Source organism: Corvus moneduloides, chromosome 15, assembly GCF_009650955.1.
Source record: "Corvus moneduloides isolate bCorMon1 chromosome 15, bCorMon1.pri, whole genome shotgun sequence".
Classification (NCBI taxonomy): Eukaryota; Metazoa; Chordata; class Aves; order Passeriformes; family Corvidae; genus Corvus; species Corvus moneduloides.
This window is the reverse complement of record NC_045490.1, coordinates 11,989,514-12,277,871: the sequence shown is the minus strand read 5'-3', so window position 1 is coordinate 12,277,871 and position 288,358 is coordinate 11,989,514. Positions and strand designations below refer to the sequence as shown.

At 38.1% G+C, this 288,358-nt stretch overlaps 2 protein-coding genes across 7 annotated transcripts in view; one reads left to right on the top strand and one right to left on the bottom strand.

The window, feature by feature from the left end:
• The window catches only part of GABRA6 (gamma-aminobutyric acid type A receptor subunit alpha6), a 23,040-nt gene extending 9,026 nt beyond the window's left edge, over positions 1–14,014 (bottom strand). The window contains exons 1-9 of one of the 3 annotated variants that reach the window (XM_032125254.1): positions 13,748–14,013; positions 13,475–13,593; positions 13,144–13,211; positions 11,680–11,900; positions 11,486–11,568; positions 10,751–10,894; positions 10,176–10,328; positions 9,937–10,089; positions 6,713–6,972 (exon numbers count right to left, since the gene is read on the bottom strand). In XM_032125254.1, coding sequence (XP_031981145.1) covers positions 6,713–6,972; positions 9,937–10,089; positions 10,176–10,328; positions 10,751–10,894; positions 11,486–11,568; positions 11,680–11,900; positions 13,144–13,211; positions 13,475–13,593; positions 13,748–13,785 — 1,239 coding nt within the window. In that variant the 5' untranslated portion in view covers positions 13,786–14,013. Of the gene's footprint in view, positions 1–6,712; positions 6,973–9,936; positions 10,090–10,175; positions 10,329–10,750; positions 10,895–11,485; positions 11,569–11,679; positions 11,901–13,143; positions 13,212–13,474; positions 13,594–13,747 lie in introns of all 3 variants that reach the window. The other 2 variants (XM_032125257.1, XM_032125255.1) reach the window with 2 other exon arrangements.
• A 43,302-nt stretch (positions 14,015–57,316) lies between these two features.
• On the top strand, positions 57,317–219,607 carry GABRB2 (gamma-aminobutyric acid type A receptor subunit beta2). 4 transcript variants are annotated; one of them, XM_032124668.1, is made up of 12 exons: positions 57,317–57,363; positions 58,096–58,213; positions 58,991–59,220; positions 59,347–59,438; positions 60,333–60,400; positions 108,758–108,978; positions 141,542–141,624; positions 191,493–191,630; positions 192,832–192,984; positions 196,200–196,444; positions 209,769–209,819; positions 213,505–219,607. In XM_032124668.1, exons 3-12 carry the CDS (start codon positions 59,144–59,146, stop codon positions 213,850–213,852), a joined length of 1,476 nt encoding a protein of 491 aa, XP_031980559.1. In that variant the 5' UTR covers positions 57,317–57,363; positions 58,096–58,213; positions 58,991–59,143; the 3' UTR covers positions 213,853–219,607. The 4 variants fall into 4 exon arrangements, with proteins under 4 accessions (XP_031980559.1, XP_031980558.1, XP_031980557.1 ...); XM_032124667.1 differs by lacking the exon at positions 57,317–57,363 and adding an exon at positions 57,772–57,948; XM_032124666.1 differs by lacking the exon at positions 57,317–57,363 and having other exon boundaries at positions 57,957–58,213.
• The last annotated feature ends 68,751 nt before the right edge of the window (positions 219,608–288,358 follow it).

Below are 288,358 nucleotides of genomic sequence, written 5' to 3'. Positions count from 1 at the left end.
AGTAGCTACAGTAATTTGTCTGCTATATCTAGATTTAACTTCTCCTTTTGACAAAGATTACATACAATAACATCATTAAATGTTAACACAACACAGAGAGAAAATGGAAATGAATAGCCTATTTTGCATAGCTCACAGAGCCAATTGGTCAAGTAAGGACTGTTTTACAAGTAGCAAGAACAAGAAGCCTGAGGCATGGCACACTGTGTCATAAGAAAATAATGGATTTTCTTAAGTTACTGAACCTTGATTCAGAGGAGGACTATTGCACTCATGTGGAATGTTAGTCCACCAGACAATTAAACTTGCGACTCTGTATGAGTAGGCAGTGACACAGAACAGATTGCCAGTTCATTGGTTAATGTGAGACACCATCACACTGGACTAGACAAACCCTGGTATGTAGATGGCCTTCTTATATAGTCTGCCTTCTTATTAAGCTTTTGTAGGCAAGGTATCTCATCCCCTGCAAAGCTCACAAAGCACTCTCATCCCATCTATAAAGTTCTGCTCTCTCACAACTCTCCTCAATATCACTAGAATTTGCTTATACTCAGAATATCTCAAGAGGCTTTCAGCAAATTTCTTGCCTTCCAGATCTAAAACAATACAGCATATATAACCTTGGAGTAAACAGAATTCTTTGTCTGCTTTTTCTGATTTTTTTGCTGGATGCTAACTGTGATTTATGAATGCACTTCGTTCTTGTGTTTCTTTCCCTCAAGAGATTTCTGTAATTCATATTTGTAGAATTGTCTTCTCTGTTGCCTTGTACTGCAAATGCATATTCTTACTATCAGTTTAGTTTATGATCTAACAGTAACATGAGCATCTTATATATGCAACCCAGATACTGGCTAACTTTAAACAAATGAATATCTGTATGTCCTTCCTTATCTCTCTTTTATTCACATCTCTTTTTCCTACTAGCAATCCAGTAAAAAGAGGTTCATGAGAATAAACTCTAGAAGTTTAGATAAAAATAACATGTTATTTCTCCTTTTCTTCATAATTTATTTAAGACACTGAGCTTTCCTCATATCAAAACACACACACACAAACCAACCTAGAACCAGAACTCAGTGTCTGTAAAAGGCAGAATGCTTAATTAAATATATAACGTTTTTGCCTCTGCTCATTAGTAGATAGTTTGAGTAATTTCAACCATTCATATTACAGATATAACAGCACATGCTAATGACTTATCTCCCCAAGGGGGTGCTAAACATGGTTGAGCCCCTACATCCACCAGTGTGAACTGTAAAAACTCTCCTTAGCTATTGAACAATCCATATGCAGCAACTTACAGCAAGAAAGTTCATTATGGTATGTAACATCATCTTTCGGCCATGTACTAAGGAACCTCATCCAATACAGTCCTGTGCAGTTTCAGTATCCATCTCATGACAGAGATTCATTTTAAACCCTAATTTAGACACTTCTTTGCATGTCTCATCTGTGGGATCTGATACAAAAAATGTCTATTGCAAATGATGTGTATTGTTTATAGATATAAACAGCGTCCTGCATAATCAAAAGCTGAATATAGTTTAGAAGTCATTAATAACCCTAGCTTTAGGCATCTCTTTAGGAATGTTAAGTTACGTTTGCTAGAAACACTGAGGAAAAACATGAAGAGTTGTTTTCAGCATTTTTTACTCTAGTAAAAGGGTTAAATCACTTAGGTTAAATTACTCACTTGAAGCATGGGAAAACCATGTTCAAATTCTTTCTTAACCTCCAGGAACTGAAATTCACTTCTCTCAGAATATAGCCTAAACATCAGGTGAAGGTGAATAAGGGGAGAGGCTGTTACCTTATTACTTCAAAGCTATTTTAATTTGCATGGAAAAATCTATAGAGGCAGGAAGCATAACTGAAAAATACCCCATGCCCATTTTATTAAAATTACTGTTATATAAACCAGATATGCAGTAAGGAGAGCAGCGACTGGAATCCTGGTCATTCTCTTTTCAATGGGGATGTGCTGTGGTAGAGCTTCCTCCTAACATTTATTTGTAGCATGCCAGAAAAAACATGTAATTGGCACAGAGCCTCTCTGCTGTCAAAATATGTTTTTACATTAAACAGATTTAAATTTTCAAAGTCATGTTCGGCTCTTAAATCAGTGTCTGCCCATATGTTTTTTTCCTATAATTAAACTTACTTTATTTTGTCCTTACTACACTCCTGCAAAAAAAGTACTGGGATTAGGCTTCAATGTTCTCAGTCAAGACTTTAAAGCATGTAGCTGTTTCTAGGATAATACCTAAGGGGTGGTTGATAATCCAGATAGAAGTACTCTGTTACACCAGGATACTCATTAAACATACTCAATATATTCTGACATAATTATAGGAAACTAAATCCTCTATATCAGTGACATACGGCTGCTCTGCAGTTGGCCAGGGTTGTCAAAGAAAATGAGAATCCTTTCCTGCCCAAGCCATGTTGTTTTGAAACACAAGGCTGGAGGGAGAAGCAAGATCTCCCAGAGGTATTTCACTGCTCTGTGCTGATTTCTGTCAAAACAAGAGGTCTTCTAGAACATAACTGTAATCAAGCTGTTAGAGGGTGGTAATCTTTTGTCTTTTACATGTAGCCTCTCACATGGAAAGGATGTCTTTTGATCCACGGGGTTACTCCCTGATCATCCCATAAAGCATTACTGCCAATGTTGTGCTCCACAGTATCACCAATTCCCTTCCCCTGCAACTTCCAGGATTGGGATCTTCTTAGGTAAAGAAAGTCATCAAGAGGAAACAATGCGATTGATATAGAAAATATAGAATCGAAATGGATTTAAAAGCTAAGTGCCATTATGGTTTTATATACGTATGTATAAGATGTTTGGTTTTGACATGCTAAAACTAGCTTGGCCACCATATGAGTAAGAACAGGTTTGTGTCAGGGTCCAGATGACTACTCAGCTTGTTGCCATCGTGTTCTGCAGCGGAACACCCATAGCTTTGTATTTCACACAGGGATTGCCTGCAGCTAATGAAGAGAGCAAGCCAAATTCTGCTGTCAGTTAACTGAGGTAAATAGAGAGGCTTTCCTGGAGCCAGCCCAGGCCTGCTGGGCTCTCAGCTCTCCACTGAGCTCATGGGCATAGCCTCATCTCTCTTACTGAACCCACCACAGTTCAATGGCTGCAGCATTTTCTCCTACTTTCATTATACAGTAGAGCAGAATTTGGTCCTCTGACATAATTCTTTTCTGAGTGTACAGGTTTTTTGGCTACATTATAAATATAAAAACATGTGTGAGAGAGTTTAGTTTATTTGAATAAAGTAAAATTTTAAATAAAATTAACTAGACTGAGGGAAAGGAGCCTGCTTGATAATACTTTGAAATTTTTTGTTTGTTTTTGTTCAAGAAACATTTAATCTGGAATTAAAAAAAGAAACAGGAATATATTCTGTAGATATGTTTATCTTGATTTTAGGCCCTCACTCAAGCAGGAAAAGTTTCTAACTGGCTATTTTGTAACTCTTTTCTATTTTCATTTATACCAAACCTGTCTCCCTGGGCTTTTCTTATGCAGCACTGGGTCTTCCTGTCATACAAAAAGTACTACTAGTTCAGACATCCTAAGGTTATTCCCACCACAGTTTTCTTTATTCCCCTCTTCAGGCAAGTTAAAATAATAGATCATTAAAAATATATAGTCTGTGTGTTATTCTTAATGTTGCTGCTGGTAGCAGAGTTCCACTGGCAGTTGTACAGCCATAAAAATTCTCAAGTAAGTACATTTGACTTTTCGTTTTAGAAATGGACTCTCTGAAACCAAGTAAACTTTTAAGTCCTCATCTAAAAATATCAGCTGACTTCTAAAAATGCTAAAGACAGCATTTTTGACACAATTTGCTACTCTTCCTCCTATACTTGTGCCTTCATAGACGAAAAATTCTAGCAACTTTCACGCTTTGAAAAATCACACATAAAAATATTATAATATAATAGATGGAAAATTTTACTAGGCCATCTAAAGAGTAAAAAAGAAATTAAAAAAAAAATCATAGATTAGAAAAGAAAAGATACCAAAGTACAGGGTATGAGAGATGAAAAAGATTTTTTTAAAATCAAATAAAGTAGACTGCTAAAAACGATGTATTAAATATGGATTCTCTTAAGCTTTTTTTCCTAATAACTTGGAAAACAATATTTTTAGAAAAAAGACAGAGAAAACGAGGAGAAAAAAAAAAAAAAAGGTAAAAGAAACGTAGGAGAGGTAAGATAAATTATCAAAGAATAAGAATTGGGCACTGTAGCAACCAAAACATAAGAGAAAAATCTCGAAGGAAAAGAGCTGAAAGAATTTAGAGGCAAACAATTGGAACAAGTTGGGGAATACAGGGCAACAGAGTAAATTGGGACCTCAGATAGGACTTCCTAAATCTACACTAAGAAAGAAACTGAGTATTATGCTGTGTGCCTTATTTAAAAATAACTGTCCTAAGACCAGTAATGTAGCTATAGAAGCGCAACACTCAGTGAGAATGACAGTCCTGAGGAAATGGTCATATATTCATGCAATCAGCCTGTGTTAAATACACTGTTAGCATTCAAATTAGACACTTCAGGTCTGTTTCAGCTGAAATTATATCACTGACTGCAGCACATCTATCAATGTGACAACATACAAAAGTTCCTTCTCCCTTATCTCTACCACAGGGGGGAAAAAAAAAAAAAAACTGAAAAAGGAAAAGCTTCTTAAAATCTGTTATCCTGTAATCACTCCTTTTTCCCAGAATGCCTTTCTGGAAGGGAACCTTCTAAATCCAATAGCTAATTCTTCTAGAAGCCTTTTTGACTACATCATCTTGCCTTCAATTGTAAGCACCCTTCATTTTTATTATCTCATTGAATTTGCTCTTTCTATTACCGCAGTATGTTCTCATAGAGAACTGGTCCTGGGAGAAAACAGTGGTGGACATATAGGGCTTGAAAATTTCTGTCTTGCTTTGAGCAAGATCAGGTCTATAGAATTTTGTGGACACTGTGGCTGTTTTAGAGACTGAGTTTACTTTGGGACCTAAATGTTACGGGATTTACTACTCTTCTAAAAGTGTATGCTACATTACATCAGCTAGATGTAAATAGTTTTCTTGAGCAAATGGTTGCAGTGTGCTTCCTAGATGTGTATTTTATTCCTAGATGCTTATTTTTTTGCTGGTTTTTACTTGGAAAATCTAACAAGTTAATATTTACAAAATAGGAAGGAGTGTCTTGAGTTTGGCTCTTTGCTTGTTTATGGCTGAAGACGTTGATAAGAAACTTGAGTCTTTTAACTTCTTTATCTTTTATTCATTTGTTCAACAGAAATTTTATATTTGTTGCTTAGCTTGGTCTGCCATGATTCGTAGACCATGTAAATCCGGAGGAGCCCTATCATCAGGAACAAGTTCTTAGCTTATCTGGGCAGAAGCAGATTATTTTTTGGAATGTTCCTGAGACTGGGAATGTGGGGGGCGGGGGGGGGGGGTGGGGTGGTGGCAGTGGCTGTGAATGCACCAGCAGCATGTGCAGAGTCAGCCTGTTTTCATATTGCTTAGCAGGGACTTCAGTGAAAACAAAAGTAGTATATTTTGGTTTAGTTTGGTTTTTTTCTTTCTAGTAAACCACCTTATGATTAACTCAAACTTAAATAATAAAGTGTGTGAAGGACAGATCCAAGCTGTTATTCCTCTTCATCATGTAGTAGCTATCAGTATTTTCCTCGCGCTATATAAAACCAGGTGAACTTTTTGGGGTTTTTTTCTGATAGCTTGTCCTCCAAAAAAGAGTCAGCAAAACTTATCAATTGTGATTTTAATGGTTGGAAAGTACTTAAATGTTGTTACTTTAACTGCTATTTATCAGCAAATGTAGAAAAATTTCTATATGGTGGGTAAGGTGTTGTCTTGATACGGGCACCTCTTAGACTGACCTCCTTATTCAATTACAGATTCAGAGGTTTTGCAAAATGTTGTTCAAATTCTGTTATTACTCTAAAAATGGAAATTGCGGTGGTAGTAGAACTGATTTTGAAACTGGAAGACCACAGTGATAAATATATTAACATATGTTGTGAGACAGCATTCACGATTTAGCATGAGATGTACAGAATAATATTTGCAAGCAATTTTGACACAGTTTTTTGATACTAGAAAGACTTCCTGTCTTTCACATATACTAAAATCTATCCTTCATTCATGGTTTTTTTCCCCAAGCTTCCACCAACACAGATTTTCATAAAAGAAACAGATGCCAAGTTTATGTAAAGGCTAATTACCCATCTTCCAGATGACGCACTTACGGTATGTGCCCTTGTACTACAGTGATCCCATAATCATCTGGCCAATGCACATGTTTTTTTCATGGTACACCATCCCACAGATTCTGCAGACTTACTGAGAACCACAGTTGCCTGACCACACTGCCTACAGCATAGCTCAGGAGAAGTATCATGGGTAACAGTCTAAGAGGTTTCCTTAAACATATCGCCAAATAAATATCTCTCTAGAAAATCATATTGCAAATTTAAATAAACACTAAAAATAAATGAATTATATTCATTTTCTGGAATCAGAACAATGCCTTTGATAAATAGACATGATCTGGTTACACAATCTATTTCAGGTTAAGATCACTTTAATATTGTTTTACATTCACTACTTCAGCTGCCTGTTCCTATATGATGCTTATTATCAGAAAAACAAGCAATTACCGACACAATCTCGTCCTCTGCCGGTACAGTTGCTGCTGATAGTGCTGCTGCCAGTGCTGCTGCCCTGGCTGCCTTCCTCATCGCTCTCTGAGTCTGGAGATTGGTGAAGTAGTTGACAGCTGCAAACTCAATAAGTGCAGAAAAGACAAAGGCAAAGCACACAGCTATGAACCAATCCATGGCGGTGGCATAGGACACCTTGGGCAGAGAATGACGAGCACTGATGCTTAAAGTGGTCATTGTGAGAACTGTAGTGATTCCTTGAAAACAAGAGTAAGAAATGGGGGCATTAGAACTTTGCTTCAGGCCTGCTACTCTTAAATTCATATATATGAAAGAAACCAAAGCACAACACTCTTTTTGGTTTTAGCTGTCACCCTACATCCCAGCTAACCAACAACACTCCTAAGTATTTTGTATCCTTAAATAACTCATGCATACTGGATTCAGCATCTAAAAGCTCTGGAAAAACTTCCTTAATGCATTGAGCAGACTGGAAAGTAAGATAACAACATTCTACATGGTGCAGCTGCCTAGGATTGTGATAAACATGGCTATGAAAAAAATCCAGGCTTGAAATACAAAGGATCCTTGGGGGGTTGATAAGTGGAATGTTTGGCAGAAACCTGGATTCACATATTGTCATTCCCCAACAGTGATCCTCTCTTTCTCCGGTTGTTGTACAAGACAGACCGTGGCTTACAGAACCCTGACTAAATCAATCAAATTCTACATTAAAAACAGTTGGAACCTGATCCAAACATTTCAAGTAATAGCACTTGGGTCCCCTGAGCTGTTGTCTTTAATCACTGGATACATATTTTAAGATTCACTAACAGCATCTTGATTTAAAAGTGCCTGTAGTTACAGATAGGGAAGGACAGAATAGCTACTTCTCTAGAGCGCTTATCTATTTTCACAGAGCAAATCTGGTCATGTAGCTCATGGGCACCATGGTGTTCTTCACATGAATTCATGAATTTATTCTTTCTGTGTTGAAGTGTACAGTATTAATAATGTAGGAAATATACTTACTTCCTACTGCTGCCTGATACAAGCAAAAAATGCAAGAACAAACTCAATCATTTATATAGAAGCCTCTGTGACTCATATTTACTTATGCCTGCTAGAATGTAAAAACCATGGGTATTTAAAGACAGTAAGGTGGAAAATATCCTCTTTATTTTCTGCAGTTGGGAAAGGGTAGGTGGGGAAGTAAAAGATGTTTAATGTCATATTGTGATGGTCATGTTGAATTGATGAAGTAATATGCTGTGAGTGATGCTCGGAGGAAAGGACTGTCATAGCATATAGCAGCATCCAGACAGGGTGACATTATTTTCAGTTTCTCTGCAACTCTTTCACATGATGTGGCTTGCCAGCTGTCTGAGGTTAACTACGTCCCAATGTCATTACCTAACATGTTTTAATGAAATACAAATAGGAGATGGTATAGAAATATGTAGGACCCCTACTTCTCCCAAATCTGCCAGACTCATTTTATGATATGAATACAAGTATGCTGAGATACATTTCAATTTCAAAGGTCCAGAATGAACTTTTCGAAATGATGTGTGATTAGATTACAATCTGTCTATGTGCTAGTTTGTAATAAATTTATATATTCTGTGTCTGAATAAAAACTTTCTGCAGCAAGAATTTAAATTAGGAATAGGTCTCCTATTCTATTACAGGTATAGATAAGAATTTTCTCAGTGTGGAGTGAATATTGATGAAATGCTCTGCACTGTGGAAAGCTACTTTATCAAACTGAATACCAAATTACAGTTGGTAAACTGTGCAACTGTGAATTGTTTACCCTTGTCTCTATACTTTGAACACTTCTTGGTAAGTTTTGAAGGATGTGTTATATAATGCAAACACTGCAATCTGATAACTGGCATCCATTTTGGAGGTAAACACAGTCCTTAAATTATTTTGTGCTGAGAAACTGGTTTAGGCACATCATTGTTCTTCTACTATTAATTTCTCTTCTCTCAAGCTTAGTTTTGGGACTTATAAGTAAAAGTGAAAATTTATAATTTAAGTATTTTTAATATGATGCATTTTAAACCTTCTCCATTTTAAAAAAATTTCACTGAAAAAGACTGGAAGTCTTTTTTTGTCATAAGGAATTTCCTCTTCTTTTCCTTAGATTAAGGTATTCAGAATCCATGGGATTTTGAACGAGTCAGGACTACAAATTCAGACTGTGCCCTGGGAGAAATACAAATGGGAGAAAGATTGAAATGTTCTTTTAAAATGCTAACGTTACTATTTTCCACAATACAGAAAGGTGTCTGTTTTACTGTTTTCATAAAATATTTTCTCAAGTCTGTGTTATTCTTCAGTACAATACCTAAGAGCTGTTATTCCAGTGTTTGGGGTATTTATATAATTATTACCAAATCAGCTACAGACCTACTTGCACATCTCTCAAGCATGTACAGTTACCTTCTGTGACCACTATGTTGCAAGTACGTTTTACTCAAAATGTAGAGGATGTAACTCAACAGTCCAGAGATGCAACATGAAGCCAAAGCAGGTAGCATCATATTTGGAGTATAGACCTCATATATGTATGAACCAGGAGACTTAAAGCTTTAAGAGCATTAATTCAAACACTGGAAAGAAAAGCCCTGCCATGCAATATGGATACATCTTTCTCATTTTAAGTCCAACCTGTGCTAGGGACATTATTCAGCTCACTGATCTTTATCCATCTAAAGCCCTTGTTAGTTGTTTAGATACCTTTGTAGCCAAGGGAAAGAGAGCACTCCAGAATGGGTGTTAGATGAGGTACCTTGTGTCAGATAATAACTCCATTCCCTGTGATTTTTTTTTTTTTAAAGCTTTAACTCATGTTGGTTTCACAAGACAATAAATCCTTAGGTTAAAAAAACCCTCTTTAAAAAATGAAGAGGCTGACACTTACTCTGAAATTGTCCCTTCCTGCATACAAAAATATATTGCAAAGCATCACAAACAAGTCTGGGTAAACAAACATTCTGAGTCAAGAATTTTGACCCTCATAGGCAAATTGTCTATCACTTGGTTTCACTTTAGTATGTACTTTTGCTGACTGAAACCTACTAGCTGCCTTTCCTAATCCCCCCTGGATTATAGTATCTGATTGATACAATGGATTCAATACAGTGAATGAAATGAAATGAAATGAAATGAAATGAAATGAAATGAAATGACAAAAGGAAAAACACAAATACCAGCCACGGTTCTTGCTGGAACAGATTCTTTGTTGATCCAAAACACAACTTGAGACAGGACTACAGTCATGATGCATGGAATGTATGTCTGAATGAGATAGTAGCCTATTTTCCTTTGAAGATGGAAGTAGAGCAGCTGGAGTGAATATTCGCCTAAAACAAACAAGCAATGAAAGGAAGGAATGAATGAATGAATGGTAGATGACACTGAGCTATTCAAAGACCTTAATGCAGCATACCAAAAACTGTCCTGGCTGGAACAGACTCCTTGTTAATCCAGAAAGACACCTGAGAAAGAATGACTGTCATAATGCAAGGAGTGTATATCTGTATCATGAAGTAGCCCATCTTCCTTTGCAAGTGGAAATAAACTGTCATGATTACATATTCACCTGTTAAGAGACAAGTATGTCAGCGTATTTTGGCAACGTGAGCAAACATTACTGGCTTAAACCCAACATAGTATGTTCTGATGAAATCACAGACCTCCTAGTGCATAAAAATAAACTGCTTAAAAAAAGGTAAAGTGACCTTATGGAAACAGATTACAATAATATTCATTTTATGTATTCTTTTTACTGGGGTGGGGAGGCAGTGGGAATTCTTAAGAATCTCATGAAAAATTCTGTGTTTGACGGGACTGTATTGAAAAGCTGTCTTTTAAGAGACAATGGTTAGAATGTGTCCAAGGATTTTACTTTTTAAAATGGCAAAAGATAATTAAATTAATTTCATTCTATATGAAAAAAACCCCCTGTAATTTATTATCAAGATGTTTCGTAACACCAGTAGTTTCCACATGGCTCCATCTTACCTGTGTTAGATTTAATTGTTTCACTAGATACAGTTTGTCCTATGAGGTCATACTGGAGAAGACTGGAAGACTCCTGTGGTACTTCTACTGAATGCAATGGTCCTTTTTTCCAAGTATAAATTATTTCACTTTTTGGATAAGCATCTGAGAAACAGAGGGGAAATTTACCATTACTAATTACGTATAAGTAATTGAAAAAATAAGCAGAATAATCCCTTTTGTAGCTCAAATGCCCACAGAAACATGCATCCTACTCCAGTAAGTTCCTAAACTCATTAATTACAAAATGAAAAAAAAAAAAAAATCCACAATAAGAGAATGGCTGAGGTGAGACCTGAAAGGAACTAGCTTTGTTTCTTAATTTGCTATAAAACATACACACCTATTACCGCAGCTCAATGAAATATTTTCAAAATTGATTACCACAGACTATATGTTTTCAAAATTATAAGTAATATAGCAAATGTAGCAGAGGTTTTATGACTTGTTGAAGGACCAACTTTGACTACCAGAAGTGTAAGAATAATAAACAATAAAACATGCTTCAACAGTCATCCTTCACTGAATAAATCCATGTCCATATGAATGGTCTGAGTCTCAGAGAAAAAAGTAAAATTCTAGTATAAAAATACAGTTAAAAATTTCAGCTATGTCACTAAGCAATATCTTAGGATCTTCTGACCTTCTGAACAAATGTGTTCTTTCAACAAACTGAAAGATACAGAAAAAACTTACAGCTTCCAAATTTCAGCGGACAAGCATGTCCATCCATTGGGAAGTTCACCAACCGCATAGGACAATCAGCATTAATGGTTAGTCTAGAATACATAATATAATGAAAAAATGATAATGAAAAAATATGGTATGTAGAAAAATACTGATAGAATCAAAAATACAGATCAACCAAAAGCAGAAGAACAAGCTCTCACCTCATTGTGTAAAGAATAGTTCCATTCTGCATAATTCTGAAAAGTTTGTTAGGAGTTGTCATATTGTGAGCAATTGATTTTTTTCCATTTCTAAAAAATGTGTCTGGTGTCCAAATTTTACTGACCATTAAATTGTTCAACCTCAAAATTTCAGTTGGCCCACTAAACTTCAACCTCTCATCAGTCCATGTCTGACGAAAGAAGACATCCATTGTGTATTCCTATGGAAAATAAACAGGGGTTGACTTCTGTGCAGGGGTCAGCAATAGCAAGTGGCTGTGGGGACAGTAACTCCATGAGACAAACTAACACACATGTCAATGGCATTTCATTTACTGCTTAAATACTCAATCCTATTACCATTAAGTAGTTACTAAAAAAAGTTGTCCATGAAAACATATCCTATTTTCTTACTACTTGAAGAATAGTTACAAATGAATCAGTGAACAGGTAATTTGACATGAGTAAGGAAAAAAAAAACAACCCTCATTGTCCTCTCAGAAATAATTTAATTCAAAGTGACTGAGGTCTAAGGAAATACAAACATCTACCTTTCAAATTGCAAAACCAAACTATCAATGTTTAATTGTCAGAAACAAAAAGACATGTTCAGTGAGTCTTCTGCAGCTTTCTTTGGATATTTACAAAGTAATGACTGATCTGAGTCACATCACAGTAGGATTATGGTGTCAATTTATTATTAATCTATGGGATTATTTTCAAGAATTCTTAGTAATATTTTCACAAGCCTTCAGAAAGGACCTCTGCAGAACTTGCTTAGGAAACAGAGGTAAACCCGGCCAGGGGCAAATTTTGTAAGAATTAATGCTTATGCCTTCTCTTAGACTGACTGATGAAGAGCAGCGGAAAAACTATGGTAGCACTTAGAGCCCACAGTTCCCTGCCTGCAAACTGGACTGCAGGCTCAGGTGAGCAGGTGTCTGAGGAGTGCACAAGGGCAAAAATAGCAGCCCAAGTCAATCTCCAGAAAGAGAACGGCAATACCATCCTCACTTCCATTACTTAACGTGTTCCTGGGGCTGCTGCTGTAGCTGCCAGAGTTCACCCAAGTCCGCAGCTGCCTGAGCTTGGGGGCACCCAGCATGACCAGTGGCAGCCGTATCAGCAACGGCGCCATTCCCCTGCAGCTGCTCATTTGGTTGCGTCCTACCAGGCAGCGTTCTGCGAAGCTGTCCTGGGACATGGGTGCTCACCATCTTCTTCATAGGGTTAAAGAGGCATCTTTCACCTGTGGCCCATGCCGTCACCTAAGGCTGTGTGCGCCCAGCCCCAGCTGGCGCTGCCGGGAAATAGCTGTATGCAGCTCCGGCCAAACTGCTCTGCTGGGCCCTAGAGATTGTCAAAGAGATTAAGCCTCGTAATCTGCTTTAATGACGGTCAACTCAGATGCCACCGTAATGAATCCCGGGAAAAGAGAGCAGGGGCGGCGAGTGGGGCCCTTACCATCTCCACGTCGGACACCGGCCCGAAGCTCGTCACGTAGATGTCCGTCTTGACTTCTGTCACGGAGCCTGCGGGACACAGAGAGGGGCTGGGAGCAGAGCGGGACAGGGGCTGCGGGGCCCCTCTGTTCGAGGGCAACGGAGACGCCCCGCAAGAGCCGGGAGCTGCGGGGCACGGGCAATTTTGCTGCTTTGCCTCCCCTTTTGGGGTTCCACCGCCTCCCTCCTGCCACGGGTGCGGGACGAGCCGCTCCTGCCCGGGGCAGCCAGAGCGCTGCCGCTCGCCCTTCCCCGCCCGCCGGCTCCCCGAGGGGACGGGGCTTCCCCGCTACCTCCAAATCCCGGTCGGAGCCTGTTGTCGTAGCCGTCCAACAACTTGTCGAGGATCCGAGTGATATTTTCCGAGTAGAGGTCCGCCCCGTCGCCCTGGTCCCCCAGCGCCGTCCCCACGCTGCGGGGAGAGGCGAGTCCCCGTCAGTCCCGCGGCCGAAGTCACGCCGGCCGAGGCCGAGGCCCCGGCCCCGGGGAGCGCAGGGAGGGAAGAGCGTCTCGCCCGCTCCTCGGGGCTGCGGGGAGCCGTCGGGGATCGGCGGGGTCTCACTCACCTCGCAGCCACACAAGCCCAGGCGAGCAGCAGAGCCATGCCGCAGGTGTGTGCGGGGGTGCTTTCAAACCCGTCAGCTGGAGCCACTGTCGGTGTTCATACTTCCCCTGGGCCCCGGGGCTCGGCCGGGTGAGGCTCTGGGAGAGCCCGGCTGGCTCAGCCCCGGCCCCGCGGTCCTGGGCCGGCCTCTGCCCGGGGTGGGGACGTGCGGGGTATCCGCGGCCGTGCGTGTCCCTTGGATTCACCACCGCAGTTCAGCCTCATCTGACTGTTCCGGGGGGGAATTAGGGTTTGAAGGGACGGTGCGCGGTCGGAGAGCAGTGACAATAATCGAATAAGGTATTAGGGAAGATTAAAAGGAAGAAATCCACTGCTAGTTTTGGCATGGAATTAGCAGGCACCCGTTAGGAAATCTGGAAAAGCATTGGCATCTTGCTGATAGAGATTATGTTAGAAATGGCCTCAGCTTTTATTATGTTTATGGTTCACAGGGAGATTATTATGCAGCTTCTACATCATTAGAACTTTGGGGGGGGGGGAACCCTTGAGTTTACAATTTACTGGGGGGTTTAACCTTTCTCAACAGTTCTTCAGAACTGTACAGAGATCTCCAGTATCTAAATGTTGATATATGGAGATTGAACACTAAAAGTTGGTTCTGGTTCAGATTTCTAGATTTGTTTGTTTGTTTTTCTTTTTTTATTTGGGTTTTTTTTTAATACTAAGCTGTTTTGGAGGGTTACACACACAGATTTCACTCAGACTTTAAACCAAGGCATTACCAGGACTTTTGTTAGAACAGGAGCTCCTTACTTTTAAACCACTGGGATTATAAATCATTACTAATTTTGTCCTGATAAGTACTGACTGGATCATTACTGTCTGTTCCTTCAGTAAGAGTGTTAATATAGTCAGCCCTAAAGGAAAAAAGTTCACGCTGCTCCGGCTTTTCCTGTGGCCTTATTACTTCTCAAAAAACTGGTGAATGATGTAACAGGTATGTCATTTAGCTACACTTTAAACAAAGGAGTTGGGTCAATTTTCTTTCCATGGTAATACAGAGGGACAAATAAATATACCGAAGCAAATTAATTGTTTTCATACTATTTTGTTGCATAAACCTCATTTTCATTACCAGCTTCTAAGAAAATTTATTCATTGTCAAAAAATGGAATAATGTATTTGCATGAAACTAGGAAAACAATGTATTTATTCAGGAGTAAGACTAGATTAAGACCAAAACTGGGGTTCTGTGCTCTAGTTTTGTGTTTTGTGTTTAAGAGAGACTGTGATGCTACAAAACCAAGAGAATTCAATGATGCAATTAAAAATACAAGATACCCTCTAACACTGAGTCCCTTTCCGTGTTGTCATGAGCAGTAATGTGATATAATCCACACAGGTGGGCTCTGCACACTGCCAGAGTTCCACGTCTGCCTTTGAAGAGTTGGAAACATGAGTTCCTGGAATCCCTGGAAATGTTCTCTGAATACACCAAAGATGTAACTTCTCCGAATTCATCATGGGCTGGTATATCTCAGGGGGTTTTTTTGATATTCAGAACCATTTATCTGCATTAATTCATTTGCAGACAATACAACTGCATCTCTGAAAAATCAAAGGTTTGTATGAAATACTAAGTGGAACAGGGAAAAAGAAGAAAAGGGAACTCAACAAATCAGAACCTTCTGGGGTTATGTTCTTCTCTCTGGTCCTGATTAAAACTTACCACTTGAAACTTTACCCCATTTTTCAAATATGTTTAATCTTAGGCACATTTGAGTTACTTGTGTGCATCGCTCTTCTCAGAATATTAAAACTGTACTTAGCATGTAAACACCATTAATATCTATTTTTGTAAATATGCTTCCATTAGTATTAAATATGTAAATACACTTAAATGTTTAGGGCTCTTTTTTTTTTCTTTTCTTTTTCTGAATCCATTGGATCACTTTATTTACTTCTAGGGGTTCTGTGTTCCATGTTTTACCTTGCATGTCCTCTTGGAATAATGTCCTTTTTCAATAAAGGAAAAAGAAGTCTTGGCAAAATACAGGAATGTTCAAATTTCCTTCACAAAATGTGCAAGAAGAGCTAACTTTATAAAATTAAGCATATGCTGTGTCACATCAGCGTGCCCCAGCTGAATAGAACATATCCAAATTGTCTTCTTTTAAAAAGTTTATTTTAGCAGCTTCTTTTAATAAGCATGTCCTGGGTATTAAAAGGCCAGTGCTGCATAGGGCCAATAACCAGTCCTTACTTCTTTTACTTCACTCTGCTTCGTTGTGAATTAGATAAGTCACATTTTCTGTTAATCACATAATTGACAATTGCCTTTTTTTCAATAGCACCCTGTTCCAAACTAGACTCCTATTGTGTAAAAACATAAACAGTCTGTCTTCACTAAGAGTAGATTGGGATGTGAGTCAGAGAAATAGAATTGTTTTATGTTTTTTTCCCCTCACCCTAGAAATTGGGGGAGTTTAATACATTTGCTTTTTGGACCAGGTTGGGCATACATCCCAGGTTGGGATGTTCTCTGGACTCCCTTAGTTGTCTATTATTATCTCACTTCTGAGTCTAGCCTAGCTGTGGATGAAAACATGCAGCTAGCAAGAATTTCTCTTGGTTCTTTCCAGTCCTGTGAGATATTTTTCTCTCTCACGGAAGATATTAGTAGAGTTCTATAAACTATGAACACCTGCGACCTTGCAAAGCTTTGTTTATAGTACAGTAGGAAAATATTTTGACAATGGATGTTTTAGGATGTTAGCCAATCACCCCAAGGGGGTGGCTGATCCTCTGACCAATTAGACTATGAAGAAAAAAGTCTATAAAAGAGTTTGAAAAATAATTAAATAAAAGAATCTTGCTGCACAATTCCTGCCTGTTGGATCTCTCTTCTCCTCCCTACCACTGCGGGATACCGTGATACCTAGCAATTCTTGCATGGCAGCAAGGATCTCTGATGGCAAAGCAGGAACATTGGGCAGTGGACTGCAGTCTTTGAAATAGTTGTATAATTTCAGTCTGGGGCTTCCCTGAAAGAAAATGACATGATAATATTCTTCATAAGAAATTTGCAGTTAGAGTCAAAGACATTAAAAAAAAATATTTAAGCCACTCAAAATATTCCAGCCTACCTTCTAAAATGCTAAAAGTAGCCTTTCCATGGTAAAGGCAGTAGAAGGGGGCTTTACTGTCGCAGAGCTAGATGATTTCAGGAGCTGAAACAGGCTTTGGACAGATTGTTAAATCTAATTTATCTCGACTTTCAGTTAATGTTTTCTTTTTGTGGATTTGAAACTTTCAAGAGTGAAACAGATATATTCCCCTTCTCAGCAGTTTTGAAATTCTTTGCATGAAGAAGTTGCATACTCTTGTATTTGTTTTCTGTTTATTAAGAGAAATGTTCACACTATGAAATGCACAAATTTCTCTATCAGAGAATGTCAAACCAGCAAATTCTATTGAGACTGGTTATCAAACCAGTTTGAAAATAAACATAGCTGAGAAAATCAGTTGGAAATTAGAATTTTATAAGTGAAATGAGCACCCTTTAAAAAGGAATAGTGATCATGGAGACAGGAAGAAATGTTTCTTGGTAGACAAAGCTCTCATGAGAATAATGAAAATGTTATAAAAGGCTTGTCAGCAACATACGCTTTGGGCTTTTAAATAAGCAGACAAGTTGGAAATTTGTTGAGAAAATGGCATGAACTGAACAGTAGGCTTGAAAAAAGTGAATGGCAAATTGAGAAGTATGGTGGCAAGATTATACTTTCCAGCTGCTAATTTTATCACCTTGTAGGATGTCATTAGCACTGAGATGAAAGATCAAATTTCTGATTCATTCAGGAATACTATTGCTGAAAATTAGATCATTTGCAACAGCTGAAAACTTCTTGAGAAATGTGTTTGTTTTCTTCTTGAAACTGAGGAATTTTGAAATGAAAATAGTCTTCACAGAAATGAAGTTTCTGTGGCAGCTGAGAAGTTAAAATATGACAAATTTGGCACAAAGACTTACAAGACTGCAATTGATTCTCTCATATTTGCAGTTAATCTGATACTTGCTATCTATTCAGCCCCTGACAAAGAAATGCGCCCCCCTTTTCTTTTTGTTCAGCATCTACATAATAGATAAGAATAAATAAGATTTTATGCTGTGCATGTGATTATAAATTAACTCAAGGGTCATGGGAACGCTTTATTTTAAAACTGCCCTTACTTTGTGGGAAAAATTTGCATTTCAATGTTTTGTTGGCTTTTCTTTTTACAAGCTTTTTTTCCCAGTGAATTAATTATTTTTGTAGGGAATATACAGGTGAGATATAAGTAAAATATTTTTAACGTTGTACAGTTCTATATAAATGGAATGCCTGCCAGATTACTATTCCTTCATGCTCATCTTGCTGTCAGTGTTTACTCTGTTTACCCTTTCAAAATGTTTCCTCTGCCTTCCAAATCCTTCAGGGAGAATGTATGCACATATTGTTACCTATGCTGCTGACCTCACCCTGCCACAGATAATTCTGAGTGTGGATGAGTCATTTGCTCACAAATTGCCTATTGGTACCCTATAACACCAGGAGCTGGTACAGGAGAGAGCAGCTCTCAGAACTGAGGGAACACATGAAGGTAAAGATGCTTCTGTCCTACTTATTCTTGTCCTGTACAAAGTTCAACCACAGTAAAATGTTTCTAATCGATACATACAAATTTATGCACTTGCAAACACATATACAGACATACATTCTTATTTTTCATATTAAATGCTTAAGCATTTGATCCTGTATGAATAAGAGATTGAACCTGAGTTTGCTTTTATTTCCAGGAAAGTCAAAGGTTCAAACAGACAGAAACAATAACATTTCAAATCTCAGGCTGATTCTTAGACATATTCAATATGCAGTCTAGCATAAACATACTTCAGTAATGGAAAGAAGCCTGCTTTTGGCAAATCTACTGGGCAGAAAATGAAACAAATTCTTTATTAAGCATTTTTGAAGAATATGGGAAAGACTGCTGTTCAGTTGTTAGTACTTGTTCCACCTACCGTGCAGGTATATAAATGGCATTTCAAAGTACAGATGGAACTGGCTGACATCGTGTGTACAAATCGATACAAGTATTGTGTGGTTTCTTGTTTTTCTTAGGATTTCTGTCATCATAGGCATTAAATATTTCTGGGAAATGTAAGGTGTCCATGAATCATTCTTTGAAAGCTGAGGGCTCTCTCTAGATGTATATTGAGGCATAAACAAAGCTGAGGGCTCTCTCTAGATGCCTGTTGAGGCTAAACCAAACTGAAGGCCTTAGGCTTCTTCCTTGCTGTACAGAGGTGAAACACCACAAAACAAACCTGGTAGAAACCACATAGGAATAAACCATGTAACCCCCCTTTGCCCCAGCACTTGAAATGATGCCTAATGATTTTTTGCCTCATTTTCTTTATATATTCTCTGTATTCTTTACACATACATTTGGAGGTCTATAGCCTATTATTGCATCCGTAGCTAGTATTCCCAGTATTTTTTCCCTGCCCTGATAGGCAGAAAGACAAAACATATTCCAAGACCCCTATGCTATCTTGGTTCTCTTTAGAAACCAAGGTTGAAAAACAGCTCTTCAAGACACATTTTCATCAACAAAGTTCAGTTCCATCTGATGGGGGAGTAATTAGAAGGGGCTTGAAGTGGGAGGAATTGAATCACCACTGGTGTTCCTAATTGGTGATTTTTGTCAATGATGCTTATTTACTAAACTTATAAAACTGTATTCACCCTATGGAGGGCTGGGCTTTTGTGGACATTTTCCATATCTGCCCCTGAAGGCCTCCAACAAAGATCAACCTTTATATTACCTCCTGTATTAATATTATCTTTAAAGTGTGTGTTGTTTCATTTATAGGTTCTTTAAGGCATCAGAAAGACCTTTTATTTTGCCGGCATTTTTGCCACGTGCCATTCCAGTCACCTCTCAATATTAACAGACAAGAGGGCAGCAACTGTTTCCTATTCTGAACTGCGGAAGGAAGGAATCAGGGAGTGACAGCAATACTCTCTAACAGTCTGTCTCATCATGTACTTCTATGTGTCTCAGTCACCTGATTTTTAAGCACCATCACCAACAGCAGAGCTGATGGTGGAGTGATAATTCTGTCAGTGAACTTTTTGAAGCCTTGTTGTCTCTCCAGATCATCTCATTTATGTAGTCAGTTTCCAAATTTTCTTATGATGTTTCAAAAGTGTGTGTTTCAAAGACAGACCTGTTCTTAAAGAGGATATTCTCTTTTACCTCAGAGATACAATGCAGAAAGCAAAAAATCTGATTCTCTGGGTTAACTGTACTTGGTAGTAACCATCCATTATTATTTCAATTTAAGTAATCTTTACAGAGCCATTCACAACTAAAGAATGAGGCTTAATGTTAATTTGTCAGGAATAATATCGTTTATCTGAGGACAGAAACTTATAGAAGGCAGGAAGCAGGTTCTACTTCATATTCTCTGTTTTTCTGAACTTGCATAGACTTTGCTAGCTTGACTGTATTGACAAGTGTCCAAGTCCTAATCTAGCAGAAGCAAGTTCTCCATATGTGTCGCGGGTTCGGTTTGTAACCGGGCGGAAACACCAATTTAGTGTAGTGGTTTGGTCCAAAATACTCATTACTGTTTATCTGCTGTGAGATAAGAATTAGGAGAAATGCAAAGCAGGCACCAAACTTGAAAGAATATAAAGAAGTTTATTAACAGACCTAAAAGAGGGAAAAAAAAATTATACCACCTTCAGAACTCTCCTCCTCCCCCCACCTTCCTCCCTTATCCCACTGACAATGTAAAAAGACAACCCTTAAGATGTTCAGTCTGTTTACCACTTCCATAATAACCTTGTTCAGTCCATTTAGGAAGAGAAGTCTCTTCTTGCTCGTGCTATGAAAACATTATCACAACGAGACAGCCGCCCACTTCCAAATATTGTTCAGTCCATTTAGGAAGAGGTCTCTCTGCTTGCGTGTGAGTCCTTTCCCCCAACTTGCAGCTTTTCCCGCAACTGCTTTCGAGGGTCCACTCTTGAAGTTTTTTGGGGTACAATTTTAAGGTTGAGCCGTTCAGAAACAAAAAACAGAGGCCCTTCTCCTTCCCTGGGAGCAAAGGGTCTTCATCATCTTCATCATTAGGACTATCTCTGGGAGCATCCTCTAGGAACTGAGGTTTTCTCCTTTCCCGTTTGGAGCAAAAGTCCTCATCTGGTCCATCTCTCCCTGTCCAAACTTCTCATGAAATTACAGCTGCATCAGCATCTGCCTATCTCAACGCAGGTGCTTTTGCTCACAAGTTGAACACTCCACCCTCCATATCTTCATGAAATTACAACAGGATACTCTGATATATCATAGCTTCACAACAGAATTTCAGCTTTAAGCATCTCCTCTCTCTCTTCCCTCAGGTTTTCAGCTCTTCACAGCAATAAAAAGGGTTACTCTCACCTCAGCCTTGCAGCTTTGCAGCTGGAATGTTGAATTTTCTTATCGCAGTGGAGAGGGGGGAGAGCCGAGCCGCTCCGGCTGCCCACGGCAAGGCAGTGGGGGGGGGGGGGGTGTTCCATGGCTGGAACAGGTCCATGGCTTCAGGATGGCTGTGGCCCGGCCCGGCCTGGCCCAAGCAGGGCCTGGCCGGGCCCGCTGGCCCCCACACAGGGCCCGCAGCCACCTGTCCCAGCACCGGAAATGAGAGAGAGCTTGGGGGGGAGTTTGTCTATTCTTAAGTGTGGATAACAGAGGTGATCACAACTTTAAGTGGCTTAGAGAATTGTCCATATTCAAACTGGCCAGCTGATAGGTTCTATCAGTTCCCAGAGGAAACTGTAAGCACCCCTTAGCAAGGACGTCCCTTCCGGGACTATGCTTGCTAACCTATGACAATATGTAACTGTCAACCCAGAACACATTGATGCTCTGATTGTTTGGATAAGTTTCTAAAAAAGGTGTTTGGTACAAGCTCCAAATGAGAAGGAAATCCTTCTTTAGCAGCAGTACCTGGGGTAGGAGGTCCTGGGAACTGCAGGCTCACTGCACCTGAATTGGTGTGAAGCTTAGCAAATTCGACAGTGTTAACTAATAGTCATGCCTGTGATTATATAATTGTAATACTGGTGGCAATGCTTTCTTTTCACTCAACAGGAACTGTTTGATGGGAGAGAGATGGTTTCTAGCCTGGCATCCTTCACATTCGAAGAATCAGTAAACACAGATTCTTGACATTTCTGCTTTTTTGGAGGTCAGTTCTGGTTTATATCACCTAATGCTGAGCCCAAATGCACAGTGAAAAAAAGCCAAATAAATCCATGCTGGCTTTCTGTTATTTGTGTGGTAGTAGTTAAATGGGTTTCTGTTCAGTCATGTAGGTGGTGGGCTGGCAAAGATGTACAGATAGAGCATAGACACATTCAGTATCTTTGTCTCTGATATCAAGATAAAGCTGTCTGGATAAATATATGCATGGCTGCACAAGATACATAAATTAGACAAATTATTTAAGAGATTGTAATATGCTGGTTAATATTCTTTCCTTGAAGACATGTCTTTAGGAGTCCACATTTAGAAATTAGCCTAAAGGAATAAACCAACTTTCAGATGTGTGTTTAATAAGACTTTGCCAACTATTTCCTAATGGGGTTTGTTTTATTGTAGAGAATTAGGATTAAATTTAATTTGTTTTCTCATAAGTTTTGGATAAAGGTAACTTTCTTATAGACTTAATTCTGAGATATGGATATTTCTCTACATGATTTTTCTTCTAAAAATATTATTAAAAACCTTCAGCTCATTTTAAACACAAAGGAAGGTGAAAAAATGAACTTCTGATTTAATCTTCAGTGGGTTTTGTTTATTTGCTTTTACATGAGACTTGACTGTGATCAGAGATTGGATTTATGTCACTTCCCTGTAGGTACTCACCTAAGCACTTTAGCAAAATTAATTCATCTATATTTGTCTCTGTTTTATATATTCTCTCAAAAATGGTTATATAATTGAAATACGTAAGTTAAATGCGTAAGTTCCAAAGTCATGCACTTGTATTTCTGTGCATTTAGGAATGTGTCATTAGCTGGGTGCTCAAACAGAAAGCAAGAGCCTCTTGTAAGTTATTTGGCAGTCACAAGTTAGACCAGCTTTTAAATAGTGCATACGGTAGAGCACCATTTATACAAAATCCGTTCAGATAAACATTTGAAATTAAAATGTTTAATTGTCCCTTTTATTGTGGCAAATAATTTTCCTGTAATTACAACCATCAGTCTTTCCCCTGCTTCCTTGCCATCTCAGGGGAAAAAAGGAGGGGAGGGGGAAGAAGCAAGATTTCTGAAAGTATTACTTGTGGATTATTTGGTAATCCTTAAAGGTTTCTCCTTATTTTCCTTCATTTCACAATATTGAAATTTCTTTTACCTCCCATTTTGGAGAGTATTTCAACCTTTGTACTCACCCAACCTGCATATTAATCATAATATTGAATGTGCTTTTTATTTTACATCAGTCCTAACATCATGAAAGTTATGGTGCTGTAAAAGATTAACTCTCCAAACATCTTGGAAAATGTAGCCTGTCTTTGTAAATCTCCTGAGGTATTTTACAGTCAATTTTTTTTGCTACCCATCTGTAAATATTTCAGACTATCAAAACAGATGCACTAAAATATTAATTTCTCATACTGCAAAAAAATTTTTGCCCCTTCTTATGTTGCAAGTAAATCACTATATATTTATATCCAAGGTGCTGCATTTGTTTTCTAATGGAAGTTGTTAGGCCTCTCAGAGAACGTAACAGTTTTAGTGACTTTACTGTGCACATCTGTAAAGATTGTCCCTAAATGCTCCCCTGGGGAGGGCAGGTTCGACACTGTCCCTTGCAACACTTTGGATCTGTTGCATCATGTTGCAGTGCTCTGGTGCAGGGTCTGGGGACCCCTTTGGGGGGCCTTTGATGGGCCATGTCACCTCCTCTGCTGTCCTTCATGTGGATGCAGCTTTTCCTGGGGCACAGGGGCCCACAGCTGAGCTGGTCTGCACAGTGGAGGATGGGCGTTCACTGCCTCTCATCAGAGGCTTTTTCACTACACACCCAAAACCTCTCTCCCCACCACTCTGGTGTGAGGGTCTGTTCGAGCCTGGCAGCTGATAACCCCAGGGTTGTGGTCTCTACCCCAAGGGTGCTAAACTTGATCCTTCTGTGAGTGTACTCTTCTTCCCCCAGCCCAGGCCTGAGTCGCTATCTTATCTTCATCAAGGAGTAGTGGAGGTCAGAAGGCCTATTCAGAGTATGGTGGTCTTTTCTGCAGCTTTTGTAATACAGTTTTGCTATAATAGGCATCAATCTTTCATGAAGATGTTTAAGGCATAAATTATAACATTCAGTCTCTGATAATGTCTCACTCTAAATGGGAGCTCACTATCTCAGCCAATTGACATATGGATGAAAGTTTCAAATAAAGCCTAATACAATGCAGTTTAAGGAAATATCTATTTTTGTATCTTCTCTTTGCTTAAAAAGTAAGCATTATTTACATGTAAGTGTTAAAAAACAGCACAACCAAAATTATAGTGTAAGCTGCTGGGAAAAAACCCAAACACAACAAAACAGAAAAATGTAACTTATTTGCAATAAATATAATAAGTCCACTTTTCCAATGCAATCCTGAATAAAAAGATAATTGAAGATGCAGGTTTATTTCAAAAATTTCATGCAGAATTATTTATATAGAAAATTACATGAATCAAAAAAGATTATTACATTGGTCATGTATTTGCCACATATTTAATGTAAAATAATTTTTGTTGAATTTTATAAACTCACATAGGCTATCAATATTTTTATCATGTGCTGTTTAGCAGTCCTCCAGTTCTTAAGAATTTTGAATCATCTGGCTCTCTTTTACAACAGCCTTCAAAATTGTAACTTACTGTAGTTTTTTTTCCTATATTCAAAGGTTTATGGTACTGTATATGCTATTTACTACTATTTTTACAGTAGATAAAATTGTATTTCTTGGATGAGCATCTTGAAATCAGTAATTTGTCACTGGTTATAAAATATAGAAATACTATTTAGAATAAGTGCTTTCTAGATATTTATAGCCTTTACTAGAAAGGGGATCTGGCAGTGGCTGAAATGAAAGACAGAGAGAAAGAAAATAGAAAAATTGTTTGCTTCAAATATTTGCCAGGTATTCTTTGACATGATATGTAGTAAAAGAATTAAACATATTCCAGAGTAATTTTATTATAATAGATATAATACTCAGAGCTTTATTAGGTTTCTGACACTTCTGCCTTAATGAAAAATTGATCCTTTCAGTCTTTAAATAGAGAGATAAATAAACACAGTGTCAGGAGTGGATTGAAGTGGATTTTTGATAGTTCTTCATATATGCATGATATTCTAGCCCTGTTCATATGAACTCTCCTATCTTCTATTATCATCATCAGGACCCTTGCAAATAAAGAAAAGCAGACAAATCTTAGGAAATCCGATCTGGAACGTGAAATCTCATCCAGAACATTCTTACTGAAAGACTTAAGGAAGGAGACATGTAATCCATAATTCCTGGTTTTGCTGAACATCATGAAGGCATGGCAGTGAACTGCTCTGTGCAGAGAAGCTCTAGACCTTGGGTACAGAGCACCTGAAAGAGTTGGGTTGTACTTTAGAACCTTGAAGAAAGAAAGTCAGCAGTTATGTTGTGCCTCACAGCAAGACCAATATAATGGCTATGACTACTAACAACAACCAAAATCCCCCACATGTGCTTTTATCCAAGACTGTACAGTATTAATTTGCACAGGGAGTGGTTGAAGCATAAGCATGGACAGTGGATTTTCCAATCAAGCAAGGCTATAGTTTAGTAGATTTATTACAATGCCTGCTATCCTATGGTTTTATGGGACTGTGCCACTCTGTTCCCGGTAAATTCATCTCCTCATGCTTCACAGTTGATAATTTTACTTTCCATAGTCTCATTCAAACTTCATAATAGTGAAATAACCCATCAATTTAAAATTAAATCCATCTGAAAGTACATATTTGCTTTACCTAGATGGTTTCTATTTCCTCCACTGTTTTTTGCAGTATTGTGTTTATTAGTTCTTGTATATAGTAGGTAATATTTTTTTACATATAACCATATAAACATACATTCATCAGCTGTAGCATCTTTTCAAATATGTGCTAATACCTGTAATATATAAGACAAAATAGTTTAGGCAGTGGACAAACCCTTTATGTTGTAGGACAACTGGAAGAAAAATAACAGTTTAATGACAGCTATTTTTATCTTCTTTATCCTATTTCCCAGTATAATTATTTCTGGATCAGTGTCCTCCTTTTTGCATGCTGGCTTCTGTGAAAATACTGGTGGTTTTTTTTTTCCTTTGCTCTAATGTATCCTTTCAATTTGTTTTCCCCAACTTGCATAGCAACATTTTCTCCATTTCTCACAAAAGTATTTGTAACAGTTAAAAAAAAATCTAAGTGCTTATATTATTTTAATTTTGACATGTCAGCACTTTCTTCCCAACAGTATTGGTATTTCTAATTAAATCTTTAACATGATTTCCCTATGCAAATGCTACAGTTGTAGAAAATTAGGTACAGATGCTGTTCCTCTCAGTTTAATCAGTGTGTTGGTCGCAGTGGCCTTAAGGTCTTAACATAAATTCAGCTTTCTAAAGTCTGAGTGCTTGAGCGGATGGGGAGGAGGATATTGGTTCTGTTTGAAATGCCTTGAAATCTGTGGGTGAAACTGGTGATCAGTGGATGAAAACTGTTCTGCATAATTTCTGAACTGATGAAGTGGTAATATTGTATTTTCTCTAGGACGTGTGGCACCTGGGTTGGATAAAAAATAGCTCCTGCCAGAGACTGCAATTCCACTGCTTGTACACTCTATTACTGGGCTTATTTTTTATGTAATTTTTACCCAAAATTTATGTGAACAGAATTGTCCATCACCAAACTCCAAAGTTTTTCCCAGGTAGCGTTTGCTTAGTAGTGCCTGAAGACTACCGCAGCAGTAATTTTAGATTGACTTTTGCCACCTTTTATTGTGTCCAATGAATTCCATCCTCCTTTGTATCCCAGGAAATTAATGTCTTTCTGCAGAGTCATCATTTTACATTTTGAAGCCTCAACTACTTCTGATTTAGCTTATCTACATCAAAGTCTGAAGTTATTAGTGGTGTATTTATTTGGGTATACTATTCTAATTTTAATATTATTGAGTGTGAATCTACAAGAACATATATTTAAGTTCACATAAGTGCAAGAAAATTGATTCATGAGAAAGAACTAGTATATGTAAATCTTGCCTCATGAGAAAATTACAGCTGACAAGAAGATATGGGAGTCTGTTAATGGCCCAGCTCTTACTAAAATTTGTTTTTATGTACAACTTTCTATAAAAGTCTGTGACCGATAGGTAAAGCTTTGTAAAGGGAAGGCCTGGTGAAATCATGGCTCCAGCCTGTTACTTAGCCTAAGCAGAAATGGACTGTGGGAGAATGACTCAGCTAGAATAGAGGAAGTGAGACATGCTGCTTGAATGCCTCGTGCCTGCACCGTGCTGTATGGTGGTTGGTTAAATTTGGTTTGTTGTGCCTTAAAACTATGTAAACTAACAACCAATCAATGGCATAAAAAGGCCGGGTTTTTTTTAAATAAAGTTCCTCCTCTGCACCTGCCTGAGGACTTCCCGCTGCTCCATAGCGTTACAAAAGTCCACACTAGTGAAGAAGGATAAGTTATAGCAATAGCCAGTTGGAAAAATTATAATGATAATAAAATTTCTTATTCATGTCTTTTTATTAAAATAAATACTCTGAGGGAACGCTCAAGTTCTGTCTCAGCTGCAGAGAATCTTGGACTTCTTCCTATGAGGAGCATCTGTTGGCTTTGGAAACTTTTCTGACCCAGGTCCTCAGCAGGCACATTGTCTCCTAAATAGGGGAACATGATCTAAACCTGCTCTAAGGACTTGATCTTTACAACAGCAGCTCTGAACACTTGCCATGTCTTATTATCTGGGCTCCCATTAACCACAGATCAGGAAAACTCTCTTGGAAGGCTGCAACGGAGTTGAAGTTTTGCAGGGAATATCTGTGGTTTTGGATATTGTTATCTTTCATAAATCCAAATGTCAAAATCCATTGCAAAAAAACCTTTGTCTTTTCTCAGTCACAGGTAATTATGATACTGCCTTCCTTGTCCTTCTTTTCTCCTACATATCTGCCTTTCTGATTTAGATGATATAGCTTGCAGAAGTCTATGATAATCTGAGTTTCTGCAGTGCTGGTACATTTGGCTCTTGTGTTTCTACATGACAGCCTCCATTGACGTGGTAATCCTTATCTGCAGAAGCTTTGAAAATTATTAATCAAATGCCTCACAGGAATTGCTATCTTTCCTCAATAATGTATGTTTAAAATCAATGACAGATAAATTTCAGTCAAAAATTCTTTCTGTGGGAGTATTGTTGAAAGTCTGTCACTTTCAGCAACCAAAGACTACTAAATAATCCGAGTTGTCATTGTCTGACAAGTAGCTTTTTATCAACAGATAAAAATACTATTTTTACTAGCATTCCTACCCTAGTAAAATATTATTCTGATTATTTTCTATTATGTCCTAAAAAAAAAGAAAAAAAACCCCATAATTGCTTACTTTTTCCTTGTATTATTATAATGGTATTGTTATCTTCTCTTTTAGTATATCTGCGATAAGAAAAGGAACCATATGCTTTCATAAAATCCTAAAATAATTTAGGCTGGAAGGAACTTCTGGAGGTAATCTGTTCTATCCCCCTGCTCAAAGGTTGGATCTAGGTTCAATGTCAAATCAATTTGCGTATGCTCAAATCTACCTCAGCTTTGAGTGTTTCCAAGGATAGACTTGCACAACCTTTTTGGCTAGTCTGTTCCAATGTTTGACCAATCTTCCCATGAAGTTTTATTTCTATTTATGTAGCTGGAATTTCTGTTCTTGAAGTGTGTTCTGTTTTCTTCATGTTTTATATTAGTGCATTAATACTGTTTACTAGAAAGTAAAGAAAACTATTCTCCATGTATAACAAAAAACTTCTCTAGAAATGGGAGGAAAGGTTCGTTCGGGGTTTAGTCTTTCTGTCCTGCACCAAAAGTTCATCCTCTCATCAGAGGAACTCTTACTATGTGTGAAACTTAACCTTCAAGTTAGTCAGAGCATGATGCTGGTAATGCTGAGGTCGAGGGTTCTATCACTGTACAGGCCATTCACTTGAGATTTAGACTTGATGATCCTTCTGGATCCCTTCCAACTCCAACTGTTCTGTGATTCCTCCCACCCCCTCTGATCTACCACGCAGGTGCTGCCAGCCTGCACAAGGTACCTGAAACACCAGAAAGAACACAACAACACAATCAGCATTTGACACAGTGAACGACAGGAAATAATAACAGTCTGTGACACAGAGTTTAGCAGAGAATGTGGAATTACAGAGGGAAATGGGAAAGGAGAGGAATGGGACATAATAATCACACAGTAGCAACGAGCCTCCTTTAGGCCACAGTGCAGTTTCAAAAACATTCCTACTGAATGGGGGCACCTGAGGGGGAGAGAGTATTCTTGGAAGCAACCGTAATAAAAGAAAACACAGATCCAGCTGGGTTTTTCTATGGCTCTGAAAAATGCAGATCCCTAATTGCACAATGCCAGTTCTCAGAAGTTGACCAGCAGTTGCTTGCTGCATCCATCTCATTTGTTTTCCTGTCTCCATCTGCTGGAGGCTGCACGCACAGTGGCTGCACTGGAGGGTGGTTACCCAGGCTTTGAGACTGCCTTAGCACCCAACTAAACTTTCACATTATGCAACGTATCAAATGTCTCCTAGCGCCAATTAAGATAATTTGCATGAAAACCATATTCTTTTAATTCAAATTATTGGAAAAATCTTATTTTCAGCTTACTTTGCCCTATAATATATATGCACAATCTTATGGAGAGTAACGTTCAATATGAAATCTATTGATTTTAACAGTTAATTGCATCACTGATTTTTATTAATTGTTTTGATCCATAGCATTAATTAATTGTGTTAGGTACTAATGTGCACTTATTAAATCTTCCACAAAAAATTTATTGCAATGGGGGTCTTTAAAGTTTAGCAGTTGTGGTTATGACTACAGCAGCAATATTGTGAATTTCACTCATAAATTCCCTAAATTAGAGGCATTAGTGCTTCAAAATTGTCCTAATAAAATATTTTTTTTCTATACCCTTATCAAAGTGCTTTATCTTTTATGTCCACTATATATTTTCATTTGCAAAGTTTGATTATGTTCTTTTGTTTTATTATCCACAATAGGCTGAATTTCTATTTTGTAGGTACAGAAGAAAGAAGAAAGTGGGGTTTGACATCTTTAGCTCATTGGTTGAGATTTGCATGATTATTGGTGATCACCTGTTCTAGAGGTACTAGAAATTCCTGGCAGAGCAGCTGCCGCTCTTGAAGTTTGCTTTTTTGTGGTACACCAGAATCCCAGTTTGACTGAGTGTAGAGAACCATTCAAGAAGAATATCTTTGTTCCCAGCCTTTACTCTGTGCCATATTTTACTAAAATATTTTATCTGAGAAAAAAACTATGTACACAGCTGCGTGTGAATCCAGCCACCCATCTACTCAACACTTGCTTGAACTTCCTAGATTCTTTTTACTTTTATCTGAACATGGTTATGTAACTTTCGCTCATTAGGAGGACTGATCCTGGGTTTTTTTTTTAATATTAGGAGTCTGAAAATTTTGTTACTTATTTCAAGATGAAGATCAGGCTACTATTTATGTGCTTTCTTCTATCTGAACTGTGCTGAACTATGATCAAAATCAAGTTTTGATGTGCATTCATTATATCAGGATTTGTTCATTTTGATCCAAAGCCAGTAACAATGATATAAGGATGTTTAAGATATGAAGAAAATTATATTGGTCTTTCATTGCCTTGTGCTGAGTTTTTCAGTTTATTTTAACAATCAACTAAGTTGGATGTTATATAACCACCTGAAATGCAGATTGTCTTAATTTATATGTGTATACTACAGGCAAGTAAGTATAGTAATTTTCTCCTACTCTGCAAAACCTGCCCTATCTAAATCTGAATCTTTGCATAATTCCTAAAATCTTGTCATTTCATGCAGTGAGAGAAGTCTCAAATTTGTGATTACCTTGTTAGCAATGTTTTAATAAACTAAAAAATTATTTTAGTAAGTTTTTCTCATATTTTGTCTTCTACTAAATCTTATTATCAATTTTCCATTATTACCATTTTTTCCAATAAGAAATGAGTCTTTAAAATTTTTCCAGATTCATAGCACAAATAAATCATCCCATTTAATGGAACATTAAACATTAAGTTTAGGTGCAGTTTAGTAAAATCATTAGTTGATCTACAGTAGAGATACGTGATAATGATTTAACTTACAATCTGTGGAGTCCTTTTAGGAACCACCTTGTCTTTTTCAGTACAACTCTACCAAAAGAATTGGGATGGGGGGGGTTAAACGTATTTTTGTTTTCCCCTAATCTTTTCAGTTATTTGGATGATTATTAGGGCATACAATACCGAAATTTCTTGAATAATGACAGAGATAACTGAGGAAGAAAATCAGATCTTTTGGAATAGTTCTGATAGTGCATAAGACTATGATTAAAACTAAAAAGAAGGCTGCAGCTGGACTGAAAGAAAAATGTTTGATGTGTACAATTACACCTATAACATGTACTTCATTCCCTAGAAGGACAATTATTTCTTTCAGCACACTCACAGATGTTATGTTCAATACAGGGTGAGCATACCTGTGTGTATGCAAGCTAATTGATTTGTCTCAGCTTCAACATCTCAAGTTTATGATCTTTTCTTAGTTTTTGCAAGTGATAAATTTGTCAGTTTTGTCAGAAAATACAGTTTAGGTACTGAAATTTTTTTTTAAGGTAAATGAGAGAGATTTTTAAATGCTAAAACTGTGTTAATGGGGCAGAAGGAGAACTGATAACTCAGAATAACTTTTCCTTATTTAGAGAAGACCTCCATTATGTGAGAAGAATTCAGGAGCCTTTGCAACATAGGCAAATTCTCCTTACAAATCTTTCTCCCCTTCATTTCTAAAACAGTGACTATGAGAGAACTCACTAGGGTAGGTGAGCAAGCATTGGATGTTAGTATTGGTTTTATTTTGGAGCTCAATAATATAATCACCAGAATTAACAAAATTGTGTTCTGCTTTGAAATGTCCAAACTGAAAGCTAAAATATAAATCAAGGGAAAACTACCCCTACAGTAATTAAATTGGAATTCTCGACTTTATAATCTTTTGCTCATGATTTCAATTTGATTCTCCTGATCATTTTGAAACCTCTAAATTTGTTGCTTAGAAAAAATAAGGTAAGGCTTCCCCTACTGGTCTGGTTTTTTTACTTTTTGTAATGCAAGTAGGTTAAGCTACAGATGTTTCATACACAGTTTTCCTGCCATTTTACTTATGACTTCGAATGTAAAAAAAAGAAAAAATCCAGAGTTCCAGAACTACCATACTACAATTCCAATTCTTGTACCAATCAATTGGACTGTTGATGCATTGCTATCCTTCCCTTCCACAGGCTGTGGTATCTCAAAAGTGTCCAGTTCCGAGAGTCACTTTCTCCCTGGCATGACCAGAATGGAGCATGTCTGTAAGATGCTCAAAAAAAATGTGACTAATGAAGCTCATAAATGCACTCAAGATGAGCATTATGCAGAGATTTACTTAATTCTAGCTGCAATTATATCATCAAAAGATAATTTGAGATAAATAACCACTGTTTGTATCAGTAGATAGGGTCACAGAATGTGAATATGTGGAGATTTTTCCAGTATTCTGGAGCACAAGGTGTTGTTTTAACATTTTTTATTTAAAACATTCTCATTACTCCAATTTTTAAAGCACATATCTTTTTCCTGATCACGGGAAAATTTGACAGCAGAGGTTCACCAGTAACAGCAAAACTTCATCACATTTGGGTTTATAAGCTGTAGTAGAATCACCACTTCCCGCCAGTGGGCAAAACCGGCAAACATGTCTTTAGATCTGTAGAGTTATTCTTTTGTCAGATGATGGGCAGCAACTTATTTGGAAGGAGAAATTTCATTCATGGCTGCCAGAAGTATCTACAGGGAAAGATGAGTGGAATAAGCAAGGCCTTTCGGGTGAATGTGTAGGATCAGAACCTAACTTTGAATAGTTAAAGTTTTCTCTTGGAGTTTCAGAGAGCATTAGAAATTGCTTCTCTCCCTTCATTCAAGTGGGAGTAAGAAAACCCTTGCAAGGGAAAGCCATACATGATACCTAGAGTACCTAAAGGGTATGTATTTTCATAATCTTCCTTTATAAAACCAAAACATCCTTTTAAAAATTGTTTTAAGAAGTCACTTAAGAATCCACTGTACTGAGTTCTCAACAGTTTTCTGCTGCCTTTCACTTTTAACTTAATCTCCTGATAGCAAATATGATCTCTTTTGTCAAGACTTGGACAGATGACTTTAAAAATTAGTAGGCTTGTTAATCACAACTCATGCATTTCACCTATATTTCAAGTCCTTCTGGGTAACCACACTTGATTATTTTCTTTACACCATTTGAGTATGAAGTGTTGACTCTGAGTGACCATGTACAGGTGAATGGTGTTTAGCTGGTTTTGTCCCAGTTCTGAGGATTTCCATGGCTGGAGACAGAAAGTCCCATATATATAATTGGTCTCAGCTCAGTCATGGAGCACAAGGTGAAAGGTACAGCTGGAAAATAGTTTCTTCTGTTGCATTAAATCTGTCTGATAGGAGAACATGCCCTGACTTTTTCCTATTTTAAGTATCATGATCTGAAGGAAATTTTGCAGTGGGAAGTAAAGAGGGGAGGGATGGGCATCTGGCCCTTGTAGCAGGGAGGGAGTCAGGGATGCAGAAGCCATTCTCCTCACATCTGTCCCATCAGCTCCCAGGGCAGACCCTGATGACAAAGATGCCTTGATACATATTCTTCTCTCAAAAAAAACAGGTCCAATGATAACAAAATAACTTTCTTGTTGATTTGTAAGTTGAATCTGAATTAAGAAGTCCATAAGTAAATTGCTCTCTCATATGTGTGTTTATGATAGTCACCTCTTCCTTTCTTCTTACTGTTTTCTCCCCCCTGGGGACATCATTTGGTACAACATGACCCCCAAAAAAGTAATGATGAAATAAATGTAATCAAATCATTGGAAAGACATTTTATTTTGAAAGCAGTGAAACTAAATGAAGACTTCATTTTGTACAATGAAGGCTATGTAGAAAAATTTGACAGCATTCTGGTTTTGAATTTGAGAGACTTCAATGGAATATGACTTCTGGGTTGCAGGACACTCTGAACTTTTTAGTTACTTCAAATAATATCTCCAAATAACCCATTGCTTCTTAACATCTCAAAGTTGGTGTGATTGCTAAGCAAAAAGAAAATATCTTTAACAACTGAGCACATTGTCCAGCAATACTGAAGATTAAGAGAAGCATTTACTAAAGAAAGATCTATTTAGGTGCTTTGACGATACAGTCAGATGTTTAACAGAATTATTTAAAGGCAATTTAGACAGCAGTATCTACTTCCCACTGAATTTCTCTTAGTCACTTCTATAAATCCCATATGCATCTTCTACATCTTTAGGCACTTTAAATATCTGGCCCAAAGGCAGTTGAAAATCTGTTAAAGCTATAGGCAGACTTCTGTTTTCTGCTGCTAGAAGAAAATCACATTTTTAAGGCTAGTCCTTGAATTAAGAAGAATTTCAGCCTTGGAGACGGTTATTCAATGGGAATATTAAGATTATTTGTGACATTTAGTCAGTATGGCCTGTTAGAAACATCTGTGCATATTACTTTTCATTAAAATAATTAATTTTGTAAGAAATGTAACCACAACTGCAGTGCTTTCATAAGCTTTTCTTTTTCTCATTTCTTTTTTTCCTTTAGAAACGGAACTATTAAATGTTCCTGGCTGAATACCAATTCTAGTATTTTCTAAACTTAAATAATCATAAACCTAAGTAAGTATAGCTGTTTCCTTGTAGGAAGAGAATTTGCTAAGTAACAAACTCCTACAGAATGGGAGACATAAATTTCTGTTTGGTGTTTTCTTTTGCTTTTAAATATATATTAAGCTTTTCTACTTTTAAGCTTGCACAGTAGTAGGGACTAGGGATGAGTAAAGCCCCCACTGCAATGTTTTTATTCTAAAACAAGTATCCAAATAATTTTATGGATTTATTTAACAGATGACACATATAGCCAACACAATGGGAAGTACATCTTCGTATACAGTCATCTGTTACAATGATATGCCACAACACAGAAAGGGAGAGTGGACAGTGTTTTGCTTTCTAGTCTCAATTGATGTTACCATTTGTTTTTCTTAATAATATTCAACTGAATTCATGGAACAGGGTTCCAGATGCATCATATAATGCTAAATCTGTGTGCAGTATATGCCTGGATTTATAATAAGTACAAATCTTCACTCTTAAAAATGTAGATATAAATAACAGTTAAGGTTAGTGGGAGTGCTGGTAGGGTCTCAGGCCAATACTGCTTATTCATTTTTTAAACATCTATTCTTATAATGAATCAATTCATATAAAACCCATAAACTTAGAGCCTTAACATTAATATTTTAATGCTGAGCTTTCAGGCTAGGGAGTTTTCCATAATAATAATCATTAAGGGTGTTTAAAGATATAATTTCATATAAAACACAAAATATTATCCATGGCTGGTTGATACCTGCATTTCAGTAAGAAAATCCTGTTTGCAAGACTATTAATGAAAAGGTAGCACATAAATTTGACAGCAGGTGACTATACCTGGTAAATACTTGGATGCTTTCCAATAGGTTTTGGGATAATCTATTCAGGAAATGAAAGAAATAAGAGGTAACTCCAGTGATGTAGGTAAATTAACTGAAAGGTGTAAAGGGTTGTTCTGGTTTGGCCAAATTTAGAAATACATCCTCTGAGAGAAGGCACTACCACCCCTCCCCCCACCAGGTTCGGAAAAAATAAATTTTCCTCAAAGGAAAGTGAAAGAGATAAAACTATTTATTTAACAAACACACGGGAAAAGGAAAATAATGCTAAATAATAAAATCTCTCGCTGTGGAGGAAAAAACCTGGGAAAGTGTTAGAGTCCTCCCTTTGGTCTCCTCGGAGCTGGGGCTTGGCCCAGGGCCAGGCCCTCTGTGCCCGGTGGAAAGTCCTCCCGATGTGCTCTGATGTTACAGCAATCAAGCAGTCCAGTAGAAAAGGGAGAAAATCCAAAATTCCAGGGAAGGAAAAATTCAACTCTCAGTCTCTCTCCGGAGAAAAAGCAGCTGAACCCCTGGCCAAAAAAACTGTCCTTGGGAAACAGCAAGCCGGGTGCTTCCTCCCTCCCCTGTCACAGCTGGGAAAACCAATTGCTATCTGTGTGTGACCTTGAACAAGCTGCAAACTGCTTTGAAGAAGTTTTGCTCAGTTTTTCCTTCCCCCTCTCAGGCTCAGTTTAGAGGCATAGAAAGGCACAGAAATCAATTTCTGGGCATAGGCAGCGATATGGGATACACATCATAAGGTCACCCCAAGACAAGGGTGAACACATAAAGCAACAGCACTTAGTAGTTTATAAGTAGGCCAGTAGCATTTCTTCCGCATACACATATATAAAACAGAAGGTGGTTAAATAGTCATGGCTTGCAAAATATTTTATTAGAAGAAATAATAATAATGTATTGGTCATTTGCATGTAAATATAGAGTTGTAAATGTTTTAGCAATTACAAACAATGTGTAGAGGAGGGTCTTCTGAGAGAAATAGCTTATGAATGACATACAGTGATAGTAAGTGACCTTATTAACTCTTATCATCTGCTTTTGAATGCTTAGGCCCAAAAGTGGGTCCCATTTTATTTGTATTGTTTCTTTCTCTGCTGTATTTTTTTTAACATGAATTGATTGACCATTTTAAGTGATTCTGCGGCACTGTGAAACATTCTGGAGATCATTATTAATAAATTGACACCCAACTCTAAAATAAATTTTATCTAGCCCAGATCTTACAGCTGTGTTAGCTAATGATTAGAAAACTCTGGATAAAAGTGAACTAGCTGTAACTTACTGAGATTAAAGTAGGCATTGCTCTCCCCTATGTGCCCTTACAGACATGCATTTAAATAAAAACCTAAATGAAAAAAGGTTATGAAAAAAAGGGTGGAATACAGCAAGTTGGACAATCTTTGATAGAGCAGGTTGCAACACGTTGCAGGTTTAATGTCTTCATACACTTAAATGCTCTGGTGTCTGGTGTGCAGGGGTTCTTGGGTTCTTTCTGACATGCAGGATGAAATGGAAGCACTGCAATAGATTTTAGGGCAAGAGACTTGTCCTATCTTTTGCAATCTCCAGTGAAACTATACATTATCCTAAATCTACGAGAATGAGCTGCTGTGCTTTCATGCTGGGGGATGATTTGACCAGACACAAGGAGCTCTAGACTGGTCTACCAGAGATCACCACTGATCACGCCAGATGTCTATCTGATAATTTCAATTATTAATCACTTTAAAGGACTGTCTGAAGCTGAGTTATTTTGGTAGTCTACCAAGAGTGATGAATAAAACTCAGCATTGAAAGAAACTGATTACAAGAACAGTATTTCTAGGAGAGTTATATTCTGCGCTCATAGTACAAAGCAAAGTGTTTCTAATGTGTTTATTTTTCAGACTTGAAAAACAATTTGACTTATCCTGCATCCAGAATGTATATATAAGTGTTGACATTTTCATAAGGCTGTTGCTGATTGCATGGAAGAAACACACTTCATTCTAGCTAATATAATCTATTTTGGTAACAGACATTTGGGTCAATCTGTTCTCATACAAATTCTTAATAAATCCATTCTTTCTCCCACCCAATGCAGTCAGAATAGATGGGGAAATGTAAAGCAAATGGGCAAGCTAGAAGCATTGCATCTTTATATTTCTAAGAAATATTGTTATTGTTTACTATTATATAGTGTGAGGACTATAAAAATAAATCTTACTTTTTTTTGTGTTCTATGAAATTTCAGGGTACAATTTAAAAACTCTATTTTCAGAGTCAAAGAATAAAAGCTGGTATTTCCGCAGACAGATGGCTAAGGATGTTATCCTGTCTGCATGTGCAAACAAAGATTATTGCAGTCTCACTGCCTACACCTTGCTTTCAAACTTCAGCCTTCCTTTTATTTACAAAGCTGTTTATTAAACAACATAGGAAGTTGATTTCACTGTGCCTCTTTTTTCACAAGGGTTGTAGAATATAAATGAATTAGGGTTATTTTCTGAAACCATTTTATCTTACAGCAAGATTTAATAGGAAGTACATGTAATTAAAATTAAGACTTGATTGCCAACTTCGGATCTACTCTAATGCTTATATATTTGGTTATCTTAGAGAGTGCTAGTGTTAAATTTTTCAGTAATTGGAAAGTAGTATTGCATTTAAAATTATTTAGCAATTACTGCACAGTTTTAAAATTTAATAACCTAATCAGTCTGGCTGAAATTACTCAAATCATTTGAGTCTCCAATACATTTCAAAGTACTCAGACCAATCTGTGAGCTTGAAGAGTCAGTTCCACAAACATCATCAAACAGCTTGTGTCATTCTGCACTTTATAAAATAAAAGAAAATTAAATACCTTCACTTGTCTTCATGATAATCAGAGAGCAGAGAGAAATAGTTCCAGTGACTGAAGTCTGTTGTGTGCATGTGTGTGGATTGACTTGGGTTTTCTGGTTTGTTTTTTTGTTCATTTTGGGTGTGGGTTGGTGTGGCTTGCTTTTGGGGGTTTTCTTTGATAAGGCAAGGCACCTTTTTCCTGATGCAGGAGAATCTTTTCTGGAGATCAAAGGTTTGGGTTTTGATGAATTCACAAGAAAAATCAAGCCTCAGGATTGTACTATATTCTGGGGAAAGTGATGTCTATCCACTGTGGCTTTGCACTAAGAAACATGACTGACAATCTGATCAGGAAAGCTTCAGAATTAGAGAAGCTGTGCCAAGGTGCTTCTCAGGAAAACATTCATGTACCAGAGCCCATTTTAAGTTATTTATCCTTAATAATAGCTATTGAAAAAGTCCCAATTCTCTATTCTATTTTTACAGAACCCGTGTGTTGCTAAATCCCAATTTTAAGCCTTTAAGTAACAGAACTGTGCTCAGTTTGGCTCCAAGATATATTTTGAACAGATCATGATTTTTTGAGATATTTTAATTAAAAGAAACTAGGGTCTAAAATTCTGGTGTAAGCATGAAAGGGGTGGGGGGAGAAACAAACAAAAATCCCAACATTTTCTCCTCTGCATATTCTGCTTTGATTGACAGGATGGGGTGAGAAAAGAGAGGCAGGGGGAGAGCTTTTCTAATGAGCAATTTGATGACTCCTTTATATGGGAGTACTATTGATCTTTTTTTGTCTGGAGGGGTTTTCTTGGGGGCTGATAACTAAAAGTTCCAGCATAAATCTATGTAAAAAGCAGTATATCATACTGTCTCATGATGAAGGCAGTTCACAAACAAATATAAATTAAGCAAAGTATTTACAGGAACGAAACAGAGAAGGTGTCCTAATTGTGTTAATGCGCTGCAGCTCTCATTTTCTGTGGCTGACCAGGGAAGGGAAGGGTCCATACTGTAGCTGATGAAAAGCAGATCTTCCCGAAGTCTCTGTAGTCCTCCTGAATCACTGCAGACAGAAGTTCTTCATCACTGTCTTTTAATTCTCCTTTGGCCTTTTTGCTACTGGTTTTGTCAATACTAGTTTAGGGGGTTTTTACCATTTTATGATATACAATCTGAAGTACTGAAAAAAGTGGCAACATAGCAGTGTTTTTCTGCATTTTCGCATTGCATGCAGCCCATGTCGGTATCTTTGTTGGTTACCTTGGAAACTGTCGTGGGGGGAAATGTGATTGGCTGCATCCTCCAATTGATTATTAAAGTCGTGGGCAGTTTCAAGTGCCAGACATCTCAGAGGTTGCACAAGTAAGTAGCACTAAATGATTCACAATTTAAGATTCTTTTATTTTTAAGTAAGCCACATGAAACAGTACATCTGCAATGCCTTGAAAGTTTGACTGGAATGAGTAGGATTGCAAATTTCCTCTTTGTAGAAACTATACTGTTTTGGGGATGTGCCTTGGTTTTTCTTTTTCTTCCTGGCTGTTCCTACTGTGGGGCATGCTTCTCAGAGGAAGGAGCAAAGAAACCCCAACCCCTCCACCCCAACCCCAACATAGAACCCCATACTGAAACAATAAATAGTTTCTTAGACAGATCTGTTACTAAATACAATATTTTATTTTATATTGTCAGAGGAATAGAAGTTCACATCACTTGAGCTGCTTGTATGCTTCCCTTTTTCTATGTCTTAAGTGTTGATATCAGAATTATTTAATAGCCTGTCCTGCTCTCACTGATGAGTTGATGAATAGAGATAGGCTGCAGAGTGATGCATTCAATACCTTGACTGTGCTTTGCATACATCTTTTTCAACAATGTAGGAACAAATCTTTTGTTTTCAACCAAAAATCTGTTGGTGACTAAGGCCTCCTTATGTCAAATTATCTGTTACTTTTGAAAAAAGCAGCTTGTACAGCATTAAGCAAAAATCATTGTCTTGAGAATATCTTTACAAAGTCATGATTGATAATGTAGTTCCCCTATGCTTTGCCTTCAGTATCTGATGTTATTTGACCATCATTGCCTACAGAAATACCTGGTTTTAGTGAGGAGTTGATATCATATTGCAAAGAGTTAATGGCCCAAATTACTCTTGGGTGCTTCTATGACTGTATTAGGAGTAAAGAATGGGTTTAACGTAAAACTACTACACCATTTAGAGATAGTTTAGTATCTTTATTTTTTCAGCTGTTCCTTTCTTAGTAGCATTTCATTTGCATTCTTGGTGACTCCAATATTCTCAAAATCGTAGACATTTTTTCAATTCAGAAAACGAAGTACAGCTAAAGTATATCTTCACCTCTATGCTCAGCCCTGATAGCAGTGAATAGCAATAGAACAGGCTGCCAAGGAGCTTTTTCAGTCTCTGTAAGTTTTCAAGACCAGACTGGATAAACCCTGACTGATCAGAGCTGATGCGGTTTTTAGCAGGAGATTGTGCTAAATGACCACTGACGTCTCTTCCAGCCTGATTTATCCTATGCTGTGAACCATATCCCTGAAAACTATGTCTCATTTCCAGATAATGTTTATCTGACTGTATCTTTTAGCCATTGGTTTCCATTACTCATTGTCCTATTAAAGAACTTGTTGGTACTTGATGCCTCACTCATTGTAAGTGAATACTGAAATACAACAAGCAAATCAACTCTCAGTTTGTTTCAACACCAGCAGCTGGACAGACACTTGGTTTGCCTACCCTGTAAGTCATTTGCTCTATTTTGCCCTGGACAGGACAGGACAAAATAAGTAAACTTTAATTAAAATGCATATATTGAAGCTGGGTGTAGAATTCCCCTTTTGGAGTTTTCAGTGGTGGCCACAGAAGTCTTCTCTTATTTCTTGTTTCAAGGTGGTCAAAAATACTCAGAGCAGATCTCTGAATCAGAAATATTCTGATCAAATAATTTTATGCTATTATTTTTTGTGTGTGAAAAAAATGAATCTGAAGTAAATTTCTGTCATATTTCTCACAACTTTCATCACCAGCTGGGCAGTCAAACTTTAAGCATAGGCAACAAGACACAGAGAACTTCAGGGCTGCTCCAATCTCAGCTCAACTGTAGCTACTATCACTCAGTCTTTTAGAGCAGAAAGTCCCAGGAATTTAAGCTCCAACCCTGCAGAGCAATCAGATACTTTTTTCTGCGTGGATGGAGTACAATATCGAATTCTGCTCATTTTTGATGTCTCACAAAAATTAAGTTAATTACATGTACATGATGACCTTCATCAACAAAGTTTGTAATCTTTTGAAAGAATAAAATTGAGCTTTTAGTCCAGACCAATTGCCTCTAAAATTATTTAGCTGGGAGTTAAATAATTTTCTATAATTTGTCAAACAGTTGCAGCAGCTTTCTTTTGTGTTGCCAAGAACTGAAGTTGGGCACTTGGCCTGCAGTTACCTGATTCATCCCTTTTGGCATTTTTAATATGGACACAACCCTGCCTCTTTTCTAATCTTCTGGAGTTACTCCAGTTTTCCATGATTTATTAGAAAGTTAACACTAGCAGACAGGAGATTCCCTCTGACTCCTCTCCTTTAGTACTCTTTGGGGGCTTTTTTGTTTGTGCTTTTTTTGTTGTTGTTTGGAACATAGATTTAGAAGAAACATAAAGATTTTAGTTATAGGCTAGCTGTGTTGAAATTAGTTAGAATAAGAAGGAATTCAGGCCCAGTTAGAGTTAATTAAGATAGTTAAGAGAGCTGGACCTGAAATGGGTTTTAAGATGTTAGTAACTGATTACCAAATAAGTGATGATCTGTCATTTGTATGTTTGCTTAGCTGTGCTTAGAATGAGGAATAGAAACATTGATAAGTTGTGTAGGGAACAAGGACAATTACCGATTTCCTTCCTTGGAGGGAACCTGTTCAAAAGTCATGCAAGAGGAAACTTAGAGGTCACTAAAGTAATTAGGATTGTTAAAGTTCAGAGAGGCGAAAAGGTCAATATGAGGAAGATGAGTTGCTTCATCTTTTGTGGGACCACTGACCCAATTCAAGACCACCGACTCAATTCAGGACACACACTACGCATGCTTAATGACATTTAAGCTCATTTCCATTCGAAGCGGAGAATGGGAGGTGTTAACGTTGTGAATATGCATTTGTATTTTGGATATTCATAATTTTTGTAAATAAAAGCTTTGTGTTTGCTTGGATCAGGGCCCTGCGTCTTAGGGAACTATCCCACGCAGTGCCTGGCACCAAATAAAACAAACACTTTCTAACTCTAAACTGTTGGAGAGTTTTTGTCCATCTCAGTTGGATATCGATATTAGATCGATATTCATGTTCTGGTAAATCAGCTTGTATTATTTTTTCATACAAAGCGTTACTGTTTGTACTTTTTAAAATGGTATCTCTATTTATTATACTATGAATTATATAGTTTGGTATCGTATTTATACTGTGGCTATTTTTATCTCTTTTATAAACAGTTTCTAATTTTAATTGAAAAAAAACTCTCCAAAATTTATTATGAATTAAAAATGACAGAATTGACTTAATCTTAGCTGTCTAACTTTCTGGGAGAGGATCCTAAAATCAAACTGAGACAGAGGGGGTTGAGATGATCATATTTCTTATTGAAACATGAAGAATATAGCTTATTAAAAGTTCTTTGTACCACTAATCCTAAAATCAAACTTGAAAATTAAGAATATGCTTAAATATCTTAAGATTTGCTGTAACAGCTGCTGGTGGATATAAAACCCAATAACAAAAAACCCCAAACCAAAACAAAAAACCATCCTCAAATCAGTGAATGTCTATAATGTTTGACTGTGTTTAAGCTGTTCACAGGCCTGCAGTTTCTGCAAAGCTAAATCTTACCCTGACTGGATTTATGTAAGAAAGGGCAGGGCTGCTCCTTGTAGCCCATATTTGATGATAGACATTGTTAGAATGCAAATATGTGGTGACTGGCTTCATGAAGCAATAATTTTTTTTCAAGAGGAAAGAGGTAAATCCAAATGGAAATGCTTTTCCTTGTCTATGAAGATTCTGCGATGAAACATGGTTTTATCTCCCTTTTACCTGAAATTAGGCAAGTCATTTACTGTCATACTAACTAGAGTATATTTCAGGTACTGAAATAGTTCAGAAGCTGCTTGCTACTCATTTCCTACCTTTCTGTAAGCTGCTCTGAAGCCTGTGTTCAGTTTATTGTGTCTGCGTTATACATACTGTTCTGGACAGAGTATTCTATTTGCAATATAAGAAAAATCTAGCTCTCTAAAAGTGGCTTTGTCTTTCATATTGTCTGATCTAATTACTATTTTTCATGGTCCCAAGCAAGAAACATTGGTCAGGCTGTTGTGTGGGGGGTTTATTTTTAGCTTGTTGTTGTTTCATGGGTTTTTTATTGCCAGGAAAACACATGTGCTTGACTGCCAGATTGATGTTCAAAAAATATTTGATTTAAATTGTGTAAGTATTTTTTGAATATATCATTACAAACTATTAAAATAAACACAGAAACTTGCTTACAGAGTGGAGAAAGGATACCTGTCTCCTCCCCTTTGCTTTCCAAAGGTATGCTCAGCCTAGCAATAATCTACAGTGGCTTAAAAGTCATAAAACCACTTGCGCTAAAGTAACACCGTTAGATATTTTGATTTGAAATTCCTAGCTTACAGTAATGAGCAAGCATTTTCTTTTAGGATGTAGGAAAGCTACATAATTCAAACTTCTCTAAGTTCTAATAGCTCTTCTGACTGCAGTCGGTCTGATGGTGGGTGCTGAGGTATGGTTTGAGGATGGCTTTGCCTGACTCAGGCTTGGTCAGGCAGTAAACAGGGAATTCAGAAATTCCACTGATGCATATCCCTGGAGCTCACTGAAAGATGCCATCTGCAGATGATGTGTCAGAGCTTGGTCCCTTTGTGCCCTTTTAATAATGAGACAATGCATAAGAGAGAGAAAGCAATGCTGACTTTTTGCTGGGATCAACCTAAACACAAGAAATTCAAACCCAGTACTTCAGAATGTGATGAAGTTTGGGGATTTTGATATGCATGTTTTTTTGGAAATGGCTGTCATTTTGCAGTGTTGAAGAATAATTAATGTCTTCTCTAAGTCTAATCCAACACTAGACTAATTTGAAATTTTAGATTGTCACTACTCTTCAATCTCTTAATTCTCCTAAGTATTGGGTAGTCTGTTACTAAAAAAACAATAAGAACAAAAAAGAAAAAAGTGTGAAGGTCTAATTAAAGATGGATTTGTTCACTTTTTTTTTTGTCTGGTGCTTAATAAGAAACTGTTATGAGATTTAACCTTGGAAGTTGGAGATTAGGCCTGATGTACTGCATTGAATATTCACAAGCAATTGTCAAATGCATTTTATTTGTGATGGGCTCAAAGCCAAAAATTAAATTATGTACTTGGAGGAGACCCTTAACATACAACACATAGCAGTTAACATACTTTCTGTTAATATGTGGCACCTTCGTACACACCTTTATTTATGTGAAATGTTGAAATATTATCCAAAAAATTGACCAACCCTCCCCCCCAAATTTAAAATCAAAGTTTTCAGTTGAGACAACTGTACTGCTCATTCTATGGTAGCACAAAGATGATAATGTGCAGATGAGCCACTGCTTCTCTGGGCAGCTCAGTCAGCAATCATAGGATGCTACCCACTTTTGATTGCTTTTCCAATGCCTTAACAAGACAGATTACCTAGTGTAATAGTTCTACTTTAAGGGCAAGAGAAGAAACAGAGAGATAAAAATAGGTATGCAGATGGAAACTGTTTCACTTTTCCATATGCTAATAGCAAACTACTAGGCTTCTTAATCATTCCTCTCGTTAGTGGCTGCATTTTCAAGATGGTCTCAAAAAGATCTTTAAATGTGAATAGTCAGAGAAACATCTGCATAGATAAAACTTAACAAAATTTTGAGGAAGAAAAAAATTAGATACTAAGTGTCAGTGTTGTCATGGAATAACTGGAATGCAATTTTGAGTGTGTAAACAGCTTGCAATTTTTTATCTAAAAAATTACTTTAAATACCAATCTCTTTGAACAGTGTAATGAGCAATATTTTATGTTATTTCCTGTTGTTGAAGGTGGCAACTTTGTTAAAATGCTTGAATAAGAATTTTTGTTACTTTGGAAATTTTGAGTATGAAGAACAGACCAGTCTTAAGGCCAGGGAACCACTGGTGCCAAGGGCAGGAAGGTAAAACACAATGATTATAGGTGGAGACTTAGTGAAAGCAGTGTAGTATTCAGCATATTTATTCATAGATGCACAATAAAAGCCGCAGAATTGTTTACACATATGTCCAATTGTGTATTTTTTCTGAGGAACAGAAAGCTACTCTTCAAACACAGAAAAAAAAGTAACTCACCAGCAATGCCCTATACTGCTGATTCTGAATATTTTGTTATTATGTGTTATTTTAGAACTAAGGCCTTGTTTGTTTAGAATTTAAGTCAAGATAAATAAAATATGTTGCATATTATGTGATTTGTTATGAATATACAATAAGACAGCTCCATTTCTCTGGGATTTTTATAACATGGTTGAATTTCTCAAAATGGACATGATTAATTTCTAAGAGTCATGATATTATGGCAGGAGCCACTGTCAAGTTTTAACCAAAATCCTCCTTAGACTCCCTTTACCATAAGATGCAATGTTTAGCTTTTGCTTCACTTTGCAAAAAGATTTATATTGAGCCTTCTAAGCACTAAAATCTCCTTAACATAGATCCCATCTTTTCTACATTGTATGGAATAGATTTTGATGGATTCTCTGGAGCACAGTGGAAATAAATCATATCTACCCAGTCAATATGTACTACGTCCCTGATTTATCTTATTTGCAGATGGACTTTTCTGCTCATATTTTGAAACAGCCATTTGTAAAAAGGTTCTGAACTAAGAATAAATTGTTTGGTATTGTAAAAAAAAATCTATTATATCACACAATGTGCAGTCTTACGAGTCTATCTGTTTCCAAGCCTGTTTCTTGAATAACACTGAAAATTTATGCCCACTTTAATTATTATTTCTGCCCATTGGACTCAATGGAATTTTCCAGTTCATAAAACTGGTTTTAAAAGTACTTTCCAGCCCCGTTTGTAATTAGGATGTCAGTGACTGCAAAAGTTCAGATAAAGCAGGACAAAGTATTCTGGGATTCATGGCTGGGCAAAGGTATGCTAAGCACTAGAACATTTTATTATCTCCAAATTCAAGCGGTTCTCAGGAAATCCACAGGCTGTGTAGTTAGAAATTCAGGTTCCCGAGTTGTTGAGAAAAGCATTCCTACTCATTTTAAGTTTAGGAAGCAGACAACACACAAGCTGAAATTTGTGGTTTTAAAGCCCACAGTAAAAATATGTAGAACTTGAAGATGTGCCGCTATTTTAAATAATTTTTAAAAACCTGTTCAAAGTACTGAAACGAATCACTGGTTTCCAATGAACTACTACCTCTTCAATTCTCAAAGGGTTTCCAAAAGTGATTGCTAATGTTTCAGCTCTTGAATTTCTAATCTCAGCTACCACCTGTAGGTGCTATTTTATTACTACTTTTACCTTCCTCCGACCTTACTTCCTCCTTGTTCATCTTTATTCTTTTTTATAACACACACCCCCCCTAAAATGAGTTAATATATCTTGAATTTTATATAAATCGCTTAATTCTTCTTCCATTTTCCTTTATATCTCCATCTCCTCTTAATTAGTGGTTCCTTATTCTATGACTATTTAGAGGGTCTTTAAAAGTCTCTTTTAAGGAGCAAAGTTTCCTACTCAATTTGTTGTACAACTTTATGGAATAGTGCTGAAAATTAACACTATAAATGTAAATTATGGTATGTTATTTAAAATCAATGATTTACCAGCAGCTTATTATTTGAAATCCTTAAGCTTCCTTAGCATTTTCTTCTTGAAAATTCACTATTTTTTTTAATCCACATTTAGGCTAATCTCAAAGAAGTTTATGGTTTCCCTGTATCTATCATGCTTTCTTTATAATAACTCTTGTCTGTACTACCTCAACCAAATAAATACATCTGGTATGTTTCATGCACCACGGAGTATCTCTTGAGTTTCTCGAGCTCTGTTTTTTCAGGACCTTGTTGAGACCATAATTTGGAAAGAGTAGATTATTCCAGATTTTGGAAATATTTACCTGTTGCCAGAATTCACTTATCACTTTCATAAGGGTGTTTCTCTTTGTTTGGTTTGGTGATTTGGAGGTTTTGTTTGCTTGTTGTTTTTTTTTTAATATGGGAAAAACTTATTCTTTAGGAATTATATGTTTTTAATGTATCAGAATCAATTTGCCAAGAATCAGCAAGTTGCCTTGTGAGTGTAGTGACACAGAGGAACATATTTAGAAGGCATATGGTAGAGAAAGCAGGGTGTGCTGCACCCTGGGAGATTTCTTCCTATTTTCCTGCAGTACTTCACTGACTAGAGCACATGGGTATGGGGCTCTCTTGAATGTGTATTAATTGAATAAGAGACCATTTCCTAATGATGAATTCTATGCTCATTTAGTTTCTTTCTTGTTTACAAAAATAACACCCTTGAACAGTCAGTATACAGTAATTACTGGTCTCCCCAAAGAGAATTAAATAGCATGCCTTGTTATTCATTATGCAGTTGTTTTGTGCATAACATACAACTTTCAGCTGAAGCAAAGCAAAGAAAAAGCCAGAAGACATGATATATGTTTTCTCTAGATACATAAATAGAGAAGATATAATTAAGAAATGACATAACATGGAATAAGTGTATATGTTCATCTTCAACTGCCTGGTGTCTTTTTTTCAAGTACATTGACACCTGCACACACGGGCAAAATGCACCTTTTTGCAGGGTCTTCTCTAGTGCAGTTACAAGACCAAGTGAACTGTTTAGGTTGGTGTGCGTTTCAAATGCCAGTAGTATCTGCAGCATCACAGAGCTGAGCATGGCCTGCAAGTGCTTTCTGAGAAGCCTGACTAATTAGTGCATGCTGAGCCTCACACTGCTAGAGCTGAGCTCCTGATACCTAGGCTAAATATAATTCCACAAGAAGCCCCTCCAATGATACAGTAGTGGAGATGTGTTTTTGAAAGGTACAAAATTCAGAGGCAATGCACTACTTCAGTCTTCTTATTATACCCACTACTTGCAGACTTTTTGTTATCTGTATCTTTGGGAATGCCTCAAAACTGCTTTCTACTTCAGTGCTGTATATGGGTTTCTCATACTCACTTATGTCTGAAGAGCAAAGTAAAATGATTGTCTCACTGAAAGATCTCTGGGCATATTGACATCCCACATGCATTCTGCTAAGCTTCCAAAGTTTGTTTTTTACTGTATTTAGTTCTTATTTTTGGCAATCGTATTAGAATTATAGCCTCCTAGGCAGCCACTGTTTAGAACCTAACTTGCTGCAGTAATCTGAGTTCCATTGATAAAAAGTGGCTTGAAGGCCAACTTTATATTGAAACCACTTTATATTTAAACCTACTCTGTTCACTGCATTTTTGTTGATTTGGTATACCAGAGTTTTCAGAGCTTTCCCCTGGCTGTCTAACAGCATGGTGTCCAGGCTGCTTCCAATGGATGTTAGTTTTCTATTCTTTTTACTTGTCTTTCAAACTGCTATAGCCTACTCATCTAAAAAGAATCTGGCTCCTGAATTTCAGTGTTGGAAAATACCACTTAGTTTGGTCTCACAAAACATGTCAAATTTAATTATATTAATTTTTTTTTTCTCTAGGAGGTCAATCGTACTTACTTACAGGAATTATTTCAGAAAGTGACTTAAGGCAAAGTCAAGAATAACCTTTTCTCTTCTGTGCTTCAGACTGAGCTGTTGCAAGATGCAATTGTTTATTACTTTCAAAATTGTCTTTCCAATTTATGCCATGGTGTGACATCCAGCTCATTTATATTTGGTATGATAGTTGTCCTAACAAACTTTGTTACAGATTGTTCTAATCTCTGTGAAGACCAGCAAACACTCTCAACTGTACAAGTATTCTCCAACCTGGATCATGCTGTAGTGTAGTATGGACCTATCTAGATTCTGACATAAGACCAACATATACAGTATTGTTTACTTAGAAATCACTCTAAATTGGCCCAAGGAAGATCATTTTATGCTAAGGGTTATCTCTCAGGTGCGCAGAACCAGAAATTTCATGGACCAGTCCAGTGCCCATCTAATGAAGGAAAAAAAGGCAACAGTATTGGGGTGGGGAGGACAGACAATTGCACTCCTCATGTCACACTGATACTGAAGCACATTCAGGCAATAGAACTTGGTGTGACCTCCAAAATACTGCACTGCTGGACTGTGTACATATAGGCATTAACAGAGTAATTGCCATCAGGGCAATGCAAAGTACTGCAGGTAGTGTTAATAAACAACCTTTTACTTGTAATTAGTATTTTTCTTTTCATAGTTCATGGTATACACCCGTCCAACTTTGTATATACAATGTAAACACACTATGTATTCCCATATGTTTATATAGACCCTGATTTTCTTCAGAAACCTGCTTATGTGTTTGTGTCTTTTGTTATTGGCTGAAAATATTTATCTTGTCAGGTTTTAGAAATGCAAACTTTGTCCTAAACCCTTTGAAGCATAACAAAATCTTCTCATGTTTGCAGATGTTGCTACTTATTTATTTATTGTACTAATGCATGTATTTCAAAAGGATTTATTATACTGTTCACCATTTATCTGTTCTGATATTGGCTTTAGGAAGGAGAATTTGAAAGATCCTTTTCTTGAAAGAAAGGCAGGGTTACTAGTGAAGATATTCTAACCCATGACACTGGAGCGCTTGCATTCCATGCAAGTGAGAAGTTTGTTGTTGCAAATAAATTTATTATGAGAATGTTTGAAGGTGATGAAATAGGAGAAGGAAATGAAAGGTAGTTGTTTATTTTTTTCCTCAAAACCAAGTTTGAAGTGAAGGAATGATGAAATAATCATTTTGAATTTAGAGGCACTATAAATTAGAATCATAATAAACTTTTATATTGTAATGACCTTAAGAAAAAAAGAAGCAATTCTTGAAGAATTATTTGTACCAGTAATGGCCAAATCTCCTGTGCATACAGCGTGTTCCTCTGTGGGACTGTGGACTCACAGCATCATCAGAAAACTGATGGGTTCAGAAAAAACAAAAAAATTGCAAATGAATGACAGCAACATCCATCAGCCTTGCCCTTCAAAGAGAACTCTTACCCACAGCCCCAACAGAAAGTTGTGACAGTGTCAACTGGATCTCTGACTTAGTGTAAAACCTTATAATATGGACTAAAACTGGGAAGAAGCTGGTCAAGCTCAAAACAGAAAAAAAATTAAACTGGACTTAAAATTTAAGAAACTAGAGAAGAAAGTGTTTAACTCATAAGTTCTTGACATGTTCAAGTGATTTTTGAGGCTTTATGATGATGCAAATTATCTGTGTTTATAAAGTATCACTGGAGAAATAAAACGGTAGTTGAAACACAGGTCCAGCTCTTTTTGAGCTTAAACTCTGAGGCCAGATGAACATGCAAGTAATTCATGTATAGAATTAGGATTATCAAGTTTTGTTGTGGCAGCTGCATAAAGCATACTTAATTGTTCATAGTGAGCTAAACAGATGGGTGTCACCAAAATTAAGATAAATATATAAATAAAGATGCTTAATTATTTTGCTCTTAAGAGTTAAAGAAAAGGTCTTCCCCTTAATTCTATTTTTAGATTGTTTTTTGGTGTGTGTGTGTGGGTGGGTTTGGCTTGGGGTTTTTTTTGTAATGGTGTAAAATCTGTAGAGTTACTCCGTAGTTACACTGGCATGAGATTCCAAAGCTGCCATGCTGAGAGATAAAATACAAAGCAGTACTTTGAGTTTGCTGTGTAACAACATCAAGTATGGGTATTACTCAGCTGCTTTTTCCACATGTGAGAATAAATTTACAAAGTTAATACCATGATTAGTATGACTTCCCAGAGCTGCTCCCCTGCTTCCAGTGACACACTCTTGTTCTGACTGGTTAATTCACAGCTCTTCAAAGTGGCTCTGAAGACAATTTTGTTGCCCTATTTAAGGTTTCACTGTCCATGTATGGCAAAGTGATCGACAGGAGTTGTTGAAGTGACCTTATGGTTGGCCTGTGTGGAATGGATACAAAATGTCCCTAGCACTAGGTGGGAGGTCACACAAACAAATTCATCAAGGCTTCATACCGTCTCTGAGCTCCCCTACCACTGCTTGAGAACTGAGCATACCTGTGCCTTTGACCTCTCTAATAAGACATATCCTGTAGTTTGAAAGCTGTAGCCTCAAAAATATAACAACCTGAGGATGTCTTCATTTCCATCTAGTACTTCATTAGATAAAAATTAGAAAGTATTTTTCATTTCCTTGTAAATGTGGTAGAGACCAGCTTGGTAAAAAGATCGAATAATCATGTATGTTGGGTGTCTTACAGTTTTTTAACACTTAGGACATTGTATGATGGGCCTTAATGTTGCTGATCCTAGGCTGAATGTAGATTTTGCCATTAATTTCAGTAGGGATTATTGTGGGTGCTGAGCTGGTGTGTGCTTCCTCTACCTCGCCTGTGAACCTGGCATAGTAATACTGTACAAACTTGCATGAATGAGATCTCTTCCAGATCATAGCTGGTTGTAAACTACCAAGTCTGAGCATAAAATGGGATGGGTGGAGAGAATGAAAGATAACTCTCCACAGTAACACTGAAATATTTTAGAGAGATCTTTGAATGAAAAGTGGTAAATACTGATGGTATTCCTAGAGGTTTTTGATACATATAGCTTATATATAGCTTCTTGAAAGGGATTATTCCACAGTAAGTTTTGTGATTGGTTTGAGTGGTTTTTTTTTTTTTCCTGTCCTGGCATTCTGAATTTTCCTAGGATTATCATAATTTCCTCTAGGCCTGAGTTGCAACGCAGGTGCCTTGCCATCTTGACTGGCCCTCAGTCCATCTCCACACACGCTATACCTTTTAGGCAACAGTATTCTTTCTGTAGAGGATAATGCAGCTCTTTTAAAACACTCTCAACTCAGCAAAACTGGTCCACTCAGACTTGGTGATTGCTGCTGAACAGAAAGACCTGTCAGTGAAATTTCTACCTTTTAGCATCTGTAAATAGAGGCAGATCCTATGTAAAGCAAGTATTGATTCCATGAAACATTTGTATTGCAGGCACAAAGTTAGAAAGGATCAGTTAGGGGCAAAATGTGCTACAGAACATGTAGTTATGTTTCCTGCAGCACTGGGGGACATCTCCTCCTCACTAGGATTGGGGTTTTAGGATAGCAGGTAAAGAATAGGACGCAAGCACATTTGGGATGGGCATGCAAGAAAGTGCAAGACAGTGAGGAGCACTGTGTTTTCTTTGTTCTCAAGGAAGGTTTGAATTAATAGCACTCTACATTTGATGAAAGCAGTTTCATCTCCCTTTCCAGAACCCCATTGAAAGGATGACTGTAATATATTTTACAAACAGATGCAAACTTCTGTTCTCCAGTTCTTTCTTAAAAAATTCTGCCTGAAATGCAGTTTGAGTATTGTTTAAATCCACTGATAGTACTTCTCTTTCAATTCTTTCTATTGAGTTGTCCTCCTGTTGTCTCCTCACCTGGTCAAAGTGGTGGCAATAATGAGAAGAACTTTTCTAATGAGTGAAGTCCTTCCAGCTGAAGAAAAATCCACCTAAAACTATGTAGATTTCCATTTTAATCTTAAAACTTGCACACAGTTATACATCAAAGTTATACAGTGCAAACATCAGACTGATGTTTGAAGCTGAATGGCTTTAAAAAGAAAACTTTTTTCTTTTTTTCATCAAAAGCTTCCAACCTAACAGTTTTAGAACCCTCAGATATTTTTATAGCGGTATTTCAGAATGTATTACGCAATATAAAAAATTTAGGAAACCAACTCTCTGTCCAAGAGAGCTTAGAAAGGAAGACCAAATCCTGCAATCAATTGATGCAGGCAAATGCCACTCCATTAATTTAATAACAGGTCTCTGCAGTCTGCTTTCAGGGCTGAATCTTACACAAACATCATGGAGGAGATTTAGACACAGAGTGACATAATCTTGGTGCACATTTTTTGCTATCTTTTAAGTGTTTTACTATCCTTACCCTATGCAATCACTCATTCTTCCTTGCCCTGCCTTCCTATCAAAGGATGTCGATGCTGCAGATATTTCTTAGCTAAGTGCCAATGTAGCTAAAATCAAGGAATTAAAAAATTGCTGTCTATATAGCTGTTAAACTAATTTATTCCACCACTTTGAAGGAAATGGGGCAGCTTTTTGTGGTGATTTCATGATTTGATAAGAGGACTTTAGATCTCAATCCATCATAATTCTAGGTGCCTGACATTTTGTATCTTGTTCCAGTCCCCACTGAGTTGCTTCCAATTGTCTGCAATCAAAGCACTTGGGGATGTCTTACACAACCTTTTACTTGCCTTTTTTTTTTTTTTAATCTGTAATTAAATTTCCCATTAAAAGACTTTCTTCAATATACACTTAAGTTCTGCTGGTCTCAAGCTACACAAATGATTTTTGTTTAAAGATATAGCAGGTCCTTGACTCTTAAAACACTACCTGGGTCAAGAACTGAGGTAAGGTCTTACCTATATTGTCTTTAACCCTGTGGAGATGCAAGTAGTGAGTTACGGAATGAAAAAATATGAGCTCCAACATCTGAAGTCCTACAGAATTATGCAAATCAAGAAGACATTATTATTTGCCCCTCCCATTTGCTCTTCTCTTACAGTTAAGTGACAGTCATGCCTGTATCAAGTGGTACTTATTTCCTGAGCAACTTATTGGACTCATTTTCTGTACAATACTGATAAATTCATATTTTTTAAGGGCCAAGAGCAGCAGAACTGGCAGGTCTTACAAAACTGCTTTTGTCAATAAATTTACCAGTTTGGATTATTTTAGATACACAGTAGTTGAAGCTGATGTGAATCCCAGAACACTGTGGCTATGAAAAAGTGAATTCCATTGCCTATGAAAAGCAGAATCAAGATACCTGCATGAATAATTTTTCTATGTATGTGATGTAACAGGTATCTTTATGCTGACATCCTGATTGCTAATGGGATGGTGTATGGTGCATGGACTGTGTCACATTAGATCTGAAGACCTAAAGTGAAAGTAAGGAGACCAAGATAAAGTATATTGAAACCTTGCTCAGGAAATTTCTACAAGGGTTGACTATATTTTGTTTTCTTTTACATGAATGTATAGATTTACAGGATTTGAAAATTGAAATCATGTGTCAAAATAGTTTATTATTAACATTCTTCTGTAATTAGAGAATTAAATGTTATCGTATACATAGAAACAACTTCCACCTGAATGTTTCTGATACTGCTGCATCTTATCTAAATGCTAAAAAATTCAGGAAACATCACTTTGACAGAACACAACAACTTGTTGATGTGCAGTGAAAAGATTTTTTTTTTTTAAGTGGGATTTTGCATTTGTTAGTGACACTATTTGTGATACAGGGCTACTGTTCTTGGGCTACCATCAATCAGCATTTCTTCTGTCTCTACTGACTTGAGTGACTGGGTCTCTTGAGAACCTATCTTGAAACTCTTAATCCTTCTGAAAGTTTATTTTGCATACCATATATATTTACAGCAACCCATTTGAAAACCCTTTAGATTTCTTAGTACATGGCCTGGGATATTATTCATGGTGACAGGAAAACAGTGCTGTAGTCAAGGGTTGACAAGATTAACAAGTATGATGTTATTTTATTGCCCATTTCTTTCATAGTATCACACGCTGCTCAGCGAGGACTGTGGGCCATTCTTTTAGAGTATTTCAGTTTTGAGGGGCATTTTTTTCATTCTTGAAAACTAAGAATGAAAATAATCTGCAACTGCCGTTTAAAATATGACCATCTTTGCTGGCTTCTCTCTGATATTACAGTACTTGTAGTCTAACTGAGATATTTTTAGAACCAGAAGTACCATATCCAGCTGGGAACCAGGTTGTTTGCCCATTGTAAGACACCCAAAATCTCAGCAATCCTTCAACATGTCACATGAACAGTTCTGCACTTTGCCAATACTGGTGTTCACACCAGTTATTTCCTCTACTTTTCAATCAAACACACAGACACAAGTGAGAAAAATAGGGAAACGATTTCTTTGACAAGTTGCTTAAAATAAATGGGAGATTTTGAAGGTGATAAGAAATTTTAACTGGCAGAGATAGACCACAACCCTGTGGTCAGAGAAAAACTGGTATTGTCAAAAGTGTATAGCAAAGCAAGAACACATTTATGAAAGGAAAAATGTGCCAGCAGTGTTGGTAAGACAATGTTACTGCTATAGACCCATTTAGAGAGCAGTGCATTTACAGCTAGCAAAAATAATGAGTTATGCAGATCAACCCAAACATGGCTCAATAGAACCTTTAAATTTCCAAAACCCAAGGATATACATTAATTTTTCACACATAATGCACCACGATATCCACACATACTGAATTTGTTTGAGAGATGTTCAATTCCTTTTTGCTGGAATAGCCAGACTGGGAGTAGGTTTCACTACACATGGGGCAGGGGTACTCTGTGTATAAGATCAGAGAAGAAATGTGAGATATTTTGGCATTGTTTGAATTCTTCTTAAGTTAGTATGTAAATCAAAAATTCCTGTCAGTCCAGCACCAAATATTACCAGCCTTCAGCATCAGGTTAATGCTGATATCCGGTCATATTCAGATGTGGCAAATGACAAATTTCTGTGGTGTAATGGCAATTAATAGCAGAGACTCAGAAACCATTTAGGAGTGTTGGATGTGGTCCCAAGTTAGCACTTGCAGGTGAATTTCACCGTGCAGGATTAAAGTGTTTTATCTGGAGACCTCCTGGTCTTATCATATGATTGCAGAAAGGGAAAAAAGTGCCTATTATACATCTAAAGTCAAATGATTCACTGCACAGCATATCCACCATCTTCCTTTCAGGGCCGTATTTCAAGAGGTTTGGCAGTGAAGCAGCCTGGCTGTGTGAGAGCAGAAACCTCCGCTGGTGAACAGGGAGAGTGGCTCTGTAACATCAGCTATGGAACAAAAAGCTGAAAAATTGGGTGGGGGCCGTGGGTGTTGCGATTTTAAAAAATGCTTAAACGTTCTTTAACTTAATTGTTTGGTTTTTTTCTATTCAATACATAAATGAGAAATTTATCACCCACACACTCTTGTCTGTTTCAGCGGGAAAAGTGTGTTTTCTCACTTTGTGCTATTCCAATTGTTACAAATGGGAAAAAGTAGTGAAAATATGTCTTGACGATTTGCCCCCAGCCCCCCAAAGGATGGCTATTTTGTTTCTGGAAGAAAAAACCGAGAAGCTACTTACTTGAACTCAAAGGCACAGTGTGGCGGTTTAAGGCACTGACAGTGCGGGGAGAGGAGCACGATTTGTTCCCCCCGCTGGAGCAGTGCCGGAGTGGCCGCTGGCAGGACGGGCGGCGGGGAGGTGGGGGAAAGGGGGGGGGGGGGGAGAAGGGGGGGGGTGCCCTGGCCCCGCTCCAGCGGCAGGTGGATGCTGCGGAGCTCGGCGTGGGGCTCCCCGCTCCCGAGCGCTCCCGCCAAGGTAGCTATCGGTCCGTATTAAATGGCTGCCTGCTTTTCGGGGCTGCCGATTGCTTCACGGTTTGGCCGTTTATCTTTTTTAGCAGCTCTGCCGTCTCTCGGGGGCAGCTCACCCCTCTCTCCACCCCGCCGTTTCCCCAGGTGAGGCTTCATCCCACCGCCTCCCTGTCCGCCCCCACCTCAACCCTTCCTCCCCTCGCCCTTCCCGGGGAGCCGCCGCCGCCTCTTCTCTCCGAGCATCCCCCCGGTCCGGCGGCCCTCCTGGCTCTCCTGCTCCCGGGCCAGGGTGCGCCTGGGTGTGGGTTGGGGCCGGCCTGGCCGTGCGAGGCGAACTGCGGCTTTCCCGGGCAGCAGGAGGCGGTGGCCGGCCCGGGGGCGGCGAGGCAGGGTAGGGCAGCAGCTCCGGAGCGCCTCACTCCCGCGCCGGGGACCGCGCTGTGCCGGGGAGCAAACGGCTCTCCAGCCCGCCTCGCTGTCTGTGCAACACCCCCCTTGTCCCTCCCCCACCACCCACCGTTTTTTTTGGTTAGGTTTTTTTTTGTGGTGGTGGTTTTGGTGGGGGTTTTCTTCTGCTCCTCCACTCTCCTGCAGCGAGTTAAATATTTCTTGTGTTAACTGACGCCTAAAGTGTTCCAAATCCCTTCACTGCGCCGCCCGGGCCGGCCGAGGACGTGTGCACGCCCAGATCCGCTCGGTGAAGCAGCACGGTTCCGCGGGGCCGAGCGGGTATGTGCGTGAGGAGGAGGAGGTGTAAAAGGAGCGACGAGCACAAAGCAGATTTGAGAGGAATAATTTAACTCCGGTGTTTGTTATTTTTCAGGGGTTTGTTTTTTCTCTTCTCTCTCTCTCCTTTCTATCTTTTTCTCTGCTCAGGATTTAAATGTCATTCAAAGCATCCCCAGATCAGCTTTCCGCTCGTCTTCTGTTTCTTCCGAGGCATTAATTGGATCACGTGCTGCATTTGAAGAGCTTGGGTGTTTTACCCACTAAGGTAAGTGGGCTTATGCACCTACACTGAGTCTGGATGGTCACTAAAAGCCTTTCAGGGTGGTGTTTTTCTTCCCCTTGGTCCCCCTCCTCCAACTCCGTGGCCAGGTTTCTACCTGAAGAACTCGCAGCCCTGGGTTAAACATCGGTCGATATATGGAAAATGCGCCGGGGGGGAGCGGGGCCGCGGGGGCTCCGCTCCCGCCCCTCAGGCACCAGCCAGTGACCCGTGGGAGCCGGTGGTGGCAGCCCGCGACCCCCTCAGTCCCCAGTGCCTCTGCTCCTGGAATAGCGCCTGGCAATACCGTAAGGAAAGAAACAGCCTAATCCCCTCTTACAAGAAACTATTCGTCATCATATTTTTTTCCTCCGTGAGAAATACTGTAGGCGCCCATCTCCCTCCTCCCCCACCGCCCGCCCCCGTTGCCAGCGCCGGCTCCTTTGCCCGCACCTCTCCTCGCTTCAGGCGGTTCTTTCCAGGGACTAAGAAGTTAAGCTGCCCCCTCTCTCCCCCCACCGGCCCCCATACGTACGCAGTGCATTCGCCTTTTTAACCTATTCTTCCTGCGCCTAATCCGAGTCCGTCCAGCCCCCCCAACCCTTAAACTAGGTTGCAAAGCCGCTGTACTCTGTAACTCCTAAAACTTCTCTTCTTGCTGTAATTTATATTCTATAATAACAAAAAGGACAACAAAAATATATTGGATCCTCCTGTGGATTACTTTTTTTTAAAAAAGATAATGCATTTCCTTCTTCCCCTTTAATTTTTTTTTTTCCCAAGGAAATTTGCTCCATCTCCAGCAGCAACCACTGCTCCTTTTGATGTTGTGGTACGCCGTGCGCATGCGCTTCACATTAGAATTACTGCACTGGCCAGAATAAGTTGGATCTCTTCTCTTCACTGAAACCCTAAATCATATCAAAAGCTAAAGGGATGCTGAGAGTCCGGAAAAAGGGTTACTTTGGGATTTGGTCATTCCCTTTAATAATAGCTGCGGTGTGTGCACAGAGGTAAGTGATGAAGATATCTCTTTTCCTTTACTTTGAATTGCAGTGCATACTGCTGCTGAGAGGAATGTACAGCTGGGGGCTGAGAAATCAGAAATAATACAGTATTATTCTTTCTTTTTTCTCTAGTGTCAATGACCCTAGTAACATGTCACTGGTAAAAGAGACGGTGGATAGACTGCTGAAGGGCTATGATATTCGCTTGAGGCCAGATTTTGGAGGTAATTTGACTGCTTTTGAATAAGAGAGGTTGCATATCTGGACCGGGTGCGTTGCAGGGTGGGGGGGAGGTTCGAACGTGTTTTGGGTGCTGTTGCTTTGGCGTGTGTGTGTGTTGCCATTTCCTCTAGCTGATCCAAAGTTAAGCCCGTTTTTTTTCAATTTTCTTAGCACAGGATGCTCTTAATGCGATCACTTAAGTTACTTGTATATTCGTCATCGGTCCCTCATTGTGCGTGTGTGTGTGATAATACCTTACTAACCTGTAATTAAACCCTTGTTTAACTGGTTTCATCGAGATGCAAATCTCTCTTAAGTTCACCCAACGTTTATTCCTTTCAGCTTTATGTGCCTGTGATCGCACTTACTATTTTTGAGTACAAGATGTGCTGTTAACTGATACAAAAATGTCATTTAACCCTCTGCGTGCTCCTACTTCGAACTAGTTTGTTTATTTCGGCTGTGTTCGCTGTGGGTGGCCCTTTCACCCCATCATTATCCCCCCCATCCCTACCCCGGGCTCGGTGCTCGCCGTCCCCAGGGCGCGGGGCTGAGCGTGTCGAGGCGGGTGGCGGTCACGGAGGCCGGCGCGGAGGAGCGCGGAACTGGGCGCGCCGGTGCACGTGTGTTGTGTTACATAAAGCACCTCCACGGCCGTGGCTGGCGCGGGGTGGCCCGGGTAGTGAGTGTATGGTCTCGTGGGCGCGGTGGCACCCTTCTGAGGGGGACTGGGGGGAGGGGGAGAAAGAGGTGGGAAGCGCTTTATGCCTCTTTCCTGACTTTCTGATTATGTTTAAACGTCGTTTTATGTGTACGCTGTGTTCGCCCTGCCAACTCTGGTAAGAATGAGTTAAGTTTTTAGAGATCACATTGCGGACAATCTTGTCGGTTTGCAGGTCCCCCAGTGGCTGTTGGCATGAACATAGACATTGCCAGCATAGATATGGTCTCGGAAGTCAATATGGTGAGTATTTAGGGTTTGGGGCTGGTTGCTCTCGGAGGGGGGTGGCTGTCGCTTCTCCCGCCCCTACCAAGGCGGAGCGGTGCCCGCGGGCGTGCTGGGACCCGGCGCGGCCTCCTGCCTCGGGGAGCCGCCCGGGAGGGGCTGCTCGGGGGTCGGCGGGGGCTCGGGGGCGGCGTTCCCCCTTTGCCGGCGGTGGATCCCAGGGCAGGGGACCGGCGGGACCGATCGGGGCTGCGCGGGGCCGCTCCTGCGGCAGCTCCGGGGGCGCTCCCGCCCGCGCCGCCTTCCCGCGACAACGGCGCCCCCTGCCGGCCGCGCGCGCTCACCGCACCCGCCGCCCCGCGCCGCGCTCGCCCCGCGCAGCGGCCGCGCCTTTCGCCCCGTTCAGTGCCTTTCCTCGTGTCATTCTTTTGTGCCATGTTAAAAAAAAAAAAAAATCCAAAATTGCCGTTATCTCTTAGCAGTGCACTTTTGATTAAAAACAAAAAAAGAGGCTTTTACTTTGGTATATGTTCAAAACTTACCTTTTTTTTCTAGCCTGACATTATTTTGGATGGTGATAAAAGAGTCGATGATTTTAAAAGTTTAATTTTTCCAAGATGTTTGTTTCTAGTACCTAAATACTTGGAACTGACTGTGCTCAAATACTGAACTTGTTCAGAACGTAGTAACTTGACACTGTGTGTTTCACTTTCATCACCTGGGAGACTAATGAGGTCTGGAGAAAATTGGACAAGTCTGATTCATACTTTAGAAGAAGCTATTCTTGACTTAGAAGAAACTTTACTAACATTCACTTTTATTATTTGGAAATGTTTGGGGTAAACTTTTGAAGTTTTTATCTTAATTTGCATGTTAATTGGTTAAGGACACAGAATTTGGCCTAACACTCATAGGGGCTTATACAGGAACAACAAAAGACACTGAAACATAGTAGCACATGATACAAAAGTGATGCAAAATAAATGTGGTTTTGTCAAGTATTTGTGAATGGAAGTTTGTTGTTTGAAGCAAATTTTCCATTATTCTTGAAGGGGTTTCAAGTAAACATCTTTCTAAATATGGATGTGATTTTAGGGCTATTGCTGTAGCTGTAATCATGCATTTGAAAATAGCATCTGGAAAGTTATCAGTTGTCTTAATACCGTTTTACTACTAAAATATTTAGTTCCTCAGTGTCATGCTTGGGTTCTCAGAGATGTTGCACTGAATGAATTGGCAAACATTTGTTCTCAAATTGAATGACTTGTGTGATGTACAGGAGTTTTTTTATAATGTAAAATAAAGCCCTTGGCCTAATTTGAGGATAACATTACAGGTGATTTTACTGTGAGACAGGGAGGTGTTGGTGACAGAGAGCTTGATGCTGTTCTTTTTCAAGATAGCAGGAAACTTGAATAAATTCACCTTCTGAAACATTACTTCTGGAAAATTTCTAAGTGGCTGAAAGCAGCTTCCAAACTTTGTATGAATAAACTTGTTATCTAGTATTCTACCTTCAGGAGCTTTAAGTGCAGAGGAAGAAAATTGCATTGTATTTTAAACCACTTTCTTTTCATTAAGACATTTTCATTAAGCTGTGGGTAGGAGAAACAGGGAGATAGAGTTATTCCTTTGACAGCCCTGAGCAGTGAGGGAATGATGAGGGTTCCTTGCTGGGACTGCAATCTACCAGGTCAGTGTTATATCCTCTCATCCCTTCAGAATTAGAAGGTTCTCGTGAAAAAATTTTAAAAATACTTGTGAATCTTTTCTTTGTTTCTTTAAATGGTTTCTAGACATTTGGTCTCCAATTAAAGGTGGTAGCGTATCAGAATACGGTGATCTGACACAGCCTAACTATATAAGGGAGTATTATTTTTAGTATTCTGTAGTCAGTTTATTGTGTTTCTATAATGAAATGTTTGACCTTTCTGAAAAAGCCTCTTCAGACTATCTGCAGAACTCAGAGGAGAGAATGTATAGACAACTTTGTCCTACTAATTTGCCTAAACCATTTAAGCTCTGGGCTTATTTTACTCTAAGAAGCCACCTATTTCTTAAACCCAGACAATCACGTTACATAATTTTTTTTCACTTACAGTTTCAAAAGAGATTCCAAACGAAGATTATAATCTGCTTAATTGCAAAATGTAACACTTGATTTTACAATGGTCTGTATAGCAAGTACTAATATATCCTGAATATAGCCTGAAATGAATGAGGAGAGAAACATACAAGGAAACAACAAAATATGTACTATGCAAGGCCTTGGCTTTTTTGCTTGCAAATTCACCAGAATTTGGAGTAGAAACCAGGAGGAATACCATGGAATGCTAGCTGATGCAAAGCCTTCTGAGATAACAAGAGACACAGAAAGAATCTTTTGGATTTGTGGACCTGTTTTTTTCTAAGCGTGGCCTTGCTGTAGCTTTGTTTGTAGTCATGGCAAACACTACTGACTTTAGATAAAGGCAGATAATTGCTTAGAGTCATGTACTAACATTAATGGGATCAAACTTCTGCCTTGGGAGAAAGGCTAAATAATCATAGTTATTCAGCTTGATATAATTTCTTTTAATTTTAATGTTAACTTATTTTAAAATTATGTTTCAGTCTCGATATATTGCATCTACAGTATAAATTTGTGCCACCCTGCAGGCAGAATGTTTATCTCCAGTGTCATGAAGTAAATCATGAGGTTTTCGCTTTGCTGAACAGGATAATTTAGAATTGCTATTATAGAAAGTAAAAGTCTGTTAAGGATGTTCAAGAATATTACTGCTGACTTTGAATTCTTAAAGAGGTGATAACTACTTGCATCATAAAAAACTCAGAATGTATTAGGCTTTACAGGTGAGTTACAATTATTTTTTTTATGCAACAGAGCTGAAACTGTAAGCTGTTTACCTTGGGTAGTCAGAAACTTGAACTAGCATTTATCTGAGTTTACAGAAATGGTTTCAAAGTACTGGTACTTGTGAACATAATTCGTTCCAGCTCTGGGGAATGCACTGAATGCACATGAGAAAAGTGAGAACTTCAAGTATATGTGGTTATCAACAAATGCCATGACTATTGGGACTAATTTCTTTGTATTCCGCAAAGAGAAAATATACAGCAGTTATTTTATGCAATACAGTAATGATTATGGCTAATTCCACTCTCCTCTCTGGACCAGGTCCTGCAATATTGTTGAGTGTATCCTTTATTCTAGTTATACTATAGATTTTCTTAAGGTTTCTCTTATTCAGGTAACAATGGAGAATAAAGATGAAGATCTGTGAAGCCTACTAAAATGGTTTTCCTGGGCTAATGATGTTATGTAAGATTAGCTGTATTGCTGTGAGTCTAATGCAATGTTCTCAAGACAGTTTCCAGGTGTTTCTTCCTGTACTAGAATTTTCTTCTGAGCTTCCTTTTCTTTAATACAAACCATTTGTTGTAAAAATAATATCTTCAGAAACTAATCACTTAATAGGATCTTTTTTCTTTTTTCTTTGCCTTTTCTTCTCAGTTAATTATTGGAGTAGACCCCTTGAAAATGTAGCAACGAAGGCTATTCTCCATTCTGATTTTCTCCCTTTTTCTCCCAACTATTCCCTCATAAGCTCTGTAAAAATTCGTACAGGTTCATTAAGAAGTACAGAAATAAATTTTCTTCCCTAGACACCCCTGAAGATTCTGCATAACATGTTGTGCATTTGATCTATCTGGAGAAGACATGAGGATTTCTATGGATAATGTTGGTCATGTGTTATTTTCAATGTCTTGGCTTATTCCCTATTAAATAGGTCAACATTTCCTTCCTTTTTTTTCTTTTTTTTCCTCCCCTCCCCCCCCCCCCCCCCCCCCCCCCCCCCCCCCCCCGTCTGTGGCTATTCTGGGATTCTAGTACAGAATGTCTTGAAAAGAGAGAGAAATATTCTGTAGCTACAGATTTTACTCAGGAAAGATGTGCTCTTTGAGGTAATGGGTTGTATATGTAATTAAATATAGCTATTCACACTGTGGGTCATTGGGGTCTGCGGAGAGGAATCTGAACTGTTTATTTAATTCTAAGTATTTGCTTGCTTAGTGTGCAGGTTTTGGCACATGGAGTCAGTAGTGTGTGTGGAGTTAGAGATGATGGACTGGTTTGTCTTAGTGGGAGCCATTACCGTTGATTGAGAGCATAATCCTTCCATCAAGTGGGAGTTGGAGAAACAAAGGAGCTGTTACCATCTATCAGGGAAAGGTTTACTTCTTAGTGTGTGCCAAGTTTTACATAGCAGAGCCTAATAGCTTCAAAGCTCTAGAAAGGAAAGTTGGAGGTTTTTAATATTGTATTTCACTTCTGTATTTGAGTTATGCCAAAGTTGCACAAAACAGTAAGTATAAGACTCATAGATCAGAATATTCTCAGTCTGAAAATGTGCAGGCATAGCTGTAATTTGCTGGTAGACCTCTGATTTTGAGTTGCTCTTGATAATGGAAACCCACTACCGGTTTTCTTAAAATCTCTCATTTTTCTTGAGGTATTTTCGGTAGGGGGCATTAACAGGGGTTTAGATTATGAAATAGGTTTCGATAATGAAAACAACAGGAGCTGTGTTGCTGCCTCTCAAGCAGCAGCAATTATCTCTATGTGTGTAAAGGAAAGAGGTGGCCTGTGATATAAAGGAATGGGGATTAAGTGGTAAGGAAATAGGGTGGAGCTGTTCCAAACCCCAAAACTTCATGGAAAGGTCCTGATAGAGAAAAATGAAAACAGGAAAAAGTGTCCTATATACATTGGTGTAGAAAGAGGTGAGGAAAAAGGTCATGAAAATGGTTTCTGTCAGCAATATCTTCTTTTGTCAATCCTTTCTAGTTGTTTATGTTGCTGCACGTATTCTGTAGAAAGAAAAAGGAGAGAAAGGGCTGAAAATATGTTGAAAATGAAATACTGGAATATTGAGAAGGTGCTGCTTCACTAAATACTTCTGCTGCCAGAAACAGTTAGTTTTATTGTTTTCTCTGTGTCATAAATGCATATGTTTCTTCACATAAAACTGCATTTCTCAGCAGACAGTTTGAATTTGACTCTTGCCAAATTATTGTGCTTATACACTACTGACTCATACTGAAGTGTCTAGAAGAGACTTCTGTGAATGCAGAGCAGGTGATGTGTATCTTAGAAGTGAGAATTCATTTTTACTGAAAACCTTGTTTCACCTTTTCCTTCAGTTACTGTCTGGAATAACATCACAAGATATTTTTGAACTGAACTAAATGTCTACTACATGTCTCTAATTCAGGCATTTTCCTTTCTTAGCTTAAAGGTTTGTAAAAATAAATAAAAGCTCCTATGTCCAAATAAAATATTTATTCTTGAGAACCAAAGAGAGTCTTCCTATGGTATTCCTCATGTGGACTGAAGTTTTCATGCTGGTTTTGCTAGACTACATGTAGCCACAGCATGAAAAGATTCATCTAGCACATATATGCAGGAATATAGCAAATTTGTAACTACTTTTATAAGATAGTTATGTATATTTACGTATATTATGTATATCTATGTTCTATATCTCTAGAAGCATGATGTAATTCTCATTTTTCTTTAAGGTCAATATAAATGGTTTGTTAATTGGATTGCACTTTTAGTGTGATACAGTATTAAAAGAATTTAATCAGTAGAAAAATCTTCTTGTTTGGTTGGTGGTGGTGATTTTTCAAAGTGATTGCTCCCTTCTGCAGACCAGGGGACGGTTGCTAGTAATTTAAAGAGATTGCCCTGGAGGTGATTTGTACTACTGAATTAATAATTATTGTCTTCTTTTTTTGTTGTTTTTTCCTTTAAGAAAGCCTTAATCTCTAAATATTGAAGTGTTTTGGCTCTTGTCACAGAAGAAAAGATAAATTTATCTGTAATATATTTTATGGGCAGTGTCTTGGGAATGAACATCAAGTGTACTTGTTCGCTCGTGCTAGAGGCTGCTTTATTTCATAACTTCTCTATTGAAAATCACATAAAATCTTTATAGATGAGCCGTGTAGTAGTATAAAAGATTTTTATTTTGTACTCTACAAACTCGTTACAAGTTTAAGCTGTGGTTGTATTTGTGCTCCTTAGTGACTCTAAAGTCAGTGCATCATGACTAAATCCTTATTATTCCTCCCTCCCTTTTTTATCCTCATACATCATGCAACCCTCTACAAGGTTTATAATAGAGCTTTTAGTATTTAATCATGTTGAAGTACAGTGTTGTATAGTAATATTTCTTTTTTTCCAGAAGTAGTCCAGATTCCTAGTAGACTTTTAGTGGTTAATACTGTAGTTGTCTGCTAGCGCTTGTATGAATTAAGTAAGCAAGGTTCAGTCCCCTCATTTCAAAGGATGGTGCTCATCCACAAGGTAATTTTTGTAATGCCCCTTTTAAGACACAGAAGATGGCATCATTTGTCTTTAGAGAGGATAACTTCAGAAATAGTCAAATGTCTGAGTTATTAAAACTGAAAAATTTGCTGTTATAAGTGGATGCAATCTGTCTGTACCTGTGTATAGTTACAAATTAATTGTAGGCATTGACAAAAGTTGTCAGTTGTGGGTTGCAAAAAGAAAACCAGGGCAGAATCAGCCTTTGTACTCTACTGTGATTACTCTAAATATGCTTCTACAGGGATTCCCGCCCTGCTTCCATTTCTTGACAGAGATGCTCTGTACAGTGGATGGATAACAGCCAGGACAGCACAAGCCCTGGAGGAATAGTGATGTAGGGCCATATTTACAGTTTCAGTCTTGCCTGTCTGAAGGCCATGTTGTGAAGTAGCATTTCTCTCACTTCATAGCTTTTCCCTACAAAAACCTTTGCATGCAAATTCTCTGGCTAAGTACTTTGAAATTAGCTGACCAATGCAAAGATCCTCCCAAGACTTGGAATCACACCAACTGCATATAACATTTTTGTATAAGTTTTGCAAATAAGGGTGTAATTAATTCCCAATAAAAACTAGAAGTTCTGTTTAAAATCAGAAGACATTTAATATTCAGGAAATTGACATGTATGCAACTGACTACAGAATACGTAGATCATATTCAATGTCGTTTATCACAGGCCAGACAAAGCACTGAGAGTGTAAGCTCTTCCTCTGTCCCCAGACTTAAAAGAACAAGGGAACTGTGCTTTTCTGTCTATCTTGAGCTTCTTTTTGCATATCTCCATCAAAGCTAAAGCCTATTAATTTTTATTCTGTAAATACTGACAGAGGGATTCATTTGTTAGTTTTCAAGTAATAAGAATTTAACTGTGTGGGGAGGAAAGCAACCCTTCTGAGAGATGTATTTTGCAATTCAAATGTGTGCTGTTATAGTAGATACGTCACTTCTGAGTATTTCCACTGATTTTTCCTATATACAAACCACTGTTCTTTGTGATTGTGCTGAAAAACGAACTCAGCTTTATAAATTTTGAACAAGTAGAAGAAATTTACAGAAAGCTTGGCCTTGGACAGGAGCAGTATATTAAATTATCCTAATGAATGCATTACTCAAAAAATTCAGCTATTTGAAGTGGCAAGTCCTTGTTCCACTGTCTGCTTTCTGGACTGTTTCTTCTTTCTTTTCTTCTTTAATGAACAGGCATTTCTATTAACCAAACAACTCTGCGACAGTGTATTAAACCCCAGAATTTTCTTTCGCAATTGGGTGTCCTTATTACTGCTCTTGAATTTCTCTTTCCTGTGGCCATGGGTTTTGCATCCCTTGCTGCAGAACAGCCCGGGTGTAGTGAACCTCTGCTCTAGATGGATTGTTAGCCCATGGTGCTTGGGAGTGGAAGCATTCAGATGTCAGAAGACCAGGAAAACACACCTTGCATGTCATGAATTAACCTACAAAAGGCTGACAACACATCCTTTGCCTTCTCTGTCACTGGAAATGGTTTACATGACTTGCTGTTATGTTAGACACGACCTAAGCACACTGGCTTTGTCTATATTTGTATGAGATTTAAATATTGTCAACCTGTCTGAATGGGCTTGAGTAGGAACAACATGCCTGCTCAGCTAGAGCAGTTCCTTCCTGAATAGATGTGCAGTACAGGACATCTATTTCTTCCTGAACTGGGAAAACGAAATCATCAAAATGGCAGAAACTTGTGAATGTAATCTTTTTCAGAGATCAGTCATCACAATTTCCTTGAAAAGTTGTTTTGGATTGACATGGGGCAAAAGGCCCTAATGTGCAAAATGCCCTAAGTGGTGTTTATTTTTAGATACAACCCTTGCAGAGAAGTTGTTATAAGGTGGAGTTAGGTAAAAGTCATGCTAAACCCAACTGAGATGAGAAGGTCCTCCAGACATGCATGTGGATATTCATATATTTCGGATGTCTCAGGATGGTGACTCTTGTGATTTAGATTTCAGAAGTCTTTCTCATTCTAGTTCTTGCATTACATATGGCTGTGAAGTAGCCAGAAGTTCCTATTGCTTTCAAGGAACTGAAGGCATCTATTTCTCAGTGAGAACCAGCTAGTAAAACGTAGTAATTAAGTACTAGAAAAGATAGTTAGGCCTTTTTAAAAACTATTCATTGCCACAGATGCAGAAGCCTAATTTCTATTATAAATTGGTTTATATTTTTTTCCATGGAAGTTTGAATTGTTTTTTAATAATTGGAACAGAGATTCTTTCCGCTTGACTGAGTAAAATTAGTGCTTAGACTTTTAAAATTTTCTGTATAGGCCTTTAAAAATGTATATTGTTAAAAAAGAAGGCACATTATTGCAACCACAGTGAAAGTAGTGAAATATTGTTAATTCCTTTTGGTCAGTAAGGGTTAATGTGTTGTCATTTGCATAACAGTTTTTACCCAATAGTCCAGAAATTGTTATGGTCCACTGTCTAATCCTTATTTGTTTCTTTTATAAGTGTATTTTTGAGTTAATAGACCCTGCAGCTCCAAAGGACTTGTAGAGCATTGTGGAATTTTTTTCCTCTCCCAAGGACCCGGTAGACTCTGCTGGCTCCCTCAGGTGTGTCAGAATAACAGTGTTAATCCATATTTGACAAGATGTGCACCAAAGGAGGCATAAAATTTAAGTGGAAAAAAAATAGCTTGAAGGTCCAGTAGATTTAATTTATAAATTAAATAATTTAGGACTGCAACTGTTTCATTATTCCTTATTATGAAATTATTTATTCCTTTAGATAATGTACAGGGAAGACAGAAATAGGACTAAACAAATATGCACGTCATTTCCAAATGAAAAGGAGCATTTTGCTACTAATTCTGTCATTGTTTCTCTAATCATGTAAGTCCAGAAATTACCAAAGAAGCCTTTTAATCAGCCTGAAATCTTCCTAAAATTTTTGTGACTGTTCAATCTGTTTTACTGTCCAATTTCTCTTTTTCACTGATGTTTTGCGGTGCAAGACAGTTGTAGGAAGTCCATCCATAACAGAATTAACAATATAATGTTTGTATCTTGTAGCAAATGCTGCAAGGTTGCTCAAGATAAAATATTTAACAACCACATTAAATAGAAAAATGAGGTAAAATTACTCTCTTTTCTTAATTTTGAAAGAAGCCTTTTAAAAGTGTGAGAATGTTTACTGAATAATGCATAGCTGAGACCTTTCATATCAAGTTTCAGCTAAAATTATATTATAGCTGACATATAAATCCTCAAAAAATAGATTTGTAATGGAAATGTCAGGGGACCCTTAACTATAATCATTCCTGTTAGTGTAAATGCCTGGAAGTGAATACTGTTTTCATTAATCTACTATTATGTGACACAAGTGACCAGTTACAGAGAAACCTATAATAATTCTAGTTAACTGGTTGCATTCAAAAATGCTGTTAAAAGTACCCGCCTCTGTGCATAGGCTTTGCAGAATGCTTTTGTGAGCTCAGGTCCCAGTGAGCCTTGTTTTGAAGCCTTAAAATATGTAAATGTGATGCTGATTTTTCCATGGAGGCTATTTCTGCATGAGTTTCACACAAGATTTGTGGGCACTTGAGTGACTCGAAATGCATTACAAGATGACTCTTATAATGTCTCAGCCACTAAGTGTAAATGGGACTGGGTAATAGTCTCCAAAATTGTTGCTGTGCAATAGGTGCTCTTTTGAAGTGAGTGGATTTTACTGGTGGTTTTAATTGGCTGGAAAGTCAATAAAACCTTGCTGGCAGTTTTGATTTAAGGAGATTTAAAACCCAGTTAGTTCCATCATAGGAAGAGTACACTTTTTTTACTCTTCGTCTTTGAGTTTGTGTTATAACCAGATGCATTGCTGAGGCAGCATTAGGAGGTTCATGTGGTTCCTACCAGGGCCAAATTTTGCCTGTTGTTAAATGGGAAACATCACTTGACATCAAAATCTTTCTGGCATCATTATTTTACTTTCAGTTAAATGAATAAAAATGAACTTTTTAAAATCATAGAATCATCTTGGGTAATCTAGATGGTAGTGCAAAGTCTTAAGTGTAGAATTAAATTTTGATTAATTTTTAGTTGCATTGATTTTTTGAGAGCACAAAGGTCTTTTATATGGCATATGGGAGTTTGGGATAGATACCTATCCCCCAATAATATGCTGTCAGGATAACAGTTTTTTTATTCTTGATGGCAGCAATTATTTAGTAAAGCTTGAGAATAAGAGATTTCAATCAAAATTGCTGCTTTTGGATATGTAAAGGGCTTGTTTTAATCAGTGTCCCAATTGTTTTTATTAAGGAAGTATTTTGTATTTTATGTAACTTAAATTACCTCGAGTTGAACTTTTTGAAAACAAAGAATGTGTATATGTGTTTTCTTGTTGAGTAATTCATATAAGCTGAAACACAGTAATGGATTTCTTTGTATTGCACATCAGCAGGAGTGCAAAGCTTTCCTGGTCATAGCTGATCTGTTCCTCCACTGCTTGATCTTGTTCTTCCTGTTTGTTGTTCATTAATTTCTGCCAGTTTGGCCTGACTCTGCAGTGCCTGTGTCTGCCTCTTCCCCTTGCATGTGTGTGTAAGAGATCCCAGTCATTCACATACCTGGGTCTCTTATTTCGTTCTGGATGATGGAGTAAAATGGTTGAGCATCAGTGGTTCAGCAAGTGTAAGCATGTTTACAAACAAAACTAGTGAAGTTGTAGTGTGTAAATGTCTGACCATTAGCCTTAATCTATCTGGCACTGCCCTTAGATCGTGGCTCTGACTGCAGCAATAATGACAACCCGAGTGCCTTCTGAGGGAGAAATGGGAGTTCTGGATGTTCTATCCTCACATCCTCATTTGGTGAGGACACACACCCATAAGACATAAGCATATGTTTGAGGTTAGGCTTGTAAGTGTTTTGCTGAATTGTGTCCTTTCTATCATCCTGACCTCAGTTTGGAGGTGGATGTGGGGGGGTTTTCTGTTGTCGCCAATGGCAATGTCATAAACAGGATTATGTCTGGAGTTGTAAGTAGCAGATTAGACAACCATGAAGACAGTAAATCTGTTTTCCAGCAAATATTCCAAGTGATAAAGAACCTTAGGAGAAAAAGATAAAATGTGATATATAGGCAGAATTGTTTCCATGCAGAATATTTTTTCCGAATTTCCCTGGAGGGATCCGCTGTTCTCTGAACATCCAAGAAGTTCGTTGTGCTTCTGATCAGCTTCCCACGCATTCTCACCCACACTACTTTGCTGTGTCATCTTAATGTCATTTTTAAATACTAACAAAAGCATTTTGTTTATAATGTAGAAATAAAGATCTTGAGAGGGGAAAGAATGCCTTTTGTATGTTATTTTAGCAGATCAAAGCTGACTCACGAGTAGCAAATATGAAGTAATTAAGGTATTTAAAATTCACAATTCCTGAGTTGTGAATTTAAGAAGTGTTTTGATTTTAGTCATCAGATTCCATAGACTTTCTAAAATATGATTAGTATTATTTTTAGAAAGTTTACCTTGCTGCAGAGTATTATATTTAGAGTATAGAAGAGTCCAGCAATTTGTAAAGCTAGGTATAATTGGTGTTTTAAATAATTGGCTGTGCTGAATAAACGGCCTCCAGTATACCTGGACACTAAGTGGGAAGATGGAAAAACAATCTTTCTCTGGGGAAAAAAAAGCAGCTATCATTAATTTGATTGGCACGGGTAATTTTAACCCATGTTATTTACTGCTTTTGTGATGGCCTGAACTTCCTAGAAATACAGAAACAAATCACTGCCAGCACTGCAGGCAAGCACTCATGCAAATTTTCATTTGCACCAAAACTTTTCAAAATTAGTCAATTTACACCATGTAGAACCTTGGAACTGCAAGGTGAAACGTAAGTTCTTGGGAGGTCAGTAAAACTTGAACCAGTTTCTTCTGGGAAAAAGGGGGGAAGGTGTTGATTTGTGGGTGAGAGCTTTGTCTTGCTGGCCCAATGTCACAAATGTCTTAAAGAAAAGAAAAATAATCCAGTTGCACATGGACTCACTGGTAATATATGAACAGCAATGGAAGAAAAATTATTTGTATTAACTGTATTACATATTATCAGTAGAAAAATTGCTTGATTTAAGATTTAATTCAATTTTTGTAGAAGTTGACTTCAGCTTTTAACTTTTGCTTGATAGTATTGTGGGTTTCCTTATGTATCAATAAGAGCTTCCAAAGTATGGGTTATGAAATGCTGCAGTTTCTTTTTATTTTGCAGTAGCAGCCACCAAGCCCTGGTAATGACCTCCTTGGAAAAATGACAAAGATCTTTTGCTTGAAGGAGATGAACCACAATTTTTTGTCTCATGTGGGAACCAACAATCCAGCTCCCATGATATTTGAAAGATTCCCCAAAAGATTAATTTTTAAGTTTCTAAAAGCTTCTACAAAAAGCAAAAGAAACATTGTGGGGCTGTCACTAAATGTGGTATTTTATGATAAACTTTTTTCTGAAGCTCACTGCTGAGAAAACTGTTTGTAGACAGTGGTAGTGTAGTGCAGATTTGCAAACTTTCCACTGTGGAAACATCTCCCTCTAGAGAGGCCAAGTTTTATCTCACTTGGGTTTTGTTTCTGTATATAAAAGCAAACAAACCAAAACAACGAGTTTGGAAAAAAAAAAAAACCCAAACAACACTTATTGGTCAGTAACCTTAGAACACAGGTAAGTCTACAACTTACAGTAGTAAAATGGCTGGCGTTGTATATTTTCATGGGCAGAATTTTACTGGGGTGTATTAGATTTTTTTTTCTCTGTTCTGCATGTGTAACTACTCTTGATATTAAGAGAACCTGAGTCTTAGATGAACTGCAATTCAGTCTTAGATGAACTGCATAAAAAGCAATTGTGTGGTAGAGAAATACGATTTTAATTCTTCCTTTCTGAAGATCTCAAAGTTTTTTTTTTTATCAGTTTGAGCCTATGTTAAACCTTGGAGCCCTCTCTTGAGTTAGACCGATGTATAGTAATTTCAAGTTTCAAGTGCACCAGTTTCAAATCTCTTGTACTAAATTACTGGTTGACTTTCTAAAGCTGGCCAAGGTGGGAGAGGGCAGTGAGTTTTTTTTACTTTCAAATTATTCTTAACATCTACTTACAAGAAAGAACTGGAGAGAGAATGAATCTCTTTGATTACTTTAATTGTGAATGGGCATTAGCTATAATGTCTCTTAGCTTTTATCAATATGATGACAATCATTGCTTATCATTATCTTAACATATGATGAAAACTTTAAAAATCATGGGGGGAAAAAAAGTGGGTTTCAGAAAGGCCTCTCTATCCTTTTGAACTTTTACCAATCTTATTTCACAGAATTAGCTTGTTTGCTAGACTTTTAGCAATATGACTGTTACCCATCTGATAGTTGTGACCTTATGTGAGAGCAGACTTTTCTCTGATAGTGGAACTTCACTATCCCTTGTGCCAGGGCTTCCAAAATGCTACTTGTGTATTTTTAAGTGCTATGGAACAATGGTGCTGTTCCCTCTATTACCTCTGTGCAGAGCTGACACAGGATTTTGCACAAATGGCTACATTATCAACGAGACTTCAATTTCACAGTTGCAAACCTTAAAACATGGTTTGTTAGTGACCTTAGAAAATTTTCCTGTCTTTCAGCCCCTTTTTCTTCTAAAATCATTGATTGCTAATTCACAGCTGGAATTTACATAAATCTTTATTCATGAAGGTAAGAACAGTTGCCACGTTGCTTCTGTCTCAAGTGAAGTCCTCACCAGCAGAAAAGAATTGCTATGTTGGGCTATTTGCCCTCATGTTTTCTAAATATAACTCAACATCAGTCTGGTTCCTGAATCCATCTGCACTAATATGTCTAGAGAAAATAAAATATCATATTGGTCACTTATTTTTTAAGTGAGCAAAACTTGGCAAAAATGAAAATAATTTCACAAGGAAATACCCTTTTAAGCAAAGACAGAATTAATAGTGAGCTACAGCAAAGATATTTTGTAATATTAGTGATTGTGCTTATCTCCTGTTTATAGCACCCAGCTGTAGAAGCACTTTTAAAAATTTTTTTTATGACCTAATTTTGAGAGAGCAGTAATTATTCACCTTGGTCTGAGATTTTCACTTCACTTTTTTTCAGCCTAAAGCATTGTCTAGTAGGAGAAGGGTAATGATTTCTCTGAAGGTGAACCAGAGTAGCAGACGGGAGGAGGTTTTAGGTGAACAGGTGGAACTCAGGTAAGCCAATTGTTCGAGCATATCAGCAGTATCAGTTTTCCAAAATCACTGTTTTTATAAAAATAGTCTTTTAGCTGGACACCAGCAAAATAAAATAACCAGTATTTCTGCTTGTAACGATAAATCATAATCAAACTTTTCTCATTGTTCGGACCTGCAAAGGTATTCAAGTGAGGGCAGTCATTTAAAAGCATCATTCTTTTAGTTACTATCACTCAGATTTTATAGGTTACTATTCAATATTCCTCTCTTCTACTGAGAAAGGCTGTGCTTTCAGTACATTGCAAACCAAAACTGTGGGCTGCACTTCTCCCAGGAATTCATCTGCCTGACACATAAAATCCTCAGGAGGATCTCTTTGGTTGGTGCTTCATTGCTGTTGTTATTGTGCAGTTCTTTATGTCTGTGTGATTTTTTTTTTTTTCTGATTTTTGGATCCATCTTGCCTATACTCTCTCTTTTCTGAATTGAGATGTGGCAATAGCAGAAGGTGATTCATGGTTAAGAATTGGTAGGACGATTTAGTTTTCTTATTTTTGGTGTTTTTTTAATTTGTGTGGTGTGTTTGGTTTTGTTTTGCATTTTGGTTCGGGGGGGTTTTTTATTTGCTTGTTAACTTTGTTGGTGGGGGGTTTTTTATTTTGTTTTTTAACCCAAGTATTTTTCTGGAGGTAATTATGGTGTTTGTAATAATGGGAAACATTCCCTCATGATGCTACAGTAGAGGTAGTTTGACTTAGGAAATGCCTTCTTTAGGCATCTGTTGCCAGCAGCTTTCTCTGGGGACTGTTCATTCTGGCTGTATACACCCCTTTTTCTGGTTAAAACTTATTTTCATTCAGATATCAATCTGACAGCTGTAACAGTCTTCAGGTGGGATATAAGACCTTTAGCTTTATGTGTTTATCCAGAAACTTAGACTTGATTATTTTAAAAGATTTGAAATAGTTTCTGCAGTGACTGCATTTAAAAAGTCATCACTTACTAGTGACACATATGCAATAATAATTGAGCTAGAATGTTTGTATATTTGGAAGTAACCACTCTAAAATATCATTGAGTACCAGCTTCAGATAAATACTGCCTTCTCCATTTATGACCATTCTGATGAATGCACCCTTGTATCTTTTCCATGTAGACAAAGTTTCTTTTCATTTTTGTCAACTGCATACTGTTCATGCTATCCCTTTTCCTCTTGCATCTTCATAAACGCTCCTTTAGTAGGATGTCAGTATGTGCCTAGAGAAGGAAATATGGCTGGAATACAGCGTGCAATTCTCTGGGCTTATAAAATAATCTGTGAAGGGCAGTTTTAGTGCCTCATCTATTGGAGCATCTGGACACTCTTCTAGGGTTCCTCTCAGTTCTGAAAAAAAAAAAAAAATCCTGAACCCCAGTTTCCTTTAGGCATATTTCTACTTTCAATCTTGTGGAGCTTGAAAGGCAAATAAAATGAGTAGTCTAGTTAACATTAAATGGCTAATGATGAACTTCTGTCCTGGTGCTTGGCTGTCTGTAGCACAGAGGGAATCACTAATGTAATGCATGTTTTGTTAACTAAAAAGTAGTGACAGTAGCCCTTTGGTTAGAGGCTGCTCTGAGTGTTCCATAGTCGATGTTCACAGAATGGATGACAATGTACTAAATACTAGCAACACATAATTGTTTGTTAACAGCTTCCCCAAGTACTGTTAGCCCCTTTTTCTTAACAAAAAACACTGGTTTCAAACACTTTCCAAACCTCTATTGCTGAATGAAAACAGTTCCAAGAAAAAAAAAAGGAGGATAAGAGCATTACGAAAGAATGTGAAAACCATTTCTGTATTACTGTGACTATCCAGTGCTTTGAGAATTTTAATGGAGTACCCATTCATACTGCCTGTAAGAAAGCAAATCCAGCAGCAGGGAATGTGAGAACATCTGGAGCACAAACCAGGTATCTAGGTCACCAAATGACAGTTAAATTATTGCTTTTAAATGGTACAAGTTAAGGATAGAAGTGGTTGAGCCTAGTTTAAAGTCATATTTTGTTGTTGTTCAGTGATTTAATTTATCTTTCAAGTTGCTGGGAGAACATAATTTTCAGCTTCAGCAGCTTCCCACATGCCATTATTCTATGGCCAAGTTAATTTTATTGATCTTGTTATTAATGTGGATCCAAAAATGTGATTGCAACATACTTTGTCATGTGGGAGCAACATATCTTGAGAGACACTTGCAATTAAGAATAATGTGCCTTTGATGTCTGCGTGCTGTTTCTCCAAAGAGGAGAGCTTTTATCTATATTTTCATAAAACTCTAAATATGAGATGTTTAAATCCTGTGACATAGACTTTTTCTTTAGTGCAGCCTGGGGTTATTCTCATGCTGGTAGAAGGCAATTCAGAGTGGCCTAAAAGATGTGTTATGTGTCTGGGAGTACTTTATTATATGTGTAAGTATATTAGGTTGTATGAAAAAATGGTGATGGGAATGGGGAATTCAGTTGAGTAATAATGGACATGTAAAAGTAGTTTGACCAATATGTCAGTCTTTTGCTATCAATATTCTACAGTTGTACAATAACATGTTATTTTTAGCAGATTGTCTGGAGTTAATGTACTTTTAAAAACTGAAATTAGTATGTGTAAAATGAATGTAGTTGCCTGCCGTAGAATCTTACCTGCTCTTCTTTAAGTATATTGAAAAGTGCATTGCTCTTATCTTAGTGTTATCCTCCAAACAGAAAATACAGATGCACTTTTAAAATAATTCCAGTTTCAGTTTGAGGGCACTTGAATCATACATATATACACTATAAGCAGCCTTTAGAGTCATTACATTCTGATGGGGAAAGGATATGTGCAGGAACATAGATAAGAAAATTGGAAATATAAAATTTAGCTTAGGACTGTGCACTGTAGCTGTCCTTACATCGGGGAGTACCTTATTTTATGTAGAATTTTATTTATGACAAGGCATTTTCAGAAGCAAGCATCAAATTCTGTTTTCAAGGTACAACATATATGCCTCATTCCTGTCTAACACATTTATAATCTATAGAATTTTCACTGAGCTGAGAAATGTTTTTCTTCGAATATTTTTTGCCCCAACTGATTATCTCTGTTAACTGCAATGTAAATAAGCTGGCATAGCTTTGTATGTCTGTGTAAGCATGTATTGTACTGTGTAGAAAGCAATGCAGGAAATAAGTCAGGAGTGCGGCTGTGCTCTGCTTACCTAAAACACAGCTCATTCCTGAATTATTAGAAAGAAGCCTCTTGAAAAAAATTTTCATTTCTTTTTGTCACAGAAAATAAAGAAGGAAAGAAAAAGGAGAGAATGCATAGAACAAGCTAAAATTAGTAAGCAGCTAATGGCCTGCTTGGTGTTCAGGGCAATGTGCGGCTGTAAGTGATGTGCTGGCAGACTGCAGCCGATTTCCATTAAAAGTCCACACAAGGTTGAAGAAATCTGCGACTTCTTCATGAGGGAAAGCACAGGTGGCCAGTGACAGGACCTGAGGGGATGGCATGAAGCTGTGTCAGGGGAGGTATAGCCTGGATAACAGGAAAATGTTCTTCCCCCAGAGGGTGGCTGGGCACTGAACAGGCTCCCAAGGGACGTGGTCACCGTGCCAAGCCTGACAGAGCTCAAGGAGTGTTTGGACAACACTCTTGGGCACATAGTGTGACTCTTGGGATGTCCTGTGCAGGGTCAGGAGTTGGACTTTGGTGATCCTTGTGGGTCCCTTCCAATTCAGAATATTCTATGATTCTATAAAGGAAATATTTGGCTTATGTATTGTGAAAACCTCAGTATAACATATATAACAAGCTCCAGAAAAATTCTTGCACTCTGAAACTCTTCTGGCACTTTAGAGTTGTCACATAACTCAAGATCTATACTCCTGATGACATTGTCATTTTTACTGAGAACAGACTTGTTTTGCTCAATCTGTGCTTTGAGATCTGTGGGGTTTTTTTCAGGGACTAAGAGCTGTGTAGCATCCTTATGGCATGTGCTGGAGCTGATGGGAATTGGGCTTCCTGGGCTTCACAGGAAATTCTTCTTATCTCTCAAATCTAAATTGGAGATTGAGAATAACGAGGAAAGACAGAAGGGTGTACTATGATAGAAATCTTCACCTCTGTTTTTGGGCACACAATCCAAACTAGTATTTGCAATGCAATTAAAAATCACTGTCATTTCAGAGAACCTTAATTATGTGAAAAAGTGTGGTTCAAGAAAGCTTCAATATCTCGGTAATTGACTTGGGATTTAAAGTTTTAAAAAAATAAATATATGTATAACTGAAATGACTCACATAAAACCAGCAGGCTCTTAGTAATGGATGGTTCCTCTAGACTACAGCTGCATGCCTTAATCCCCTCCTCAGCATCAGTGTGGACTGGCTCCGTTCCATAAATAGTCCTCATGGTAGAAAATTTTGTCTTTATTTCCACACTTTATTTGCATAATAACTCAGTGGAAATGTTTTCAGTTGAGATAAGAATGAAAACATTGGAGTCCAAAAACTATGATATACTCATTTTAGAGCAGCAGCCATTATCTTTCATGTCGTCAGTTTTTCTTAGCTGATGTTTAGGAGTCAGAAAAGTGCTTTGCTTCTTAATTGTGCTTTTAATTTTTATGATGGGAAGTCAAGTGAACCAAGAGCTAAAGAAGTGAATGAAGTTTAACAAAATAAACTCGAATTAGTGACATGATTTTGTGGCTGTGAGCAATGTATAACTGATTCATGATGTGATGAGAGTAGGGAGAGAGATCTCAGTTTTCAGTCCTCAATCCCTATGTATTTATAATTGATCTTACTGACCATATCAACTGTGTTACCTTTCTGTCCTCATATTTTATTTTATCTGGACATTTTGGAGATGAGGATTTTTTCCAGGGTTGAATGTGGAGCTGTTCCCTTTTTGGGAAATTCCACCTTTTCCTCTCTGGTCATGTGTTTGCTTTATAAATGGGGAGGTATATAGGAGGAATTAAGTACTCTAAAACAAGGTTAAGGTTCTTCATTTGTTCTTGCTAACCCTTAGCTAACCTTTGCAAAAAACAGAGCTGTTGGATTTTGCTTTGAGCTTCTGACATATTCTTCTTCTGAAGGTCACCTCCCTCTGCTCCCCCACCCTTCTGTGTGAACTTGTGACCTGACAGCTGCTGCCTCCTGTTGGCAGGGAATTCGCTTTTGGGAATATTCTCCATTTCTTATTCATAACTTCTCATACCTTTGCATAGAGAGATTGTTGAGGGTTTTCTGATGGGAAATGAGAGCGATTTCATGAGCACATGTTTTTTCAAGTTTGCAACATTCTTAGAAGCAGGTGAGTGGTGACACAGTATCTGTGTCAGAACCACACAGAATTTGAGGGTTTCTTCACGTGAAGTGTGTTATTCTCATCTCTACCTGCCATGTTCTGAACGTTGTTGCATAAAATGCATGTTGAGACAAAAGACAAAATGTTGGTTTTAAAATGTAAAATACCTCTACTTTCTGCTGAGGGAAACAGACATTTCTGGGGCACTCTGTTGTGCATATAATTGCACGTGTTCCTGTTGGTGAATTTGTATTTTAATTCAGGAGCAGTACGATAAGAAAGGAGTCATCTGGTCAATGCTGAAAAGTGCAAAATGGCACCAAGGAGGTCAGTTTAGAGAGAATTAGGGAGGTATTAGAGAGAATTTTAGAAGGTACATATAGGTACTTAATTGAGGACCACAACACGAGGAGGCCAAGCAGGTGGCACGTGGGGAGTCATCCAGAACTGATGACTCTGTTTGGTGGAAACAGTTGTGTGTAATTGAAAAGCACAGTATTTCTGGTTTTTGAGGTAAAAGTCTGTCAAGATGCAGCTTTGGAAATTTGGAACAGTTGAATGGTGTAATATGCAACTGAGATTTTGAGGCATCGACCATTCTTCTGTTGTGTGTTTGGCCCAGACCAAGCTTATTGGGGCTTTAATTCACCAATTAAATTTAATTCACCAATTAAATTAAATTCACTAGTTTTAGAGTGCTATCCACAGGCAATAACATTTGTGCAGTTACTGTTGTCACACTAAGAATCTGAGGCAAGTGGACTTTAAAAAAAGGCATGACTCTATAGTTTTATGGATAAAGCAGTTAATTACAGGCAGATTTATTTTCAGAGCTATTATTATGTATCACAATTTAACCTGTAATACTGAGGTGTTTAAATAGACACTGAAACATTTCTATACAGTCATTAGTAAAAGTAGCAGGGATGCAGAGGCATTACATTACTAGAAGATAGGAGGTAAGGAATGCAAGACACCTTGCTGTAAGATTCCCAGTGGCTATATGGAAATGATTGGACACGTATGGGGAGGCACTTCAGGAGGTGTGGAAATAAAATGATGGCTTGAACAAGAAAAAAGAAGATATTTAATGGAGTCTTTGGGTTAAGGGATGAAGAGTTATTACGGAGGAAGAAAATAGTAATTTTTCAGAGTTCCTGAAGTAGAGGAAGAACACAACTATGGGAAATTTGTGTTAAAAGAAGTTGGCACTTTAATGATGTTACCCAAGTGAAATCAATGACAGGACATTTATTCAAGCTTATGTACCGTTTGTTTTCACTTTTTTAAAGTCTATAATAGTTTATATTTCACAGTTGTTTTTATTTTTTCAGATGTGTGGAAGTAATTTTTTTGCCTAGCCCAAAGCTGGGTAGTTTGGCAGTTTCAGCTCTGGTCTATCCATATTTCCTGAGAAAGGGATACATTTTTGTGCAACTATTTAAATTCTTCTCACTGTAATATTCTTTATTATCTCATGCTGAATCTTCAGGCAAATGAAGTTGCTGCTTGTCTGGAGGATCATTGATATTACAAATTTTAGAGGAATCAATATGCTTCTTCCATGCTTTCAGAAGTATTAAAAAGCACTGAATAGCAGTAGTTACAAATCCAAAGCCTCAGATAAAAGTAAATTAATTTTTCACCTCAGTAGCATTAAAGATGCTGGTCTTTTTTTGCTTTTGTTTCCCTCCTTTCTGCATTATCCTCCCTTCCCCACTCATTCAACAAGGTGAGGAACTCATAATCTTACCTGCCTCACTGAGAATGTTCTATGGCAGAAATAATTACAGCTGGGAAAATCTATTCCATTCAGAGTTTTATTAAAACTTTTTTTAAAGCAGAGTAATTTATGTATTAAATGCCATGAAGTGGCTTTTGGGAAGTCTTGCTTATAGGGCAGGAGATTGAGGAAGACAAATATCCTGTCAAGCCTAAGCAGCACTCATTAGCCACGCAAGAATGGTAGAAATAGAGAAGCCTGAATCTCAAGAGCTACTTGAGCACCATTTTTATGGGGCTTGGGTTTGATTTTTTGGGTTTATTTTTGTTTGCTTTTCAATTGACTTACTTCTGAGAGCATTTGCAGTTATGTTAACTAGGATAAAAATTAGGTGATTGGAGAGTTGTTTAGCTTCAAGGCAGTATTTGTGTGAGCATCTGGCTTTGGGAAGAACAAAAACCTGTTATTCAGAGATTTGCATTGCCCTGCAAGGCTTCTGTTAGAAGGAAACATTAACTGAATGACTATTACTTTGCCAGGTAAAAGAATTTTTAATCTCTATTTTTCCGTAAATACTTGTTTCAGAATTTGGTTTTGCATTGCTCAAGAGGTAATTTTCTTTCAAAGATAGCTTTTAAGCATGTTACAAAAATAAATTACATTTTATGTATCACTAGGAATACTATTCAACTCCATAGATTCTCAGTGGCCAAATTATCACGTATATGCTGTACAATAATTTCACACCCAATTTGAAGCAGGAAGAATCTGAATAGTTTTATGCACTCTGAAGAACACATCTGTATTATGGGCAAATGATCCAAAATGGTCAGAAGAGAAGATGGAAATGTCTGTGGTTTAAGAGCAATTCTAGCAGAGGGAGGACATTGGAGTTGGTGGTACTGCAACACCTGTGTTAAGGGTCTTTTCTGGTTCATTATCCTGCTCTGTTTTACACTGATAAGTGCATTGGCTTTGAGTTTAAGATTAAAGGAGCTTATTCCTGACTACATAAATGTGGTCACTAATTTCTATTCATATGTCCTTTTCTGACTTTTTTTTTCCCTTTGACATGTGGTAATTCCCAAGTTTATACACTTGGAGTTTTCATAGTACCTCATTAATATATATCACCTTGTTTTGAAATTAAAACTTGGTATTGTCTCTGCACCCTTTGTGACTGTTACATATTGCTAGTATTATGGGATTTCTTTCTGTAGTATACGAGTATAATCTCTTAAACATTTCTGTAGCAATGGCAGGTTCTAAGTTGTTCTTTGCATAAGTGCTTTAGACTTTTGAAGTGCATGAGACAGGAAAAATGAAAGAAAGGTGTTACATTGCATTTTTAGAAATATGAACAAGTTCTGTTCTCATCAAAGCTCTCTTATCCATAGAAATATGAGTAAGGAAATAATTTTGGTAAGCTTTGCCTTAATTGTGGTAGTCATGCAGTAGTAATATTATTTGAGGTCTCTGAACAAAAGAATTTTCTTTGGTTCTCAGTATTCATGTATTTAGTATCAGCAAAGGTTTGTATCTGTTTTGGTGTTATATGCACAATGAATCTTTTTTAAAAAGAGACAGACCAGAAAGGAAAGGTGTATTTTATGGATAGATAATGCTCTAAAACATCTGGAATGGTTTGGTAAGAGCTATAGGAGGTGCTTTATGCACTGTAGTGGTTCGTTTCAAAATATCCATTACTTACTTATTTTCCTTCTGTGAGATAAGAATTAGGAGAAAGCAAAGCAGGCACAAAACTTAAAAGAATAAAGTTTATTAGTTTATTATAAAGTTTATTAACAGACCTAAAAGAAAGAAAAAAAGTCAGACTAAACCTTTAGAACACTTCTCCTCCTCCCACCTTTCTCCCTTTTCCCACTGACAATGTAAAAAGACAACCCTTGAGATTTTCAGTCTGTTTACCACTTCTATAATAACCTTTTCTCAGTTCATTTAGGGAGAGGAGTCTCTCTTGCTCATGCTATGGAGACATCTCCACAAGAAGTTCTCTCATGGCTTCAATGTCACAGCGAGACAGCCGCCCAGGTTGGTTCTCTGCCCGCATGTGAGAGTCCCTTCCCCTGACTTGCAGCTTTCTCCACAACTGCTTTCAAGGGTCCAATCTTGAGCTACTGGGGTACCATTTTAAGGTTGAGCTGTTCAGAAACAAAGGTTCTCTTCACCTATCTCTGGGAGCATCTTCATCTCTAGGAATAGAGGCCCTCCTCCTCCCCTGGGAGCAAGGGTCCTCATCACTTTCATCTCTAGGAACAGGGGTCTTCTGCTTCCTTGGGAGCAAGGGTCCTCCTCAAATTACAGCTACTGTCATTTGCTTATTTCAGCACAGGTACTTTTGCTCACAGTTGCAATTTTGAATGCTCCACCCCCCCATGCTTTCATGAAATTACAACAGGTACTCTGATGTATCATAGTCCATCACCATAGCTTACAACAGAATTTCAACTTCTAAGCTTAAAGCATCTCTTCTTTCCTCCTCTCTCGGGGTTCAGGTCTTCCTTCTTTATTGACTTGGTGTCTCTATGGTGTTCTCTTCACTTGACCACCTTTCCTCTTCCTCAGACTCAGGAGAGGATTGATGTCTGCAGGCTTCATCTGTTCTGGAGGAAATTTACAGCACTAAGGGGTTAATCTCACCCGGCCCCGCAGCTGGAATTCGCCTCTCGCTGTTGGTCACATGATCTTTGCCAGGCAGCCGGCAGCGGCCCCAGATGAGCCCCGGCCGCTCGAGGGCCGCCCGCACAGAGCAGGGCCGTGGTGGGGGGCTTGCGGACAGAGGAGGGCCGCACATCGGCCAACCCGGCCGGGCTGAGCAAGGTCTCGGCCTGGCCCCACTGAGCCACCTGCAGGCCTCCCACCCTGCTACCTGTTCGAAAGCCAGAAGACAAGAGAGCTTTCCCGGGCTCTGTTTGTTCTTAAATGTGGATCACAGAGGCGTGTCAGGCTTCGTAAGTGCCTTAAAAAGTTGCCAGTATTCAAACTAGCGGGTTGATAGGTTCTGTCAGGTCATAGAGGAAGCTGCAAGCACCCCTTTGCAAGAGAATCACTTCCATGGCTGATGCCCTCTACTAAAAACCCAAACTATACTAAACCATGACATGCACATATTGGAATCTATTTAGCTCTGACAGTAATGCAGTATGTATCTGAAGACAGTCAGGTCAGCTTTTTATGAGGCAAAAATTACCAAGAAAAATTGCATGTAAAGTTCTGGAAACAAAAAAGATAGACAACGGTTTTGCAATTTAAGAGAGGTGCTACCGATCTGTTTTATAGATTGGTCACTGGGGCTTTAATGTGAGATAATTAACTTTACCTTACAGTAAAGGTAAATTATGCTTTTACTCTTTGGGTGCTACTATGAAAAGCCCTTTAGGAACACATAAAATAAACTTTAGGATCAATTTTTAAGTCTGTCTGATGTTGTTTACTTTAGCTGCCACATTACCTTATGCTACAGGGAGTATAAAGAAGGAAATAACATCCTTTATTGAGACAGAGCAAAACCAAAAGCATACAGCACATGCAATCTTAGTTTACATCCAGAACATTAGTGGTATCTTGGTGTCTGCTGAGATAAATTTGAGTATTGATAGATTTCTGGTCAAATTCTAGCAAATTTTGGCATGTCCAGGTCGTATACTGTACTTAAAACACTTCCCCAAGCAGGGAAATACAGTGAACTTACAGAATGTCTTAACAGGTTTCTTCCTGAGCACAAAAGAAGTTTGTAGAAGGCAGAGGAACTTAGATGAGTTTTAATGCCCAAATCACTGGATGAACATTAGACCATAAAATGAGGTCTCCATAAAAACAGAAGAGGGTAAAAAAGCCCTGGGGCTAGCCTGCTCTCCCAGATTAAAAATGAAAGAAAAACTAAAAATTATCAAGGCTGTATGCTTTCGAGTTCCTTGAGAGGACCATTTTATGTCACATTGCCTTCACAGTACAATTTCCTGGTCTGAACTGAATGGGTGCTGATGACATAAGTTGCCTCTGAATTACTGATTAATATGGATGATTTTACTTGTGACAAATTCAATGCTTTCACTTATTGTGTAAGCTCCCTGAGAAATTACTCACAATTCAAATATAAACTGAAAGAAAAAAATAATGTAATAAATAGAGTTCTGTGCAATATAATGGAGCTTGAAGTTCCTAATAGGAAAAATTTAAGCTATACAGTAATGTGTATTTCTAAACATGAAATCTATGGCCGTTGATTAGAAGTAGCTGGATGACAATTGCACCAAACAAAATGAACTATTGGAAGCAAAATTATAAAAATCAACACTTCCATGAAGTTTATAATGTAGAACTCTTCTATCAGTTGCTAAAATGAACATGATTATCATTAAAACAGTCTTGTTTTTCTTCCCATGACTGTCCTGTATATGTGTTTTGCTGTGAATATGCATGTGATTTAAGCTCCACAATTTCAAGATATTTTTAGTCATTAAAATGTGAAACAGAGCTTTTGTGCCTTTGTTCTAAAGTGCCTGGTGTCTGAGTTAAAGTCAGGTTAACTTTTTTCTCTATTCAGCTGGACCACAGGGGAATTCTTGACCTTATTAGTAAATGGCTTTTCAGTTATGTTTTATACAACCAATCATGGTTAGGTTTGCATTGCACTGTGGTGCTTATCTGCTCTGTCAAGTTTGTGTTAGGAAACCAGCTCACCAGCTATGAGGGAAGAAAAGCAGCCAGTTGGCAGTTCTTTCTGAAATCTGGAGGTGCTTATTTCAGAACTGAAATACCCAGGCTGAACTGGTGCACAGAAAGGCTCAGATTCTTCAGCTCACAGCTCCTGATTGTGTGACACTGCTAAGCCTCTTGGCCCCAAATGCCCTGCCAGACCACAGGCCACTGTGTGTGTCAGAAGAGATGCTGTTGCCCCCCTCATTTGTGTGCCAGGAGCCAGCAGCAGCAGCACTGGGCAGATGTCCTTCACTAACAGTCATTTGTGCAAGGAGAGTCAAGGTGCCACTGCTGTCCACTGAGATCTTGTCACATGTGGCTCATGCAATCCCTGATGGGTTTCCATTTTCATATGAAGAGTCTTTTGAACTGTCTTTAAATATGGAATAATGGTTCTTTCTTCAACAGCATGATCCAGCTGTTGCTCCCTCTGTTTGCTGTGCTCTGTGTGTTTCAGGATGGCTCCTTTGGTGAGCTTACACTGTCTGCAATTGTTCCTTTCTACCTACTGCTGTGGCATAGTCTTAGTAAGATCCATGGGCAGGCACCAAGGCATTCCCACCAAGCCCTGCCATGACAGGTCTCTCTTCTTTTGCATTAGACTTCCTCACAGGGCCATCCAAAAATCTCCGTCCACCTAAAGAAAATGGAAAACATTTCTGAAGGGACAACCAATTCATGGACATGTGAAGCCTCGCTCCAATACGTCTGCTTTGCCCTTAGCTGAAGAAGGTTGTAGGACCTTTTCAAGGAGTTGCTTGTTTATCTCATTGTAGAAATTCAAAAAACAAACACTTTTAAAGTAGTGATAGAGTCATGCTTCTGAGACTGAACAAATCTGAGTTATGACTGCTTTGAGCCCTGCCTGTGCAGGATTGAGCATGAACGACACATGAAGGGCAAGAGCAATCTCCTTCTTTAGATATGTGAGAATCTTGGAAACATGATGCCTGCATGCCCTCCATGCCCTCTTTTTGGCAATCCAGAATACCTCATTTGGAAGGTTTGAAAGGATGCAAACCCTTCATGCTGCTGGTATAAAAACACATCCAAGTTATTTATGTGCTAGCAAATGGTTGCAAAGGCCCCATAGGAGAATGTACCTCTCCTGTAAGGTTAAATATTTCTCCATTTTCCTTCTGGTCATTCTGCTAAACTGTACTATACGGTAGGCAAGTCTTTGTTTCTCTATGTGCCAAATGGCCATATAAAATATAAATCTAATGTTATTTAAGATGTGGCTGAGGATTATGTGCTTGGATTAAAGGTTGCAAATGCTGCAGGTTCTGTAGGGGGTCCAGTTCAAATACTGCAAGTTTAGAGCAGCACTTTTGAGGCAACTATTGCTCTATCACAAGTAGCAGGTATCAGATCAAATGACTGAATCAATGTACTCTAATCAGTATAGTAGAAATTCCATTGTAGTAGAATATGATCACTGAATTAATGTTCCTTGCTTTGCAAATGGCTTAGCTGTGCCTTGGCATTTAATAGCAGCAGGAGACTATTATCCTCTAAACATTCACTATTTCATTGACATTATCTCTTAAGTAACACGTATTGCAGAGAAAAATTTTCCAGGTGTGTTTCCTTCTATACAGGACAGAAAGCGTTTATGGCAGTTCATGCAGTTAATTTCTGTTGATCTGCTTTTTCCCTTCATTGAGATAGGTTTGTGAACAAGGACAGTTCTTGGTGTTTCATTGAGGAAATATTTAAGACTTTCTTAAGGTATGAACAAATGAAGAAGGAAAAAAATTTCATGATGCATTTAGAGGAGTGTGTGTGGGATCTTAAAGCTTTAATTAGAAATACACACAACTAGCCTTCTAATTTTTGAAAGATGGATATGATATTCTGGTTGTCTGGTTCTGTTGGTCTTTTTCTGTTTTAGTTTTTTTTTGAACTTCAGCCTTGGTAACAGCCAGGCTTTTGGCCGAGATGTCATTTCTTACTGCATCAGGTCCTGAATTATGCCATGCATTGTGGTACCAGCCTCCCACTTTCTGCAGTAACTTTCTTGCCTATTTATTTCTCTTTTTCACCAAACTTGAAGTGATTGGTGCAAAATCATCTACTAGATTTGGAAATTAAAAAAAAAAAAAGAAACTGCTCAGTCTGTTCTATGGCTCAAATTATATTTGTATCTGGAGATCTCTGTAACATGATCTCTATTCTCAAACCCCACAATTTGTGCTCATCTATTCCTATACTTGTCTCATTGCAATTTTTCTTCCTTGAATGTGCAAATACATGGTTATTTTTGTGGAGACGAATATCGTTAATGTCCTGTCACTATCAGGTTTTTCTCTGGGGTACCCTTAGCTAGTTGCAGATAACTTTGCTTGGCATAATAAAATTACATCTTTAAAGAATAGCCATGCAGAACATGAGATGCTAAGTCTGCAATACATGCAGTCAAAACCATAAGCAAAAGATTGGACGCAGTCTGTCAATTGGAGGTACCAAAGTGATTTCTAAAAGCTTTATTATGTCCATGTTCAAGGTTGTTATTCCTGTGCAACAATGGCACCTCTTGCTTTTAGATGTGATGTTTGGGTCTTCTTCATTAGAGACATAACAGGGTGGGGGTTTTAGGTGTTTTAACAGAAATTTTGAAACTTGCTGTTTAAGATGCTTTGGATTGTTTCTAGACCCAGACCTTGTATTCTGTGCCGTAGTCAGGACATTTCCTCAATTTCTCATACTGATTTGCATATGTAATGTGAAATATTGTGATCTAGGTTTCAATAACCTGTTCAGTTAGAATTAGAAATAGTCGTTGAAATCTCATTTTATGGGAAGAGAGAAAAAGGAACAAGAGATTATGTAGGCAAATGGATCATTGCAAGAACAAGTAAAAATCAAAATGTGAACAACTAATTAAAATGGAATGCATAGAAACATCCAAAACATTTGCTATGTGTGGAGAAAATTGCTTAATATCCTTGAACCCCTCTAGGCAAAAAGATAAACTGAGGTCATGGTCAATTTCCCTAGGTATTAAAAAGTATCCATTTTTGTTGCTTTGTCACAAGAAAAGTTCAGTTTTTATTTGACATATGTGCTTCACTTAGATATTTTCAATGCATTATAATGTTACTCTTGATCTATAACTGTAGACAGAAAATGCTGTCTTGCAGAACCAGAAATTCCTAAAATTTGGATGCTTTTACAAACAAGTAATTTGCTGTTAGACCATGTGTTGTCTATAGGTTTCTTTTACACACTTGAAAAGACTTTCTGGCTCTATAAGTAGATCACAAGTTTGTGCACTATAATATTGCATTTTTTTTTTAGCTTCCTGGGAGCTTGAGTCCGCCTGTTGTGTAACTGTGGTGCATTGTGGTGTGTTAGGTTCTTCTGTTGCTGTTCTCTTTGATACCAAAAGGACCCAGAACCACCACAGAAAAGAGGGCAAGACATATTTTCCCTCTTAGTATCATTACTGTTAGAGTAAATTAACCTCTCCGAGTTTCTATATTAATGAGATGACTTTATGCAACATATTGACAGAGTAAAAGATGGGAAAAAATCTGAAGCAGCTGACAGGTGGCCCTAACTGCTGTAATCGGTGTATTGGACCAAGTGTGCAGTAATGGGGAACAAGACCAGAATCAAAGCTCCCCTGCTCAAATAGACCTTCTACCTGTACGGCTGCAGAATCTTGCAAACTTGTGTTGGGGTTGTACACTTCTATAGGAGATCTGAAAGTATCTGTGGTCAAACTAGCAATGCAGTTTCTGATGACTATATCCAAAAAATTAATAATTATTCATGTAACACTCCCTTCTAGTTTTTAAACCAAAGCAAAACTAGAGTGGCTGGTTTAAGTAAAATGGTGACAGAAATTTTCATTTTGTCGTTTATATTCTGTCTTCAAACAACACTGAAGAGCAAATTGGTCCTACTGTATTATCAGTAATCAATTTAAATGGCCAATGTGGAAGAGGAAGCCCATTATGTAGATATTTTTAAATACTTTATTAACAGTTTATAGAGGTTAGGGACTAATTTATTGAAATTCTCAATGAACCCTTCCACATGTGAGATGATTAACCTATTTTATAAATACCTATGCATAGCAATGTATCTGTGAGTGATTGAGAAAGTGACCTGAAAGAGGACATGCTATGAAGAGACAGAAGCACTCAGCTGTATATTTTAACACAAAATATTCATACATGAATTAAGATGTGCTTTACTGCATTATTGTCTCCAGATATAATTTGGATTTTACCTGCAAATTTGCATCTAGGTTACAGCATGATTACTGCTGACTCTAGAACAGACAGGCACCTAGCATCTGCTGCTAAAGACCACAACAACCCACTCCACTCGTGTCTTGTTCTGCACTACCCATTCCTACAGCAAGGCTGGTGCAGCACTGCCTGGAAATAATCTATTAATGTCAAAGAGAACTCTTGACTGCATAATCACAGTAATGGCCTATTTTTTCTAAACAAAACCATAATTTGTAAGGTAGCTGCATTTTCATGATATAGTATTAGGAAAACAATGAAAATAAATTAATCTGTGTATTTTTAATTATTCCTGATACTTTAAGTACTTAGCTGTATGTGAAAATGTTCCCTTAATATCTTTCAAGTCATATGCAACAATTTCAGTGTGGACAAGATTATTGGCTTTCCTGTCAATTTTTGGTTAGAAGTAGTACATGGAGACTTAAAAATAGTGTTTCCTTGGAGTTGTTACAACAAAGTATGGTAACTTCACCAGAAGTCTTACGTACTTACATGCCACCTATCTTTTCCCACGTTCTGTTGAGCTGACCTTAGGAAGTTAATTACTGTTTAGAGACAATAGAAAGTGATCTTAAAATTGCAAATTAATAGACTTACTGTGATCTACAATGCTTCTGATAGTGCCCTCAATTTTTGAGGTAGAACTTTAAGACACAAGTCACTGAGGTCTAAGAGAAATGAACAAGTTTTTGACTTTCTTCTTCTTTTTTAGTTTATTTCCTTTTCTCTTTTTGATTAGGGATCACAATTGGAATAATTCACTGCTGATTGTGTGATGGCATATTGTCCTAAGCAGAACATTTTTCCAAAAACATTTGTTCCATAAGTAATTTTAACTAATGTCAAATACTTCTGAATCATCCTCTTAGCACTTACAAAAAAGAACTTTTAGTCCTCCATCTGTTTCTCCTTAATTTTCAGCTTTATTACACATGCAATTACAATTTTCGTCTTCTAAAAATTCACTACACAGTTCATTTTCCACAGAAGGTAAAATGAATAAAATTTGTTTTCTTAGCATCAGCCTGTCTGTTTTCTATGCTTGGTCGGAAGCCAGGAATATTAGATTTCAACATTTAGTTTTTAATAGTGTGACTTTTAATGTTAATATGCGTGGCTATTGTGTAAATTATCCAATGGTTTGAATCTGAATCCTCTTTAACCCCTTCTTTTTTGTTTGTTCAATTCTAAGCAGAAATGGTTAATTATACTGCACTAAGATGAATGTTAAAAACTGCTATTGTGCTAAATGAGCATGAAATAATGAATAGACAGAGGTTTCCCTATTAAGTAGAAATTTCCTGTGAGATTGTGCTGTTCTTGAACGCAGAAATTAAAAAATAACATATACCGAGCTTTTCCCAGCTCACTCAGCTGTAGTTGTTGCATTGTCATGTTCTAAACTCATGAAAACCCATATGTTGTGGTGCTAAAGTGTGATGATATCCTTAAGAATGATACTTAGAAATTTAGTATTTCTGTCTGTTTCGTTGTAACTTCATTCGGGTAGAAGAGGAGGTAAAATTTTAATTAAACCAATGTGATGTGATCGTAGAAGTTGAGGTCAGAGATATGGAGTGGTACGTTTTTGATTAAATCATCTTGATACAGCAGAGTGCAGAGATAAATTTTTTTCTTGCTAAGAAAAAATGTACAGAGAAGTTCAGGGTCATGTAGTTTTTTTTCTTTTTAATTCCATTCTGTATCTTTGACTCATATTAGAGGAATGACACATAAGGATTTAGAATAAACTTAGACTAAATAATAATAAAAAAGATATTTAGTTTATTTAACTGATTAATGGATAAATTTTTTACAAAGTATAATAGCAATGTAAATAAAAAGCAAGTGACATAAAGCTAATAGAAATGGAATAAAGTACAAAAAGGCTTCTCCTGCCCCCAGATCTAGAGAACTAAGGATCCAGATAAAACTTAAGAATCAAATAGAATCTAGTGAAGAATCCATTTTAAAGTGGCTCACATGTATCTCCAGTTCTGTGAAGCTTAGAATTTTCACTGTCTGTATAAAAAATCCATAGAAGTTTTGTTTGTTTTGTTTTATTTCAAAGCCCTGTACTGAGTGTACCCATGATTCACTAGGTGTAGGATTAGCAGACGTGAAGCTTTGTGCATAAAATCTCTGATCCTGCATGAAAGTGAAAGAGAGATCTGTTTTGCCTGAGAATTCACCTGGTTTGTCTTGTTGGTTTTGGGGGTTTGGGGGGTTTTTGTTTGCTTTTTTTAAGACCCTTCACAGTATTGATTTGGTAAAGTGCTCTTTTGTAAAAACCCCCAATTACATGCTTAGTTTTAAGCTCTTAATATTTTCCTCTAGAAGGTGCTTTATGAAGCATTGACTGTATTTGCTTCCTATTTGTGCAAACTTTGCTGTAATTCATTTTAGATATTTTTGCCTATTTAATCTTAAGAGTCTTTAATTCTCCCAGGCTCAGAGAGCATCTCTAGTTGTATATATTCCTTGCTGAATAGCTCAAACAAGCAGATACTAAATTCATGTTTTGGTTAGTTCCTAAATAAGTGTATGTGAGAGCGCATGCAGTGGAATTCATTAATTGTGAGCTGCTGTAGATAATCATGTTGTGCCATAGGCCAGTTGAAGTCTAGCTTGACTTTTTGAACACTGCAGAGATGAGGAGATAATTTAAGAGAAGTACTTAATTGTAATATTTGGTGACACAGATAACAAGTTGTCTAATACAAGTAATGAAGCAATTAATTTAGGGTGTGCTTGTCTCAAAATGTTCACGGAACAGCCCAGGTTGGGAAGGACCTTGAAAGATCATATGTACTTGCTTATATTCCCTGTTCTCCCCACTTCACACCCACTGAGAAAAAAAACAACAAACAACAACAACCACCAAAACAAAAAAAACCACCACCAAACAAACAAAAAACCTGCCAAATTGTGCAGCAGTTTTCTAAATAAGACCATGAGTTAGAATTCGAGTATCTGTGTCTGGGCAGTGTTTTCTTTAGACAAATCAGTGCTAATACAACATACTCCAAACATCTGTAATATTCTGTAGTGTTCAGGAGAAGACTTCTCTGGTACAGGCAATGAAGAAATCTTGCATCAAGTAACACAGCAAAAAGCAAACAGTAAAAAATTCTGCATTGATGTAAAACCAGATATGCAAAATGGTGACAAAAAATAAGCTGCTTTGAGTAGAATCAATAAAGACATTTTCAGAAGGAGTGCATAAGTGCTGGTTCTGAAATGCTGCTTGGAATGAATAGTTACTCTTTGTTTGAAGATTTTTGCTTAACTTTAGGATTGGCTTACGTACTGGGTTAATAGTGCCATGAGAAAATATAAATACGTGTTTATAACAGGAAGATCTGTTAAATAGGATTTTCAAAATCCTCTGCATGTTTATGATTCTAAATTGGTGTTTGAAAACATGGTATATTCTCATAATGTTTTTAATATTTTAAGTCAAAACAAAAAAAATTTCATCTGTGTGAACAATTTTTAGTCATTGTGTTGATTTAAGACACATCTATATATCCTCTCTGTACTTATATTGATTTTTAGACATTTGGGAAGAAAGAAGAAAGAATATTGTTACAAGAATATAACACCAGTATTTTTCACTAGCATGATTCCTTTTTTTAAGGTCTACAACCTTTACCTAATCTGCTATATAGATTATTTATTATAATGAACTGAGATATAACAATCACCTCAGGAAAGTGCTACAAACAAGAGAGAGGTGTGGGTAGAATCCCTGTATACCAGTCTCATTTGCCAAACAAAGTTTCTGATAAATTTATATCTTTAATTTCAGTACCCTTGGGTATGGTACTCTTATCCCAGAATAATTGTACATCCACTATCTCCTTAAGAACAGGGCACAGCATATGGGGTACTACTTACCAATTTAATTTTATAGTATTATTCTGAGCTGTGTTTGCTTTCTTTTCTGCTTATTTCACAGCAAAGAAGGTTTCAAGCTTCTTAGTGGTTGGTTATGGATTAGCTGGAAACAATAACATTTAAAAGCCCCAAGCCCTATCTGTAAAAACAAAGAAGGGCTTCTTATCCATGGTGCTGGTATCAAATTCTGGTTCTGTTGTGTTTGCTTATAAATATGGATCTGAATGCTTCCTCATTTTCCCAGTGACTTTCTGGGAAAGATGATGATCAGAATTCAAGAATAGAGTGTTGATAAGCAAAGCCCAGTAGGAAAAAAAAAAATGTAGTGTGTAATTCTGAGATGTTTGTGCTTACTTTCTTTCTTGCTTACTTAATGCGAGGGGGGAAAATGAGGAAGAGAAAGAGATCACTGACACTGGTGAAACACCCTTTCTGACAAGTGCATTACTTAGGAATTCACTTTTTCTAATTAAACAAAATAATTCTTAAAGGGAAAATTTTATAGAGCTTCTACTTCATTTGAACATGATGGAGAATGCATCTCAAAGAAGAGTTTCTTTAAAAAAATCCTAAATTTCAAGTAGTGTGTAGCAACATAAGAATATGTTGTAAAGCACTTTCATGACTCTTGAGAGAGGAAGTATATTGTTATTTTAAAAGAATAAATGTGTCATCAATCAAACGAGTGAATTGCTATATAAGTGCATTTCATGCATGAATTAACCAGCTATTAGCTAGTAGATACCAAATCAATGTGGGCTGCTTCCCAGCTAACATGGAATGTGCCCAAGCAGAAATACTATATCCAGCACATGAGGTCATGGCTAGAAATACATGAGCTACTGGAGGTTTTGTTTGTCTAACACCTGCTAAAGCCCTGCACTTATTGCTATGGCTTTGCACTTATTTGCTGTGGTCTAGTAATTTGAGAGAAAAAGCAAAGAACTTCAGCTAATGTCTTTTTGAACCTATTATGACTAAAATGTTTAACAAAATTTTTATTGTGAAGGTAGAAAATGAACTCGTAAATCCAGTGTTACAAATTCATCAAGACTGATGAAGATGCCAGGAGATGGGTCATTGTTTTCAGGAAAATCTCTGTGGAGTCATCACAGAGCTTTTTGGGGTTTTTTTGTGTCTTTACATGTGTGTTTGATTTGTTTTTTATTTTCATTTCTCTCCAAAATTCCAATAGTAGGACAGCAAAAATATGTTTGATATCTACCGAACATTGGAGGGAAAGGGAAATAATGGCTCTGTCATAAACTTAGAAATTGAAACTCATAAGATGCCAGGTCATCTTATGAATGAAAAAAATGTTTTGTGTAAGTTTTAAGGAATGTTTGATGATAGTTTCTCCTGAAAATTTATTGTTTGTTTCTGATCCATGGATTAGTTGGTTTCCATATCTTTATCAAATTTCTGAGAGTTTTTAATGTAAGAATTCACAGGTTTTAAGCGGGAATATGTCCTTAGACTTCTTTCTAACAGAGCACGTTGACTTGGTTAATTTTGATTTGTTTCCAAATATATAAAGATGTGAGAATAATAATCCAGTGCCACATGTCAAAAAATGAACCAAATGCATTGCATTCTTTTACCTGTGTAAAAATGACTACTGCTTTTGGAAACACTGGTTTAGTGTTCCTTTAGCTGTGAAGAAAATGCAACACCCTTTCTCAGGTACTCCTGAAGTATTAATGGAGTTTTGGTTCTTAGGCATTTCATTTTTCAGAAATTTGAGTGAATGTCAAGTGTGTGAAGTAGAGAGAAGGCAGGAAATATTGTATCCAGACGGCTGGATGTCCAGATGGAAGGAATGATGTCAAATGGAGTCCCAGCAGGTTGTGTAAATGCCTTCCAGTAAGAGTAGCTGGAGGGAACTGCCATATAAGTTGAGGGTTTGCTCTGTGCAAGATCTTAAAATTGCTTAAAAGCCATCCATGTTTTCAAAAGAGTATCTGCAAAGCCAAACACATTTAAACTACAATTATAATGAAACAGCTTAGCTAAAAATGTAATCCATTGTTGAGCTTTTGATGGGATACCCTACCTTTTCGGACGAGGGTGAAAGAGCAGAGGAGGCTGCTGTTCTGCTAAGTTCTTTATTTCATAGACTCATAGTTTTCTGAAGGTAGAGTTCGGAGGGGTTACATAATAAGGCCAAGCAGTAACAGCAGCAGCAGAAGGCAAACAGCAAATAGAAACAGCTTCTTCTTCTCTAAACTTACAGAAGTGTGGATTATATTTGTTAATTGACCAATAATATTGACACACAATTCTAGTTTTTCTTTTCTTAACCTATCCTGGTGTAATTCTAACAATCGTAAATCTTACACAAGTGTTACATAGGTATTACACAGATTTGCGTATACAGTTTCTATCCGCTCTTATTGTTTATGTGAACACTCTAAAAAATGGGACCAGTATAGTTCCAACTATGTTTTGTCTAAAGTAAAGAAATTCTGTGAAAAGGTAACACTGCTGCAGCAAGAACTGTTTGAGATCTCTTTGCTGCAGCTGTTTCAATGTTTAAAGCACTTAGCATATATTTCTACTACAAGTTAAAAATCTGTATTTCTATTTCACATTGGTGTGACTTCATGTATCTCAACTTATCCAAAGGTTTTAATTCAACCCCTGTACTTTGGCTTCCTTCTGGGCCTGGGTCCAGAGGAGCTCTCATTCCAACAATCCATGTTTCCTGAATAATTTCCTGATGCACTTATATCTGCTTTTGGTAGAAGGGCTAAAAAGCATAAATACTTTTATTGCCATTTGCCCAACAAGCTGTCTGACTGGGAAAAAAAAAAAAAAAAGAAAAAAGACCAAAAAAAAAGGTATCCTTATCTTTCCTTATTTTGTTAAAATAGGCTGGGTTTGTATTACTGCCAAGTAAGAAATACTTTCCATGCCATTTCCATTAACCATTTGCCTTTCATTCCTTGAAAAAAGGTTCTCTTGGGCCTCATTCTTGGTGTTTCCAGCTGTCAAAACAGTTACTTCCACTTGTCACTGAAGTACAAGTCTGATTTGAACTCTGGAAGAAATAGTGTACCACAAAGGAGGGGACAAATTTTGAAGATTGAGATGAGGTATTTAATCCAGTCAATGACAAACAAATAGACCCATTTGGTAGTAAAGGATGCCAAATTAATTTTTGCTTTTTGATTCTTGGAGTCTATTTCTGAACTGATAGTACAAGTGTAGAGACATTATTAGCTCTTGATAAGAGGATAGCTTCAGTCTGATAAAGTACAATCAGGATTGTTTACAAAGTATCTATTAACTGTGGAAAGTGGAAATAAATTATTTAATTGCATAGAAAGTTCTCTGGCACAGATGGAAACCTTGAAGATTAAAAGATAGAACAAAATAATCATCTACTGTACAGGAATGGAATATTTTCATGAGAAGTTGGTGCCAATTGAAGCATATACGAGCTAGTGAACAACAAATGCGTTCAAAACCTCCCTGGTAACTGAATCCTGTTGATTTCTAAGTGTCTCAAATAGTTGTGAGATTAAAGAATGGAGGCAATTGCTGAGAAAATGACACAAAAAGGCTGGAGTAATAATACACTAAACAGAACAGATAAAAGCAGTAGTGTGCAATGGCTCTAAAAATCAGAAAATGGTGACTTTGAGTCAAACTGAAATTAAGTTGCAGTGACTGCTAGATTAGGGTGACCATCCTGATTTTTCCTTTTTGAAACATAGGGAGTTTCTCTCTAAATGCAAGCAGCAATTTCATTGTTATTAAAGTCTTGTTCTAATCCGCTTTTCAAGGTCTTCAAGACCACGTTGGATAAAGTCCTGAGCAACTTGGTCTGACCTCACAGCTGATCTTGCTTTGAGTGTGAGGTTGGACGAGAGGAAAATACACCTTTGTAACAGAGGCACTTGTAATGAAATTTTCGCTGTGAGATATTCCAATAGGTTTTGGCTTTGCTGAACCGTAACAATTTGAAGTATAATTAATGACTATTAGAGATGCAATATTTTTCCGCCTGGGTTTTTTTTTCTTCAGATTTTTTTTTCCTAGAACATAATAGTATTAGTTTTGCTTTCATCTGAATACATCACTTATTCTCTTGCAGTGTCTCAACTAAGTGTATTCTCTTTGCTGAAATGTTGGACTGTCATGCAAATTGGACCTTCTACCAGCTTCCACAGGCTTGTCATCGCTGAAAGAAATTATATGTATTTCTTTTAAATTGTCCTTTTTACTTCAGTGCTGGCAGTTCTCTGCAGTGCCTGACATTTCTGAGAGGAGACAGCCTGTCACATGCTGGGGCTTCAGGGAGGAGACCATTTAAAATACAAGAAAAGATCTAGGTAACATGACACTGTTCCTTTTTTTTCATCCTCACACTCTTCACTGTTCAAATTTCATGAAATCTGTACATAAGGTTGCAGAGATTATTTGCTGAGGAAGAGCTAAATCAGGGTGGTTTGTCTATTCCCACAAGATTTATCTGTAAACAGGGCGGAAACACATCAGTTTGCAGTGCAGCCTCTGGCATATTGCAGCAAGATACCGAAACACTTCTAAGGATGTTTCTGGGGGATATTTGTGCTCTCCAGAGCACATTGCTTTCTTTCAGTTTGTTACTACCAGATTAATGAACCATTTTAGAGAGCTGGGAATCAGCAGAGCAGAGAGATGAAGTGTTGTGGAATGTGACAGTGTTTAACAGGAGAGAACTGCTGCTGGTCCTCCTCATGGGACTGGGGAATGGCATGAGAAAACTGCCTTGCCTAGAGCCATCTCTGTTTCTGTTTCCAAAGTGCATGTGTTTGGCAAAGATATAGAAGAAAAAGAAGTAAAAAATAGAACACAAAAAATGCCAAGGAAATCAGCATAAAAATCTACCATGGTTAGTAGTAGTAGTAGTATGTGAGAAAATGCATGCATACAGGCAAAGGGAGAAGGACTCTCAGCTCATTTAGAAGAAAAATAAAGCAAAAATAAACTCGGGGTATGTCATTCACAGACCTGTCTGGTTCTCTCGTGTAAATTTTTGTGAAGTATCAGCAGCTTATAGAGACCATAATAAGCTAAAGAAATTGATTAGTCTAATTGTGTTTCAGTTATACAGTACATTATTAAAGGAAATATTATGTATCCCATTGTTTTTGTAATTCTGCAATGAACTAAATACTAAAGGAAATGTTTGGGATTATTTTAAAAATCTTTTCCTTCAACTCATGCTCTCTCTCTCACTACCTGTCTCTTACATCAGTATTCTCTTGTGATTGTTTAATCTGTGTAAACATTGCTTTGTGAGGCGATCTTAAAATTGGCTTTAAAATATTAATTTTTTATGAAATATATCCTTGATCTAGTTTTAGAAGTGTTACAAATATAAGATAATCATAACTACTTTGACAAAACTCTGTAATAGCTGAGTCTGTATCTTGCTAAAGGATACTCCAAGTCAGAACAGAAAATGTGACAGTGTTCAATGTCAAGAAGCACTGAGGAAAGCAATCAGTTCATTAATCAATAATTTATCTGGATTATATATCCAACACTTTGTTTAGGGCAACATTGAGAAAAGCACCCTGATTTTGTCCACTTTCCCAGTACTAATATAACAGGGGTTTCTTAACTGTTGGTTACCCACAATTTCAGTTAAATTTTGAGAAAGTTACAGGACTGTCCAGCTCAATTAGGAATTTCACTCTGGTGCCTCCTAAAAATCTGACTCAGTACTTTCATCTGAGCTTCTCCGCTCTCTCTTTAATTTTATCATTAAAATGAAGGTGATGTTTAGTAACTGCATAATGCCAAGACTGCTAATATTGGGTCAGCATTGATTAATATTCATATGTACTCCTTCTTTTCTACAGAACTGTTATTCTTACAGTAAGGCTATCTGGGATGTTATCTTTTACCCTCTTAATCAAAAGGGAGTTTTCACATAGATTAATAAGATTTCATATATCTAAATCTCACCAATATTACATCACAAGCAAAGCAAAAATTAATAGTTGTTCTCGCCTGTGAAAGAGGAAAATACCAAGGCACCTTCCTGCTTTTCCCAGATCTCGACTCCTTTTCTCAGAAGAGAGATGGAGAGTTAAACTCCTTTGCTTTTATGCTAGTCTGCTGGCTGAGGCAAGAGGTTTTTTCTGGGACTTTGGTGGCATCTTCTTCATTGTCTTCTTTGTCATTGTCTTCTTCTTCTTCGTCATTGTCTTCTTCCTCTTCGTCATCGTCTTCGTCGTTGTCGTCATAGTCTTTGTCGTTTTCATCATCATTGTTGTCGTCTTTGTCGTCGTCTTTGTCGTCGTCTTCGTCGTCGTCTTCGTCGTTGTCGTCATAGTCTTTGTCGTCTTCATCATCATTGTCGTCGTCTTCGTCGTCGTCTTCGTCGTCGTCGTCGTCTTCGTCGTCGTCTTCATCGTCTTCTTCGTCGTCTTCGTCGTCTTCATCATCTTCATCATCATCTTTGCCATCGTCATCATCGTCTTCATCGTCGTCATTGTCTTCGTCGTCTTCGTCTCCTCCTTCTCCATCTCCTCCTTCTTCTTCTTCTTCTTCTCCTCCTTCTCCTCCTCCTTCATCGTCTTCTTCGTCATCTTCATTGTCTCTTCTGGACTGTTCAGCAACACCAGACCATCACCAAGAGGCCCTACACCTCGGCCTGGAGGGGCCCACCCCAAACCCCAGCTCCAGAGAGGAGAAAGCCACACCCACAAATGACTCCAAAATCTACCCAGGTTCTCTCCACAGTGAGAGGTTTTATTATTTAGCATTATTCTTTTTTTTTCCCGTGCCTGCATGCAATTTACTTCTTAAATAAATAGTTTTCTTTTCACTTTCTTCTGAGGAAAATTCTTTTCGAACCTGGTGGGGGAAGGATGGCTGTAACCTGCCTTCTATCAGAGGACATTCATTTCAGACGTTGCTCCGAATTTGTCTCAAACTGGGATAACCACTAAGCATAAAAATTCAGTCTGAAGCTCAGATATTCAAATTTTTGTCAGCTATTTCTCATAACTTTTTAATATTGAAACTAAATTTACACTTTTTAGTGAGATAACTTTGTGGCTTGTTTCAGTATTAAGCCTGTGGTTCAAATTTTAGAGATTATTACACATCCTTTTGGATGTGGAAAGGCACAAGGAGCTATGTAATGTAATGATAGGAATATTAATGGCACTTTTGTCATTGGAGTCTCCATGCCTTTATGCAGTGACAGCTCCTTGATTGATGGAAGCAAGGCTATGCTTATAAATAAATAAATTCTGGAAATATTTATTCATTTCCATAAGTCTTCTTGAAAAATATTGCAAAATATTTATCTTAAGTATTATGTGCTTTAGACTAACACCTATTTGTTTTAGTATTAATTTTGTATGTTTTTCAGGAGTTAATTGCAGTGATGTGGAGCAGCATTAACTAGACAGTCCTTTCAGTCTCTGAATGAATTCTTAAGGCTTTGTTTGTGAAGGAACTTAGGAATCTGTAAAGCATCAGGAAAAGGAGCACTTATTCAAATGTTATGCCAGTTTAGTTCTGCATCTAGGCACAACTTGAATTCTCAGTTTTAAGCCAGATTTAATCTATCAATAACTACAATAACTATATTCTTATCTGGAATTCCTCCCTCTACACACACCCCCCCCCCACCCTCCATTAAAAGTATTGGACACTTGTGGTTCTGCTTAGTGTTTCTGGTTTTTTACTCTTGAGTCTCTCCTGCAAAACAATATCTTAGGCCACCATCTGCTCTCACCAAACCTTTCAGCTGGATCTCCAGTTCTGCTTAATCACAGGGTTATCTCCACTCTACTTAAGAATTATGATTTTTTTGTTCTTTAGTATTTTCAATAAATTCTCTACTCTTTTGCAAGGCAATTTATAATAGGCCATAATTAAAAGCAATATAAATATGATTTCTTTTGAAGGTCTGTGGAACTTTTTCTGAAGATCTGTGGAAGTGAGCAATTACATAGGGAATGATCTGTGAACTCTGGGAAATAACTTGAAATACTTGAGTAAAGAAAATTTTCCAATTCAAATATAAATAAACTTTTTGATGTTTCTTGTGGCCTAAAATATTTTATTTTTCTTCAATGACTCGACTAAATACTATTTTTGTCTGCGGCAGAAAACTACTGTTTTCATTTTAAGTGAGAATAGTTGTATTTATTCATTGTACTCTGCATTTGCTTTGTTCATCTGAGAATCCTGCAGTTCTGTATGATGACGAGATCCCTTTAAAAGAGAACAATCTGACAGTCTCAAGAGACATGACTCTCTTAACCAAATAGCAGCAAATACTGTTTTCAGTCCAGATTCACTTTAATTGATCTTCCTCTTATTATCAAGAGACAGCAAATCAGACAGAGCTAAAAGACCTATGGCAGATGCTCGTTGATTGGTGTGACATGCAGCTTGCTGGCTTGGGAAAAGTGCAGTATCATGGTTCAGTCTGGATGACTTGTCAGAAATGAAAATCAAGAGTCACAGCATCTTGCTAAACTAAATAAGGTTACAGGAAACTTACCAGCCAGAACTGCTTCATTTCACTTCAGTGTATGAAATCCATTGTACTGTGAGGACGTGTCATTATCTAAATCACCATGGAGAAACAATATAAATATTGGCTACCCTCAGTAGTGCTAAGGAGACACAAATTCATGATCTTGTTGCTGAAATCTTACAGTCTCTTATTACAGATTTTATATAATTGGGACCAAAAGTTTCATGCTAAGGAGTCAAGCTCTGCTGGCAGTCATTTGGCTTTCATATCCAAGTCTCTTGCTTGATTCGATATTGTGTTTTTCTGAGAACTGTGGTGGGAGATAAAAAGCCTGTCTTTGCTGCTTTGTTCAGCTGACAAATGAGAATTGCTGATGAATAAATCTGGGAGAGTTGCAGCAAAATAAATGGTAAGCTTGTTGGGATCTTCTCCTCTTCGGCAAGATCATAAACTTGAGAAGATTAATTGCCATCAAGGAAAGCTCCCCTAGTAAGTTTTAGGAGATGCAATTAATTACAAGTGTTTCACAGATTTAAAGGCAGCTTGGGAAGGGGGATTTGATAGATTGAGAGAGTTCAACTTGAATTCTGTGTAAGTTTCCTGATGTCATTGTTTGTGGCTTTTTAATTTGTTTTGAGGGGGTTTTTGTTTATTATGAAGTAAAGATTTACAAATGTGAAAAATACTTTTTTTGAAAGGGCATATGACAATTTTAGCATCTCTTTGGCATCACCCATTCTTTCAACTGTTCTTTCTACTTCTATATAAGTCACTTTGTGGTGTCTCCAGCATTAAGCAGATGTTTTGCATTATTTTTTCTCAATGAGAGACTGAGATAGGTGATTTTGAATCGAACATGTTGTAGTGGTTGGTTTAAACAAAAAAAGGATTGAAAGGATCGTCAATCAGCACTTTTAAATGTTATTAACAAACAGGTTTTTTAATGTACATGTTAAATAAATAGTGTTCAGGCAAAGTCTTCATCTTCTAACATTTTTAGAAGGAAATTACTTCGTTTTAAAATAGTCATATGTGGAAATGCAGTAAAACATTCTTACAAGTTAGTAATAACCAGGAATGTGATGAGGAGTGGACTTAAGCCAAACCACAAATGAGTTCTCCATTCATTACTGTGGAGCAATGATAAATAGCTTCTTCAACTTCTCACTGTCATTCGGTATATTTACAATATACAGAATGTATATTATATACATTAGATTTGATATATTCCTTCTGCTTATTTTTTTCTCCTCTGAAGTTTCCTGCCTTTATGGTTTCCAGCGTTTCAGTAGCTGTTTTCTATCCCTATTAATATAAGTGTTGGTTACAGTTTTAAGCTGCAGTGTGAATCAGTCCTGATTTGTGTAATGCAGAAGAAAGAGCTATATTTTAAATGTGTTTTCTCACATTGGACCTTATTATCATGCTTTGAAAAAATTTACTTCTGGTAAAGTCTTTTGCATTAGACACCCGCTGTCACTGTGAATATTCATGACCTCTATTTCCTTTTTTGCCTTGGTCCTTTTTCCAATATAAAAAGAGGACCAGCAATACGTCAGTTATTGGGCCATGGGTAGGTTTAGCTAAGGCCTGTGTTCTAATATTTTTAAACTAATAATAGGCCCAAACTGATTTTTCTTTCTTTGGCTTAAACATTTATTTGAGAACATGAATGAAATGTGAGAATATAAATAAGAATGCCAGTATTCAGATTCGATGCTTTCCTGTCCACTATCTTCCGTTATGTCACTGAAATTGATGGTCATTCACTGACACCATGTCTGTCTGTGATAATTCTATTTATCTAAATACAAGTTTAAATCTCTCAGTGTATTTACACTTCCAGCAGCTAAAATGTTTGCAGGCAACCACCGCAGAGAGTTAAAGTTACTCATGAATATGCTAATACTAACGAAACTGTTTGATACTTTTTTTATTCGTATGAAAAATTATGTATAAAGATTAACTTTGTCTTACGTTTGCTGCTCTTGTGTTCATTATATGAGATAAAGAAGAGGAAAAGTGGAAAGGCAAGGTGATAAGAGGAGGCATCTTTTCTTTGATTACAATAGTACAGGGGTAATGATCCTTTTTCTGATGCCTAAATTTTTGCTCTGGACGGAACAAAACACTTTATTAAATTTAAATCTAGGCAAACAGTGAAATAATAATGAAAGCTACAAAATTGATATTATTTACAGAAAATACGTTTGCTTATTTATATTCTACATTTTTCTTGCAATTTTGTCAATACTAACAATTTTATACAGCATTTCAAGCTTCACATGCCCAGGGCAGCTGAGGAACCTCTTTATTTCTATGGGTAGAATGTGTCTGTGTGCCTGTGTTGCAAACAGTCTGTACCTTTGTAGTTTCTGTCTGTGTAATGATTTACACCACCATCATCGGGAGCTTTGGGCTTGGATTTCTCTCAGCTCATTATAACTAGTCTCTTGTGCAAGGCTTTTAAAATGAATTTGCTCCCGTTTCCTCTTCAAACTTACACTCTTTCTAACAATTCTGGCCTGTGAATTTAAAAGGATGCTAAACCTTAAGAAATTAAAATAATCCTTTACTTCTATTCCTCTATTTCTTTTGTGTGCCTCTCTTCCTAGAGACAAGATATTTACATGGGGTTTTTTAAACTTATCCTTAGAAGAGAGGGGAATGCCCGTATTTAATGTGACTTTAACGGCTTTTTGCTTGTAGTATTCCTGTTGGATGAGAATGTTCTTAGTCTCAAAGTATAAAGGGTCTTGGGTTACTTATGGACATTTTGTGCCTGCACATCTTTTTTGAATTACACTTTCATTTGGGTTTTTGAGAAAAGATGCCTCTCTCCTTTTTAAGGAATGAATTGCAGTTTTTGTGACAGGTTTTGCTTTTTTCCTGTCTTATCAATTTCACTTTGACATATGTACATCTTTGGGACTTTTTAAAATTATCATTAAAATACCAAAATGAAATTCAAAAGGTTGTGAGAGTTTTATAACAATTTCTAAGGAGTTCTGTTTTGACCATTAAAAACTCCAGTCACATCTGAAAACTAGGGCCAACAGATGACAAATAATTTTTAGTCGGAACACCAGCTCTTTCTGGAACACAGTGTGTTTGATTTTAGACTCCAGCCTGGTGACTTGGCTTTTCTTTCAGAAATGCCAGTGCTCCAAATTTACGGTTTTATGTAATTCACTCCTATGCAATGAACCATGTATGTTTACAGTTTTTCCTTCTCTTCTTTTCCTCTTTTACTGAGGTGTAAAAAGAAAAGCATGTTGTATGTATTTATGCTGTGTATTAATACATGTAGGTTATTCCTTGGAATAGGAATAAAATGCAGCATTCCAAGCATAATAGAGAAACAATTGCTACGGATCATTACTTGATGATGTGATGTATTAGTATAATGAATACTAATACATTTTCCTACTGAATATTTTCCTGAAAGCTGGTTATGAATCAAATCGTGCAGAACAGTGATGAAGCATAATAGTAAAATTGTTCGGATGTAGGTGGAACATTCTTGCAAGCAGAATCTCATCCTGACCCTGGGGAGGCGGGATGGGGAAGAGGTTTCAGATCATTAAAACTGGTCAGACTGTAGAACAGCTATCAGGTGAATATATTTGGTAGTAAAATAATTGGGAAAGCTCATTTGGTGTTTACCTATTGGAGTCCCTGCAGAGTCACTGTTGTGACACCCGGCCAAAGGTACTGGGATTCCCAGCACGGCTGGGGGTGCAGCAAGGGAAGGGGATTGACCTTTAACCAGTGGAGACAGGAACATGGAAGGGACAGCAATACCATTTGTGGTTTGTGTTGGCAAGGAAGAAATACAGTAACTATTCACAACAGAACATGTATTTCCCCCTGCTTCACTGAAAATTGAAGAGGTGTTTTGAAGCCCATGTACATCGGCTCTTCTGGGGAAGGATGAGGCAAAAAATAAGAGTGTTACCGCCACTGAAATGCACATTTCTATAAAAGAACAGTTTGTAATGATTCATCTGAATGCACACTGTTCTGCAGAAGAGGCAGGGTCAATTAGTTTCAAGGTGCTGTGTCACTGCTTACAGAGCTCTGCTGAAATAGCTGTAGTTCTCACAGGCCCTTCCTAGTTCAAGGGGACATTGATACATACTTACAAATTGTGTACATTGTAAAGAGAATTATTACAACAACCCAATTTCAGTGATTTCTTACTGTGGTGTTCAGTCTTTGAAACTGCAGATTAAGAAAAATTTATTTTTGTATATTTGGAGAAATTCTATATAGCGTTCATATAGCAAATATCCTTTTAAATGAAAATGCTTGTAAAATACAATTGTGGCATATTTTTTTAAAGTAGTTCGGCAGGAAGATTAATTTTCCAACTGTAATAAAAAAATTATTAGTTTAGTTTAGTATTAGTTTAAATAGTAGACTCTCCTTTAAAATATGAAACAGCGAATGAGAACTAATATTGCCATTTATGCAAGTCTTTCTCTGCAGGGATGCTCTTAATATACATTGTGTAATATTTCTAGAGGTTTTTTTTTAGCATCGGCTAAATATAATGATAATTCTGTATCTGTATAAAAGTTTTTACGAAGATATAACCTTTATAAATATATTATTCTTTAAAGCACCAAAAGGTCAAAACATCTCTGAAGCACTGTACAGTGGTGCCCTGCATCAAGACAATGCAAGTCTCGTAATACTGTGAATATTTACTGAGATGCTAATTGTGCTCTCTGAATTGTCCCCTGAAGAATAATTTTACTTCATCTGTAAAATTAAGACTAAGAGTGTATATCATAGGAACCTCAGAGACTTCCCACTGATTTCAGTGCCTAGGGGCAAGTTAACAGACTTTGAAGAGATTTTAATTTAGGGAAGTGTTTGGGTGGTGACTGCAACTTCAGAGATAGAAGGCTTGATCCAGAGCTCTATTGAATACACTGGAGACCTTGAAATGAAATTCGGATCTGTGAGTGTTCCTGTTTCCTAGAATTCCCAGGCTTGTAAAGGGCTACAGAAATTTCAGGCTGTTAAATGTCTACAATTTATTTTATTTTATTTTTAAATATTGAAATGAGAATGTCCAGGTCATTCATAAAATGTAAATGCCCCATCTTCTTTGTGTTCTCACTGCTGTTACTAAGTGTATACGAGATGTTCAGTACTGTAAAAATAAATAAATCTACTTACGGAAATTCTGAACAGTCACAATGAATACATCTGTATTTGCATTGTCATTTTTTTGCATATATATGCCATCTGTTTCAATGCAAACTTTGTTTGTTTGTTTGTTTTTTCTAATTATAGGACTATACCTTGACAATGTACTTCCAGCAAGCGTGGAGGGATAAGAGGCTGTCCTATAATGTAATACCTCTAAACCTCACTCTGGACAACAGAGTAGCTGATCAGCTCTGGGTGCCCGATACCTATTTCCTGAATGACAAGAAGTCATTTGTTCATGGTGTCACTGTGAAGAACAGAATGATTCGTTTGCATCCAGATGGAACAGTCCTTTATGGACTCAGGTCAGTATGAACCATTTCTAACTCTTTTGTCTCTTAATTTAAAACCATGATTAAAAAGCTAAAAATAAAAATAAAAACCATTCCTTGCCTTTTTTTTTTTAATGTTTTTCTTTTTATTGCTGTATTCTATATAACTGATGATATTCCAGAAAAAAAAAATGAAGTATTCTAAGATTGGATAAATTTTTTTTTTAATACAAATTTTGGAGATAAAGTGCCATTTTTAGTACAGTTCAGAGACTTGTATTAAGAACAGATAAGACTGTAAATATTACTTGAAATACTCATTCTGGATTAAAACCCTGGTTTAGAACTGCTTCTTCAAAGGAATTGAAATATGAAATACAAAATGAGGATTTGCAGAAAAAAACAGAAAATGTATATGACAGCTGAATTGATAGTTTAACTGATAGTTTTAAAAATATTTTTGATTGAATATTAGATTGCTTTGTATGATACCCAGATGAATCAGCTTTCTGAGTTTCACTTAGATGAGGTATGACTTGAAATGTTTTTCAGCCTGTTGTTGTTGTTGTGTATGACTGTATGTAGAGGGGTGACTGGGAAAATCAACAAAAGGTCTTCACCCTTGAGAAGTTATGAAAAGTGAGGAAATTGTCTGTTTAGTGATGTTAACAGGATAAATAATTGCTGAGAAATTGATTTTAAAATGTAGCTGCAAAAGACTGACAATGCAATGTGGGTAGGTAACAAAAGAGCAGGAAAGCGTTGTCTGGGTTAACAATAGAAAATGCTGCAGAGCTGGGTATTGTATTTACCAATGTTTGTTGTGTCCAATTATGTTTTCTGTGGGAGCAGTTCAGGCTCTGGCACTATGGCTGGGAGCAAGTCTGGAGTTTTTGTGATTGTTCAATGAAGCAACAGATACTTGGTTCCTTGAAAAGCAGTTGTAGTTTAAAGTGAAATATAAACCAACTACAAAACACACCTTTATATTAATGGAGTGAGAGCGACCATAACAATGGTTTTGGTGTAGTTTCCAATTTAAGATTCTGAAATCATAATGTTTATTATTATCTTCTAAAATAAATCAGAAATAAATATCAGGTTTAATGTCTTCAATAATGCTAACTTTTTATTGCTATTTCTGGCATTTTTATTCTGACTACTTAACCATCTGTAATAATTTCTTTTTTTTAAAGGTTGGTAAACAGTAAGTAGAGCTCACAAAAAATTGTCCATAGAAGAATCAAGTAAAAGAAATTTTTGTTTTCTGGGAGTTTCTTCTTGTTCATCTGTTTTTCAAAAACTTAAAACCTGTCATGAAATATACTTTATTTAAGGTTTTGAGGGTTTTGTTTGTTTCTTTTTTTTGAGAACCAGTGGTGTTACTGTTTCATTGTTTTGGGTGAAACCTTTGTTCCTCTTCATTCAGCATAAATAGCAAATCAGTTTTAATGTCTTTTATAAGATGCAATAAAATGAAATGGTTTCTGTTTTTTACTTAAAACTGTTTAACGTAATTCGAGGAATCATTATTAATGCTTTGAGCCTTTATTTTCCAGAGTTATTTTCTTCAATACTTACAATCACAATATGGTTTTAGATATGGTTTTAGATTAGTTCTAAAATGGGATATTTTTTTATTGTAGGACTTGTGCACAGCCCAGAGTTAAAGGCATTTAGACAGCTTTTTTTCCTAGGTAAAAAATTTCACTTTAGGAAATAATTTTCTAGTATTTGGGTATATGTAGCAATCTCACATTTGAGATTATCAGTTCTTACATCTGAGACTCTGCTTGGTGCATTTCAAGTGTTCTCTTTGCCCTGTGAGCTGGCACAAGATGAATGATGGATGTGAATTCTGCCATTGTTCTGTTGCTGTGCTGGAATGAATTGTAACTTAGGGCAGGGGCAGGACGATTGTCACCCTGTACTGCCCTAGCCAGCACTAAGACTGGGGACTGCAATTGCCTTCACTCCTTTGGCAACTGTGTACTTGAACAGCACAGAGGGGAAGGACACCTCTGGTTCTTGTGTGTTTTGTGGTAGAGACTATGGAACATAACAGATAGCTAATAGGGGACAAGGCAAGAAAACCCCTTCTTATATGTCCTAATTCTTAATGAACCATGGACAAGTCTTGTGAAATGTAGAATCAATTCCTCCTCCTCAGACTCAGCTCAGTAGGTCTCAGAAAGGCTTTCTCGCTAAAATGTCTTTCAAACGCTGGGCTGGATGGGGAAGATGCACCGGTGGTAATACAACAGGATTATATGAGTGCCATATTCTGCTTTTGCCTTTGCTGGACCAAGTAGCAATCAATGATCTCATTCTAATACTAATGTTTTAGTTTTATAGCTCTAAGTAGCTTTATCTATCTATTTCATCTAAATTCAACTCAGAGTTAATGTTATTTCCACAGTAGTGGAAATAATTTCCACAGTGTCCACAGTAGTGATATATTTAATGCCTGCTTATTAGTAATTTCTGCATACCATTAAAAATACCTGCTTAGTTGTATTTCTCACATATCTAAAACCCCCTGTACACTATTATTCTGAAAATTAATACTGTTCTTGCTGTGTTAATTTACTTTAGCTTATACTTACAGTCACATATTCTTACTTCGGGATGCATTTTTCTAAAGTGAGATTCCTTTAAGTGTCAGTCTGAATTTTTTTCATCTCCCCATACATCTATTTATAAACATTATCACATGCATACACATATAAAATTTGCTGTGAATTTGGTTGCATTTACCTTGATTGCTGTAATCAAATTCATTGAACTGCAAGTGATCTTATCAGTAAAAATGTAACCATCCCTTTCTTTTGTGTCCCTATAGTTGAATTTCTATTTCATGCAGCAAGCAGTGATCCCTTAACATTGTCCTTTTTGGTTTTGTGAGCAGAACCCATACATGGTGCACATGTCACATCCAATTAGATTTGACACTGGGAGGTTAAATTTCAGGAAGGACTAGGAGGCAGTTTAGTGAGCACCTGGATCATGCTGTCACTAAAAGAGGGGAGGAGAGAGGGAAGGGAAAAAAAGAAAAAGGGCTAATAATGAAAGGAGACAAAGGGCTGGTGTGTTGTCCTCATAGCCTGCCTTTTTCACTGCTACAGGGCATTAGTTAAGGGCATAACTAAATTCTTGACCTTTTTTATACAGAGAACGTGACATGGTGGTTGCTTTTAAGTTAAGAAGGACTTTTATTTCTGATGGATAGCTGCCAGCTATTTATGTTTCGGGAAAATGGGGGTTTTTGTATTTTTTTCATAGTCCATCTGGCAAGAAAATTATTCATTGCTGCCAAGACCAGGACATTCAATAGATTATATACTTAAATCACCTAAATGGTAGAAAATTGTAAACATATAGTCTTAAATGAAGAGTCATTACGGGAAAAATCACTATGTTGGAAGTTAAGATGACTTGCAAGAAGATATTAGTGATTTGACCACATATTTAGAACAGTAAATTTAGACATTCACATCTAGTATAGCAGATAGTTTACAGTAGTTTGAGCAAAGCTTAAATAAGATAAGCAGTCAAAACTGAGGAAAATATATGGCTTTAACTAAATTTCTCTGTGTTAAAATATCTGGTTTATTAAATACACTTAGCAGAAATGGGTGCTACAGTAGATGAGATTTGTTATTTCTTACATTTATTTTTATATATATAAATACATATATAAAAAATTTCCCCTGACTTTTGACATAAAGCCTGTTCTAAAATGTGGATCAAAAGTTCAGCTGTCTTCTGCTTTCTTCTGCATAAGCCTGGGGAAGAATCATTTCTCTGATTTTTGTGGCCTCTGAAATCACCAAGTTTTTTGAATTTTTTCCAGGGATTGGAATGCAAGATTTGAGAATGGTGACAAGTTAAGATCCTTCTATTTGCCAATTTTGAATTGCTGCTTTTTGTGTAACTACATTATGGTGTCTTTCTGGAACTCACCTCTTTACTGGGAGAGAGTCTTGGGATGCTATGTGTCAGAGTCAGGAGAAAATTTAGAATACAAGGATTAAACGTAGTTGAAGAAGTGGCTTAAGACCAATACGTTTTGTGTGGGTTTGCACCATTACCATGCTGTTTACAGAGATACTGACTCTTGCATACATTTCTCCCAACATTCCTCACAAGAGAACTCGGTGACAGTGGGTAGAGAACTGATAATTACATGCCCAAGAGCATTTTATACTTTTGTATCTCTTCAGTAGGATGGTTTTCTGCTTTTTGTAAATGAAGTTTGTGGGTGTTTTTTACAGAAAAATAGAATATATATGGAATTCCTGATAGGAACCATGTTCTGTGAGGTAACAATGTTGCTGTCCTTTTTAGCCAAAAGGAAAACAAAAGGAAGTAGAACAGAGGAGTGTTTTTCAGAAATTAAAGGCTTTTCCCATTTGAAAGCCCAACAGTTTTACTTGCCAAGATTCATCTAAGGCATTACCAACTATGAGTCTCCAACTCAGCTAGCAGTAATTCCTATTTGACTGATGGAACACAGTAATCTCCCACAAATGAGAGAATTATGTGTATGATGGCCTTGCTTTGTTCTCTACTCAGTGCTACCAGCATTGAGTCACATGAATCCTAAACAGTCCTGGATGCCTGTATTTTGTGTTGTCTCAGCTTTGCCTTCTGCTGTCTGCTCACTCAGTTTCAGCTGCTTGGAAATTTTCACTTCTGCAAGTAAAATCGATTCTCCCACATTTTGCTCTGGTAAAACAACATTGGGCATTTTTGTTGTATAGTTAGACTTCTTCAGCAGTTTAACTCCTCATTGGCAGCTTATTGTCTATGAAATCTGATGGGCAATTTTAAAAGCAATTGCTTTGCAAATATCTTTATTTCTCAGACCATATTCCTTGAGAGGTGAGTTGTTCACACCAGCTACCTTTCAGTAAAGCATTTGATCTTTATTTTGCTACTTTTTGCTTTTTTCTGGTTTTTTTTGTTGGGGTTTTTTGTTTGTTTGGGGGGGATTTGTTTTGGGGTTTGTTTTGGTTTGGGGGTTTGAGGGGGTTGTTTTTGTTTGGGTTTGGGTTTGGTTTTGTTGGTTTTGGGGTTTTTTTTTCTGATAGGGCTTAATTTTAATTAAATTCTAAGCATAATTTGGAGGTAAAGCTCCATTTTTCAGTTTTAAAATCAAACAGTCATTTGTACTAGCTGGAACTCTGGAAGTGTTCAAGCCCAGGTTGGATGGGGGCTTGAGCAACCTGGTGGGAGGTGTCTCTGCCCGTGGCAGGGGGTTTGGGACTGGATGGGCTTTAAGATACATTTCAACCCCTTAAAATCTTGTGATTTTGTGAATAAATAATATGTCTTTGGACTGCCTACAATATTTCAAATATCCTTGTTACTCTGAAATGTCTTCTGCAAGAAAGAAAGAGATCTGTCCTACCTTTTTGCTGCAAAATTGTATTTCCAGAAGCTGGACAGAAGGTGTTTAAGAATTTTTAATGCCCATTCATGGTAAGCAAAAAATGTTCTCAAAATCTTTCTCACTTTGGGGATTTCAGAAGAGATAAAAAGAACCTGGACTTCTTTTCTGGGGAGAAGATATTATTTTGGATGCTGTTCTTTATCATGATACCTGTCCAGGTGGCAGGTGTTTCTGGTTCCATCACATTCATGCCTCTCTTGGCTGTGCAGCCCTTCATTCCAACTGGGGCCTTGTCCAGCCTCAGGGAAGAAGAGGAAATAAACATTATGATGAGGTATGCTGTGGCATGAAAAGCACCAATAGCATCTCAAAGTACTGTTGCCATTTGTTAAAACAAATAAGTAAATATTATGCATTATCTTTATTAGGATGTCTGAAGTGTCAGTAGCTTTCTGTTGGTCCAATTAAAAAAAAAGTTTCCTAATTTTGGTTATCACTTCTTGTGATATAACACTAAATTTCTTTAAATGACAATAGGGCATATATAGGCATTGCAAAGAGGAAGTAAAAAGTAATTTTTATAAGTCTTGTTTGAACATGAGAATATCAGTCTGGGAAGAAGCATTTCCACTGTGTTAAGTGGGTAATTTTTTTGTGCTGGTGCTCACAGCTATAGATGCAATTACTGACTTTTCCTTTGCCAACACTTTCCAAGCTGATTCATAGTCTGACATGCAGTTGTTTACTTTTGCACAAGAAATTAGGTGAATTCGATTTCTGTGTCCAGATTTTCAAGGCCGTTAGTATACATAGACGTGTAAGAACCCTTAAATCTTGTATGCAGGTGGTCAAAGCAAGAACTTTTTGAAAACTTGTAGAAATAAATGCAAACATAGTAAAATATCATTTCATTCTGAAGTCATGTAGCTGTTGTGAAGACTTGAAAAAAATAGAGTACTGTACAATTATGTAGAATTTCAAGTACAAAGAATTTCTGCATTAAGAAGTAAGCATTACCACAACAAATCTCATTATTTAGAAATACTGGAGCAGGATAAGTCTGATCATAGCTCTTTTCTTGCACATTCAATATAGATCCAGCATAAGGAAAGGAACTTGAATCCCAGTGTGTTGCTTAAATGAAATAATTGTTGTTTTAAATAAACAAGGTATCAGTTCTGGCCCAAGGTGTGGGCCAGATGCTATTTTCCTTTCTAATGCAAATAGTTCTTTTGTAGGTTCCAAGGAATAAAGCAGAGAAATACAACTACTGTTATTTCTAATGACACTGTTCCTGTGAGCTGTAGATTTGGACATGAAGCAAATCATCCAGTTTCTCTGCTCAGTTATTCCACTTGGTAAATTGGAATGCTAAAACCTACCTTCTCACAGGGGTGTTGTGAAGATTAATTAATTAGTTTGTAAAGTGCTTTGATCCCATAAAACACTACATAAGTGCCAAGCATTATTGTGAAGAATTATAAAATGCCAGCCCTCATGTGCACCTTGGGATGGCCAGGTTGTAGATACAAATCTGCTTCATTTTCTCAGAATCACATTGTTCCACTTTTCCTACATAGCAGCCCATTCACAAAATGAGCCAATTTGGGAAAGATGCAATTTCTGGAAAAAAAAGGAAATCATTGACTCTCATAAATATCTCGTTTCAATTTAGGACTCATAGATTATATATGCATTTTTCTGTAGGATTTGGAATGGCATCTTTACACCATTCATCCTCAGCAGGAGGGACAGTAGTTGTGTTTTAAATATCTCCCCTCTCTGAAAGAAAACAAAGATATCTTTCTATTTCAATCCCTTTATTAGATTTTAAGTATAAGTATTCAGAAGGGTCTTTTGCTTTTACTTTTTTATTAAGTGCCTGTTAAGTCATTAATATGTGAGTAATTAGTTCAATTAAGCTTAATAAGAAAAAAAACTTAAGTCACAGGAATCCTTTCCATTAAAAGCCCTATTATCCAAAATTATTGCATTGCAATGAAGTGAAAAAAAGTCCAAGTTCTATTTGCCTAACAGACAGATTATGGCATTTAGTCTGCGTTAGTAAGAAAGTCTCCATCAGCTACAGAACCATGAAATAGTTCAAGTTGCTCCAAGGGTATTTCATATTCCAAAAACAAATAGAAGTCATCAAACATTTAATCTTAAATTTTAATAATTTATATAATTTAGTATTACAGCAATCTATCATTTCTCTTCCACAATGTCTTTGATCTATGATTTGAGTTGATGATCTTGAGAAGGGAGATTTTCCCATTGGAAGGACATACATAAAATCTCAGAATGCTCTGATCAAGACTCAGCTAATGGGATGGATGCTAAATGTGTGTATACGAACACGTGTTTAAATATATGATATCTATTTGATAAATAAAAACAATATATTTGTATATGTATAAATTCCACTTGTGCATATTGGAGTTTTTTTACTAAAATTGGTAAAATCTGAGATGGATCTCAGAAGTAAGAGCAGGATTGGGGGCCTTGCATGTGTAAGAAAAACAAAAGTTAGGACACTGTAGAACTAATAATACCTCTTGTGGGTCATGCACAATCACTTTCTAGTTCTTCTTGTGATTGTACAGATGAAACTTTTCTTACACACTTTTAATGTAAGACATTGTAGAATACTATTTATTGAGTGAAAGAATACGTTTTTTTCCCTACCAAGTGTCTTATCTGAAGGTGCAAGTACTTGGATTTAGTTTTTATTCTAGTTAAATATCTAGTTTGGGTGATTTTTTTTTCTCCAAAAAAAACCATTTCCTTTATGTTTTAATGCATTTTCTGGGAAGATAATTGCTGATTTGTTCACCCACTGTTTTATTCTACTTTGTTATTGAACTTTACAGAATGGTAAAATGGTTTCTGAGAAATAAAAATTGCCTAAACTCCTCAAGTGTAAGGGGCTTGTTGGGGTTTTTTTTCATTGCATTTCCTGGCTCTATTTCTTTATTTCTCTGAAAATTGAAATTTCTTGTGGTCTTCAATGTGCAAAGTAACTGAAGAGAGCTTTTCGTGGAACAGTATTCAGTCCTGCTTAGAAGGAGAGAAACTAGGATAAGATATAAGAAATTCTGGGGATTTGTGCTTCCAGGTATGTTCTCCAGGCTCAGGATGTGTGTAAGCTTCTGCAGAAGAGCACTTTAAAGCTGTGCCTGTCACTGATTTTTAGACTATAATGCAGATATTTCTACTTGCTGTTCAGTAAGTAGAAATAAGACTAGATTTTTTTTCTCCTCTAAATCATTTGTGTAAGAACATAATTTTTTTTGCAGCAGCTTTTTTTTGTTCCTGTATAGTCAGTCATTCCTAGAACATTTGCTGCTTCTGCTAGTCTAGAACCATCTGAAAAGACAGAGAATAGAAAATGTTTGGAAAACACTTTTTTTAAATTTATATGAATGTGCCATCTGTACGAGCAGATGGCTAGAATGTCTCAGGGCCAGGAGGAGACTGTGAGATCAAATCACAAGGAAAGAACTACATGAGGCATGTTCCTTGTGTCAGAACAAAAAGGACCTCAGGAATCACCTCACTGACGTGACCTGGAAACTGTTCCCTCAGAAACTGCTGTTTCAGTAGCAGAAAGTGTTTCAAGGTGGTGTAATCAATACAGTAAGGATCCCCAGCACTTGTATTCTGAGAACATGATCTTTTCTGGCAGTTGTTCAGAAACAAGCAAATCTTCAGGACCCTAAATTATTCTCACATATGGGCTGTAAGTCCACATTCAGCATTTCACAGGGAGAGTTTGCCAGAGTGCCTTATCCTGCTTGGCTTCTGAATTGAGAAGCCATTGTTTTCTCCATCTTTATGTGGTACAGTGTGTTGTTTTTGAGAAAACTCTTTTTTTAAAAAACTGCAGTAATTGCAGAATATTGAATATGTATGACATGCTTTAACAGCTTACCATATCTTTTTTTGTGGTGGCTGCTGCTGACACATCTGCACATCACTGAAATCCCTCCAGGGATGGTGATTCCACCTCTTTAGGGCAGCTTATTACAATGCTTAACAGCCCTTACAGTGAAAAGTTTTTCCTAATATGCAATCTACACCTCTCCTAGTTCAACCTGAGGCTGTTTACTCTTGTCTTTTGCTTGTTACTTGGTAGAAGAGAATGACCCTCACCTGGCTACGACTTCCTGCCTGGGAGTTGCAGAGAGTGAGAAGGTCTCCACTGAGACTCCTTTTCTCCAGGCTGAGTCCCCCCCAGGTCCCTCAGCTGCTGCACATAAGGCACAGGCTCCAAACCCTGTCCCAGGTCCATTGCCCTTCTCTGGACTTGCTCCAATATCTCAATGTTTTCCTTGCAGGGAGGGGCCTTGACCTGAGCCCTGCAGTTGTGCCAGTCATCCCATTGTCTTTCCACAATGGCAACTATATCATAGTTTTCCTGCTGCAGAATGGTCCCTGCTCCTCCTGTGTGTTGCCCAAAAATATACTTACATCTTATGGGTATGTTTTCATTTACCAATAGGTATCTGTCCCAGGACTATTTTTTAAAACGCTGACATTTTAAAATTGCTCCAAAATTTGATCTTGAAAAGAGAAAGGCATGTGAAAGGCATATGAAAGCATATGACCTTTTAATGTGGAAAAAAATCTCCTTTTCCCAAAGCCCTTTGCAGGGTTGTAAAGCCACTGGGGATTATAAAGCTAACATTTACTTAGAAAATGTAGTTATAGACCTTAACAATCCCTGCAAGACTAAGATATCTTTACTGTAGAAGGTGTTGCATGCCAGCTTTTTTCCTATTTAAAGTGGTAATGGAAAATTTATTCAGTATCTATTGAAAAGTTATGGTGCATTCTCTTCGGTGTCAGAATGGAGGAAAACAAGGGATGTGTAACTGTTGGAGAAACACTTTGAGATCTCAGTTTAATTTGCATTAATGGAAACTGGAACAGTAGGGTTAGGACCAAGTGGTCCAGCACTGGCTGGCCACTGGTCCAACCACTTGGCTGGCTTCTCTCTTAGGGACCACAACTTTTCTGACCTACTTCAGTGTGTTGTTTCTGTCAGTTCAGAACCTATCCCCATTTGGAGATATCTGAGTAAGTATCAGAAATGTTGGAGCTAGAAGGAAAAAGTTCTTTATCACAATGTTGACATCCACAAATTCTGTCCTCTCTTTTTGTCCTTTGCTATTCTGACTTTCTTTGTTGTGCAGGTTTTTACAGCAGTTGTTATTGGTAGAAATACTAGCAAAAATTAGCTATCAATAATAGATCTTTGTGTAGTTTGGGGGCTTTTTAACTTAATAACAAGATGTGCGCTTTAGAATAATAGTCTTGTACCTTAACAAGGCAATATGGTTGATACTACATAGGAAGAAACACAACAAAATTTGGAATGCTTCTGCTGATGTGGGAAACCAAGAAAACATTAATTTACTGTAATCATAAAGCTTGTTACAATCGACCTCATAGATAGTTTTACTGAAATATTACAAATTTCAGGCAATGAAAACTACTTGGAAAGAACTTAGAAATCCCTTGAACTCAGATGACTACAGGACATTTTTTTGTGGTCAGCTGAGGAGGTAAATTATTGTTAGACCTTGCTGATAAGCTCTATCCTTTCAGGGAGATATCATCACCTGTGTTTTCATCTTATCATTTACTCTCTGGAAGATGGCTCATCTCTACTCCATTTGGTTCTCTCTGTAAAAAGCAGAGATGACCATCATTGCACGAGATGGAAAATAAGACAAAGGCAAGGAGGCAAATACTGAATATCCATCCTTCTCTCCTTCTATTTTTCATTACACTCAACAGGAGCTTATTCCATAGTTCCATCCCAGGATATATCTTACTCTTGGCAAACAACTGAGAGTAAAGCACTGTGCATCTTTAAACACCAGCCTGTGGGCTGCTTCTGCAAGGGGGTCTCCAAAGCACATATAATTGGAATGTACAAATATTACATTATGGTTATCCTGAAATGCCTTTGAATATTGTTTCACAGCATTAGTGTTGCTGGAGAAATGGCATGTACAACAGAGAGGACTTTTGCTGCTGTTGGATTTTTAAAGAGGTGGTAGCCGTAAGAAAGATATGCCATTAGTCATTTTCATGTAACTTTGCTATGCCTTCCAGAAATACATTCAAGAGCTGCAATATTTATATGAAAAAGAATTTTCTAAGGACACTGCTGTGTGTTAAAGAAACGTCCACCCCTTCTCCCAACCAAACAGAGTAGTTTATTTCTTTTTGAAGAAAGAGATACTGAAGATATACTCAAGATTATTACTTTTTCATAGCCTTCTGTCTTCATCTTCTAATGCAAGGTTCTTTTATGTTATAGAGAAGTTGCAGTATAATTTCAAGTAAATTATTTGCACGTTATTAAAACTGAAGGATATGGATAAAATGTTGAATGCTAGTGTTCAGGAAGGTGTTCTTATTTTGCAGTTATATATGTCTGTAAGAATACAAATACAAAATACTTAACCTGGCTTTGAAGGGTCCTGGAGTAATTTCCAGATGCATATACTGCAGTATTCAGAATTATGATGGTTTTAAAAAATTTAGTTACCTTAAAAAACAACAACAACAACAACAAAATCTACCTGGAAAATCTGAGGAGGCAAGTTATAATTCTAGAAGAAATGAAAATCTGAGTGTTTGAGACTACAAAAATCTTTATAGACAAGGATTAGGAGGAAACCTTTCCCCTGCACAGGTGGTTCTGTAGGGTACCACTGATGCTGCAGGTGGAGTCCCACTCATGTAATCAGCAGCAGCTGCATTTTGCCATTTAAGTGTCGCCTCCAGTCATTACTTCTTTTCTACTCCTCCTTTGATTTAACTGGACTGACCCAAAGCTTATATTGTGGCACTTTTTCTTTTGTTATAATTGAACACTTATCACTAGTTCCAAAACTATCTAGAAAATGTTATGCATAGGGATATCCCAGAATTGGATACTGGGGTGTTATGGTTAGTGTTTTGGTGGTTTCTTGAGTTTTGTTTATTTACACTTTTTTGGGGGTTTTTTTCTGTGTTAATATTTTGTTACCATGCATACTGAAGGTATTTTTCATATATTGAAGGAGATAGACTCTCGTTCCAGCTATCTTATCTAGTCACATCTTCTCTACTTCACCTTATTTAATTTTCTTTAGGGTTCATCTTTCCATTTCATTTCAATATGGCTTTAATTTTAGTACAATCTATATCTGTCGTTTATAGGATAGCTAAGAAAATTGGCTGTGTCCTGGTTTTAGAAATAGGGGTATGTCATGGGTTAGCAAGCTAAGTCCCGGAAGTGATGTTCTTTAAAAGGGGTGCGTACAGCTTCCTCTGTGACCTGACAGAACCTATCAGCTGGCCCGTTTGAATATGGACAATTCTTTAAGCCACTTAAAGTTGTGACTGCCTCTGTGAAGCACACTTAAGAACAGAAACTCCGAGGCAGAGCGTCTCTGTCTCGTTTCCGGTGCTGGGACAGGTGGTTGCGGGCCCTGTGAGGGGGCCAGCGGGCCCGGCCCAGGCCCTGCTCAGGCCAGGCCAGGCCACGGCCATCCTGGAACTGATAGGCCCTGTTCCACCCGCAGAACCCCCCCCCTACAGCAGGGCTGTGGGCAGCCGGAGCAGCTCGGCTTCCCCCTCCCCCCCCCCCCCCACCCTGCAGCCAAGGCCAAGATTTCAGCTAAAGCTGCACCACTGTCCAGCAGAGGTCATGTGACCCACAGTGATAAGCAACATTCCAGCTGCAAGGCTGAGGTGAGATTAACCCTTTTATTGCTGTGAAGAGCTGAAAACCTGAGGGAACAGAAAGAGGCGATGCTTAAAGCTGAAATTCTGTTGTGAAGCTATGATATATCAGAGTATCCCGTTGTAATTTCATGAAGATATGGGGGGTGGAGTGTTCAACTCGCAAGCAAAAGCACCTGTGCTGAGATAGGCAGATGCTGTCGCAGCTGTAATTTCATGAGAAGTTTGGACAGGGAGAAATGGAAGCGATGAGGACTTTTGCTCCAAATGGGAAAGGAGAAAACCTCAGTTCCTAGAGATGCTCCCAAAGATTTCTTAGAGATGAAATGCTCCCAGAGATGGGTGAAGAGAACTTTTGTTTCTGAATGGCTCAACCTTAAAATTGTACCCCAAAAAACTTCAAGAGTGGACCCTCAAAAGCAGTTGTGGGAAAAGCTGCAAGTCGGGGGAAGAGACTCACGTGCGAGCAGAGAGACTCCTCTTTCTAAATGGACTGAACAAAGTTATTTGGAAGTGGGCGTCTGTCTCGTTGTGATAATGTGTTCATAGCATGGGCAAGGGAGACTCCTCTTCCTAAATTGTTTCCTAAATAGACTGAACAAGGTTATTATGGAAGTGGTAAACAGACTGAACATCTTAAGGGTTGTCTTTTACATTGTCAGTGGGAGAAGGGAGGAAGGTGGGGGGAGGAGAAGAGTTTTGAAGGTGTGGTATGATTTTTTTCTTCTTCTTTTAGGTCTGTTAATAAACTTCTTTATATTCTTTCAAGATTGGTGCCTGCTTTGCTTTTCTCCTAATTCTTATCTCACAGAAGGTAAACAGTAATGAGTATCTTGGACCAAACCACTACACTAAATTGGTGTTTCTACCCGGTTACAAACCAAACCTGCTATAGGGTACGACTGAAGAAAGGCACTGAAATTGTTAGCAGTTGGAACACTACCCCACAGAACTGAAGACAAGTAAAAGAGCATGGAGAGTAGTTATTGTTTAATGTCAAGAATGAAAGTAAATATTAAATGTTACCTGCTATTCATTATAGGTATTACAGAACCTTATTAGTAATTTGTTCAGAGAAAGGTATGGATATTCCATCAATATAAGCCAATTAGAAAATACATGACTAATTGATGCAATGCTCAAACTCCAGATAGGCAACGATAATTATTACTTACCCATATGAAAGACAAAAAGCATTGGTAAAGCAGTTTTTTTCACTTGGATAACTTTTTTATTAAGTTGCATTTGATGGTGCAATATGTAGCAAAACCAGGTTTTAGTTTTGCTTTGTAAAGTATTGGATCAGTATATTGTGGTATGTTAGATGTGTGTCAGCTTGTGTGAGGTGCAAGCTGATAAACCTGGAGAGACTGCTCGGCTGAATATCACTACTAGAATCCCAAATTTTCCACTCTGCAAAATAGGGTGGGAATGTGGCAAATTTAATATTGTGCCCATGGCACACCCCTAAACTATTTATAGAAATAAAATATCCTTATACTTTAAGACTTTTAAAATTCTATTTCAGTTGATATAAATGAGCAGGATAGCAGGATTCATTTTGCTCATTAGTTTTGACAGGGATGGGCAAGTGAAAAGTTTTATTCCTTGCAGGTTTTTTTTGTTCAGCACCTCTTACCAGCCCTGGAAAACATGATGTTCAAAGTGCTTTTTAAAAGACATTGACATTTCAGGCCTAGTGTGACAATCTTTTGTCTTCCATTCTGAAAGTGTGATGCCAGTTAAGAGAACAGGGTGTCAGCTCTACATCAGGGGATTTATCTACTGAAAAAGTTTTTAGTGAAGATGTTTTGTGCCCAGGAACATTGGAGAGTTTCCATTTATGTAAACAACTCCCTCTGAATGTTGGCGCAAAGGATCAGTGTTAGCAAAAACATTCTCCTTCTCTGTCTGAGCACAGCTTTTGTGTTATTTTCAACATTGACTAGTAATGAAAATAGTGCCCCCACCCCTCCCCTCCTAATTTTTAATTCATGAAATATAGTCTTAGCACTGAACAAGTTTTCCTGCTACTTTATGATTGCTTTGAAAATGCATTATCCTCTCCCCTTCTGGCTTTGCTTAGTTTTACTCTTCTACTTCATCACTTTGCTCATCAGTGCTTTATGTTTAGCAATTTTCTAAAGTAAAGTCTGTCCAAGCTCTAAAACTTTTGGAAAGGCAGGGTGTTTTTGTAGTCAGTTTTTCATTGAATTACAGACCTTTGTTATCCTGAGTCATTGTTTTTTACTAAAATTTAGCATGTGCTCTATTTTTTTTCTCCTTACTGTACAAGAGGAGGGGAGGGGAGGGAGGAGGGTCACCTTAGATAATGAGCACTGGATTGTCAGTATTTGATGTCATGCTTCTGCTTACCAACTACTCCTTCAAAAGGCATTGTTTTCATCCAAATCCAGTGGGACCATTTTTAGAGTATTGTTTTGGAGCCACTGTGACAGCTTTAGTAAATGTGAATTTTAATTTATTTGTCTAATGAAGATGAGGATCTTGGCTAATGACTACATAGTCATAAGTGATGATGCTTTTCCTCCTACTCCCTCATTGCTTAGAGCATATATTAATTGTGCAGTTGGTAATGGCTTAGCTATGTGATAGTTCCCTTTCCATCTCCTCCTCTCATGGCATTTACACTGTGCGAAGAGGGTGTATTGCCATCTCATTATTTATGAGAGTTTGTGATTCATCACCTGCCTTTTAAATACAATACTATGATCACATCTTGTTGCTAAGAGACAGAATTTACATGTGCACTTTCTTCTTTTAAGTACACCTGTGCCAAGCTTTGCCTGAAACCTTCAGCAAATCACAGCCAGGAGCACTGAATTTTCATCTTCATTCCTACTGACAACATGAAACTTGCAGTGCCAGTTTTATGTGGGTAACTGCAAGTCATTCCTTATGTGTTCAAGAGATTCTCAGACTTTTCAGTCTGTAAACTTGCCAGAACTTAAGCCAGGATTTACAGTTATTGAAGTTTCACTAAAAGCCTTTTTTTTTAATTACTAGAATTCGAGTGTAATTTGTGTGTGACAGGTAGAAAGTAAGTACTTCTACTGCTTTATCGTTTTGCTTTTCTTTCCTACTCATGCGTTTATTTGTTTTTATGGTTTGCAAGAAACAACAGGAGTAATTTAGGTACCACTAGTGAAGACAATTCCTTAAAATTTTGTTTCTTCTTTGATTTAATCTGTTGCCATGGCCATTCTGCTCCCCAGATTTTCTATTATTGCTTTTTTCATGCAATAGTATTGACATTTCTGTGTTCAAACATTTTCTGGGTTTGTTCTCCAAAGAAGTCACAGATTTTATATATTGTACTTATAATTTAAAGGCTTGTTACCTTTAAGTATCACTGCTGTGTTCCTGATAATTATTTGCAAATACTAGGGCAATTTGATTTGTTCTATTTTGCTTTTTGTTTGTTTAGGAAAGATCCTGTGCTGCAGGTACAATCAAAGGAAGTTCATGGTTACTTTTTGAAAGCTACAGTTCTTTTCCTACCACAGGTGTCTCCTTAATTTACTGCTTCTGGCCATACAGGGATGAATATCCCTCTACTTGAAGCTGCTTGCAGGGACCAGGGGCCAGGGGATGATGAGCCTTTGGGAGTGACACAAAAGAGTGATGCTTAGAGAGATAGGGACTCTGAGGGCTGTGTCTGACACGTGTCAAGGTTTCCAAGATATAAACAGTCAGAAATGTGAATGAAGAAGTGACCTAAAAAGAAGTAGAAAGAACCTGAAGGGAACCTGGTTTTCCTCCAGAGTTGTAGGTTTGACCCAGAGCATGGTTTCTGTTACCTAACACAGAAAACGCAAAGGCTTTGCATAATATGCAGTTTGCTCTCTGAGTGAGGTGCTGGTATTCTGAATTTAGGAGTGTCTATGCTATTCCAAGAACAGAGAAATTATTAATATCCTTTTAAGGCACTGCAGTCATGTTTGAATCCGTTGATAGAAGGAGACTTCGAGTAAATGGAAAGCTGAGACATATCTACTGCACCATGAACATACCCGCAGTGGTTTCAGCATCAAAAATTTGAGATTGTTACTGTTGAAAATTCTGAAAAGTGGAGCCATTTTGAGCAAGATGGTTATTGCCTCAGTTTCTGTGTCTCTATGAAATGTGGATTACTGTATAAACAGACTCACATCTAAATTCTGAAGAATGGTTTCTGTAATGCAGTATTGATGTTCATGTGATTACTCTTCTCTTTTGTCAGCTTGGAGGGGCAGCAGGGATAAAACATTTAACCTTAACAAGAGAGTTATTAAACTGCTGGCATTATTCACTAAATTTGTGGTCTATGGTTAGAAATGAGATTTACCCCCTGAGAGAGATTTTGCAGAGTCACTGGCTCTAGCATTAGGTTACATGAACATAGGTAATGCATGACAAGTAAGTTTGTATCAAAAATACTGAATTTTGTGACAATTAAAAAACCCTGAATGAACCAAAAAAAAAAACCCAAACAGATGGATATTTCTCCTAACATAGCATTTAACTACATACTTGAGAACATGTACTGGGAAATGAGAAAAATGCTGGACTGGCTTATAGAGAATTATCTTACTCATTTAAAACATGGCAGAGATAATTTTCATGTATCATTCCATACTTCTCTGCTGGGAAACCTTCTTGCCCATAAAAGTGTGGCCATTTTGTTATACAGCGTCCTCTCCTTCTCACCTCATATTGCAGGCAGTGCTGACTTGCAGTCCCCATCCCTGCTAAGACTTTGCTGTTCAACAGTTATTTTTCAAAAGCTCTTCCAGGAAATTTCCCACAACCACTCTGACTCATGGAGTGGCAGTTTTGTTACTGTGCTAGTGTTATCCTTGTACATTAAAAAAATTAAAAGGTCTTCTTGCCAGGTGGACAGAGGAAACTACCGTGACTTTTTACCATGGTAAGTGATAGTAGTATTGACATGTACATGATTCTGTGATTCTGTAGATTTTGCTGAAGGGCTGTGGCTGGATGGCCGTTGCTCACATGGCTGGGCTCGGGAGTGGGTGAGGATGAGTAGGAGGGGACATGGCAGCAACCAACCTTCTGTGCTGTGCCTCTGGGATGGCTCTGTGCTGAACTTGCTGTGCCAGTGGTGCTTTTGCTTTATGCCATTGTTTGCAGTCACCTCAAAGCACCTCTGCATTTAATCAAGTAAATGCTTCCCAAGGCTCTGAATTTGATTTCCTGAGTTGCAGCATGTGTTATGTGTTGTCCTATTGTTTATGTATAAAAGACTTTTAAGTAAAGTATAGGAGTAATTTTAGAGATTGGTTGGAAAAAAAAAGGAAAGAAAAATGTGCACTTTCTGCAGCAAAATGATGACTTTAAAAGTTCCCTGAATTGAAGGGATGGGTCCAGAACAAGTCTGACATATCTGAGATAAACATTTAATTTCTCATCACATGTATGTTTGCTGTGTTGGGTAGGAGTGATATTTTCCAGCTGACTTTTCATCTACCTCAAATGTGGACTAGTTTTTACTTGTTTCTTGGAGAAAAGAAGCTTCATGTATAGACAAGGTAACAGAAAAAGCAATGGGGGACATGTTTTCTAAATTAAATTATAAAAGTACACAATACAAAGAAATCCTTCATACCTAGACCAGGAATTGATTCAACTTTTAGTGCAGTGTGAAGTGTTAAAATATGGCTGCATAAAATGTTAAAAGTGATCCCCATTGTCTGCATAAGTCTATGGGAGGCAGAGACCTGATTAATCTCTGGTTAGAATCAGTTGAACTCAGACTCTCGTTGAGACTCAGGTCATACCCTATCTGCTAATGGGATTGTGTACAGAGTCATCCCAGGCTCTTTGGCAGGTCAGAGTCATGTATCTTCCAAATCTAATGGCTTTATTGATGATAATTGCAAATAACTGACTGCAGAAACTGATGGATCTTACTAGCTTCAGAATGGAAAAGAAGGGACCTTGGTAAGATTTCTGAAGCTTGTCTTAAGGGAATACAAATTTAATTTATTTCAAAGCATATTTTGCAGGAAAGCAAGGTAATTAAGAGGAAACTCCTTTTTTTTATTGTTTGTTTTTGCAGTGTATGAATTAGAGTTCTGGCCAATGAGATCTACTTAGTGAGAATTTTCAAAGGTTTTATTTCATAAATAGGACAGGACCAACTGAATATTCCCTGTCCAGATTTTCTATTTTGATTTCCAGCCTTCAGTGTGTTGTATAGCTCATCAAGCTTTCAGTTCTTGCCAGTATGATGCAGCTGATATGTCAGAAATCTTTTGGGTGGTTTTCCTGTTTGGAACAAAGTTATGAATGTTCTGAAATGAAGATGAGGAAGAGAAGGGTCGTGACTGAGCATCCTAATTTTGGCACAGAAGGTAACGTAGCCCTTGGGAAATGGATTCCAGAAGGATGGCTGAAGTTAACTTAGACGCCTGTTAATTTTAGTCATTAGGTTTGACTCATAGTTTTGCTTCTCTCACACATCCAGTAAACTCTTAGCTAAAGCTGAGTTGAATTAATGTAGGTACTGATTTTGAAATGTTCAAGGAGAACATGGCTTCACATTTTCAAAATAATATTCCTGCTGCTTTAATAACATATTAAAGCAATGAGAGTATTTGGTGTCCCAAATGGATCAGATATGAAACAGGCAATACAAGCCTAACGAAATAGATGAGGAGAGCACTGAGGCCAGACATGACATCTGGAATGTGATAGGAAGAAATTCTAAGTAATTTATTTTTTCATTGTCAAAATAAAAAAGAATTCTACTGGCTTGGGCATGTCAGTAGACCTATATGTCAGAAGAGAGAAGAGAAGAAGTAGGATCAGAAATAGCTTCAAAATGGGTTTTCCCCACAGATCTCTACTTGGAGATTAGCCTCAGCAAGAAAAATAGCAGTGTTTAAGAATATGTAGTGGCTTGGTCCAAAATACTCATTACTGTTTATCTTCTGTGAGATAAGAATTAGGAGAAACGCAAAGCAGGCACCAAACTTGAAAGAATATAAAGAAGTTTATTAACAGACCTAAAAGAAGGAAAAAAAAAATTTATACCACACCTTCAGAACTCTCCTCCCCCCGCCTTCCTCCCTTCTCCCACTGACAATGTAAAAGACAACACTTGAGATGTTCAGTCTGTTTACCACTTCCATAATAACCTTGTTCAGTCCATTTAGAAAGAGAAGTCTCTCTGCTCATGCCATGAAAACATTATCATGAGACAGCCGCCCACTTCCGAATAACTTTGTTCAGTCCATTTAGGAAGAGGTCTCTCTGCTCGCATGCAAGTCCCTTCCCGCGACTTGCAGCTTTTCCCGCAACTGCTTTTGAGGGTCCACTCTTGAAGTTTTTTGGGGTACATTTTAAGGTTGAGCCATTCAGAAACAAAAGTTCTCTTCACCCATCTCTGGGAGCATTTAATCTCTAAGAACAGAGGCCCTTCTCCTTCCCTGGGAGCAAAGGGTCTTCCTCATCTTCTTCTTTAGGACTATCTCTGGGAGCATCTCTAGGAACTGAGGTTTTCTCCTTTCCCATTTGGAGCAAAAGTCCTCATCTGGTCCATCTCTCCCTGTCCAAACTTCTCATGAAATTACAGCTGCGACAGCATCTGCCTATCTCAGCACAGGTGCTTTTGCTTGCGAGTTGAACACTCCACCCCCCATATCTTCATGAAATTACAACGGGATACTCTGATATATCATAGCTTCACAACAGACTTTCAGCTTTAAGCATCTCCTCTTTCTGTTCCCTCAGGTTTTCAGCTCTTCACAGCAATAAAAGGGTTAATCTCACCTCAGCCTTGCAGCTGGAATGTTGCTTATCGAAGGGGAGAGGGGGGAGAGCCGAGCCTCTAGAGCTGCCCACAAGCAGGGCTGTTGGGGAGGGCCCGGGTGGAACAGCAGGGCCTGGCCGGGCCCGCTGGCCCCCACACAGGGCCCGCAGCCACCTGTTCCAGCACCGGAAACGAGAGAGAGCTGTGGGGGGTTTGTCTGTTCTTAAGTGTGGATCACAGAGGCGGTCATAATTTTAAGTGGCTCAAAGAATTGTCCATATTCAAACTGGCCAGCTGATAGGTTCTGTCAGGTCATGGGGAAAACTGTAGGGACTCCTTTGCGAGTACATCACTTCCGAGACCATGCTAGCTAACCCATGACAGAATAAAATATACAAAATAAGCTTGTTCATATTTTTCCCATGTCAGACCTATCCTAAAGCATTTATATGATTAAGAAGTACCTTTTTTTCCTGACTCCCCATTACAGCATTTTATATAAAAAATCATCTGTAGGTGTTTTTCTTGTCTTTTTTTTCCCGTCTCTGCAGAAGCCTTACCTAAAGTCATTTGATGTTAATAGAAATTTGTCATTTGAAACCTATTTGCTGTGAATTAGGCCTAAAAATATCTCCTAAATCTTTATTAATTTCCTCGATTAAATGCTGTTCACATGGAAATATTTTTTGAGCTGAGATATGTAAATACAATTCAAACAGGTGATTTGTTCAAGACAGCTTAAACAGCCTCAAATCCAGCTGATAATCGGGCAGAAGTCCCACTGGCACTCTGGACACACAGGGCTCAAGTGAAGGGTGTAGAACTTTATATCCCTAGAGGTTAATTCTTAGTGTGCACATATAGGATGATTTACATTCATTTCTCTTTCATCTGTGCTTTATAGATAATAATTTATTACAAATCATCAAATAAATTGGAACCATTTTTAAGAATTCTGGTAGTCATTTTAAGTGAGTGATTCCTATAAATTCAAAATATTGTTCTGGAATACCCACTATCTGTGTTTGTACTGTCCATCTTTGCCACATCTTATTTACTCTTTGCAGAATTTGGTGTCCTGCTTGCTCTACATGGACATCTGCTTAGGTAACTTGTAGGATTAAATATAAGGGCTAGAACTTTAAATAAAGTAAAATAAATAATAAATATTTTAAAAAATATTAATTAACAGTATATTCTACAGAATAAATGATGTGATATCCTCGATACAACCAAAACAAATCTTCTGGAAATAAAAAACATGACTGAAGCAAAATGAGGCAATTCAAAAGCAATTAGCAGCAGAGTTGCTTGTACTTTTTTGTTTGTTAATACTGCCTCCTGCCCATTTACTAGTGCAGTGTCAGCCTTTCTGCAGATCATGGCAAGCAGGAGAGGAGGAGTGGTTCAGTTCTAACAGAAAGTAAAAAAGAGAGGTAGTTGAAAGTAGTCTGTAATTGGCCACATTGGAATAAAAGATTTGAATCTTAATTGAAGTTGTGACACTGAAATTATTAGTTCTGTCTTAAAAATGTCTTTATCTCACCCCCTGCAGTTTTGTGAGGTCTCAATATCTGATGCTTGTAATGAGCTAAGATACTTGGATCTACAGGTCTTGCAGTTCTGTACTTGTGCAAGAGAACGTGTGAAGTACTACCTATATGGTGCAGCCTTAACACCAGTAGCAAAACTAAATTTTATTATAGGTATATTTTTTGGCCTTTGGTTGGATTTTTTTTCCCATATTCTTGATATCTAACTACTTGGAGTGCTGTTGACCCATTAAATTTCTCCCTGTTTTAGGGAAAAATGCTTCCATTCCTAAGTGATAAAACTCAACACTGTTCAGTAGTCACTACTCTATGGACGTAACAGTTGCTGCAAAAGAGCCATTAAAACCTTCCCCCAAGGACTTGTCTGTAATTTTACAGTGACTCTTTTAATTCTGTGAGATGTTCTAGGTTGTTATGTATTATGTCAGTTGTACCACTCTAATATCTGGAAATAGGCCCTTGGTGCTGCTGTGTAGACACTCCTAAGGGCATGAATTAAATACAGTTTTAAAAACTGGCCAATCATCTGTGTGCAGTGTGTGTGATCTGCTGACACCAGAGCTGTGGAAAAAAAAAGAATAATTCAGTCCAATTATACTTATTACTTTTTTGCAGTCATATGATGGTGACTTTTTGCAATAAAAAGTAGAACAAAACCACTTGGGGTAAGATGACAGGTTTGTTGACAGCAGTTTTATTGTTTATTATAACAGCTACAGGAATCAGTAAATCCAATGATGTAAGAAAATTAGATAAAAACAGTGGTAAAAAGATTCTTAGGAATGAAACTATAGATCAGTGCTAGGTATTAATTGGGGTCTTGTGACATTAACACTGCAGTCAGCTTCCTGTTCTCTGTGTTAAATCTAAAAATTGACTTTGGTGATGAAGTAGTGAAGTACAGTTCAGGAATTATTAGTAATGAAGATTTGTGTAAAATCAAGGGTAAAAAACTTGGTGAGATGTCATGCTTCCCAATCACTGACACCCAACCTTGTTAGCCTGTTTGGCAGGGACTGAATATGGCATTTGGCTGCAAAAACCCCCTGAAAATACAGGTGCAGGGATAAGCCCTAAAAGTCAGAAAGAGCATTCATCAAGTATGATTAAGGAGCATGTGGTATTTGTGTTGATATGTATATATATGTGTGTGTATATTATGAATATATATATATTCATAACATGTATACAATAATATACTGTGAATATATATTATTATGACTATATATATGAAAATATATATTAATATATTATAAATGTATTTCTATTGCTTGTCACTCATGATGAATATGAACACAAAATGGAATTAGTAGTGTGTGCTGGTATGGCTGCAGAGTTGAATTGTTCTGTGTGTTTCAAAGCTATTTTTGTTCTTTTTAAATCATGCTTTCATATATTTTGAGATCCACTGTATACAGGAAGACAGATACTTCTAAGTATTTCAAAACAGGGTTCCCATTTTCCTCTGAGTTGAGTCCTGAAAGATGTGGGGTTTAAAGTATTGCATTATGAATCTTGCAGTCAAAAGAAAGGGGCAGGAGATGGGGGAAGCCGGTTTTTTATTGTTTCCTTTTAAAAGCTTTTACACAGCCCCTGGAGATGCTGATAAGTTGAGGATATGCAATCATGCTTGCAGTTAGTATTATGTGCATTGGCTTTGTAAATGCAAGATAAATGTAGTATGGACAGTCTCATTGTCACTGAAATATAATATCCCTTATGCTACTTTCTGTTTTACCAGTAGCAATGAGATACACATATATATACACACACACATTTTTATGCAGTGTAGAATTTTTGCTTTAAAAAATCTGCTGTGGACATCACAACCTACCCATGGACTTCACCACCCCCATCCTCTTATTGCCACAGGGGGATGAAGCATTATGACCTACTAACTAAAAATAATAGTCATTCAATAAAATTAAAAGCAAACTGAGACAATAGTGTCAGCGTGCTAATCTACGCTACCCAATGGTAGCGTAATACATTAGTGTAGTAGACATGAAGTCTGAGGGCTGTACTTCAGATGCTTTGGAGCGTAAAGATCACGTGTGTTATTTGTGTTCTGCCTTTACTGACAGTTGATATTACAGTGATATTTGAAAGGATGTCAGTAGGGTAAAATTATGTATTTGGGTACGTGTCTCTTACTCTGTCCTAAGTATCAGAACTAAGCTGAAATATTTATTTGCAAAGCCAGAGATATTTATCTTATGTCAATAGTCAATTAAAAGGATATTTGGGTTATTTTACTGAATGATTACTGGAGATTTAATCAGTTTGTGCAATAGCAGGACAAAAACGGATAGTTTCTCTTTCTCTTTTTTTGCTTGTGGCACTGTTTTAAGCCTGCAAGATGCATGAGGGGAGAGGGCAGGTGGGAACAGAGGAAATTTTGGCTACATCATTCTCCTGATGAGCTTAGCAACTGCATGTGCTTCCAGCTCTCATGGGAGATGTTTTAAAAAATAAAATTATTTTCTACAGCTGTTTGATAGTGGCTCACCTCTCAGGTAGAGAATGAAAGAGGATGTGTTACCAGAGGTAAGGAGGTGCATTTTGCCATAGCACTTTGTGGCAAGTAGAGAGCACATTACAACAGTAGTGGGTGAGGTGGCTGTGCTGCAATGGATAAGGTTGCTCATGATGCGCTTCCCTGCGACACAGATCTGTGTGGCTCTTACTTTGAGAGGTCACTTGGCATGCTGTGTTTTTGAGTATCTGGTGAATGACAGTTTGTTTTGAGACCTGTTCAGGTAGTAAGAAATGGGAGAACATTATCCTCTTTGAAATCAGGAAAAGCAGAACCAGGAAAAAAAAAAATGTACATCTGCATAAGACTTGGTCATGGATAGAGGTGGCCTAGGGCGAGGCTCTCTAGAAAGTTTCGGTAAATGGGACACTCAAGACATCCTGGGCAATGGTGGTAACTCCAAGGCACCAGTGTTAGCACATAATGATGTAGTTGCGGATCTACTTGGAGGAGGATTTTTCCCTTACTCATTTTCTATCATGGTGAGCAACTCACCCATGGCTGTGTGTACCACATCACTTTGACATGCTACTTAAATAGTTTCTGATGCATTTCGGGGAAGGTCAGGTTGCCTATAGATAGAAAATAGAAGAAGAAATTAAGAAAAGGTGAGTAAACACTTCATTACAAGCTCTGGTGAAGTTCTGTCAGAGCAGAGTGAAGAAGAAAGCAATTGCGTGTTTGAGCTTTTCTTTTTTGCTAGAATTGCAAAGGTATATAGTAGATTGTCTAATGGGGGAAAAGGCTTAGAAAGTAAATGGTCTAATAGAAATCCTACACGGAGGCAGTGCAACTGTCTTTGCATTCCAGTCTGTGTGGATAAGTTTCTAATAAAAATTGAGTTAGGAAGTAATAACCTGTGTCTGGTATTCTACTATGCTTCTTACAGCTCACCTTCATGCTGACTCTTAACTGTCTCCCTGTTTGATTGTTTTTAAAGTGTGACTCCTGTTTTAGGACAGGGAGAATTCATTTTACTTTTGTCTTGGTGTTTTGTAAGAATTTTATGGGTTACTGCTTTATTGTAAAGGTAGTTGAAAGAAACTTAATAATTTCAAGTGTGTGCTATAGGGTTTTTTACTGACTTTTTCCCACCTTTTTGGATCTGAGAGTAATTCTGCTTATTAAGACTCCACCTACATTTATTATTTCTATTGGCCTTTTCCTGTGGGAAGAGCTGTCTGACTCACAAAAGCCAGAAGAATGGGAGCTTTGGGCTCTTATATTACACTTCCATAAGAATTACTAAATAAGCTGCAATCATAAAACTTCTTACTGAAGATTGTTTTGACTTCCACATTAATTTTTAACTCAAGTAGAACTTTTTTCCTCCAGAGCAGTGAAAATACCTTCCACTCAATTTCCTGGAACAAACAAATAACAGGTAATATTCTCAGTTGGTGGTATTTTGTGAGAAGGGAGGATTTTGCAGAAATCAAATACGCAGAAATCAAATACACAGAAACCGTGGATTAAAAACATAATGAAGTAACTGCAGTTTCTGTGTGAGCTCATTATGCAGAACACAAGCTCCTCACTAACAGAGGGAAGTGCAGGTTGTGTCAGCATCACTGGCATCTCCATGGAAGTCAGTTTCCAGGAACCAGCAGTTGCTGGAGGTTGGCTCCTGCAGATGTTTTGGAGGAGAGGGTTGCTATCTTCTAAGACCCATGCAACAGAACATTCAGACACAGGTCCTGGGGTGAAACAAGACACTGTTCTTCGAAAGATGGACATTGGGCTACTGTAGTTGTCACTCTGTTAAGGCTTGTAAAAGTAGCCTGTAGGCAAAGTTTCATATTATTTTACCAATGATAATTTGTACTTCCCTATTTCTGTGTTTTTAGAGGCAATATTACCTGCACAGTTAGTGCTTTGAAGCAGTGCATATTTTGTGGAGAAATTTTTCTCTAGGTCTTCAGTTAATTAGGAGCAGTATCTTTATGTTCCTGGAGTAAAAATTGTTAATGTGGGGTACATTTACAGTCCAATGTACTCCTTAGAGATAATGATTTTAGGCAGTGAGAAATTATTAAAAACCCACCCACCAAATTCATGTATCTCCTTGGAAAGTTCTAGCTCTCTTCCATAGTTTGAGAGAGTCTGTATTTAATGTGATATATATCAGAACAACTGGTTTAAAGGTGTTTTGTATATATGATTTATTTTATTCAGTGTGACTTGGATGGTAACAACATAAATTTTTAAGCAAAAGAAAGTGAAATCATGCACTTTTTATTTCAATGCTGACATTATTTGAGTGAAGTAGCAATGTAATTTTCCCAACCAGAATAAGAAACAAATATTTTTTGCAAAATATTTGATAGTAAGACTTTCACGTTTTCAGTGATGGTTAGTAAAGCAAAAGGACTAGGAACTCTGGATAAGTGGAGATGTACTAACTCTTTATTCCAAGGTTGTTTGTTTCATACTACTCACCATGTTCATATTGTTTCATTTTCTTTAAGTCCTGTAGTATTTTAGCATTCTCCCTTTTATTTATTTCTTTTGAGAGGGAGAAGTGAAGTGAATGCTGCAAGGCAAGGATACATTTCTCAGTGATAAAATATTAAAATTATGAAGTGCTCCTCTGAGCTCTTCTGCCATGTTATATAGGTGTTATTTTCTAGAGAAGAACATACTACTTCAGAGAAAGGTTTGAATAAATTCAGTCTAAAGCTGAGGTTATTGTAGCAGAAGATTTTACTGCAGAGTGATCTGTGCTTTTTGCAAGGATTTAAATTATGAACATGATGTTATGGCTGAATATTGGACATAGTGACAGGATTGTATGCTATCTCACTTAAAGAACAATTTATAGAGCTACATTTATAGCAGTATAGCAGACAATGGAATGGAACAGAACTCTGCAACAAAATTCTAATTTTTCTGTGACAGAATTCTTTTACCATTAAATAAGAGCCAAATTCTCTGGTTTGCCATTACTCTTTGCTGCTGGCATGCAGATGCACAATAGGCTGTACTTCAGCAGAGAAATGCAGAACATCTTCCCAAGAAAGATAAGAGGCATGTAGATTTTAGTTTCCTCTTAAGAATCTGGTATGCTTCTTTTACCAGCAATCTCAACAACAAAACTTAATGAGGTCGAAGTTTCTGTGTGGGTTCTGAATCCCTGTGTTTTATCAGTTACAGAAGTTTTTTTCTCTCTTGTATTACATTTAAATAATGCTTTAGTATCATATCATTCATAATCTTGGCTTGTATTACAGTTATGCCTTCCAGCTTTGACAAACGTACTTAGTGCTTTCAGAGAACACCTTACTGTCCAAGCACACTACAGAAACAAGAGGAAAATATTTACATGTTAATAACAAGTAGATAACAAGATAACAAGTCCCAAATGGAGTAAGAAAAGTGAGCTGTTGGCACTTAGGTTGGAATACTCAGAAAATGTTGAAGGGGTAGTGTTAGAAGAGAGCATATTACAGATTCTGGGTAGCATGTGCTTATCATTTCATCTCAAATAGAGACATCGACATCAATAAAACAGCTGTTCTTTTTTTCCTGTAAAACTACACTGAGAAACTAGATGCTGTTTACAGTTGGAAGATTATAGCTGATGAAAGATTCAGTAGCTGAATGTTTAGATTTAATGTTGAATTTTTAGAAACATCACTATTGTTTGGAGCTTGCTACAGCCAACTCTTACCCTATGATCATACAAGGGAAGCTTTTCTGTGAATAAGCAGAAGGAGGAAAAATTCTGTGAACTCTCTAATTAGCAATAAATTCATTTTATTTAAAAGTAGATCTGTTAGTATGTCTAACAACCTTGACATATGTTTAAATCCAGTATTATCATCCAGGAGAGAGATTTATCCCACTGATGTTTTGTTCCCAGAATTTCCAGGTATTTGAAATTGGTTCTGCTGGCTGCTGCTGTCATAGGTATTTCCAACTGTCATGCAGGAGGACTTTTTCCAAGAAGTGAAGGTGAACAGTGGGTTTAGCTGCAGTACATTATGTCAGTAACTAATTTAGAGAGTTCCTGACTCCCAGTCACCGCACACAGAGAATTCTTACAAAGTCCTTGATGAAGACATTCAGTCTGTTGTCCTTGTGAGCTCTTTGGATTGCTCCTGATGTTGCTAATGGGGAGTCAGCTTTCTGAAGCAGAATTTTATACTGCTTTCAACAGGATATATGTGCATACGTTTAGAGAAAGAATTAGTCTTTGTATTTTCCTGGGCTTCAGCTCTGTCTTTGACTCCATAGGATCATGATCTGTTAGAGCTAGTACAGGAGAGAAGGGTGTTAGAGAGTTCTTGTACTACCACTGTACTCAGGAGAGCTAACTGAAATTGTCGCCATCTTGCTCATCATTTCTGTGTGTCTGTAAACCTGTAATTAAAGGTCAGGCCTGCTTCCTTCCAGGGCAGAGATAAATATCTCTTACTGCTTATTCTCCACAGCTTTGCAAAGCCGTTGCAGCTCCAAGAGGGAGTTGGATTCTGTCCATTCCCACATGTCATTAGCATTGCTCTCCTGTCTTCCAGTGCTGTTTTTTTCTTCACTGGTGATGTCAGAACTGTTTAAGTTGCTATTTTGAATTTCAAATCCCATTTGAACTTGTCAGAAAAGCAAAATCTATAGGATTTTGAAAAACTGTTCTGCATAGAACTCAAACATAAGAACTAATAGCCCTTCTGGGATAGTATTATAATACAGGTATTATATTCTGCCTCACTTTAAGTTTCGAAGTGTTTAAAAAGTTCTTTATGGCCTTCACATGTGAAAGAAGTAGTGCCAATTTCCAGCTCTTATCTGAATCACAAAACCTCCCCAAAGATTTGGAGGTGAACAGATTCTTCAGCTTTCTCAGAAATAATAATTTATCTGAATTATTTTGAATTATTGATGGCAAACTTTACTTTCCATGCAAGTCAGTTGTGGTGCAGATTTTTTGCAATGTTAAAAGTCAGTATTAACAAGTGTGGTTGTTTTAACACATGAAGTTTTCTCTAGGTCTACTTCATAATACTTTATTTAGTCAGTTGAGTGGTGCTTCAGGGTTTGTTTTTTGTGCTTCATCAGTCTACACTCAAAATACAGCTCATAAAAGAGGAAGATGAAAACTCATTTTTGTTGTTAGGAATCATAAAATATCACAAGGTTTCTCTTTCTTTAGCAACAGATGAAAAGATTAGTGTATGAGAGAGACAGTTCTGTGATGTGTTTCATTTCATGTGGTGCTTCTCTGAGTCCTGTTATTCTGTATCATCCCTAGTGACTGCAGTGCCTTGAGTCACAGTGTTGTTTTTTTAAAACCTTTCACTTTTTCATTGTTTGTTCTCAAGGTTACATCATGCAAAGTGAAATATTATATTTTTTGCACTAGTACAGGCTGTATAAAAAATATTTCTAATCCTTCTGTGAAAATTGAAACAGCTCTGCTCTGGGAGAAAGGCTTTGGGCCTGTTTCAAGTATTCCCAACTTCTAAACTGAACTGCTGTTTCTTCCTCTGTCTGAAAAGGTGTGGGTCATGTCTCTTGCCTTTAAAAGTATTCCAAGGTGGTAATTCTTCCACTCTCTTGCTTTGGTAATTTGATTTACATAATCACCATGAATTGCAAACCACTAAGAATTATCCAAAGGTAGTTTTGTTGTTTAAATAATTATGAAGATGAAAGAACTTTTTCTACTTTACTATAAATGTGAAAAGTCAGGCTAAAAATATGAGAGAGGTATGAGGAGAGGAAAGGACAGACTTCTGATTTTATTTCAGTGGATTTGCATTATGATACTAGAAGGAACAAGCAAGTTGAATTAAATACATTATTCAAAACTTCTGTTTTGGCTTGATTAAATCTCTGCTCTACCTATAATTTTCCTTACTGTGTCACTTTACATTCTGGTGAGGTAGGGCATTGTGTCTTTTAATGATTCGCTAATGTTCCCTACAGAGCTTTTATCCCAGCTGTCTGCAGCCTTTGGCCCCTCTGGTCATTTTTTTTTGCACCGAAAAAATCCTACAGAAATTGTGTTGAGAATTTTGAGTTCTCCACTCCATCAGAGTGAACAGACACTTTGCTGAGGGTAGCATGGGCTGGGGGTTGTCTCTGTGTCGAACCCCTGGATCCAGCAGACTCTCGTAGGAAGTATTTAGTGAAGAGAAAGCTATGAGAAAACTTAGTAGTAAACCAGGTTAGCTTTTACCACAATTCTTTACTGCATTTAAACCTTGGCTGTAAGTCTGTGCTCTGCCTTTTCCTTTGTGAACTACTGAAACTCTTGTAAAACTGCTGACTATAATATACAGGTAGCTATGGAAATAACTGAGGAAATCAAAACAACAAACCTCCCCACAAAAAAAGCCAAACATAACCCAACAAAAAACATGAGCTGTAATTTTTTTCTGGTCTCACTATACCTTTCTTGAAGTTTGCCCTAAAATAATCAGTCTTACATTGATACTGGAACAGGGCAATTTCTTTGATTTTTCTTTAAATTTAAAAATAAGGAAACAAGTATCAACTGCCAAGAGGTTTTTTTTACCAATATGTGCTGCTGCTTGCTCCGTTTGCATTTCATAGAAACGCACATGTATTCCCCAGCAGTCTGATTTTGTTGAAAGCTGGAAGGGTTTCACTAAGAGGAGCCATAGGAGTCTTTTCCCTCTGCTTTTCTACCACTCCAAAAAGCTTTCTTGTGAAGCATCTCTGATAACACACACTGATTAAAAACATATTTTCCAAAACAATTCTGTGAATACCCCTGTATGGAATGAGGAAAGAACGTGGTGCCAAAAAATGTTCCTCTTCCCCAAGAGACCAATACAGTAGGATAGCAAGGATACTTACGAAGATTCTTAAGTGCCTTGTAGAAATAGTTGCTAGTGAATTTTGAGTGAATTTTGACCAGGCAACTGTAATTTTCTGCCACTAATGAACACTTTTTAGGTATTCAAGGAGAAAAAATAAGATCTATCAAAGGAAAGAGTTCTCTGAAGTCTTTTTGTCAGAACAAAGAAAGTACAAGAAGTTTTTAAACTGTTCTTGAATATTCTAAATATCTAGTATGAAAGGCCAGTAGTAAACTTCATACATGAGACAGGATTTTGAGAAGGAAAGTGTTGGTCACCCAATCTCTCATTAATGCCTTGGAAAGACATTGATCCTGTAATGTCTTAGTTTTTGCATATACTGTAGGCACTCCATCTAGTCCATCTTGGTCCCATTGTGGAGATCATCATCTTGGATTTTACGATTTGAGCTAATTCATTTGGTCAGTCTTTCAGCTTGAAGAAAGCTTGTACAATGCTGCTCTCAATGTCCAATGCTCTCATTTTTTTAATGGTGTGGAAGCAGATTCCCCAGGTGCTTTGGCCAGTCAGCTGTACTTTAAACACAGCAGAAAATACTTGTGTTGAGGGGAAGCTGTGCATGACCACCAGGCTGGGATAACCTTCCTGAGACAGCAATAGTTACAAGCAAGCAGCAGACATGGTATTCAACCAAACCAGGCAGAGCATTATTTATGTGGAAATACAGCTTCTTCTTTCAACAAAGTGTGATCAAGGAAAGATTGGAACAAGGCATATTAACAAACTCTCCTCTTTCCTTCCCAGAATTACGACAACAGCTGCTTGTATGATGGACCTGCGGAGATATCCACTGGATGAGCAAAACTGCACGCTGGAGATTGAAAGCTGTAAGTACTTCTGCAAATCCTACTTATTCTGTGGTCAACTGCTTCAGAGGTTTTATTTTTGTCGGGTTCTGTTTTTTTCAGGTTTTGTTTGGGTTTTTTTTTTACATGCTACTAACCCAGTTGTCTTTCTGTCTGATGATGTTTAGATCCTTGTAAACACGTGAAAAAAGTAGCTTTCCAGATGGAATTTGTGGCACAAGGATTAGCAAAAGTTATTCTGTGTTTTGATGGACAATTTACAGCTTTAAAAGTCTCATTCAAATGCCTTGTTGGAGTTCATGTGAGGAGCACAAGGATTATTATCAGTTCTTTATCCTCCTTTACTGCTGAACTGTGTGGCAGCTTGTTTCCATTTATAAACGAAGGCAAGAGGTTAGAATTGTCCTTGAAATAGGTGTTTTGTGGGTTTTTTCCTAACCACTGTGCTGTAGTTAAAATTTCAATGCATGTAAACATATATACTGATTTAATGGCTGGTGTCTATTGAACTTTTTATATAAACAAAACTTGTGAAGTAAAACCTCTCTTTTCTCTGAAAAAGATTCATGATCACTTTTATAATGACAATATTGCAAGCACATCGACACTCTAATTAAGATTATATCAGCACTTTTAAGATTACTGTCACATTTTAATATACAGTACACAAGTATGTGTATTTTTAAAATAACTTCTGTATTATGAAATATGTGGTATTTCAATGTTTAATTTGTGCTCCAGTCTGGTAAGAACTTGGTACAGCTGAACTTCTGTTTGAGAAAGCATTTAAGAATATGCTTTACATTTGTGTCCACATTTCATTCATTTTACTGGAATTTACATATATGCTAAAATTCTTGTGACACTGTTGCCTGAAATAATTTCTATGCATAAGTAAGCAGAGTGATACTATCATTAAAATTCTGTATACTGATATTCACAAGCAGCAAATGTAGTGATGGACTTTGCTCTGAGAGTGGATAAAATCTAGTTTGTTTGGGATCTTTTTGAAGCTCAGTATAGAATTTCCATTGATAGCATTTGATTCAGAATGCCATACCTGCAGCCAGCTATTATACAACCAGTATATAGGTGGCATATATATAGGCTGATTATAATGTGTGAGAAAACTATTGGCATAATTCAGGCTTACAGAGATTTTCATTGAGAAAGTTTTTGCTGTAACAGTGTCTTTTAATTGTTCTTGCAGCAAGGACCTCCTATTTTTCTATTTTCCAATTGTGTGTGTAAGGTGGAAAGCTGGAGAGTCAAAGGAAATCCTTTCTCTCTGTTCACAGCATTGTTTAAATGGCCAACATGGTCTTGCCATTTCTCTGCATTGCTAAGATGACTAAGTCTTATTGGGATTCACAAACTAGTTATCCCATCTTTCATCCTTTCACAACCCACTGTGGAAAGTATTCACAGGAAATACCTGCCAGGTCAGTCCTTATGAAAAGCAGAAAATTATGTCTCTACTTTTCAGTGAGAGCACTTGTTCTCATTCAGACTTAGAATGTGGGACTTGTAAATTGAAATTTCCCTTTCATCTGTTTTGGAGTAGAGGTTTGGTGCAGATCACTTATCTTTCAAGAAACAATCCTAAACACTGAGGTATTGAGCTCTCAAATTGTTGTTCCACTTGGTATGAAAACTTAATGCTCGTTATATCATAGAAAGTGTAGGTGTTGAATTTACCATAGAAGTTGGGATGCCTGGAACAGAGGTCAATTGTGAATTTGTGAGCTCTGTTGCAGCATCGCAAAGGTAAAATGAATTTAAATCAGGATACTGCATGTAGCCAGCCTATCTTTCATGGCAATAATAAAGTCCACTAAAGAATGTGGATAAAGTAACACTTGAACTGTGTTTTGAAGCACAGTCACGCTGCTTTAGAAAATGATTGGTCTTCATAAACATCATTCTGTCCTGATGAAAACCTGTCTGTCTACTCTTTGTGAATCACTTCAGGCAAAAATGCTGGTAGGTAGATGGGCAGGGTGAATAAAATTGAAAGTAACTTTCCAAGTCATTCAATGCAGGTGCTGGAGTCATAATCACTTCTAAAAAGTGGTTAAGCTGCATGCCTGAATAAGATTGGTTTCTTGCCCTACTGATCCTGTTGGATGCCTGTTTCACCACTGCTTTCTTGTAGTGATTAGGTATTCTATAAATTCTATCCCAAGTGTTTTCTTCCCTATGAAGGTGTGAAATTAATACTCACTGCTTGGGCCTACAATTTTTTTTTAATCCAGTGTCTTCCCTCGCTTTCCTGGGACCTTCATAACACATTTAATGAAAACACTGATAGTTTCTCATAGAATTCATTTCATGAAACTGAATATTTCAGTCTTTTTTAGCTTTCTCATGCAGGAGTGTAAGAGAAATGCAGAACTGGCATTAGTTCTTCATTAGGAATAACTAGTACCTTAAACAGTGTCCCAGATGAAATCCGTATTACACTATGGCATTAATCCTGCCCTTCTTCAAAGAGCCATCTCTGCTTTTCTGCTTCTCTGCTTTCTGAATATTACAGGTGAGAGTCTTTTCTGCAACAGTACGGTAAGGTCTCCCTTCCTCACTCATTTTCCAGCAGTGGGTTCTTCATAGCTTTTCAAAGAATTTTTTTGCATAGTGCTAACATGACTTGGCATTTCATAACACTGTTTACATCAGTCAATGTTCTTAATATTGCTACAGTCCTCAAGGTTATCCAGGTCTTGTTATATTTGTTCTGATCATCCTCAGTCTTAAAAATGCCTGCAGATTTTGTTTCATTAGAAATTTCATTAACACACAAATACTAAAGAATATTAATGTCAAGAAGAAAGAGCTTTGCTTATAGTCATTCTCTGTATTAAGCATGACCTTCCAGTGCAGTAGAATTTCCTACATACCTTTTACATATCTATATTGTCTTTTCTTAGTTAGTCTTATACCAAATACTTCTGAGAAATCCAGTTCAGATATACTTTGTTTAAAAAAGGAGTTATTGTCAAGTCAGGTCATTTGAGTTGTAATGAGAGACTTTTATTCCATTTCAATGCATGTTAATGTCTCTGAAGTCCTTCCATTCTTTCTCTGCTTCCTCCTTCCTTTCCTCCCCTCATCCTCTTACTGATGCCAGAGTTGAATGCCTTCTTAAATCCCTGAGCTGCTTTTTTTTTCATGTCATAGTGTTCACTGAAATTTTCACCAACATAAAGTTTTTGTTAACCTAGATTTACATAAGTCTAGATTAATTTGCAAAGTAGAAATTCTCGTGGAAAAGGGTCGTATATAAAATATAAAACATTACATAGATGGGGGTGATTATCATCTATTAGGATACAATAGAGAGCATTTTTCCTATTTCAGTCTAGGACAGTCCTAGTGAGATGCTGAAAGTGTAAGAGAGGACTATTTCCCACTAGTTCAGAGAGTATCAGTTTTGAGAAATGAAATCCTGGGTTTTTTCCATGTATAACTAGCTACACTCTGAGGTCCTTTAAAGGCAGAAGCTCGTTGAATGTTCAGTTTTGCTAAGATGCTTTTAAAACTGTGGGCTGTCATGTCCAAGGGGGTCTACTCTGAGCTAGTCGTCTTCTCCCTTTCTTTTGTTATTCTCCAACATACTGAACAACAGGGTTGTAATACCAGAGGGAAATCAATTTTCCTATATAGTCATTTTTTAGTTTCCCAACTTGCAGGCAACAGAGGGCTTTTTCCTTTTTAGCTGAATATTGACTGGACTCAGTAAATACCTCTCTGTTCTGTACCCTACCTCTGCCACTGCAGTTTGTATTGCTGAGTTTCTGATGATTCTTGAGAATAATTTTATTTCCCTGCTGTTTCCTGCCTCTCTGGAGTTGTAACTGTTGAAAGGAATGTCTCAGATAATCAACCATAAGACTAGTGAGAGCTCAAAGGCAATAAGAAGTACAAGGGAGTTTGATGAATACTTCATATTCCTATAAACTAATAAAATATCATATTGCACATCCTCTAGCATAACAAATTATTGTGATTCTTTTGAATATTTTTAAATGCAGTTATTCAAGATTCATCTGGTACATCTGGACCTTTGTCCATTTCAATTATGCGGTGCCACATAAAGACAAAAATTTACTTCAATTCCTTCTTCTCTTGTTTCATAATGTGTTTGGCCTAGCTATATTTATGTTTTACAGAGGTAAAATTCAGACTCTGCCTTGTGACAGAGGATTTTTTGGAGTTGTTTTTTCCATTTCTTTGTTGCTGTGGAACAAACAAGAATGCACCAAGTTTCTCCTCAGAAGCATATCCTCAGAAACACTTTCCATAGTGTATTAAAGATGTGGCATTAAAGAAGCACACCAAAGCCCTGCTGTCAGAAGCCTTAGCAGACAGGGAGCTCGCCGTGCAGCTATACTGTCCAGGGAAAAGCACTCACAGACAGGTGGGGGAACTGCTTTGTTGATGGATGAGAAATAATTGTTTGCAGGACATTTGATATATGTGAAAGCCTGGGGTGTTTGGAGCAGAAATCGTTAGATTTTTTTTTTCTACTTCATGACAAAACCACCAGAGACGCACACTAGGTTAAAAACTTCCATTGAGTAAGAGAATCTGAAAAAAGCCAGAAACAGAGTCAAAAGAGTATCATTCCTCCCCGTGGCAGTGCAGCCCAGTACCAAACACTTTCTAATCAGATCATCTTCGAAAGCTCATCAACAAGAGAAAGAGAAGTCATCTTTGTGTGCTCAAGGTGACTTTGTGTGCTCAAGGTGACTTTACCAGTACTTTTAAGGCGCTGAAAAGAAATCAAAGCAGCCTTTTGCTGAAGCTTTGAGCACTTTGCAGGTGGCTGCTCAGGCAATCGATCAAGGCTGTAATCAGGTCACATGGGACAAATGGTAGAACTCCAGGAGCTGACCAGGCAAGGCTTTTCTGGGTTAGAGGTGAATGTGTTTGATGGCAGGCAAGAAACTCCGCCAATCCCCAGGAGTGGGGTGTTCAGTTTATGAGGATACCATGGGAACACGTCACTTTCAACAACTGCACATGACTCTTGGGCCACTGACAGCTAGACTTTTAAAAGCTGTTAATTTTTTTTTCTTCCTTTTATCAAACTTAATGTGTATTCCATCCCCTATCTCTCTTCAGCTGACTCTCTTTTGCATCATGGCCCCTGCAGAGAGGATATTCCTTTATCAGCAGAAGGTGGTCTTGTCAAAGCACACCTTTTTCATCTTGTTCATCCTCTCCATGTTCAGATTTGGATTCTGTGCAAATTCAACCTGTACAGCACTGCGTTTGCAGAAGAAACATGGGTTGTTTAGGAAACAGTGATGAATTCCCCCTATGTCCATTGCCATTTGGGAACCATCAGCTTTAAGTGTGGCTTACTTGGGACAGCTACTTTGTTTTTTATTTGTCGTCAGTAATTTCATCTCAAATATGCTAAGAGAAAAGGTATCATTTCAGTGGCATAAGTTCACTGAAAATGAACAGGAAATCCTTGACTCCTCTTTAGTGTGGAGACAGGATGATTCAGGAAGAGCTAAAATAATCCCCAGCAGTAGATGCTTTTTCTCGGTAGTCTGAAGAGGGGAAGGAAATTTAGACTCACCATCAGTGCATATGATCAGGGTGGGCTGTGTACAAGTGAATCAGTGTTTGTAAGGTTTTGATAACACAGCTGGGGACTTTGGTTGGGCTTTCAGACTGGAGTTCAAATAACACCTGAGATATATTACCCTACGGGTATGCAAGAGGGAAGTATTTTCCTTTTTTCATTATATCTCAGTACATCTTTGCAGCAGCCTCTGCATCCTGGGAGCTCTCATAGCACAAACAAGGTGATATATTGTTTGCAAATGAAGAACAAATTGTGCATGAGTTCTGCAACAGACTCTTAATGCTTTCAAGATACCTGGAGTTAAATCTAAAAGGGAATGCAGTGTACAAATATCTAATCTGTGCCTATCAGCCCAGACCATACCACCAACAGAGATTTCCACAAAAAATTCATAATTTTAAGTGCTTTATTTTTATTTTCTATCATTCTAGAGTTGAATATGGAAAACATATATAATCATTGTCATAGGTTAGCATGCTAAGTCTCGGAAGTGATGTTCTTCCTACAGCTTTCTCTATGACCTGACAGAACCTATCAGCTGGCCAGTTTGAATATGGACAATTCTTTAAGCCACTTAAAATTATGACCGCCTCTGTGATCCACACTTAAGAATAGACAAACTCCCCCCCAAGCTCTCTCTCGTTTCCGGCGCTGGGACAGGCGGCTGCGGGGCCAGCGGGCCCAGCCCAGGCCCTGCTCAGGCCAGGCTGGGCTGGGCCACGGCTCCAGGATGACCCCGCCCCCCCCCCCCCCCCCCCTCCACTGCAGCCAAGATTTCAGCAAAAGCGGGCAGAGTTCAGGTGACCAACAGCGATAAGCAACATTCCAGCTGCAAGGCTGAGGTGAGATTAACCCTTTTATTGCTGTGAAGAGCTGAAAACCTGAGGGAACAGAAAGAGGAGATGCTTAAAGCTGAAAGTCTGTTGTGAAGCTATGATATATCAGAGTATCCCGTTGTAATTTCATGAAGATATGGGGGGTGGAGTGTTCAACTCGCAAGCAAAAGCACCTGTGCTGAGATAGGCAGATGCTGTCGCAGCTGTAATTTCATGAGAAGTTTGGACAGGGAGAGATGGACCAGATGAGGACTTTTGCTCCAAATGGGAAAGGAGAAAACCTCAGTTCCTAGAGATGCTCCCAGAGATAGTCCTAAAGAAGAAGATGAGGAAGACCCTTTGCTCCCAGGGAAGGAGAAGGGCCTCTGTTCTTAGAGATTAAATGCTCCCAGAGATGGGTGAAGAGAACTTTTGTTTCTGAATGGCTCAACCTTAAAATTGTACCCCAAAAAACTTCAAGAGTGGACCCTCAAAAGCAGTTGCGGGAAAAGCTGCAAGTCGCGGGAAGGGACTTGCATGCGAGCAGAGAGACCTCTTCCTAAATGGACTGAACAAAGTTATTCGGAAGTGGGCGGCTGTCTCATGATAATGTTTTCATGGCATGAGCAGAGAGACTTCTCTTTCTAAATGGACTGAACAAGGTTATTATGGAAGTGGTAAACAGACTGAACATCTTAAGGGTTGTCTTTTTACATTGTCAGTGGGAGAAGGGAGGAAGGCGGGGGGAGGAGAGTTCTGAAGGTGTGGTATAAATTTTTTTTTTCCTTCTTTTAGGTCTGTTAATAAACTTCTTTATATTCTTTCAAGTTTGGTGCCTGCTTTGTGTTTCTCCTAATTCTTATCTCACAGAAGATAAACAGTAATGAGTATTTTGAGCCAAACCACTACACTAAATTGGTGTTTCTGCCCGGTTACAAACCCAACCCGCTACAATCATAAAGACACAGAAACAAAATGTGAATGGTTTTAAAACTTTTAATGCATTTTGCCTTTTATATTCAGTTTGAACAAGAGTAAAATTTTCTTTATTACAAATAACCCTGTGTTTTATCAAGGGATTATTGGAAATGAAAAGGGCCCTTTTCAAAAAGTCCATATTCAGAAAGTATCAAATATATTTGCTAAGGTTTGGGGGGAAAAATTACATGTCCAGGAAGGCATTTCTGATGGTGCAGATAGATATTTTCCAAAAGAAAAGAAAATACTTCTAACAAAAGCTGATTAACTTATATCCAATAAATTATGTCGAAGTATGGAAAGCTGATGAGTTAGCACTTTATAGTCCTGTTTTGAGAAGGTATGAATTTTGCAAGATAAATATTCACCATTTTTTGTTTTAATTTTTAGAATCTCAGTTATAAAATGTTATATTTTAGGCAAATTTTTTTCAGCAGGTCTGGTATTCTTTTCAAATGCCTTGTAACTGGTGACTTCTTCAAGAAAAATAAGTACTTATAAGTGCTATTGGAAAAGTCATGTGATATTGTTACATACCTTAGCAGGGTGTAGTGTATGATCTGAGATTATACGGTTTTTTTTATCTTCTTTGGAGTGCACGTGTGGTTAGGTTCTTCATTGTAAGGGACAGAAGTGGTACTGAAAGCTAATAATGGCTTATTCTCCATGGTATCAGGTTACTCAAGCAGTCTATTATCTTTTTCAAAATGAAATCGTTTCTTCAACATGCTATAGCTTTTATGAAATAGTAATATTTATCATGTGCTGGAATCCCTTGATCTCAGGTCTTTTGCTTTAGAAGACAATGCAAAAACTGACTATCACACAGTGATTACATACTTGGGAAAAGAAGTGAAATATGTTTCTACAATCATTTTATTCCCTAAGATAGTGGTTTTTTCCCAATATATAACTACAGTTGTCTTTTGTTCATCAATTACATTAAGGAATTAATATAATTTTTTTAGATAAGTTTTTGAAACATCCAGGGGCAGGAGGGCACTTGTTTGAGACTGTTGTCAGTCTGATCTCTATTTGCCCTTGGTCACTGATAGCAACTCAAACAGTTAATGCTAGTGCTCTTGCTAATGCTGTTCAGCTAATGCTGAATTAATTAAGCGGGAGAAAGATGAGAAAATCAATATTTGAGTCACTGCAAAACTGTGGATTCAGATGAAATTTGGCAAGCCATTTTGGCCTGTTTACAAAACAACAGCAACAAAGAAAACGGGATCAACTATTACCCTACCCTGGCAAAGTGTCCCTTCTTTCCACATGGACCGCAGTTGGACTGGGGCGAGATGTAGCAAGGCTCATTAAGCTCCATCTCTAAAAAGAATTCAATTTGCTGCTTTAGGAGCAAGCCAAATGACCAGACTGGTGAGTGTGCTCTGTATTTGGGTCACTGATGTTGGTCCATTTGGCCTAAGTTTCTAGAATAGGAATTGGAGATTCATCTCTCAAATATGAGCTTAACCCTCCTCAGTGGCTTTTGTAAAAGAAAAGAAATATCTATATTCTCCAGCAGGGTTGGAGGTTTTTTGTTTGGGTGATTTAGTTTCATTTTTTTTCCAAACGCCGAGTTTTCTTTACTTTTTCTTACTGACGCTCAAATGCAAAATATTGCATCATTGGTCACTGAACAAGAAAAGAATTTCATTGGTTTTGTTTCAGCAAGTAGAAGCTAGAGTGAATAATAAGATCATCTTTAGTTTTGATTATGACATTAAATTTGGGTTGAAGAAGTGTTGGCCTTTCAAGAAGACAAGCCTAGGAAACATTATTTTACTTTGGTGGAATAACAGAGAAGAAATTTAATTCGAAGCAGCATTGGTAATGTTAAAAATTACAATCTTTTCATCCCTTGATCACACCTTGCTAATGATGAGAGCGTTGTGAAACAAGTTAATTCTGTTTTCAGTTGCTCATGTTACTTGGTACTGGTAGTCAGGCTGATCAAATTCCACCCATATTTAGCACATACAAGCTACTTTCTCCCACTGGATTCAGTCCCATTTTCCTATGTCTTAAGTTTATGTATTGAAGTCAAAGTTAGTGTTGCTTATGATAGTAATCATTTAAAAATAATTCAGCCTTATATTATCCAACTTTTGGCAGTGCTAGGGGAATTATCCTCTGGCTAATTCTTCTATCTTCCATCAGTCTGAAACCACTGTAGTTGATGTGGGAAAGTGCTACTGCAAATTTGCTAAAATGTTGCATTGGTGTGCAGGTCTACACAGGGAAACTATTCGAGTTTTAGAAATATGTGATACCTATGCCACTCAGAGTATCCACTGTGTTTTTGACACACTGTCCAAAATTATTTGGATGGAAATTCAAGATACCTTTTATGTATGAAAAATTCTAACTTTCTCATGATATGCATTTGTTCTGAGTAAAAGTGAAACATGAATAATGCTGTTATTACACCAAGTAGCCTCAAACATGTTTTGTGAATGAACATTTATAAAGGAAAGGATGTCTAAGTGGTTGAGAGAAATAAAGATTATACTCTTTATCATTTATGTTGTATTTATAAAAGCTAGGGTTTATTTTGCCCCTTTTTTTCTTATGTGATACTTCAGGTGTGTTTTCTTCGCTGTTGTTTTGTACATGAGGAAAGAGAAGTCACTAAGTAGATTAATCATATACTTATATTTCAAGGTATACTTCAGGAATAATTCAGAATGGAAGGGTCCTCAGGAAGTCCTTAGTCTAATCTATTTTAAAAATGGTCAGCTCTGTGGTCAGACCAAGTTGCTCAGGGCTTTGTCCAGTCTGATCTAGAAAACCTCCCAAGACAACCTGTTCCAGTGCCTGACCATAACAGTGAAGAAATTTAATTGAAGCTTTCTATCTGATTTATCCTGTCCTGGGATGCTACATCTGCCTTACAGAATCAGGAATAAGTATTTACCATTACTGATCTGAAATAGAAACTAACTGCTCCATGACCTGCATTGTGAAAAGAGACTGTTGTCTGTGTAACAGAATGACAATACCATGACAATGCTCTGAATAAATCAGTATGTTGTACAAGTAGCCCTGTAATTTAACAAAGTAAAACTATACAGGTTTTCTTCAATGTATGATCTGGTGTGGTATAATCTGTTCCATATATCTTTGTTCAGTTACACAGGTACTATTCCCATTATATAGACTGAAGTGTCTCTGTCACTGCTTGTTATGGTTTAAAAACTCTCAGAAAAAGGGTTCTTTTCCCCTTGATAATTAACGCAGTTCTTGGTGCTCAAGGCATGAGCTCTGGCATGCCCCAGGTCAGAGTGAGTCCAGCTGCATTCTTCTGTGCGTCGCAGAAGCGACTTTGGCATCAGGAAAAGTGCTGCTGGCTGAGCTAGCTAGCTGGCTTCTTTGCAGAGGGAAACATGGCAGGAGCTGATGGTATCGGCTCACGTTAGCTCGGAGACAAAGGAAGAGAGAGGCTGTTCTGGTCTGGCTTCTAACAGGTTTATTGTTAGAAGCCTCGCAACCCGAACGAGCTCAGAAGGGATGGAATGCGATGGGATCGATGGGATCAATGGGATCCTGCCCCGAGGCTCGTCCTCAGTTTTATAGGCAATTTGAAAACTGCGGTGAAAGGGGAAAACAACCAATGAGTTACAAGCCAGGAGGAGGATACAATGTAACAAGAACCACTGGGGGAAACTGAGAGGTGGGAGTTATAACAGAGAACCAATGAACAACCGAGTAACCGAGAATTTTCCCGAGCCAGGGGAGGTGGCGTGTACCCGGGTGCCGCCCAGGGGGGTGCAGCTTAGGCTTCTGAGCCGCCCCTCGACCCACCCTCTGAGTCTGCCTCTTCGGGAAACTCGATCCAGGGGATGGGCTGGGATTGATTGGCATCACGCTGCCCCAGCCCCACAGTGGGCTGGGTCACACCAACAGATAATGATCTCAGAATTTTCATTATGATGTTTGGCTCAGTAACATCTTCATTGTTACATGCATTTAAAAGGCAATTCTCTATATCCTATGACTGTACAACATAGAATTTGTCTTTATTGGGTACAGAGCACAGATATAATTAGTCAGTTTTGCGGGAATGTATTGGAAGTGCAGAGATTTGGAACTTGTGGTATGTCATACTTCTACTCCTCAGCTGCAGAGCAATCTGCTATGTGCATTTGCTCTCATACAAGCCTGTCTCATCTTGTGATTGATGTGTCACTGCAGCCAGAATTCGAGATGTTACCTCAGCCCAGCCAATAATTTCACATAAAAACAGGATAACATAACAAAACAATTTGAGAGTCAGTATTTGGCTCTATGTGTAAGAACACACCTTTCCACTCTGACATGATGTGAGCTGGTACTGTGCGACATTGGAAACAACTCCTTGTAACAGTAGGAGTGTGCAATTGCATGGATGGAGTCAAGTACTCTGCTGAATCCATGCACTTTCCTGATGTGTAAAAGTTGATTATTTTAATATTTGGTGGATTTTGCATAAACTTACACATCAGTTTCCTGGTAAAATCACCACTTTTTAGTCGGTTTTCTTAAACAGTTACTTTACAGTCAACAATCGTTAGAAGTGAGTATTTGTCCAATATCAGACACAGCTTTACTCAAGGTAAACATACCTATTGTGGGCTGCTAAGGGAACAAGTTTCATAAAAGCACAGCAGGCACCTGAATCTGACTGTGTGGGAGCCAACCAGTGAAAATCAGCGGATTCCAAGGAGCCAAGAGTTTGTTTCTTCTGAGCACAGCCTGGAACAATCAGCCCTTCAACAGCTGACTTCTGAAAGAATGATCTGCAGCAAAATGTTACACAGACAACATGAGTGATACTGAAATGCTGGTAAGTTACATTTTTGCTTGTGGATTATAATTTCATTCCTTTGGGGGGTTTTTTGTGTCTGGATGCTTGTAACCTGGGAAAATCTAGGGAAAATTCTGTAAAGGGGCAAAGAGCACAATAGATTTTTTCATTTTACCTATGGTCCCTCTCTATCTTCTTTTCTTTGCAGACAAAACATGAGTAATATAAAGAGTAACATTAGTGACTCTATTCTATCATTATCGTCCTAGGGATGGTATCCATGCCAAGGAACTTCTCATTCTCCACATATATCTAACAGGAATGTCCAGGGGAGCAGATGTGCATCAAAGTGCTGCAAGTGCAATACCTTTATGCTGTAAGTTGTTTATGTTGCTGTAGCATAGTAAGTAGTGATGGTACTGGGCACACGCACTAGCTAGAGTATTGTTTACCTTTCAGGTTTCAAGAACAATTTTCTTCAAGTCCTGCAAGTTCCACAGCATTATAGATAAATGTATGACACTCTTCTCCTGCAAAATCAACCTAACGTCCTATCAAAGTTGTTGTCTTGCTGTCCAAGAAGAAGTATCTTTTACTTACCTCTATTTTTGCTCATTTTTGGGAAGATGGTATTAAAGAACTGGGTTTTACATTTTGCTGTGATGGCAGAAAAGCTGGCATCTCACTATGTCCAAAATTAGCATTTTACCCTATAGTGTGCTATGTACAGCATAGCCGTCTCTTCTTTTCTCCTTCTTCCTTTTGATAATTTTCTCCTTCTTCCACTCTTTCTTTATCTCTCTCTTTTCCTCTTTTTCTTTTTTCTCTTTTCCTCTGTTTCCCTCTTTTTCTCTTTTTCTCATTTTCTTTCCCCTTTTCCCATTTCTTTCCCTTTTCCCCTTTCAGTGACCCTTTATGTACTGCTGATACTACTGTAGAATTGATTGTATAGATGTGGGAAACTTGCTTGTATTTTAAAAGTACAAGGTGCTTGCTAAATATGTTAACTTTCTTTAAAAATAAAATGGTGTTTTTAACTTTTGTATCTGTGTGTTTTATTATGAGTGTAATGGAATTATGAACATGGCAAAATATGGGAAATTTTTGAAATCTGCTGAGAGAAGATGACTGTGAGTTCTGAATGCCTTTCAGATAATTTTTCTATTTTTACATACAAAAATTATATATTAAAATATATTATACTTTTTAAAAAATCTTTATCTTGGATGGGGATTCTTGAAAGTGACACAAATATAAGTAGCATTTGTCTCGTGCACATTCCTGTCAATTTGTGCTGCTGAGTAATCCATGAACAGACTTTTAGTCAATTTTTTTTGAAGGATAGGTCTTTGTAACTGAACAGCGAATTCCTATTTGCACGTATTTACATATGTGCTAGCTCTTTCTTGGCCATGAAACTGTATAGGGACACTTTGTTCTATGGCTGAATGCCAAAATGCTTTTGATTTTAAGGAATTTAAAAAAAGATATTTGATAAATTAGGTCAACATGCCTGTTACAAATGGTATGGCCATAATTTTGCCAGATGTTAAATTATCATTTACTAATGTGATGTAATTATCATTTAAGGATGATTTTCATGGTTTTAATGGCCACGCATGGACAGGCATTGTAACATGTTTTCATACTTTCTATCTCAGAATGACTTGCTTTTACAGGGAGCTCTCTAGACTGATTAAAACTGCACTTTTTTCTGGGTATGAAATCTGCTGTTGGAAGATGAGCTTTTATTGAAAGGGCTGGTGCACGTCTTTCCTGCTTGAGCATTAGCCAGCACCTTCCACCAAGTCAAGCTCCTCTGACTACTACAGTGAGTTTGTTTCTTCTTGGACTAGAAAAGTGTTATTGTGAATGAATACTGAGATGTTAATATGGTTGCTATAGAGGTGAGTAGGATGTCAGGTTATGTAGAAACAATGTCATTTTGTGATATTTCTTTTTCTTACAGGAATAGTACTGTGTTTCAAAAAGCAGCATGTTTTCCTTAAAACACAAGGCAACCCAGAGCAGCTGCTTGTTCTATGTGGTTTTGGTTTTTAATTTGGGTTTTTTGGGGTTTTTTAAGTCTTTTTTACCTTCAGGGATTTGGATGATTGTGGCAAGTGTTTTAGCCAGAAGGTAGGACACAGCTCACTAGGGAGACTCCAGCTGGGACTGAAAATACAGCAGTGTTGGTTCCACATCTTCATAAGTCAACACATGAGGCCTCTTGACCAGCCAAAAATGAGCTCAGTCTGTAAAAAAGGAGGCAATACATTTTATTAAGGGTTTTTAATTCTTTTATTACAAATGTATATCTAGATTTCTTAATTTACTTATGCATAATGGCTATGCCATGAGTGTCTGACCTTCGAAGAAGCAAGCTCAGCTCTCAGCTCAAGCACTATCATCTCTAGTGAGTTGTTCAGAATAGATTGCAAACTGCTTCCATAGGAAGCACGAATGTAAGCCCTAAATAATTATGAGAATGATGACTAGGCAAGCCTTTTAGTTAGCTCTTTCCTTATCTAAATTGTTTTTCCAATCATGATAAAAATATCAAAGTATGCTGTAAAAATATCTGAGCAAAATATCGGAGTCAGTTACATAGAGGAAGATAATTAGCAGATAGTGTACATCTGTTCTTACAGAATCAAAGAAGGGCAGATAAGCTAATGTGGAGCTCTGTGTACTTTAACCTGGACTATTTTCAGCCCCTTGGTTGTCTTAGATTTTGTCCACTGCATTGCAGCTGTCTGCAGAAGGCAGATCCATCAATAAGGCAGTGTTATTTCCTATAGTGTGTGTGGAACTTTAAAGTACTGTTTTTGTTTGTGATGGGAATGACTGATGTCAGTGTAGTTTTCTAGTCAATATGGCTAAAAGAGATTGAGAGTCCTTATCTCTCACTAAAATCTGATCGAATAAATGCTAACCAAAAGTTGTCACCCTTTAAAGAGGTTTGTATATGAGATGTTCCCATCTCAAGTCATCATTGTTGCAACTGGAACATGCGGTCTGAAGTGTGTTGTACCTCTTTTGAGCTGAGTGTTGCTGGTCTCTCCTAATACCTGTTAGTGTTGAAGTGTGGTGATACCCAGAGTCTTTAATAAAGGCGTTTGTATTCCAGATTCTTGGGAACATATCATCACTGTATGGAGTTTTACCCATCGAAGCATTCTGCTGTCATCCATGTGACAAAGTGGCTAAATGAGATTTTTACTGTTCAGACAGAAACTTGCGCAGTCTTTTCTTGATGGCTACTCATAGACGTCAAAGGTGTGAGGTCAGTCTGCTCCAATTGCCATCCGGACAAGGCAGGGTTTGGTGCTGTCTCAAGGGGATCCCATGTCCTGTGACTGTCTATTTCCTAAATTTAGCATCAGTGCCTCAGTGTACACATCATTAAATCCTTCTTGACTGACAATTTTTGATCTATCAATATAGCAATGTTTGACCATACAGCATTACAATTAAGGGAAGAAATGCAAAAATAAATACTAGTTTTTAAAAGTGGTCTGGTTTTCAGAATAAATGTAATTTAATTAAACACATTTAAATAGAAGTTCTCTTTATTTTCAACAGATTTTGATGAAGAAATTATTGGGTGTTATTTACTGTGTGTCTGCAGCTAAATTACATATTTTTGCATTTTAAGTTGATCAAACTAGTGCAAAAAGGCCTTGGGAAGTGTATGATCAGATAGATATCTCAGAAATTTGTTTTGTAAAAGTAGACATGCTGGCTTATGGAATTTCACATGCTTGTGCTTCCGTAAATCTTGCTAATGGTTGAATATTTCATCTAGGGGACAGGCTTATTCATTCCATATCTATTTTTTACCTGTCTATATGCTCTGTAAGACATCTGTGAAAAATGATGATAGTAAAGAATGAAAAGTTCTGTAACTTCCAGGGTATTGTAAGAGAGAAAAGGCGGTCTATTGGAGTTGGTGCCTTTCTCATTATTCTCTTTTCTGAACATGAAGGGCTCTAATCTTCCTAAAAAGGAACTCAGCCAGTTCACTTGCTGTGTGCTTGATGTTGATAATTTGAGTTTTCAGGTTGTTAGAGAGACATATAAAATTTCTAATATCTTGCCAGATAAAATGTAAAATAAAATATAATAAAGATATAATAAGATACAATACAAAATTCTTGATTATTAATGTTCAGTGCACAAAAGAGGGGGAACATTGACTTGACCACTGTTTTTCTCATGTATAAAAGAAGGATGAGGTTATCACAGGCCTCTTGAGCAACGAAAAAGTCTTGCACATATCTGTAAAATTCCACCTATTCCTAAAGCATCAGAATTATTTCAAAGCTCCACAAAGTCCACATTCTTGTGCACTCAGAGTCCAACAATTTGATAAATCCCACAGTGTCAGGATGGGAGCCCAGCACCAGCTTTGCAGCTGTTATCCATCTATTATAAACCAAGCTGACTCCTTTCATGTTCCCATGTTATTTCCAGACATACTGATTACTTGAATTCCTTGCAATTTGTGTCATAACTCCAGACACATTAAGTGTCCTGTGAAGTATGTCCATACATATGACCAAACCAGAAATTTTTTCTTATTTTCCTAAAAGGATGTCAGCCCACAGAAAATTGGCACGTGACCTTTATCGCTATGAAAGCAGTTCGGGGCTGTTTGGATTTTTTATTATCATTGCCTTTTTCTATGTTTTCTGTCACCACTTGCCTTGGTAGGAGTAAATGCATGTATGTCTTTCACTCTATGCTTGCTCAGAAATGTTATTTCTAGATTTTTCCTTGCTGCCTTTAACAGTCTGTGTTGGGCGGTGGCACAATTGTCAAGAGTCAATGTAGTTGGTGTGTCTGCCCTGCCACATTATGGGGAGTGTCCCTATAACTCCATCTCACTACTGACGTTTCCATGCTGAACCTATTATTTGTTTTCCAAGTTCTTGTATTTGAATCATCAATAAGGGGTTGCTCTCCTTTCTAAACCTTCTTTAATAGAACATGCACCAGAGTGTTTGCAAAGCTGGCAGCACAGTGAGACCTTGCACCCTCTTGTGCCAGCTGAGGAGCCCTCGAGACTGCTGCCAGTACAATGGCACTGTTAGAGGCACAGTCTCCAGAGAAAAATCACCTCTGGGCAGTCACAGTAAGAGTTGGAAATGTTAATGATTTTAAATGAGCAACAGAATTATTTGCCCAATTAGTATTTTTAAATCGCTAGTCTGCAAAAATGGTCAGCTGTCTATATCGCCCCCCTGCAAATGCAAATATCTCCTATTTTTGTGACTGCTTTTCCATTTTGAACCTAACACTCCTGTTCATGAGCAGATCCCATGTGGTGGTGCCTGGATGATTTCTGAACAGCAGAGTTGTTTGCTGGAGGCAGTAGATGGCCTATATTTTGACATTAATAAGGTTCCTGATGTTGTACTGAATGACATTCTTATAAACAAGGTGGGGAAACACGGATTAGAGAAAACCACATTTGGAAAATAATATGAACATGATTATTGAGTTTACAGGAAGGAAACAATTTTTTGTCATGTCCCTCTTCACTGTTTTCATTTAATGATCTGAAGATTATGGAACTTTCAAAACATTTGTACAGATAGAAAGGATAGAGTTAGGTTTTCATGGTTCTCGATAGAGAGGTGGCCTGAGAAAAATCAGATTTCCAATTTTACATCTAATACTGGCATCTCAGAACTGGGAAATAACTAAGTGTAAATGGCAGCCCAGGGCAGGGGTGTGGGAATCAAAACAAAATAAAAAGCCCAACTTTGGGGAGATATCATGGATTGTGATGTGACACTGATTCCTTGGCAGCAATAGTAAGGCTGACATCAGGGTCTATAAATGGAAGTGCTATTCATAAAATAACTGAATTTTTCTGTTCAGTCCCATAGTGGCAATACATGGTGGTCAGGCTATGTCCTTCCAAGGGCTGCACCTCAAGGAAGATTTCTATCAGTTAGAGAATATTCAAGGCATAGCAAGAAAGTTAACCCAAGTCCTAGAAAACATGACTTAGAAGAAAGAGTTGTTTTGGTAAAGGGAAGTTTAAGGAAAAGATGTGTGAGTCTTGTAATATATAAAATGTAGTGCAGAGGAAGAGGATATTCTGTTCTCTATCATGTTGGTTAGGACAAGAAGTGATGATCTGAAATTGCAGCAGTGAAAGTTCAGAGTGGAGATGGTAGGAATGGGAAGTACAAAGATAACCACAGGTGCAGGGTAGACTTTCACCCATTGTGGTCCACACCAGGAGGGCTCTCAAGACAAGCAGAAAACCATTTGACAGGAACTGTGGAGGTTCAGTTGCCCCTAACCTTGGTGATAAATAGATTTTGCATGAATGACAGATACACCAGCATGAAATTATCATCATATAAACAGTTGATTAAAACCCAAAAGTAAGGCTTGATAAACAGATGAAGAATTCAACGTCTTACTCAACAAGTATATTGACATTTTCTTCCTACCAGTCTGAAGCAGAGCTAGAATGGGTGTCTCTGAGTATAATCAAGATCATAAAGGTTGTTTTGATTTATTTTCTAGTAGAAGGCTGTCTACACTTTCTCCTTGTGATAGTGTACACTCCCTCTTCAGGTGCATACAAGCATCAGCAAATAACAATTATGTTGCTGTACATATTGAGTAGTATTTGAGTATGCATAGATATGTGTATCTTTCAGTATTTGCAGGCACAGAACAGGCTGAGCTTTATAAAAGACTGTTACTTTGTAAATTTGTCTCAGGTTTTCCTCTGGAATAGCCATGGGAAGTAGTTATCCTCTCTCTATTACCTTGTGCATGTAATTTCTGTGCTATGAAAATAGTTTAAAAGAGAACGAATACTAGAGGGTTTGATGGTCGGGCTTTTTTGGGTTTTTTTTCTGAGAGGGAAATTACTACCCTGCATCAGTACTGTGTGTTTTCTTTGTTTCTGTTGCTTACGACAGTGAAAGTAAAAGCCCATAAGAATGTGCAATATTATTTAAAATGTCCTCAGGACCTAACAGTGGCATTGCTGGGTTTTGAACAATTTCAGTTTGTCAGTATTCCTGGCTCTTGGGTGTTCATGAAATTGGCACTATTCTGGGTTGCTGTTTAAGAACCAATGTATTTCAGTTAACTTTGCTTTGCTTCCAGTGTTTTCTTCTGGAAATTAGGGGGGATGTTCACCTTTTTTTTTTAAGTTTCCTCTGATATTGCTACTTAATAGGAATCGTTCTTTTGGGTATCAGGTATCAGTTCTAGCTACTCCTAATACCTCAAAGGAGACCAGCGTGAAGAAGAAATGGTGATGATGTGGTTCCACTTTTCTTTACAGAGCTGACTCAGCAAGGGAGGGAATGACATGCTGCATCATTTGAAGATCACGTATTGCAGCAAGTATTTCCAGGAATTTTCAGATGTACATGCAGGAATGAAACAGAAAACTAGTTTTAGATACTTTGTGTCATGCAACTTCTCATTATCTGTAGTTTCAAATCTGGAAGTCATCTTTATTAACCTAAGATTTTTCAAGAAAAAACTTTAAGCCTTCAGCAAGACAGGAGAACAATACATTTTATTCAAATGTGGATATACCAGGTGTCTTGGGGTGACTTTATGATGTGTATCCCATGTCGCTGCCTATGCCCAGAAATTAATTCTTGTGCCTTTCTATGCCTTTAAACTGAGCCTGAGAGGAGGAAGGAAAAACTGAGCAAAACTTTTTCAAAGCAGTTTGCAGCTTGTTCAAAGTCACACAGAGATAGCAACTTTTTTTCCAGCTGCGGCAGGGGAGGGAGGAAGCACCCGGCTTGCTGGGTTTCTTTCCAGTCAGCTTTTGGCCAGTTTTTCAGTTTCTTTTTCTATGGAGAGAGACTGAGAGTTGAATTTTTTTTCCCTTCCCTGGAATTTTGGATTTTCTCCCTTTTCTGCTGGACTGTTTCAATATTAGAACGCATCGGGAGGACTTTCCACCGGGCACAGAGGGCCTGGCCTTGGGCCAAACCCCAGCTCCGAGGAGACGAAAGGGAGGACTCTAACACTTTTCCCAGGTTTTTTCCTCCATAGCGAAATTTTATTATTTAGCATTATTATCCTTTTCCCGTGTGTTTGTTAAATAAATAGTTATTATCTCTTTCACTTTCCTTTGAGGAAAATTTATTTTTTCCGAACCTGCTGGGGGGAGGGTGGTTGTGCCTTCTCTCAGAGGATATATTTCTAAATTTGACCAAACCGGAACAGATTTAGTGGCACCCAACTGCGTGGCTCGAAGGAAAGTGAAAAGTCTGTGCTAATTACATTTTGCTTTGAATTTACTTATTCTGTGTTGAGGTAAAATAGTCACCATGTTGGTTGAGTTCCTAACGTTTCTCTGGCTTGATATATTCATGTATTTCTGGTCCGTAGGCTTAAGGTACTATTGCCTTTCTGGTCCCTAGGCCTATTTGCCTATCCACAACTTGGTCTGATCTTATCCTTGATAAGGAATTTTTGCAGAGCAGGGACACAAATTCGGATTTCTATTTTGCTGTGCTCGGTGATAATGATTTATAAGAAGTTGACAGAGGTACAGGCAGCTGTTTGAAGTGTGTATGATATGTGGTTTCTTCATCCTAACCCCAGTCCTAGCTTCAGTAGCCTGTTTTGGGAATTTATTAGTAATTGCACCCAGATTGTTAGAGGAGGAGGAGACGGGGTTTCCCTTCTCTTTAAATTTGATAGGTTATCTTTTGAGAATGTTCGGTTTCCCCTGGATGTTAAAGAGACCACCCTCCTGGTATTTAATCTAGTAATCTTCCTCCGTGTGATTCACAGCTTGGCTAGAATGAGAGTTCAGATTTCCAGGGTGACTGCTGAGACACCTGACCCAGAGGTGGAACATCTGAGTGGTGTGGGGAATGGGAAGATATAGGCCAAATCCTGAAGAAATTCTCTGACCCAGTGGTTTGCAATTTCCCCCCTGAACAAGTTCAGAAACCAGCTGAGGTTGCGAAATATCTGAAAGAGAAATACAATGACAATTCTAATGAGAACAAACTCCTTGCAATATGTTGGGCTTTGGCATATGCCGATCGCACACTGCAGCAGGTAAAGGTAGAGGGGCAGGAAGATAAATCAGTGAAGCCTACAGACATCCCAGCCAAACCAGACAGCAAGCCCAAACCAGATGGAGAGTCTAAGCCATTGACAGTGGCTCCTGTCACGAGGAAAAAGCACACAACCAAAACTGATTGCCCAGTGAAAGATGAGGATAATGCAGGGGAAGGAACCTCAAAACCACCAACTGACTCAGGCACAGAAACCATTACTGAGTCATTGTCCATAAAGGACCTTCACAGCTTAAGAAAGGACTACACCCGACAGTCTGATGAATCCATAATAAGTTGGATGGTCCGTATTTGGGATGCTGCAGGTGATGATGTGATGCTGGACAGTGCTGAAGCGAGGCATTTGGGATCCCTGTCACGTGATCCAGTGATCGACCAAGCGATGATAAGGGGGGCTGACTCTTCAGTCTCTGGAGATGGGTTTTGACAGGCGTGATTAAAAGATATATGTGCGGAGATGATCTCTACATGCAGCAAACCCAGTGGAAGACCATAGAACAAGGGATCCAGCGCCTGAGAGAACTAGGGGTGGTAGAGATTGTGTTCACAAATGACCCAGAATTAAGTAGTCCAGACCGGGTCAGAGTTAATCCATTGATGTGGAGAAAACTCGTATGACTTGGGCCACAAGAATACGCTTCTGCATTCGCAATAATGAAACCGAACTACGCTGCAAATGAGACTGTGCAGGATATGGCAGTGAAGCTCCGAGCATATGCAGATGCCGTGCATGGCCCAACACATATAAGAATCACAGCTGTGGAAACACATATGCAGAAAATGGGAGATAAGATGGAGAAGAATCACCAGGAACTCAAGAAGGAACTCAAGAAGGAGATCAAAGAAGGCCTTCTCCAAATCTCAGCAGTACAGATCAGAGATTCTGATACCAAAGGCGGACATTCCCTAGAGAGAAGGTACATCCCATGAAGTGAACTGTGGGATTTCCTGTGTGACAGTGGGGAAAACATGAGCAAGTGGAGTGGACAATCTACTTCTGCTCTGGCAGCACGAGTGCGTGAATTGAAGGCGCGCAAGTCTCAGAAAGGAAGTTCTACCAAAAAGGAAGTAGCTCCAGTTGCCTGTAGCCAAACTGCCAGAAATGATGGAAAAGACGATGACATGTCCAATTCCCATGAAGGAACCTCTAAGATGCAGGCCCAGGGAAAGAAGGATAACCAGGCATAGAGGGGCCCTGCCTCTAGCCAGGTAGAGGTCAGGGAAAACCATGTTTTTTGAACTGTGTGGATTCGTTGGCCTGGTACATCAGAACCACAAAAATATAATGCCTTGGTTGACACTGGTGCACAGTGTACAATAATCCCATCGCAACATGTGGGGGTAGAATCTGTTTCTATTGCTGGTCTAACAGGTGGATCACAAGATTTGACCTTGGTGGAAGCTGAGGTGAGCCTGACTGGAAATATGTGAAAGAAACATCTCATTGTGACTGGCCCAGAGGCCCCGTGCATTTTGGGCATAGACTTCCTCCGAAGCGGGGTCCAAAGGGACTCAAGTGGGCTTTTGGAATAGCTGCTGTGGAGACAGAGGGCATTAAGCAATTGAACACCCTGCCTGGGCTATCGGAGAACCCATCTACAGTAGGCCTTCTGAAGGTGGAAGAACAAAGAATACCTATTGCTACCTCGGCAGTGCATTGCTGACAGTACCGGACAACTCGAGATGCTGTGATTCCCATCCACAAGATGATCCGCGAGCTGGAGAGCCAAGTGGTGGTCAGCAAGACCCACTCACCCTTCAGTAGTCCCATTTGGCCTGTGCGCAAATCAGAAGGAGAATGGAGATTGACTGTGGACTATCATGCCTTGAATGAAGTGACTCCACTGTTGAGCGCTGCCGTGCCGGACATGTTGGAGCTCCAGTACGAGCTGGAGTCCAAAGCAGTGAAGTGGTACGCCACTATTGACATTGCTAATGCATTTTTCTCCATTCCTCTGGCAGCAGAGTGCAGGCCTCAGTTTGCCTTCACCTGGAGGGGCGTGCAGTACACCTGGAACCGACTGCCCCAGGGGTGGAAGCACAGTCCCACCATTTGCCATGGACTGATCCTGACTGCACTAGAAGAGGGTGAAGCTCCAGAACATTTGCAGTACGTTGATGACATCATTTTGTGGGGGAGCACCGCAGCAGAGGTGTTTGAGAAAGGAGAGAAAATCATCCAAATTCTCCTGGAAGCCGGTTTTGCCATCAAGAAGAGCAAAGTCAAGGGACCCGCTCAAGAGATCCAGCTCCTGGGAGTGAAATGGCAAGATGGATGGCGTCAGACTCCCACTGAGGTTGTCAATAAGAACACTGCAATGTCTCCACCAACCAACAAGAAGGAGACGCAAGCTTTCTTAGGTGCCATAGGCTTTTGGAAGATGCATATCCCTGAGTATAGCCAGATTGTGAGTCCTCTTTACCTGGTTATCCCCAAGAAGAACGATTTCCATTGGGGTCCTGAACAGCAACAAGCTTTTGCCCAAATCAAGCAGGAAATCACTCATGCCGTAGCCCTTGGCCCAGTCAGGACAGGAACTGAAGTGAAGAACGTGCTCTACTCTGCAGCCAGGAGCCATGGTCTGTCCTAGAGCCTTTGGCAGAAGGTGTCTGGTGAGACTCGAGGTCGACCACTGGGATTTTGGAGCCAAAGCTACAGAGGATCTGAAGCCAACTACACCCCAACAGAGAAGGAAATCTTGGCAGCCTATGAAGGAATCCAAGCTGCCTCAGAGGTAATCAGCACTGAAGCACAACTCCTCCTGGCACCCCGACTACCAGTGCTGGGGTGGATGTTCAAAGCAAAGGTTCCCTCTACCCACCATGCCACCAATGCCACATGGAGCAAATGGATTGCTCTCATCCCACAGCGCACCTGTATCGGGAAACTGAATCGCCCTGGGATTTTGGAAATAATCACAAATTGGCCTGAAGGTGAAAACTTTGGTCTCACTGATGAAGAGGAACAAGAACCAGTGACACGTGCTGAAGAAGCTCCACCATACAACCAACTGCCATCAGAAGACACACGCTACGCTCTTTTCACCGACGGTTCTTGTCGCATCATAGGGATGAAACGAAAGTGGAAAGCAGCCGTATGGAGTCCTACATGACGGGTTGCAGAAGCTACTGAAGGAGAAGGTGGATCAAGCCAACTCGCTGAACTCAAAGCTGTTCAACTAGCCCTGGACATTGCTGAAAGAGAGAAGTGGCCAAAGCTCTACCTCTACACTGATTCATGGATGGTAGCCAATGCTCTGTGGGGATGGCTGGAAAAGTGGGAAAAAGCTAATTGGCAGAGTAGGGGAAAACCAATCTGGGCTGCTGAGGAGTGGAAAGACATCGCTGCCCGAGTAAGAAAGCTGGTTGTGAAAGTCCGCCATGTAGATGCCTATGTCCCCAAGAGTAGGGCTAATGAAGAGCACCAAAACAACAAACAGGTAGATCAGGCTGCAAAGATAGAAGTGTCCCAGATAGACTTGGATTGGAAACATAAAGGGAGAGTTGTTCCTAGCTCCATGGGCCCATGATGCCTCAGGTCATCAAGACAGAGATGCCACCTATAGGTGGGCATGAGATCGAGGGGCGGATCTAACCATGGACAGTATCTCCCAGGTTATCCATGATTGTGAGATATGCACTGCGATCAAGCAGGCCAAGCAGGTGAAGCCCCTGTGGTATGGTGGGCGATGGTCCAAATACAAGTATGGAGAGGCCTGGCAGATTGATTATATCACACTGCCTCAAACCCACCAAGGCAAGCGCTATGTGCTCACAATGGTAGAAGCCACCACAGGATGGCTGGAGACCTACCCTGTGCCTCACACTACAGCCTGGAACACCATCTTGGGTCTTGAAAAGCAAGTCCTTTGGAGGCATGGCACCCCTGAGAGAATTGAGTCTGACAATGGGACTCATTTTAAGAACAGCCTTATTAACACCTGGGCTAGAGAACATGGCATTGAGTGGGTGTACCATATCCCTTACCATGTACCAGCTGCAGGCAAAGTGGAACGGTGCAATGGATTGCTGAAAACCACCTTGAAGGCACTGGGGGAAACTTTGAAAAATTGGGAACAGCATCTAGCAAAGGCTACCTGGTTAGTTAACACCTGAGGTTCCACCAATAGAGCTGGTCCAGCCCAATCTGAATCCCTGCATATAGTAGATGAAGTCCCAGCAGTGCATGTCAGAGGTCTGTTAGGAAAGCCCGTTTGGGTTAATTCCGCCTTGAGTACAGACAGACCCATCCGTGGGGTTGTTTTTGCTCAGGGACCTGGTTGCACATGGTGGTTAATGCAGAAAGATGGAACAACACGTTGTGTACCACATGGAGATCTGATTGTTGGGTGAAAACCATCTGTAACATGGAATGCCTGTATATCATTTCTTGCTGAGTGTCACTGTTAATACATAGCTGTGTATATATATGTACTGATGTGTGTGTGTAGAATTAGAATATCTTAGTTTGGGCATTGAGCCAACGATACAGGATAAGGGGTGGAATGTCTTGGGGTGACTTTATGATGTGTATCCCATGTCGCTGCCTATGCCCAGAAATTAATTCTTGTGCCTTTCTATGCCATTAAACTGAGCCTGAGAGGAGGAAGGAAAAACTGAGCAAAACTTTTTCAAAGCAGTTTGCAGCTTGTTCAAAGTCACACAGAGATAGCAACTTTTTTTCCAGCTGTGGCAGGGGAGGGAGGAAGCACCTGGCTTGCGGGGTTTTTTTCCAGTCAGCTTTTGGCCAGTTTTTCAGTTTCTTTTTCTATGGAGAGAGACTGAGAGTTGAATTTTTTTTCCCTTCCCTGGAATTTTGGATTTTCTCCCTTTTCTGCTGGACTGTTTCAATATCAGAACGCATCGGGAGGACTTTCCACCGGGCACAGAGGGCCTGGCCCTGGGCCAAGCCCCAGCTCCGAGGAGACCAAAGGGAGGACTCTAACACTTTCCCAGGATTTTCTCCACAGCGAAATTTTATTATTTAGCATTATTATCCTTTTCCCGTGTGTTTGTTAAATAAATAGTTATTATCTCTTTCACTTTCCTTTGAGGAAAATTTATTTTTTCCAAACCTGGTGGGGGGAGGGGTGGTTGTGCCTTCTCTCAGAGGATATATTTCTAAATTTGACCAAACCAGAACACCAGGAAACTTCCCTGACAGTGCGCTTGTGAAATGTGTGATCTATGCTCTGTGCCATAAAGCGGAAAGAGCCTGTTTTCTGCCTTCAGTCATCATCATTTTATGTGTGTTGTATTCTGTCCTGCTCCTCAGTTAAAGAAGTTCTTTCCTGTGATTAACCTTAACAGGTATCTGCTATGATAGGGAAAGGTAGTGATGGCACATTTAAAGAGTCAGAGAGTTTCATACTATTAACATGCTCTATCTAAACAGATTGTGATGAAAGTAACAAAACGTGGAAGCAAAGTCCCACATGTATAAAATAAAGTAGTATTCAGCTAAGTACTTTTAAAACAATATGTAGTGTCAGTGCAAAATATTTTTTTTGCTAAAAGAAAAGTAAGTCAAAGAGCAGCCTTTGCTGCGTTGTAGCATATGCTTGTGCTTGGCAAAAGTAGTGGCATGTCAAACAACAGTGCTTAGAGTATTAAAGTTTTAACAAAATGTCAGAGAAAACTGGAAGCTGGTTAATCCACAGAAATCTGTCATAAAGATTGCATTGTAAGGTGGTTTCAGCATGAATTCTAGTGACATATGGGAGCTTAAAATATAATCTAATGATACATCTCTATCGGTGAGATGTTTATGTAACATGATTGCAACAGAGATGTCTTTTCTTGTTAATTTATTAGGATAATGGAAGTTGCCATCTTTGTAGAACAATGCAAAGAACAAGTTTTATTCAGAAAAATCTTCGTATCTAAACCAACACTCTTCTTTTTTTCTCTAAACATTTATGAAAAGAGAAATTATGAATCTAGTTTGCAGCATGCTGAAGACTGGCAGCCTGTTCTATGGAAATCTGCATTGCTGCTGACTTCTCTTCTGCTCTGGACATCAGTATGTGTACCCAGGAAAAAGACCTGATAGAAATACAAATGAAAGACAAAACTTTGTTCAGCGAAAGCTCTGACAGAAAGAATTTCATATGGGAATAATCAATTGAAGGTCTTTTCCAGTGGAACTGGAATTGAAAAAGCTCTGTCTATAATGTTGAAGAAAAATCCTGAATTATTTCAATGTGCTGCAATTTATAAGCTACTGGTTTGATTACTGTGCTGCTTGGTTTTATAGAAATGAGGAAAAAAATTTTGAGTCACAGTGAGGTTCCAGAATTCATATTGGTCCTGAGTGTAAATATTTTTTTGTGTTATGGAAGGGTTTTAATTCAAATATTTTTGATGGGCATGATTTTTAATGTGACAGGCTATAATGTATCACTAATGAACCATCTGATTTTGCCAAAATCCCACAAGTGATACAGTTAAAATGTTTTCTCATATCCTTTATGTCAGTGGCAATACTTACACTCATTAATCAAATGCTGTGACAGAGAGCAGAAGTATCTCTAGCATTTTTTTCCTCGAGGTAAACTTGTGCAGAACACTGTGACAGGCCCTTTGCAGCTGCTGCTCTTTGCGCGTGAGGTGAAGAGGCATCTCCTGGCAAGGCTCTGGAGGGGAACTAGGTGCAAAGCACTGTGGAGGGATGGCATGTCCCTCCCAACTCATTGCTCTCTGGGGAGGTGCAACAGCCCTGTCAAGCTCTCCAGCACCAGGGAAAGGTGAGTGCCCAAGAGGGGAAGTTGCCATCTTGCCTAGTGGTGTTATGGTGAGGGCTTGGAAGGGCTCAGCTCTTCACAAATGATCAGGCACCCTGGATTATGGCTACTCTTACAGTTGTTTAAATAGATTCCAGCCACTTTTTAAAAGCTAGGTTTTTCATTTAATAATTATTTTAGATACATTATGGGATGACTGAGAAAATCCTGTCCAATACAGTGCTCTGGAAGAAGTCCTTTTAAATAAGGATGAAAGCTATTACTACATATGTATTCAGATAACATTTGTTCTGAGTGATTTTCTGGATACCCTGAATGCAACTGAATATTATACCTCTTTCATGTATTCTTCCTTTTCTCTTTCTTTTTTTTTTTTTTTTTTTTTTTTTTTATAGACTCATGGTTGTGGGAGAGAAATCAATGCCCAGTTTTGTAGATTCTGCAACAGGAAAGCACAGGGTTGCCACAAAAGATATCCATATACACTATTACTTTTAGCTGTTGAAATATTTTCTGTATCTGACAGAACAGTTAAGTCTCTGTTGGCTTGTTATGTGTGGTAGGGAGAATTGTGTGGGTAAAATGAGGTGTGATTGCCTTACTGTGGCCTGTGTCATAATGCAAGTATACTGCGCAGTAAATTAAGGGAACAGATTTCAACTAGAGGGATCTACTGTTGGGCTTAAGAGCCCCCATGTTTTATTCTTCATATAGTTTAGAGAAGAAAGATGTTAGAGGATATTAGTCCTTTTAATGTTAAGGTACATGTCAGCACACTCCATGTATCTGTGATGCTTTACAACTCTTGAGACTATTAATGTCCATAGCTTATAGCAGATATAAAAACGGCATAGTTCATAGGCAAATTGAACATATTGTTTCATGACTGTGGCTTGGCTGTGTCTGCATAATATTTTTTGTCATTTTTTCCCAATAATATGAGACCAATATTAAAAGCAATTTCATCCTTTGGTTCAGGAGAATGTCCCTGTGTTTTGTGATTCTGCTGAGCTGCTCTAAATGCTGAGAGAAATAAAAAAACAGCCTTAGAGTAGCATTTTTCTGATGAGTTAGTGTTTAGATCACCTAAGGATAATGATCTAGCTAAATAAATTGTTGGGTCTACCTGTACTGCCAAGGGAAAGCTGTACATCCCCATGAAATCAGGTCATCAAACCTGTTTTGCAAGGGGATGTACCCTTCTGGAGGTTCATTCTTTCCAGTTGCTGCATATGGAGTTCAGGTGTCTAGTCTGAGTCTCAAGATTAGGATTGTGTATTTAGGGATGCTAAATCTCTCTCTAGCCTGAATTGCACTGTCAAAATCCTTAGAATTCTCAGTATGTTAATTTTGTCCTTTTGCACCATCAACATTTTATATATATTCTGTCTTGTTTATTCTGCTGGTGAAACTGGAAATTTCCTCAAATCCTCATATTCTGTGTCTATGGAATGCACATTTTATATCCAAGCAGCAAATCTATAATCTGGACAATTGATCATGGTCTTAGTGCTTGCCTTTATATAAAGTACCTGTCTTTATCTAAATATATTTGAATCCTAAGAGTCTTTAATCATGGTGGTTCATTCAAAATGAGTATGTTTTCGTTAGGTAGAATCACGATTTGTTGGACTGTGTGTCTTCAGTCATCTTTTTTTATTGCAGGAAAAAAAAACCTCTTATGTGTTATAAGTATTTATATCTCTAGATTCTCTCAGAGAAAATTTCTTAATTCCAAAGTAATCTTTGGAATGATCGGTCATCTGGGTTAGAGGAGCTAATACCATAACATCAGAAGCAAGGCTTAGTGTCTGACATTGTGTGCACTTTTCTCTTGATTTTTTTTTCAGTTTCCAGGGTATTTGAGCACAGCCCATAACTCAACACAGTTTCCTACATGTTGAGCAGAGCCTTTGCAGCTTGCTCCTTTGTGGTTCATGGATTAAAAGCCAACCTGGTGACATCATGCCATACTCATATGAGTGGTATTTCTTTGGCTGTATTTGTGTTTTGTAGAGAAAAGTGGTGACTAAATGCTAACGGATATGTGAGTACAATTGTGACAAGGAAAAGGAGCAGGAAATGTTAAATATCTCAGGTGTGTAACCCACTTCCAAATGGTGCACACTGGCACCAGGCCCTGGAGACTCCACCTGATGAAAATCCCCATTTAAGGAGTGTTGCTCTAAAGTGTAGAACAAGGTGCATTTCTTTTTATAGGTCAGGCCACTGATTGTTGTCATTAGGTTGACAAAATTTGTATCTCTTAAAGAAAACTCATTTATATGAGAGTTGTGTCCCAGTAAGGGTGAGCAGCTGGTGTGGGAAAGCAACAGACTGGGAAACAGATTTCTGATTCCACATTTACTACTAATTTGGTCACTTCTGTGAACTGTGGTGACATTTATTTGTGCTACAGTTTCTTCTTATACTGTATTAATGTTTCTCTGGCAAACAAACCCACTGCATGAATTGAAGCTGTTGTGTTCTAGAATGATTGGGTTGTTAGGAGCATAGGCCATTAGGAAGAAGCTGCCCATAGTAAGAGAAGTGAAATAAAATGTAGCTTCTCATAGGAAATAGTACTGATGTGGAACAACTGCTTAAGTTGATTGTATTTCCAGGTTAGCAGCAATAATTGCTATCAACATTATGCCCTTTAACTCTAATTATCTCTTTATTAAAAGCTGGTTTTGTAAAGCTTTTCCTTCTTCCAAATGTTTTATGATTCAGGCACCTAATGACCCCCCGAGAGAAAGCACACTGTGCACAGATTGGTCCCATTAGTGCAAACTGCATAATAAGATAATACTATAAACTGTTACACGTTAATTTTCCAATTATTATTTTTTGCCTTTCTTACAGATTCCAAACAGAAATTGATAGCATTAGGCAGTGTATGAGAGTACACTAATCTGATTTGTGTATCCCCGAAGATTACAAGCTATATGCTCTCTGACCTGCTTGAACAAAATTAACAGATTATATTATATTTTTGCTACATTTATTTTAAAAATATTTTTTATCCTATCAGTGTTCACATATAATCTTTTAAAAAGGAATTCAGTATTATTTATCTATGTATTTTTAAGGAAAGCAAATTATTTGAGGTAATCAAGAGGTTTTCAATAGCAACAAGATTTGAAAAATAGAGCAGGTATATTGAAATCCAGGGAATTAAATGCACTCCACCTGATTGCATTTATGTAACATATGCATGAATTCCTGATTTGGTCCCCTTTCTCTATTTCTTTGACTTTGGACTTTTTTTTTCTTTTCTCTTACAAAACAAAAAAGTACTTGGAATTTAGCTAGTTAAGAGAGTGTAATTTTCAGAAACACTCAAGACAGGCCTTCTTTTATCTGAAAACGTTCAATTAGAGCCTTTATTTTTTACTGTATAGGAAGTTGACTGACTAAACACTTTGAATATTGAGGGCATTTGCACATAAGAATGTGAGTGCAATGGCAAAAAATTCCTTCTTTTGTATCTCAATCAATCTTCAACAAGGACAGAGAAGTTTTTGTCTGTTCTTATAAAACTGTAGAGTATCAAGTATGAGAATAAATGTTTGTCACAGGAAACAGACGTTTCTTTGATGAACTTAAAAAGCCACAAAAACCCCCAAAACAGAGATCAGAATAAGCCCTGCTGCCCATGTTATTAATAGCAACAGAGCTCAAGGAGACATGAGGATCTGGAATACTTCAGTGAGAAGCCCTCAGGTCAGAGTTTTTAGCAAAACTCAACAAGGTCATGCTGGTTTGGATGCTGTAGTTATTTTCTCATCTTTGCAACCAGTCAGAGCTTTCATCTGGTTTGTCGGATGAGTTTGAAAGTGGTTTGTTGGGATTTTTTGTTGTTGTTGTTTTGAGGGGTTTTTTGCTTGTTTTTGTTTGTTGTTTTGTTTGCATTTTTCCTTCTCTTGTAGCGTAAATCCTGACAGCACAGGTGAGAGGTCAGAACAATTGAGGGTTAAAGATCTAGAGAAGATATGATGTTGGTAGAGGCTTTCTGATTGAAATGGGGTTACAAATTTAAATTATGAGATTATTCTATTACCTACTTTTTACAGGGTAAGATCTAAAATTGATATGGAATGTGCGGAGCATATTTGCTTGAGATCACTGACACTTAAATCTGATTTTGGAAAGAGGCTAAATTTGATATAGCTGCCTTCATTGTGTGAAAGCCACATATGTTAAGTCTCCAAGGTAAAGCCTAAAGTAATAGAGTACTGATCAGTACAGTTACATCATGAATCAACCCAGCTTGTATTGATTAAATCTGATGGTTTTGATAAGTATGCGATAAATAAAGGTAAGGTCATGTATTCAAGCATATTCCTTGCACATTTTTCAATTTTCTTACACGTGCCTTGCCCCGTTTCAGTTATAAGCCTTTTCTTATTAAGGCAACTCATTATTAGGATGAAGAAGAAACAATATTATGTGAAAAAATAATTTTCATGTTAAAGTGACTTCTCAGCCTTGCATATTGATCAAAGCTGTCTAAATGTTAATAAGGTGGGACTTCTCCAATCTTCAGTAACAACTAACCCAGCTTAGCAGTCATTATTCCTAGACAGAAAAGAAATAATTGAAATTATTATTCTTTTCTATGAACCGAATTTGTGATTTTTTTCTTTTTCAAGTACATCATTAGGATAGGGGGAAGAGGTCTGAGGGTGGGGGACTTCTGATTTCTCAGTGATTGCAAAGTCTTCAATCTATTCCTATAGTTCATTATATCCTTAAGAAAATAAGAGCTTGTAAATACTCAGTGGGAAAAAAACCTGTATATGGAAATTGAAATCCTTTAAATTGTTCTGTGTAAAAGATATGCAGTGTATATAAATACAGATATATGTACAGAAACTAACATGAGGTAGCATTTTTGTTTCTTCTAAAGCATCAGTTCCCTATTTTAATTACTAGGTGAATGATATATGTACAAATGCAGAAATCTTTGGTTTAGTTATTCAAGTTAATGTACAGAAAATCAATGGAAGAGGTGGAATGTCTGTCTTCAAAAGCTCAGTTATAAGGTAGAGCCTTGTATCTAAATCAAGAGTGATCTCTGCATGTAAGTGACTCAAAAGTTCCTTTATGTTCCCACAAAAACACTTATTTGCTGTTTAAACTATTGAGCAGCCAAGGTGAACTGCTGACAGATTGTTTTATTATTTTGCTATTGTTACTACATGTAGTTAAAAGCATTAAAAGTTCACTGTCAGGTAGTATCAACACCAACCTACTTCAACAAAGACAGAAAGCATGTAAGAAACATTACTTATTTTAATGAGATGAACTAGACAAGAGAGAATTTTCCAGGAATTTTCATTTCATATTCATTGAATATAAGTGAAAGGAAAGTTAGAGTGTGTTCCTTTCCCCTTGAAGTTACTTTTCACTTAAAAATAAAAGTTTCACTGATTCTGCCATAAAAGTTTCACTGGTTCTGCCAGTATCAATCTGTAGAGATCCTTCAGCCATTACACAGTGAAATGAGAAAAGGACATTGTGAGTCCCAGCCTAAGCACCAGAAGGATGTTTCTTCCTTGGCACCTACCTGTCCTCCTACTTCTGGTAACTCTCAGAGTGGTGCATTGCACATCCTAAATTTCCTCAGGTCTGTTACCAACAGTAATCTTAGTCTTGTTTGGCTATCACAGCTCAGTGGTTGCAGAATGAGAGCACAGTGAAAAAAAAAATCAATAGTGATCAGCATAACAGTAATTAAATCTCCTCTGATTGGAGACATGGCAGTAATGGAAAGTGGAGATTCAAGCCTATGTTACAACTCTTTATTCAGTGTGTCTTTTGTCAGACAAAGTTAGAGCAATTAAGCTGTTAGAACCAAACCCCCTTTAAAGTATCTTACGTAATGTTTTAGTCTCTTAAAATTGTTGATTCCTACATATTACAGAGATTTAAAAGCAGTACTGCTGTGGGAAGAATTAAAATACCTGATTTCATAGATGCATGTTATAACTGATGCTAGGTGCACACACAGGAATTGAGGCATTTCTTTAATCAACAGCTCGCAGCCACTTTTCAGCAGATAATTAATGTCGCTAGCTCACTGAGAGCAGAGTTAGGGTAACCAAATGCTCTAGGTGAGAAGTGGGTTGGAAGGAAATCCACAGTGCACAAACAAATAGCAATCACACAGCACATAACATGCCCTGGAGACTTTCTTGCCAGTGTAAAAGCAACTTTACAAATGTTTTCAAAATAAATCAGATTTTTTAAAGCTGAATATATTTAACAAAACCACTTCAGAAAATATAGTAATTTCTATTGCTTCGGATAGCTTAGTGAGATGAACTTCTAAAGCATTATTTTTTTCTGTTCAGGATTACTAGTGATTGCTTTTATTTCGTCCACCCTAAGTTGTAGCACGTAACTTGGAGAACCATTAATATATAGATTTAATTCACAATTTCCCAAATCAGAAGGCTTTATGTTGCTTTCAGTAAAATTAATTGAAAGAAATAAATGCATGCACCTTCATTTTATGATGAAAATTGTATTTTCTAAATTGAATTAAAATTCTTATGTGAGAATTACAGTAATGGTGCTCCATATTTCTGTTGTTCAAAGGGCAGCCTTGAGGCAAAGATTTACATTTTTGGACACTCTTTGCTTCGAGGTTTTAAAATTATTTTCTCTCTCATTATTTATGTAATTGACAAAGCTTAAAGCTTTAATCTTGATGCTTTATTTGTCCTGCACTGCAGCTACATGTGGATTTACTAACAGTAGGGTTCATTAATGCTGGGTTTCTGATATGTATTCCTTTCCTTTCATCACTAACAGGATAGGATTTTAACTCATAAGTATAATGCTGATGGATATAATGAACGGCTTAATCAATGGCTTCATCTTTCATCAGTGAGGTAGTCCAGTGACTTGATGTTAATGCCAATGAAGTTGCTAGTGAATCTAGAGAAAAACATTAACTGCAGTCATTAAAGATAGTAGAATTGAATTTGGATTTTATTTTACAGGGTTAGTGAATGTAAAAACTTGCCAGATGTAGAAAATGCTCTTATTGGACAATATATCCCTTACAGAATTGTGAATGAAGGGTATGCTTCCAGGGGTGTTTTTCACGTGTATCAAAGCAAATACCAACTTTCTCCTAAGCAAGTAAAAAAAAAAACCCACCACAAAAAAAAAAAAAAAAAAAAAACCAGAAGAATATAATGGAAAATGGTGATGATTCAGTTCATGGCTTTAGTTAATTTTTAACTTTAAAAAATTAGTCATCTGTATTTCAGGAGGTGTTCAAATACCTTTAGGTAAGTAAGTGTCCTTGTTGCTACTTTGGGCATGCAAAAGGTAAATAGTGGTAATTAAGAAAATCTCAAATTAAGTTAACTTGAAAAATATGATAGGACTGAGTTTTCTTGGTTCTCCACGTGTGGCTGGGAAGGTGCTCTTGACCATTCTCCCAGATGGGACATTCCCACTGTACAATGAGGAAGCCAGTTTCACTCACTGATCATCCTCCCTGCCTATTTGACCTTGTTCTTTGACAAAGGGAACAAGACCTCAGGGTGGTTCACACCCCTGGTGGCCCACTTGCCATGTGATGTGGGCACAACATTGTTTCCCTGTGGCCACTCACAGCTGCTTACAAGAAGCTCTGCAGCTTCACAGAGAGGAGGTGAAAGATGCAAATAAATGGGATTTAAACTATGTGCAGAATTATGAAAATCAGCATATTTCAGTGCTCCAACAGTACTGCTTGGGTTGGATTAGGAATTTGGAATGAGTCAGAGACTTCTGTAGCAGCACTGGTAGCTGAGAAAGCAGCACTTCCCCAGTCTAAGGGAAACGAGGATCTAAATGTGACCGGAGGAACTGTCTAGCAAATGCAACACAAATTATGACCCAAATGTTTGTCACTACATATTCCTTGTCACTTTACATTTCAGAACAAGTGCTAGCCACAGTCTCCTGGCAAAATTTTATCTTTGCTAATTACATTCTTCCCTGCTAAATTCCCCCTGTAATTTTAATTGGATTTTGTATTCCTCACTGTATGCCTTAAGTTTTGTGTGAGCCTACTTTGTCCTATTAAATGGCTGCATTTAATTGGTAGCTGGCATACTCCCTAACCCCTAATACATATAGTTATAATTTGCGAAGTGATTAAAATTTATTAATGTTAGTAGCTAAAATCCATGAAATCTTCATCAGATAAAACTCATTCTTGGTTTCCCTTAGTCTTCTCAAGTGATTTTATTTGGCTAAAAACTGTGTTAGAGAATTGTCTCTAGGGAATGTAGGTAGAATTGTAAAGTATTTCTTTCTTTAAAAAAAAATGCTCACCTTTGTCCCTGCTGGGAACTAATTTAAAAAGAAAGTACTGCAGTACAAAGACTGCAAAAGAAAGTAAGATGAAAGACTGTTGTCGTGAGACAGAAGTCTTGTACTGAAAACTGGTTTTCTCTATGCTTTAGACAAGTTAGCTCTTCATAAGACTGTGGATTAATTTGCATATACAATAAATATATACTTTAAGTGAATTCAGATAAAAATAGAGCCATAAACACTTCTAGTCTACCGAAGTTGAAGTAAAGGCAGACAGGTTGAAAGCAGAATTGTTTCCCTTAGATTTTCCAAACATGCTTCTAATTAACTTCCATTTTAAGAAAGGCCTTTCTTTGTTGCAATACTTTTTTTCTTTTCTTTTCCAAATTTTATTTGATTTTTGCTTTCCTATAAATTCAGTTCTGAAACACATCTAATCTTTCCAAACTAGAATTATTTTTCTCACTGTTTTTCACATGAATGAGTTTCTAATGCAGCCTAGTGTTGTAATGATGGTAAAAATAGCTGAAGATAAGTGCCCAGGATTAGCCCAACATTCTTTCTGATCACCTGTCTGGGTGAAAAAAAATTTTTGGTAGATCCTCAAGAGGTGTAAACCCTCAAGAATCTCTTGATAATCAGTCCCATCTGAGCAACTGTCCCTCTATCGTTGCCTTTCATCAGATCAAAATTCTCACTGTGTTTTCTGAGTTACAGATTATTCTGAAATATTGACATACAGTAACTCTGCAGAGCACAGATGATATAAGTGCAGCTTCTGGTATTTCTGCTCACTTAAAAGATTATTCTCAACAAAGTCAGGGAAAATTCTTTCTTAAAGAAGGTATCACTGCTGGACATGCAGCTCTGATATAAATTCATGGGTATGTTGCCATTATCATGTACAACAATTATAAATTTGATAATTACTTCCTGTTTTTCCTTTTTCCTAATTTCATTGTTATTTATATAGGATCTTTCTTGATATACTTGATATTAAAGTTATGTAGAGAATGTCTGTAGCTAGTTGTTTGTTTATATTCATAGCTTTATGTATTAGGCTGTGTAATTATGCTACTTAGAGTGGTTAAACATTTTAAAATCAGGATATTCAGAAGGAAATATGGCATATTTTTAAATATGTTTTCAGAAATTTTTTTAAAATGTATTCTGATGTTTTAAATGGATTGCTTGGTAGTTTGCGAGTAGCCTCTTTAACTGTTGGTATTATGTTAGTTCCATATCTTCAGCTACCAACCTTCTTCCAAATGCAATGATCCTACAGAAAATGTTAATAATATAGAGCTATTTTCTATATTTAATGGTGCATCAAATAGCCATAATAGACAGGTCATGAATACATTTGGGTTAGTGAAGAGGACAAAAGTGCAGCACTTTTTTTTTTTTTTTTTATTGTAATTAAGCTGGCAGGCTGCCTTCTGTGTGTTCCATTTCATCCAAAATCAAAACAAATAAAAAATACCTTGGAAGTAAACTTAGCATTTAAAATTATTAGGTCCTTTAAGTGTTCTATAGATGTTTGTGTATTTCGTAATCTGATATTGGAAGGGGTTTTTTTTTGTGATTTCAGCCATGTGTACATACAGTAAACTGCACGAGAGTTTAGGGTGTGCCCGAGGAGGTGTAGAGGTTGTTTAAATTACTACAACTGAGTGTGGTGCATCCTCTCAGAGAGCTGCTCCTCTCCATCCTCCTGTTGCTGGGTTTCTGGTATTCACAAAAGCGACCACAGGAATATGGGTCCTTTGTTTTTCCAGTGGTTGGGGATGACCCATTCTTTATGGTCATATGCATTTATGTTTATGGTAGTCATTAGTATTTACCATTATTAGTGGCCAAACATTTCCATCCAAATGAAGAGTATAATGGGCCTCCAGGGATAGCTGCTCCAGTTCATCCCTTTCAGGTTTGTCCTTACATGTATCTGTACTGACAATTTTTAAACAGCACTGCATTGTTACGGGTTTGCAGACATGGATGGTTTCTGGTTTCCTTGAAGAAAAATTGTCCTGTGTTTTCCCCATTGACTTGGAAATATTTTTTTGTTTCAACAGCTCTTGATACTTTACAAAGCAAGAAACAGACTTTGTCTGTATTTCTGTATCTGTTCTTGGTACAGGGAAGGTAATGAAAGTGTTAATAAAGTATTAATGAAAATATTCTTAGCTATTTCACCACTCTACACACAAATTTGATGTTATTACAGACCTTGTGCCCAGGAAAACATTGGGTTTGCATACCTTCCATTTGTCTCATTGCTCCGTGAGATGTTCCAAGTCAGAGTGGCTGTTAAAAACCACTTGGGACAGGTCAGTTTTTCAGTGTTCCCACTTCTAACTTGTGACAGAAGGACATGATAAAACTCTAATGAGAGAGATCACTATCTTCAACTCAGTGCCTTCCAAAGAAGTTTTGTTTCACGTTTATTCTTTGCCACATAAGAGGCCTTTCATTTTAAGCTTTGGACAAATACTTGCTTTATACAATAATAGTAATAAAATATTTCCTTAAAAATACTACAGCATACGTGTACCTGTAACATAAACAGAGTACAGCAGTAATTTAATGGTGCAAAGTTGGGAGCACCACAGATAGGCCAATGGTTTGATAACCATGTTTACAAGGTGGCTGTTAGATACCTGCCTCATGGATGTGTTCCTGTGCCGTGACAGCCTCCTGGACACCGAGGATGCTGCAGAGCAGAGGAGGAATCCAATTTTCATATTTATGGTAACAGACCTCACTGTACTTTTAGTTTCTTGCTTCTGCACTAAAGCAACATGTTCCCTGCAAATAGCAACTTTTCTGATTCATGAAGCCCACAGACATATAGAGAATAACACTTGCAAAGGAAAGACAAACTTAGAAAATAGGGATTTAAATGTAGATAATGGCATGTGTGATGCACATAAGCCTTGGGTTGTAAGGATAAGCTAGGAATGAATGTCACTGTGTAAGGGAAAAGGCAGTTTAAATAAGGAACAGACAGACACAGGTATGGAATACTGTAGGTTTATCTGAAAATAATTACATTGGTGTTCTTGGGGAGGTTTTTTTGTAGTTTGGAGGTGAATTTGAGTCATAACTCCTTCAAGAATGATTCTGTGCTGTTGTTTCAGGAAAGTATAGTGATTATGAAGTACTAATTATAACATATTCCATTGCTGCATGGTTTATTATACATTATTGTATTATTCATGTGTTTTTCTCTTTCTTTTTTTTCTAGAAGGGTATTTATTTCAAAGACACAGGAGAGGTGCAGTCCACATGGGGCTCTCAGCAAAAAGTTGTAGTTCTTTAACTTTTCTATTTGAGGCTGATTTCCTTTTATGTATGTTAAAATATTGTACTGGGTTCTTTTTAATGAACATTTATATGCAGATATCCTGCTTTTCCAGCCCAAGAGGCAACCTTATGTAATACATATTTGCATATTGACACAGTTACAATACTAGAGCTAGAGGAAAGCAGAATAAAAGTCAACAGTATGTTAAAATCTGCTGGCAGGGAAAAGTCCCTTTAAGGGTTGGCATTGTCTTGTCTCAGTCACATCTACTTCATGAAACAGGCATAGCCTCAAGCAATGCCTGGAGTTGCAGCTCAGAAGAAAAGTGAATGTTAGAGAAGTTATAGACAATTTTGTGAACTTATAAACTTCTGAAATGTGGTGATGAAACTTAGTATGGTACCTGGGAACATCAATGCAGATCAGAGGAGAATACCAGATACTGAGTAAAACAGGATTTACCATCTACCTATAGAGCAGAATTTAACATGGCTTTGTGGTACATAAAAGCCAAAACTTTAAACTGGACTAGGGCAAATGATCTTTTCTAGTGAAAAAAATGCAGGATGAGGTTGCATGTCCCATGGATTTACAGAAGTAGCTGCTTAACAGTGTGTTTGAGGCTCTCAGGGTTAGTCTCCTGTGCTAGACAAATGCAGAGAGCTGAAGTAGATTTCATTCTCCTTTGGCCTTGTTCCCATCTCCTGCTAAAACACTTCCAATTCCTGCTGTGTTACAGTACAGATACTGCAACACAATGTATCAGACAACGAGGCCCGTGGAAAGAATATATAAGGACCGATTCTTGATAGATGTTTCAGAGAGATGTTTATTTCTCCAGCCGCATGGCCAGGGCTCTGCCAAGGAACTGTTCCAGTCACGGGACCCGAGGGTCCTTGCCCACGCAGGGGAACACAAAACAACCAATGGGAACGAGGCTGAGCAGGGGCTCAGGAAACCCCGTGTCTCCCCCCCAGGGCCCCTCTCCCAGGACCAGATGGCAGGGGGAGGGCCCCAAGACTGCTGTTGTTGTTGATGGTTGTGCATAACCATCCACAACCATTAGCGTCTTGTTAACCACCAAATATTTTTTTTTTATATACCTTTTCTAAAAGCTGGAGGGTTGGGTGTCAAAAGAATTTATTCTGGGCTCTTTCAACATCCTAGGAAAGTAGTTGGGATACCGCCAACAAACATGTGCTGTCTTTTCTGATAGAGGTGCCACGACAGGGTTTCCTGCAGGAAAGTCCTCTCAGCCTTGAGGCATACAGCTCTCCCACTAAAATATTTTGAGGAGGCAGCAATGTGGTTTCTGATACCAACCAGGCTGTGTGAAGGACATCTAGAAATGTTACAGGACTATTGCAATTTTTAGAAAATAATGATGTAGTTCTAACAATATTGGTCTATAGTTAAAGTTCCTATAAACTTCATTCACATAGTACTGTATAAATAGTTCTCCACATCAAAAGTACATGTAATTATCCTTGAAAAACTTGTAGATGACGGAAGACTTATCCAGATAGGAAAGAAAAAGTTCCCAAATCTATATATGTGGGTGACTTTAGAAGGAGCATTCATTATAGCTTGCTCATTACTAAAAGAAAATTAATTTCTGCAGGTTCAGTTAAGTGTCCAAACCCAACCTTTACATGTGTAAAAATCTGTGGGGGTTTTTACATTCTAATGATGTTTCACTCTCGGTAATAACAGGTTTTAGCATGTTCCTGCTGGACAGTCTATGAGGCCAATGTTCCCAAACCTTCATAACTAGATCTTTACCTAAAAGTAGAAGTGTTTTAGATACTGTGATGTCCTTCAGGCAAAGATGGAATAATATTTCAGAATATTATTACCTCACACTGCACTGCAAGCTAACATATCATAATGAATAAATATTTTTCTAAGTTGAAAAAATGGCACAGGCAAAACCAGAAGGGCTATCTTCTACAAATTGCTTTTTTTACCCTATGGCCTTGTATTTTTAATACAGCTATGGAATAATTAAGCAGAGTGGAGTATTAATGCAGTTTTATAAATAAGGTTAAGGTTGCCAGATGTTGTTCATTTTTTCTCTCTTTTTTTAATGTACATCATCATTCAAAATGTATGCTGATAGTGGGTTGCAGGAAACTTAGAACATTTGGTCTTACATATCTAAGGTATTAAAAATTGAGCTTGTGGAGATGATGCTTTGCTGATTCATTTGTTTGGATATACCCCTCATTTCTATTTCCAGTTTCAAGAAGACCAATTCTTAAATCAGATAAAAGAGCAAACAGCATACAGAGTCTTTTCATTAAGTCTTCTCAGAAATAAGTAAATAGCGAGATTTGTTTGTGTATAGAGAATGATATTCAATGGCCTTCATAATTTCCAGATCATATATAATTGTTTTGGACAGCAATTTTCCTATGCATAAATTAGTTAATGTAGTCAAATAAGATAAAAGTATAGGAATCAGCTCAAATCATGAAGATGAGTACAGGCTGCAGTGATGAAATTCATGGTAGGGTGCAAATTTAAGTATTTGTTTTCCCTACCTGAGCCTTGTCCTTACTGAAGGGAGAGAGGAGAAAATAATTTGTCATTTACACTCACTCAGTGTGGATGTACATTTTACTATAAAAGTTCTGTTCCTGAAATATGGCCTTTCAAAAGTAGAAGACAGTTGCTAACAATTATTTCCAAAGATCAGAAACAGTGTTCAGTTTTACACAGAGTTGAGGGTTAAGACATTTCCATCAATCTTTAAAATATCTTTTCAGAATACAGTTGAAAAACTCAGCATGTGTATATATATATATATGCTTCAAAGTACAAAAAATTGTTCCCTCTGCACCCTAGTTGGCTTTAATATTATGCCAAAAGAACACATTCCTATTTGAATGATTACTTATACATATCCCTCATTTAAAAACACAGAAGAGATTTCATATTTGATTGTTGGAATGATGAGACTGCCCATGCAAATTTATGGACTTTATAAAATAATCCAGTTAATATATGAGAGGCATCATTCATTTACTGAATTGTTCAGTTGAACATTTTTAGCCATGTTTATTAAAGCACATGCACTATCATTCTCCTTAAACTGGAGGGTTTGGGCATGGTAGAAGGTTCAAACAGACCTTGAGTAGTCTCTTGGCATTCCAAGTTTGCTCTTCCATGTGGATCTCACAGTTCAGCTTTCTGGGACATGCTTTGTCTCTGATAGAGATTAAATCTCACGAACTAGGGTAAACAATATTTGTTTTCCTGTAAGCAATTTTTGATGCCAGTGTGATATTGAAGATATTTATTTTTTGTTTAACTTGCTTTCATTGACTGAAATGCGTAAGAAAATAGCTGTGAATGATGCAGTAAAATCTTAAGCCTTTAAACATAGGAAATAATTTATATTTTCACTTTGTCGATTTCTTTGGGAAAAAAGGCCACTGCCTGCTTATACCTGATCGCACTTGTCTTTTCTCAATGGTTATTTTCACTTGAATTCTGTTCATTTTGTGATTTAATGGCATTGAAATAGATCACTTAAGTATTGATGTATTCATTTTTATCCTATTTACATCAGCTGCAGTTCACATTTAAATAGAAATTTATTTCTGCCTAAATGTTGCTTTCCTCAGCAATAATTGGTATCATCTTCATGTTTACATATTGCAATTTCCTATTGCATCTTTGAAGATCTACCATTATGAGAAGTGAAAGTAATTTTCTTGGTTCTTCTGTGTAGCTGACAATAAAATTGAGCTTTAAGAAAATAGTTCATTATCCTGGGCTTCTTAATATTGAGTTTCCCAGTTTTCTACCATAGTCCACTTTTAATAGCAAATGAAACTAAGCTTGCCCCCGTCTTTTATGTCTAGGACAGATTTGTCATGACTTGCATAGTTACTTGTGTGTTCAGGAATTCCTTTTTTTCTGTGGTATGTGTAATAAGGAAATAATAAACTTTACTGCAGAAGTGTAATGTATACTAATCTGGTTTTTTAAATTTACAGATTAAGGGGTTTTTTCTTCATAATTTTATTAGTAGTGGAAGTGAGAAATATGTTTAGCTCTAACTTTGTATTGACAACTCTTGCCACCCATGTTTTCCTCACATATTTGCTTAATGTCAACCATGCTACACTGAAATAACTGTCAAGATGATCCAGACTTAATCAATGTGCTGACATAATGCTGTCAACCTTATCCTCAGAAAAAGTCGTCTGCTAAGTGAAGTAAGTGGGTTAGGGAGTACGAACTGTGGCAGAAATAGGGGATGGCATGTTTCTGTGTACTGTATAAAACATGCACGATTATCTAATGTTATTTGTTTGCCTACAGAAATTAGATATGTGATTTCCATAGTGATGGAAATCCCTGGACTTTAGCCATTTAAACAAATAAAACTGAGCCAGATGTGTTGTACTTTATTGTGTTCTGGGATATATTTAATGCATAAACATAGCACTTGGTCTGCAGGACAAAAGGATCATAAAAATCAGAAGAAAAAAGATGAAGAGTGTTCTTGTGTGCAGGATGTGGGAAAGATCTGTGCTCCAGACTACCCAGAGAGTACCCAGTTTTCCCTGGAGTCCCAGAATGAACTTGGTTCTGATGCCATGGCACCCTCTCTTTGCCAGTCAGGCACCATGACCTTCTTTTCACCAGGCACATTCTGCTCCACAGACTCTTGTCTCTGCTGAGTGAGGAGCTCTTAGGCTTGCAGGATCTCCACAGTGTTGAATCGACAAACTTTTTAGATCATTCATACTGGTGGGAATAACTGAACTTATGGAAGCAGAAAGATTGCAAGAAATTGCTGTGTTCTAGGAGATAAAATGTTTTTGAATATTATTGCACGGATACAGTTCTCCCTATTTGTTTCTGATCTCTCTTTCTTTTCCTAGAAATATTGTAGCAGTGGAAATATATTTATGAAAACATTTTGCAGGAAGAGCTCCAAAGTATTGATGATTTTCACTGAAATCATTAGGGGGAAAAAAAATAATGAGTTCCACGAGGATACCTGTTCTGTAAGCTACCAGGCTTCTTATAAGCAAGAATCTGCCTGAAGTACATACACGAAAATTAAACTTGGTTCTGCTAACACCATAAAAATCCTACTCTAAGGCCTGGAATCAATTTTGTTATTTCACTTGTTCATCAAAAGACATTTTCTTTTTTTTAATAGCTGTATATAGTTATTACAGCATCACATTTCTGTCTCTTTCTTTGACCCACCCTACTCCCCAGTAAGAGGCAATTTGTACAACTTGAAGATGATTGTTTTTTGAAAGTGTTGCCAATTTAATCTAAAAATCAATTGAATTTCATTGCAGTCAGAAAATTGTGCATCCTCTTTGTATCCAAATCCTCAGAGCCTTAGGAGAAAAAGCCTTTGTAGTGAAATGTAAGAATTTTAATGTTTTGTGAAGAAAGAATTCAGAGGGGATGAGAAAGAGAAGAAAGAAACAAGTATGATATGCTTTTTTCCAGTTGCTCTGACATTTTTTCCAATTGCTCTGGCACATAAACTCTGTTTTTCCTACTCACCCTTGTATCACCCCCCTGGTTTCAGCACCTCAGCTTTAAACATCCCTGCAAATTCAAAGAAACACTTTAACTTGCTCTTTCTAACTATGCTTTTGAATGAATAAATGGATAGTAAAGGCTGAAGTGATGCAGTGAAACAAGTTTGAGTGATCTGAAAGGTTTCAGAATTCCAAAATACGCTTTGCATGTTGCTTATGATTTTATAAGTAATTTTGCTGTTTACTCTGTGTAAATGCAAAACTGCTGAAGAAAATCTTGAAAAAGGAGGGAGTAATGGTTCTATATTTAAAAATATATGAAATGCATAGATATTGCTACTAAAGGTATTATACAGTCTTATACAAACAGGATTAATCACTTAATTTAATATTTCTTTGTAGCATTCATCTAAGTTTGCGGGGCCTGTAGATGTCAAGTTCTTCAATTAGTCTGAAAGTCTATGACCTGCATTTATATAAATTAATGTCTTACAATCGCTAGATAAGAATATTTTATATATTTGTAATCAAAGCATTCATTTGGGTATCGATATCATACATGAGTTCTCTCCACTTTATTTTGGGAAGCTACCATATTGTGAGTGGCTAGGCAAAGAAAATCCATTTGATAGCAGCAGAAGAAATTAAATAGCTTGTTACTCATTCCCTATCTATGAGTCCATAGATTTTTGTATATAGCAATGTACATATGTGGTATTTTTTTTCCGCAAAAATGCCATGTGTATAATGCAACTTTATTATTCTCCACCAGGTATATGGTGTTCTTCTTGCAAATGGTTGCTTTGTAATAGTATTTAAGTCCAAAATCGCTGTAAACCGAGTTCTCATATGTTTTGTGTTGGTGACCAAAGACAAATACCTCAGGTGATCAGAGGGGTGGTGTGATTCCAGCTTTCACCAAGTCTCCAGACCTGCTCAGCAAAAATTTTGAAGTAGCTGAACTGCGCTTCATCATAATTCCATGCTAACAATGCTCAGAATCACAGATAGAGGATGTAACTAGAGGAACACTTATTTGTATAAGCTTTAGCAGCTGGAGGTAGGATTTAAACAGTTGCCAGCAGGATCCTTTTGTCTCCTGTGTCTCCTTGTCAATGCTGAAGTGATTCTCCATAGCTCAGAGGTGATGCAGGATGTGTACATGCATTGCCCAAGCTCCCACAAATTGCTGAAAGTTCAGAGCAGAGAGAGGTTAGGGCATGGCTTCAGAATCCTCCCTTTGGTTTAGGCACATTTTCACTGTTTTGCATGTTTTTGTCATTTCCCCTCCCTCCAAAAAATCACCAGATGCCTTATCTTCAGTCTCCAGGTGCTGCCATAGTATCAGTAATGTGGACCACTTGAATTCCTACACAGTGCACACTGCAGATGTGTAGATGTAAAATATTTCCCGACTGTCATGTACAAACTGCAGCATTTTGAGGCAGTGAATCCTGATAAATCCCGAGTTTTTCAGAAAAATCTGCCTCTTTTATTCCATTTTATGGTGTTTCTGATAATTGTCTTGCGTCTAAATATTTTCATTTTCAGTCGGTAATGCTGCAGCTTTCATTTTAGGTTGTTTGTATTTAAAGAATTTCCTATTTTTGACTTCTCTTAAATAGGCTGGAAAAAAATTGGTGCTTTTATAGTTTCTGGGTGAAGGGGTTTTTATTTTATGTCCTACTAGTTGTTTGGTTTTCCTCTACAGTGCTTCATCATATGTCATTCCTCAATGTATGCAGGATGATAAACTCCCTGTCCCTGTTAATGGGCGTTGAGAATGCTTTGCTTCTCTCAGGATTGCCGCCATATTACCAGGACAATGTATTGATTTGGTTGACTGCCAGTGTGTGATGCATGACAGAAATGAGAAATTGAACTTTCTGAACATGAAGTAAATCATGCTGATGATGATATATAAATGATTGAGGGAAAAGCAATCAATCAGATGCTCTCTGCTGGCAGCAGAGCTACAATTTAATATGTAGTAAACCAACAGTTGTGTTACAGTCTAAATCAAATAGTGTTCTGTGCTAAACTCATATTCTTGCGAAGATTATTTGGAACACTTTTGGGTTTAGTATGCTTTCCTTTCTACTTTACCAACATGTGGTCTGATAATTTAGAAATATTGAACTGGCTTTATTAATTCTTCTTTTTTCTTGTCAAGAATCACAGATTGTTTTTTCTAGACTGCTTATCACTACTTTAATTAGGTTGATTTTTAAATAATTTTACTTGTAAGTAGAGTTGATTTGAATCCCACATACCTGCAGAAGGAGTTTATTACAGCCACAGGTAATTGAACTTTACTGTAAAACTAGAGACATGAATAGGCCCGTTCTCTCTTTTAGCAGATGTTTTGCAGATATTTGACTTATATCCAGTTATCTCTGGGTACTTCAGCAGCACACAAGACCATTCATGTGCAGATGACTGAAATATTCTTTTGTCTCCTTCTCCACGCTATGAAATGAATGGGATAATTTATCCTTTTTGAAGAGAGAGAGAAGTATTTTAATGAAAGCTTAAAGAGACTTCCTGAAATTCTACTTATTGATACCTACTAACAAGTCTTGTCATTCTGGGTCAGTCTCAGCTTAGCATTTGCACAATGTAAGTCCCTTAAGCAGCAGGGAATTCTGCTCAGTTCTCCCCAAAGCCACCCAGAGCTGCAGAGTTTGGAATCTTCAGTTTGAACTTTTGGGTGAGAGTATCAAAGCATTCCTCTCTCCTAAGTAGTTGTCAATGTTTGCTTAGTGTTAAGCCTGTGAGAATCCAGGGAGAAGCTGAACCACGTCTTCCTGGTAGAGGGAGTGCTGAACCATTTGGCAGTCTGCTGGAATATAAATCCTGGAGTTCTGTTGTGTGAACCCTGGTGTGATTAGACAGTTCAAGGCTAAACTGTTCATAGCCAGTTGGACAAAAAAGTTCTTCTAACAGATATTCTTAAAAATATAATCAATAAAAAGCCATTTGGGCTTTTTATAAACATTTTTCCTCTTATAAAGAAAGGTGGGGTTTTTCCCTGCTGAAACTTATTTTAGCATTTGTTTTTTCAGAAATAAAATAAAAATAAAATATTGATTTATTAGCTGTGAAGTTTAACAGTTTAGTTACCTCAATTACCTTGATTAATCCCACCAAGTTCAGTAAATGGTATTAGAATCTGGAACTTGCCGTTCTAGGGCAGGGTAGATGTCAGAATATTGGCAAAATTGGACAATGTCACATAGGTACTCCCAACAAAGTAATTCTTTCTAAACTCTCTAAGGATGTTCTTTTCTATTTTTCATAACATGGAGTACAGTAAGTTGCTTTTACATCTCAAGATCAGCCAATATAATTATTCATCTTTATTTTATTTTATATTTTATTTTATTTGTCTCTCTGTAAGCCTAGAGAGAGTCTTGACAAACATAAAGTGTTCCTAGGCAGGGAAACATAAGTAAACTGTCTGCCTCTTTTCTGAAGACAGACAGGAAAGTAAAAGAGTCACTTATACAAAACTCTGGAATTGCTATCAACATACTATAGGAATGTATCTACCAAAATACTTTTTAAAATTGTGTGTATTAGATAGGTTTTTTTATGGTTTTTTCAGTGTTTTTGCAGATTATTTGGTTCATGTCTTCAAACTTCCTTGCCTTCTGCTAATGCTGTACACCTGGATTCTACTTGGATTATCAAAAATTAATGATGCACAGGAACAGTTTTATAAATTCTTTGCATTATTCCTTGAAATTCAGTGGTATTTAAGAACTCTAAAATGGTGTTTAGTATACAATTTTGTCCTTTGTCTGTGGATGAGAACTTAAAATCAAGGTTATAGATATAGTATTTATTATCTCAGTTTGCAAAAATGTCATAGTCATTATTCTGTGTTTGAGTTGATTTTATTTACAACTTTCGATAACAAAAATCTTTAGATTAATGAGTAATGAAACATTAATGAATATCCTATTTCCTGATTTTGCAATAGATTTATTTCTGATGTCTCATGAGCATTTCTGTACACCAACGCCGGAGCTTGCAACTTGGCTCAGCTGCCATTTGGGAGCCCAGATTCCTTTTTCATGCAAATGTTTTATGACTGTGTGAACATGTTCTGTATTCTGGGGTGGTTTTTTGGGTGCTGGGATTTTTTTTTGGTTGATTTCTTGTGGGTGTTCTTTTGCCACTGATGGGTGTTGTTGCATCTGCGGTAGTTGCTTTTTACAAGGCCTCTTACAAACCTCACTGAATGTACCTGTCTTTTACTGCATTCAAGCCATTTTAGAAAAATAATTATGCTGGTGTTTACAACTAAAAACTAAACATTGCCAGTGCTGTTGTTTCAGCTCAGGGACAGAACTTACAGCAAACTTACACTGTTTTATGCAGCCTTGGGATCAGAAGTTACCTTAAACCAACATACTATAGGAATTTGCTATAGTTGCTATCTAGAGATGTGATGTGCATAGTCTTAATTTGGTTTTAAAGGTTTGTTTTGTTGATACATTCATGTACTATATCTTTAAAAAAATACAAATGAAACAAATATTAAAATACACCTAGGATTGCCTTTTGAAGTTATATTTGGAATGACCTGTGTCTGTATGCTTATAAATAGTTTAATTTTAGAAATATATTTTATATGTCTTGAGTTAATGAACTGTTCCCCATGATGTCAGAAGAGATGTGTATCTCACTTGTTTATTCCTGTTTTTATAGATGGCTATACAACAGATGACATTGAATTTTACTGGCGTGGGGGTGATAATGCAGTCACAGGAGTGACAAAGATCGAACTGCCACAGTTCTCTATTGTAGACTACAAGCTTATCACCAAGAATGTTGTTTTCTCTACAGGTTTGTGGAGGGGAAGTTAAAAAGGGGATTTCTTTTAAATACCTCTAAAATTGGATTAATTCTTAGTATGCAGCTGAGGAGCAAAAATTTTAGAAACAGGAATAAAATAGAGCAGCAGCTGTGAATTTGGAAAGCAGTTTTTATTACAGCTTCTCTAGTGTATAAGGCATCATTCATTAACATATGAAGACGGCATGGTAATCTGTCATGTTAAGGCTCATCAAATGAGCTGCATTTTCTGTTTTCCTATGAAAATGGATTAAGCCACTTATACACCTCTGTGCCATAAACCCAACAAGTAAAAACCCAGCATGTAGGAAATTTAGGAACCTTTATCTCCCTATTTTTAGATGTTCCTTTTGCCAAGTTGGGGATGTATTAGGCTAATTATTTTGTCTTCAATGTAAAATCTTTAAAATGCTTGTTCCGGGATTTTCAGTTTAGCCTATTCTAGCAAGTGTATGACTTTCTGAAGGCTGAAAAGATGCTTTCTGAGAAGGACCAGAAAATCAGATTGGATTTCATGAAATAAAAACCAAAACAATAAATAACTAACGTATTTCAGTGACATGAAATTGTTCAAAAGAGGCAAGAGTTGGATTGTGCTGTTTCTAGATGTTTTCTACCTGCTTGAGAAATCCATTAGGTATGTTAAAAAAATTATCTTCAAAACTCACTTTCCAGATATGGATAGAAATCATCTTTGAAGGAACTATAGAAGGATTGTACATCCCAAATTCTTCAAAATCAAGCAGAAATGGGACTGGAAGAATGATTTCTAGGCACCCATATCAACAGGTGTTTCATACACTACAATATTTCTGGTGTCCCATGACAAAAGACAAGTGTTGCCTGTCTTGGAGTGAAGTTTAGGATAAGGGTTACACTAAAGTTGGCCTATGACAGTTTATCAGGGAAGAGGCATTTCTATGCTTTGTTGCTCTGACATGTATTTTGGCTGTTGGTTGTTGAATGTTATGATTACCAGCAGATATGCACCCAGAGCATCCTTGTACCCTTAACATAAAAGATTATGTAATTACCAATTCTTGGTAGAAATTCTGCAGCTGAATATCCTGGATCTTTCAGCTCTGAGTGTACTCTGTGTTGAATGAAACAATAAAACCAAAATGACAGAAAAGAAAAATGTTTTTAAGCATTATCCAAATAAATTATGGCCATACCAAATATTCTCTTTTAGGTGCTTACCCAAGGCTGTCTCTCAGCTTTAAACTTAAGAGAAACATTGGTTACTTCATTCTGCAGACCTACATGCCTTCCATTCTGATCACTATCCTGTCCTGGGTTTCCTTCTGGATTAATTATGATGCTTCAGCTGCAAGAGTTGCTTTAGGTAGGCGTTTTTACACATCTCATGCAGTGTGCATTAGCTGAATGCTTTTTCTAGCTTCTGAATTAGTGGATAGTGCATGATTTGAAAATAAAAAAATATCTGTTAGATCTTTTAATGTCTGGCTTGTTAAGCTTTGTATTATTTGAATCAGCATTTAAATCATCAGAATTTAAATAAAAATTAAAGTGATTTCATGTCTGAATCAGCTAACTACATAATCATTGTAACCAAAATTAGCCTAATTGTCTCAACATATTCTGTTGTTCTTTTGCTGCTTGTTTTTTCTCTGAAAAGAATGCACTTAGTTTGCTTTTGCCCCTGGCAGTCCAGAACACACATTCAGCACTGTGTTATGGATTATAAATTGCTTTTCGTTTCAGGAATTAAATAAAGTTTTACTAGGGTTGTATAGTTCACTTGTCCTTATGTTGAGGGAGGAGGCTGCACCTCAAATCTCAAAAGTGAGGCTCCTCACTTCAAGACAGACATTGAGGGGCTGGAATGTGTCCAGAGAAGGGCAACAGAGCTGGGGAAGGGTCTGGAGCACAAGTCTGATGAGGAGCAGCTGAGGGAGCTGTGGGGGGCTCAGCCTGGAGAAAAGGAGGCTCAGGGGGGACCTTCTCACTCTCTAAAACTCCCTGGAAGGAGGGTGCAGCCAGCTGGGGGTTGGTCTCTTCTGTCAAGTCACAAGTGAAAGGACGAGAGGAAATGGCCTCAAGTTATGCCAGGGGAGTTTTAGATTAGATCCTAAGGGAAATTTCTTCACCAAAAAGGTTGTCCAGCCCTGGCAGAGGCTGTTCCAGGAAGTGGTGGCATTACCATCCCTGAACGGATTTAAAAGATGTGTAGATGTGGTGCCCGGGGATATGGTTTAGTGGTGAACTTGGCAGTGCTGGGTTAAATGTTGGATGCAATGCACTGAAAGGTCTTTTCCAAACTAAACGATTGTAAGAGTCTATGATTATTTTTTTCCTTACTGTTACCTTACATTCCAAAAGCAAAACTGTTTCCCTAATTAATCTCTAGAGTATTGGTATATCTCATCATTAGTCCTATGTGTATTCTGTGCCCCTCATCATAACGGGCCTGTTACAAAAATAAATATCTGTATCTACTGCAAATTTTGTCTGAATCAGACTGATTCCTGCCAGTACAGCACTTGTATAACTAAAATAAGTAAATCCCCATAAAATATGCCATTGAGAATTTGACATTTTAATGTTACAGAATACACCTGAGTTTTACCAGACCTTTCTGTGTAGTATTTTGCCTTAAGAATTTGAGACTGCAGACATCCTGAAAATGCTGGAAGAAAGTAAGATAACAGTGACTGGAGCCTGTAATTTTTAACTGAGACTCATTACAGAAAGTAGCAATTTAGCTGGTTAAAAATACGCTTATGGAATCCAACTACTCTTTGTTTGACTGAGCTCAATTTATTAGAGGTGTAATGGTTTTTATGCTATGCAAAAAATCCAAGTCCAAGATAAGGACTGAACAAGATGTTCCTTTTTGTGTTTGAAAAAATTCAAACACAAAAAGGAAGCCTACAGAGGGTGGCAGCAAGGTCAGGTAGCCTGTGAGACATACACAAAAAGTGTCTGAACAGCCAGGGATCAGGTTAGGTAAACTAACGCCCTGAGATAGAGCTAAATCTGTCCAGGGACATCAAAGGCAACAAGAAAAGCTCCTATAGGTACCTCAGTACTAAAAGATGATAAGGGAAAATGAGAGTCCTCTCTGAAAGGAAACAGGAGGCCTGGATACCCAGGATCTGGAGAAGACTGAGGTACTGAATGCCTTTTTAATGCCTTGCTCTCATGGACAAGTGCTCCAGACACATTGCCCAAGTTGCAGAAGGCAAAGGCTGGGACTGGGAGAATGAAGAACCACCTGCTTTAGGGATCTTGTTTAAGACCATCTAAGGAACCTGAGGATCCCAAGCACAAGTCCATGGGACCTGATAAGATGCAACCGCAGGTCCTGAGGGAACTGGTAAATGAACTGACTAAAACTCTATCATATTTGAGAAGCCGTGGCAGTCTGGTGAAGTTTTACTGACTGGAAAAGTAGAAGTAAAGCCCCCCTTTTCAAGATGGGGGGAAGAAAAGAAAACTTGGGGAACTACAGAACTGTCAGTCTCACATTGGTGCCTGTCAAGGTCATGAAGCAGATCCTCCTGGATACTATGCTAAGGCATATGGAAAGTAAAGAGGTGATTGATGAGAGCCTACCTGGCTTCACCAAGGGCAAGTTGTACCTGACAAAATCTGTGGCCTTCTATAACAGGGTCCCAACAATGGTGGAATGAGGGAAGAGCAACAGATGTCATCTACCTAGGCTTGTGCAAAGCATCTGACACTGTTATGCCTGAGATCCTTCTCTCTAAACTGAATAGTCATGGATTTGTTGGATGGACAACTCAGTGGATAAGGAATTGGCTGGATGGTTGCACCTAAACAGTTGTGGTCAACAGTTTGATGTCCAAGTGGAGACCAGTGACAAGTGTCCTCAGGGGTCTGTGTTGGGATTGGTGCTGCTAAATATCTCTGTCAGCAACACGGATAGTGGGATTGAGGGCATCCTCTGCAAGTTACCGAGCTGTGTGGAGCTGTCCACATGCTGGAGGGAAGAGATGACATCCAGAGAGAACTTGACAGGCTGGAGAAATGTCACAAAGATAATTGTGTGGCTGGAGCACTTCTCTCTATGAAGACAGGGAGTGGGAATTGTTCAGCCTGGAGCAGAGAAGGCTCCAGGGAGACCTTAGAGCACCTTTGAGAGCCTAAAAGGGCTCCAAGAGTGCTGGAGAGGGATTTGGAACAAAGGGGAATGCCTTTAAACTGACAGCATGTGGATTTAGATTAGATTTTAGGAAGAAATTCTTCACTGTGAGTGTAGTGAGATAGTGGATCATGCTGCCTGGAGTTGAGGCTGCCCCATCCCTGGAAATGTTCAAGGCCAGGGTGGATGGGGTTATGAGCAACCTGGTCTAATGGAAGGTTCCCTTCCCATGGTACTAGATGGTTTTGAAGATCCCTTCCAACCCAAGCCTTTCTAGGATACTATGAATACTGATAGAGGTTAGAGATACCTTTTATCCACCAGGGGAAAAAACCCCATATTTTTAAACTCTAGCATTTGAATAGTATGAATTATTATTCTAGAAAATTAAAATTATTTCAATCACTAGACTTGTCAATTCTCTTTTCCAGGAATCACAACTGTGCTCACAATGACAACAATTAACACCCATCTTCGAGAGACTCTTCCCAAAATTCCATATGTGAAAGCCATTGATATGTACCTTATGGGATGTTTTGTCTTCGTTTTCATGGCTCTGCTGGAGTATGCATTGGTCAACTACATCTTCTTCGGCAGGGGACCTCAGCGTCAAAAGAAAGCAGCAGAAAAAGCTGCCAGTGCCAACAATGAGAAGTTGCGAATGGATGTCAATAAGGTAAACTGGAATAGGGATAAATTTTTAGCATTTCCATCGGAAGGCAGACTCTCACTTCTGCCAGACAGTGCTTTAAAATGTAATTTCTTGTAGATAACGAGTGGAGTAGAATTATGATGACCTTGTCTTAGCTCTGCAGAGCAGTGTACTTAGCCACCTCAGCAGTGAATGATGCCCTCTAGCCTGGAAAGCTGAATGACTTGTTTCTAAAGTATGCAGTCAGTGAAGCTTTACTGGGAGATGTTTTCTTAGTCAGAATTTAGACTTGAATATGTACAATCAGTTTCCAAAGGAATGAATCCAAAATGATGGCTGTATATTCTAGTAAGAGCTGTATGGAACATTGGAACTAAAACCTAAATTTAACCTGCTTTCATAAATCTTTCAGATGAGCTGGATAAGAAATATTTGCCACAGAAGTGTTTAAAGCTTGACAAGTTTGCATATTTTCAATATATAATGGGATAGGATACTATTGACTAAATGAGGAACTTCTCAGAAATAAGCCATCAAGGTGCTGTGTACTTAATTTTGAATCTAAAAGTGGCCCCCTGGGGGTAAAGAATTGAGGCAGAAAAGGTATTTGCCAAGATGCACACTTCTGGAAAAAGTATCCATTATGCTTAATGAAAATGGGGCACTTATCATAAAGCACTTGTAATTTGTCACTTTGACCATTTTGGGATGAATTTCATACAGTGGCAAATCTATGCTGAATGCAAAAATGTACTCAGTGTGAAACGTATAAACTTTCACACACATGCAAAATTGGGAAGTTAAATAAGGTTGAATTATCTTTAAGTGTTTGGAGGGTTTTTTGGAGGGGCAGGGGTGTTGTGGGATTTTTTTTGTCGCGGGAACACTTTGAATTGTAATTCATCATGGTAGTCCAAGGAAAAAAAATCAAAGTCAGAATTTAAAAAAAAATCTGAATTAGAAAAAACCAAGGGATTATTTTTCAATTGGAAACTTAAGTTTCACACAGCTCTAGTGGTGAAATTCCTAATGTTTGTTTAGAACTTCTACACACATAGTGGGCCTCCAGACAGAAGAACATTTTCATCCAAAAATCCGTCACATGTTGATAGCATAAAATAGTTTTATATATTATAATTTATAGTCTTTTAAGATGGAGAGTTATATTGCCATGGCTCAGATCTCATCCATTCATTGGTTTATTTTTTTCTTTTTGACTGGAGAGAAACATATTTTAATGATTGAAGGCATACTCATAATGATGAGATTAATTTTGATGTTATATTACAATGTATCATCTTTTACCATTGTAAAGTTCATGAAGACACTGTAACATGGTTTTGTTTCTATTGGTGATTTTTCAGCAATGAAAAAAAAAGCTGTGAGGTTTTATTTAATTTGTCAAGTTTTTTTCTCTTTTTTTAAATTGAATTTCACTTTAAAAAATGCTATAAACTACCCTGTAAGTAATTTCATAAGACTAGACCTGCATTTACCTGAAATCTTTCTTCTAACATCAATGGAAATTTAAGATGCATAGGTATCAGAGCGCCACCACTAGCTGAGGTATGTTTTTGTACGCTTTGTTTCACTTGTGGTGTTTTCAATATTCTTGTTCATACCATAGATCTTTCAGCTGTGTAACAGAATAGCCTAAGTCCAGTGGCAAATTGCTGACCATGAGGAGAATTTGAAAGCACTAACTGCTTTGCTAATCCAATCGGCTAGGCAGAGTAAATTTCAATAACTTGCAACAAATGTTGCAGAAATTTACAAGGAACAGTTTTACATTATTTGTATGGTTTTTTATACTGAGCCTTTTACCCAATATACTAGGCCAGCATGGTTAACAGTCTATGGCAGTTCCACTCTGGTATCCAGATCCACTCTGATCTAATCATCAGGTTTGCAATCCTTTAAGCAATAGACAGGGAATCAAATGGGAGAGGATAAGAGAACTTGTCCTACCCTGCAGAGACTGCTCTGGGGAGAAGGAAGGGAGCTGACAGCTGTTCTTGCTGTTTGACCAGCAGCAAGAAGAAAGATGCATGTTTAATGGACCTGAATATTTTATCTATTAAAGTGAGACAAATATTACATAATTAGTTTCATTTATAAGAATCAAAAATGGGTCTGAACTGCTGAATTTAGCTCAGAAGCAGTTTTTCATAAAAAACCAACATATTTTAGAAGTGGGACCACACAAACACTCCATCTTTAATTAGGATCCAATAGTGAAGGACTGATTTTACAAGGTATGAGTTTTCTTTTGTGATATTACAAGGTTCCTCTTGAATCACTATGTGCAGTGTTATGAATTCATCAGAATCAGATACTATATGAGAGAAGATTAATGCCATGAGGAATAAACCTCAAAACATGAGGATGAAAACTTCTACACAAAACAACTTCTGTTACTGCATTCGGCATTGACACTGTAAAACAGTTGGATAAATAGTTATTGGAACTGCTGTTTATGGTGCAGCATCTTTGGTTATACTTTACAGACCAGAAAATCTGTAATGGATTTCTTGCAATTCCAACACTCTTCTTTGGTAACAATTTCATACAACTTTCAATCAAGAGAAGGTGGTTAGAGGAGAAGTGCTGATCAGCACTCTCATCCACAACTGCTTGCAAAATCAAAGGAGAAGTTAATTCATACTCCCTTTATGCTGTTGAATTCTCTTTCATGGAGAGATTCCAGTGTGGACATGGTCAGTGGTAGTCTTTCTATTTTTCCTTGGTGTTATTCAGAAGATACTAGAGAGCTTACAACACACTATGGAAGCGCAATGAAAGCTGTTTTTCTATGACTGTGGTATCTGCTGAATCCATTGCAATCTCTTGGAGATTTGGTGACTCAGGAGGAGAATGTCCTATTTTTTCCATTTGAGTGAACTCCATCAGGCTGGCTGCAGAGCTTCCCCAGGGCTATTCCAGATGAAACTGTGGCCAAATCTTTCTTGAAATTTCATATCATACTCATATCATATGCAAAATATGGTAGTTTGGGGTTTGTTCTGTCTTTTTTTTTAAATCATGGAATAGTTTGAGTTGGAAGGGACCTTTAAAGGTCACCTACTCCAACTCCATTTCAATGAGCAGGGTCATTTCAACTAGATCAGGTTGCTCAGGGCACCATCCAATGTGACCTTGAATGTTTCCAGAGATGGGGCATCCACCACCTCTCTGGGAAACCTCTTCCACTGTTTCATCACGCTCATTTAAAAAAAATTCTTCCATATATCTACTGTGAATCATCGCATAAGATTGCAACTTCCTATACTCCATTTTCAAAGACTGTTGATCCTGTTTGGGGTAATGGAAAGGTAGAAAAGGAATTGGGCCTATATCTTGATTTGCTTCTTGGATACTGAAACCCGAGTAATAAAATCATGCAGAAATTTAAAGAACAAAAACCTCAAGGAAGATTCAGACTCAGTTACCAGCAGATACATTGCCACAGACTTGTTAAATCATATTGGACTTGCTTGATTCCTTTTGCAGTAAGTTCAGGTAAAAATGGCTGTGAGTATCATCATTCCACTCTTGAAACTTCTCGAGCTGCATTTAGCAGTTTCTTCCTTTAGTCTAACTCATCATCTTTTGCCTTGTCAAGACTAGTTGTTCTTCCTGTAAACAATCATATTCTTGCTTGTAGGTAAATGACTGGCTTTCTTCTTGCTCTAGACATCCTTCATTTATTTGAGATAGCAATCATGTAATTTCCTCACCTCTCTTCAAGTTTATCATCTTATGTCTTGAAATGCCTTTCTTGCCTTGGTAGTCTCAAGTTTCTTAGTCTCTTCTGTTCTGATTGGCATAGTACTGCAAGTGTACATAAGGATAGGTACCCTGGGAGTGTCCTACACCTGCTTGAGGACTTAGTGTGTCATAAAGTATGGTATATATGGCCATTGTTATGTCTTTTTATTCTGTGAACTTTTGTATTTTAGATAAGAATGTTGATTGTCATTAGCGTCCTTTTGGTCTTCTGCATTTCATGAATTTTCATGCTAATATTGTCTGTGTTTCTTCAAGATGATTAACAGATACATTAAAATACAGGGCCAAATTCCAGCTTCTGGCTTCCCAATATCATTCACCTGTCTTCCTGTGGGTAATTGTACATGCATCTGGGACATGTCATCGGTTTTAAGATAAGGTACCAAAGACTTTACTGAAGTCCATATATCATATCTGTTCATTCAGTAGTTACATACAAATGGTCTAGAAGGATTTTGTCTAGAAGCCTCTATGACCCTGTATTTTCTTTTGATTGTAATTTTTTTTGTTTGTTTCCTTCTGGGATAGAAGGGGGCTAGGAGAGGGAAACAAGCTACTGTCATATAATGCTCCAGGTTTTCTCCTCTATGAGGTCTGGCTTTGTCTTCAAGAAGATGATTCACCCAATCACAATTTCAGTGTAGAGCCTGAGCAAATGCTTTCTTATGCAGACCACCAGCCATTTTAATAAGCTTCATTTCTGTTATCAGAGCTCAGATAATGAGTTTCTTGGTGCTCTCTCAGAACTGATTTATTCCCCTTAAATTTTTTCCAGAATCCAGGAGCCAAGTTATTTTTGATTAATTTTTAAATCTACTCCTAATTTGTTGTTTCTAATAATTTTACCTTGGATGTTTCCATCTTGGAATTCTGGTTTAGATGGGCTTGCTTGTGCTGACCACTGTGATGAGTCTGATATATCTTCTAGACATTTGCAGTCTGATTGCCTCCCAAGTCCTATATTTTCCATATGTATTCCTGTGTTACTAAATTTCCTGTCAACCAGCTGCACGTGCTGCTGTTACGTCTTTTGGACTCTATAGCTGTTTTTTCTACAGTTGGTCATCTGACTCATTTGATCCAGATGAATATGTACATTAATTGACAACTCTGGAGGCGTAAGTAGGGTGACAATGCTTTTCAGTATCGATTAAATCTGTATCTGTTACTCTGGATAGATCAGAAAACCTCTGTTACAGTGGTAAAACCAAGACTGTCACTTTAAGGCCATGCTAAATGAAAGGCTGACTCTTCTTCCTCTGTAAAGAAGTGCTTCTTGCATCTTGCCCTCTGTGTGTTTGACAAGAGGTAATTCCCACGGAAAAGCAGCTCTGTGCCATCCTCTTCCACAGCATCAGAGGCTGAAGTGAGTCAGGCAGCAGGGATGATACTCACTGTGAGTATTAGGAGCACTTCCTACATGAAGACTCTTCATTAAAGGAAGAGCTACAGATCTGTCTCTTTAAGGAGCACCTGGTCAGTCTTTTTTTCAATATCACTATCATTTCCTTATGAGGATATTACCTAAAAACAAGATGTGATACTTCCTTTTTTTAACTCAGATATCAAACCTTACAGAGACATTACCATATAATGATTTGGTGCACCTTTCTCCATTTCTAGTCTTTTTAATTCTTACCTGTATGTCATTCAGGTGGTGTTTAAGTTATTTCTAAATTATTTAATTTTTTTTCTTTATAGTTAAATCATCTAGGTTTATAAGAGTTAATTATTGCAATGTAACATTTCTTATATAGAATTTGTTAGCTATGTTCTTTCAAATAATTTGATTTGCCACTTCACAGAAAAGCAGTGTTATGTTTTGCATAATGTAAAATACATTTAAGTTTGGTTTTAGATTGGATGCAGTTGCAATACTTGTTAAATTCTACATGTTTTCAGCCTAGCTTAAAGCACAGAGAAGGCTGCAATTGCACGGGCGATATACCTGAACTACATGATAACATAAGTCACATAAGTAAAACTACTTTTAATTTTGCAATCATAATCTGTTATTGTGAGCAGTAATACAGAAATTTTCCTCTGGAAAAGAGGGGGGGGAAATGTCAGTGTATTATGCAACACTTCATAAAACTATTTATACAGATTTATTCAGTCACTTGCTTTAAATAAATGTGAAGTGACATTGTTAACCTCTGCTTGTTTAGATAAGGTTTCTTTTCTGAATACAAACACTTTTTAAAAATATAACGAGTGTATTTTTAAAATCATGAGTAATTCTTTACTCAGTGCCCTTTGTATTACATAAGGTATTCAGTCAGCACACCTGAAAGGGACAATGCATTACTGCTCAAAGTGCAAATCATGAACAAGGGAAGTTGTCAGACTAATGGCACTTTTCAATCCAAAATTAGGGTACCAAGAACATGGAATGTCAATATGATAATGAGTTTAAACACATATTAATAGATTTGAATACAATAGAAGTGTTCGCAAAAAGTTAATGAAGGGCTTACGGAACTAAGAAAGTTTAAACAAATACAGGTATCTTTGCAATTCATTGCCCTCCTGGCCCACTGTTGTTATATCTAGATTAGCACAGGGTTGCTAAAGGAGGTGAGATGGCAAGGCACCAACAAATAGAAGCTTAACCTGCCCTCAGATGCACTTGGTAACTTCCTTCCCCTTCAAGTTGTATCAGCTGCTGATTTTTTTCCTACAGCTTTTTGACCAAGGAAAGGAGTCTGACCAAGTTTATCTGAACAAGTTTAATAGTTTTCCTCAGATATTTCACTCTAAGGGAACTCCATTGCATTATCAGAGCTTTGAGACAAATAAGAACATGCAATTAATTACCTGTTTCACAAGTGATTACCTAATTATTTCAACTATGCAACTGGTAGGTTGAGGATGGACTGGCTGTTGTGTAATCTAGCAGGGAAATGGAGCTCCCACAGCATCCTACTTCCCCAGATGCCCATTTTCAGATTCACTGTCTAATGTATGGGTGCTCTTGGAACAGGGAGACTGAGAACTTTCTATTCCATTGTGCCAGAAATGCCCTCTGTTACAACAGCACACTTGGAAATGGCACAGTCAGCGCAGGTGCTGGTGTGCTACCTGACATTTCCCAGGACAGCTTCCAAACTTCTTTTTACCACTTTACTAGAGAATAACTAGAAGAGCCTGTGCATTTTTTTTTCTCTGTCATATCCATATATGTCTCTAGAAAAGGAGGGGTGAATTAGATGAAGGAATGTGTTAACCTGACCCAAAGCGAATGCACTGATCTGTACCTGTGGCCTTTTGCAGGCCAGCTTGTGATGGCTTTCAGTGCACTGCAAACAGGCAAGATCACTCTCCTCAATTTTCAGGCTGTGGTGTGAAGATGCATTAGCAGGGCTGTAGGCCCAAGATAATAGACTTTGCTCCAATGCAATGCTCCAAAACAATTAGGCTTGGCTAATGCCTTTATTTCCCCACTGATTTACCACTGGCTTGCTGCTGGCCTTTTCAGTTCATAGCAATTGTTCATTTCTATCTGAAGAAATCATATAATGCATCTTCAGGGAGAAGAAACTATTGCAAAGGTACCTAAAACCAGTCAGTACCTACTACATAGAATGGCACTTTTTACCCTATGGACCAGAGGTACTTCTAGTATGAAACATTTTTGGTAAAAAGAGGATTTTTAAACTGGTTATGTGCACAGACTCGGTTAATAAACTGAACAGGGTATTAAAACACTAAGGCAATAGGAAGCTCTTATAATTTCAGTCTCAAATCTCAAATCCTCACTGCTCTATACTGCTGGAGCTAATGCTGCCACTGTCCAGATATCAGTGAAAGAATTCATCCTCTTTCTTTCTCTCCAAGGAGAGTTTTCCTTTTGTTTGCAGTACAGGTAAAGCTGCACAAGGACTGATTGTTGATCCAGGGTCAGAAGGTATTCCTTACACAGCAGTTTATTGAAGGACATGTAATAAAGTAGGCATGGATAATAAAAGCTTAGCCTTTCTCCTAAATTTAAATTCATGCATTCTCAAGGAATAACTTTAATATGAAACAGTGAGCAATGCACAGGGTGCTTGGCCAGCCTCTGTGTTTTATCAAACCAGAGTTTGGATAGGAGTGAAATTTGAGCAAGTTCCAGTTTTAGCTCACAGAAGTCTGCAGAAGCAGTCAGAAGGTGATTTTTTCCACAATCCATGCTGGTATTCCAAATGACATCTGAATAAAGGTCAAGTCAACTGCATGAGGCTTTTTTTCTCCAGCTGCGCTCCTTTGAATGCCATATTTAATTAATGTAAGACCAGTGCCTGTGCACTTGTTTAAAGCACATTATCCCCTTTACTTTTGTACTGCATCTACAGCCTGTGACCCTGAGCAGAACAAAATTTTTGGTTCATAAAAAAATCCCTTGGTGTATTTTAGGTCATTATATCAAGTTGTGAAGAAATAAGACACAAAAAAAGACAAATTATGTACAGTGAAGTAGAAGAAATGTATGTAGCTGCAGTCCAGAAGGTGTGTCTGGCTAGGGAATTTGGTGAATTGATTTCCTGAAACACATCAGGTCTAAAGAGTTTGTCAAGGTTTAATTCAGTGGCCAAGAGCTGGAAAATTTCTATCCAAAACATAGGTTGTAACTGGAAGTAGTATATGCTAGAGAAGGTAACCTAGTTGTGCTCATGAATTTTGAGATCACTGGATTATGTATACTTGGATGTCACTAAGTGGTAAAAATATCCTTATAATGTTGTTACAGCAACTGTTTGTCAACCTCTTTATTTATATGAGAACACATTCTAAAGACTCTATCCATTTGGATGCATTTAGAGGCATCCATTTAGACATGCGGAAATTGAATACTTGCTTTTTTTCTTTTTTTTTTTAAAGGACGTTAGGGTTTGTATTGATTATACATATGTTAAATTTAGTGAAACAGTCAAGCTGGCCTATGAAGACCTACATTTCTTGGTAAATTCACTTAGTTACAAATTCTTTTGGGTTCCAGTTCTTTCCCAGAATTCTGTGTATGGAGAAAGATAGACACCAGGAGTTAGTTTCGTGTAACTTAGGAAAACATTAGGAGGTCGGTAGGATTATGCCTAAACTCAAATATGTGTATATAGGGAGAAATATATGTTTATATATTAATATATCTTTTTTACTCCTTAGAAACTAGTTTTAATGGTACTTCTGTAGTGATAAAAGGTTGTACTAGAATGTGGAATTCTGTCTTTTTTTATTCTTATGTCTCTATTCCTCTTTTTAGAAGTGTTAGAGACTTGCATTTTGTTTTCTTCCCAGTGTAAACAATTGTCAAGACTTCTCCCTGAACTTAGTGTATCTTATAGCTGTGTGCAAAAAGATATACATACCTGTCCTCTCTCATGTTCTCAAAACAAGCTCCACATTCTGGTAATGTGGTTGTCAGAAACTTAACACGTGTGGATGGCCTGAAGAATGCAACAATAAAGGTCACAGAGCCTAAATCAATATGATTCTTTTCATGTAAGGGGTTTTTTTTGACCACTGTCTATCCATGTATTTTGTAAGTATTCAAACTATAATATGTTTAACTAACTGAACCCAAGTTTGATTGAAACATACAGACACAAAAAGCCCCCACATCATGAAGAAAACTATAATCTAGTTATTTTCCCTAGAATTAATGCATACACAGAAACAATTAAGTATAATATAAATTTTGTAATGTTACATAATATTGATACATATTTTGCATACACAGAAATTTACTTAGAAACAAATTTGAAATTACTAACCACGTCTTGGCAAGAAAGTTTCTTCATTCTTGTCACTCATTTTTAAATGAGTGGCAAAATGTTGGACTCTCCCCAAAAAGCAGGCTATCAGTGTACAAGTAAATCATGCAGGAGCATTTTAATTAAGTCAGCTTTTTTGTTTGTTTGTTTTTCATAATTTTAAAGCAGAAGACTTCTCATTTTATTATTGTCAGGACAAGTCCTCCGAACCTTGCAGTATCTATAGCTGTGGAACTCTCTCTGTTTCAGGCTTCTAAATCAGTAGCAAACATGATCATATGAAATATTTTTCCAGATATTTTTTAATTTGGAAATTTGTTATAAAATGTTAGAAATTAATCTTTCTTTTCTTTGTAACAAAATCTTCTCAGTGATTTTTCCCATAGAAAAATCTCAGGAATTTTCTTTTAGTTTTGTTGTTGTTGTTGAATTAGTTGCAGTTTCTCTCCAGAGTTTTATCCTCGGACCTCATGCTGTCTCTGAACATGTTTGTCTTTGGGCTGGGCCTAAGAATTATATCTTCCCCAAAATCACAAGCCTAAATCTGTTGACAAGTGATTATATCATGGTCAGATGGATGAAACTGGTAGACTGCCATTCATTCCACCCACTCTCATGACAAGGATGTGTTGTATAGATCTTTCCACATTATATTTGGCTTGAAACAAGAAAAATAACATCTTTAGTATATTTTACAGAAGCTGTTCTAGAGGAGCAACTTAACAAACTTATTTTTACTGCCTAGTTCATATTTCAAAACAATAACTATATCCAAGTTATACCCTAGAAATATTGCCAGTTGTGGTGATAATCGTGTGTTCGATGCATTTTTTATCTTTCATGACACTTTCTTATATAACCAATTTTTCTCTGTTTCTTAGTAGATTTTTGGTGCTAGATATATCTGCTAAATTTTATTTTGTAAGACACCACAATTGGAAGACATGATTGTCATGAAGGCTTGATAAAAATTTGATTTTATTTATCACAGATGGAAGAGAGCAGCTTTTAAGATCCAGGTTCTTGCCGATGTATTCTTCATTTATATTACCTTCAAGAAAATTAATTCTATGCTTATAAATGGGATGATATTTTAACAAAGAAATAACAACTTAATCAGAGCACTATTAGTAGGAATCTGGACTGTCTAACACCTTCGGTTTTGTGAAACAGTAGGATTTAAACTGTTGTTAATTGCTACCCCAGAAGTCTTCTGTTCCAGATCACCTGCCTTTGCTTCCTCCTAAATGTCTCAGTAGTAAAAAAACTGTTGCAGAAAATTGTACTTGAGAAGATGTTGATATAAACTTCAAGTTTATTGGATTCTGTGCAGCAGTTTGAACAAGTTCATATTTCATGGGTTTTATTCAAATGCCATCAAACCAAAGATGCTTTAGCCTCTCACATTTTATCTGGGCACTCATTCTTCAGTGCCTTAAATACAGAATCCCTTGTTTAAGTAATGGATACCAAGAGGAAGTTAAATTTTCAACCATTTCTCAAGAATCCTACAATACTTGCAACTAAGTTATTGATGTGCTACTAATGATAATAATCAAGAAATCACATCTATCAGAAGGTAAAACTGGATGTCTAGAAATTGATTTACAAGTATTAAAGCAATGTTAAAGCTCCATGTTCAGAACTTGTATTTTTTCCGCATCCTTTTTTTTGTTTTTTAACTCTCACAGTTTTCTTGGGGGGGGCAGGGTGTGCTTAAATTTTTAGTCTTTAAAAAGTTCAAGAACCTGAAGAAAATCCTTCTGTAATTTGCAGAGTTTCTCTGAATTTTCTGACCTGAAACCAAATGAAGCAACCTGAAATTATAAGTCTACCCAATTTTACTGTCCTCTAACTGCATTCTTTACAGCCTGACCCAAATCTTATGTGTATAACAATGCAGCTAGCCTCATTCCATAAACAGTAACTGCAATAGTGACAGTAAATTGAGTTTTGTACAGACAATGGAAATGCAGTGTTTGTTGCATTGTTAAAGACAATGTTTCACATATGGACATTTTGAAATATTAGGCATTTGTGTCTTATAAATTTCTATAGCTTTATCTTAGCAGACTGGCTTATCATGTAAAAAATACTGGTATAGCTTTAGGCAGGCGCCCATTGAAAAATCCACTGTGTTCCAGAGTGAACCCAGCAGCAGCTTACACAGAGCTATCTACCAGCCACACACTTCCTGTGTAGTCAGGGCAATCCCTAGAGCCCAGTGGTTCCCACTCAATAAGTCAAACCTTGCTGATGAGGTGGAAAATCCCTATTATGTGTAAAGTGCACATCCTATTTTCACCTGATCTTGCTAGAGCTACTGTGACTAGTCAGGAATGGGATGTTACTGGTTTTCCAAGCAAACCTCAGCTTTCAAGAGGTGGGAAACTATGCTACAGATAGTAAGGTCTTTATCTATAAGAAATTAAATTATATATCTAGGCATGTCATGTAAGTCTTCATTAAGAAAGGGATCTTTATTTCTATCTTCATTTCTTGATAATGTCAGCTCACAGGACATATAAATCCTAAATTTCAGGTTTTAACCTTTGTAATAGACTGAATACTTCCAGTTTAGATTTCATGGTTTAGCTCACCGGATTTTTGGTTTTTTCTAATGGCAGTTCTACTTAACAAAAATATACTTCTTTTCAATTTACAACTGTTTTGTTTCAAAGCGTTTTTCTATCAGAAATTCCATCCCTACTACTTTATACACAGTTTCTCAGCCATTCTACCATAAAATGAGCCATCAGTTCCTGTCTGTAGTTGAAGGTTACAGGTGAAAATGAACAGTGTGTGAGAAAGGAGAAGTGTCAGTGTTATATCTTTTCATTCATCAATATAAATTTCTCTCATATTATAAAACTGTGTTTGGCACAACAGCAAAGCATAATCGCCAAGGAGCTGATTTACTGAAAGTTAATAATTTCAGATGTCTGGTCATCCTTGGAGGATTCCTAATGAATGTGTGTGGGAGTTGTAATATCCTTGTATTTTACAGTTGCTAATGTATTAGTGTAAGAGGAATTCCTCAAGAAAGCCATCATTTTGGAGTTTCTAGCTATCAGGAAGAATATATAATGGTAACAGTTCTATGCTTTCCTCTGTACTCCCTTTGTTTGAGACCATCAAAAAAAGTCATGGCCTCTTTCAAGGCTCCAGAGTCAGCTTTTCTTCCATTTGACCTGGACCTATAAATGAATATCATTTGCATCATATATTTTGTCATTCACATTTAAGACTGATTTATAAAAACCCCAGTGTCTTGCATGGTTGCTGAGCTCTGGTCATTTCTCCTCCACTTCTGCTTTCATCTTTTATTTCCATAGTATTGCTGCTGCTTTTTCTTCATCTTCATCCTCCCTTCCTTTCTTGTCCCTGGGAATTTCTCCATTAAGTTTGAACTCTCCTGTTCACCATAAAGGGTCTAGTTCTATGGTTGAACAATCCTTCAGCACCAAGAGATCTTTTTAACCTTCTTCCACCTCCTTTTGAAACCTCTTTTACACTTACTTTTCCCCCAGAATAATTTTAATAATTGTTTTCATATCATCATATCTTCCTTGGTCAAATGACCAGTTGGAAAAAATACATTTACATCACATTATGTTACCTTGAGGAGCAGAGCAAGGCAGTAATAGCACCTCTGAAGCCAGAATGTACCTATGCTAATTGTTGGCTTAGAGGTCCCTATATATTTTAATTACTTGTCCTACTATTACCCTACAGTGCTTTAATTTTAAATGAAAGATAATAGCTGCCTTATCTCTAAGGAAACTGGTCTTGATTTTATTAACTTACAGGACAGAAGAATAATTGGCACATATCATTGTCCAGAAATGTATTCAACAAAGGTATCTTTCATTGTTTTCTAATGTTTTTATCCTCAGAGACTTACAATTCAGGTCTTGACCGGTTATGGTCATTAAAGATCCCATGGCACTTTTTTATAGTGTGGTCATCTCAACTCCAAGCACCTGGCCAAATATCAATTTATGTAACTGTTCTGCTTACACAACATTTCCCACCACCACTCACCCACCCCATAGTTTCAATTGGCTACAACATTCTCCATTTCCTCAACTAAAATAAAGTGTGTTGTTCTGCACTGTCAGTCACCACATTTCACCTCAGAGGTGATTGTGCTTCACTGGGAAGTGAAGTGGTTCTTCTTTCTAATGCTTGTAAAGCGCTTTGGGATCCTTTTGAATGGGTGGTGCTTACAATAAATGTAATTCACTGTCATTCTATCTCAGGCATTACTTCGTTACAAAAGCATGTTTTAGTTAGAGTTGGGCGAATCTACTTGGTGGAAAAAACATTCCCAGCTCTCTCTAATCTGACAGGGAACCTTTTGTCAAAGGTTGAAGAGTTAGAGTAATTTCTTTCTCCCTCCTTCCTTCCTTCCCTCCTTCCTTCCTTCCTTCCTTCCTTCCTTCCTTCCTTCCTTCTGAATTCCTTCCTTCCTTCCTTCCTTCCTTCCTTCCTTCCTTCCTTCCTTCCTTCCTTCCTTCCTTCCTTCCTTCCTTCCTTCCTTCCTTCCTTCCCTCCGTCTTTCCTTTCCTTCCTTCCTTCCTTCCTTGAACTTTAGGAGTTCCTTTGGGTTGGAAATTCAAAATAGCATGAAAAAATGCAGTTATTCTTATGGTCAATTTATTGTTCCAGATGCAGGAGGGTCAAATTTGTGCTCAAGAAACACCTGAACTTTGTGGTGTTTACCTGGGTATTGTAACACTTGAAGGTTCGCCCATCACTAATATTTACTATATTTTGCATTATTTCTTCTGAAAAAGTTTTGAAATATTGAAAAATGATGTATTTCAACTCTGATATGAGTGTGATATATACAGAAGAAGACATTTTGCCCTAGAAGATAGTTTAGAACATCGCTTAATATTTTTTCTGCCCAGCATCATTAATCTTACAAACTGCTTCCAAGATTATCAGGTATCTGCACCATGTTGCTGCATTAAGAAAAAAAAGTTAACTGGAGTGATATCATGTCACTGAAACATGTCTGTGTCTAACTCTAGTAAACTAAAATAGCCTTTCTTGCATGTGTGTTGCATAGAATGTATGCAAATATGTAAAGAGCACTCAAATTTCTAATATCATTGCAGATCAAAAGGATAAAATGCTTAAAGTAGATTCATCCTAAGAAGATTTAAGATGTGAAAAAATTTGTTTGCCCTAAAATCTTCCCAAAAGTAGTATCCTAGAATGCACAACACTGACGTGAAATAACCCAGCCTCTGGGCTAAGGGGTAAACCCATTACATTAGTGGATGTTATATCAAACTTCCCCTGATGTCACTAGAACTAAAACTTCTTTTCTTGAGGTTATATGAAAATATAGAAGATGTAGTTTCCAAATGATTTTGCACCCCTCATGTAGGAAGCTTACCTCTTGTGGTTTTAGACATTTTGGGATCAATGAATGCCAAGGGCCTGTAATTAATTGTTTTATTTTTAGGACCCTGGGAGTCTTACGATTGGTCTGAGATCTAATAACAAAAATTAGTCCCCTTTCATTTTATCCCAAAAATCACAAAAGAATTTTTTAAATATGCACTCATTGGAAAAAAAATGTTTGAAATCCATCCTGAGAAAGTTTCACAGATCTATTTGAAACCTTTTGCAGATATACGCTTTTGTTGGTATTACAAAAGCAGAATACTACTTTTACCTTAGTTTTGTCCCATGCAGATGAGAACTGATTTGATGGCCTTCCTGGACAGAAGCAGTGTTCCCTCACTATGCTCAATATCATTCTATAGAGTTCTTAAAGGAATTTTTCTTGAGATCCAGCTCAACTTTCCCATTTTTCCAGTGCTTTTCAACTAAAGATTGATCTCCCTAACACACTAGGAATTTCAAAAATTTCATGTGGCTTTGATGAAAAGCAAACAAAAATTAAAGTTCACATTGAGTCATGACATTTGATTTAAAACTAAAATATAATGAAACTAGAGGGGTGCAAACTCACACAGATTGGGGAGAAAAGAGTGAGAGAGAGGCAAATCTGGCATCTCAGCAATGCCAGTTTTCGTGCATCTTGAACAGATGTAATCACTCAAATGACAGTGTTTCAGTAGGTCCAAAGTACCTTTGTGAGCATCTGACTTCTCAGTTCATAACGCTGTGCAGGGGGTGCTACTAAAAAGCAGCTGGTTTAAACCCAGTTCTCTCACCTTGCCATGGTAAATATTACATAGGGGGTCTAATAATGGCAATACAGTCTGCGCTGGGCAGTTCTGGGAGGTACCGGCTGCTGACAGCTAGTTTCTAAATATTATGGAATACACTAATACCCTGTTATTTTTTAGAAATCCACAAAAGTCACAGTTTTTGCACTTTGAGTAATAATCATAGAATATATTCTGTACGTGGTAAATGAATAATGTGGCTGAGTTATTCTTAAAGGAGCTCTGGGACAATTTTTTCTCTTATTTGGCCTGGAGTATATCTCTGCTACTATCACCAATTCAATGTAATTAATTAGCTTCTCATTAGCTATTCTTGTTTTTAAAGTACTTTTAGTTAATTATAATATTTTATCACACAATTCAAAGTACATACTTAGAGGGAAGGCTGAGAAGAATTAGAACTTCCTAAATAACTTTTATTTGTTTTCTATAAATGGATTCTTTTTAAAATCTCCTACCACAATCGAGATGTACTCCAGAGTGCCTAAGAGTAGAATTTAGCTCCTTATCTTTGAAATCCTCTTGATTGTCTAAGGGGATTCTTTACAATATTGCCTTAATATTTTTTTCACTGAATTGCCTTTAAAGAATGCATATTAGCTAAATCTACCCATTGAAACAACTGTTCAATGTACATTTGACGTGATTACATTCTGCATATCTTTTTCCTTGCTTGAAATTGCAGATCTCTGCTATTCCAGAAGTGAGGTCTCCACAGCATGCACTGTATTTATGAAATTTATTAGCACCGGGGCATGGAGTTTCCACATAGCTATAGTTAGACTATGCCATTGCCTTTCCCCAAGTAACCGGCACTCCTGTTTGGAATATGGGGACCTAAAATGTGCATTCTTTTGTGCAGTGCTCTGTACTTCGTTTATAGAGGCAGAGAGACCTTGCGAATACTGGAAGTTTATGTCAGAGCAAAAGCTTTCATTTGAAAGAAGAAAAAACAAAACAAAGCAGATTCTTTTCCATTTGATTTCCTTCCAAAACCCCTGTAAAGTTTAATATTTGCCCCAGATATCCTACCCAGTGGCAGAATTCCACTTTCAGGAGCTGAGCATGTTCTCTGTTCCCAGGTATTGCTTGTGCTTGCTGAACATCAGGTCTAAGAAAATACCATTTATTGAATAATACTATACTGGCCCTATTTCTCCTTGGGCTCACAAATAAATGATAATAAATATAATCACAGCTATGCTTAAAGTCTTTTAGGCTGACATCCAATAAATTAGTAATGTTAGATATGGCCCTTATCAGCATGGCTTCACTTTGCAACTGACTGGGCTTCCTTTATCTCCTACTAAATCTACTATCTTATTTTTTACAGATGGATCCACATGAAAATATTTTGTTGAGCACACTTGAAATTAAAAATGAGATGGCTGCCTCCGAAGCTGTGATGGGGCTTGGGGACCCTAGGAGCACAATGCTGGCCTATGACACTTCGAGCATCCAGTACAGGAAAGCCGGTTTGCCCAGACACAGCTTCGGCCGCAACGCCCTGGAGCGACACGTGGCACAGAAGAAAAGCAGGCTACGGAGACGTGCATCCCAGCTGAAAATCACCATCCCTGACTTGACTGATGTAAATGCCATAGATCGATGGTCTCGCATATTCTTCCCTGTTGTTTTTTCCTTCTTCAATATTGTCTATTGGCTTTACTATGTGAACTAAGAAACAAAGCCACACAGGAAGCAAGAACTGGATTTCTCTTCAAATAGGTTGTACAGCCAAAAGTGGGACTTAGAAAAATTATATTCAGGACAAAAAGTTATTTTAAAACACCTTAGTTGCTGGCCCACTCTATGGTCTGTTTTTATAATGGTTTGGTTTTATCTGCTAAACCATATATATGTTAAGTTGCAGTATGGACATATCCTCTTAACAAAATATAAGAGCATTTTGAGTGTAAAGGCAAATTGGGTTTTTAAAATCACTTGTCTCATTGTCCCTCACTCTTTTTTTTTTTTTTCCTTTATTTTTTAATAGCCATTTGAGTTTAGTGGTACAAATTGTAGAGCAGCATTTGAGAAACGGGTTTTAATTTCAACAGCAGTATATGCCATTCCTAGGGAAACTGCATATCCAAGGCATGCATCTACACTTAAGAGAGTGTACTGAGTTATCATGCTTATGAAACACACATTTTACTTTTTCAATGTGTAAACTTGAAAAGTAGTGCCTATCATCTTTCCAAGATGATCATGGTCAGAGGTTTCCCAACCATATTCAGGAATTTCCTTTTATTTACTGAAAGAACTAAACCTTTGACTGATAATATTGGGGTTGGCTGTTTGCACAGAAGCTGAAACAAGAAGCACTAGTTTTGTTTGTATTTTAAAGAGAGAACATATGCTCACAGTAATAGTGACTGTGTTTGGGATCAATAGAGGAATGTAGGGACAGCATAAAAATGCATCAGCACTGAATGGGTAGATGCTGCTGGGTTGTGTCAGGGAAACGGAATCATCTGTCCAAAGTGCCAAAATTGGTTGCCCAAATAGTAATTCTGTAGATGGCTGAAGAAAACCAGTGGTGCACTGCCTTTCTCTAGGGCAGGGAGAGTGACAGCACAATTACAAAGTGCAGGGGCAAGGAGACAGGAGGCTACATATATATAAAAGTGTGTGCATATATATAGATATATAGATATATATATACACTGTGCAGATGAATGTTGTCAGTTGTACATACCTTAGTCTGAAATAGCCATGTGGAGTTGTGTGATTTCTTCCAAGTCTGCATCTTTCCAGCATTAGGCTTCCTGCTGTTGGTTAAAGGTTCTGTACCTCTTTCAGCAGTTGAGATCTGAGCATATGTATTTCTGTATTTCTGTACAAGAAGTACTGACAGGGTGTTTTCTCAGTCTGGATTATGCAATACCATTTAACTTTTTGTTTTCCTTAATGCACTATTCTAAAGGAAAGAAATTAGTCACAATCACTTTAAGAGTTTAAGTACATTCTTGAATGTTTCCTGCTTTAGGGTGATTTCCACTGAAAAACTAGAAAAATTCATGTTTTCTTTGGGGAACTCCTTGAATTAAAAGGGTGAGGTTTTTCCATTCCATTGAACTTTATTTTTACAGGCAAAATAGAATAGAAAAAAAAATTAGTCAAAATTTTGTCACTTACTCCACTGTGGGACTTCTTTTGTAATGAAAACAGCAGTCACAAGGACTGTATAAAAACTAAAAATTCTTGATGGCTTTTACTAGCTCAGAGCCCCAATATTGTTTGACACAATGTTTCAAGAAGCAAAAGCCACATCTGTTGTATCCATACTACCTCTCATCCGTGTACAAATTTTTGAAAGAAACTAGAGAGTATAAGGATTTTTCAGGGTACTAAAAAATTTTTTTAGAATATTTTTCATAAAATATTTTTTTAATTTTTTTGTTCTTACTTTAAAAGAGTAATTTTCTTACAAATTTCTGTGGTTTTATTTTTGTTTCTCTCCCCCCTCCCCCCACCTTTGACAGTGAATGACAGTAATAGGAGGAGAATAGTTCTGGGAACGAATAGGTAAATATTCTGACTTTTTTTTTTGAGCACTTCATATGCTTATTTCTGGTTCAAATGGGAGAGGATAGTTTTGGAGCCTGAGATTGGATTTGCAGTACACCCTACCTGCCAGGAAGTTGTGTACATTCACACACGGCCTCCACGCTCGGATTCTGAAACACGTTAGAGACAAGTTTTCCTCACGCGATTAGCTTTACAAGTCAAAATTTTGCTCTTTGTTCACATACTTAATTTTTGACTGCATTTCATGAATAACGGAATAACCTTTTTAGATGCACTTGGGATTTCAGCTGATAGATATGAGTCACGTTGGAATTTTTTTCCCAATTTTAAGAAATGGAGCCACATCAAAATTCAGTATTTCTCTTCAAAGTCTGTTCTTTAAAAATGGTATTAATTATCCTAAATGAAAGCAGTCTTATGCTTCTGTACAAGCTTTTCTTTCATTTCAGAAATTGCTGCCAGCTCCTTTTTTTGTTTCACAGAAGCAGAGTGTAACTGCAGGGAGCTCACAGCCTGTCTGTGGTTGATACACATCAAATATAAAACCCTACAGGGAATATGTTGGCTCTCTGCATTGATAACTGCTTCAGCCATTACAAAACCCACAAAGATCGAATCCTGGAACTGCACATTCACTTTTCTGAAGCTAAAGTACAAGCCATAATACTCTCTGATGTTGCTATTCAGAGGGTGAAAGAAAATGTTTGGTTTCTGCTCAGGTGTCACTAGGAAAGATAAATTATCTGTGGGGAAGAAGCACTTTTGCTTTTACCCTGTCCTTCTGGCTATTAATGTGATGTATAAAATTAGTGAAAGAGAAAGATTCTATCATTTTGTACTAAGGCTTAACACTGTGATATTAAAAGATGGGGGTGAGAAAGGCTGGTGAGGCACTGTCAAGGAAAAAGCATAACTCGAGCCCAAGGTGAGCACTTACTCCTGAGATACTTGAGTGAAAGTGAGAAATGTTGCCAATGTACCTGAGATACAGGGTTTGCTATGTGTGCTATGTGTTACCCTCCAGGTAAACTAGAATAAATTTGCTTTTACCTTAGAATTGACCGAAAATGAATATTCTAGATCTTTTTAATCATGTTAATTGTTGTTGGTTTCAATAAACAAAATAGCAAAGTTAATAATTTAGATAAAACTTGTAATATAATTATAGCTGCACATTTTATTGTTCTATTAGAAATAATAGCCAGCAATTAAGGTGTTTTTCATCTTTGTTAAATTCATGGGCGAATTATCACTATAACATGGCACAGTTTTAATGAAATCTTTGAGCTCAATCTGTAAATATATACTGTACATGACTGCTAGTAAGTATGATACACATTTTCAGAACTGAAAATTCATGCAACATATTTCTGTGTTTGCATAAGGAATGTTATGTTTCTCTCCTATCACAGTTCAATGACTGGGAAGAAAGACTCCAGCAATGACATTGTGACCATTTTTTTTCTCATTCCCAGGGGAGCAAAACAGAGTCCTAGATAACAGCATGTGGCAGAGTTCTTCAGAGAGTTCTTACATTTTAATAAAAAGGACATAAAATCTGTAAGGTACAAAAGCACAATGCATAGAGAAAATGAGTGGTGGTCTTAAACCTGGGGGAAATATCCTATTTATTTCAGACAAACATGCATTAAAATTAAACCTCAATTAATTTTCACTATAATTATTAGACTGTGTTCCAGTCCTATAACACAGTACTAAACGCAAGTGAACAGATGTGAAATATTTTCCAACTGTATGTGCATATGGACATACCCCCAAATGTCTGTATGGACATATGTGTGTATATATACATGTGCTGAGTATATATATATGCACACACATTCACATGCTGGTGTGTTAAAGGAATAAGCTAATAATAGTTTTGTTTCTACCATCAACCAGTGTATGAATATATTTTTGAGAAAAAAAAAAAGATTAATGTATTTAGAAAAAAACCAAACAACTTACTATACAGGGTAACTGGGCATTTCTATATCAGCAGATCAATGCTTATGATTCGTATGGAGCATTGCACCATTTGACATGATGATAGTACTGTACCTCCTTGCATCTGGAATTAGACTAGTCCTCACATTGCTTGCCTATTTCTTCTCTCTCTTTTTATAACAGCATTGTCCACTAGTAAGTTTTCAAAATCAACAAATTCCTTAGGGAAGCAAGATTTAAAAAATGGCAAAAATAGTAACTATTTCTAGAAAATAATCTAGGGTGGGATGGCCAGGGTACAATACTATATCAGTAGTGATCATAACATTTTGGTATGTGTACATAGAACATACAATGTGAGCAACCATAATTTAAGCTGAATATGTGTAAATATTATCAGATTTCTTAAACATTTTTAACTTCTAATTTGTACTTTATGGTAAGGCAAAAAGCTAATTCTACTTATGGTTTAGGTTAATGTGTCCTAAAATTATGTAAATAATTAAATAAGCTGTAAATGAGCAGTCGATAGATACAGTATTTGTTTAGTGACTTTTTTTTACTAAGTACAATAATTGCAGTGCTCTAGCAGAGTAATTTAAACACCCTTTTGCATAAACAGATTTGGACTCCAGATATAAAATAGTACAGGAAGTGCTGTAGTGTAAAATAGCCACCGTGGCAATGTTCCTGCTGGCGCAGTTGATTCTTTTGTATGGTCAAAATGTTCAGGCCACTCACTCAGTACTTAGATTAGCTAAAACAAACAGGGCCTGGTTTTCACTTAAAATAAGGCACCTTTATGTTGCTCCAGTGAGTGGAGAGGTGAAGGCATTCAGGGTAAGTGAGAATTCAGCTGTTGGCGATTTCATTACAGATACCTGCATATTGCATCTGTCTGATTCTGAAATCTGTATCTCTTATGGTATCTAATAGTAGACTTATATTTTTCTTTAAAAAAAAAACCAGGATCTCTGACTGTCATCAGATAGTGTAGTCCCCCAAAGCCAAAGAATCTTCACTTCAGAAATTGCTTAAAAGGGAAATCTAAAAAGTCACTGCTTAACACCAAAGGTAAAGCTTAGTAAAATGCACTAGGAACTTCGTCTAAATTTTTAAGAAGTAAATGGAATGTTGTTGATCAAAAGGACTGCCCTATTCTACTTTGTAAAAATAGTAATAATTTAAATATGCGTTATATAAAATTGAAATGTATCATCTCTACAAGAATATGCAACACTAGCATTTCATAAATATAAAATTATTTTCTTTGTAAGTGCTTTGACAAAAAATGAAACTTAAATGATGAAAAATCTCACCTCTACTTTCATACTAAGGGTTGTATTTTTTTAATGTTTTTCAGACATGAGGTCATCTATTCCAATTTGATAGCATTTTTGTGTGTTTTCACTGTTCCTGTCATTTGGCAGATACTCATCAGGCTGTATGGTTCATGGTCTGTCCTGTTTCTTTCAGTTGAAGACAAAAAGAACATTAGAAACATAATTAATTCTGACAAATTGCCTATGATTTGACTTCTATCACGTTTTTATTGGCATGGGTGTTTAAATGGTTCTGTTAGTACTGTCTTTGCACAGTTCTGAGTTATCTTTTTTACTTAGTATTATTTATTTCACAATGTAGTAATCATCAGCCTTACTAATGACCTTGTAGCCTTTCTTATATGCACATAATGCACATTTTCCAATGGCTAGAAAATGCAAAATACTAGTGGATATCATTGCATCAGATCTTCATGTCTTTCTCAAAAGGACTACTAACCTCTGGGAGATATGAGGTAGTAAAATGATGATTGTAAATGAGTAGCACATAAGAGATATTTTCTTGAATTTAAAATTATTGCAGCCAGTTTCAGCATGTAAATATATAATAATGTTGGCTAGTGTGTAATTCTTGAATTAAAAAATATAAATAAAGAAAACCTAAAATATGTATATGTTGTTGTGTTGTGTTGGGCAGGCTCTTTTCTCAAAGCTGCAGTTTTCAGTTCTCATCTGAAGTGAGTATCTCTTGAGTTTGGGTCAGAAAGGGACTCAGAAGTTGGGTGTTGAGGCACGTGAAATGTAGGTGTAGGATGGGAAGGGGGAACCATAACGTGGTGTTAATTTGCCTGTGCAGCCCTTGGGGGACTTAGTGTCTAGGGAGTTTAAGCAATGTACAGTGAGAAGCCTGGTGCTGGTCAGTAAGGAAATGCTAAGAGGAGGTGAAACAGCTGAAAATCTCAGAAGTTCAGTAATGCCTCCTCAGAGTCAACACTTGTGAATCTGTTACTGATGGTGAGCTGCTGGTGTCCCCCTTACAGAAATATGGAAGGGTCTGTTTGCAGGGGGATGGTATTTCCTTTTACAGAAAACAGTCTAAATGGTCTTAAATCTGAATATGGGGACTTGGGATGTGGAAGTCCCAAGTTTCATTCCTTCCTCTTCCTACTTATCATCTAACAGGAGAGATTCTGGATGACCAAATTATTGTCCCTTTCAGGATGGTGGATTTAGGAGATTTTCCTGTTGGAGTGGTTCAAGTTGAAAAACAATTCAAGGTGAGCAGAGCAGAGGAGAGAGCAGTCAGGCATAGTCATGAGAGGCTCTGACTGCTTTGGACAGGGCCATAGCAGGGATCAGAAGCTGGGTTTCTCATTGTGCTCCCAAGATGTAAAATGTCCACTATACAGGTCTGGTTTTGCTACTTCTTTCTTAGTGGAATCTTGAGCCTTAAATGTACTTCAGACTTCCACTTGTTTGCTGGTTTTGCTGAGTGAACAGTTCATGTCTATTGGTTTTTCTTGTTCTCTGCTGCCCCAGCTCTAATAAAAGGAAATACATAGTTTTGTTTCCAAACCCCAAGTATCACTACATGGGGGATATTACAGGGTGTTTATTGGTAGCTCTAGCTGCGCATTCCCACAGTTGATTCTTTGGCTGATCCAACCAGGGGGAGCAGATGGAGTACCAGAAGAGGGAACAAATGGCCACCAGACAAAAGGCTGCTAAAGGCTAAAACTGCCAAATTCTCATTTTTGTCTGGAAATGCAGACAGCAGTTGGTAATTCCTTTTGAAGTTGTCCACCTGGCTATTCTCTGTACCAGCCCCACAACAGCACTGCTTTAATGACTGATGTGTTCTGTCTCTCTTTTCTGTGGATAAAGGGCACCAATACTGCAGAGAAAGAGCAGAGGTTGAAGATGGGAAGACCTGAGTCTTACAGCTGGCACTGAGGTGAGGAGCTGCCGGGCACAGGATGCTGACTATGACACAGGAGACATAGAACATGAGAAGTAAAATATTCCAGACTGTTAAGGAAAGATCAAATATTACTTGCTTCCCTCACTGTTTAAAATACCACATCTTCCTCTGAAGCTTCTGAAAAGGAGAGCAAAGTTCTGAAAAAAGACTGACATGTCAGCACAGTTACTTTGTTACAACTCTGCAATATACTGTTGCCCCTTTGGGATTATTAAAAGCTAGGAAGCAAAGTATTTCAACTTTAAGACTGGTTCATGATTTCAGAGACTAAAAATAATTATATCTAATTAATTGGTGAGTATAATTTCCAAATCAAAAATGTCTATCTACTATTTCACTTGTCTGTGTTTATAAATGCATTTTATGTTATCACATCATAGCAGGAGTTAAATCAACTGGCACAAAAATAAGGCTAATACTATAAGGTATTTGAATATTTTATTTTCTTTACTCTGAGTTTTAACACTTCATGATGTGTAACATGGCCTCTCCCTAATTCAATTTACTAGACTGCAAGTTAGAAACTTTAATAGCAACTTCTTATGGGTAAATTGTACTGTTGAATATATCTTGATAATGTAAAATTAACAAAATGAGACAAATTATTGGACATCACAGTTCTTAATTTATAAAACGAAAATTGGTAGTTTAAAGAATGAAATTATGCATCGGCCAAATACTGAACAGCTGTGAAAAAGTGAAATAATGGGAATTGGCATCTAACACATTGTAACTGCTTCATATTAAATAAAGATAACATTACAACTACATAGCAAGTATGTTCACTAACATAAATTCTGTGGTTATCAAAATTAATGACCCGCATGACATTATTAATTCATAATACTTGTTATTCTCAAGGGATGTCCAAAGCAACTCATTTATTATGGTGTTCATATGAGTCTAGTCAAGGGATATATTTATAAAAAATGATGGTTATGTCAAGAAATGTGGGTTGGCTCTTCAGGTGATGAAAATTGCTTATATAAAAGGAGATGTGCTTCCCTTGGCTGAGACTCTGAGCCAGCTTTTCCTGGTGAGAGGGGGAGTGCTTGTTTTGATGTTAGGGCAAAACTTTTGAATACATCTTTCTCTTGGTACAATTTTTTTTTTTCCTCTTTCTGACAGATTGTCAGAGCTGACATACTGCATTCATTTTGGCACTCCAATGACTAAGGGCATGGCTCCAGCTGAGACCACTTTTTAAAAACTTTCTCTTTTTTGGAAAGAATATAGCCAAGGAAACAAAGCTTGCTCAGGTTGCCTTACAACTAAACTTACAACTTAAAAACTAAATCATGTAAACTGCACATTTTTGGTTTTGGTGCTGTTTTGTTTTCAGATAGGACTTGGCCAGAGCTCTGTGTATAACTGTGGGTATTTATGGTCACGCATACTCACATTTCTGAGCTTGGTTGACACATCTGAATTCTGCTGCTTCCTAAACCCACATGAAACTGGACTGTGACCTTCGAGAGCTCATTGTTAAATGTTCTCAAAGATCTTTTCTGAAGAGTCTTATAGCAGCTGGTGTGGGGTCAGTAGCTCTGACCGAGGAAGCTGTGACCGGTCCAGAGAGATGATCCCAAAAGGAATCGCCTTCCCGAGGCCCGGTGTCTTCCCTCAGCTGCTGGCAGGAGGGCCCGTGCAGAGGCTGTCAGCTCTTTAATGATTATCAGCCCATGATTTCAGCTCGGCTCTGCAGAGCAGCCTCCAGGCCAGACCAGGGAGAGACGAGAGGCCCATGTAGCTGTTCTGCACGAGGTAGCTTTATTAATCCGTACTCCAGTGAAGGGGAGGCCAGGGACGAGCATCTCTCTGCCCTCTCAGGGGCAGGGGGCTAGCTCTTATAGGGATACAGGGGGTGGGTGTCCGAGGGTAAGGGCCAATGGGTTACAAAGGATCTGCATAGGGTCTCCCAGAGGATTCTGGGTCTGTCTTCTTCTCGCCGTAACTGCAAAGTGGCTCCCCTTCCAGGGGAATTTTGCTGGGAGATTGATCACTCTCCTTATCTCAGCAGACATCCCTCCAGGGCGGGGGCTGGGGATACCCCACAGTTTGACTGATCATGTCAGTCTTTAATCTTCAACCCTTTGTTGAAATTTCATGGCATTGATGCTTATGAAGGTGCTATGAAGAGACATCACAGGCAAGCACAGGAGTGCAATGTCATTCAGGAGACAGGGGATGAAGTCCTGTCATACGCTCTTTGACAGTAGCAAAAAGGGCAAGATGTGCAGTGATAAAACCGCAGCACAAAAGCTAATTTGGTCATGATAGTGTCAGTGCAGTTCCATTACTGAGGGTGATATTTCCACTTCTGTGTCATGCAAAGAAATTGTTTCTTCAGGGGAGAAGACATTGACAGGAGAAGGGATGTGGATAATAAACAGATCAAAACCTACATGTCAGGACAGCAAGATTTATCTGCAAGATCTGCAGACAAATTGGACTGGTTTTGATCTGCTTCTGTGTTTTAGGTTATGAAAAATCGAGGCTTTTTTATTGCTGCTGTTGTTAGTCATCATTTAAAAGATATCTGAATTAGAAATATGTGCCAAATAGAAAAAAAATTCTGGGCAGAAAAAGGGAAAAAAGAAAAGACAAAAAGAGTGTGGGGAAATACAGCAAATTCCCTCCCATTCTCCCAAGCAGCCACAAAGTGCAACCCGCATCACCTAATTTATTTTATTCTTTTTTCTCCCACTCATAACATATTTTAAAATCAGAAGGTTTTAAGACTGCAGGAAGGAAAAATTTTTCTTTCTCCTTCCCCAACCACAATTTTAATGTCTTCTTTCTTAGACAAGTTTGGAGATTTAGCTTGAAGGCATTGCCTAATTCCAGCAAAAAATATAAGCCTTAATTAATTTGGAAGGGTTTCTAGATCTCTTTAAGAAAGGTTAAGCATTATTTATTTGCCTTCATTACTACCCAAAGCAATGTGATTACTTAACAGGTTTGACATTCAAACTAGTTAAGGATGAGAGAAAGAGGCAGCGGGAAATTTTTGATGATATCCAGACAAAAGGAAGAAACAAAAATCCAGAAGGCACAGGCAGATGAAAAGTAAAGGTTGTTTCCTCACTCATGCTGTAAGATCTTAAATACTACCTGTTCCTCTGGCATAACATGTTTCCCTGGCTTTTAACTGCAGTCCAGCCATCCATCACCTGGGTTTTCCCATTTCAGATTGCTTACAGGAAAGTGATATGAGGTAACAGCTCCTGGTATTGATGAAAGGAAAGGATGTACAGCATCCAAATCCTTACATTTTCCCTAGATGTGTATTTTACATTTGACAATACTTGAAAGCAAATACCAAATCCTGCTCCCTTTAATCTGCCCAAAGGATTTCAGAAGGTGTTAAGCACCCATTTCTATTTACTGTGCATACCCTGAGAAATATTGGAGTGGTTGTATCAATGGAGGAGGGGAGGGAAGAATTTTCTCCTTTAAAAACTGAGATAACAAGACAAATCTATAGCCCTGTAAATGAAAACATTTTGCTTAGATTTTGCAAGCACTCATGCACATTGCTGAAATAGAAACTACACTTTATGCAAAATCTGTACACTGCTGAGAAGAGAGTTGGCTTTGCTCATTTCTGCAAGAATTAAAGTGACTTATTTAATTCTAACGAAACAGAATGAAATGGACATTGGAAAATAGAAAAAGTCAAACTGTAATTCCCCTGCACCATTCTTTAGCAGAGGCAGAATGCGTCTTGCTAAATTGTGTGTTTGAGACCCAGCTCTGGAAGAGAATTACAGTTGTGTGCAAGCACTCACGCTTTGGTATGAGGAATTAAATTAAGATTACCAAAGCTTTTGCATATCGTGAATTTGGAAAGAAGTTCTGGGATTTCCAAAAACATTTGTTTGAGAGACAGTAAGCCTGCTATCAGGTTTGCATCCCATGTGGCATCCCTTCTCTCCTAGACACTTTACCTCAACTATTTTTGCATTAGACGTTAAGTATCATATTAATAGTATTGTTATACCTGTGCCTTAATTATATCATTAATTGATAACTGCAAAGCATTATGTAATTAGAGCAGTTTTTTACTGTTATTTTGAAGGAACAAGTGACAGAATGGGAGAATGTTAAATGAAACTCTCATCATGTTAATAATATATTTAATAATTTCTCATGTCATTAAAGGCTTGTAAGAAATTATGATATAAAAATGAAGTTTCCAGGCCTTGAAAAGCAACGGGTTAACCTAAATTTTCATTAATTGCAAAGTGTGCAGATCTCTGCACTGAATGGACATGCTAAATATGCTGTGTTTTGGAAAAGAGCACCTTTAATCTGCTTATCATTCCCCATACTCTATGCAGGTTGTTAGGTATCAGTCCCTGGTAGCCATGAACAGAGCAAAGAGACACACAGTCTACCTGCAAGGACCATGTGAAACAGTAAAGTAACAGAATACATCACAAATAAAGAGTGCCTTTGTAGACACCTGGGGCCTAATTAATTTGCAGCACAGCTGAGGAAGGCAGAGCCCTTGGTGCTGCAGGTATCACTGAATTTTGTTACTGCACCAATTACAATAAAGCATTGCCAGCACAAACAGCAGAAAGGCATTTGCTGTGCACTTGGAGAAAAGGGTTGCTAATTATTAGTCTGCTGAAAAAGTGTATTGTGATCCTTTGTTATTTGTTTTCTTTATTTTAAATTCTTACTGTAGAGAAGCAGAAGATTTTGTTTTGGCTTTTTCCTTTCTGGTGACCAACAAACCGATCTCCCCACTGTTCCTGTCTGATCCCAAATAAGTGAGACCTTCAACATGATGTTCCTATAAGTCAAGTAGACCAACATTCCTTATTTCATTGGAACCAGCTCCTTTTCTGACTGCTACGGTTTATTATGGTTAGTCCATTATAGATTACATGGTGTCTCCAGGAACCTGTTCTATACTTGAAATATTGCAAGACTGCTGTTATGCATAATGCTGCAGAGAGCTCCTGAATATATATCCACAAAAAATGTGTTATGTTGCAGAGTGACCCACTTTAACTTTGATGCATAAATGGGTTGGTTTTCCTTTTCTTTTAAGTATTATCTGTTATCATCTGTTTGTCCACAGACTTAACTTGCTTTAAAAAGGCCCTTGGAAAATCTGTTATTTTTGCTTGAAGTATTGTGTGATTATCATTTCTTTATAAAACTTGGACATACTTCCAAATTCCCCTAGAGAAAAAGCATGCAAAGGGCAATTTTGTCTGCCAGCCCAAGTAAATTCTATCAGACTACATAAACAGACAACACTGGCAGATTGGCTCCTGGAGCTTATGGTTTCCTCTGCTCCTAAGCAGTTTGCACAGCAAATAGACAGAAAAGACTGTGAAGCACAAGTTATCCTAAAATATAGAAAATGGCAGTTTACTTGTATAGTTTTCAAATGTGCCCTGTGAGACAGTTTTAAAAGCTTTTTGCCTTTTTTTCTTTATGAGAATAAGAATCCTTCAAATTTCACCCTATTTTTAACAAAATTTTAAAAACCAAACATAACTCTGTGATTCCATGTTAAATTTTCACCCTCTTAGAGGGGAGAAAAGGAGCAGACTTAGGCTTAAAATGCCTTCAGGACACTATGTACTATAAATCATTATCTGCAAGAAGTATGTCCACAGGAATTCTGCTATAAAGCTTACTTATAATAAAAAATATACAGTAAGACATTTATGCTATTAATTGATATGGCTTCTTGACAGGGCTAAATAGCTGATAACACATTTCACTCAGCAGAAATTTATAAGTGAACATAGGGAAGAAGAAAGGCAAGAAAATTTGAAAATTTTCTGGTTTGATTTTTTTCTAAATCACCTTAAGACGGTCAAAAATGATCACTAGCAATTTTATTCCGTTGAGGCCAAAAACATCTCCTTGGTCCTAAGTGATTGCACACAATCAAAGAAGTTGGACTAGATGATTGCTGTAGGTCCCTTCTAACTTAAATATTCTATTCTATTCAGTTCAATTCAATTCATTTTTGCCCTGAGAAAATGGCATGATATCCACTGGTCCTGAAAACCGTGGAACTGATGTACAGTGCTAATGAACTATTCTGGGCCATAAACTCAATTTTTACTCTTGGACAGGCAGAGATGGGTGACAGAAGTTCTCTTCCTCCAGATATCTTGGCTTCCTGTATTATATTTAGTTGAATGTTGGGCTATGTTACAGAGGTAGTCTTTGCAATAGTAAATATCAAGCTGTCCCAGACCTTACCCCTTCTTCTTCTCTTGGAGACCTTCTTAAGAGAATAATAATCTTTCTTTTTAAAACAGAAGAGAATTGTGGAGTTGCTTAAGGAATGCAAGGGAAGGACTCCTCACTGTCTCCAAATGTTCCTGCTGTTTCACTGTTCAAAAGAAAGAATATCATATATCCCAATGTTTTAATTTAAAATTTCAAACTCAGAATGGCTATCCTGATCTTTCTACAACATCATGTGTCCTGTCTCCTGATTTTTAAAATAGATTTAAATTAGTTGTGTCTGTTACCAGCAATGCACAGGAAGAGTTGCATTCAATTGAATTTAAAACACGTTTTCAAAATGCAAGGTCTAAATAAGGTTTGTTCATGTGAAGACTTGAAGGAGTAGTTAAAGTACATACTAAGCCATATTCTTTAACAAATACTTTTCTTGCTCAGGCAATTTGCTAAACTTGCCCTTTCTGCGCTTGCATAAAAAAACCTGTTTATGTAATAGTGTTTGCAACTTTCTTTTGACTTTAGAGTATTTTAGGGAGAAGATATACACAAGTGAGGGTCAAAGAAATGTACATACATATCACCATTTCAAATGAAGTTAGTGAAAATGTCAGGAGTCTGGGGCAAAAAATTTTGAGGCTTTAAAATTTTAACCTTGTAGGCTGTGTGAAGTCTGGAAGCTAATAAGCTCTACTTGACCAGCTGGACCTCAGGAAAGGTCATGCATAACCTGGAGGTTCATAAATAATAAAAAAAGTTTTTTTAAACTTGATTTTAATGAAGAACCAGAGTGTTCATGGGTTAGCTTTTGAATGGTAAAGGTTAATGTAAACTGTTATTACTGATTGTTATTTGTCCTTGTTTGGGCGACTCCTGGATAGGAAAATAGTTCAACAATCAATTAGAAGTCTTGTCAGACTTGGAAACACCAGAATTTCTTGACTAGATCAGATGATTCCACAGAAGGTATTTTAAATAGTCCAGAAGGATATTAAAAAGGACTCTTTTCACTACTGTAAAAGAGAATGAAAATACGAATTTTGGGTTCATATTCACACTTCTGCTGGGAGCAGTAGCTTCCTACCACTGGAAAGCATCAGCTTTGCAGAAGGTGGCCTGGGAGACCTGGGGACAATCAGCTGAGTGCAGGTCTGTGGTGTGACCCTGCAACTGTGACACCAGTTGTATGTTAGGTAGTACTAACAAGACTTGAGGCAGCAGTTAAAGGGGAAAGACTCTCTTGGCATACGATGGCTGTGTTTAAACTACACACAGACGTCAGAAAGTCCTCTTTAAAACAATAAACAAAAACAAACAAAAAAAAAGCAGTGGTATGTTTTGTATTTTCAGTGTCACATTACTGTGGCATACAAGGAACAACTAAGAGAAAACTTTTGAACTAGACTATCTCTTTACTCAATTTTGTGGAAATCTGAAATGAATGTCATCCCAATGGTAAGAAAATGAAGTACCTAGAACAATTCATATTATTTGAAGAAATAAGCTACATTTAAGGAAAAACTCTTGAGTTCAAGCATTTAGTTCCACCCCATGAAACAAAAGCCTACTTATCTGCAAAAGTGTGAATCAGATCCTTAAGCACTCTGCATTTTCTGAGGATTTAGGCTTTAAATTTCAAGCTAGTTTTTTTCATACAAACAACACATTGCTTTGTGATTTGCTCTTGTTTTGGCAGAAGCTGCATGAAAGAATCAATTTTTACTTGTTTTATCAGGCAGCTGCTGTCCTCCATCTTAATAACTGCTGTCTTAGGTACCTCTCAGGTCCCTTGTCTGTCAATATATTATCACAGAGTTGTCAATTTTTAAGGATAGTAAAGGAAAAGCTGTACTTTCCCCAATTTTTATTCCATAAATTCATAAACATACTTTTTGAATCCATATAAACTGGATCAATGCCATGTATTAGCAATAATCTCCATAATTCAATTTGTGTGTAGTTGCTTCTCATTTTGCTTTGAATTTGGATCCTAGTCATTTTGTTACAACAAAGAGTAAATATTGCTGTTAAGCTTTCTCATGATACTCATAATTTTATAAATCGCTGTTGTATCTCCCTTTCTTTTCTCTCTTTACCTGACTAATGATGCCACTAGTTTTAAAACGTGAAAAGAAGGATCTCTGATTCTCAGCTGCACATTCAGCATTTGGTTGTATTAGAAGTGTTAACAGAGGTATCACAAACAACGTCAGTTACAGGAGTGCTATTATTTAGGAAGCTGAAAACAAAAAGCAAATAACCTTATGGCAGCCACAGCATTTTAGCAGCATCCTTATTTTCATTAGCTTTAAAGTATTTGCTTTAGAAAATTATTTGATCATTCGTGATGGTCTGAGCCACTCTGTATATGAAACTGTGGGACACAAATATGCACTGAAGAGATCTTTGGGACTGTGGTCACATGAATATCCTGGTGACTAGGAGAGAGGAGGCTGAAATGGTCAGATGGGTCAGTCCAGGGGGTGTTGTGCCAACTGGGGTGTCAATTTTTATTCATTAAGGGAGGCTGAAATGGTCAGATGGGTCAGTCCAGGGGGTTTTGTGCCAACTGGGGTGTCAATTTTTATTCATTAAGGGAGAAACCTTGTTTTTTTAATGCTTTCAGCTAATTTCTTGCCACTGCTTTTTGAAAACTTGTCTGCCAAAAGTGACACCAGTTCAGTTGCACTTCAGTTTGTGACAGCAGAAAAACTAGTTACTTTTACTCACTAATAGTCATGAGGGTTGTAATAATGAAGAGTGGTGGATGAAAAACACAAGGGAAAAGGACAACATGAGAGCAACTACATTTTCCTCCCCTTAAACTTATCCAATGAGGGAGATAAAACATACACTGTAAGTGGGAAGAAATCCAAAGGGAATTAAGGGGCAACAGAGTAGGTACAACACAAAAATTCATTTTACTGGGGAGACTTGAGAGAAGAAGATGTGGTGTGGGTGAAGGCAAGTGTCAGAAGATGTGAGGCCACAGACTAGAAATAATGAATCTTATTAAGACTCTGTGAATATTTCCTTGGAATTTCCCTGCTTTACCACTGTAATAGCGGCTCCCACTGCCCACTGCTGTTCTCTGGACTTCCCCTTTTACTTTTCTTAACTCCTTAAAGGTGCCAGGTGTGCTACTTGCCTGGGGTTTAGAAGGATGTTTGTGGTGCTGTATTCCTCCCCCTTTCCCCTTCTCCTAGCCCTGGCCACTCCCTCTGGTTCTCCCTATTGGTTGCTGAACCCCAGCTCCGCCCATGTACCCCCCCCCCGGGCCCCTGAGGAAAGCCCCCTGCTTCCTCACAAGGAGGTCTCTCAGCCTCAGGGAGCCACTTGGACAAGGTGTAACAATAAAAGTCCTCTGAGGCTGCCATGAGGGTCCCTTCTCTGCCTCATTTATTATTACCATGTTATGGGGCCCAGCTAACCAGAGCAGGAGCTCGGGGCTGTCCAAAAGGACTACGGGAGGGAGGAATGGCTGCACTGCCATAAGCAGCCCTACTGTGCTCTCTGGGAGGGTTGTGGCTTGCTAAACCAAACCAAGCACTGCAACAGATGTTTGGAAATACAGGGTCTTGGTTTAGCCTAAATGGGCCAATGTTCTTCTCTGCAAATCATTTCTTGCCTGGAGCTGACTGTGCTTGGGCTCCCTGCAGCCCCAGGGAAACGTTTAACCAGAGAGTTTAAACAAATTGCCTTTCTATACTGGTTTGGAGGAGAGCTATATTCCATGGGACTGTGTTTGGATTTTGTCTATGACAATGTAAGTCCTCTGGGCCATAGGAAAAGTCTTCACAAATGGTAGGGAAGCCTGCCTGAAAAATAGAAGCTCTGTTAAAATTAGAGGCATTTTGACATTTGTTCTTTATTCTGAACTGAAACAAATTAAGACCATGCAAATTAAGTTTGTGGAAACATCAGAGGACAACAATGGGCTGGCTGCTGGGAGCCCAAGGTTTGAGATGTTGTTCCTCCTGATTCGTTAATGTCATGGGCAATGTTCCAAATCACCCTTCATTAGTTTGATGAATATTTAAAGAAGTATGGGAAATGGCGCAGAATACCGATATTTCAGCGATTAGGACTTCAACCAAAGGTACAAGAGAGATGGACATTTGTCCCTGTTTGGTGTAAATCCTTGCTCTGACGACAAGTCCCCATTATTCCAGCAGTTTTTCTCTGAATAACACTTCTTAATTATGTTTGTCTGTGCAAAAATGGTTCACAGGGACCTCATTTACTGAAAACATTTCTTTTGAAAATATATCTATGTATTCTAATAGTGAAGAGCTTTAAAGCTTTCTGAGAATGCTTTGGAACACGTCACAGACAAACGTTGACAAAATTCTGTAATGAATCTGTATTGGAAACAGGTTTAATCACACTTCATCTCAAAAAAATACAGTATCTCTTGCACAGTGAGGTAACAAGTTTGTACATTGATCTGCACCATGGTAAAAGATAAATGGAAGTTTGTTAATCATTCCATGTAAAAAGAATTCCTCCCTCAGAGGTATGGCAGACATACTTTTAAAAATTCACGGAAAACCTGATGTGCCTGAAAATGAATGCCTGAAAGGCAAGAATAATAATGTCAATTCAATCCCATAGACTGTAGACATAACTGAATCCTCTGAGAAATCAAATATACAAACTCTGACATTTTACAAGCTAAATGTTTTTCCCTGAATCAAGCCAACAATATGCAAGAAGCAGCAGTATTTTTCTATTTAAAGGCAGAGTGACAGAGAGAGACTCTGATCCTATGAGATAATAAAAAAGTGTTTTTTAAAATCAGGCTTCTATTTTTTCCAACCTTTTCTTTGTCTGAAGTATTTCTATGAATTTATGCCTTCCTGACTAGATGGGCTCCTCTTGAAGAAAGTTGTTATTTGGTGGTGTCGGAGACTGAAATATTAGTTTATGACTTAAACATCTTCATGAAGGACCTTTGCCTATTATACCAAAACTGTATTACAGAAGCTGCAGAGAAGACCACCATACCCTGAACAGGCCTTCTGACTGAGGCCCTGAACTGCTTGCTCATGGAGATAAGATAAACTCTGGTCTGGGGAGAAAAGAATAGACTCGCAGAGGGATCAAGCTTAGCACCTTCAGGGTAGAGACCATAACCCCGGGGTTATCAGCTGCCAGGCTCGAGCAGACCCTCACACCAGAGTGGTGGGGAGAGAGGTTTTGGGTGTGTAGTGAAAAAGCCTCTGATGAGAGGCAGTGAACGCCCATCCTCCGCTATGCAGACCAGCTCAGCTGTGGGCCCCTGCACCCCAGGAAAAGCTGCATCCACATGAAGGACAGCAGAGGAGGTGACATGGCCCATCAAAGGCCCCCCAAAGGGGTCCCCAGACCCTGCACCAGAGCACTGCAACATGATGCAACAGATCCACAGTGTTGCAAGGGACAGTGTCGAACTATCCCCCTGCAAGGGAGGCACCTGGGTGTTCCCACCTGCCCAAAACATGTATCAATCCACTGGATTCTGTACTTTACGGCATGGTGGCGGCAGGTGGTGATGGGGGACTCTCACTACCCAGAAGACCAGATAGAGGGGACCAACCAGACGTCATTGGCATCCCCAGAAGGATGATATATTTCTACCTAACCCCTGTCACCTCTCCCTGTCCCCCCAGGCCCCCCCACAAACACTTCTTTTTCTATTTATTTCTTTTCTCTTTCTCTTTGCCTCTTTTACTATTAAATACAATATCCCAATTTTTTGGCACCAACATCTAACGTTGTTTGGTTTTAATCATGTTTTTTTGGGTATATTTCAAACCTTTCTGGGTTTGATCCGCTTTATTAGCAGAGACTTAGTTTCCTCTACTATTCCGTGTTTAAACCAGATCATAACAGATGTGCTGTAGAGAAATCAGAATGTAGTCCAAATTAAATTGGCAGTTTCTCATTTAGCCGCTATTTGGAGACCAGGGAAGTTAAATGTCAGTGTATGGAGACTTCAAAGATACTGTCTTGATTTGGTTCATCTTACATGAATTTTTGCAGTCTAAATAATTTTTTCATTCAAACAGCAGAATGGAAGACATTAGGAGCTACATAGAGAAGGTAGGATAAAATACTTCTCTAAACATAGATTTTCAAATCACTGCATGTTTGACACTTTAGCGTGCCATAAATCAAGTTTCTCCTGATGGGAGAGAATTTGCTGAAAGTCCTTGCAAGACACTTAAAAGATAAAACGAGACGTCTTCTGTAGTTTCAATGCTTCTAGATAGTTGTTTATTAAGTCTTATCAGAGGAACTGAGCCACTAGCGTGACCCAGGTACAGCATGGAAGGAGGAAAAGTAGGAGTGAGAGCAATTATCAAGATTTACACAGCTTTTTAAAGACATTTTAACCAATAGTTACTAAAAACGTACATTATTTTTACTTTCTTACCAATTATTCAGTAACACGACTAGGAACTGCCAAATTTTCTATCCAATCAATCCAAACTACTTTTTACTGCAAAATATGGAGTGGTAGAAGAAGGAGAAGAAGGTTTAGAGAACAACAACAATCCTCCATTTTGGTATTTTTTACTCTTATCTATATACTATAAAGAGAAGCCTAAAACCTCTAAATTTTTCACCCTGTGACAATCTTACATAGTAGTCTATCACCTAATTCACACCACTGTATTTTCTAGTTGTTGTCTGACTGTTGGTAATTTTTTCCAAGGTTTAAAGCTATACCAGTGGTGTCCAGGGTGGTAAAAACCCTTAAAAACAGGCAGAGAAATATTCTTGGCACTCTGGGTTCCTACACAAGTTGACAGATGCAATCACCTCAGTACCAGTCAGCACAGGTGTCATGATCCGCTAATGCAAGCGGGGGTCGTGATGGTTCGTTTATCGATCTCAGAGTGTAAAAGGACACAAGAGATTTCAGTTTTAATCAAAACAGTGCACCTTTATTAAGTGCCCACAACACGGTAATGCAATGGAAGAGAGTAAGAGAGAGAGAGAGAGAGAGAGAAACAAAGTAGAGAGGGGGAAAAAGAGGGGGCAATAGCTACCAACGGATGAGACGAAGTCCTCGTGGTCTTCCGCCAATAGATTCGTCTTCTTTCCGTGGGGAGATCTCCGACTCGGTTATTTCAGAAAGTCCCTTTATAGTCCTTTTCAGAAGCGAGGTGCAACTGGCCAAGAGGTTGGGAAATCTACAGCCGTTGTTATGGGGTCCGTTGCTTTGGGAAGCAGGTACAGGACAGACGTACAAGACAGGTGTACCGGAGAGGTGTACAGGACAGGTCATTCCTTTCTGCTTCAGCGCAGTCCTTCCCGCCTGGGCAGCAAGAACGGCGCAGTCCATTGCGACCTGCACTAATTTTCCTCAGGAATGCGTACCAGTTCCCAGCGGGCACACCCGTAGGCAACACTTGGCAGATAATCCCACCTCAGCCAGGCCAGGACTGCTGTGTTCAGTCTCTGTCTTCGACGATGATCGTGAGGCAGATGAGGGATTTTCAGACCGTCTCTTACAACAGGGCACGATTATGACAAGGATATAAATCTGTTGCCTCCACATTTCAGAACCCATGGATCAGGCTGTAATAGTGGCTCTCACACAGTGACCCTGAGGGACAATGGCTCAGAAAAACCTGGAGCCCTGATTTTGTAGTAGCCCACTTTATTGACATACAAATTGGTAATGTGAAATAATGAAGTCTGCCTGGGTTTTATTGGTTTTGCATGGTGCTTACTGAAATAGGCCACATGCAAGGTGCAAGCCTAACATCCTATGCATTGGATGCCCATTTTCATATGTGTTTAATATTTGTCTTCATTTCTTTTGATTGTGACTTCAACAGTAAAATATGCAATATTTTACTATAAAATATTCAATTTTTTACAATAAACTCTAGGCACAGAAGCAAGTTTTTTGCTTAGGAAAGCATATACATTATTGTATTAATAAATTGTAATTATTCTACAAGATACAAATTTAGATATGAAATCACAGTGGTAAACTTTTGCACAAAAACATGATATACTCAAGAATTTTTCTCTCATCCAAACTAAGGAGATAGTCTGACTGCTGTATTTAAATTCATAGTACAGCAATGCTGACAGGAGAATAATGAAGTATTACATGTGCATTTCTGGAATATGTAACTGTTGAAAACTTCTTTAAAAAAAAAAGAAAAACAGAAAAGCTGAGTTATCCCACTTCACTATCCCACTTCACTTTGTGTGTTTGGCTTTTATTTTTGTTGGAATGTTTTGTTTGGGTTGTTTTTACGTATATGTAACTTCCTGCTTGTCTCAGTTTAGAGACAATTTTAGGAGAAAAACGCTCTGGAATGAACATTTCTTCTAAAGAAACAGGTTTCGGTACTCGCTTCCCACCAATACCAAAGGAATTTCTTGGATGAAAGTGAAAAAAAACTGTTTATTTAAAAAACAAAGTGCCCACAGGGCACGGGGAGAAATGAATAACTGTTAGATATTAAACCTCCTTGCTGTGGAGAAAGCTGGTGGCTTTAGAGTTCTTTCTTTAGCTGACTTGGCTTCTCCCGAGGTCCAGAGCTGGGTTGTGGTGTCCCCATGGCCTCCCCGCCAGTCCGCAGCGTCCAGCTGCCACCGATAGTCTGGTTCTTGGACCAAAGCTAAGCCAGACAGTTCCAGAAGAAATCACAGAAGTCACCGGAGAATTGCTATTGCAGTTCCAGGAAAACTTGCCTCAGCTAAAAAAAAACCAGGCTAGATAAAAGCAAAAATATAACTCCCTCCCCGCCACAAAGCTGAGAACATGGGGGAGTGAGTGCTTGAACACAACCTGTGCCAGAGCTCCCCCGGCTCCCACTACTCCCCTGGACCCAGCTTAAAGCTACTGGACCCATTTCTGGGCATAAAACAGCCAATAGGGTAATACAGTATTATCATAAAATCACCCCAAGACACTGCTTTTCATCCAAGAATAGTTTGGAAACAATAATTATGCACCAGGAGACCTACAACTTTACATTCAAGTCTAGAGCTTTCATGGCATCAGTGTCCAAATAATGTTGATCCTAATGGCTACTTGGTGCTTTTGGATAGAATAACTAAACTTCACAGGGAGGGGAAGGAGTACTGCCAAAACATTTTAAGTGCTATCTCAGCAATGTGGAAGACTTGGCATTTCCCACTGCCGTTTCTCATTCTCAAAGTACCATAAACACATGCTGAAGAAGTATTTCAACCACCTGAGATATAATATAATACCAGTTCAACTCCTCTGGACTTTCTCATTTGTTTTTCTGAATTAAGTCACTATACTTGAAGAGAAACTAGTGCTGACCCAAGTAGTCAACAGCAAAAGAGAGAGTGCCCCTTCCATTGTTGTTACCCAGATCTATCCCATCCCTCCATTATATCTATTCTAGTATTCCAGGGAAATCCTCCTGCCATCTCCCCACAGCCACATATTCTAGAGCAGATATACAAACTTCTGTATTTCCAGAGAAAAAATGATAAACTCTTCTAATTTTCAGATTTCTTGATTTGTCCTTGTATTTAATCCAGGAAGCAGCCCCAGGAAATGGGATGAGTGTATTATTGCAGTTTAGCACCAGTGTTTGCATTGACTCAATAAGTTCCTGAATTCGTGGAAGAGATGTGTTTTACGTATATCCTCTGCCATTTGGAGTGTGGGTGGAAGGCATGCTTGAACTAAGGGTGTTAAAATGACACTATTAATGTTTTTTGCTGATGCTTGTTCTGTAAGAGCAAAATAACTTCAACCAGTTAATTTTTTGTCTGCAAAAAAGTAGAAAATTTATTTGGTCCTTGAAAAGGCAAGTGTGTGTCTATGTACAGATAGAAATCTATATATTTAAACAGACATACATAAAAGGAGTAGTTCATTGCACTGAGAAAGAGGGTGATTTAAATGATTTCTGTAGTATCCTTATTTATTTTTCATGCTTTCTTAGAGTCACTCTGTCCTAAGCTACTTAATTGAAACGGAAGAAGTAGAGGAGTCATTATGCCTCCTTTTTGCCACTCTAATCACTTCCAGCTGTGTGAAAAGAAACCTCCAGTGCACACATGGTTATGGACTGTACAGGCTGGTGAGTCTGCTTTGCCTGTAAGAATAGTGATAGGACACTTAATGTGACATTAATTCTCAGTGCTTCCTCGCTCTCTTTTCCCTATTACTTAATTTGGGCTACAGGAATGACACAATAATGATTCTGATAGAAGGCCCAGAAAAAGATAAACTGGAAAAAAAAATTGCTGGTGCTATAACTAGAGCATTTCTTCTATTTGTTTCATATAAAAATTAGATTTCCTTTATGTAGTCCATGACCAAAAACTGTGCTGAGCTGCTTACACAGCCCTGTTGTCAAAGAGAAGTTGGAGGTCCAGGTAAGCAGAAGACAGGGTTTTGGCGTGAAACAACAAATAAACTAAGTTTTGCATTCTATGCAAAGAGCCCGAATCAATACTTCTAAAAGAAAGATCACTGTGTTTTAGCAGTAAGGAAACTGTTGCTGGTTTAGCAGCAGTATCCTAGAGCCCCTCTTCTGGAGCGGTATGGGAAAGGATTCTAAGGTTTATGTCTTCTTTTTATAACAATTTTCTTTAGAAATTATGTTTAAAATACTAGTGAGTTATTCTTAACAGATGTTTTCCTAAACTGCATTCTATAGCGTGGATTCAGCAACGAATGTCCTGATTAACTGGAACAGAGAAAACACCAGTGACAGCCAACTTTCCGTGGCAGGCTCAGTGCCACTTCTCCAGAACCACACAAGAACCTGTCTCCAACCTAACATTTACGATTCAAGACACACTTTCTGACATATATCAATGATTTCTCCTCCAAACAATGTTAAAAACAACTTCCAGATAAATTTCTGATTACATTATTTTTCATTTAGACACGTTTGAAACAACAGCAACAAGAAATCTTTTGCTCATTCTCTCCTTTTTTCTTCAGGTTGTCTTTGTTGTTATTGGTTTTTGTTTTTCTTGTTCTCTCTTCCTGCCATACTGCAGGTTTGTGTGTCTGAGAGTCAGAGAGAAATTGATACTGACACGTGCTGAGAATGCATTGTAGTTACCAAGGAAGTGGTTTCCCAAGCAACAGTAACCACTTGAAATTTGACAGAATTTCTTCCTCTGTATCTGTAACACCTTTGGAGCTTTGCAGCAGGCAGTGTGTGGGCAGCATAAGTGATCTCATTGTTAATTTTACTTTTTGAAGCAGATATGGTCATATTTCTGTATTTGTTAAAGAAAGAGTGAACTTCAGTTAGAGTTGAATGCTTGGTTTTGTGTTTGTATTGTTTTTGTTTCTTTTTTATTTTTTTAAATTTATTTTCCTGCTAGCAGACAGACTGTGGATATGCCAGATAGCCCTGCAGCATGTGGGCAGATGCTAGAGGCAAGATTCTCAGCTGTTACACACTCAGTGATGATATTTACATTCAAGAAAGTCATGCCAGCACCTTGGTTTGCTCCAGCAAATTAGATGAGATACTTGCCAGCTTGATGATATCAAAAAGTGTAGGAAATAAGCACGTGTTCAGAATTATTGGAAGGCTGTGAAACAAGGGAGAGACAGAGGCAGAAGTCCCAACTCCTCTATGGTGGGGCAAAAAAAATGACTATGTGACAGCTGGTTCGACGTCCTACAGAGAAAGCTGAGATATCAGAGGGAACAACAAGGGAAGGGTCCAAACCCAAGCCCACTGCTCCTCCCTTGGAGGAGGAAAGTGAGCTATCAGAAAGTGAGGAAGAAGAATTAGAGCAGGAAGCAGTCAGATATCATAAAAGTCTTGTTCCTACTAATAGCATTAGTAACAAAGGAAAAATTAAGGCATGTCGAATCCCAAGTACACGAGTTAATCGAGTTAATTGGAGAAACATGGCAAAAGCAGCTCTTGAGCATAAAGACTATGAACTCGTAGAATCTATCAGAGATCCTTTAGCTTTCCCTGTAATTTATCAGATGGATGTAGAAGGTATAGCAGGAGAGTATAATCCCGTGGACTGGAAGTTATTAACTCAGCTGTGAGGCACAGTCAATGAGTCAGGGCTGCACAGTGAACCAGCTAAGCAAATGTTAAACTATGTATGGGGGAGTGGAATTCTTTGCCCAGAAGATATTAAAACTATTGTCAGAATGATTATGACTCCGTCACAAGTAATGTTGTGGCAGGCACATTGGAATCGGCTTTGTGATGCTTCTGCTAACATGCCCCGTGACCCACAGGACCCTTTAAATGGGGTTACAGTGGAGCATCTTATGGGTGTTGGGCAGTTTGCCAGAGTTGAAATGCAAGTACAAGTGGGGCCAGAAAGATTATTAGAAGCTATGCGACTTGCACGGCAAGCAATGTCCTATATAAAAACAACACCCCCTCAGCCCTCCTACTTAACAATCAAGCAAGGAAGGGACGAGTCATTTGCAAGTTTTGTCGATAGAGTTACTAATGCTATAAACAATTCTGATGTACAAGAATTCATGGAAGGACCATTGTTAACAGTGCATAATAGAAAATTGTAACTCTGCTACCCGATCTATACTTTTGCCAGCAGATGCACCAGTAGAGCTGATGCTAGACAGAATGAGCCAAGTGCCAGTAGGGCCACATGCAATGCTTGTGGAAGCTGTTAAAGAGTTAGGGAAAGATCTAGTGCAAGCCCAAAATCAAGCTTTTGCAGCCCTTGCCCTGTTGAAAGGAGCAGAACCACCGAGAAGCGGGAACAGCACTAACTCAGTGCAAAAAGAAAAAGGGGGAGCAAGTTAAGGTCCTGGAGTGGATGTTCACAAGCCTACAGCCCAAGACAACATTGCAAAAAAAATCGACAATGTAGCAGAATTAGTACAGAAAGGCCGCAACTGCATAATGCAAGTCACTGGGCAAGAGCCAGGAACGATCTATTTGCCAATGAAACGAGATGAGCTCGATTGGTACTTGCAACACTCTCAAGCTTTACAAATCAGCCTGCTAAGCAACGCCCAGAAAATTGAAGTATAGCCGCTTAAAGCCCCCGTACTGAAATGGATGGCTCAGCATACGTGGATTCAGATCCCTAAAAGAAGTAAACAACCACTACAAGGAGCAGTATCAGCGTTCACCGACGCTGGAAAGAAGTCTCGACGAGCAGCTGCGACGTGGGAAGTACAAGGTCAATGGTGTCATCAGATACTAGAGGCTGAACCTGGAGACTCTTTGCAGATGCTTGAATTAGCTGCAGTGGTCTGGGCATTCAAGTGGTGGTTGACTGATAAGCTCAATGTAGTGTCAGACTCTTTATATGTTGCTGGCATCCTAGAACAAATAGAGGATGCTAGGATAAGGGACATAAGCAATCGGCACTTATTTGAGCTGCTGCGTCAGCTCCAGGCAGCCATTAGTCAGAGAACGTGTGCCTATGCTGTAATACACATCAGGAGTCACAAATGGACAGAGGGCCTGGGCAAAGGGAATGCTTATGCAGACCAGTTAGTCTCAGTGACAGTGCCATTGAGTGAGTTTGCAAAGGCACGAGAAGTCCATAGCACATTCCAGAGATGTCAGAGGCCTTCATAGACAGTTTGATGTTACTATGGAGGAAGCCAAGGGAATAGTACGGGCATGTCCTACATGTAGCCATCATGGTCCGGGTCTCGGTGTTGGGGTTAATCCCCAAGGCTTAGGCCCGAATGAAATACGGCAAATGGATGTGACCCATGTTCCTGAGTTTGGCAGACTGAAGTACGTGCATGGCACCATTGACACTTGCAGCAACTTTATATGGGCATCATTTTCTGTTATTAGCCCAAGGACATGGTTGTGAAGATTTTGAAGGAATGTGCTGTATGAATTTGTCTGACCCTTCCCGATCAATTCACAGGCAGATAAATGAGTTGCATTGATTAACCACACGATTGCAGAAAGAAGATGGTTTTGGCTTAGAGGAGTGGTTGAAATCACTGGGCTTAGGGCCATGGTTAGTTTCACTAGTACAGCACTTGATTACCGTGGGACTACTAATATTATTCATAATAATGTGCTTACCTTGCCTGTGCCAATGCTTGCAAAGAATGATATACAAAGTTACTACATCTGTGACTAACCAGGTATTGCTTGTACAAAAAGAAAAAGGGGGAATTGTTGAAGAGTAATTAGAGGATCAGGGACATGGGTCCCTGGAAGAGCTGTACAAGCAAACACCTTTTTAGCTTGACATAAGTAGGCCTCTTGCTAACTGCAGAAATCAGCAGGCCTTTGTAAGCCTCTTGCTAGCTGCAGAATAAGGAAATCGTGAGGACAGAAATCATGAGAATAAAGAAAGAAGGCAAGGACACAAACGCGGTGTTCTTGACCATCCTGTTATAGATAAACAACAGGATGTGCTGACAAGATGTACTGACCATGAGAAATGAGGAGGAACTCTGAATCGCAACATTAGCAATACGTGTAAAATGTAGCTTTTTACCCAGCATCAATAGAGAAGTGACAAGTATGCATATTTGAGTGTATAAAAGCAAAGTCTGATTTTCAATAAACTGAAGCTTGCATTATTAATCACATTGATTGTCTGCATGTCTTCCCTCGCCGGAATCAACAAGAACCTGAGGCTGCTAATGTAATGGAAGTGAATGAAGAGCTCTTCATTCCAGAAGGAGGAGAAGCTTATTTTTCTCCTCACCTCCTGGAATGGCAATAGCACCTTAATTCCATGAGATGTCAGCTGTTAGGCAGAGTCTAATGTCTGGAGCAATGAGAGGAAGTTAAAGGAACCAGAAAGCTCCAGCTTTGCAGCTAGAAAAGTTTCTTATGAGATAAACAAAAAAGGCTTGTAACTGTGTTTCAGGATTTTTTTTCTTCCAGACTGTGAATATATACCTATGGATATTAACGTTTTGTGAGAGGCCAGATGTGAAGGTTGAATTAAAATTTAAAATTCAGAGAGCTTTTAAAACTGGCACTCAATAATAGTGACCAAATAGTACCAAATAGTTACCAAACTAACCTGCCTGTTTAATCTCCAAGCCATCTATCACTTCGCATTCTCTTCTCTTCTTGTCTCTGTTCCTTTATACGCCACTCATTTAGCTCTTTGTCTGAGATGATTTATCACATGCTCTTTCCTGTTCTAATCTATCAGTAAACATGTTGCCTCTTCCTTCTTTTTATTCAACATCATTTGCACTCCTTTAACTCCAGAAATTATGGCCTACATTCCTTCCTCCATATTTTCCCTTTTCCCCTCACTCTAACACTCATGCTACAAATACACTTGAGGCTTTTCTTTGAAGTCCCTTTTCCTTCATTTCCACCAGCTTGACCTACAATCAAATTTATTCTTCCTAGTTATAACCATTTAAGTTTTTATGGAAGTGAAATAGCACTCAGATCATGGGATCTAGACTGCTCACCCTAAATGCCTACTGTTGAACTACTATTTTTATGAACTGTCTAATACAGTGCCAAACCCTGCTGATTTGAGTGCATTATGGGAACAGGTGGTCCAGGCATAAACAGCAGTGGGAAGCCTTTAACTAGGTATTAAAAAATGGACATTGGCTGGAGGACAAAAACCTGAGCAGAAGGGCAGAATTAATTTTTACCCCCCTTCTTTTTCAAAGTCTTCCCTTCCCCTTAAACATTAGCACCTTTTGTGTTCGATGTTACCAGAACACTGATTACTTACTGTTTTGCTTAGAATAGGGAAACTGCTGTCTCCTGGGAACACAAAATGTAAACATTAATACAGAATCAAATGTGGTGCTAAAATGCCACACATTCAAGTGGCACCCTGCAGTGAAAGACTGACAAATTTGCCTTAATTTATGTTTTATTTTTTGCTTTTGTTATTTAATGAAACTTTAGTTATATAATTGGCCCATAATTTAATCTGCTTGATTTCCATCCAGAAGATTCTTTGATTAAAATTAAAAACAAAACAAAAATCCCCCAGCAACAAAAAAACCACCCTGAAATACTTGATATTTTTGTTCAGGGTTCACTACTATGTGACAAAGGTAAGAGGCCTTTTGTATACAGTTTGCAGGATGTCTGGTCATTCCAAAATGATGTGTTACATTGCCAGTTGGGAAGAGGTAGACAATAGTCCCATTGCAGTGCTAAAACATGTACTTTGCGTCAATTTTCAAGTTAATGAATTTCAGCATCTCCTTGTGGGGTCAGGTTGAAAATATGACGGAGACCTCTAGAAGAGGGCAGCTACCTACAGATGCTGGGGTATCCTCATCAAGATTTTGGTCAGTGAAAACAACATCCAGCAGAAGGTCTTTCTGTGTAAGGTCTGCAATAGAGATCTGAGTGCTCTGTAAGGACTCTCAAATGTTTTAGCCAGCTGATACCTCTTGAAATTGGGAGTTCAGATATTCCTATCCCAGGGAGCCTCTTCCAGTAAGTGGCTGTAACTTGAAATCCTATAATTCTGAGTTACCACACTTGCAGAAATCTTTTGCAGTAATAGGTATTAACCAGAAGATTGTCTCTGGGGGACAGGACAAAAATAAATAATTTAACTGGGTTCTACATATTCATAACATCAACTATTTCCTTATTTTTGAAAAACATTCCACTCTATTCACCTATTCCACCCTATTGGTTGATAACACTAATACTGTTTGCTGAATGCCGTTATTTCAGAAAAGCCTAAATTTCACCAACCCACTCTTCAATGTTTCCTTCATCACTAGTTGGAAACACCACCTTCATCCAGCCCACAAAGCCAATTTTGCTTTTAAGTTATGTGATACTGAAAGGATACTGCTGATAAAGCCTTTGCACATTAAAAAACCTTGCCGGTTGAAGCCCTGGTGGAATACTAAAGCTGTAAGGATTCATATCTAATCTATGACATTCATATTCTTTCATTAACCAGTAACCAGACTTACCACCTTCCAAACCCAAATATCTGAGCAGCTTACATCATGTTTTCTGTGAAGACTTGTCCAAGATATGCCCATCTTTTACTCAGATCCTTTGGGAAGCATACCATTACAACATTTTCATAAGATGTAAATACTTTTTGTTTACTTATTTCCCTCTTGTTTTGCATAAGCCAGGAAGATGAAGAAGAGTATTGCTCTTTCATATGTACAAATCTTTCACTCAGATCTGCAGGGTACACAGTATCCTTAAAATTCACAGAAAACAGTACAGGTCTAAAAAAAACTATTTTGCCAATTATGGAAATGCGTAAGAGGTATTGAAAAAGCAGAGCTTCTACTGATCTGTGAAAACAGGAAAATCCTTTGTATGTTTCTCATAGTTTACACGAGCCACATTTATTGTAAGTTATGGGGAAAATTATCGATCTTTTTTACCCAGGCACTAAGGGTAAAGGCTTATTGCCACATTCACTTACATCTCTCTTCAAGACAAGTAATTTCCCAGTTCCTTTTCTTCCAACAGGTAGAACCACTTGGCTATTCAAACTGACAGACTTTCCCAGCAAAAACTTCATTCCACTCTGTGCTTTAGCTCAACTTTTGTTCTACAGAGTCTCAGCCTAAATTTAATATAATGTCACTTCTAAATCCAAGGAGCACTGAGAATCACAACTGTTTTCTTTATTTCACTTCCTGATCTTCTCTTGATTCTGTTACATACAAAATGGAATCTTGCGTATAAAAAGGGGAATGTGTGCCTATGAAGGATGGCTCTGCTTTCAAGTAGTGCTATGTCATGTTCTTTAAATGGTATTAGCTTATTAATTCCACGGGGGTTTTTGTCACAGATTAATTCACCTTAAGGTACATTCATTCAAGAACTGTTGAAACAATAATTTATGAATCAAGCTTTTATATTGAGGATTTAAGAAATAATACAAACACCTTCTGGCAAGAGCAACTGTTTTTGTGCATAATTTCTCAGAAAGATTATTCCTGAAGTTTAAATGGTAAATTTAACTTTAGACATAGCAATTTGGCATCAAAATTTTACGTAACTATTTTTACTGGAAAGTGACCATCTATCTAGTTCATACTGATTGATGGGCACATTAATGTGTTTTGGTTTTCACTGAATATATTTTCTGGAATATTTGCCTTAATTTTATAATCTATGATAACTTGGGACTGTCTGCATTACATTTCATATTTAGGTTATTTAGTGCTCCTCACAATAATGAAGATATAGTATCTTCCAGAACAAGCCCTTATGATTACTGTATTTATTGCTCATGTTTTAAAATGGGAATAAGTGACAAATACGGAAACACAATTAATTAGGATGCATTTCATTAAATAAAGCAATAAACACAATTTCCAGGAATAATTGTTTGCAGTTAGGCCTCAAATAACTAAACGTTTTTTTCATAGACTTCCATTTCTTTCGTCTTGGATTGGTAACACTATTCTCTCTCAGAGAAAGTACATAATGTGGTTTTGAGATATTTAGTATTTACTGAGATACCAGGAATTTTCATTGGCTGAGATTTGAAGTTTATTTATTTTTAACAGAAATTCACCAAGTTACTGTAAGTAACTGTTAAGTTCAGGCACCAGTTGAGATTTTTGTATAAAACACGTAAGATAAAGCTAAATTAAATGAAACTGAATTCACCTATTTGACCAGTCTAACAACTTTTACACCTGACAAGAGAAGTTAAGATAGCAGATGAAAGTGACATATTAGACAGCAAGACACTGTCCCAACCACTATTTCACCTTTTGTCCAAAACTTTCAAGGGAGACCAGATCATTGACAAGAATTTCCTGGATTATCTTTGATTTGCTGCTGCTATTATTGCTACTACTAAAACCTCATAAAGAGCTTTTGGCATTTATCATAATATTCACCTGAAAAATCAAGAGGATCTAAGAGGCACTAAGATCTCACTGAAACTGACAGTAAAAGAAAAAATTACTCAAGTGAACACAAAGTTAGAATATGTTGTAGAGAAAAATGACACCTTATTTAAATATAAAGAGAAAAAATTGGATTTGGAGAGAGGGAAATATAGGACTAGTTTATTCAAATTGAATATTTATCCTGTTTATGATTGTACTTTGCATTGGGAGATTTATTTTATACTGAGCTATTTTATTACACCAATAAATGGATATTGTTGCCAAGAAGAGAAATTATCATGGTAAATAATTTATAAATCGTGGTAGATAATATATAAGAATTACTTGTTTTCTGAAGTTGAGTAACCCTACATTTGAACACAGTATGGAACTTGTCCTCTATATCCAGACTAAAACACATCATGACAAAGTACATTTGGCAATTATGAATGTTCTTGTTTTAAAGCAAATACCGGATTAAAAATATTCAAAACCTTTTCAAATCATGTTATTTTTTTACTCTACAGAAATGATGCAAAAGGACTAAAGTTGCTGTGGATAGGAGTACAGTGCATTTTCTGACATATAAGGGGAGTCTCTTCTCTGAGCCCTATGAACTCCCCCCTACCCTTCTACTCTCTCTCATCCTTACCTGTTTTCCACAGATTCAGAGTTTTAGTCTCCTGCGATGTCTTAGCTTTAAGCTTTTTGTCAGATGGTGGCCATAACAGCTGATTAACTGCACATGCATGTCCTTTTCGTGTGAAGCTTTATCTTTGTTCTTAGCTTACTTCTTTTTTGCTTTCTCCCAAATAACTATCTCTGACTTAGTTCTAGAATTCTAGACTGCATCTGCCAAGCAGAAAGCCCAAGAGCTATGTGCCATTTATCATAAAAATGTATATCACACACAGTTCCTACAAGAAAACAAGTAAAGGCCACATCTTCAGATGTGTGGTATGTGTGATAGTGTGACCTCACACCCTGCAGACAGATTACACCAGTTTACAGTCATCGATGTCTTATCTGCTCTTATTATTACTATTTGTAAATTAGGCCAAAGTGACTTGATTAGGGTTTTTTAATAAGGAGTTTTTTAAGGCACAGAGATTGAGTTAAATATTAGCATTAAGACTTAAATGACTATTGACATTTATTTATATTTGACAACAGGAATTAATACAAATTATGTTAATATAATACATGGCAACATATCCCTTTAAATTTGTGTATGACTTGGCATGAAATTCCATTTTTGTAACTGCTTTTATATATTGACTTCAAAATCATGTGAAACCTTTGGCATATGCAGCTCTACTCTTTTTTAAGTTTATACTTCTTAATGAGATTGCTTTTCATGGTTTATGAAATGTTTTGCCATAAAGTGGTCATTTAATTCTTGTATTTTAATTGTAACATGCCATTATTGTTGCTGATTTATGATACATTATCCTCTTACAAGCAAATTTAATCACAGGAGCTCTATTTCCCTCTAATCTTTATTAGTATAGTGGAGATAAAACTCTGTTATTTAGCAAATAACTGAGTATTTTCAAAAAAGACAACAATTCCTGAAAATCAACAAAACAAAATTATGTTCAAGTGGAGAGTAACTTGCAAATAGCTGAATGGCTAAATAAAAAAGCCTAGAAAAAGAATGTGGCTGTCTTCATACTTCAAAATCAGACACTATTTTGACAATTTGGATTTGTGCTTACATTGTAAAAGAATAAATGTAGACATTTACTTGAATAACTTTATCTGGTTTTATGTCTAGTCATTTTTCCCCCACTAATATTTCAAGTATCTCAGCTTGAGGTGGATGGTAAGATAAGTCAGTTGTCATATCACACCTTGTCACCTGGACTGCGTGTTTGATCTTGAGAAGTATGAATTTTGCATTCATGTTTGAAAAAAGACAAACATTGAAACGCAGGTTACATTCCTAAACATTGTAGTTTATAGATTTATGGTTGCAAAAACCTCTTTTTTAAGGTTGAGCATTAAAATAAACAATGTGTCAGCACAGAGCAAATTAATTCCAAACATGAACCAGAGAAATAAGCAAATGCTGAATTCTAAATTGAAATGAGAAAGTTTCATTTAATAACCAAACATTTGAATTACTTACTAAAAGTTTCATAGATATCTGTACAGAGAAAATCTTACGCCTTCAAAATAAACAGTAGAAAAAGTAAATGCTGTTAATGTAAGCAGTGTGTTCTCAAATAACATGAAAACAAAATATTTAACAGAAATGCAAAAAAACAGTACTAGTTTCTTGAAGAGATTTATCTTACAAAACAAAAAAATTTAATTATAGTGACAAAGCTTGCAACTGAAACAAATGTATGACGAAAGATTTTTTTCCTAGAGGTAAGTAGGAATTTTCTGATGATACATTTTTTCAATAAGGAAAAGTTATAAAAACTGAAACATTCTACTGGAATGCATTTTTTTGTTCTTTTTACAAAGATCCCTTTTCTTGTCCTGAAGGTAATTTCTGTTCAGCCAAGAGACTGATTCTGAGCAAAACAAAGGATTTTCTTACCCACAACCTTTGTAGTGCCTGTGAAAGGAAAAATATCTTCAAAGTTACTGCTCTCAATATAAAAGATTGAAAATCACAATGCAGGTTCCCTATAGCCTAAGTGAACATCCAGATTATAGGCACAAACGTAGTTTTGGTGTTTTTATCCTCTTCTGCCCTCTTCCCTTTGTCATGAAAAGCTTTGAGAGTGCTTTAGTTTGTTGCAATATACAGTGGAAATATTCTGAAATTTCAAATGTCTGTAGCGATACAACTCCTGCCCTGCTTCCTTTTGCACAGTGCAATCTTCAGCTGTTTGCTTTTCGCAGTTCATTCCAACCAGACTGATATCAATAATTGATAATAGTTTTGTTCCTGCAGTGGGTTGACCCTGGCTAGATGTCAGACACCCACCAAAGCCTCTGTCACTGCCCTCCACAGCTGGAGAGGGAAAATATAACAAAGGCCCTCATCATATATGTGGACCACAAGACTAAAACGGATTAGCATGAAACACTGATTAGGATGGTTTTGAAGTTTTAAAACATTAGAAATTACTCAATAAGTGATAAAAATTAACATTATCTGGATTTGAAGGACTGATTACCTGAAATAGATCATATACAATTTCTTGCATTCATATTGTTTCATCAATACCTCTGAGTTTAGTTTCAGTGCAGGTACTTACCCATCTCATTTACTCTTGGGATATGTGATACTGGGCTGCCTATCAGTACAGGGGGATTTCAGCCTTGTCTCTCTGATATGAAATGCAAAGTGATATCACACAAGCAAGTAAGAATGGCAAAGACTGCAACTCCAGACACAGGAAACTTGACTCTTGATTGCATTCTAAAATGTAGGGTCTCTCCCAGGTTACCCACGTGTGCTCCTGAATGCGATATAGGAGCTAAGTTCCACAGCAAAGTAATTTCTTTAGCTGTAGGCTTAGCTTTGAGGGTCCACTGAACAAGTAAGAACTTTGTGACAGATTGTTGTAGCTCATTCACATGATTATCGGAAAGATCTACCACCTGCTGGGAAGGTGTCTTTCTCATTTGTGGTTTTAAATTGATGTTTTATTAAGGAATTAAATACAGTGCTTCCATTTCTGTAGTTTTACGCAGACCTTCCAACAAGTTTCAACATAAAAAACAAGGGGTTTTGTCAATTCTACACAACAATTCAAAAGCATGTGTTCAAGCACACTGCCTTTCACTTATTTCTAGCCATTTACATTGCTGAGGACAGAAACAAAACATTTACTAAAATAACATAAAAATTTGTATACACAGAACTTGCACTAAAACTATAAAAATATATTAATTTATAATAAGATTTGCATGTAGGTGATGCCTTTTTCTGGTCTTAAAATCAAGAGTCATACACTGTTAGAATGGGAAAAGGGATTTTACCTTGGTATTTATTTTAAGGATCCTTAGGTGCACACGTCCAGGTCATATGCATCGAGATGCACCCCGCCAAGTATGCTCCAAAAGATCGGGTATAACATTATAGGTTTTATTAATTAGCATATCTATCAAAGATTCCCCAATGAAAGGCTCAAGTGAGCTCCTCTCCCCAAGGAGCCTTCCCCTGGAGGGTTCTATCTTAGTTTACAGAATGTGTTCTGGAAAGGACCTTGGGGTCTGGGGCGCACTGATCCCTAGCTACAAAGCTTCTAAAATGTTTAGTCTCTTAGCTTGACAAACAAGTCTAAGAATGCAGGGAAAAAGCACCAGGAACACAGAAGCCGCAAAAAGGCACAACAGGGGTACAAAAGAAAAGGCAAAAAATCCTCATGGCATCATAGGGAACCCATTATATTTACCCAATAGATGTTTTACTTATGAACTGAAATTACTGACAGCAGTAATGGTTCTGATAGGTGCTCGTTAGCACTAAATGTGATGAAGGAACAGCATGGCTCATGGCTATACTAGTGGTCAGAACCATAAGTGTCAGGAATCTTTGCTTCTACGTGGACTACAAAGAATTTCCTCTTGCAGTCAAAGGCTTTCCTGCTTTCTCTTGCATAAGTTTTGTCCAATTAATTCCAATTCTGGAATATCTTCTCTACCCCAGCTTGTCTTGCTTCATTTTCTTTATCTATTTACTTATGGACTCTGTTTCTCAGGCCTATTGACTCCTTTGTAGAATCACTGTTCAGGTCATGGTGTGCTGAGCCCTCCAGTTTTTCTTTCTTCATAGTATTTAATTATATTCTCTTTGGTGGCTTATGCATTATGTGTCTTCCCTCTTTTCCAGGTCACAGCACTTCTCTCTCCAGCTCCACATTTCACTTCTGGTTCACTTTCCCTGTTTTCTCTGAGCAGCAACCTTGATTCCTTTGGGCCTGTCTTGAACTGTATTTTGTGTGTGGCCTGCACAATTAGCATCTGGCCTTGTTTCCTTCAGTACATGGCTACACTGGAGCTTCAGACCAAAATAGAAGCAAGACGCAGTGCAAACTCAGAGCAAGACGGGGCACAGGGGTTGGTCAGCACTTGGCACTCAGGGAGATGATGCCCGCCTGGGGAGCATGAATCATTGAGAATTTAACTGCTATGCAGCACTTAGGGAGTTAGGGAGAGGAGAAAAATTCCTTACCACTTGAAAATGAGAGATGAAGTAGATCTGATTGGGCTGAATTATTGTTTGAACATAGTTTCCTTGCTTCTGATTCAAATTCATAGATAAATTCATTGCAATTAATACCTCTGATAGAAAATATTAACAGTGAATATATTACAGAGAGAATTATGGTGAATGAGTGGCAAACCCAAGTACATTTCAAAGTTTCATTTGTATTGAAAGATATTAATTTTAAAACTTTGAACCTCAACAGGACTCAACTTATCTGTCATTCCTTTTAAGATATGTTCTCCATTTCGAAGTCTGTGAGGTGCTTAGAGCAAGGTCATCAGAACTGAGGCTGAGGTTATAAAAAAAATGCCATTTTGTTTTGGTGGGTTTTTTTTACTTTCTCCAATGTTGAAAATATTTTGCTCTATACTTTTCTTAAAGAAACATTATACTCTAGGATTACTGGGTATCACTGGGGGGAAACCATGTTTTCAAACTTTTAATTTATCATGGAGGAAACATAAGTGACAGAATAGTTCATTTGTGCCTTTCTAAAAACAGAATTCTATTTCTGACTGTATCCTGATTGCTTTTATTGTTTTATTACTTGACTGAAGGCTATTGCTTTCATTGATAATTTTTACTATTATATTAAAAACTTGTCCTCAGTTTCTTTCTCCCACTACTCAGTTAACCCTGAAACAAATTGGATAGATGCACAGCCATAGATGCACAGCAAAAAACCATTTGCCAGTTATCCAGAGACTGTAAAATACTTAAAAGGATTAATTAATTCAAAAAGTCTTCTGAAAATATAAATATAATTCAAGATATGTTAGAATTGATTTTGGAATATTATGAACTGCCATAAATTGTTACAGATTTTCAAGTGTCAGTGCTATTTTTCTTCAGATACAGATGAAAACCTCTCTGATATATTCCTACTAACTGTAGTATTTTCTAAGATTACTGAACTAGGTTGTGTTACAAGGCTAAATGCATGTCTGATTTTTCTTTCTCTAGATCTGCTCCTGAGGTATCTGGCACTTACATGTGTAGATGCAATTCCACAGCCTTCCCACCATGAGCCATCCCCAGGGCTGCAGTTTCCTGGCTATCCGCCACCCCCACACATGTGCCTGCAGCTTTTCTGACCTGTTAATTAAGAAGAAAAGGAATCTCCTTTAAAATTCACGTATTTGATTTAAAATATTAACCTTTGATTTGATTTGGAAATCAACTGTATGAAGAGTAGAAAGAATTTTTCCTGTATCTAAGCATGTCAAAAATGTATTTTGATAAAGTAGTTTACAGGCATGATTGAGTCACTTGAGGGACTGACATACCCTGATGGTAACTAGGTCTGACCTAATTTCTTAGATCCCTTCTGAAGCTGTCTTTCTCTCAGCCTACTCACAGGCTTGAGCAGCAAACCCTTCTGAAGCAGGTTCAATGATTTCCTACTTCTGTATTCCAGGTTGTGGGCCTTCATGTTTACGGAGAAGATCCAAAAATGTAACCAAGGCATTTTCTGACAGCTACACCTACACAGAGGAAAGTGACTCTGTGAGGTGCATCACCCTGCCTATGTGATACTGCAAATCCGGCTTTACCTGGAAATAAAAGGCTTTGTGTTGTCAATAAGAGAGAACTTCTGAAGACCGTGGTAGGGGATTTGGAACTAGATGATCTTTAAGGTCTCTTCCAACCCAAACTCTTCTGATTCCATGATTCTCTACTGGGGCTGTGCTTTACAAGTGGGATGCAGTCTGCAGGAGGACATGGCCGCAAACCAGCCCTGAGGATGTCCTACCCAGCCCTGGCACTGTCCCACACAGTGCTGGAGCCTTTTTCCTCAGTACTGAACTGTTTCTATCCACAGCAAAAGATGCTAAACCATGGAAACAAGTGTACAAAAAGGCCATGGTTTTCTATGTCCAGAATTCATTTTAAATTCTTTTAGACCCATCTCTGTGGTTGCCTTAATGGGCATACATTAAGGCTGTGCATCTGATTAGATTCCCACAAGTAGAAGTATGGATAGGACCAGGATCTCTTGAAACTGTAACAATACAAAATAATTACTTCTAAGATAGTCTGTGCATGTTTAGTTTAGTGTAACCAAAATTTTATTTCTTTCTGCTATGAATGACAAAATTAAATCTTGATCTACTGTTCACTTATATATTCAAATAACTTATGATACCAGTGTATGATGCTAACCTCAGTCTTATAGCTCCCACTCCCCACAGAAGTTTAGGAGCTTCTTTCACTGGCAGTAGCTGATAGAATATAATATTTTATAATATTGAATCCACTGTTGCAATAAACATCTCATTTGAAGCAGTAATAGCAAACTAATATTCTAAGCAGCCTTAATCTTCCTTAGCTGTAACAAATCATTTAGAATTATTCAGCATAAAGTATATAGGTGAGATGTTAATAGAGAACCTGTTAGCCCAAAATGCTTTAATCAAGAATTTGAAATTCAGACTAGAGTAGAATTTGATACTATAATAACACCTTTCATACTGAAGGCATTCTAAAGCAATTTCAGTAATGAGCTAGACAGTGTGGGTGCTCTGACTGTGTGGGGAATACAAATATCAATAGCCACAATTTGTTCAACATAAGCTTTCTTACACAGACATTAGAGTATGCAAATATGTTTGACTGGAATGAAGAAAATTGCTCTACAGGCTGCACACCTGTCCAAAAATTATTTTAAGAGCTTTTTCACTTCAGCACAAAAAGGGACTAAATACCCATGTTAGTTTTCTGCATTTTCAGCAGTCATTTCCAGGGCTTCGTGTCCCCCAATACCTCAAGCCTCAAAACCAGCACACACACCTTCAACCTCACTGTAAACAAGGTAGGAAAACAAGCAGTGGCATAGCTAAAATCCCAACAATATCAAAACAGGAAAATCAAAAGGAGAGAGTGCATAAAATGTTTCCAGGGTCTCACTGCTTCCAAGTTGGTGAGTGGATTGTAGCCAGAAACTGTCAGAAAGTGGGCAAAAATATTCTTGTTTTAAGAAAATGAGAATGAAAAGATTATTCCATATTCTAGTACATGGAAAAAAGCATGGTAAAGATTTACATGATGAATCATACCAGGTAATAGGAGAGAGAAACAACAAATTCTTCCCAGTCGAATAACTTATGCATTGGAATTCTTTGTGTATTAGCACCTTGTAGCAACTCTTTGGCAAAGAATTCTCTAAACTTCTGATGGATGTATTGCTAGAAAACATCCTCATTGTTGAGGTACAAGTCTGTAGAGCAAAGAGCAATATCTTCACATACTGTACAAATCTGCATTAGCTTCACTAGGCAAAAATAATTAGAATATCTAATTTAAGAAAAGTCTCTGTTAAATACAAAATGGAAAGGCAAAGAATATGTGATTTTGTTCTGACTGAAAAGCTAAACTCAGTTTCAAAAATCAATTTTAATTTAAAAATATTCAGAAAATCAGTCATTATTTGATAATAGAGACAAGGATACGAAAATGTTTTAAATTCTGTACTTCTATAGAAATAGAAATAAAATATTTGGCCAGTAGAACAAAGATTTTTCTGTTGGGGTCCCTCCCCCGCTGTGTAGCCCTGGGAGAGGGGCCCTGAGGGGACAGACACGGGGTTTCCCTGCCCCTGCTCAGCCTCGTTCCCATTGGTTGGTTTGTGTTCCCTGCGCGGGCAGAAGGACCCTTGGTCCCGTGACTGTGACAGTTCCTGGGCAGAGCTCCGGCCATGCAGCTGGAGAAATAAACATCTCTCTGAAACAGCTATCAAGAATCTGTCCATATATATTTCCTTTCCACGGGACTCCTGGTTTGATATATGCATGTTGCAGTATCCCCACTGCAACATAATGGTAGAGAATTGTGAGCAGAACGATCCCCGATCCCTAAGCGACTGATTTGTGTGAGTAAACCCTAGAAACTTTGGATTCCTCTTCTTGGTTTTGCTTTGCTATTCCGTATCTAAACTATGGAGGAACCGTGGGAAGACTCTTGGCTTTCAGAGCCGCATATGGACATTTATCTTAAACTTAAAATGATTCTTGTGAATTTTAGCTTGATTCAAGCTCAAAAAGAACTGAAACACTTCCTGGCATGGTTGTTTAAGAACTTTTTCTATGTTTCTTGGGATTTAATTCTTACCAAGGGCTTTTGGAAAACCGTTTGGACACAGTTAATACTGAAGTCAAAATATATGCTGATGGAAGAATATTTTCGTGAATATTATTTAGTTACCGAGACTGTTGAGCAATGTCAGGTGTGTCCTAGTGAAGGGAAGCCTGGCTCAGGGACCGTGCGGCCCAGGCCACGTGCACCGAGCGCTCTGCGAGCAGCAGCGAGGCAGTTCCCGCGCGTGGGCGGAGCCACGCGAGCCACAGTGTCGGTGGCGGAGCGAGGAGCGGCGGGACCCGGCGGTGCCCCCCCGGCCGTGCGCAGCGCGTGGTGGAGCGAGCCCCATGAACGCCCGACCGAGAGAGGCGGCGCGCGGGCGGCGGCGGGCGGCGGTGGCGGTGGAGCGGAGCCGTGCCCAGCCGAGACGCGCGCTGGAGCAGGGCACGGGGGGGGTCATCGCTCGGGGGCCCAGCCGAGACATGGGTACAGCGCCTGGCAGCGGCAGCGAAGCTGCGACCAGAGGAGGCGACGCACGGAGAACTGAGCGGCGTGGCCCGGCCCGGCCCGCGCAGCCCCGAACGCGACCCCGGGAAGAGCGCGCAGGCACGAGCAGCCCCGACAATTCCAACACGGGAGCGACCGAAGGAGAGAGCAAAGACGCAGCGAGACAGAAAACAGCAGCCACTCGGAAAAAGGAAAAGATCATAGTAACTAAGATCTTAGGGATAGTAAAATGGTATAATGTTAAGCAAAATTATGGTTTTATAACAAGGTGTGACAACCAGCAAGACATATTCGTGCATAGAACTGCTATTAAAAAGAATAACCCTGAAAAATGCATCCCAAGCTTGGGAGATGGAGAAGTCGTGGAATTCAAAATTATACGAGGTAGAAAAGGGTTACAAGCATCGCAGGTCACTGGGCCTGATGGTGTTCCTGTAAAAGGCAGTATATATGCAAAAAATCGTAGTCATGGTAGACAGTATCTCTATTGTAAGTCCCCCCTACAGTCTCCCTTTCCTAATCCCACCTTTCCCTTTTACCCTATGTCCTATTACCCCCAGTGTATTCCCAATCTGTTTTTTCATCCATGGTTTCCCTCACAAAACCATGCTTTTGCCAACTGTTTCCCCAAAAATCCCTTTCCAATGCAGAGTGGGGGATGAAAAGGGGAAGGGAAGAAGTTAAACCCTCTCCTGCCTCAGTTTCCCCACAAAGCATGCTCAGAGAGTTCTGTCTCCCTTCTGTTAGCCCTAAGATGTTCCACAGAATCTGTTTGGACACTTAAAGACTCAGGAGGGTGGCTTGTTTTGTTTTGAAACTGTTCTTGTTATGTTTATCCAGTTGTTTTCATTCTCCTTTTATTAAAATAAAACGGGTGAGGTGTTGGGGTCCCTCCCCCGCTGTGTAGCCCTGGGAGAGGGGCCCTGAGGGGACAGACACGGGGTTTCCCTGCCCCTGCTCAGCCTCGTTCCCATTAGTTGGTTTGTGTTCCCTGCGCGGGCAGAAGGACCCTTGGTCCCGTGACTGGAACAGTTCCTCAGCAGAGCTCCGGCCATGCGGCTGGAGAAATAAACATCTCTCTGAAACAGCTATCAAGAATCTGTCTGTCCATATATATTTCCTTTCCACGGGACTCCTGGTTTGATATATGCGTGTTGCAGGATCCCCACTGCAACATTTTTCTATTCCAAAGATCAAAGATTTCATTCTTACTTTGTGACAAATGCCAGTAACTTAACTATGGATTTGAGCATATTAGTTCTTCGGATGAAATAGGATAAACCAGGCTGACTTCCAAACAGAAATATGTGGGATATCTACAGAAGTATAACTTTTTCTGTACAAGATGGTGGAAAACTGTTTCTTGTTTTGACAAATACTTCTGTCATCAGTTCAAGCAAAAATCTGGAGCAATTCACCTTTAGTTGGAAGACCAGTGTCATGGGTTAGCAAGCATAGCTCCGGAAGTGACTTTCTTGCAAAAAGGTGCTTCCTTTATGACCTGACAGAACCTATCAACTGACTCGTTTGAATATTGACAATTTTTTAAGCCACTTAAAATTTTGACCGCCTCTGCGGTCCACATTTAAGACTAGACAAATCCCGGGGAAGCCTCTCTCTCTTGCTTCTGGCTTTGGGACAGGTAACTGGGCTGGGCCCGCGTGGGGCCCAGCGGGCCCGGGCCAGGCCTTGCTCGGTCCATGCCGGGGCCAGGACACAGCCATCCTGGAGCTGTGCGGCCCTGTTCCACCCGCGGCCCCCCACAGCCCTGTTATGTGCAGATGGTATGGCCCAGCTCCACACGCCCCCTCCTCCAGTGCAGCCAAAGATTCAGCTGAAGCTGCCCTGATGTCCAGCAAAAGATCATGTGACCAACAGCGATAAGCAAACTCCAGCTGCGGGGCCGGGTGAGATTAACCCTTTTAGGGCTGTAAGTTTCCTCCAGAACAGAAGCCTGCAGACATTAAGTAAAGAATGAAGAGCTGAAAACCTGAGGGAGGAGAAAGAGGAGATGCTTAGGAGCTGAAATTCTGTTGTAAAGCTATGGTGGTGATGGACTATGATATATCAGAGTACCCATTGTAATTTCATGAAAGCATAGGCCATGGAGCGTTCAAACTGTACTTGTGAGCAAAAGCACCTACGCTGAGATAAGCAAATGCTGAAGCAGCTGTAATTTGATGAGAAGTTTGAACAGGGAGAGATGGAAGCGATGAGGACTCTTGCTCCAATTGGAAGGAGAAGACCTCTGTTCCTAGAGATGCTCCCAGAGATAGTCCTAGAGATGAAGATGATGGGGACCCTTTTTGCTCCCAGGGGAGGAGGAGGGCCTCTATTCCTAGAGATGAAGATGCTCCCAGAGATAGGTGAAGAGAACCTTTGTTTTTGAACAGCTCAACCTTAAAATTGTACCCCAGTAGCTCAAGATTGGACCCTTGAAAGCAGTTGTGGAGAAAGCTGCAAGTCGGGGGAAGGGACTCTCACATGCGAGCAGAGAACCAACCCGGGCGGCTGTCTCGCTGTGACATTGAAGCCATGAAGAGAGCTTCTTGTGGAGATGTCTCCATAGCATGAGCAAGAGAGACACCTCTCCCTAAGTGAACTGAACAAGGTTATTATGGAAGTGGTAAACAGACTGAACATCTCAAGGATTGTCTTTTTACATTGTCAGTCGGAGAAGGGAGAAAGGTGGGGGGAGGAGAAGTGTTCTGAAGGTGTGGTCTGATTTTTTTTTTCTTCCTTTTTTTCTTTTTTTCTTATTCTTTTAAGTTTTGTGCCTGCTTTTCTTTCTCCTAATTCTTCTCTCACAGAAGGTAAATAAGTAAGCAATGAGTGTTTTGGACCAAACCACTATAACCAGATATAAAATTTCTTTGTTTCCACATTTATTACATGCTCACATTGAATTCCTTCCTGATTTTGCAGGGAAAGTGTAATGAGTTTCAGCTAACTGACGTGGATGAGGTGTTCAGTGTAACTGTGAACTTATCACTGACAAACGTAGATATTCAAATGTATGTTTCTTCTGTGGCATTTTTATTGAGTAAAACATTTGACTTCTAATCTAATTTCTTTGAATGTTCGGCTTTGATGACTATCAATCTTTGTTCATCTGAAAGGCATTTTTGTGCATTTTGTACGTTTTAAATGTCTCTTATTCTGTTAGCTAGCTCACTTGAGGAAGTGACTAATGTGTACCTTATTCTGCAGTTCTGCTCTCCAGATGAACAAGGGGAAAAGGATAACACTTCAGATTTTAAAGTTTTAAAGAAAAGAGTGTCCTGTGGGAGTTATCTTCCAGCCTGCAGATTTTTGTAACAGGAAAACCAGTGGAAGCGTCAAGTCTTTTTAGAGAATATTGCTTCCTTCCATATCAAAATATTGTACATGGCAGAGACCAGCATACTACAATGAAACAGTTAGATGCAGGCAAAAGGAGATCTGATCTTTGAGTAAAAAGATGAAAAATTAATGTTGAATTCATTATTCTGTGTTAATCCTGCTTGCTTAACACTGCTTTGGATGGACTAGAACCCCCTTTGTCCATTAGCCACTGAAATGCCTTGCTACACTCTTGAAAGTTCTGAAATTATTTCAGTGGAGCATGAGCAAGAAAAAGTTGTATTCCCTAAGCAAAACCCTAAGCTACTAAACATTCATTTTTTTCCCCTTTTAATTTTATAACTTCATAAAATTTATGCGGGATTGTTTTCTGAATGTTTTTGAAGTTACTTACCTCTGCTTACACTGTGCTGATCACCTTTAGTGGTTGCACTAACTTGAAACGTATTTGAGCTGGCTGTCTGACTTAAAACTCATCCTATAAGCACACACTCTTTAAAATATAAAGGTTTTTTTCAGTTGATTCTGCTTGTTCTTACTAATAATTTTTCCAAATGCACATGTATGAATGTATTTATGTGTTGAGGGACAGAGGATTGATAAGCAGTGATTCATCTCTAAGAATGGCATTTTGGTGTTCACAAAATATATCAAAAGCTGTCATGCTCAACATGAAATAATTTCCCCAGTACTTACCTATTATATAAGTAGTTCTTAAACATGCAGTACATTACTTCCTGCCTTATTTGCATTTGGCATGTTCCAGGACTATTCCCTTATCAACATAAAGTCCTCTGCAGCTGTACAGATTAAAATAAATTACTTCTGCTTTTTCTTTTGTTCTCAAGGTTGTCCTGATCCCTCAAGAACACTTAAGGACAGTAAAGCTATGAATAAACAGAGAATGACAACTGAAGTTCCATTATAACCTAGTAAGTTCAAGATTTTGACATTGAAGAGTATAGAAAAGATATGGAGATGTTGCATTATCATTCAAGAAACTCTTGTTCTTGCTGCACTCTCAGCTGCGAACAAAGAACTGCATAATGGTGACACAGAAAAGTTTAGTAATTTTAAGGCAATCACGTCTTGTTTTCAAGAATAATTCCTTTATTTGCAAACTGTGGGGTGGGGGAGAGAGAATGATAGATATGCAATTTATCTGATCAAATTATAAACATTTAAAGATGCCTGTTCTTCAGTTAGGAAAGGGATTGGGTGTGACTGGTTCAGATTTATTTATCTGGCATTTAGACGTCCAAGTTAGGCCAGATCAGTCTCTCACTGTGTGTCTAACTAAGAATTTTTGAGCTCAAAACTTTAGTTCCTAGCCCAGTAAACAGCAAAACGTAGCTCAAGCAGGCTACAGAGAATTCAGCCTTTTCCCATAGTCTATGCAGAGGCAATATATTCAATACTACTCGAAAATGTCTCCTTTGCATAGGTATAAATAATTTTTAACCCACAAAATACCTATAATTGATTCAGTATGGAACAGAACTAAGCTAAGAAGACTTTGGATATGATGCCTACAGGTCAGACTAAGTAAATTTATCCTTAAAAATACAGGAAATCACATGAGGAAGTTACAGGAGACAATAATTATGTAATATTTTATATTATCAGTATTTAAATTTCTCTAAATAATTTCCAACTTTTGACATATTCCTGCATATATTGTAGTTTACAATGTCACAGCTAAATTTCAGATCAGTCATGACATTTCTGTGAAAATTTTCTGAATGTTACTAATTTTAAAATGTCATTATTTTGGGGAGTTTTACCAATTATATCCATCATCAATTTACTCCCATTGTTTTATTTCTTTGGGTCTCAGAATGCTGAGCATTAATTTCAAACAGATCCGTACAACGTTTGACACTATTGAATTACATTGCTGGCATAGCTGACTTACTTATTCTTTCTCATCTCAAAACTGAAATAATATTAAGGACTGCTTTAAATGTTGTCACTGACATAAGCAGTGCTTTTAAGGTACTTTTTAACCAAAAAGAGTATTTTTTTTGTAAACATAGTATTGCAAAATAACTGTTCACTTGCCTGAGAAACACCTCAAAATGTGGTTTGTTCTGCTTCACGCTTTAATACAGTGCTGTTTAATGATCTACGCCGGGAAGCTAATCTACATCTTGAAGGAAATATTATTACTTCCTCTGTTTAAAGTCCAACTAAACATTTAGACATATTTTAATTGAGACTAGGTTGGACAATGTAGCATGAATTGGGAGCTGGGAGTAAAAGCAAAATTAGTTGCTCTGGAGCAAGCTCTTGGCTTGTTATTAAGCAAGATGATTACTATAATTAGTGGCAGAGAAGATGTACAATTCTCTTTATGAAATGGCTGTGGATGATCTCCAAAAAATTATCATGCTGTCTGTCTAGCCAAAAAAATATCACAAGAGGACACCTGTGTTCCAGATAGGAACAGTTGTAGATCTGTTGTTACATAAGCAGTCATTGCAGTGTCACGTACTGTACTTGCTGCTGGAATCAGCCTAAGATGGGGAATGAGTTCCATTTGAACAAAAAGTAAAAGCAGAGAGATGGATAACATTTAAACAAGGATCCCTTTTCCTTCAAATATCTTCCTCAATGTTTTGAATTACATTTGTCTTCTTATTCTGTAGGTCAGCCTAGAAATCCATCTCCCCAGTTGCCTCCTGTTATATCTAGGTCAGGGAGTAGTACTCAACCTTTCTCCTTCCTCTAAATCCCCAAAAAGTAGTGCCTGATTCTTGTACGGAAAATGCCACAGCCTCCATAGGGAGCTTGAAAGCACCTCTGTCTTTACCTCTGTGCATTTTCTTAGATGGTAATTACATAGGTTTGAACATCACTTTAAAGGCAGAAAGAATGAACCCTGGGTCACTGTTCCAAAGAGTGAGCTTTAGTCTAAAAGCAAGGGAAAGGAAAATCTCACTCTTTTTCTTGTCATTTTGAAAAAGAAAACAATTTCTGGGATTTTTTTATAAGAGGAAATGAGTCTGCAGTGTGCTTTAAAACCTTCCGGCACAAGTCCTTTAGAAGGGTTGGCAGAAAAATGAAGGTTAGTCGTCTGCAGTGAGGTACATGACACTTAACTCTTCCAGGAATTAATTGTCATCATTTAGAGAAGCTAGAGATTTTTTATCTGAAGAACTGTTATATTGAACTCCATCTTCAGTTTGTGCCTAGACTCTGTGTAATCCAAGGTCATAGTTTCAAGGTTGTCTTTGCATCTGGGAGTTTAAACTTCATGTAATTTATGTATTAGACATTTAAATCCTTTTTCAAGCTGGAATATCTGGTTTGGGGTGATTAAAATGTTTTATATGTGCTGTATTTATTTGCTCAGTCAAACAAGACAACTGTGAAGAGACCTGATCTGGTATTTAAGTGCAATTTTAATCAAAATGTCTGTTATCCTGCTACAGCGACATACATCAATAGTCCTGTATATAACATATTTTGTATCCGTAACTTCCAGCCATTACTCATCCCATATAGATTGTTTTTCTCACTCTTACAGTTCTGACTGTAAGAGTCACACTCCTATGGTGTGGAAAGAATGAGGAAAAGCTTCTAACAGTAATACTACACAAATAGTACTTTGAGGCTAGGGAGAGAAATACAGTGCATCCAAATGAAGATTAAAGAGAATTTGTAGAGAAAGAACTACCTGATTTGGAATGAAATCAGGAACCCTGTGGCTAATGAGCTCATCCTTGGGAAAAAAAACCCCCACCATAAGGTAAATTATGAACTCGGCCCCAAAAGTACAGACCATCAAAAGTAGATCATTAATTCAATTTATTTCATGAAATACATATATATAAAAAATACTATTCAATAGCATCATGGGTTAGCAAAGCATAGTCTCGGAAGTGATGTTCTTGCAAAGGGGTGCTTACAGCTCCTCTATGACCTGATAGAACCTATCAGCTGGCTAGTTTGAATATGGACAATTTTTTAAGCCACTTAAAATTTTGACTGCCTCTGTGGTCCACATTTAAGAATAGACAAACCGCGGGCAGAGGTCTCTCTTGTTTCCGGTGCTGGGACAGGTGGCTGCGGGCCCCGTGCAGGGGCCGGCGGGCCCGGCCCAGGACCTGCTCGGGCCAGGCCAGGCCAGGACACAGCCACCCTCAAGCCAATGGGCCCTGTTCCACCCACGGCCCCTCCCACAGCCCTGCTGTGTGCAGACGGAGCGGCCCAGCTCCCCCTCTCCAGTGCGGCCAAGATTCAGCTGAAAGCTGCCCACTGCTGCCTGGCAAAGATCATGTGACCAATAGTGATAAGTGACATTCCAGCGTCAAGGCCTGGGTGAGATTAACCCTTTGAGTGCTGTGAAGAACTGAAAACCTGAGGGAGGAGAAAGGGGAGATGCTTAAAGCTGAAATTCTGCTGTAAAGCTATGATATATCAGAGTACCCGTTGTAATTTCATGAAAGCATGGGGGGTGGAGCGTTCAACTTGTACTTATGAGCAAAAGCACCTATACTGAGATAAGCAGATGCTGAAGCAGCTATAATTTGATGAGAAGTTTGAACAGGGAGAGATGGAAGCGATGAGGACTTTTGCTCCAAAGGGAAAGGAGAAAACCTCAGTTCCTAGAGATGCTCCCAGAGATGGTCCTAGAAATGAAGATGAGGAGGACCCTTTGCTCCCAGGGAAGGGGGAGGGCCTCTGTTCTTAGAGATGAAATGCTCCCAGAGATGGGTGAAGAGAACTTTTGTTTCTGAACAGCTCAGCCTTAAAATTGTACCCCAGTTCAAGAGTGGACCCTTGAAAGCAGTTGTGGGAAAAGCTGCAAGTCAGGGGAAGGGACTCTCACATGCGAGCAGAGAACCAACCCGGGCGGCTGTCTTGTTGTGATAATGTTTTCATAGCACGGGCAAGAGAGACTCCTCTCCCTAAATGGACTGAACAAGGTTATTATGGAAGTGGTAAACAGACTGAACATCTCAAGGGTTGTTGACAACTTACGTTGTCAGTGGGAGAAGGGAGAAAGGTGGGGGGAGGAGAAGAGTTCTGAAGGTGTAGTATGATTTTATTTTTTTCTTTTTCCCTCTTTTAGGTCTGTTAATAAACTTCTTTATATTCTTTCAAGTTTGGTGCCTGCTTTGCTTTTCTCCTAATTCTTATCTCACAGAAGGTAAACAGTAATGAGTATTTTAGACCAAACCACTACAAATAGGGTCTGACAGAGTGACTTAAATGATGATAGCATAACATTTAAATCTGAAATAAATTTCAATGAGAAATTATGCTACCCTTCTAAGACAAGAAGAAAATCTGTTTCAATAGATGACACCAGGGTCCTTCTGCTTTTTTTTCTTTAATCAATTTCAAAGGCCAACTGATATTTCATAATGGTGCCTTTCTTTCCCAAAGCAGGCATCTGATAATACCTTATATTTGATGCTCCATTTCCCAAGCTAAAATCCCCTGCCCTCAACATTGCTCAAGGTGAGCTTAAATAGGGCAAGACACATGCTGTTCTTACAGCTGTATTTGTTCAGGTGCACAGTTCCCAATGCATGGTGCTACCCACTCATGGTACTGAATTCCAGAAGACAGAAAAAAAGGGAAATGGGTAGGGAGGAAAATTTAATTTAAAGGTTCTGCTATTGTTAGAACAGTTACAGTGTCCAAAAGCATTATAATTAATAGTATCAAACATACAATTTTCTCTTCCTTGTTGTAAAAAACCCCAAATTATATAATTGGCTGCTGGTGGCTTGGTTGGGTGCACTATTCAGTGAGTAAAAAACAGGCTGGATGGCCAGGCCCAGAGAGTGGTGACTAACTCCAGTTGGTGGCAGATGACAAATGTTCCCCGGGTCAGTCCTATTTAACATCTTTATCAATGATCCAGAATAGGAGTTTGAGTGCAGCCTCAGGCAGTTTGCAGAGGACACCAAGCTGGGTGGGAGTGTTGATGTCCTATAGGGCAGGAGGGCTCTGCAGAAGGCTCTGGACAGGCCAGATTGATGGGCTCAGACCAATGGCCTGAGGTTCAACAAGCCCAAGTGACAGGTCCTGCCTTTGGGTCATAGCAACCCCCTGCAGTGCTCCATGCTGGACTCCACCCCTGCATGAGCAACAGTGTGGCAGCAGGACCAGGGCAGGGATTGTACTGGCATCGGTGAGGGACCATGAGTGCTGTGTCCAGTTCTGGGCCCCCCAGTTCAGGAAGGACATTGAGGTGCTGGAGCAAGTCCAGAGAAGGGCAACAAATATGGGGAAGGCCTAGAGAGTAAGTCCTACAAGGAACAGCTGAGGGAGCTGGGCATGTTCAGCCTGGGGAAAAAGGAGTATCAGGGGAGGTTTCATTGTTCTTTACAGTTCCCTGAAAGATGGTGGGAAAAAGATGGTGGTTGGTCTCTTTTCCCAAGTAACAAGTGACAGTACAAGAGGTAAAGAGGAAATGGCCTTAAGTGGTGCCAGCGGAAGTTTTCTAATTGGATACTAAAGGTTCTTCACTGGAAACTGGAACAGGCTCCCCAGGGCAATGGACACAGCACCAGCCTGCCAGAGGCCATGCAGCATTTGGAGAACCCTCTCAGGGCACATGGTGTGCACTCGGGGTGTCCTGTGCAGGACCAGGAGATGGACTTGATGATCCTTGTGCATCCCTTCCAACTCAGGATATCCTATGATTCTATAGTATTAGGAAAATTTTTTTCTCTGACAGGGTTGTCCAGGACTGGAACAGGATGCCCAGAGAAGTCATTGAGTCCCCATCCCTGGAGGTTTTCTAAAGACTTGTAGATGTGGATCTTAGGGACCTGGTTTAGTGCCGGACTTGGCAGTGCTGGGTTAAAGGTTGGGCTTGATAACCTTAAAGGTCTTATTCAAGCTAAAAGACTCTTATGACTGTTTCATAGTGATATTGTTCAAATTTGTCTGTGTTTAAGAAACAGAGGAGTGCCCTCCTCTTTCTTTCCAAGGAACTGCAGGCTCAACATTTTCCTCTTTTATTTTTTTTAATTTCTCATAGAGGCTTTATTAAAGAAAATAAACATAAATGCAGTGCTTCTAGCAGTATGATTAAAACTTTAAGGCTTGATTAAAGTATGCAGACTGTCAACTGCTGCACCATAAGAGATTCTGCCACTGACATTTTATAATATGCAATGCATTCAGGGGAAAATCTCCCAAGGGGGAGTTGTTTTCTCCTAAATAAGCATAATTCGTGGCAAAATTTAAAGAAGAAAGCCATTAAGTGGACTAAAATAAACAAGATGGTTCTTAGTATGAGTGAATCTTAGTAATCTTTGACCAAAAATTGATGCTCTATTCCCAGGACAAGGCATTTTACATTTATATATAAATAATGAGGTGTTATGTAAAAATGTATGTGCTACAGACAGCATTGGTATCTGGACATCTGCCTTACTACTAATGAAGCTAAGACACTGGAGTGAGTCATGTTGCCAAGGAATATGTTCTTGCATACATTTCTGAGAGAGATTTTAAGAGCTGGGTGTTTAACTCAAAAGTGGGGGTTTGTGAGGAAGGGCCAGTATGAGTAAGTGTGTGAAACATGAAGTCAGAAGTGGGGAGGCCTTAGTGCTGTGCAAAATGATTGTATGTTTTAATACAAATTATCCTTTCAACAGAGAATAACATCAACTCCCTAGACAGGTCAAGGGAGAGTATTCATTTATAAAAACTTGCAGAGGCTGAAAATTGTTCACATAAAATACCAAGAGAATATGATCTTATCACTTAATTCTCCATAACAGTCCCACTCTTCTTTTTCCTATTCTTCTTTTTGCTTTTTGTAGTGACCCTGGAATTTGCCCAATTTTTTTTAAAAACAAAATAGACCTTGCTTTACTTCAGTTAGTCGTTTTCACTGTACACAGATTGAAGCTTGAAACACGCTGCTTAGTATTTCATAAGACACTTAAAGTTAGCCTCTAACATTTCATTTTTTTGCTTTTTGGATTTTATTTATACAGCTATGGTCTGCAGCTTGCTTAGGACTAAGATCCACAGAGCATGAGAGTGGCTCTAATGTAAGTGAAGGTGTGACACTGCCCTAACTGAATGTTCTCACTGTCAACCAATTCTTTTGTTATAGCTTTGCACATACCAGTCTGCTACTGGATCTTCTGAATGCTGACTTTTGTATTTTTTCTGTATTATGCAACAGCTGCCCCCGGATCCCTACACAGGCTTTAAAGACTTGTCAGGCAAATAAAAAAAAACAAAAAATTTGTTTTCACTAAGATGCTCTGCAATAATATGAAAAATCCTTCCTGCCAATAGAGCCTTAATATATAATGGATCACCTTCCTTTTTTGTTGGGATAGTAATAGCAATATACAGGTGCATCAGGATCTGCCATCCAGAGCCTTCCTTCAGCAGGATGGTGGCCTAATTCATCTGTCTTTTTGCTAGGCATTATTAGTTTAAAAGTGGGCTGTTTTCCAGCATGAATCATACCAAGCAGAAACAGCCCTTTGGAATACTTAATCTTTCTCTCACTAATTTTATTTAAAAATATCTCCGGTGATTCAAATTCAACTGTGGTTCAACTTTGAAACTTTTGCCATATGGGTTTCCCTATGTTGTTATGTAATTTCTTATAGGCCAAAGAACTTCAGTTATTAACATTTTTTACCTGAAGCAATTTTTTTAATGAAGTGGAAAAGATAAAGAACTGAAGGAGATTTAGTGCTGTTTATTTTATATTCTTTGAGAGCCACAGGATTATGTGCTAGCTTGTAAATGGGCTGTGTGTTTATTTTCCCTCAAAAACAAAAATGTCTCTGAAACACTACAAGGAAAATGGGTTTCAAGACGCAGGTCTAGATTTAGAATTGTCCATTGTCAGCTTCTGTGAGAATCGGTGTTTTATAATGATTGCTCATCACGAACTGCTTTCTAACCTATGTTTCCATTTTGAAGATGTGTTTCTCTTTGAAGCTTTTGGAGACATAATCCCCTTGGGAAAACTGGAACATTGTCATTGCCCAGTTCTAGGATGAGAATGATATCAAAAAATGTTGCTAATATCAGCTGTAACGAAACAAAGCACTGTAATAAATGAAAGAAAGAACAAGTTTCAAATTTTAATAGACATCACAAATACGTTCAAGCTTGAACAGGTTTGTGTGTTTCATGAAATTTGTCATGGATGGAACTTTAAATGTAAACTACCCCTGTATAGAGGAAGGATAAAAGAAAGTTGTCGGTATTTGAACATGAAAGAAATTTGCAGATAGTATCTGCTGTAAGTTTCAGGTTATCCATTCCAGTTTGTTATTTAATTCACTATGATCTAACACAGGGAAAAAGTAGAAGTACAAGATGTAGATCAAAAAATGCAAATATTTTTTAAAATAGCAAATTTTATAGAAAAAAAACCCTGAAACCACATTTTCTTTTTTAGTCACAGAGGTGATCAAATTAACAAAAAAATTTCAAGTCCTTTCAAGTAGCTCTGTGACTAAAAGCAAATGTCTATTAAAACTTCTGATATTTGAGAAGTTGTTCAGTCACTGAATTAATACATTTTAATTAACATAAAGTAATGCCTGAATAATTTTCCTGTGTTGTACAGACAGGATTGTCCGATAATTTTAAATTGGTATGCACCCATTCTGAAGAATGAAGCAAAATAAAAATTTGTTGCCTTCAGTTCATGATTTTTGCGAAATTTTATGTAGGAGCTCAGTTATGAAATTTTTGTATTGCTGTTGGGGTTTTAGTTTAGTACTAGGTTTTCTTTCCTGTTAAAGGAATTTTTTCCCATATCCATGTTGCTAGGGGACAAATGGCTGTACTTAAGGAAGACAAAAGAGCTGCCCACTGGGCGTGCGGTGGGCCTGGCTACTCCTTTGTTTCACCTGGGTGTGGGGTCAGTTCGTTCTGGGTGTTCAGAGATAGAAGCTGCAGAGAAAGGAGCTGCTGGTTCTTTTCTTCAGCCATTTTTCTTTCTGCTGGAAACAACGCCAGGATCCCAAAGCCGCTTTCCCTGCCCCGCTGGAGGCCGGGCTGTGGCTGCTCTGCCCTGCTGCTGCTTCGAGCCTTCGCTACGCTGTAGCCATGCTCGTCCCTGCCGCTCCAGCCTGCCGCTCCAGCCCGCCGTTCCAGCCTGCTGTTCCCGAGAGTCCGTCCGGACACCAGGATCAGCTGCCCAGGGGTTTGTGAAGCCTTTGTTCCATCCTTCCCCAAGATCCCAGGCCACCAGTGCCGCGTGCTCCCCGAGCTCGCTCCGGAGCGCCCCCTGCAGCCGCGGGGGAACCATCGCACCTGCCCTGCTCACCGGGAGCCGCCAGCGCCCCTGCCGGCTGCAAGCGGAACTGCACCCGAGGGGAAAGGGCCTGACAGCCGAGAAGGCTGGGACTGGGTTTGTGATTGTTTGCTGTTACTGCCATAGTTATTGTTTGTTTGACTGGTTATATATATAATAGTAAAGAACTGTTATTCCTATTTTCCCACATCTTTGCCTAAAAGCCCTTGATTTCAAAATTATAATACCTCGGAGGGAAAGGGGTTACGTCTTCCATTCCAAGGGAGGCTCCTGCCTTCCTTAGCAGACACCTGTCTTTCAAACCAAGACAATTGCCATCTTTGTATTTGTCCTCAGTTGCTTATTTTCTGAGTTGAAATGTCATGGTCTAGTTACTCTCTCTTTCACAAACATTTAAAGCCAGCATTGTCCCTGAAAGGTGTAATCACAGTATCCTTCCATTCATTTAATCCCTGTCCCCATGCTGCTTTCTCACTTGTTCTGGCACAAGTGCTTGTATGACCATATAGTGCATCTGATGGTGGAACTGATCTAATGAATTACTACTGGTTTTAAACATATTCGGTCCAAAACACAGTATTTTCCAACTCATTTACTGTTCAGCTCTATAGTCTCCTGTATAGTTACTTGTCAGCCTGGTCTTCACACTTCTGGTTTTTCTATGTAATTTTTTTTAGTTTGGGTGACTGGAAGTTATAAACATGTCTTAGGAGTGCTAAACATGCATAGTGTTTTGCCATCAGCTGTCACTACCCGGGCGCTGCGGCTTTGCAGTGCCACAGCACGAAGTGCTGTGACCTTCCTAAAAGCATCTCCTTAGCAAAGCCACTCAGCAGAACCACCACACACTCACACACATGTGCACACACACACACAGATAGCTCCTTAAAATGGGTCGACGGCAAAGAGGCAGGAAGGGTCTCTGTACAGAGCTCCATGGGAGTGGTTTAATGCAGCCATACTCGTGAACGGTTCCAGGGACAAAGATGGAGAACAATGGAGGGTCCAGGTTTAATTACAGGAGCAGGGAGAGCATCAGAGATGAATGATCTGAGGGCATGGGGGGCAGTACACAGGCGGGACTAGGGAATGGGAGCCAGTGGGGAAGCTCTGGGGGAGTGGTGAGGGGCAAGGGCCAATGGGGGGAACTTGGAGTGTAGAACCTTCTAGGGCAGAAACATATAAGGTAACAAGGGGTGGGGAGGCCACAGGCCAACCAGGGAAGCAAAACTGGGGTACATTAGCATAGCAAAGCAGAGCAGCCTGGGGGAAGCTCTTTTTGTCACCCTAACCTGAGGAATCTCTGATACTAGGGACTGTCTCACCAGCAGATTCTCTTTGTGTCTCGTTGTGTAGGTTTACTGGCCACCACAATCAGCTTTTTTATTTATTTCTCTAATGTTCAAGAGTTTTCATTTTGTTAAAATGAAAAAACTGATTTCTTACTGACTGAAACTCTGCCCTGCACTACACACTTGTGCTGAGTTGACAGAAGGCATGAGTTTTTTAAAGAGTATCAGTCCTTATTCTGACTTGTAGTGATATTGGGCATGCCAAGAGGCATCTTTCATTCTTGTAAAACATAAATTCCTCCAGTACTTCTTTACAAAGATAGAGAGAGGAGGGCTATTACTATGGGTTAGTGCAGTAAATGGAATCCAGAAATAAGCTATTAAGAATGCTGGTGACAGTCATTCAGGTTCTCAGAACAAACTATATCTTTGAGATTTAGGCAAGACATCAGGAAATAAGGTCTAGTAGGGACGGTATATATCTGGGAAGATTGAGTGAGTCATATTTTCTCCAGTGCTTAAGTAGTACTTCCTTATTTTCCATCTGGCATTCTGGGGGGATGAGTGGGTGGGAGCGTGTGTGCATCCTTTAACATGTCCAAGTTAAGCTTGGTAGATCCAAAGATTCCCTGTGACAAAAAGAAAAGCATGTTGAAAGAAGAAATGGAGGGGAACATCTTTTCAGACGGTGAAGAAGTAGAAATAGTTTCCTTCTATGTTCTCACACCACACTGTAAAAATGGGCTTGATTAATAAGGTAAGAAAGAGTGTTTCCAGGTGATTAAAATTTTCTTCATTGAGTTTTAAATGATGGTAATATATCACAGAGTTCAGGCTGGTTTTTAGTCATTCTGTGAACTTTTTTTTCTTCCAAAACAAAGGAAGAACATTTGAAGAAGGAGAGGAGAGAAAGAGTAAGTAAAGAGGAAGTAAACACAGATTAATCAAGAGGAAAGACTAGGAGGCAAGAGAACCTCACTGAAAGGAAGGTGCTTTTGTTCAAATGCAGTCTTTTAAGACACAAAGGACAGATATTAAAGAAAAAAAGCAAATGCAGGAAGGAAATTGAGTTGAAGATATGGATTTAAAAAAAGAGTACATGAAGAATGAGGGTTTATCAACCACTACAATTTAGAGAGTAGCTGAATTTTCTGATATCCTTTGCGTACCTAGTCTTTTTTACTATGAAAACCTCAAATTATGTTTTTATTTATGGTTTTCACATAGACTTAATGTCACTTATTTTAATATTGTTATGCAAGACTTCTATCACCACAACAAAACATAGCAGTTTTGTTTGTTTGTTGAAATGATAATAGTAAGACATCATTATTTGGGATTGAATATCCACTGCCTGTGATGGAGGTTAGTACTTTTTCTTCTTTCTCTCAGGGAATTTTGTCCCATTTGTTGCCTAAGAGATGATAACGACCGGTACTTAAGAGAACAAAAGATGTGGCTGGGAGGAGGAGGAGGGAGAAGGTGCAACTGGCTACTCTGTTAGCTGGGGGGTTTTCTCTTGGAAAGGGCAGAGGTACCATGAGATTTTGGCTGGGGGGTGAGGGGCTGGGCTTGGCTCCTTGCTCTCTCTTTTGGGATCGGAGTGGAGACAGGTGGGGTTTGGTGCTGGACTATTGCTCCCCAGAGGATTCGCTGCCACTGCAGAGCTTTTGTCCTCCCACTGCTTCTCCTACAGTGGGTGAGTCTTTGCTCATAAGAGCAGCTGTTGAACTGGGACCTTATCAACACCCAACCTCACTGGTAAAAGACCCTCACCATCTACTGGGGTGCCCCAGGGGAACACGTGGGACCCCAAGCCCCTCCAAGGCAGCCTCTCCTGGCTGCTTGCAGGAGCCTGGCTGCCGCTGCCCAGCCCCACTCTCTTCTGCCGCTACTTCAGGTTTTTCGCTGTACTTTAACCCGATACCCTGTGTCTGCCCAAGCTCCAGCGGTTTCTGCTATGGCTGTGGAGTTTCTGCTACATTTTGTTTGCCACCCCGGAGTCTGCTCGTCCCTGCCGTTCCAGCCGCCACTCCGAGGTTCCTGCTGCAGCCCATTTCGCCACCTGGAGGGGCACCAGGACCAGCTGCCCCTGGGGGTTTGCAAAGGAATCCCCTTTTCTCTCTCTCCCGCGGGCCCGCCCGCCATTCCCCACTGCACAGAGGCGGCCGAGCTCGCACCACAGCGCCCCCTGCAGCCGCGGGGGAATCATCGCACCCGCCCTGCCCGGCCAGGAGCCAACAGCGCCCCTGCCGGCTGTGACCGGAACTGCACCCACAGGGAAGGTGCTCGACAGCCGAGAGAAGGTTATTGTTGGGTTTCTGCTTTTGTTTGTAGTTGCTGCTGTTGTTGGTGGCTGTTTGCCTTGTTGTACATATATATACTAGTAAAGAACTGTTATTCCTTTTCCCCTATCTTTGCCTGAAAGCCCCATAATTTCGAAGTTATACTAATTTGGAGGGAAGGGGGTCACATCTTCCATTCCAAGAGAGGTTCCTGCCTTCCTTGGCAAACACCTGTCTTTCAAACCAAGACAATCTGCTGTGTCTTTGAGCATTTATTCTCATAGGATTGCTTATGTGAAAACCCACAGCTGAAATAAATCTCCCTATTCACCTTATCCAAACAGACCCAACAAGATTTCTTCTCTCTTTAGCGAAAGAGGATCTAGTTTCTTTTTCAGTTTGCTTGAATAGCTGCATTCAGGACCTTATCTATTAAATGCTGAGATATGTACAGGTCAGATCCAATAGCTACAACAGAGAGAGATTATAAACTCTCATGATTACTAACACACTAGGTGCTTTAGAATATCTTGACCTTCAAGTGTATTGGAAAGACCATCTGCTAGGACAGGCTTTTGCCTGATAGGAGGCCTTCTTTGTCTAATTTCAGTGCCACCCCTTTTGTCATATTAACTAAAATAAATTTCATATGCATGCATATAATGCTGTTCAGTGGGTAATACTGTTTTCCTTAAGTCCTGCCCTCAAAAGCCTCATGTAACTTTGAATGTAATGTATGCCTGTCTCTGCTACTGACTGGGGACCCATGTAGCTGAAACTGTCTTCCTAAATGCAGGCTAAGGGAGAAATTTTGACAATTACACTGTCATTTCACTCTTTTAATAGCTTTATTATTGGCTGTCTCAATGCATTAATTTAGAATGAAGCTAAACTGAATTAGTCATATCTGTAAAAGCTCTTCAGGGTTGCACTTGTTACACTAAACTGAAGGATTTCCAGCTGGTATGGCAGCTTGTGAGGCTTTTTTGGCAGAAATGTCATGTAATTTACCAATAGGTACAAAGTAAGAGTTACTTCCAATTTGTTTTGCAGGTTTTACTACATCCGTGGTAAGTGCAGTTGCTTGAGGAGGTTGGGAAACATGCTGCTAATACAGTTCACACAAAACACCATGTTCAGTTGCTGTACCCATTTGACATGGAAAATGGCATGTCCTCAAACAGCCTCTTATGTAATGTGTTTTCCCATACATTTTGGTAAACAGTTAAAGATAATAAACACCTAATGATGTGAGTGATTACTTTAAAAAGCATGTTTTAATTGTTAGAGTTGCATATGGAAAACAGTGAATCCAGGAGTCCATGTCTGTTACATTGGATGATGAGTGAGAGTTACTAGTCTGAACCATCACCGTTTCAACTGAGATGTATAGATTAAGAGTCTTTTCATTCAGTCTGGTCAATGAATGGATTGTGCAGTGATGAAAGCAATAAAGAGTGATCTTTGGAGTTGTGTGATCTCAGGCCAGGCTTTACTCGTTAAAATGAATATCCTTGAATTCATTTTGTTCAAGTACATTATGTAGCCCAACATTGTGTTAAGGACATTAGAAGTCACTGTCCTTTGATAAAGGACAGAGCCTTGCACAGACTCAGACTAGAAGGTTTTCATTCCTCACATGTTATGAAGAAGGACATTGAAAAGTCAGTAATTATTTTCCTCAACTAAATTTTCCACTTATTCAAAACTGGATAAAATAAGTTGTTGCCTACAAAACGTTTCTGACAGCCAACTAAAAAACAGCAAAATGTTCTACTTTAAAAGAAATCTCCTTTAAAATGTGCTCAAAAAAATTAAATTAAGTATTTTGCCAGTCTACTAAAAATCACTTAAATAAAAACTTAAAAGTCACTTAATAAAAAATAATATCTAAAGACAATGGAGCCTAGGGCTTGAGATGCGACATGACCTAATAGGAAGCACAATAAAGAATTTGGTATAAGTTTGCTCTGGAGATCTAGTGAACCATCTTCACTACAATATAAAATCTCTCTGACTCAGGATTCTCAGCAAGAGGTTTGCCTCTCTCCCATTTCCTTTATGTATGGTAAAACCTTGGTTGTTATACTGACTGGATTAGCTGTTTTATAGTACGAAATTATCAAATACAATTTGAAATATATAAAAGGGATGTATTCTTTTATGGTCTAGTAAAAAGTCTTTAGGTAGCTGCAAAGAAATCTTGATTTCCTGGATTTCCAGGTACTTAAATAATAATTCTTATTTTGTTATAAATATTTAATATACCATATATTTATGTTTAATTTATCATCTTTAATAATTGCAGTGGGTTTTCACAGAAACTAGCCCAGGTTGTAAATTTGTTCAGTTCTTGGCATTGGCTTTAATTTTTTTTCTAAGAAATGTTGGCATTGTCCAGGGTACTTGATCAAAAAACTCCCCTTTTCTCTTTTCCAGAGTTTCAGATATTTCAAACATTCAATGAAAGATAGGAACATGAGATGCTACATGCATTTCTTGCTTACGTGAAATGAAAATTTTCCACTTGAAGTAGAGCTCATAAGGGAGAATTGCCAAGATTATTCCTATTCTTCCTTAGTATCTGGTGAAATTGTCCATTTCCGATATTTTTTTCCTGAATTTACTTCAAGGAAGCCTTCCAGTCTTAGAGTTCCATTATAGCTTCCTGCACACTATTTCCACTGCTTTCTCTTTTATTTCCATAAGTTTTATCACCTTGCTATATGTTGTTAAATCTAAGTAAGAAGATTAAGTCCAAAACTTTTCCTACCAGTAAATGTTTTTTTTCCCATAAAACAGATTCATAGCCTGAATTTAACATAGCTGCATTTTTCAAGGTACTGAGGAGGCTTTTGTGAACTTAGATCCAGCATTTCAACAGGCCTAAATATTTTAAATATTTTTAGGAGGTTAGTTTTGAAAATGTAAGGACAGAGATGAAATTCTGGCATCATTACATTCCATGGAAGTGGGATTTGATTCTGCCATTTCAACTCTATGGAAACCCTTTTCTTTCCCATTCGTACATTAATCAAGTTGCCCTCATGAAATCATACCTGCACTAAGAAAGTGCACTATGACCAGCCAATATTATAGCATAATAGTTATAATTTAGTTTCACCTCTTTCTTAGTTTCACCAAAAGCTCATTTTCTGCCAGATGATCTGAAGTCAAAATGGGTCAGTTGGCATAATAAAGATAAAATAAGGCACTGTTAAAAATACCTGATAATTTCAGTTCTGAACAGAACTGAAGGATTCTTCCTTTCACTTTCACAATATAAATCATTTATGTTATCTAGGTGTGATGAATATCAAATGATCTATGGAGGAAATCATATCAAGAGACTTCTTTTATTATTAGAATGACTGCAGGGAATTATGGTCAGTCACTTGAGTGAAAGGTATGTAGGGTAAAAAAAATAAAATTTGGAGCTTGGATAATACATCATTTCAATCAGGTTTGAAAGTAATAAACATACAGGAGCTAAAAAGCTAGCACTTTGACTAGCCTTGAATTTCCACTCCTTATATCTTACTTCTTCCTTCTGCTGGACACATAAAATTGCAATCATGTCATTCTATGAAAACATATCTATGCATTGAAAAAGATATCTACTTTATTTTTTACCTTTAGCATTCACCTTGAATTGTAAAAAGATGTCAGATTAGAGTGCCCTTAGATTAATGTGACAAAAATCTTATCCTAGCCAGTTATGTCCTTAAATATAACTCAGTCAATGTTGTTTTGACTTTATTGCTACTTAGCAGATTTACTTCCAAGGAAAGATTAGTCTGATGTGCAGTACATAAAAGGTAACATTCTGGGTGTTTTCTCCTCATCATGACAAATTCCTACAGCAGGATGCAACACAGTTTTCAGAACATGATTAATCCTCTGACTCTATTCTTTTGATGTGTATTAGGTAAATATTGTATAATATGTCATTGAAATAAAAGGCTTATTTGGTACTATAGGGGCAAACTTTAAAATCTGCTCAGATGCTTGTCTCTGAAAATACTGGCCGTATAAAAGTGGTTAACAACAACTTTAACCCACTTTGCAACTGTTTAAAAATCTATCCCACAAAAAGTTTACTTGTGGGGAGAGGTAAGATAGAATTCAGTTGTGGGCTGTGGGACGTGTCTGCAGAGGCACATGGTGGCACAAAGAAGCATGTGGCAGCACAAAGAAGCATGTGGCAGCACAAAGGAGCACATGGCAGCACAAAGGAGCACATGGCAGCACAGAGAAGCTTGTCTCCACCGGACCCTGGCAGGAGGAAGTGTCACACGGCATACCCCTACAGAGAGGAGCCTGCCGGGAGCTGACAGACGGGTGAACAGCACGTGATCACCCCATAGAACGACATTTAGAAAGTGTGTTGCTGATGTGGCAACATGGAATAGGTCATGTAGTGAGAATTACCATATAAGAAAATACTGTGCCTTGGAAAAGTGTATCAAACCAGCTGTACCGGTTTGGCCAAATTTAGAAATACATCCTCTGAGAGAAGGCAGGTTACCACCCCTCCCCCCACCAGGTTCGGGGAAAATAAATTTTCCTCAAAGGAAAGTGAAGGAGATAAAACTATTTATTTAACAAACACATGGGAAAAGGAAAATAATGCTAAATAATAAAATCTCTCACTGTGGAGAAAAAACCTGGGAAAGTGTTAGAGTCCTCCCTTTGGTCTCCTCGGAGCTGGGGCTTGGCCCAGGGCCAGGCCCTCTGCGCTCAGTGGAAAGTCCTCCCGATGTGTTCTAATATTGAAGCAGTCCAATGGAAAAGGGAGAAAATCCAAAATTCCAGGGAAGGGAAAAAAATTCAACTCTCAGTCTCTCTCCAGAGAAAAAGAAGCTGAACAACTGGCCGGAAAACTGACTCAGGGAGCAGCAAGCCGGGTGCTTCCTCCCTCCCCTGCCACAACTGGGGGAAAAAAAAAAAGTTGCTATCTGTGTGTGACTTTGAACAAGCTGCAAACTGCTTTGAAAAAGTTTTGCTCAGTTTTTCCTTCCCCCTCTCAGGCTCAGTTTAAAGGCATAGAAAGGCACAAAGTTAATTTCTGGGTATAGGGCAGCGATATGGGATATACATCATAAAGTCACCCCAAGACACCAGCTCATTTCTTGGAATAAACTATTCAGATTCCCTGCCAGTGTGGGTCCTTGCCTCAATCACCGACATTTACTAGGCTTAATTACTGTTATTAAAGACTAAATGTACCTAAAATACAGTTAATTTAATATTTTTGCTTGGTTGCAACCTCTGTTTTGTGCCCTTTTGTTTAACAGTTTCTCTGTCTTCCCTCCCCTCAAATAATTTTATTTTCTTTTTTTATTTTGTTTTTTTTTCACAGACTGAAGAAAACTCAAAAAAAAAAATAGGGAAATATTATTAGAATTGTCACTTTTAATCAAACTTTCCATTTCCCAAAAGCATTTTTAATGTGAAATTAATTTTTGTTTCTCTTACTGAGCTCATTTTATCTAGATAACAGAGGAAAGAAGGTTGGTATCTTCTTCATTTGTAATGACTGATGCATGGACTCAGATTGGCAGGGATACTGAGATGTTTATTGAGAGAAACAAGCTGGTTTTATACACTTCATCAAGACACAGTATTTCCTTACTTGTATTTTTCACTAAGCGACCTATCACACATTGCCACGTCAGCAGCACACTTTCCCAATGTCCCTATATGGGGGTGATCACGTGCTGCCCACCCATCCAGCAGGCTCCAGCAGGCTCCTCTCCGCAGGGCTCTGCCGGCTGGCATCTCCTCCCCCCAGGGTCAGGCGGAGACAAGCTTCTCGGTTCTGCCATGGTGTTCTGCAGGTGTGTCCCACAGCCTGTAGCTCAGTTCTATCTTATCTCCCTCTACATTCTTCAGTTCAGAGTAGTAATAGCTTACAGGAAACCAAAGTGAAGTTCCAAAGTATTCTGTCCTAACTGGACCTGTGCTGGTGGCAGATCAAGAATGACAAACGCCACCACATCAGTGACAAATCAGCCTTTACCCAAGTCACTGGAAAGTGCTTAAGGATGCCATATGTTAGAACAAAATGTTTATTGCCTAAAAATCATCAGTGAGCTGAAAAAATGTTTTGGGGGAGGGGTTTGTCTTTTTTTCTTTCCAAGAAATAACAGCACTTACTAGAAGCATGTTCTTTATGTGTTTTCTTTAAGAGCTGATTTGTCCTCTGTCCAGTCAGGAGGTCTTAATCCACTGTGCTGAGCAAATGTCTGGGAATGGAGGGGGCTCTATTTTCTACTCTTACTCCAACTTGCATTACAGCTCTACAAGTCTTTGTCTCATTTTTTTCCTGTCTGAGAAGCAGACTATTATCTTGCAGGCTGTTTAACATTTCATCTGATGCTGGCAAACAAGTTGTCTCATCGGTGAAAGGGTTAAAATCATTGTACTTGGGCATGCTTTGGTATACTGGGGTTAGAATAAGATACATTGTAACCAATGTAGAAGTTAGCTGAATAACTTGGCAAGAGATAGGGAATAAAGCTTGCAAAAATGAGGGACAAAGCTTGCTAAATCCAGTGAAGAAACTGCTGAAACACTAATAAGAGACTCTGCATGCCTAGATAAGAAAGGTGAAAAGTGCACAGCGAGGAAGAGATGCAGCCTGCATCAAAATGACCGAGCCTTCCTCAGCGTGACCACCAGAGAGCACTGCACCTGTGCTCTGCATATGCTAATGATAATAATGAGTTCTAAGAAATAGTTTGCATAACCATGCCTTTTCTAAAGAAAACAATAAACATGCATAAAATGTAACCATATATTGTAATCTCCTGTGTGCCTGGCATGTGTGTGTTAGGAGGAGTGATCCTCCATGTACCCAGTATGCTGAATAAAGCAAGTACCCACTTCTTGGACTTTGTCTCAGAAGGATCTCTTGGCCCAGTTTGGGGCGATTCACTGGTGTAAGTATATGAAATAGAAAACATTACATCCTTACCCTATTTGTGTTCTATACTTTGGTATATTGGACCTGAGAAGAGCCCACTTTTTTTCCTCTGCCTTTATTTCTATGCCTGTGCCTTTATTTCCTACTACCTTATATCAAGGCTGCAGCTGGGCTTATAAAGCGGAAATAAAGTATCTTTGTTGTATGAAAAGGGCCTAAAATGTCTGGAAAACAAAGCCTAAGAGAATGTATGAGCCTATTCTGAGGATGTCCATCAACACCTTCATATTACCTAAGGCCTCTAATAAGTTGCACCTTTGGCATGAAAATAGAGTCTATCCTTCCTGAATAATTAGGTGAGCATTGCACAAGGAAATTCACTCTTGCAGAAAGATGTTTGAGTTCTCCAGTCATACAGTTCATGAATGCATCATTAAGGTACTGTTGCAGAATTGATCTTTAAAAACTGAAGTTAATCAGGTATTTGACTGTTTTGAAACGTAAAAAAAAAGTGGGTTTTTAAAGTGCAATCTGGGGTTTTTTTTTGTTTTGGTTTGGGTTTTTTTAAATGTTCTTAGCTGTATCATAATACAGAACCTATAGAAAAAAAAAAAAAAAAAGAAGGAATTACATCAATGTCCAAGTTGTCTTGAATGACACCACACAGGATTAAGGCAATAAAAAAGATAGAAAAATAGAAAACCACATAAACATAGCAATTTAGTCACTGCAGTCCAGCTTCCCTCTTCTGTTAATATTTATCCATTCACAATAAATACAAAAAAAAAATCATCTGTATTTTGCTTTCTGGTCACAAATTTTTGTGATCTTTTCAGAGCTACCAGCTGGAGACTACATAGCTCCAGACTCACAGTGGAAAATTTGTGAAGCTGCTGTCCTATATTTCTGAGTGTTACAACACCTACACACACTGCCATCATGTCCTACTGTCAGAACACACTAAAACCGTGTCATTTTTAGGGTTATTTTTGCTTCTCTTAATGCCAAGAAGAACTGTCCTTTTGTTCATTAGTTTTACTTTTAAAACCCAAACAGGTTAGCTGGGGGATGATTTCATAGCCCATGTGGACCATCTGTTTCAGTGCTTAGCCATCTCTGCTGTCTTCCCTGTCCAGCTAGGGATCTTTGGGGTGTTTTTAATCTTACCTGTGTTGACAGGAAGAACAGATTATTTTCTTCTTCTTTTCAGGCATTTGCTGTGTATATGAAGTTTTATACTTCACCTCTTCTCCCTATATTAAACAAATTCAGTTTCTTCAAACCATACTTATATCTTATGTTTGCAGGTTGCTTATTATTCTTGCATTCCCTGGATTTTTCTCCAGTCATTCCACCTATTGCTTAAGTTAGACACAGTCTGCAGCTAGCAGGAAATGCTAGTTCATGAATTGTTAATCTCAAGTGAATGTTAAGACTAATTTGAGGGGGTAGACTCCAATAGTTAACAGTTAACAACTATAACATTTACAGGAAAATCCTAAAACATACATCTGTGCTTCCTGACTTTCTGCAATGGGCTCAAGCCAGAGAATCGGTGTCCACCTGTCTGTCTCTCTCCCCTTCTCTTCCTCTCTCACACACCATTATTAGAGATATTATTTGCAGGCTGAGTCCTTCACTTTAGTGAGTGTGATTAATTATGATTCTGTGAATTCTGAGTTATGACTCATAACATGTCTTTTTGTGCCTTAAAACTCAAGTACGGGTACTGTTAGCTATTTAAAAGTATCAGCTTTCCAAAAATAAATAAAAATGAAAAATAAGTAAGGTCATAGACATCCCAGTGCTAATGAACCTTTGAAAATGTGACCTGTATCCCTATGATTCAGGGTTTAAAAGAAAATTAAAAACAAAGGAACTGTACTCTTTAATAAATAGCCAGAAATCTTTAGGGTGCACCTCATGATTATTCAGTGGGAATATTGGTGATACTACTTTATCGATTCATTAGTATTTATTTTATTTTAGTTACAGAAACTAATCATGGACCAGGGCACCTCAAGCTGGGCACTCAAATGTCCCTGACCAAACAGATGCAGTGTAATGAGGAAGTCAGTGGTCCCCTGGACTGGCCTAGCAGCCACTCTTAACATAAACCATGTAAGTGATAGTTCTTCTCTTTATTATATTGGCCCACACTGAAATGCTCAGACCATGATTCACATTCATCCTCTGATACTGAAAAGTAGAATACATCCCTTTGAACTGCTCCAAGCTAAGGCAATGCAGAAATAAATCTGAAACCCTTTTGTTCCTGTCCTGAATTTGTTTCTAATCACAGATGGCCAAAGTTGCCTATCAGCAAGATAGGACTTTGTGCCTGGTGCTGGCAGTTTGTTCTACATATATGTCAGATCTGGGCAGACTTCAGATGGATGGTTCATGCCACAGGAGGATCACCAGCACCAAGTCGTAGACTGTGCTGATGATCCCTGAGTCAGTGAAGGATGAACTCAAGGTCAGATTGATTAGTAATGTAGACAATATAACTGTTGGTTGTTTCTGCTGCTTCCTGACATGCAATTTTTTCCCTGGAGAAGAGAACATGGAACTGCATAAAGCATTTACTCTAACATAATTTGTTAACATATTCTTGCCTCATTAACAAACAAACTGTTCTGATAGTTTTGTAAATATTGCATTGCAGGCACAAAAATGGACTTTAAGGTTTGGGTATGTATCTCTAATCTCTGTCCCTCCAGGGTATCATAGTAATGATGATTTGTTGTTTGGAGTTTAATTAAGAGAAAGTTAAGCTCTACTTACTTGTGTTTTTACAATTAAATGCAAACGGGTTTAAAAGAACCTGCTTGGCTATGCAAAGCTGAATAACACTGACAATCCAATAAAAACAAATATGTATAAAAAAGCAGCTTAACTCCTAAATAAAGCAGAGGCAACAAGCCACACAACAGGCTTTTTTGTATTGATTTGCTGGGATTGAAGTGATAGGTAATAATTAACTTTAAATCTCATTCAAAATAATAGGTACTAAAAAGTCTTCTGTCTTAATCAACCATTCTCCTGGTCCTACAAATGGATAACTGTTCATATTGCCACAGGTCTTTTCTTTAATGCTTTCACTGACTCTGATATGTTTGTACATTTCCTGTAGTTCATTTTTTTCTTAAGGAATTCTTGGTTTGTTTTCCATTGCTTGTTGAACCTGATCATACATCCAGACCATCATATCTGACCTTATCCCAGACAAGTACAGTGTGAATACACATTCTACCATTTTATCTGTCCTGAAGTCATGATGTGTAGCACATTATCCTACATGCAAATGCATATGCATGCAAATATCTCATTATGAAAATAATGACAAATAGATGAAAATAAAGCACAGTTTAAATATTCATTAAATTAATCATGTGAAAGCCTTGGATTAGCAATTCTATCACACAGAGATGTGTTACCTTAAGAAGTTTCTCTAAGGGAACATCAAGATTTTCAGTGCAATTTTGTATGACTTTTCAGCTTGCTACCCTTAGCATGTGTGTATTCTCATCAAGATAAATCAGACTGACTAGGGCTGGGGACTTATTAAATCAGGGTTTTTCAATGGAATTGTCAACAGTACCAAAGGAATTTTGAAAATCCAGTAAAAGGCACTATTTCCACCACATCTAACTCCTGGCTGAATGTGCATGACAGAAAAGGCCTATAAGCATGATGAATAATAGGAGATTATTTTGGTGCAGAGGAATCAAATACAATCAGTTAGTATGCGTGAGTCTGTTTGAATGTCATAGGAAAAATTTATCTTATCCACTAGAAGAGCAATTTCCTAGATTAAATATAGTGAAATTAGTTCAGAGACAAGTAGTTTTCTCAATTTTCCTGCTGTATGCTCACAAATTTATGATAAATTTAGGGGACCTGTGACTTTAAATGAAACTGAAAAGATATCACTGATGTGAATGGGAGATCCCATGGTTTGGCTTAGTGACAGTCTATTACTAATTACTGCTGAATATTTTGCCTCCAGTTTATGACTCAGAAGTCACAACTGGTACATACCAGACCACAATATCAGAATGTGTTCTATCTATTTAACCATAAATGAGCAAGAGAAATAATAATAAGAAAAGAAATCCTGCAGGTACATTTTACTTGGTATCTTTTGTGATGAGGAATATTCATGACCATTTGACTAAATACACTGAGTTTTAGATTGAGCATGAAAGACTGAAACCTCAAGCTTAGTTTTATTGTAAAATAAATTTCTGAAATATGCCATAGGCCTATCTCTGAGATACTCTTACTATAAAACTTCAGGACCAATTTAATGTTAGTACAAACAAATTATGATTCTGAATGCAACTGTTTCACTGTGGGATACTTGATTTTCCTCTATATAGCTTGGAAACAAAATACTGACATTATTGGGTAGCCCCATGAGTTTTTGACTATGCCAGATGACAGACTTGTTACTAACCATTGAACCAAGAATCAGGCTGTATAATTTTGCAGCCTGAATGGTAGGAGATAACTTACTGAAAAGAGCTGATCCCAGGAAATTATTCCAGATTGAGTGACCCTGAGTTAAGTCAACTTAAAAATAATAGAAAAATAAACCAAGTGGATTACTAATTATGTTTTTTTAATTATTTCAGCAGGACAAGCATTGAGAAATTAAGGGAGCTCATCAGAGAATTCAGCTGTGCTGAAGAGGTCAAATTCTTCAGTGTCAATAAGGCTTTATGTTTTTGAGGTTGTTGTTATTAATCAAAATTGCACAGCTTCCCAGAGTTGTCTTTACAAACTTGAATTTCTTGCAGGAAATAGTTTTAAACCTACTGGGCAAATGACTGCTCAAGAGAAGAATATTACAATTGTGAGAGGTGAAGTAATACTTTGCTGCAGCCAAAAAGATTATTGAGTAAAAGAATGAAAGTTGTTGGTTCTGTTCCCTATTTGTTGTTAGCTATGGTTTGGATTTGTTGTGGTTAATCTGTTGAGAGTTGTTGAGAACTAGGAGAGGGGTGGGGCTGAACACGGGACCAAAAAAGGAACGAAGATGAGAGGGTAGGGGACAGAAAAGTAGGGGATCGGGAGAGAATGTAAGTTCCCAAGTACCCACCGAGCGCCCATCCAACGGGACAGGGGACAGGGACCGCCCCCGGCTGAGAAAGGGTATAAAAAGTTGCCATTTTGTTGGAGGGTGTGTCTCTTTGGCTCTCGGGGGAGAGGTACATATCTGACTCAGATGACCTGTTACAAATAAACAGCTTTCGTTTGCTTCAAAGACTTTGTCCCCACTTGATTGTATCCAAAAGTGAGTTTATTTCTAACACAATAATGCAGAGATCCTGTAGGGAATGGAGGGACAGATTGATCAGCAAACAAATGTGATTCAGAAGTCAGAAAGCATATTAAAAAAGGTAAGAACTGGCCAAAAGAAAAGTATTCTGGTAAAATTAAAGCAATTAAATCTGGTAAAACAAAAACAAATAATGAAAGATCCATGCAGTAAAAAAAATAATGTTTATCTTCAATGCAAAATATGTTGCTTGTTTTTCAATGAAAGTAATGTTGAACTGGAAGAGGAGACAGGTCATTCCATGATAAAAGTAATCAGAAGAGCCCTGCCAACTTGCTACACTGGGGCAAAAACTGAAGGGGTTCTTTTAAAGACTAAAAGACTTACTTCATGATGCGGCATATGCTTGGTAGGAGTTTGTAATAGATGTTCTGCTTTAGAAATGGATGCTGAGTTTCCTTTAATACTGTGATCCATGGCACAGATCTGTGCAGTGGCCATCTTAATCAAAGAATCAAACAGAGTGATTTATTCCTCATACTGTCTTGAACTGCTTGATTTCCTTGTAATCTAATGATGACAGGTTTTTCATAACATGCTATTCCTCACTGTTTTTGCAGCTTCTCTCATCACTTCTGGGAAACCTGTTTCAAGGGCATTGTAACATCGCAGCTATTTCAGGCAGGCAAAGCCCAGCAAGGCTCCAAGGTGTTTTTGTTTGTGTGCTCCAGTCAAGGGTCCCAACATCTACTTGTTTATTACTTTGATTCTTGGTGTTCATAGATGACATTTAACCTTCTGTCATGACTCACTGTGTGGATGGGTACAGAATGATCTAGATTTGATATAATTTTACAATATTCTTAAATCCTTGCATTTTTATATGTTGTGTATAGAAAACCTCACCATTGTTTTTTTCTGCCATAAAAATGGACTGGTAATTGGCTTGTGAAACAAAGAAGTCCCATGCCCCTGTCAAAACAGAATATAAGTTTAACAAAGACTCTTAGATGGTATCCTTTCTGAGTGTGGATTTATCTGTGAGTTTTAATGGAGTCCTTTGTGCTGGAAACATCTTTGAAGACAAGTGAAAATAGTCTGTTAGTTGCCATGGACACATCTGTGTGAAAACTCTATATTCCTCTTTAACCGTGTGACTGCATATGTGCTATATAGAACAGACTGAGTGTCCCCAGCTCGATTCCTGACATGCACTGTGACTTTTATACAACTTCCTACACAGCTGATTTACGCAGCTTGATTTCCTTGCAGTCTGTATCAATTTTGGCAATTTCTTGTGAGAGCCATGGCACCAGAAGCTCAGTGATAGCTCATAATAAGCCAGTATCTTTGCTGTAAAGATAACTGTGAACATCATTAAATAAATGCTATGCCAGGGGAATGCGTATCCTTCCAAAAAGCTTTTCATTTATCCTGTGGTATCAAGCACAACAAACAAACTGTAATCAGCCTGAGCTTCTTGGGATTTCTGTGATTGGAAATTTCTCCTACAGTGAAAATTCAGTACATTCATACATAAGGACAGCAGTGCACCCTCCACCTTCTGGTAGCATCCAAGAAGTCCTAAGCTAAACCTAGTTTGCTATTTGCTTAAAAAAATCCGGCCAGATGGTCCCATATTGTTTTATCATTATAATACTGTTAACAATTGAGATGAAGGGAACTGGGGGCATTCTGATAGATGGAAATAATGTAGAGAATGCACTTTATCTCCTTAAATTTTTTCTATAAATAATATAAAAAGGATGCAGGTTATGTATGGGTTCTATACGGTATAAATCTAGTATAAATAAGAAATTAAATGGAAATAAACTGAGAAAATATTGATGAATGTATCTCTAATAAGTTCACTTACTGTAAAAATGATTTTATGAGGGCATAACAACAGTGTTGTGCTGAAATGTCCAGCTGACAGGTCTGTCACTCCATTCACCAGATACAGCCTATTTGGTGCAATATGGGAAAAGCGTATGTTTAATTCATATTTATCCTATTTATTCTGGGCTAAAGGCAAGTTTCAAGCTCATAAAAATGCTCAGAGCTCTTCTGAGGCCCTTGGAGGGACTGAGGGGTTACACTGGGATAGAAGTGGTTCCTCGAGATTGTCTACAAGCCAGGACTTTAAAGAAGAGGAAGTAACAAACTTGTGAGCCACATACATGTACAGCAATGTCCCAAAATTTAAGTCACCGATTGCCCACATACACCTGATAATCACCCACTGAAGCACACAAAAGAACAATGTTGTTGATTAATTCTATTCTATGAAAACAGCTTTGTCGATATTCTCTAAAAAATCACTCATTTAATTGTATTTCAGTAAAGGAAAATTCAGCTCCCAATAGTGAAATTATTTAGTTAGAGTAGAGAGGAATAAAGAAATTCTCCTTTGAAAAATGGAAGACAATATGCCATCCACTAGCTCATCCTATGTGAGGACAAGAAGTCTTTATGGAGACAAAGGAGAGTCTGCAGGGCAAGAAGAATGTTTTTGCACTTTCCTAATCATATACGACAAGATACTGCAGCCAGCTGGGGCCCTCTATGTTGATGTTGTTGCAATGGCCTCATTAGGAAAATGGAATTGCCGTAATGTGAGTATACTTGCCTCCATCTGCCAAGAAATTTCCTGAACCTTTAGTGAAAGCACAGGGGTGCTACTCCAGAGTCTATTGTGCTGTTTTACTTTGATCTACCTGCTAAAGCACTTTGCTCTGATCTGTATGTCACTGACACAACTGAGAGTGACAGCCAGTTGTGCAGAAGATACAGTGAAAGGCTTGTGCTGCAGCTGTGGAAAGCTCATGTTCCAGTGAGAGCAGCAGCATTAGTGACCTGGAGGCAACAAGCAACAGGGTCATGAAGGCAATAAGTCAATATTTATGCAGTACTATGGTAACTTATGGAAAAGTTTCATGACTAGAGGCAGTTCAGTGTGAAAATAGCTGCTCCTGGCTGGGCATGCTTGTCTGGTCATGGCTTTGTACATTTGCAGCTAGAGGTGCTTTCCTCCCTTTTGCCATTTGGACCCATATAAGAGAATAAGATGTCTGGTGAAATATATTAGAAAAGAGAATGTTCTAGACATGATGTTGTGATTAACTAGATAAACTCATGTTAAATTAAGACAGGATTTACAATAATACCAAGACTCTGGTATGTAAGAAGTGTTCTGGATTTGTTGGTGGTTTTCTTTGCTGCAGTTCAAAAGCAGAAGGGATTTGCATAGGCATTTGTGGAGTTGTTCACTCATGTGGTAGAGC

Bases quoted from the DNA above. Each gene is read 5' to 3' on its own strand.
- GABRB2 (XM_032124668.1), top strand. From the start codon at position 59,144: ATGCTGAGAGTCCGGAAAAAGGGTTACTTTGGGATTTGGTCATTCCCT. The intron at 192,985-196,199 runs GTAGGCGTTTTT...TCTCTTTTCCAG, and splicing joins AGCTGCAAGAGTTGCTTTAG to GAATCACAACTGTGCTCACA. The intron at 196,445-209,768 runs GTAAACTGGAAT...ATTAACTTACAG, and splicing joins TGCGAATGGATGTCAATAAG to GACAGAAGAATAATTGGCAC.